A 288,358-nucleotide genomic window follows, 5' to 3' on the forward strand; every position below is an offset into this window, starting at 1 on the left:
CCTAGATCTTGACTGTGGTGGTGGCCACACTGGTGTTTGCATTTGTAAAGATATTTAAAATGGATGTATTTATTGCATATAAAATATATTTCATTAAAATTTAAGTTAAAAAAAAGAAACTAAAGAAGCAAAACCAAAATAGTGTTTTCCTATAGCAAATTCACCTATCCAAGAACTTTAACTGGAGAAATGCCATATATTTCCCAAAGTTCTAGGAGAATCAACCACATCAAGAGAAGGGTATATTGGCTGTGTGACTAAATAGCAATCCCTGGTCCCTAAGTGGATGAATTTATGGCGGCACCTGGGAACCTCTGTGGAGGACCTGCTGGTGCTCACAGGACAGGGACGTCATCAAATAAAAGTTCACTTTCGAAAAGCTGTGAGTGGAAAGGAGGCTTTTTTAAAAAGTGAAGTACAGTTAATTCACAATGTTGGGTCAGGTTCAAGTGTACAGCAAAATGAGTCAGTGGAATATATATCTTATACATATATTTCAGATTATTTGTCACTATAGCTTATTAAAAGATATTGAATATAGTTCCCTATACTGCACAGTAAATCCTTGTTGTTTATCTATGTTGTATATAGTGGTGTGTATCTGTTAATCCCATACTCCTAATTTATCCCTCCGCCACCCCTTTTCCCCTATGGTAACCATAAGTTTGCTCTCTATATCTGTAAGTCTGCTTCTAACTAGTAAATAAGTTCATTTGTGTCATATTTTAGATTTCACATATAAGTGATATCCTATGGTATTTGTCTTTCTCTTTCTGACTTACTTCACTTAGTGTGATAATCTCTGGGTCCATCCACATTGCTGCAAATGGCATGATTTCATTCTTTTTTACCTTGAGACAATCAACCAACAAAAGCACTGAAGGTTGGAGCTTCAGGAGGCCGCTTCTACTGGCCCCCACCAGCACAAAGCAAGCTGTTCCCCTCTCAGCACATGTGCATGACCAGCGAGGTGGTCTTCTTAGTCTCTGTTTCAATTGGAGTATAAGACAAAAATATGACCCCGGTGGCAGTGTGTGTGCACATTGAATGTGGATGCCTGCAACATGCCAGGCCCAGAGAGCTCAAGGACATTGCTCAAGGTCACGCAGCTGATGAGTCAGGATGCAGACTTAAGCAATTAACCATGAGCTGTAGAGTGTGGTATCTCCCAAAGGGATATTCCTGTGTCTGCTGTAGTTCATCCTATGTGTGTGACTGTCCACGCGAGTCTGCTCTGAAACCATGAACACAGCTCACTGTAGATTTGTATTTTTTGCAAAGTGTAAAATCCCATAGGATGTTCTCCATGGCTAAGATTACTGGTTGTTATCTAACACCCTTTTTCCTTCCTGCAGAGTAATAAAGTTTTCAGCTGAGACACCTTCCCCTCAAGTCCAAACGTTGCATTTCCCAGAATCCTTTGCCGAGAGGTATGGCAACGCGACTACATAGTGCACCATAGGCTCTCAGTGGATATGGCAGTCTTTGGAGCCTTCCTTAAAGACCAGCTGGCAACACCTGTTGACTTTTCTTCTGCCTTTTCTCATTCGGCTTATCCTTTAGCTGGAGCTCTATGTGGGACCATCTGGGACATACCCAGAGGGCTCATTCCCAAAGTTATCTGGGAGCAGAGCCCTGGCCCTGGACGGCTGCCCTCAGCACTTCTACACGTAGGAAAGAAAACCCCAAACATTAACGCTTAAACAAAATAGGTGGACAAAGCAGATAGATGTTTGTTTTTGCTACTAGTTATACGAACCTAATCTAAACTGTTGGTAGAAAAGTACATGAGATTTTATTTCTTAGGATTATCTTAACTGTGAAGTATTTCTATCAGGTGCACTTATAGAGAAAATCACCTGTCCTATGTATAAATGGAGCGGGGCCAGATAATAAAAGAAAGGGGACCCTAAGGCATTGGTACAGAATGTGAAATGGGGGCAGGGCACAGGATTCCCTGTTTACCCAATGTTTACTGAACATAGCATGTCTATGGGGCCTCTGTGACTGTAAAGACCCAGCCCATGTGCTCCTGGAAACAGGATGCAAAGAACTCTGTCGAGAGGACACATGTACCCTGGCTTGGCATTGTCATTACAACGTTCTAAGGTAAATGTTAGGGTGTCTGTCCTGTTTCCCAGAGAAGACAGAGTTGCAGGTGTTAAATGCCACTCAGAAAGCATTTGAACTAGGGTTTTAACCCTGACAGTCAGACTCCAAAGCACGTGTTGTCCAGAAAGCCCAAGGCTTCCTGGAGATCACCAGCTCGCTGAGGATGCAGGAGGGGATGACAGTAAAGAGAGTTAAGAGCTTGCGAAAAGGAAGGGAGGCTACAGCATAAGAAACATAGGTGAACTGGTCATGTCACAACGAAAGCGTCCGTGCAGCACAGGACGGATCAACAGAGTGAAAGGGCAGCCCACAGAACAGGGGAAAACATCCGCAAGTCATGTGTCCGATAAGGGGTTAATATCCAGAATGTATAAGGAACTCCTACAATCCAACAACAAGAAACAAACAACCTCATCAAACAATGGACAGAGGACATGAAAGAACATTTCTCCAAAGAAGATATGCAAATGTCCAGTAAGCACATGAAAAGATGCAGAACATCACTAATCATTAGGGAAACACATATCTAACCACCTTGAGTTACCATTTCATACCCACTAGGCTGGCAACTATTTAAAAACCAAACAAAATAAAACAGAAAATAGGAAGTGTTGGTAAAGATGTGAAGAAATTGGAACCCTTGTGCCCTGTTGGTGGGAATAAAATGGTGCAGCCACGATGGAATATGATGGTTCCTCAAAAACTGAAAAGTAGAACTACCATATATATCATCCAGCAATTCCACTTCTGGGTATGTCCCCAAAAGAATTGAACGCAGGGTCTCAAAGAGATACTTGTACATTTACATTCATAGCAACATTATTCACAATTAGCCAAAAGTGGAGGCAATTCAAGCATTGACCATGGATGATGGATAAACGAAATGTAGTCTATACACACAATGGAACGTCATTCAGCCGTAAAAAGAGCAGAAATTCTGACACACGCTACAACACGGATTGACCTTTAAAACGTTATGTAAGTAGAATAAGCCAGTCACAAAAGGACAAATGCTGTAGGATTCCACTTCTGTGAGGGTCCTAGAGTTCTCAGATCAGAGACAGAAAGTAGATGGTGGTTTCCAGAGGCTGGGGTGGGGGGAGGGGAAATGGGATTTGTCGTTTAAAGGGCGGAGAGTTTCAGGTTTGCAGGATGAAAAAAGTTCTAGAGAGGAACGTTGGTGATGGTTGCACAACAGTGTGAGTACACTAAATGCCTCCAAACTGTACACTTTAAAATGTTTGAGATGATAAAGGTTATGGGTTGTGTATTTTACCATAGTTTTTAAAAATTAAAATTAAAAATCAAAAGAACATAAGTGGAGGTAAATGGAGGCATTGGACCAGGCACCTTCCCTATGGAAAGATATAGGAAGAAAAGAGAAAAAAACAAGTTCATAAACTGAAGCATAAATGAGGGGTGAAGCAAGTTGCTTTGGAAGTGCTGAAACTGGTGTGCATTTTGCCAAGGTGGAGTTGGTCCCTGGGTGGACAGAAGCAGCTGTAAGGAGGGTGTGGAAAATAGGTTCACACAACATTTTTCAGTGTCTGCCTCCCACCATCTGCCGCCCTCCCCCAAATATTCTAAATAACGTCTAGCGATCGGCTTACCAAATGTCCTCTGATGTTGAGGTTTCACAAGGCAACCCTCTCCTGGCAATTTGTGAGAAATGATGAGATACTGTGTGGGCTGATGGCAATTAATGCCTCAGAAAAAGTCTGTCCTTGGCATGAAATAAGATTCCTTCCCCATCAGCGGAGGGAGTGTGGGTTTTGCTTGGTGCTGGCGGTGCAGCTGGGTGGGTGGGTCTCCCATCCTTTGAGCCTTCCCAACTGATACCCGGAGCAGCCCAGGGGATACCTTTTGGTTTTGAAATTGCCTGTCTGGATACTTGATATTATTGTTGCAACAAAGCCAAATTATGTTTGCTAGAAAGGGTTTTGTGTATAGACTGACAGATTAAAAGAGGAACAGTGCCATTTTATATTACTTGTTTCTTGGAGGTATTTACTTATTTTTTAGAGATTTTGCATCTTCTTGTTTGCTTGTTTATATATAACAATGTTTCGAGGGGGCAGGGGTGTGCATTTAACAAGCTGATTGCATCACTAGTCACGTATTCCATAGGTGATGTTGACAGCATACAATCCTTTCATTCATACATTCTCTCGCCCTCCCATAAATCTGCAACGTATTGGTGGAATGTTTGCTGTATGTCGAGCTCTGCACTGGGTCCTGGGGACTTGAAGGTCTTCCAGTTTGGGAAGAGATGACCAACACTACAAGTGTTTCATGGCCACTTGTGCCAACACTAGGTGCTCGTGGAAAAGGTGGTGACTAGTCCTGCTTAGACCTGCCGGGCCCACACAGAAGTGACTTTGAGGTGGACTTGGAGAGAGGGGAGGGTTAGCATAGATGGGACAACACATTCCAGGAGAGGAGAGCCCTGCCCAGGTCAGTGGCATGGAGAAATCGCCCTTTGGGGTGCCCCAGTGGCCGCCCAGCCTCCACCCGGTTTCTCCCTGTAAGGGCTACACTGCCCTCCTCTTCCGCCTCTGACTTCTGGGCCGGATCACCCTCCTTTGTTGAGACTTGCCCTCTATGTGCCTTTGGTGTAGGTTCCTGGCTTCACTCTCACAGCAGCGTCTGCTTCTAGGGAGAAAGTCTTGTCCCGGGAAGAAGCCTTTAGAAGAAGAGCAGAAGAGGAAACTCTGGCTCCAGAAATCTCAGTGGAGCACACGGCTGGTTTCAAACCTATTCCTCTCCGTGACTTCCAAGGAAGGTTTGCACCTGTGTGACCACACAACCTGCTTCTCCATGGACCCTCCCTGAGAATTTCATCATCCCTTTCAGGGAGTTCTGTCCTGCAGCTCCCCTCTGCTCCCTGGGCTCAGCCCACCCGGAGGAACCTGGGGGACACACCATCATTTCCATCAGGAGGACTTGGAAGTGAAAGAAGCTTCCTTCCATAGCGAGGGGCTGCTCTAGGGGTCTTCAGGGCAACAGACACACCTCTGAGGTTGAACAGGTGGATGGCTGCTTCATTCCTGGTGTTAGGAAGGTGCTCAGGCTTCCAGTGTGAGGCCCCGTCTCACCTCCTACCACCGCCCCCCTGCAGCTTCTGTCGAGCCCAGGGAAGAGTGCCTGCTTTGGCATCTTTTATTCATAGGCCTGTCATGAAGCAGGCTCCCAGGGGACGTCCACAACAGCGTGAGTGATGTTATTTAAAACCATCTTGCCACTTGATAGTAAAAGTGGAATCATTCTTGCAGTGCAACTCATCAGTCGCTAAATATGACTTTTTAATGCTTTTCCCTATGGAAGGTCAAGTTCGAATGAATAAACAGTGTGATGTTTTTGGTGGCTGCTTGTGGCTTTATGTTTTTCCTTAATGTATCTGAATAAGGAGTTCCCCTTTTGGGATGTCATTTAAGAGAGGCCCCTTCCTCTTCAGCAGGAATGCTGCCGGATGATCCCTGAGAGTGGAGACGTTCTGTGTATCAACACAGCAGAAGAATAAGAGGACCAAAGCTGGATCCTCCTTTAGAGCAGGATGCTTCATCAGTCGGGGGAAGGTCTTCACCATGGCAAATGGAAGCACCGTAGCCTGAGTCGTCCTGGTTAAAATGAAACCAGGAAAACGTGGACAACCACTGGGATGGTGCAGACTTAGGTCATAGTGCAAGGTCATGCCCACCTTGTCATTAAAATTAGCAACGGGAAGATTTAGGGTCCTGTTTGCTAACCTCCACTTGGTGTCTCACGGGGTGGACATAGAGAGATGGGACTTCAGTCAGGGAGGGAGGAAGCCAAGTTTTAGGAGATGGTTACCAAGTGGTCCATGTTGCTCCAGGTTACATACGTGTTGATGTGTAGGAGTATGTGATAACTACTGGACCTGTTCCAGAGTCTCCACAGGATGGTTCTGCTGTGGTCATCTTGATGATAGGTCTATGGACATGGCTTCAAGGCTCTCCTTTCTTTTGCTATTTTCTTCTTCTGTGACATTGGTTCTCAGTGTTGGGTGGAGGGGTATTTTCCCCTCAACGGCAACGTCTGGGGACATTTTTAATAACTATGACTTGGAAGGTTGCTACTGGTACTCACTGGGGAGAGGCTAAAGTTACTAACCATCCTACAATGGCCAGGACAGCCCCCATTCCAGGTTTTTTAAAACGCATTTGTAACAGCTTCATTGAGATACACAGTACATCCCCCATTTAGAGCGTGTATTTCGGTGCTTTGTAGTATATTCACAGATAGGTACAACTATTACTTCAATTGATTTTAGAATATTTTCATCACCTGAGAAGAGACCCCCCCACACCCATGTAGATATCCCTCCCCGATCCTTACATCTCCTCCAGCCTTAAGCAACCACCAGTCTATCTTCTGTCCCTAAAGACTTGTCTATTCTGGACCATTCATCAAGACTGAATCATATCATATGTGATCTCTTGTGACTGGATTCCTTCACTTAGCATTCTGTTTTCCAGGTTCATCCATGTTGTAGCAGGTGCTTGTACCCCTTTCCTTTTTATGGTGAAGGTTCCATTGTATGGATGTGCCGCATTTTGTTTATCCATTCATCAACTGATGGACATTCAGCTTCTTGCTGCCTGCCTAACTGATTTTTGACAGAGGTGCAAAAGCGACTCAAGGAAGGAAAGATATTCTTTTCAACAAATGGTGCAGGAGCAGTTGAAATAATGTAAGCAAAACAAACAAATAAACATGAACCTTTACCTAAATCTCATGCCTTCTTCAACCGTTAACTCAAAGCAAATCATGAACTTAATGTAAAATATTAACCATGAAACTAATAGAAAGAAAAAAAAGCAGAGGGACAAATATTTTATGTCTAGGGCTAGACACAGAGTTCCTAGACTTGACACTACAACTATGACCCACAAAAGGGAAAAAATAATAAAAGGGACTTAACAAAATTAAAATAGTTTGCTCTATGAAAGACCTTGTTTGCAGGATAAAAAGACACAATAAAGACTGAGAGAAAATATTTGCTAATCACCTGCCCAACAAAGGATTGTTATGTAAACCATACACAGAACACTCATAACTCAATGTTAAAAAAAACCAAACAATCCCATTAGAAAATGGGCAAAGATATGAGGAGACATTTGACCAAAGAGGATATACAGATGGAAAATCAGGACATGAAAGAAATTCAAAAGTATCGCCGATTAGGGAAATGCAAATTTAAACCACCAACTACACACCTATCAGGATGGACACTTTTATTTTATAGTGGCAGCACCAAGTGCTGGTGAGGTTGAGGAGAAACTGGATTTCTCGTACAGGCATGTAAAATGGTGAAGGGACTCTGGAAAACAACTTGGCAGTGTCTTAAAAAGCTAAACTATCATATGACCCAGAAATGGCATTGCTGGATATTTATCCCAGGGAAATGCGAACATGTTTATACAAAAGCCTATGTATGAATGTTTATGGATGCTTTATTCATAATAGGCAAACACGAAAACAATCCAGATGGCCTTCCATGGATAAATGGCTAAAGAAATTGTGATGCATCCACACCATGAAATACTACTTAACTGCGAAGAACAAACTCCTGACACATACATCAACCTGGGCAGACTTCCAGAGAATTACACTGAGTGACAAAGAGCAACCACAAAGGCTACATGCCACATGATTCCACTTACATAACATTCCTGAAAGGACAAAATTATAGGCATGGAGAATAGATTAGTGTTTGCCAGGAGTTGAGGAAGAGCCAGAATAGCACTGAAGTGGATGTGGCTGTAACTGGGTGACATCGGGGGTCCTTGGGATGGTGGAAATGTCCTGTTTCTTGACTGTATCTCTGTCAGTGTCCTGGTTGTGATGATGTTCTATAGTTTTGCAAAATGTTATCATTGGAGGAAGCTGGGTGAAAGCACACATGATCTCTGTATTATTTCTTACAATGGCATGTGAATCGACAATTATCTCAAATAGAAAGTTTAATTTTTAAAAGCATAAAACAAGCGGTTCCATATAATAGAACTTACCCTCCCTAGGAGTCATTTATAATACTTATGCTTTTATGAGACAAACTTACATAGAGTGAAACACATAGATCTTGAGCATAAAATTTGATGAGTTTTGATAAATGTTCACACCCATGTAACCCCATCCACTCAAGATACAGGACTCACCCATCATCCCAGAAGGTTCCTCTGGGTCCCCTTCAAGTCAATCTCTACTCCATAACAACCTCTGTCCTAATTTCTGTCACTATACATAATTTTTCCTGTTCTTGGATTTTATAAAATATGGACTTATTAAGTTTGTATTCTCTTATGTCTGGTTTCTTTCATTCCGTGTATTTTTTTTTTGGTATTAATCAATCTTGTAGGTATCAATAACATACTATTTTATTACTGAGTGGTAATCCATTATCTGAATAAGCCACAATTTGTTTTTCCATTTTCCTATTGATGGACATTTGGGGTGTTTTCAGTTTGGGGCAATTATGACTAAGTCTGCTAAGACAATTTGGACGAGCCTATTGCAGACCTATGCCTTCATGTATCTCAGGTACGTAGCTCAGAGTGAGATTGTTGGTCACATGGCAAATGGGCTCCTAAAGTGGGGAATGGCCAGTAAAATTCTTCTCTGTAACGCATGAGTTCTGGTTACTTCACCGCCTCATGGTGTTTCTCACGGTCAGTTGGTCAGTTTTGTTTGTTGGTTTCTTTGTTGATTTTAGCCATCCTGGGGAGGTGTGACATGATATCTCCATTGGGTGTTAATTTGCATTTTCCCTGGTAATTAATGACATTCAGCCAATTTTCATGAGGATATTAATATTTAATTTGCATCAGTCATTTGTATACCTGATTTTGTGAAATGACTAGTCAGGTCTTTTCTTACTGGATTGTTATTTCTTCTTTGCTGATGTGTGGAAGTTCTTTATATATTCTGGATATCTTTGTCAGATATATGTGTTATGAATTTTTTTTCTACCAATTTGTGGGTTGTGCTTTCATGTTCCTGGTGGTGTCTTTTGAAGAGGAAAAGTTTTAAATTTTGATGGAAAGTAATTTATCCATTGTTTGTTTTATATTTCCTGCTTTCTGCATCGTCTTATATTCTTGTCAGCTCTGAGGTTGGGAAGATTTTCAAACATGTTTTCTTCTAAAAAGCCTTAATACTTTTGGATTTTACTTTTAATTCTATGACACATCTTGCATCAAGTTTTATGGAGTATAAGGTAGGGGTCCAATACTTGTTTTCTTGTGTTGTGTTTCATACTTTTATCCAGTAGTTTCAACACCATTTGTTGAAAAGACTTTTGAACAGTTTTCCCTATTGAACAGTTTGTCACGCCTTGGCTATTCTTGCTTTTTACACTTGTATATCTATTTTAGAATTAGCATATCAAGTATATATAAAGTATGTATATATCCTCACCTTTGATTATTTTGTTTGCATTAAAATTATACATCACTTTGGGCAGAATTGACAGCTTTAAAATGTTGAGTCTTCCTATCCATATATATGGTCTATCCACTTTTAAAGTTAAAAAAAAAATCTCAAGAAAGTTATACAATTTCAGCCATAAAGAAACTATACATTTTTCGTTGTTGGATTACTGTTAGGAACCTCATCATTTTTGTTACTATTTTAAATACTACATAATTTTAAATTACATGTTCCACTTGCATTTATTATGAAAATGCAAATAACTTTTATATATTGATTTTTCAAAACTTGCCAAACTCTATTTTTATTCTTTTAGTATTTGCTCTAGAAATTCTAGCATGCATATTTAACTTAAAGTTAAAATTTAATAAATATCTTTACTTCACCCCAGACTTACATGCTATTTCTGTGCAGTGAGGTAGTTCTAACTTAATTTTTACCCCCACCAAGTATGGTTGGGTTGATGCAGGTGTATGTCCTGCCTGCGCCTTTACTGTAATACTTACTCCGCTCAGTCTTGCTGGGGGCGCCCCTGACCTTCCTCCTGGCATCATTTACCTTCTTTCTCTAGAACCTCACTGTAACTCCCTTTAGCGAGAGGCCATTGAAGTAAGCACTCCCCGTTTTGATCAGTTTTCACAAGTTTTTATTTTGCCCTTGTTTTTGCATTCCACGGATGTTGGGAACCATGTCCCATGTTTATCAAAAAAGGCGAATTTTGTTATCACCTTTTAAATTTTTTCTATACACTTGCTGATTTCTGTATTTGTCAAGCTGGTCTATTGGTTACTAAGAGGGATGTGTTAAAATTTCCCGCTGTGTTTACTCATTTTGTCTACTTAAAAAACTCTGCTGATAATTATTTTTTATATTTTGAGATTATGTAATTAGGTACATATACATTTAGAACGGAATTATCTTCTTATGTCATTATATGCCGCTTCTCTTCAATCTCTAATAATGTTCCTTATTTTAAAGTACACTTCGATATCAGTGTACCTAAACCAACTTTCTTTCAGCTAGTGTTTGTAGCCAGGGCTGTCCCTAGTGTTTGTGGGGCCCTGGGCAAGTATTTTATGTGGGGTGCTATCTATAAAACTAATTTAAATTAAATATATATTAGAAACCCATGGGTCCATTTGAGGTATAATGATTTATCCACGAAGATTTAGAACAATGGACAGAGATGCAGCTTTATTCTCCAATCAGTGTATGTGAAGATGCTTGGTCATTGGGAGACACCATCTCTTCCTGTTCAGGTCCAGGAATCTTCTCTTTGTTATTTATTGCCAAGGGCACCATGCCTGTCCAATTTCTTGTTTCCCAACAGGAGAAAAAGATGGCAATTCTGTTGTGACTCGCAGTGCGTGGCCCTGGGGACCTGTGTGCCTGGACCAGCCCGCGTCTCTCGCCTCTGTGCTTTAATACGGTGCGTGTTACTTCCTGCATGGTGACTCTAGAAACTGCTCCGTTGGTGCTGCTGGCCACGAACCCTGGCTTCCAATGAGCCACTCAGAGCTTGTCCCTGGGCTTCCTTTGTGGAGATCACACTCTCAAGTCTGCTTCAGAGCACACAGGGGACGAGCCGGGGTCTGTCACACTTCCAGAAGCCGGGGACTTGTGACTTCTGTGCACTCTGGAAAATATTCGGCCATCATCTCTGAATATCGTGTCTCTTGTCTCTTCTTTTCCTCTTTCCTCACTTCTGGGAACTCTTACTCGACACACATCAGCCCTTTCACCTTGTCCTCCATGTTTCCTCTCATCCCTTTCACATCATCCGGTGCTTTCTCACTGTGATGTTTTCTGGGAGATTCCTTCCTCCCCTCATTCATTTATCTCTTCAGCTCTGTCTGATCTGCTTTTTAATCCACATGCTGTGTTTTAAACTTCAAGCACTGTGTTTTTCATTTCTAAAAGGTTTATTAAATCAATTTACAAATTCACCTAGCTGTCTTTTATTATCTCTTATTTTTTAGAGGCAACTTTAGTGCATTATTTTAAACTATTTTGGAAGAACTCACTAAAATATTTAAATGTTACTTGAAAATGTCAAGCACACCTATTTTATATTCCATGTCTTATCATTCTAACACTCTTCATCTTTTGGGGTCTGATGCCTCTGTTTTAATCTTTTCCCACAAACCTCCATCGCCTCTTTCCTCCTGTGCTTCGTGCTTTGCGATGTCCCTTTGATCGTCTTCTGTGACATGTCTCTGGGGACTGCATTTACTATGTCTTCCTCGAGAGGGTTTGTATTCCTTACTGCCAGGTGCCTGGGGCCACCCCCCATCAGGGACCACTTGAAATATGTTTTTTTTTTCATGTGGGACAGTCCGTAGTTATAAATTATCCAAGGAGGCGTTCTCCACCCACCAGCTGGAATCCGATGCACAAAGGGCTTCTGACTATCTCTGTTTGCAGGACAGTCTTCCTGGTGGCTGTGCGGTTCCTGGACAGCGAGTCCAGTGCTCTTCCTTCTATCAACAAGACCAGGACAAATTACAGATGGACAGACTTGTCTGGGGAGGAAAGAGGGCACCCTCGGGGCCGTCACCCCAAAAGGCCCAGCCCAGCTGGACCCAGACCTGCCTGGGAGTCTCGCGGGCAGCCTGTTCCCCACAGCGGCAGCACAAGAAAGCAGGAGCACTTGGTTACCGGGGGCAGCAAATGTCCAGGTCAGATGACGGATTCAGCTTAATCATGTTTCCATTTTGGGTTCTCTTGTCATTTTTAGCTTCTAGGAATCTCTCTACCTTTTCTTTTTTTTCCCCAATTCAGCCCTGTCTTTTTTTTTTTTTTTAAGTTTTAATCATACTTAAAAAAAAATGTTTCATTCTGTTCAAGACACATTTCATTTGACAAGTGTATGGATGAGTGCTGGTCTGTTATGTTCCTGGTTCCAAGAACACCATGCACGCGGTTTGCAGTCTAGAGATTCCTGTGCTCAGGGCAGGGGGTGTCCAGATGACTCGGGAACCCCAGCGAGTGCGCTTCTTCCTCCCCACACCCTGGGGAGTCACTGTCACTGTCCTGGGGCACCTGCAGCTGCTCCACCTGAAGTAGGAGGATGAGGGGGTGACAGATGGCCCTGGGACAGGGTGTGGGGGCCAGGGGCCTGCAGGCGGCTTCTCAGCGGCTGCTGGAGGAGTGCGACTGGAGCAGGGGCCGCAGGGAGCCTCTGAGGGCTGTGCGGGAAGAAGAAAGGGGAAAATTCGGGGAGGTGGGGGGCTCTGACCATCAGAGAGGCAGCAGGCCTTTGGGACAGCCGGCCACCCTGGGGCTCAGACCCGCTCCTTGGCTCAGCCCCAGTCACTGAGCTGACCTGTACCCCCGGCCCACCACGCCCCAGGCAGGTCCCCGTGAAGGTCAGAGGCTCCCTGAGTGAACCCCTGTGCAGTGCCCACACCCAGGCGGTACACAATTGCATACTAAAATCAGAAAAGGTGCCACTGCTGCACCGGGCTGAGGGCTGCTTCCGGGCCGAGGGGCCATGGACACGACTTGCTCCCCAGCGCTGGCTTCTGTGTTTGCGCAGATGGTCTCGGGCAGAAGCAGCAGCAGCCCCAGCGCAGAGGCCCACTCAGCCTCCTGGCAGCGTAGCTGATGCAGCATGGCTGTCATTTCAGGTGAACATTTAACCTTCACAGACTCAAATAGTCAACCTGGTCAGACAAAGAGAGGGTGGAGAGGAGAGGCTGGGGGAGGGCAGGCACCACTGGTTAGAACCACACAGCTGGGCCGGGCTCCTGGGGCCCCGCCAGGCTCAGGGCGGGTCTGGGTCCGGCCTGGCTGGGCCTTTTGGGGTGACGGCCCCGAGGGTGCCCTCTTTCCTCCCCAGACAAGTCTGTCCATCTGTAATTTGTCCTGGTCTTGTTGATAGAAGGAAGAGCACTGGACTCACTGTCCAGGAACCAGGATGCTGGTCTTGACTCAGCTGCTGGAGGGGCCTCAGGCACCCGGGGCAGCAGCGGGGACTTGGTGAGGAGCGCACAGCTCCCCGGGCTCCTGGAGCCCCAGCATCCAGTGTCGTGGGTGTCTCCTCTCCCACAAAGCAGAGGCCACGGCAGCATCCAGAAGGGTCTGGGGGCCCGGCCTGGGCTTGGTTCTGGAATGCACAAATCTGTGTCCGGTTGAGCGAAAGGAGCTCTCATCTTGAAATAAAGAGCATGGGGTCTGGGATCATTTACCTGCTACCCTCCTTCAAGGCTGTTTTAGCCTATATGTCGTATTGTGTTGTATTGTATTGTACTGTAGGATCTTTGCCTTTTTCTCTGTGCTGAGGAAGGTATCCCTTGTGAGGCATCCAAGGCCCAAGAGTGTGGCCATGTCTGGCTGGCCCGGTACCTAGCCAATGGACCCCAGGTAGTGAGCCAGACTCCCAGAGTTCGGGTGCCCAGGGGTGGGTGAGGCCCTGAGTCAGCTTTGCCGGTTAGGAGCACAGAAAGTCTGCCATACGATCACCATCTCATGGTAGGAATGGCCCTCGACAGCACAAGCTCTTTGGGCTTTTGCACATTTTGTTTCATTTTGGGGTGGAGTTCAGAAACTTTTGCACACACATGCTGTTATGATCGAAATTTGTGTGCCTCCCTAAAATCATGGGTTGAAAGCCTAGCCCCGAATGTACTGCTGTTTGGAAGGAGGGCCTCTGGGAGATGTTTGTATGATGAGCTCATGGAAGAGGAGCCCCTATGATGGGATTCGTGTCCTTATAAGAATCCCAAGAGAGCTTGCTTTCTTTCTGCCCTCGGCCATGTGAGGACACAGCACGAAGACAGCCATCTGTGGACCAGAAAGCAGTTCCTCACCAGACACGGAATCTGACGGCACCAGCCTCCAGAACTATGGAAAGTAAAGGTTTGTTGTACAAGCCGAGTCTATGATATTCTGTTGTAGCAGCTGATGGACTAAGACACCTTATCTCTCCTTGAGCTACTGTGTCCCAGGCAGGGGGATCACAGCCCTGACAAAGTGGCTGCAGAGCAGCATACGTGCCGCTGGACAGAGACACGAGGTAAGAATGGCACACGTGCACTTTATTGACCCTCATGAGCCTCAGCGACATCCAACTCAGTGGTTTGGCTGGCAAACATCCCCAGATGGTCTCCCTCGCTTTGCCTCCATCGGATCCCTGCTAAGTTGATGTGACTTACCTCTAGCTTCCGTTGGGGGAAACTGAGCCTACAAAGGTGGCAGGACTTGTCCAGAAGCAGGCAGCCTCTCAGGACACATGGATCGCAGACTGAGCTCAGAGACCCCACACTGTGTGTTAACGCTGGCTTGATCCACATCTGTCTCACGTATGGACAACGGAGGCCCAGGGATGTCAGGGACTTGGCCAGCAGGTGCCGGGGGCAGGAGGGACAGGATCCTTATGAACTGCCTGATGGGGCTTGGAGGCTGGGCCGTGGGGTCTCTGCCCCCCAACCACTTACAGACATCCTGCGGAATGGCTTGCGTGCAGGGAAAAGGCCGCCCCTTTTGCTGAGTCATCCTGCCCTGTCTGATCTCCTGGTCACTCTGGGAAGCTCATAGAACAGGTTGTTGAGCAGCAAGATGGCCCAGCTGTCCTTCCACCAGCGTCCCCATGAAAACCTCACGCCTGGGTCCCCCCCCGGTTTCATGTGTGCACCTCTACTTTACTACTTAGCTCCTTAAATAATCAAAACTTTTGCCCTGTGTACTTCTGAACATAGAAAAAGGTCAGAAGTTGGATGCCCCAGAGATTGGTCCCAAAGCAAGTCTATTTCAATATATTTATTAATGAGTTGGAGAAAAGGTTAAGTGGCAGAATGTGCTGAATGCACAGAATTATTTAAGTTAACAGTTCAGGGAAGAAAAAACACAGACTATCTTCTGTGAAATTGTATTTCTTTCTTACCCTAAGAATATTTTATCAAGGTGAAAACTATTAAGACAGTCAGCGGTGCAGAGAGCACTTTAGGCATCTCCATCTTTTCTTCTGTTGCGATATAACTCACCGTTGAGGTTAGAGAATTTGGATTTGAAGGATTATGATCGCGGGGCTCAGAGCTGTCCCCTCTCAGGAGAGCATGCTGCTGGTGAAGTCAAAGACTTGTAGAGAACGGCTGCCCGGCTGTACCCTGCCACCATGAAGGGAAGTGTGTGAACACGTATGAGGTCAAGGATGGACGACGTGTCACCCTGGCCTGAGCACAGCCAACTGCTGGTGACTGGTCTGCTGAAGGACCCCACTTCCACCCTTGTCAGCGTCTGAGTGCCAGCTCACACCACGGGTTGGATCCAGACGTGGACGGCCACCTTGCCTAGCGAGCCTGCACGGCAGGCCTGGCATCCTGGTGGCCTGGATGCTGCTCACAGGCAGGGGAGGGGTGCTGTGATCCTCAGCATTCCGGTCAGCTCTGCTACTGGCCACGGTGAGGACCATCCTCTCCCCAGGAATCTCGTTCTTCTGGTGTCTCTAAAGAAATGTGTTCTGGACTATGTCATGAATTCAGGCCCTGTACTTTGGAGTCGGTGCTAATTTGAACCTGGTTGGAACTGCAAAGTGTAGCCTTGTACAGAGGAAGATGATTCACCTGAGAAGGCAGAGGGGTCCTCTCAGGGTGCTAATTGCTGAAGCATCTCACCTGCTCGAGTCGGCACGGTGGGGCTTCCCCGACCTCCTGTTCCCTCGTGCTCCCGGGTTCGCCTCCTAACAGTAAGACTGTGTTAAAAACGCACTTGATAATCTACATTCTTTCCCAGTTCAGACCAAGCTGCTTCTCCTCCTGAATTATTTCCAATTAGCAGGGCTGTTGTAACATGTCTCCCAGTTGTGGCCCCTCTTAACGTGTCAGCGTGTGGCCTGGCCACGGTATAATTAAGCAGAGTGACAGCCAAGTGCGCCCTTCACAGGGATTCGGAGGGTGGGAATTCCCACCCCCTTCTCCGCTCCAGTTAAGAAATCCAGGGAACGAGCGCTTTATGTGGGACAGATTGGAGCAGGGTTAACACACCGGCTTCATCTGGTGTGAGATCAGCATGCTTTGACAAAATAAAATAAAACTATACACAAGCACAAATGTTTGTGTCCAAATAGGTAGGAAGTCTGGGTGTTTTCTGACTGGCAAAAGCCCTACTTAGCACACATCATGATGGCTTTCTAGCTGTCTGGTCAGGCTCTGTAGAGAAAACGCAAACGATTTCATGTCTCCAGATCCCACAAATCATGCCACCAGATGTGTGTGCTGAGAATAAGGCCGATGAATCGTGTGGCTTGCGAGAATGCATGGCACCAAAGGTCTTCCTGTCCCTCCTTGTCTAAGTGCCCGTAAATCATGTTCTGATAAGATGAAAGGCCTCCGTCCCCTCCCCCAGCAGCTGGGATCACCAGAGAGCCCTGGGAAAGGAAAGGGCACAGGAAGGGACCAGGAGCAGAAAGAATGAGCTAGAGGTGGGGTGACCTCAGAGGGGATGCTGGGCCAGGCCCTCTCCCACCATTGGCTCTCTGGACCCGGGGCACCTAGGATAAGCAGGGCCACTGCTCGTTGTGGTCACCTGTTTGGTGTTGTCACCATCTCCCAGACTCTAAGCTTCATGGGGGACATCTGTCTTCCTCACCATCATTCTCCAGAGCCCAGGCTGTCTTGGTGTGGGTCCCAGGAAGCTGTCTTTCTGAGTGGACACATTCCTGTGCCTGGCTGGACCCCAGTCCCTCTCCTGGCTGGGCACCCTTATGCAGGACACAACCTGCAAAGCCCTGGCTGGGTTATTGTCTATTGGATGGGACGTGGTCAGACAGCTGGCCTGTCTTTGCACCCACTGGGGGCTCAGTAATGATCCCAGGCTGGGGTTTCAATCCAGCATGAAGAGTGTTCTCTTCTAGTCACTGGACACTCAGCTGTTGTGGAGAGGGGAGGGGGGAGCACGCGGTTCCTGCCATCCAGGGCCTCTATGAGCCGACCCGAGATCAGTGTGGACCCTGGGAAGTGCTCCACGGAGGGCGGCGGGTCCGGACGCAGGGAGGGGGGCCTCTGCGCTGTCCTGAGCATCCCTCAATAACTGCCCGGGGTGTCTGGTTTTCAAGGTCTTCACTGTGTCCGACACGGCGTCTACGCACTCCAGCGTTTGAGACATTTTACCTGTGACTTAGCTCGATGGATGGTGGGAAGGTAGGTGGGTGGGCGGGTGGCTCTTTATAGCTACGAAATGGACAGGCTGCTGAGTAGGGTGCGCTGCTGTGTCCCACGTGGGCTACTGCTTCCCACTCGGGGCAGCCTCGCCTCCACTCCTACACGTCCTCCGTGAGCTTTCTGCTTTGCTGTTGATAACGGGGTTCCTCTAGGTATTTTCAGCAGTGTGGGGAACCGCTCATGCTATGATGCTGAGTGAAAAATAAGGTTTAAAACTATTTATTATAAAATGCAATTTAATATAAAATGTAATATGATAAGATGCTATAATATACGCTATACATATATTACTATATGTAATATATATACAATATACATTATCATGCTATATAGAGAGAGATGAGAAGAAAACAATTCTATGGAGGGGAGATCAACAAAAGGTTCATATTCCTTTTCCCTGAGTGGGTTTGATTCATGATGCTTTTCGATATTTTCCAGATATTCTGCAATACCACATTTCTAATAAAAACAATAATAATACCCTCTAACAAACGAGCACACTCCTGTCCGTCCAGGGTGGTTTCGTGCTACCACCTGCCTCGGTTCCCCTCCGTGTTTCCTAGAGAGCGTCACTCCCCATTACGGGGACCCCCTGACGGCCTCTCCTCTCCCGCTCTGTGCTTGGCTGGGGTGACCCCATCCACCTCTCCGATCTCAGCCACCACCACGGCAGGCTACCCCTCTCCATTCTTGTGCTAATTCCAGTTCCGTGTCTTCATCCAAGACTTTGCTCCTGACTCCAGGCAACCGTGACATGGACGGATCTTTCCAGGTGTCCCTCGGAGACTGCCAAGTTGTCCTGTCCGGAGCAACCTCTCTTCTCTGCGGCTCATCCCCAAAGGCTCCTCATCTCTGGGAAGGGATGCTCAGCTGCAGACTCCCAAGTTTGGCAGGACTTTGGAAATCACTTTTACGCCCGCTCCATGTCAGCCCACCCCGAGTCAGGTATCAAATCACCAATTCCTCCTCCGGAAGATGCCAGTCTCCCGAGGCGGTGGCTCGCTTTCGTGGCTTTCATCCAGGGCCTCATCATAGCACAGTTGGAGAGTCTTCAGCAGGGAGGGACCCAGTCGGATCAGCGTTGGTTTTGGAAAGATGTTCTGGCAGTGTGAGCTGGTGGGCGGGACAGGGCCGCTGCTGAGGCATCATCTCAGTTCTCCACCCCACACGTCCCCACTCCTGCCTGCCCCACTGCTCTGGGGATTATTTTAACTCGGCAGGCCTGGAGAAGGCATCTTTATGCTTCTCTCTCTCTTTCTTTTGAGGTGGGAGTTTCTCTTATATTTTACTTAGAAAAAGAGTAAAAAAAAAAAACTTGAAAAAAATCCTTCTACGAGCTGCAAAATCTTACTTCATCCATCTCTCCCTAACACCCAACATTCTTTTTTCCAAAAAGGTGATAAACAATTCAGAATTCATTAGCATAAGAGGATAATTCACACTTTTCTTGTGCTGTGCATCTCGTCCTTCAGTCTGTCACAGATTAGCTGGAAATTTCTGCTGGTTTTGTCTGAATAATACAGACAGACTTAAGGCTGTTTTTATTGGTTAGGAGAACTTGAGACTAGATTGTGTATAAAACCCATTACAAGGAGAATTTGTCACTGATTTTTCTAGGGAGATAAAGGGCCTGAGTTCATGGGGTGCTAGTCCAGGGCTGACCCCCTGGGGGCACTGATAGGTAAGCACACCTGCCCCCCAGCGGCACAGGTCTACCTGGCATGGAGCCTCCGCGCACAGATGGGAGATCCCCTGATTTCTGGTCCTCATGGAGAACAAGTCTTCCTGCTTTAAAAGAGTCCTCTTAAATACCCATTGGAAAGAGAGTACCCATAGGAAAGGGGGCTTCTCCTATCCACGGGGGTGTCTGGTTGTTCCTGGGTTGAGTGGGGTGTGTGGGGAAAACCTTGAGATGAATGTGATTAAAACAAGAGCCAGAAATAGGGGATAAGTCCATCTCCTGGTTCCCCTGTCATATCCATTAATTAATTAGTGAAAATCGCTCTGCATCTCTGTTGTCCTCTGCTGTGTTCCCAGAATTCAGAGCACAGCATGGTAGGGAAAGGGGTTCAAAACGCTGTAATAAATGAATACAGTCAAGCCCATGGCAGGAAGCAGCAAAGGAGTTTGGGCTACTTTGAGGTTCTTTGAATGAACGTACTTGTAATTTCCCAGCTCTTGTTCAGAGCCGATCAGCTGCCCAAGGCATCCTGTGCTCAGGGCACCGGAAAGTCCAGGGAGGGAATAAATATAACCAGTTGACAAAAGCATACTTTAGCAGAACCACTTCAAGGACTGGGCTGTGTGGGAACGGGTGAGACTCCCCCAAAGCACCTGCTGAAGCACCCCCAGATCAGGGCTAAACCCTGTTGCCTGGGAGTGTGGGTTCTGTGCACACTGCACTTGCTTTTGCTGAGAGCAGCATGCAAGCCGGGCACTGCCAGCCTCCAAACAATGGAGAAGGGATGAATAACTCCCATTCAAACAGGACCCTTTAAGGGGTCCACCTTAGCCTGCCCGAAGACACCTGCCCCAATTCCTTAGTCTGGCTGCAGCCACCAAGATCAAGACACATATCACGAGCGTGTGCACATGCAAATATATGCGCATGAATTAAGGGCTTAAGCTGAATAGTAACAGTCTTCTAATCTGCAGAGCTTTCTGACTGTAGGTGAGAAAAAACAAAATCTTGCCAGGACTTTTGCATCAAAGAGAGCGATAAACTTGCTAATTGAAAAATGGTTTGCCTGGAGGAAAACACGGAGATGCCAGCTATGTAAATTAGCATATGCCAGGATCTAAAAGAAATCATGCCAGGCCAGGAGGAAATAAGCAAATTAGAAGAATGAGGAAACAATCCTAGAAGCAAACTGAAAGCACTCTGGTGCTTTAGTTTATCTCAGGAGGGAGGTCGATGGATCAGTCCAGCGGTGAGGAGAGGCCGTGTTTGGAGAGTCCCGGTGTGTCTGTGGTGTACCTGGGTGGGTGCATGCTCTCCTGCCCAGGTCAGGGTGGGCTTTTCATACAAGCTCTTAAAAGCATGCTTCATAATACCTTCCTTCTGCTTTAGGCGGCAGGAAGGCCCTTCACCAAATGCTCCTAAGAAACGCTGTGCTTGCGCTGTTGACTGCGGTGGGGTTTCTCCGGCGTAGCGACCTAAGCAGTTCATTAGCACGTGGAAGTCTCCAACCAGCTCTCGGCGACGAACGGCCCAGAGCTGGGCGGGGTCTCAGAGCCCCGGCATCACAGGGAGATACCGCGCGGGACCGGGGTCTGCGGCAGGAGGGAGGTCAGCCGGGGCGCGCGCCGCCTGGCGGCGACTGCGTGTGAGCCGCGCGGAACCAGGCTCTGCTGTGCGGGCCGAGAGAGGGTCCTCGCAGGAGGGGTGGTCCTTGGCCTCAGGCAGCCCAGGTTGCACTGCAGAGGCCGCGTGCGGTGGGTAAAGGAGGAGCACAATTCTGGGCCCGGTAGAATCCAGGACCAGTTCACAGTGGGCAATCCCAGCGACAACCGTTTGTCCCGTGCAAAGGCCCGGAGGCGACCCGCCTGGAGTGTGTGGCGCCTGAACTAGTGGGGCGTGGGGTAGGGGCCGCCGGGGCAGAGGACCCGCTGGGGTCTTAGGAAAGTGTTTGGCAGATTTTCCAGGGAGAGAAATCTACCCGTCCCCAGTGGCAATCGGTGCCCGCTGGGCGTCGGGGGCTGCAGGCAGCATCCCCTGGGGACCCTCCGCCCTCGACCCAGGTTAAGCCAGGCAGAGAGCGGCCCGCGCGCGGTCCCCGACGGCGCCCCCAGCACCGCCCGGCGGCTGGACGTGCCTGGCTCAGGCGCCGCCACTTTGGCCTCGGCTCGCTGCTGCTGGTGGACCCCGTCTCCCGGCCTGGCCGGGTGCGCCTTCCCCGGCGTACGCTCCGTCCGCGAGAGCCGGCGGCCTCCAGCGGCCGAACCTGAGCTCCGGGCGCAATCCGCGGGAGCCCGGCCAGGCGCGCCCTCTGCGCCCCGCGCCTCCGCCTGCTCCCCGTCCCCTCCCCCGCCGCCGCGGGGGTCCCGGCGTGAGTGCTGGCCGGAGCCCGGAACCCGGGGACGCTGCGAGCCGGGGCCGGGCCTGGGGGGCGGCGGCGGCGCGGGCGGCAGCGCTAGCAGAGGGGGAGGAGGAGGGGCTCCCGGCGCGGGGCAGGGGCGGAGCGTGCGGCCGCGCAGCGGAACCTAGTGAGTTCGCTCCGGAGCCCGCGCCGCCGCCGGCCCGTGCCTCTGGCGCCCGCCGCCCCCGCCGCTCCCGCAGCCGCCGCCCGCGCGGGGATGTAGGATGCTGGTGGGCGCCAGGCTCCAGCGGCGGCGGCGGCAGCTGCAGCAGCCGCAGCAGCCTCGGCGGCGGCAGCCTCTCCTCTGGCCGATGAACGCAGACCCGCCGCCGCCGCCGCCGCCGCCCTGGGTTTGGATGGTCCCCGGCTCGGCCGGGCTGCTCCGGCTGGGCGCCGGGGTCGCGCCCCCGCCAGCGCTGCTTGTCTCGGCCCAGCCCTCTGCCGCCCCGCTGCTCCCGGGGCTGCCCGGCTGGCTGCCGTTGCTGCCGCTGCCCTCTGCGCCAGACCACGCCGCCGCCGCAGCTGTGCACCACTACCCCTTGCTCAACGGGCAGGTAATGTGTCCCCCGGCCCCCGGCCCAGGGTTCGGGGTCGCCGGCTTCCCCCCTGGGCGCGGCCCTCGCCCCGCTCCGGCGGCTCCGGCCCTGAGGCTTGCGCTCTTTCCTCCCGCGGTGGTCCTCGGCTCCCCAGCCCATCACGGCGCAGCCTGGCAGCCATGCATCGGCAACAAAGTTCATGCTTCGACGTCTCGTTCTGCCTCTCGGCAGTTTTTGCAGTATGTCTTCCCGATTTCTCAGCCGAGCAGTTTGGAGACCCGCACCCCAAGCCCAGAGTTGGGACCGCCTTGGCCACAACTTTCGCCCGGGCTGGGGTCGTTGTCCAGAGCGCGGTGCTTAAGTATCGCCTCCGGAACCCGGCGTTGCAGCTGCGAACTGTGGCCGACTTACCGAATAGAAGTTAATACTTTTACAGTCTCTGCCAGGCTTGGAAAGCAAGCTGGGAATCAATAGCTGTTTCTGATTCTGATCTAGTTTTTTTTTTGTTTTTTTTTGTTTTTTTTTTTCATTTGAAAATAGACTCAGGACGATGCTTAAGAAAATTCAAACCAATGGAAGCCTGCAGGGAAATCCTGCCTTTAATACTGAGAAGTGCTACCGGTGATTTCCACTCCCACCCTAGGTCTGCCTGAGTCCACCAAATTACCTAGTGTCATATTGCACTTTGGAAGAGTTTGGCGTTTAAAATCTGGAATTAAAAAGAAAAAGTGACTGTGCTTTTGATTAATGGTGTAACAGAGCAAGGGAAGCTGGTTTTGGCAAGATCCATTGTTTGCTATCTAACTAGGCAGATGCATTTAAATCAGTGAATAGCATGTATTTTATTCCAATGACTGTCCTAATTAGCATATTCAAATGAGTGGATGTTAGAATACACCACATAATTAATTTAATTCCAGTATTATACTGTGAGCTTTTCTAAAAGATGTTGTTAACTCTTCCTAAACTGGTCTTTACACGTAATGATACATCACATACGTGGTACTGGATATGGTATTTTGATGTGTGATGCAGTTCACGTTGGGTTTTTTTTTGAATAAGCGTTGGTAGCTTTTTTGATATTTCGAAGGGTTTGTCATATGCCAGTGCTACCACTAGAGGTATATGGTGTCAAGGAACTACATTTTTTTTTTTTCTGTATAGAAAATGCTTTTTATTTTCTTGTGTAAATTTAAAACGAAAAATCTCCCCCAAACTTAGTATTAATCTTTAAAATATTTTGTGCTACCATATTTTCTGTTAAATAACTATTTAAACCAGAAGAACGTTTTCACATAACAGGAAATTCAAAAATGCTTTTATGATTTTAAAACAAATGCGTATTGAAGTATTCCATACCATTGAACAATGATCTTATTCTCCACTGATAAAGATTCAGTTAATTTAATTAGAGAGACTGTCTCCTAAATTGTCTGCCCCCTTTCAACGTTTGCTATTTTATTCTGTGCATTGGGATCTTCAGTTATGTGATAAGCTCATTTATGTTTTCTTTGCCTTGGAATCTATTTGCATTTGCGAACCTTGGGTAACTTTGAATCCTAACCTCTTATTTTGAAAATATTACTTGTGCCTGTTTTTAAAATGATAAATATAATTAATATAAAATGTTATACGGAAAAGAATAGCATAAAATATAGCTCTCTGCTTGCTTGTAAAAAGAATTCAAGAATTATAAAAGGAATACCCAGCATTTCACCTTTCCATTGTGGTTTTTCATATTCTCAGGGCAGAAATCCATTTCTTACCATGTTCTCATGGTTTTGTGCTTAGAAGTTCTTTCTTAATATTACAGAAAGCAGTGTTGTAAATGCATTGTGATGATTCAGATATGAAAATTTTAATAAATTTTTAGAATTTTGAATGTTTGTGGGGTTTTTTTGGACTGGGAAGAGGAGATTTTTCTCATAATCAAATACATGCATTTAAAAATTCCCTTTTAAAGCAGCTATCCCAGCATCTTTTGGTACAAAGTAGAGTTGATTGATATAGGCTAATGAGGACACCCTTCTCTTTTCTTGGGTTTCAGTGGCTGTTTGGTGGTCATTCTCCATCGATTGGACTGTCCCCCTCTTCCACTGTGGAATTGGTGCCCATTTTCCCACATGTCTGCCCATCTTCTCTTCCACTTCCCATTGGGAAAAGTTGGATAGACAAAAGGATACCTAACTGTAAGGTAAAAAGGCAGCTAGTCTGATTGGATAAATGGGCTATTAATTTTTAAGTTGTTGGGTATTGCCATAACAGAAATCACTGTGTATTTTTAGTTTCTAACTGCAATAGAACAACCATCTAGGTCTGGAGAGAAGTCTTTTCAGAATAAGAATGGTCTGTTCAAAAGCACCAGTAGATGGTGGTGGCGAGGGATTTTGTTTTAGCTTAAAATATTTGGTTTCCGTAGGATAATATAAAATTCCTACTTCTGAATCAGAATCTACTTTTTGAATTTTTCAGTTTTTAAATCCATCACTATTGTTCAGAATCTAGCCTTAAACCTTATATAACTCAAGTGTACATTTTAAAAGTAAGTTTTCCTTGGTATTATTGCTTTGAGTGTTCATCTTTCTGATGGTTTATCTTGGCTTTTGAATTCAAATATACTGGCTACACTGTGTTTACCTGAAAACCAACAGAAAGTAGTACAGTGACTTGTTTTACAACACACTGCTTATCTCACTGGGGTGATTCTATATCTGTTAACTGGCTGCTGGGATGAATTAACCAAGTCAATAGCTGAAGACCAGCCCAGGAGACTTAACTCGAAGGTGATTGGTATCAGAGCCCTGTGGATCTTCAGGTTTTAAGATAGTGGCTTTATAGAATCTCCGTGCATAGAATCTCCAATAGTCAGTGTAAGACAAGTATTTTACAGTCCTCAGCTTTTATTACATGCATGGTCTTAAGTGTTATGCTTGCTTTCTCTTTGGACAGATCTTTTTGAATAATTCCTTTGCTCTGGACTCCACATGGATATATCCTGAGGAATCAAGATTGTTCCACGGGCATGAGAAGCCTCAACTCTTGGCAAATCAAGTAGCCGTGTCTCTGTCCAGGCCAGCTCCTGCCTCTAGGCCGCTTCCCTCGGTGCTGTTGACACCTCAGCCTATCCCAGGTTGGTGCCCAAATAGCTGTAAAAATGTGTGGTTGTTCTTTGTTTGTTTGCTGGCTGTAGCTACAAATTAGCTTTGGGTATGAAAACTATGTTTGTCACTCTAATGAAACAATTCTTTCAGTAAAGTATAATTTCTTTTTTCATGGGCATGATTCCTTTTCATAATGGAGTTGAGTTTGGGGTAGATTATTCACTGTGTTTTTGGAGAATGGCATCTGTTTTAAGGTGAAGAGATGGCTGAGGGGATTTGTACAGAATCATAGTTTTGGTGCTCTGTTTGTAGAATTGGACCAAATCTTCTGCTGATAGCTCTTAGTAGGAGCCCTAATTGATCAGGCAACTCATTTAAAAAATGTTCCTTATGTGGGGTGAGGTGCATAGCTCCCTGGTCCGCAGGACACGGGCACATGTAAGATTTTTATACGTTTTGCCTTCATGAATATGGGGTGATACTGGCGATGGTCTATAAATGTGTGCTCTTTGGAAGATGGATTTCGTTCTCTCTTTGGAGTCTAGTGACCTAAAAGAACATTTGTCCTGGAACAGACTCCCATGAAATAATCCCTGGTTGAAAGATGGTATAATAAACCTGTATAGTAACAAGAGAATAAAATCATCTTACGAATTTTTGATTGATTTTTAAAATCACCTTAATATATGATCATATTAGAAAAGCAAATGTTGCTCATACCCAAATTATCTTGCAGCATCTTCCATTATGGAATATTTTGTGACTTCAGAATTATATTATCTTCCTTGTAATTTCCTGCCTACCAAGATTGTCCCAATATGTAGCTCTAAAATTTAGTAATAAGGACATGTATCTGTGGATAGTTCAGTGCGGGTTTAGGAGACATATTTATTTTCTTCTCTCTTTTTCTACCTTAATAGTATTATAATTTGCTATGTGTCCTGTTTCGTAATAAGTCAGGAAGAACACTCAACTCTTTGTGTTTTTTTTCATAGGCCTTAATGATTCTTGACTGAAACTTGCCTTCTGTGCTTGTAATCACCTATTACTGAGTTGTTAAAATCTGAATAAGCGTCTTACATACGTACACTTATAAACGTTTTACACTAAGATGATCACATAGCCTTTTTAATTGAACGATGACAAAAGATGATCAGATATAGCATGTAACATGTGGTGTTCCGAGGCTTTAGACGTCGTTTTCAGTATCTGAAAGGATAATAGTTTACTTTCCTAATGCACTGGCAATGCTGTCACCAAAATAATCAGTACATTTAGTTCAAAAAGCAGGGCTTCCCTGGTGGCGCAGTGGTTGAGAGTCCGCCTGCCGATGCGGGGGACGCGGGTTCGTGCCCCGGTCTGGGAGGATCCCACATGCCGCGGAGCGGCTGGGCCCGTGAGCCATGGCTGCTGAGCCTGCGCGTCCGGAGCCTGTGCTCTGCAGGGGGAGAGGCCACAGCAGTGAGGGGCCTGCCTACCGCAAAAAAAAAAAAAAAAAAAAAAAAAAAAAAAAAAAAAGCAGTGAAATTAGTTTAACTGTTCCAACAAGAGCTTTGAGTGACCTTTCCTCCTGTCAGCTCACTCTTTAATATCATGTAGGCATTTGCATTATACCTCTGTCCTCTTAGAAGACTCATACTGTGAACATGTTAACTACCAATTTTGTCGAAGAAGCTTATGGCAAATTGTCGTAGCTTTTATATCATATGGACATTTTTACTTGCCATTGTGCGGCACCTATTTCATACTTAAAGCGTATTCGTGTTAATTTTACCTTTTGACTTTTCGACTAAGCCTTTTTAAAGGACAAAAAAAATAATATTTCTTACTAACATGGTCGATCATAGAATAACTGTCCGCCCCATCTAACATTTATCAAATTTCTGCTTTTATTCTTCCTTGGATTTCTTTTTTTTGGACTCATGAACCATAAGAATATAACATGCTTTACTTATCTTTTGGAGAATAATGTATCTGTGCCCAGAGGTATTTTACTAACAGTCATATATGCATTTGTTCTGAGACGGGGTTTCTGAACTGTTTCATGAAAATTTTGATTTGTTGATACATTTCAGATTCTTAGAAATTACTGTTCTAGAAACATGTATTAAATGACCGTTAGTCCAAAGAACACATTTAGGGTGTTGTTTATATGTTACTGTTTAACCGAGAACCTGGAAGGGGGAGCAAGTAAAGGTGGAAGGAAGCGTCAGCTCCCAGTCAGTTAAAAGTTAAGATACGCTGTTGCAATTTTAATATAGTTAATGAGAAAATATAGCCTCATTAAAACATTTTACATGTAAATCTTCAGATATGTTGTTAAAAGTTATTGTTATAATTGCTATTAAGTCTTATATCTTGCTATAAATTGATAAATTTAAATGTTATATTGATTTACATTATATAAAGTTATGCATTTATACATATAAATATTTATATACACTATATTAATATATAATGTATGAATATATTATATGATTGATATTTTAAGTTGATCCATTTGTAAATTGTTATATTTAGAAGCAAATGGCCTTAGAATCTTACATATATTTTATTGATCCCCTTTCAATTAATCAATGAAGCACTATTAGAACTCCAGGAGAATCAGGAGAGTGAGTCAGACTCACCTCATTTTATTTTTTAATTTAATTTAATTTTTTTTTAGATTTTTTAAACATCTTTATTGGAGTGTAAGTGCTTTACAATGTCGTGTTAATTGCTGCTGTATAACAAAGTGAATCAGCTATATGCATATGTATATCACCATATCCCCTCCCTCTTGTGTCTCCCTCCCACTGTCTCTATCCTAGCCCTCTAGGTGGTCACAAAGCACCTGAGCTGATCTCCCTGTGCTATGCGGCTGCTTCCCACTAGCTGTCTATTTTATATTTGGTAGTGTATATATGTCCATGCCACTCTCTCACTTCATCCCAGCTTACCCTTACCCCTTCCCTTGTCCTCAAGTCCATTCTCTACGTCTGCATTTTTATTCCTGTCCTGCCCCTAGGTTCATCAGAACCATTTTTGGTTTTTTTTAGATTCCATATATATGTGTTAGCATACAGTATTTGTTTTTCTCTTTCTGACTTACTTCACTCTGTATGACAGACTCTCGGTCCATCCACCTCACTACAAATAACTCAATTTCATCTGTTTTTATGGCTGAGTAATATTCCATTGTATATATGTGCCACATCTTCTTTATCCCTTCATCTGTCGATGGACACTTAGGTTGCTTCCATGTCCTGGCTATTGTAAATAGTGCTGCAATGAACATTGTGGTACCTGACTCTTTTTGAATTATGGTTTTCTCAGGGTATATGCCCAGTAGTGGGGTTGCTGGGTCATATGGTAGTTCTATTTTTAGTTTTTTAAGGAACCTCCATACTGTTCTCCATAGTGGCTGTATCCGTTTACATTCCCACCGACAGTGCAAGAGGGTTCCCTTTTCTCCACACCCTCCCCAGCATTTATTGTTTGTAGATTTTTTGATGATGGCCATTCTGACAGATTCCCCTCATTTTAAACAGGCTCATCACATTTTCCTTTCTTGGATAGATAGTACATTTGTGTAATAACCGTTCTTGACAATAGCATTACGTACCATGAGCTCCAATGATGTGACACTAGAAAGTGGTTTTGTTTCAATAAGCATGTGGTCTGTTGAACTGAGTTAAAAAGGTGTGATGGGCAGAGACGTCGGGTGGGTGACCTCTGAGGCTCATGTTAATATTACTCCCCTCCTGATCTATGGTTGGTTAAGAAGTAACTGCACTGCAGCAGCGTCTCATATAATATTAGCACAACTTGAACGAATTTGGGTAAGCCATCTAAAATTTAATGTTTTGAAGGACTTTATTTTTGATATATACTAGACTCACTTATGTTGACGATAGAGGTAATGATTTGCTGTTATACTGAGACCTGAAGAAAGCCTGTTGGCCGTTTAGAAACGTGAAGGTCAGTCATGTTCCCACCTGCATTCATCAGAGGAGTTCACTCCCCTGCAGGCGGTGCAGACATGGGCTCTGCTAGGTGCCCTCGCAGCTCATGTTCTCCTGGGGAAGTGCACTCTGTAGATCATTACCCAGCACTGCCGTCCTAGGGGGCTCTCTGCAGACGTCCGAGGAGGGTCTCAGGAGGGTCATCAGGGAAGGTCTCCAGGAGATGATGTACCTGAAACACACCACAAAGATCAGCAGAACTTGACCAGGGCAGGAGAGGGAATGGAGGAGTAGAACATGTAAAGTCACAAACTCATGACAGATGTTTCACCAGGTGATGACAAGCAGCCAAGCAGCCTAAACCAAGGAGGAGAGTGGTGGTGGGATGCGGCAGTGGTGGCCCAGCTCAGGGCCACTTCGTGCAAGATGAACCCCATTATCCCACGGGACCTGTGTTGTAAGTCCTGGGCGCTCTCCAGAGTATCCTGGGATGTTCCATCATTCTTCAGCTTGGGAGCCATGGTTTCTTCAGGAAAGTGTAAATTTGTCCTCAGGAAGCAGAGCAGACAAAGAAAGGGCCGAGTCTTCTCGCTGAAAAATAAATGCAAGCGTCCAAAAATATGCAAAGTTACAACTGTACTGGAAACTGAAGTCTCCAGTGAATAATTTAGTGGCTTTTTAAGGAATTATCCCTAATTACAGTGTTAATGGGTTGAACTGAGAAATAAGCTGGGACTCATTCATTCCCAGTCCTCAGAGGTTGATGCAGGAAAGGCGAGGATGCATGAGGACACAGGCACCCCCTCCTCTTCAGGAGTCTCTGCACTTAGGACGAGACCCCCATCACTTTGTCTCCAATCTCAACATCTCCCTTCTCCCATGCAGTGCTAAGTCCCTCTTCATCCCAGGGAGAAATGGGCTTGCATTGCTTCTAAGGATATGAGGTTTATCACAAGTAGAGGTGGGGGTAGGGCCAGCGTGGAAATTGTGCTTTTCAAAGCATCCCTGTTCTTCACTTCTAAAGATAAGATCTTCAGAGTCCTTCAAGCTACTCAGAAATACAAGTACTTAGATTCAGAGTATCAAGCAGGAGAATAATTTACTCAGCTTCTGTCCAGTAAGGACACATGGCATTATAGTTTGCTGAAAACTGGAGATTTGTCTAAAAGTTGTCTATATTACATTGCCTTTTGGCTGAAGATCAAAGAGCCTGATTCTACCAATATCTTGTTGGAAAAAAAATACTGGCTGTGCCATTCAAAGATGACTAGAGAGAGAGGGAGGTAAAGTGGAAGATGAGGTGGGACAACAGAAACTGTTCTGCTTCATGAAAGATTTGTTTACTCAAAAGATGCAGAGGAAAGAAAAATCTGGGAAACAGCTTTTGTACAGGAGCTTGTAAGCATTTTGCATAAATCACCTTTCAGTTTACCTTAATATGAACAAAAGAGCTTTATAGAAAAGCAATAAAAGAAAAATCGAAAACGAGCTGGCGGAGGCATGAAATCACGTGGCAAGACGGTTTGAACTGGATGGTGGCAGACATCATAGACAGATTCTCAAGCATGTATAGCTGTGGCAGTGAACAAATGGATGGTAATCATGAGAAGGTGACAGTGAGATAGAGAGCAAACAACACATCGATGTTGATTTGATCTCCTTGAAAAACAAATACAATGTGGCAGACATATTAAATGTGGCCATGCCATATACCTTGCTCACTGTATCCTGGTGGAGTTTACGAATGGGAGAGCCACTCCTTCCAGGAACACATAAGTGGGCACAGCTTCAAATCAATGTACAGCACTAGATATGATCACCTAATGGGGAAGACTTTAGAGAATTAGGAGGAAAAACGTTTGTCATCAAAGTAATATATGCCAACAAGAAAGGTGTCCATACGCATAAGCAAGGAAAAGACCTTCTCAGACAACCGATGGATAGACTTTTTTCATATCTGATGTCCTCACCTCAAGTTCTACTTTGTCTTAAGTTAATGTTGCTGTCACCCGACATTTCTATTTTATTTTGCTTATCAGTCTTTACCTTGTCTTTTGTTTTAAGCTTAGGTCAGTCATTTAAAGGCACAGGCCCTTCTTTTGCCTTTAAAAATGGAGTTTAGCATACCTATATTTGAATTCCTATTTTTTTATTTCTTCTGTCATATTATTATATTCTGTTTTTTATAGTGTTTTGTTATTTCTTTATTTTAGTCTGTTTTTATTCTTTTGCTGTGCCATGTATGTTTTGTTTGATTTAGTTTATTTTTGTTTTGTATGGTGATTTGGAATATGTTCATACTGATCCTATTTCCTCAAGCAATTGCCAGTAAGATTTTTAAAGAAATAGATTTAAGCTTTATGTTTCCCTTAATTTTCAAATTATGACAATACTATCATTTTAGAATTCTTTTATAGACTCTGAAAAATTCGGGAAAAACTTATATCATAAAATTTTTTTTTCTCTTCAGTTTTCTCCACCAATTGAGAAATTAATCAAAAGCAAGAGCTAAGAATGGGGAAGTCAGGTTTCAAACTATCTATAATCATCAACAATTTTTGTCAATAACATAGAATATATGTAAACGTTCATTAATTTGGTTACAGGAATGACTGAAAATTTCTAAGCAACTTTTTTCCCCCAAACTGAAGCTGAAAAGAATAATTATAATCTGAATACGTAACCTCAAATTATGTTGGTAAAATTGGGAAGAGGAGAATTGAGAAATCTGAGGATACAAATTATTTCAAAATCCCTCATATAGTTAAAAGAAGCTGAAACACTAGGAAACTCTCATGCTGGAAGCCCAGAAAACAAGGTTATTTAAGACTGACACGGGACAAGACATCCTGCCCCATAGCCAGCCTTACAAATATGAGTAAAAGCAACAGCCATCTACCACTGGTGCAGGGACCGGGTATGGAGAGTGACCCTTTTCTGTGATGCAGGAATTTGGGGATGGCTGAAAGTTAAGGGGGACACAAATATTACGACTATCAGACACCCTAGAACTTACTCTAAGAAAAAGGCATCGTTAAAGGATTTTGAAGCCTCTGGGGCATGGTAGGAAACTGTGGCAACAACATTCAAATCCAGGTCAACACCTGAATACATTGACACATCTCATTCAGCTTGACAGAAGAAGGGGTGTGCCCATTTCCAGGAGTAACTCCTAAGTACCTCATTCTCTATTGTTCTAATCATGATGTCTGGCATTGAATAAAAAAGTTACAAGACACACAAACAAAGCAAAAAATGATAAACCATTGTCAAGAGATAAAGTAAACAACAGAACCAGATCCTAAGATGACATATTTTGGAACTATCAGACAGGGACTTTGAAATAACTACGATTAATATATTAATGAGTCTAATGGAAAAGAAGGGCCACATGCCTGAAAAGATAGAGAATTTCATCAGAGATATGGAAAAGATAAGAAAGCCAAACTGAAATACTAGAAAAAATAAAACATGGTATCAGAAATGAAGAATTACTTTGGTGGACTCATGAGTACATGTGATACAGCCAAGGAAAGTATGAATGAATTTAAAGACAGGTCAACAGAAACCACTAAAATTGTAACACAGAGAAAACAGTGAAACAATGGAGCCTACTTTCCCAGAGCTCTGAGATAATATCAAATGGTTTAACATACATATAATTGAAGTTTCAGGAGGAGAGAAAATGAGGGGGGAAAAAACATTTGAAGTCACAGTGACCAAAGGTAATAAACAATTAATAAAAGCTATCAAAACATGGATCCAAGAGACTTAGAAAACCCCAAGACTGAAAATGAGGCAAAACATATTCAAACTTCTGTTTCAAAGGTTAAGAGAAAATCTTGAAGACAAACGGGGAAAAAAAGACACATTACACAGATAGTAACAAAAATTTAAAATTGTAGGAGTTGTATTGTAAGAATCTATACAAACCCCAAAGCAACAAAGTGACGTCTTTAAAAGACTGAACTAAAAATCTCTCAGTCAAGAACTTTATACAAAGCAAAAACAATGATCAAAAACTAAGGTGAAATGAAGATTTTTCCCAAACTAAAACTGAAAAGAATTAATTGTTGGTAGACCTGCAGTTCAAGAAATTATGAAGAAGCTTATTAAGCAGAACTAATATAATAGCAGACAGAAACTTGCATCTGTACAAAGAAATAAAGAGTACATTAAGGTAAAATATATATTTTGCTTTGTTTTTAATTGCCCCAAAAGATAATTAACTGTATAAGGATAAGTAATGGTGAGTGATGTAGTATGTGCATATAGCATATGTGAAATCAAAACAATGTCAACAATCACAAAGGATGGGAGGAAGGAATTGGAAGGCTATAACTGCAAAGCTCTCATCATACATTAAGTGGTGTGATATTATTTGAAGGTGAACTCTAATTAATTAAATTACATATTATAAAGCATATAGCAACCACTTAAGAATTAAAAAGAGTTATAACTAATAAAACAATAGAATAATAATAAACAATAAAACTGGAATCATAACAAATACTCAACCCAAATTCAGTCAGAAAAAGAGAACAAAAGATCAAAGCACAGAAGAAGTAAATAATTAAAAAATAATAACTACAATATGGTATATTTAAATAAAATGTGTAGAGTCACATACAGACTGAAAGTGAGAGGATGGAAAAAGGCTCTCCACACAAATGAAAATCACAAGAAAGCTGGAGTAGCAATACTTTTTCAGACAAAATTGACTGTAAAATAAAAACTGTAACAGGAGACAAAGAAGGACACTACATAATGATCAAAGGATCAATCCAAGAAGAAGATATAACAATTTAAAATATACATGCACCCAACATAGGAAAACCTAAATATATTAGGCAAATGTTAACAGACATAAAAGGAGAAATCAACAGTAACACAATAATAGGGGGGGACTTTAGCACCCCACTTTCATCAATGTACAGATCAGACAGAAAATCAATAAGGAAACACAGGCCTTAAAATGACACATTAGACCAGATATACTTAATTTATATTTATAAAGCATTCCATCTGAAAGCAGCAGAATAAACCTTCTTTTCAAGTTCACATGGAACATTCTCCAGGATAGATCACATGCTGGGTCACAAATCAAGCCTTGGTAAATTTAAGAAAACTGAAATCATATCAAGCGTCTTTTCTGACCACAATGCTATGAGGCTAGAAATCAACTACAAGAGAAAAAACTGCAAAAAAATGCAAACACGTGGAGGCTAAACAATATGCTACTGAAAAAGAGAGAGGAAGTCAGAAAATACCTAGAAACAAATGAAAATGAAAACATGATGATACAAAACCTATGGGATGCAGCAAAAGCAATTCTAAAAGGGAAGTTTATAGCAATACAAGCTTACGTCAGGAAATAAGAAAAATGTCAAATAAACAACCTAACCTTATGCCTAAAGCAACTAGAGAAAGAAGAACAAACAAAACCCGAAACTAATAAAAGAAAATAAATCATAAAGATTTATGATAAGCCTTAAATTAAATAAATAAATCAGAGCAGAAATAAATGAAACAGAGACTTAAAAAACAATAGAAAATATCAATGAAACTAAAAGTTTGTTCTTTGAAAAGATAAACAAAATTGATAAACCTTTAGCCAGACTCATCAAGAAAAAAAAGGGAGAGGGCCCAAATCAATAAAATCAAAAATGAAAAAGAAGTTACAACTGACACTGCAGAAATACAAAGGATCATACGAGACTACTATGAGCAACTATACACCAATAAAATGGACAACCTAGAAGAAATAGGCAAATTCTTAGAAAGGTAGAATCTCCCAAGAGTGAATGAGGAAGGAACAGAAAATATGAACGGATCAATTACCAGTACCAAAATTGAATCAGTAATTTAAAAACTCCCAAAAAACAGAAGTCCAGGACCAGTTAACTTCACAGGTGAATTCTACTAAACATTTAGAGAAGAGTTAACACCTGTCCTTCTGAAACTATGCAAAAAAAATTGCAAAGGAAGGAATATTTCTGAACTCATTCTATGAGGCCACCACCATCCTGACACCAAAACCAGACAAAGATACCACAAAAAAAGAATATTACAGGCCAATATCACTGATGAACATAGATGCAAAAGCCCTCAACAAAATACTAGCCCACTGACTCAAACAATACGTTATTATTGACTAGAGATGTATTATTGCCACAGGCATTAGTTTCTGCAAAAATCCCTTGGTCAATAATGTGTTAAAGGATCATACACCATGATCAAGTGGGATTTATCCCAGGGATGCAAGGATTTTTCAGTATCTGCAAATCAATCCATGTGATACACCACATTAACAAATTAAAGAATAAAAACCATGCGATCATCTCAGTAGATGCAGAAAAAGCTTTTGATAAAATTCAACATCCATTTATGATAAAAATTCTTCGGGAAGTCGGCATAGAGGGAACATACCTCATCATAATAAAGGCTATATATTACAAACCCACAGGTAACATTATACTCAGTTGTGAGAAGCTGAAATCATTTCCTATAAGATCAGGAACAAGACAAGGATGCCCACTCTTGCCACTTTTATTGCACATAGTTTTGGAAGTCCTAGCCACAGCAATCAGAGAAGAAAAAGAAATAAAAGGAATCCAAATTGGCAAAAGAAGAAGTAACACTGTCATTGTTTGCAGATACATAGAAAATCCTAAAGATGCTACCAGAAAACTACTAGAGCTCATCAACAAATTTGGTAAAGTTGTTGGATACAAAATTCATATACGGACATCTGTTGTATTTCTATATACTAACCATAAAATATCAGAAAGAGAAATTAAGGAAACAATCCCATTCACCTTTGCATCAAAAAGAATAAAATACTTAGAAATAAACCTACCTAAGGAGGCAAAAGACCTGTACTCCAAAAAACTGTAAGATGCTGATGAAAGAAATTGAAGATGACACAGACAGATGGAAAGCGATACCATGTTCTTGGATTAGAAGAATCAATATTGTTAAAATGACCATACTACCCAAGGAAATCCACAGATTCAGTACAATCCCTATCAAATTACCAGTGGCATTTTTCACAGAACTAGAACAAAAAAAATTTTAATTTGTATGGAAACACAAAGACCCTGAATAGCCAAAACAATCTTGAGAAAGAAGAATGGAGCTAGAGGAATCACGCTCCCTGACTTTAAATTATACTGTTGGTAAAAAAGCTACAGTAGGGCTTCCCTGGTGGCGCAGTGGTTGAGAGTCTGCCTGCCGATGCAGGGGACACGGGTTCGTGCCCTGGTCCGGGAAGATCCCACATGCCGCGGAGCGGCTGGGCCCGTGAGCCATGGCCGCTGAGCCTGCGCGTCCGGAGCCTGTGCTCCGCAATGGGAGAGGCCACAATAGTGAGAGGCCCATGTACCGCAAAAAAAAAAAAAAGCTACAGTAATCAAAACAGTATGGTACTGGCACAAAAACAAACACATAGATCAATGGAACAGGGTAGAGAGCCCAGAAATAAACCCACACACTTATGGGCAATTAATCTGTGACAAAGGATGCAAGAATATACAATGGAGAAAAAACAGCCTCTTCAATAAGTGGTGCTGGGAAAACCAGGCAGCTACATGTAAAAGAATGAAATTAGAACATTCTCTAACACTATTTTCAAAAATAAATTCAAAATGGATTAAAGACTTAAATGTAAGACTGGATACTATAAAACTCCTAGAGGAAAACATAGGCAGAACACTCTTTGACACAAATTGCAGAAATATATTTTGGGATCCATCTCCTAGAGTAATGGAAATAAAAACAAAATTAAACAAATGGGACCTAATTAAGCTTAAAAGCTTTTGCATAGCAAAGGAAACCATAAACAAAACAAAAAGACAACTTACAGACTAGGAGAAAATATCTGCTAACAATGCTACCAACAGATTAATTTTCAAAATATACAAACAGCTCATACAGCTTAATATCAAAAAACAAACAACCCAACAAAAAAATGGGCAAAAGATCTAAATAGACATTTCTCCAAAGAAGACATACAGGTGGCCAACAGGCATATGAAAAGATGCTCCATATCACTAATTATTAGAGAAATGTATATCAAAACTACAATGAGGTATCAGCTCACACCAGTCAGAATGGCCATCATTAAAATATCTACAAATAATAAATTCTGGAGAGGGTATGGAGCAAAAGGAACCCTCCTACACTGGTGGTGGAGTTGTAAATTGGTGCAGCCACTATGGAGAACAGTGTGGAGGGTCCTTAAAAAACTGCAAATAGAGTTACTCTATGATCTTGCAATCCCACACTTGGGCATACGTCTGGAAAAAACTCTAATTCAAAAAGATATATGCACCCCAGTGTTCATAGCAGCACTATTTACAATAGCTAAGACATGGAAGCAACCTGAATGTCTATGGACAGAAGAATGGATAAAGAAGACGTGATACATATATACAATGGAATGTTAGTCATAAAAAAGAAAGAAAGAATGACATTTACAGCAATGTGGATGGGCCTAGAGATTATCATATTAAGTAAGTCAGATGGAGAAAGACAAATAAGATATGATTTCACTAATATTTCGAATCTAAAAAAAGATACAAATGAACTTATTTACAAAACAGAAATAGACACACAGACTTAGAAAACAAACTTATGATTACCAAAGGTGATAGTGGGGATGGGGGGAGAGGTAAATTAGGAGTTTGGGATTAACATATACACACTACTATATATAAAATAAACAACAAGGATCTACTGTATAGCCCAGAGAACTATACTCAATATCTTGTAATAACCTATAATGGAAAAGAACCTGAAAAAGAATATATACATATCTGTATAACTGAATCACTTTGCTGTACACTTGAAACTACCACAACATTGTAAATTAACTATACTTCAATAAAAATAGAACTAAGCCAAAGTAAAGAAATAAAGAAATACAAAGGTGTAAACTTTATAATTAAAAGGAAAGATTTTCATCGTTATATTTATTATGTCCACAAGAAACTCATTTTTAATATAAGAACCTAGAGCAGATAAAAGTAAAAACATGGAAAAGATACAGCATGCAAATCAGAAGAAAACTGGAGTACTGTATTAATATTAGGTAAATTAGAATTTAGAACAAGAAGTATTACAGGAATAGGAAGGGACACTCCATAACTAAAAATTCATAACTAAATACATACCAAGAAGGCATAACAGTTCTAAATGTGTGTGCATCTAGCAAAATAACTTCAACATACGTGAACAAAAACTAATCAAACTTAAAAAAGAAATGGACAAATCCATAATTATGTTTGGAAATTTCAACACTCATCTCCCAGAAATTAATAGAGCAAGAAGGCAGAATATCAATAAGGATTTACAGAATTTACACAATACTATCCAGTAACTTGATTAAATTGACATTTATAGAATACCTAACAATAATATAATACATATTTTTTGTATATATGGAACATTCAGCAATACAGACTTATTCTAAGCCACAAAAAAGTCAACAAATTTTAAATAATTAAAAATATACACAATTTGTTCTCTGGCCACAGTATAAGTAAATTAGAAATCAATAACAGAAAAAATATCCAGAAAAATTGCCAAATATCTGGAAATTAAAAAAAAAATACTCCCAAATAACCCATGGGCCAAAAAGGAAGTGACAAAGAGAATTACAAAATATTTTGAATTGAATAAAAATGAAAATCAGTATTAAAAATATTATCACAGAGCATAGCTCCAACAGTGTTCAGATGGAAACTTATAGCACTAAAATGCCTATATTAAAAAATAAATTTTCAAAAAATATTAGCAGACCAAACTCAACAGCACATTAAAGGGATCATACACCATGATCAAGTGGGATTTATCCCTGTGATGCAAGGTTGGTTCAACACATCCAAATCAATAAATGTGATATAGCATATTAATAGAATGAAAGATAAAAATCACATGATCATGTCAATAGATGCAGAAAAAGAATTTGACAAAAATACAACATTCTTTTGTGATAACAAACCCAAAAACTTCAGCAAGCTGGATATTCAGGGGCCATACCTCAATATTACACTGACAAAGGACATCTATGAAAGAACCATATCTAGCATTGTATGTAAGAGTGAACACCTGATGTTTTCTCTCTAAGATAGAGAACCTGGCAAGGCTTTGTGCTTCCACCACTTCTTTGCAAAATTATACTTGAAGACCTAACCAATGCAATAAGGCAAAAAGAAAAGAAAAAAAAAAAGAATGAAAAGCATACAGATTGGAAAGGAAGAAATAAAGCTGTCTCTACATGCAGACAAAATTGTTGCCATATTGACCATCTCAGAGAGTCTACCAGAAGCTGCTAGTACCAATAAGTGAATTTAGCAAGGCTGCAGGATGCAAGGTCAGTGTGAAAATTCAATAGTATCCCTGTATGACCAGTAATAAACAACTAGACATTACAATAAATAGCAGTGTCACTAAAGCACTAAAACCAGAAAATATTTGTGGATTAATCTAACAAAATATGAATCCTGAAAACTACAAAACTTTGAGTGGAGAAATCAAAGATATTAATATATGGAGTGATATTTTGTATTAAAGGGCTGGAAGACTCAATAATGTTAAGATGTCAGTGCTCTCCAAATTAATCTATAAATTCTGTGTAATCCCAAACAAAATCCCAGTTTCACAGAAATTAACAAGCTAATTCTATAACTGATATGGAAAGCCAAAGGAAGTAGAATGGCCACAACAGTGTTGAAAATGAACAGCAAATGTGGAGGTCTCATATGGAACAGATTTGAATGCTTATGGTAAAGCTACAAGAATGAAGGCTTTGTGGAACTGGCAAAATCAGAGGAACAGAGATCAGTAGAACACAATCATAGACCCTTCAGAAATAGACACACACATACATGGTCAACTAATTTTTTTTACAAAGGTGCCAAAGCATTCAGTAGAGAAAAACTTGCCTTTACAATAAATGGTTTTGGAACAGTTGAACATTCATCTTTAAAATAAACAAACAAACCTTGATAAATACCTTGTATCATATATAAAAATTAACTCAAAATAGCTTATAAATCTGATTTTAAAACCAAAGTCCTAGAACTTCTCAAAGGAAACATAAAAGATAATTTTCTGACCTTGATTTAGGCAAAATTTTTTTAGATATGACATCAAAAGATGAACCATAGAATAAAATGCATTGCTAATTGGATTTCATCAAAATTAAATACTGTTGCTCTTTGAAATGACTTTTTTTTTTTTTTTTTTTTTTTTTTTGCTGTACGCGGGCCTCTCACTGCTGTGGCCTCTCCCGTTGCGGAGCACAGGCTCCGGACACACAGGCTCCACGGCCATGGCTCGCGGGCCCAGCCGCTGCGCGGCATGTGGGATCTTCCGGGATAGGGGCACGAACCCGTGTCCCCTGCATCGGCAGGCGGACTCTCAACCACTGCGCCACCAGGGAAGCCCTGAAATGACTTTTAATAAAATGAAAAGAAGAGCCACATACTGGGAGAAAATATTTGTAAAGCATATATCTAATAAAGGATTGATATCCATAATATACAAGGAACTCTCATAAATCAATAATAAGAAAAAAATAACCCAGCAAAATATGTGATCAGATACATCATCAACAAAAACATATAATGTCAAATGAGCACATGAAAATATGCTCAATGTTATCTATCATTAGGGAAACACAAATAAAATCCAGAATGAAGAGTCCCTACACACGTACTGGAAGGGCTATATATTCTGTACCCAGAAATCTCACTCCTAGGTATTTACCCAAGAGTAATAAAGAGATGTTTCCACACAAAAGCCTGTACACAGATGTTTATAATGGCTTTATGATAACAAAACCTGGGAACAGTCCAAATAGCCATTAACTATGGCATGGATTGACAAACTCAGGCACATCCAAACTATGGACCACAGCAGAAACTACCAGGAATGGACTTCTAATACACGCGGCAACATGATTGAATCCCAATAGATTGTGCTGAGTGGAAGAGCCCAGAGTCAAACATTTGTATCATAGATGATTCCCTTTTCATGACGTTCTAGGAAAAGAAAAACTATAAGACCAAATACAGATCAGTGGTTTCCAGGGATTGGTGGGAGGAGGGTACTGACCACAGAGGGGCAGAGGGCAGGTTTTGGGGTTGTGGACAGTTATCTGATTGTGGTGGTGGTTACATGACTGCCTTTGCAGAAATTCAGAGAACTGTACACAAAGAGGATGAATTCCACTGTAGATAAATTACACCTGAATGCACCCAACTTTTAGAAAAAGAGAGACTTAAAGAGACATACCCAGTAAAATGTGTGGATTTTATTTGACCCTTGTTTGAACAAGGCATACAAAAAATTGTGAGACAACAGGAGAAACTGGAACAGTTGACTGTGTTTAACAATTTAAAGAAATGATTGTTTAAATTTATGTATTTTATTTATTTATCTTTACTTTTGGCTGCCTTGGGTCTTTGTTGCTGCGCTCGGGCTTTCTCTAGTTGCAGCGAGTGGGGGCTACTCTTTGTTGTGGTGCGTGGGCTTCTCATTGCAGTGGCTTCTCTTGTTGAGGATCATGGGCTCTAGGGCACACGGACTTCAGTAGTTGTGGCTCGTGGGCTCTAGAGCGCAGGCTCAGTAGTTGTGGCACGCGGGCTTCGTTGCTCCGCGGCATGTGGGATCTTCCCAGACCAGGGCTCGAACCCATGTCCCCTGCATTGGCAGGTGGATTCTTAACCACTGCGCCACCAGGGAAGCCCAAGAAATGATTAATTTTGTTAATTTGTAAGTGTTGTTAGAGTTCTACGCTGATGCTTTTAAAAAGAACCTGTATATTTTAGAGATGCCTGCAGAAACATACACAGCTGAAATAAAATCTGTTATGTTTTATCAGTAATCCAGGTGTGGGTGCTAGGAGTGCAGGTGTGAAGATGAAACAAGCCCAGTCATGAGCTGATAATCGTGGAGGGTGGGTGATGGGACATGGGATTCATTATATAACTCTCTATTATATTACTGTTGAAAACTTTCATAATAAAAATTAAAGAAAAAAGAGTAAAAAGTAATATCATGAAGGACACTTCAAGAAATTGCGAAGAGTGATTTTATGGATTTCATATACCTGCCACAGTGCAACAAAACTGAAACCTTAAAATAAGCTATAAAGAGATGCCCAGCAGTCTTGAAGTTAAGACTCCCCCCAAAATAAATGAACGAGACAGAAATCAATATTACAAAATAAACCTTTTATAAAATAACCAAACATGATGTACCCGTATTAGAAGTCGTAATATGTAGCCAACAGTACTACAAGGCAAATGTAGAGCCGGAAATGATATGTGAACTATGAAAGCATAGGCACAGAATAAATCAGCTTAAATCAAGGCATTAGAAAAGTTTCCTTAGCAAAAACTAAGGAAAATCTGAGGAAGCAAATGATAAAAAGTAAAGGCAAACATTTATAGTTTGAAAAACGGAAATGAATTAAATTGATTAAAGTCTCCCCTCCCACGATCAGAAAAAAAGAAACACATTAAATGGAGACATCTCTGCTTGATATCAGCAGCTTTTTAACAATTAGATGAACTGATTTTTGGCAGCTTTTCATCTTGAATCACGATGGAGCAGCCCGTATACACGCCCACAGGTCTCCGCCCTCTTCTACCTGGGCAAGTGCGTGGGGACCTTATCCTCACATTTTCTCTTAGCCTGAGTCCCCTCTACACCCTGACACTCCATGGATTTTATGGGTAAAATCTCTCAAACTCCAAGGAGAATCTTCTCCTGATACAGTTTTTTTCAGAACGTAGAAAACGGTGAGGCATTAATATAGATTATGAGGTTGGTTACCCATTTTACCCATGTTTTTCAAAAATAAGAGAAAAGAAGAAGCAAACATATTTTATGGGCAGATCTCAGTTGTAAAGTTAGCTGTACAAATCCTAAAAGTATTATTGAAAGTTTAACTGTATAGTGACATAAGTTTAACTGTATAGTGACATTAACGTCTGCCAAGGTTAAGTGGAGTGCATTTCATGATTGCAGAAATTGTGTCACAATCAGAAAGGCATTGACAACATCATGGCCATGTGTTCATTTCATTAGACTACAGGAAGATGTATCGTGGGATAAAAGTAAACAGCCATTAAAAAATCAGGAAAGTAAAAACGGAACTGTAATTCCTTAACATGATACATAATATTTATCTAAAAACTGCCATATCAAGTGGCAAGCATCATTGCCATTCCCATGAGAATCAGTCACTATTTTTTCTTTACTTTGACTGTTTTCTGGAAGTTCCAGCCAGTGCAGTAAGAAATTAAACAGAAATACCACTTGGGGTTTATATACTTTTTTGTATTTTGAAAACTCACAGAATTCAACTTAAAAACTCTCAGAATTAAACAGCTGGTTCATCAAAATGGATTGATAAAATATAAACATGCAAAAGACAACATAGTCCCTACATATTAATAGTTATTTAAATATAGCAGCAGGGATGAGCCTCTCTTCACACAGCATGGGCAATGCATAAAGTTCCTGGGCACACTGTCAACACAGGTATACAGATCAGAGCCTTTACTATGAATGAAACCTAAAAAAGAAAACAGAGAATTTGCTGACTTTGATATTTTTCAACTGGAGAGACTCACTGTGAGCTTGGATAGGAGAATGGAACACTGTGATCATATCAATTCTCAAATTAATTTATGGATATAATGCTAATTATATTACTTTTTAGAACATGAGAAAATCATTTAAAATTGTTGATCCTGGAAATACGCATGAGATGAACAAATATATACTTTTAAAAATCTATGAGGGATTTAACTTATTATTCTATTTTGTTTATTTATTTATTTATTTTTGGCTGCATTGGGTCTTCGTTGCTGCGCGTGGGCTTTCTCTAGTTGCGGCGAGAGGGGACCGCTCTTCGTTGTGGTGTGCAGGCTTCTCATTGTGGTGGCTTCTCTTTGTTGCAGAGCACGTGCTCGAGATGCACGGGCTTCAGTAGTTGTGGCATGCGGGCTCAGTAGTTGTGGCCCACGGGCATAGTTGCTCTGAAGCATGTGGGATCTTCCTGGACCAGGACTTGAACCCATGTCCCCTGCATTGGCAGGTGGATTCTTAACCACTGCACCACCAGGCAGGGAAGTCCCCAACTTATTATTCTAAAGTTACCTCATTTTTTAAAAATGTGGCACTGATATACTAATCTACATATAGATTAACACAATGAGTTTTAAGAGAATTGTTATATAGGACAATATTCTAATACCATAATAGAAGACAGACATAAACAGATGACTCACAGAATGATTATAAATGGTCATTATGCAATATATGGTTTACTCACAAGTAATTCAGGTAATGCAAATTTAAACCACCGAATATAATACTCCCCTATCAAATTAGCACAGACTTTCAAAAAGCCTTGGTGCTCCTTGGTGTTTGCAATGGGGCAATAGAATGTACACCCATTCGTACATGGTATTAAATGTAGTGTGTACTGGGTCATGGAAGTTGGCTTTCAGATCCTCTGAGAAAATTAATATAATCTCACTCAGTGGTTCTCCTTCTGTGGCAAGTTAAAGGAAGAACAAATAAGTATGCACAGTGATTTAGCACCTCATAATTTATAATACCAAAAGGAAAAATGAAATCTCAAATGTCCATGACTAAATAACTGGTTAAGTGAGTTACAATAGAGCAATAAAAATGAACAGTCTTCAACCATTAGTAGAATCACGTTCAGAAGATTATTTAGACAAAAGAATGCTTTTGTTTTCGTGAATTTTTAAAAGCAGGTAACAACACGAAGGAACAGGATGGTACCAGCTTTGAGAGCATTGTACACACACAGTTCACACACATGCTGATCAAAGATGGGAGGAAGCATCTGGAAATGTTCATAATGGTTATTTCTGGATACTGGATGTAATATCTTTTATTTTTCATTTTTAATGAGCATGCATTACTTAGGTTATACAGAATTTACTTATACAGTGTAATACAGAATGCCATAAAATACATGAACATACTTCTTTCTTCTTCAAGCCATTGAAAATGAGAATATTCGGTGCTGTTGGAGCCTCTCAGCAGCCATGTGACTCTGACAGCACTGTCATGGAGTTGTGTCCGTCTTAGAGTTGCTGTTTCCACAAAGAAACAGCCCCGCTGAGGCAAAGCTTGATTTTTTTTAGCCACTCATCATATCTGGGTAAGGAGGAGTTCTCCATCTTACAGCCGCAGCGTTAGGCGTCTGGAAGAACGCTGGGCAGAGGTCTCTCATTTCCCCCTTGGACTACCCTGTGGAGCCTTGGGGTCCAGCGCAGGTGGCAGCACAGTGGTGTCCCCACAGAGCGCCCACCCTGAACGGTCCGGTCTGGCTTCACCTGAGATCCTATGTCCAGGTGCTGGTGCAGGTGCGGGTGTGGAGTGTAAAGTGTAAACAGACTAATCACTCCTAGTCGGGGATCGGCCCCACTCACTAGGAGGTCAAACTATGATGTCCCCACTGTCCCTCTGTCTCAGCCCTCAGACTGGGGGTTGTGGGGTGACCCCATGCCTCGCGATTTCTGGAGGAAAAGGATAAACAGATACACCTTTCAGGTCCCCAGTTTTACTTAGAAAGTTGGGGGAGACACTCTACCTTGCTATCATGGAAAAACAGATGTTTCAGGAGAAGATGCAAATGTGTTTGACTCTTAGAGATAACAGGAAACCCTCAAGGGCACTTTAGCCTTGTGGTGGCCAATTTAGTGTCTGTCCTCCACCCAGCTAGTGTACTCGTGCCTCCCTCCAGTTCCTGAGAAAACTGTTTTGGATGCTGGCAACCGGGGCGGGGGGATGCCTGTCCAAAGGCCGACTCCGCCCGTGACAGCCAGTGGGTAAGAGCTTTTATAGACAGAGGAAGGGGACTACATGCAGAAGCAATACAGTCAGCTCTGGCAGTCATCTCGAAATTGGTCATCGGTGGTCTGACCAGCATCATCTTGATTGTTTTAGGTACAGGGAATCTTCAGTTCCAGGGTAGGTTTGTTCCCATTTTCTTGAGGCCAGTTCTTGGAATTGTGGCAGCTTATGTCATGGCTCCAGCCTGGTTATCATGGAGTTAACTTCCTCCACCTGGCGGGGGTTTCAGTACCTACAAGACAGCTCCCAGAAGAGGGCTCAGAATATGATCGATAGCCCTTAAGAAGGAACTAAAGGTCCTTGACTATACTTAATGACTAAACTATTATGATTTGGTCTCCTTTGACTGTTTTCCTCTGTTTCTGCATTTTCTCACTTCTCTGATTAAACTTATCCTTTGGCTAAATTTTTTCCACAGACAAAAGGCAGGCTGAGGACATGGGGTCGGGGGGGGAGGACCATAGGGTCCTGCTCCGCTTCAACTCCACTAAATATTTACAAACATTGCTAGTGTTTCGGTGCTTTGCCATACGTGATGCACTATTGTAACACAGTTTTGCATTCTACTGTGATTTAATATTTTAATATATATTTCTCAATAATAGCGTAAATTAGTAAATGTTATCTTGAATGAATTTTTCAAAATCCAGCAGATGAGGCAGTTTACTTAACATCAGTACGCCAGAGAAAGCGATTTCCAAAGTTTCACTGTCTGAAAATATTTTGTAGACACTTTGGCATCATTTCTTTATAATGCTTTCTGAGACTTCTTATAGGCATCTTAATCTAAATTGTCAGAGTCTTTCACTTGCTTTAAAGGATGCAACGCTGCCTTGCAGAACCACAGAAGAGTTGATGAACAGGAAAAGGATTTGTTTCTTTCCTTCTACTCTCGAGCTCTTTCATTTCACTTTTAAAATTCTGCTTTTACCTTTGCTGTCTAGGACTTTCGGTGCAGCATCTAATGCAGGAGGGACAGCAGGGACTCTGCAGTTCCCGTTTCCAAGGGATGCTGCTAATACTTCCCTCTATCAATGACATGGATTGTAGATTTTATTAACTACCTTTCCTGGAGCTTAGGAAAGCTCACTCCATTCCTAGTTCGCCAGTGGTTACGTTTTGTTATAGTAATTTAGATATGACTGAAAAGACTGGTCAGCTCAGTGGCCCGTACCCACTTATCTCTAGAATTGTGTAATGAGAAATATTCATCAGAGTATACATTTTTTTCTCAGATTACATACGCTTGTGGTCTGATAGCCAGGAAAAGAGCTAGATAGATAGGTTCTTAGATTTCTCTTGAGTTACAGATGATCACCAGGATTTTATTTCAGTCAAAGTTTAGGTTCAAGGCCTATAAGAAATAAATGGTGAGAAATAATGTTTTGATGCAAATTAAATATTCAGCTTCCCCACCATGATTTTCTTCCTTTAAGCATTCAGTGTCAGTGTCACTCAGGCAAGAATATGTGTTCTTAACAGGGCAGTAGCCTTGTCTGTCTAATTTACTACTGAACCTCCAGTGCCTGGTAGAGTGTCTTGTCTCTAACAAGCACATGGCAAATATTAAATCAATAATCAATACCACAAATATGGATTGAGCCCTACCACGGACCAGGCGCTGGCATATGTGCTGGTGGATAGTGCAGTAAATAAAACCAATTAAAACTTCTGCTTTTGGGGCTTCCCTGGTGGCGCAGTGGTTGGGAGTCCGCCTGCCGATGCGGGGGACGCGGGTTCGTGCCCCGGTCCGGGAAGATCCCACATGCCGCGGAGCGGCTGGGCCCGTGAGCCATGGCCTCTGGGCCTGTGCGTCCGGAGCCTGTGCTCCGCAACGGGAGAGGCCACAGCAGTGAGAGGCCCGCGGACCGCAAAAAAACAAAACAAAAAAACAAAAAAAACCTCCTGCTTCCCTAGGTCTTACAGCCCGGCTTATTGTGTTAATATTTTCGCGTCTCACTTGTTGTATTACTAGACTGAAATACTCTTAGTGGGAAGTTTTCAGATAGGGAGACCTGGTCTTTCAGGTGTGACCCTTGGGGCTGCTGCCCCTGGTTTCTGTGATGAAGAATCAGTTCCTTTCTCCTTCCAAATATCAGCAACACTACAGTCTTCAAAAAAAACTGCATCAGGAATCACAGAAAATAATGTGTGTTCCTACAACTCCCTGCATGTCATGACCATCTTTGTTTTAACTGTATTTCTTGAATGCATGTAAATGTGACTTCAGTTAGAATTCTGAGAAGCTTGAAAGCTTAAGATCTCAGTACCTAGCTATCCCGTGAGGTTTAGGAGATGAAGATTTGGGTAAAATCTTTCTAAGTGCCTTTGTAGAAGAATGGTTTTACATTTGTATCCAGCAGTATTTACCTTTAGGTTTTGAAGTTGGTAAGCAGGGGCAGACCAGGTGTTTTGGACCATGACATTGATAAAACTCACTATCCTCTTTAAGGAAAAGAATACAAAATCACTAGTCGGAATTAGGGCTGGAGTTTGTATGAATGAAGACCCTGGGGCTCAAGCCTCATCAGCTTAAGGCAGATCTGTCTGCCTTTGGAAAGAATAGAAATATGAGTGTTTCCCAATAATCAAGCCTTGCATTTTTTCTTGTGATAATGACCTGGTGGTCTTGAGTTTTACTTGCAGTTTCCTTGTTCCTCTGGCATCAACTCAAATGCCGTTTATATAAACAACGTATTATTCAATCTTTAAGGAAAATAAGTATTCATTTCAGGTAGTGTTATCCTCAGTAGAGTGGATTTTTTACATTGGAAATGAGCCTTGAATCTCTTCTGAACTAATTAGCCTATTTGCATCCATTCCCTGTGATAGAGAGACAAACCTACCTGTAGATTTCCTCATGCCATGCAGGCAGTGCAGGGCACTCGTCAGAGGCGTTACTGCGAGACTGTGCACGTGATGGACACTCACAAATGTCCACTGATTCAGGAAAAGGAAAATTGGATGCACTGTGGGATGCAGAGAATGGGGTTTTACCATTTGCAATAGAAAAAAGAAGGCTAGTGACTGTTGGTGGTAGATTGTTGCCCTTGAGATCCTAAGGGGCACATGAACTTTGACGGATGAGCGGAAAGGAGTCCTCAGAGGACCACGGCGACTTTACAGCTGAAACCTTGTGATGGACGCTGAAGGCCAAGACATCAATGTGAGACACAAGAGGAGGGGCAGGGCCACAGGATTCCGTGGATGACGAACCTTGTCTGTATGCTGGAGGGATGCGAAAAGACAGCCCAGGAGCCCTAACTCAGGGTTCCTCTGGCCGCAGAGCCTCTGGTGACAAGTCCCACCGCTGCCCGTCCTGAGCCTGCCACAGGTGGCTCTCCAAGGCTACGCAAGTAAACATGTGGCTGTTTCCACACGAAGGAAACAGGTGCGTGTGTATCTTCCCAGAGGCACCGATGTCACGGGTAGCTTAGTGTTAAGGATGCAGGCTGGCTCTGCTCGGCTCCATTACAAAGGGAGACTCTCTCATCAAGGAATTCCCAGTGGAAAGAGGAAGCACCGCCTGAGAGGGTGGCTTCAGCAGGGCAATGGAAGGCGGAGGAGGGGCTGGAAGTGGGTTTGGACGTGTTTGCATTGGGTGTCACAGCCACCTGAGACCCGCTGCAGCCGTGAACGCATCCATGTTTTATGCCTTCGGACTATTTATGGACTGTTTCCCTGTCACGGTCGGGGTGGATCTGTTGAAGCGTGACCATCCTCTCGGGGATGCTGGATGGCCGGCGTCCCTCCAGGTCCATCTTGATTTTCTGTCTCCTCTGCTTGGAATTTCCATGGATTCTAGGCTAACGTGGCCACAGTCTTCTCTTTGCGTTGGGCACAGTAAACGTGCAACATAAGTCTGTCTCACCAGTGTCACTGCTCCCAGGGACCCTTCACTTTGCTCTCAGCTCTGATGGTATGACTTTTCTTTGGCCTTTCCTGGGATGCTTTAGGCCATAAGAAATCTAGGTGTGACAGGATCCCTGGAAGTTATTGGCAGGAATGGCAGTTACAGGTAAATATATTGCAGCCAACGGTTACTCTCCTGCCTGCCTGCCAACTGCTGCCTTCCTTTTTTTTTTTTTTTTTTTTGCGGTACGTGGGCCTCTCACTGCTGTGGCCTCTCCCGTTGCTGAGCACAGGCTCCAGACGCGCAGGCTCAGCGGCCATGGCTCACGGGCCCAGCCGCTCCGCGGCATGTGGGATCTTCCCGGACCGGGGCACGAACCCGTGTCCCCTGCATCGGCAGGCGGACTCTCAACCACTGCACCACCAGGGAAGCCCTGCTGCCTTCCTTTTTGCTTTCTTCCCCCTTCCCTTCCTCTGTCCCTTTGTAAAGTCAGCACATGTGTCGAATGCCTTAAAATTGTAAGAAAAATGACGAGTTTTTCTTTGAACATGAACTACGTGCAGACGCTTTATAAGGACCTTGTTGTGCACGGGGATGACTTCACCGAACCCTCACAGGCCTCTGTGGAGCCGGTAACAGTGTCCTCACCTGCCCTGGGGGACACTCGTTCTACAGTGAGGCTGGGCCAGTTTCCGGGAGGGCAGTGTTGAACCAGATCCACGTGGGCTGCCGGAACTGGCAGTTCTGAGCCTGCCCCAGGCTCCCTGGGCCGGGTCTGCGTGTGAGGGGAGAATTCTGTTCCCTCCTGTTCCTGTGTCAGCAGGGTTATCACCCCCCAACCCATCCCCACCGATGGATGCCTTGATTCTGCAAACTCAAATACTCATACTTAGGGCATCAGTTCCACAAGGACAGGCACAGTTGCACCCTATTTGCTGAAACATGGATTCAGTGCAGCACATTTTAGCAGCAGCTACATATGATGAGAACATTTTTCTGAAAATTCTTGTCTTAGACGTTCCTATTCTCAAACACCGAGCATCTTCACTGGGGTTTTGTATGGAGCCCTGATCCAGTAGCTGTTTCCTGGAAGCGTGTTTGGGTTTTGAGGAGTGGAGATGTCAGTGTGGACGTGACCCATTAAAGCCCCTTTCGCTGCCCCAACGAGTCCTGTGATGGGCCGCACACTGTTACCCGAATGGGGCTCGGGGCGGAACCCACCCTTGGCAGGTGCTGAAGGGAAAGGCGGGTTTGGTGTCCCCGTTACAAGGCTGTCAGTCATCTTAATTTCATAATGAGGAGAGACACCATCAAGCAGGAAGTTTCCTAAAAATCGTCAGCTGGTTGATTGCGTCGCTGTCTAAATGTGTCTCTGAAGAGAAAGATGCGAGGTGAGCATCATTTCCTGTGCTTTATTACTGCCATGGGATGTTACGAGACAGGTAAGAGGTGAGTGTAAATCGTGTGCATTGAGCATAATGAAGTGGTTGGAAAACAGCTGCCTGGTGCTGAACAGCATGGTGTTGGTAAACGCCTCGCAGAAGCCCTTCCCACACTTGTGTTGTTGTGCAGACAGACGGGATTGTGTCCTGTTTGAAGGTCAACAAAACCTCGGGCTGCCTGTGACGGATAGAATCCATCTGCTGCAGCTTTCACGGGGAAACGCGTTTATTTCAAGGCAGAAGGTTACGTTTTTGCCAGTGCCACTGTGTTCTATGGAAAATGACACTCTTTTTTTTTTTTTTTTCTTTTTGCGGTATGCGGGCCTCTCACTGTTGTGGCCTCTCCCGTTGCGGAGCACAGGCTCCGGACGCACAGGCCCAGAGGCCATGGCTCACGGGCCCAGCCGCTCCGCGGCATATGGGATCCTCCCAGACCGGGGCACGAACCCGTATCCCCTGCATCGGCAGGCGGACTCTCAACCACTGCGCCACCAGGGAGGCCCTAAAATGACACTCTTTTTGGGGACAGCCACGTGCACCCTGGGACCCTCTATGGGAGAGGTGTGGCCGGACCCCCGAGGGTGACCCTGCTAAGAGTAAACTCAGAGGTTGGAGAATCTGCTTGGACCCACTGAACCCATGAAACCACTTACGGGATGAATCCTTCAGGAGACAAATGTTGCCTGGCAACCACTCGGTTGATGTGGATTTGTTAAGCACCTGCTCTATACCCGGTATCTGGGTGTGTCCCATGAGCACAGCCCTGCCCTCAAGGAGTTCATGAGTGTGTGGTCTGGGTGTCCTGGTGGAAAGTGTGTCTGTGGGAGGGGCAGTTGCTCTGCTGAGCCCGCCCTGGGGTCCAGCCCTGGGGTCCGCTTGGCCAGAGTGCATGGCCGTGTCACAGCCCCTTCCCACCCCAGGCCCCTGAGCTGCACACCCCACCCCTTCCGCAGTGGACCTGGGATTCCAGAGCAGGTGTGGGCCCAGAGCGGGAGGCCGTGCTGCCGGGGCTCCTCAGATGGTAGTGTCAGCCGGTCCATTGTTGGCCTCATGAAGATAGTTCCTACGCTGCTGTCTTCCACTCTTCTTCACTGACTCAGTTCATTACAGCAATCAGGACGTGTAGATTACCCAGTATTAGTGGCAATTTGTTCTTCGGGGCAGTGTAATTAATCTCTAGTTTTAATAAAGTGAATATTCAAATTATTGTGTACCAAGTTACATGAAATCATAAAAAATAACAATAAATTAGTATTTCTAAGCTGATGCACAAAGCTGAGTGAATTTTCCCCCTCTTAGCATTAGGTAACTCATATGTCCTTGCCTGGCACCATCTGCCATGGGGGGCGGCAGGGGGAGGGGAGGGCTGGTCCATGCCCCACCCCACCCTCCCCCAGGCGATGCATGCCCCTCCCGAGGGGTGACTCTGCTGAGGTGCATGGACTTCTGTCCAGTGGAGGTGGGTGCTGGTTCACAGTGACCAAGTGGGTCCAGCACACCATTGGCGCTTGTGTCGTCAGGGTCCCCAACAGAGATACACATCAAAGCCATGCCATCTGCTTCTCTGCTCTGTGGGAGGGGACCCGGCTGAGAGGGTCCCCAAGGCTGGGAGGGGAAGGGGCCGGATGAATCCTGGCTGGAATTCAGTGCCAGCTTCAGGGCCGGAAGCAGCTTTCATCCTATGGTCGGTGACGAGGACCTGGAGGGATCGTCAGGCCTGGGTGGGGGGCTCCAAGCACCACCATGGGGTCTTCAGGGTCGGTGCCCACAGACTAGATGTATCAGGGGTCACTGGGGTGTCCCAGTGCTGGGGCATAGCTGAAAATGAGTACGGTGTGCAGACAAAGCTGGAGTAAAATGAGTCAAATAGCAGCAGTGCCTCCTTGGGAAGGGCTGGTTCCTGATGAAGTTTTAAGTGAAACAACCAGACTGAAATCCACCCTTTGCAGAGCAGTTCTGTGCCAGACATGTCTGCAAATCAAGAAAAACCAAGAGGAGGCTCTGTGGGTAGATGAAGAGGATTTGTACGGGAAAGTCATCTTCCAAATGTCTGAAATGAGGAGAGGCAGCTCAGATGGGTTTAGCAGAAATGAACACATGCGTTTGGGAGCCGGGCTTGTGTTACCGCATTAAGTTATATGGGTCACCCCTAGCCCGGCTGGACCATTTGCCTTGGAGGGAAAAGGTTCTTTTCCCCTTCGGATTTGTGTAGCCAAATAATGAAACCGAAGCTGAGATGGATGCAGCGCCAGCTTTATTCAGTGGCCAAAGAATGGAGAAGTGGGAACTTGGTTCACAGGTCGACTTCTTGCTCACTTGGGGAGGGGTTTGATTTTAGAGTCAAGACAGAGGGAGGAGGGGTGAGGCTGAAGATGGGGAGGCCCATGCATTAGTCTCCGGGGAAGGGCAGGGCTTTCCCGGGGAGCGGGCTGCCACCCCTTTGTATCCTTTATCAGTCCCTGACTTCCAGTCATGGCATCATTCCGCTGGGTGTGTCATTTAGTCGCTAATGTAGTAAAATCAGCCTAGCGTGAGACCCCGGGTCTGTGGGAGGTCAGATTCATCACCGTCTTGGTCCCAGCTGGTTCCATCTGGTTTTTGGTTTTCTCTCCGTGTAGCTTCCTTTCTTCATCTCCAGACCCCGAGACTTCAAAGATTTACGTTAGTTCCTGTTGGGGGGCAGGGAGGCGACGGGTTCTGACTGATGATCCAGCGTCAGCTCTGGCCACGCTGGTGCATCTCCCGCGAGCAGGCATCACCCTGAGAGGTGGTGTTGTGATGCTCCGTCGGTCCACAGGTTGGACTCTGTGCTGAGCATCATTTTAGGAACTGAACCATGCTTTAGAAAGTGAAGACGTAGGTCCTTCTAGAAATGCTGTTTCCCAGTCTTCCCTTTCCAGTGCTTCTAGGTCCAGGACCACGAGGTAGGTGCAGTCACAGCCCAGCAGGGGAAATGAGGGGCGAAACTTGAGAGGGCTGTCACTTTTGTACGACACGCCAGACCAGACAGTGGGAAGCGGGAGATTCAAACAGAGGGTTTTACTTCCCCTGGGGCATTCCTCACAGCAGACTGTGCATACGTATGCCTCCCACCGCTGACTCTTACTCAGGGACACATCCTGACATCGTTTTCCTATTTCCTAAAAAAATGGAGATCACCCCCTGATGCCCAGGCTCACGTCGTGGCTGAGCTAGGCCACCAGCTGAGCGCTGCAGCTCTCTGGGCCCCCTGAGGGAGGCAGATGCACTCATAGGTGATTGTGTCAAAAGGGGACACAGAAAGGGGGCTCTTGGGTCAAAGGGCCTTGTCAGAGCCCTCCCTCCGGGGCAGGAGGCAGCAAGGTATGAGACTCTGTTACTTGTGGGTCAGCATGTAACAGGGGGGTTTGGGGGAGATGAGAGGTGTCGCCTGGGAAGGGGGTTGTGCTTGCTCTGTGGTATGGGGGGCTGGCGGTTCTGGCAGGGGGAGAGGAGAGCCCCCCCCCCATCCAGCTTGCAGGTTATAAAGGCTCCGAGGGAGGGCACAGTCTGGGAGAAGGAGCAGGGAGATGTCAGTGAGCTGTGAGTGCAGGTTGCCAGAGTCGCCCACCCACTACCCATGGCTATTCTTGGTAGACAGACACTCCGTCAGCACCAGGGTGCTGTCTAGGTGCTGGGGTGGCAGAAAAGACAAATGTGGTGTGTGTCTTGAGGCGCTCACAACCCGCCAGAGCCGATCACGAAACAGATACTTTGTTGGGCAAGGTGAGAGCGGCCTTGGAGCTTGGGTGACCATCCAGCCCAGCTTACGGGTTTGCTTCCTCGGAACATGGAAAACTTTACCAAACCCAGGAACTGGATGTCTTCTTTAGAAAACTGCCGGAATGGCCAACACCATGAAAGGGAAGCAAAATCAAACAGGTGTGCAGGAGCTTGGCGCTGGCTTGTCACTTAGACACCAAGGCCCATCACTGCTCTTCCTAAAAGGAGCCAGGTAAGCACTGACAGATTTCCTTAGTCCCCAGAGCTGGGGGTCAGGGCACAGGGACACGACGCCCTCAGAGCAGAGGGGAGGAAGGAAGAGCCTGTGCCCTGGACTCTGTTCCCCCTCCCTCCCCTGTGCCTGTTGTCAAAGCCTCACATGCTGCCAGAGACCCCAGACGCTCCTCCTGGTGAAGCCTCCACATAGGGACCACTGCCTGAAGTCACCCCCTGACCGGTCCTGTTTGCAGAAATAATTACCAGTTGGCAGATACGCCGCCTGAAGGATTCCACCAGAGCTGAATCATATGCTAAACGGACATAATAAACTAAATTAGCCGATGACTATTTGCTGTTTTGAGCACATGGCTGAGAGGAGAGCACAGCATCGCCTGTGTATCAGGTGAGGTTCCCCTTCATCGGAAGACCTGCCGCCATCCTGGTGTTTCCTCCGTGCCCTTTATCCCAGGATAAAGGTCTTCCTCTCTACGTGGTGTCCTCAATGTCAGATGCTACAGGCGAGGCCTTCGTCCTGCTCTTTTGTAAAGATTTGGAAGCTAAATGTCTAGCATCTTACCTACTCTGCAGCCCACTAGTGGTTACAATTCTGGGGCTCCTGTGATGCCAGAGCAGGCCTTCCACACCAAGTATTCCTCCAGGAGGGATGAGGTAAATGTTGTCTCCAGCACTGCCGTCCCCGTCTTCCTCTGGGGAACGCGGCCAGCGACGGAGAACCTGGGGCTGAGAGCAGCTCTGTTCCAGGGCAGGCCTAAGAAGAAGAGAAAACCCAAGGGAACAGGAACAGACCAGACTGTCCAGCCTGAGCGGACACCCCTGAACTCGCACAGTCCCCAGTTAGCCTCTCAGCCTGAGGCCGGATGGTTAGAGCCCCTGCCTGTCCCGCCGTCCCAGGGCCACCAGCCTTTCTCTTCCTTTTTTTCTGTTGAATCCTGGGAAAAGCAAATCCAGCTGCTGGCTGGGTTCCAGTTTTGGAGGCAGGTACCGGGAGAGGTCAGTGGTCAGGGTGCCCGTGAGCACAGGTGGCCGCGCAGAGCCTGCCAGTCCTCTCCTGTGAGTCTATCAGCGTGTCAGTGACCGAAGGCCCCCGTGCGGACAGCAGGGTGGCCTCTGGTAGCACAAAGGAGAAAGTCTTCAGATGCTCCAGCCCCGCCCAGGAGTCTAGCTGGGCTGGGGCACGTGTTCAGCCAGGTGGGCCCCAGTGCCAGCCCTGCAGAGGCACTTGGGCAGACACGCCTGGCCTTGAGTCAGTGCCAGCTTTCTCCAGGGCTCGTGTGAGTCTCTTGAACCCCCCTGAGTCCTGCTCTCTGGCGACAGACAGGGACCGCAGAAGTTCTCCTGCATCCAGCCATCCTGGGGTCACTCAGACTAAAAATGCAAACGAAGCCCCTTTGCAAGTCAGGCCATCAGAGAGGGATCTGGAGGGAGGTGGCCGTGCCGGAAGGGGCAGCACAGGGCGGGATGGCTGCAGCACCCCCCCCCCCAGCTGCCTGCCTGCAGAGAAGCACAGGGTTAATTACTGTTTTGCCTAAAACATTGATTTTTTATTAGTGATGCTGACAGGATTGCCTTTCTGGCTTATCTCTTAGCTGGCTTAGCAGGTTTTTTTGGGCTGGGCCTCTTATCTCAGTTTATTTACTCAACTAAGGGATTCTCTGCAGTCCTTTGGGGAAAGCAAGTTATGATAATTACTTATCAGTCGACACAGTTTGTTGAGTGCCTGCTCATCTTCCAAGACTCAGCTCAAGAGGCATCTCTCTGGGAGCAGCTGGCATCCCAGGGCCCCTTCGGCCCCGCCTGCCTCCTGGCGGGTGATTATCTGTTTGCAGCAGTGTTTCCTATGGTAGCATCTTCCTGGCCGAGCTGTGTGCCATCTGGCAGGTGGAGATGCTCCGTAAATGCCTGAGCTGGGGGCGGGGGGATGGAGTGGGAAGCAGGAAGTTGCCAGCAGCCCCAGCCCACGCTCCAGATGGGGATCAGGGGTTACCATTGGTCAGTGGAGTTTCCTGAGCCCCTCCTCCCACTTCGCAAGTTACCTCTCCCACCTGCCGGCCAGGGTTGAGCTCCTCTGTGCTCTCTGTGTCCTGGAGGTTGGGAGCCAGATCCTGTTCCCACACCAGGTGCCTGGGTCTGATATCAACACACAGCGCACGTGCGCAAGGCCTGAAGCTGGTGGGAGCTTGGCAGTGATAAGACCCCTTCTTACCATCTCATCTCATCCACCAATTATGACAGTAATTTTGTCGACATTGGTTATTAACTTTTTATCTCCACTGATACTATGCAGTTGATTTTGTGAACTAACTGATGAGTGGTGCGTTTTTATATGGACCCAGATGGATTCAAAGCAGGTTAAAATCTATCTTTCCAGCGTCTTTTTTTAAAGAGGTAGATAAGGTTTACTTACTTTTTTTTCCTTTTTGTTTGACTTATCATTTCTGACAGCAAAGTCATGCAATGATAAAACTGTTCCCACACTTCCATCTGTAAAATGCTCTTGCCGTGGCACTGTTTCTTTTAAGTCACTGTTGTTACTTTCTCATTCTCTGCTGAAGGGTCATCTTCGTTTTGAACAAAAGATCAAGTTCATTCAACAAATTCATCAGGTAGCCTATCACTGAGGTCATTGAACTTGGCTTTGAGAATCGCAGTTCTTTGAAGCCCTGTGTCACACCAATGGAGCTGTCTCTGAACAGGGCCAACAAGTGGTTAAATGGCAGTGGAAACACCTGTGGTAAAATAATATAAATAAAAGAATCTTGAAGGAGGGAAGCTGAATTTACAAAGAAATATTTGTGTACAGCTTCATAGTGTGTGGACTTTCACAGAATTGCCTCATTAACTGACACGCACACTCAAAATGCTCACCCCGTTTGGCCCTGAACAACCATCCTGGAATGGGCAATAAATAGGCAACACCTATTATGATGGGGGCTGGTTAAGTGAGCATGGCAGATTTGTGTGGCGGTTCCACTGCCTGGAATACTAGTCTCTGATTAATAACTGGACTTGGGAAGGCCATATAATGACAGGAGAAGTGGGAGAGCAGTGTGTGCAGCGTACTGGTGGTCCACCACCGGTACAGCCAGACCATGCCTCTGGAAACTTCTGCTTAGCTGCATGGCAAAAGATCAACAGTGTTCAGCTGGGGGACCATAGGGACATTTTTAGATGCTTATTTACTCCATTTTATACCTTTTCTGTAATGTGTTTTCATTGTTAATTAAGACAATATATATTGAATAGTGTGGGTTTTTTTGCTGACTTTATATCTGTATGTGACAACAATGAGACACCACTACACACCTGCTAGAATGTCTAAAATCCAGGACATTGACACCAAGTGCTGGTGAGGATGTGGAGCAACAGGATCTCCTTCATGGCTGGTGGGGATGCAAAACGGTGCAGCCACTTTGAGAGACAGTCTGGAAGTTTCTTACAAAGCAAAAGGTAGTCTTACCATTGTGACCCAGCAGTCACACTCCTTGGTATTTTTCCAAATGAGTTGAGAACTCATGTACAAACAAAAACATGCACGCAAATGTTTATAGCAATTTTATTCATAATAATAAATACTTGGAAGCAACCAATATGTCCTTCCATAAGTGAATGGGTAAACTGTGGTACATCCAGACAATGAAATATTACTCGGTAATAAAAAGAAATGAGCTATCTTGCCATGAAAAGACACAAAGGAACTTTAAGTACATACAGCCACACCGCTGAGATATTGCTGCTTTGGTTCCAGACCACTGCAGTAAAAGGAATATGGCAATAAAGCAATTTTTTTGGTTTCCAAGTGCATATAAACGTTGTGTTTGCACTACACTACAGTCTATTAAGTGTACAATAGCCTAATGTGTAAAACAATGTACATACCTTAATTAAAAATACCTTATTACTAAGAATTCCTACACAATCTGAGACTTCAGTGGGTCGTAATCTTTTTGCTGGAGGGCGTTGCCTCGATGTTGACGGCTGTTGACTGGTCAGGGTGGTGGTCGCTGAAGGCTGGGGAGGCTGCAGCGATTTCTTAAAATAGGACAGCAGTGAATCTGCCGCATCAGTTGACTTCCTTTCAAGCATGATTTCTCAGTAGCATGCGATGCCATTTGATAGCATTTTACCCACAGTAGAACTTCTTTCGAAATTGGAGTCAATCCTCTCAAACCCTTTCACTGCTTTCTCAGCTAAGTTTATGTAATATTCTTTATCCTTTGTCTTCATTTCAATAATCTTTATAGCATCTTCACCAGGAGCAGATTCTATCTCAAGGAACCACTTTCTTTGCTCCTCCCTAAGCAACTCCTTCCTCATCCATTAAAATTTTATTGTGAAATTGCAGCAATTCACTCACATCTTTGGCTCCACTTCGAATTCTAGTTCTCTTGCTATCTCCACCACATCTACAGTAACTTCTTCCACTGAAGTCTGAACCCCTCAAAGTCACCCATGAGGGTTGGAGCCGTCGTCTTCCAAACTCCTGCTAAGGTGGATGTTTTGATCCCTTCTCACCAATCACAAGTACTCTTAATGGCATTTTGAAGGATGAATCCTTTCAAGAAGGCTTTCAATTTACTTTGCTTAGATCCACCAGAGGAATCGCTGTCTATGGCAGCTATAGCCTGATGAGATGTGTTTCTTAAGTAATAAGGCTTGAAAGTCAAAATAACTCCTTGATCCATGGGCTGTAGAATGGATGTTGTGTTACCACGAAAACAACATTAATCTCCTCTCCATCTCCAGCTCCTGGGTGACCAGGTGCATTGTCAAGGAACAATCATATTCTGAAAGGAATCTTTTTTTCTGAGAAGTAGATCTCAACAGTGGGCTTAAAATGTTCAGTAAACCATGTTGTAAACCAATGTGCTGTCATCCAGGCTTTGTTGTTCCATTTATAGCACACAGACAGAGTAGATTTAGCATAATTCGTAAGGGCCCTGGTATTTTCAGAATGGTAAATGAACACCGACTTCAACTTAAAGTCACCAGCTGCATTAGCCCCGAACAAGAGAGTCAGCCTGTCCTTTGAAGTTTGAAGCCAGGCATTGACTTCTCCTCTCTAGCTATAAGAGTCCTAGATGGCATCTTCTTCCAATAGAAGGTTGTTTAATCCACACTGAAAATCACTAATGATCTGAGCTAGATTTTGTGGATAACGTTCTGCAGCTTCTACATCAGCACTTGCAGCTTCACCTTGCACTTTTGTGTTATGAGATGGCTTCTTTCCTTAAGCCTCATGAACCGACCTCTGCTAACTTCAGACTTTTCTTCTGCAGCTTCCGAACGTCTCTCAGCCTTCATAGAATTGAAGAGAGATGGGGACTGGCTTTGGATTAGGCTTTGGCTTAAGGGAATGTTGTGGCTGGTTTGATCTTCAGACCACTCAAATTTTCTCCACATCAGCAATAAGGCTGTTTCTCTTATCATTTGTGTATTCACTGGAGTAGCACTTTTAATTTCCTTCAAGAACTTTCCCTTTGCATTCACAACTTGGCTAATGGTCCAAGAGGCCTCACTTTCAGCCTGTCTCAGCTTTTTACATGCCTTCCTCACTGAGCTCAGTCATTTCTAGCTTGTGGAGATGAACAGGCAGAGCACGTGGGATTTTTAGTTTTGCATTTGGCAAAACTCATAGAATGTACAACATAAACAGTGACCCCTCATGCAAACTATGGACTTTGGGTGATAATAATGTATCAGCGTTGGTTTATCCATTAATGGTAACAAATGTAGCACCCAACCCAAAAGGGCGATAAGAGGGGAAACCGGGTGTAGGGGAATATGTGGGAATTCGCTGTACTTTCTGCTCAGTTCTTCTGTAACCCTAAACCTGCTCTATAAAAAATTAAATTACATTTTAAAAATCTGTAAATGCCCATCATAGGACGTTTGGAAAATAGAGAAAAACAGAAATAAAAAGAAATTCAAGGACCTGGGAGTGAGCATGCCCTTTCGACTTAAAGTGAGAGACGTGTGACTCTGTCCCTAAGAGCTAGAACATGCTTGGCATCTAATTGACCAAATGAAATTTGTTGACTGACTGTATAGTGTAGAAGTGGAAATGACTGTATAATGGGCTTTGTTTACTGAGCATCGTATTGTGAGCTGCAGCAAAGTGCTTCTCTTTAAGGCAGGAGTGTCCCCTGGTGACTGTGAGCCTTGTGAGGGCACACAGCTCTGTGCACAGGTGACATTCGGGTGGGTAAAGAACTCATCCCACTTATTTCAGGGACAGTGGCCCAGGGCACAGGCTTCCAAGAAAGGGGGTTACCACAGCCTTGTTTTCTGGCTGCTCGTATGTTGCATGAGGAAATGGCATCATCTCCAGGGGACACCGGGCATCCTGTGCTGACCTCCCTGTCCCCACTCTGCAGGTGGTCATCACAACAGCCTTAAGCCTGTCGGCAGCGGCCCCACTTTTGCCATCACCACTGCCACCGCCACCATGGTCTCCATGGACCCCCAGGGACTTGGGGGCCCGTCCCCCTCCAGCGTGCAGCCCTGCCACTTCCTGACCCTGGCGCCCATCAAAATACCCCTGCGGACCACACCCTTCTCTGGTAAGTACACAGCCTGGTCTCTCAGAGCCTTGGGCTGGTTCAGAGTCCACCGTCCCCCAGATTCATGGTTCCCTGCGTTCTTGTGCTGGGGGCGTCGGGGGAGGGCTCATCCTCAGATCACGCAAACGGACCTCAGTTCCCTTGACCAAGGTCATGTTAGTCAACCCGGGCATTTTCTGCCATAAAGCAAAGTGTAAAGTTTCTGTTTGAAAAAACGAGGCATTCCTTTACTAACTCTTCATGGGGAGTGATGCACATGACCGAGAAATTTCTAATTTTCGTGTGTGGGGCTTGGAAAAAAGCAAAGGCAACATGATGGAAAACAGTTAAGCATCGGAGTTAATAAAACACAAAAAGGTACAAAACTCAGACTCGCATGGGGCTCTCACTGAGCCATCCCTCCTGGGCTGGCCAGCCGGGCCTGCTCTGAACACATGGATTGGGGTCCTCCCCACCATGGCGGGACTGGTGCAGAGGTCCACCAAAGCCCGTGGCTGAGGAAGAGACAGGGTAGCCACCAAGGTTTGGAGCTCACCCATTCAGTGGGTGTACTGTTCTAAGTCCGCGGGGCGGAGGCGGGGCTGGCAGACATTCTGGTGTTGTGAGCGATGCTGAGATGCAGGATGAGATGCGGAAGGCCTGGTCCTGGATCGGTTGCAACTTTGTTGTCCAAACATGTTCTCAGCTGTACGTGCACATCTGCTAACTGTCAGCAGCACTCCACGTATCCCAGCTGTCCTGGTGAGTGCATGTTTGGGTCTGTCCTTAAATGTCGCAAAAACAGCGTTGACTTGGAATAACCTTTAGTAAGTACTGGAGTCTTGGGAACCAGCACTATTACTTGAGTTTTAGTTTTTCACGTGATACAGTAAGACTTGGATAGAAATTCTGTGGAATTATAATATTAATTCTATACTAGAGTTAACCCTAGAATTGTATACTAGCATTATATCATTAATTGTTAGGTTATCAGTGATAGAAACATCTCTAGATTGTGAGATACATATCTTTTTTTCATGGTAGAAATAGATTAACCTGGTTTCATTACTTCCCAGTTTGGGGAGTGTTTTTGGTTTTCTGGTCGTGTTTCTAGTAAATCTGATGTCGTCTTCTCAACACTGGACCTTGGCTTCTGTGTTTCTATGTTGACCTGATAAACTTGTTGGTAATAGAATGTTGTATTCTCAAGAACAAAATCTTATTTCTATTTCAGCGTGTTAGTGAACATGCAGTTAGGGTGTGACGGGGAAAATAAATAAAACACATGGATAATCTCCTGTGTGGAACATAATTTACAGCTGTGTCAAGATTCTGGTTTTAAAATCCATCAGTCCACTGGCATTTAATAAGGATGACTTACTATTTTCTGAGCAAATTAATCTTAGAAAGAACCCAAAACCAAACCCTGTGTACCCCAGGGGCGGCTTCACTCTTCATGTCTCTTATATGATTTATAAAGTGACATAATCATTAGGCATCTTTCCATGTTGGCATTTTATAAGGCTCTATAATCAAATCTGCCATAATGTGCATTCAGTTAGAAAAAGACAACCTCCATGTGATCTATCTTGTACAAAACTGCCAAAGTGGACAGTCAGAAGATGAAGGGGCCCTACTTAACAGGTGGCTTCTGAAATGGCCTTTGTCTTGCTGGCATTGGTCCCTTTGATCTGAAAACCCCAGTCACTACAGGGGTTGAAACTGGGGCTGTGGGTCTGGACCAGTGACCCCAGCCCAGTGGGTGGTCCCTGAGCTCTTTGACCAATCCCAGTGTTGGATATGGTACTGCCAGGGCTGCCCCGTAAGTGGTTCTCTGGCAGGGAGGACCACCTACCCACCTAGAAGGGTTGCCGTGTCTCTCCTCTTGATGTTAGAAGAAGGCATTTGAGAGAGACTGGCCAGGTCCCTGATGAAAACCTCCTCAGAATTTCCCTTGAATACTTTGTGAAAACCAAGCCTTGAAGGAGACTGAGGGCAGACAGCTTGTCCATCAGAGCTGGGTTTTTTAAACCCCTGTCAGTAGCCCCATGGAATGAGAGCCAGTGAGACTGAAGAGTAGACTGCCTTGATTCTCAGTGGAGGTCCAGGTATTCTGCTCGGAAATCCCTAACCCCCCTGAAAACAGATGGAGTGGAGGAGGGATGGGGATAGGAGAAAGGAGGGCTGGTGGAGGGAGGGGGGCCAAGGGGATAGAATGGCATCGACAGAAAAAGAGATTTCATAGGCCCAGAAAAACACACTTCTCTGGGAAGTTTGCTCCATATTCAAATTGATTTTATAAAAGCACATGAACTTTAATTTATCTACAGATGAATAATCCTGCTTTTATTCAGAAGATAATAATTCCCATTTTAGATAAATGAGTTAGACTATTTTATTTACACCCTAAGCTTGGTGAGAAAAGCTAGATAACCTTAGAAGCCCTATGTGGTTTAGCTTTATGGTTCTCAACTGGGGGCAGTTTTGTCCCCAGCAGATAACTCGCCAGTGACCAGAGACATTTTTTGGTCATTGAAACTTGGTGGTTGCTACTGGGATCTAGAGGATAGAGACCAGGGATTCTGTTACACATCTGACAGCAAAGGACAGCACCTGTGGTAAAGGATTATCTGGCCCCAAATGTTATTAGGGCCTCCATCAAGAAACCCTAGTTCATGTTCTAGATGTCCACCTAAACCATGGAAACCAGGACTGGTGTATGAAGAAGAAGTTCTGGTCCAGTAACTGTAGGACCCAAAAAGAAGAAGGCTCTGTGCTGGAAAGATCAGCCATGAGAGTGGCTGAATCATATGCCTTTAACAAGATTTAGGATTTCGAGTAAGACACCCTATTTAAAAAACCCCTTGAAGGAGATTGGTTCAAGATGGCGGAGTAGAAAGACATGCTCTCACTCCCTCTTGCAAGAGCACCAAAATCACAACTAACTGCTGAACAGTCATTGACAGGAAGGCACTGGAACTCACCATAAAAGATACCCCACATCCAAAGACAAAGGAGAAACCACAATGAGATGGTAGGAGGGGTGCAATCCCAATAAAATCAAATCCCATAACAGCTGGGTGGGTGACTCACAAACTGGAGAACACTTATACCACAGAAGTGTACCTACTAGAGTGAAGGTTCTGAGCCCCATGTCAGGCCTCCCAATCTGGGGGTCCAGCAACAGGAGGAGGAATTCCTAGAGGATCAGACTTTGAAGACTAGCGGGATTTGATTGCGGGACTTCGACAGGACTGAGGGAAACAGAGACTCCACTCTTGGAGGACACACACAAAATAGTGTGCGCATCAGGACCCAGGGGAAGGAGCAGTGACCCCATAGGGGACTGAACCAGACCTACCTGTTAGTGTTGGAGGGTCTCCTGCAGAGGCGAGGGGTGGCTGTGTCTCACCGTGAGGACAAGGAAACTGGCAGCACAAGTTCTGGGGAGTACTCCTTGGTGTAAACCCTCCCAGAGTCCACCATTAGCCCCACCAAAGAGCCCAGGTAAGCTCTAGTGTTGGGTCGCCTCAGGCCAAACAACCAACAGGGAGGGAACCCAGCCCAACCCATCAGCAGACAAGCAGATTAAAGTTTCACTGACCTCTGCCCACCAGAGCAACAGCCAGCTCTACCCACCACCAGTCCCTCCCATCAGGAAACTTGCACAAGCCTCTTAGATAGCCTCATCCACCAGAGGGCAAACAGCAGAAGCAAGAAGAACTGCAATCCTGCAGCCTGTGGAACAAAAACCACATTCACAGAAAGATAGACAAGATGAAAAAGCAGAGGGCTATGTACCAGATGAAGGAACAAGATAAAACCCCAGAAAAACAACTAAATGAAGTAGAGATAGGCAACCTTCCAGAAAAAAGAATTCAGAATAATGATAGTGACGATGATCCAAGACCTCAGAAAAAGAATGGAGGCAAAGATCGAGAAGATGCAAGAAATGTTTAAAAAAGACCCAGAAGAATTAAAGAACAAATAAACAGAGATGAACAATACAATAACTGAAATGAAAAATACACTAGAAGGTCCCATTTGTTTATTTTTGTTTTTATTTCCATTTCTTTAGGAGATGGGTCAAAAAGGATCTTGCTGTGATTTATGTCATAGAGTATTCTGCCTATGTTTTCCTCTAAGAGTTTGATAGTGTCTGGCCTTACACTTAGGTATTTACTCCATTTTTAGTTTATTTTTGTGTATGGTGTTAGGTAGTGTTCTAATTTCATTCTTTTCCATGTAGCTGTCCAGTTCTCCCAGCACCACTTACTGAAGAGGCTGTCTTTTCTCCACTGTATATTCTTGCCTCCCTTATCAAAGATAAGGTGACCATATGTGTGTGGGTTTATCTCTGGGCTTTCTATCCTGTTCCATTGATCTATATTTCTGTTTTTGTGCCAGTACCATACTGTCTTGATTACTGTAGCTTTGTAGTATAGTCTGAAGTCCGGGAGCCTGATTCATCCAGCTCCGTTTTTCTTTCTCAAGATTGCTTTGGCTATTTGGGGTCTTTTATGTTTCCATATAAATTGTGAAATTGTTTGTTCTAGTTCTGTGAAAAATGCCAGTGGTAGTTTGATAGGGATTGCATTGAATATGTTGATTGCTTGGGGTAGTGTAGTCATTTTCACAATGTTGATTCTTCCAATCCAAGAACATGGTGTATCTCTCCATCTGTTTGTATCATCTTAAATTTTTTCATCAGTGTCTTATAGTTTTCTGCATACAGGTCTTTTGTCTCCTTAGGTAGGTTTAGTCCTAGGTATTTTATTGGTTTTGCTGCAATGGTAAATGGAAGTGTTTCCTTTATTTCTCTTTCAGATTTTTCATCATTAGTGTATAAGAATGCAAGCAATTTTTCTGCATTAATTTTGTATCCTGCTACTTTACCAAATTCATTGATTAGCAGTTTTCTGGTAGCATCTTTAGGATTCTATATGTATAGTATCATGTCATCGGCAAACAGTGACAGCTTTACTTCTTCTTTCCAATTTAGATTCCTTTTATTTCTTTTTCTTCTCTGATTGCTGTGGCTAAAACTTCCAAAACTATGTTGAATAATACTGGTGAGAGTGGGCAACCTTGTCTTGTTCCTGATCTTAGTGGAAATGGTTTCAGTTTTTCACCATTGAGGACAATGTTGGCTGTGGGTTTGTCATATATGGCCTTTATTATGTTGAGGAAAGTTCCCTCTGTGCCTACTTTCTGCAGGGTTTTTATCATAAATGCGCGTTAAATTTTGTCGAAAGCTTTCTCTGCATCTATTGAGATGATCATATGTTTTTTCCCCTTCAATTTGTTAATATGGTGTATCACATTGATTGATTTGCGTATATTGAAGAATCCTTGCATTCCTGGGATAAACCCCCCTTGATCATGGTTTATGATCCTTTTAATGTGCTGTTGGATTCTGTTTGCTAGTATTTTGTTGAGGATTTTTGCATCTATGCTCATCAGTGATATTGGCCTGTAGTTTTCTTTCTTTGTGACATCTTTGTGTGGTTTTGGTATCGGGGTGATGGTGGTCTCGTAGAATGAGGTTGGGCGTGTTCCTCCCTCTGCTATATTTTGGAAGAGTTTGAGAAGGATAGGTGTTAGCTCTTCTCTACATGTCTGATAGAAGTCGCATGTGAAGCCATCTGGTCCTGGGCTTTTGTTTGTTGGAAGATTTTTAATCGCAGTTTCAATTTCAGTGCTTGTGATTGGTCTGTTTGTATTTTCTATTTCTTCCTGGTTCAGTCTTGGAAGGTTGTGCATTTCTAAGAATTTGTCCATTTCTTCCAGGTTGTCCATTTTACTGGCATAGAGTTGCTTGTAGTAATCTCTCACGATCCTTTGTATGTCTGCAGTGTCAGTTGTTACTTCTCCTTTTTGTTTCTAATTCTGTTGGTTTATTCTTCTCCCTTTTTGTCTTGATGAGTCTGGCTAATGGTTTAGCAATTTTCTTTATCTTCTCAAAGAACCAGCTTTTAGTTTTATTGATCTTTGGTATCGTTTCCTTCACTTCTTTTTCATTTATTTCTTATCTGATCTTTATGATTTCTTTCCGTCTGCTAAGTTTGGGATTTTTTCATTCCTCTTTCTCTAATTGCTTTAGGTGTAAGGTTAGGTTGTTTATTTGAGATGTTTCTGGTTTCTTAAGGTAGGATTGTATTGCTATAAACTTCCCTCTTAGAACTACTTTTGCTGCATCCCATAGGTTTTGGGTTGTCGTGTTTTCATTGTCATTTGTTTCTAGGTATTTTTTGATTTCCTCTTTGATTTCTTCAGTAATCTCTTGGTTATTAAGTAGTGTATTGTTTAGCCTCCGTGTGTTTGTATTTTTTACAAATTTTTTCCTGTAATTAATATCTAGTCTCATAGCCTTATGGTTAGAAAAGATACTTAATATGATTTCAATTTTCTTAAATTAACCAAGGCTTGATTTGTGTCCCAAGATATTATCTATCCTGAAGAACGTTCCATGTGCACTTGAAAAGAATGTGTATTTGCACAGCAAAGGAAACCATAAACAAGATAAAAAGACAACCTCAGAATGGGAGAAAATATTTGTAAATGAAGCAACTGACAAAGGTTTAATCTCCAGAATTTACAAGCAGCTCATACAGTTCAATATCAAAAAACAAACAACCCCATCCAAAAATGGGCAGAAGACCTAAATAGACATTTCTCCAAAGAAGATATACAGACTGCCAACAAACACATGAAAGAAGGCTCAACATCATTAATCATTAGAGAAATGCAAATCAAAACCACAATGAGATATCATCTCACACCGGTCAGAATGGCCATCATCAAAAAATCTACAAACAATAAATGCTGGAATGGGTATGGAGAAAAGGGAACCCTCTTGCACTGTTGGTAGGAATGTAAATTGATACAGCCACTATGGAGAACAGTATGGAGGTTCCTTAAAAAACTAAAAATAGAGCTACCATACGACCCAGCAATCCCACTACTGGGCATATACCTGGAGAAAACCATAATTCCAAAAGAGTCATGTACCAAAATGTTCACTGTGGCTCTATTTACAATAGCGGGGATACGGAAGCAACCTAAGTTTACATCAACAGATTAATGGATAAAGAAGATGTGGCATATATATACAATGGAATATTACTCAGCCATAAAAAGGAACAAAATTGGGTCATTTGTAGAGACGTGGATGGATCTAGAGACTATCATACAGAGTGAAGTAAGTCAGAGGAAAACAAATATCGTATATTAACGCATGTATGTGGAACCTAGAAAAACGGTACAGATGAACCGGTTTGCAGGGCAGAAATAGAGACACAGATGTAGAGAACAAACGTATGGACACCAAGGGGGGAAAATGGCGGGGGGTGGTGTTGGTGGTGGGATGAATTGGGAGATTGGGATTGACATGTATACAGTAATATGTATAAAATGGATAACTAATGAGAACCTGCTGTAAAAAAATAAAATGAAAAATAAAAAATAAACCCGAGGAAAGGCAAGTAAATAAATAAATACATACATACAAACCCCTTGACCAGTTCCAAATTCCATCGGAAAGTGGGTTTTCTCTTCCTGAGTGTCGCCAGCGTGTGCAGCCAAGTTAGTCCTTGCTACTGCTCTTCCGCAGGAGCCCGTGCACACCGGGGCTTCCCGTTGGCCTCATGCTCATGGCAGTCTGTTCACTCGCCTGCCCCTTCCCAGCCTGTGAGTCCCCCGCTGGAGGGCCCTGTCACCCTGTCCCTGCCCAGCCTGCAGCGGCTCCGGGCGGTTTCCCCAACCTCAGGTCCATTCGCTGTATTGGACATCCAAAGGATGAATCCAGCTGATTCCACTTACTCGCATAATCTCTAACGCTGTTTCTCTCATGCTTGCTCCTGAATCAGGGGCATGGCAGAGGGCAGCGTGGGCAGAGCAGAGGGTTTACCGTTAGAGGTCTCATCGGAGGGCATTCACACCTGGGCTGGGAGCCAGCGGTTGAAGGAGGATGAGCAGACAGGGGCGGGGGTGGGGTGCTCTCTTCGTTTCCTCCCAGCAGATCTCAGCTAATCCACTTTGCCTCATTCCCATCTATTCCCTGAAGCCGTGGAATTTCAGGTTATAGAAGGAACACTTTCGGGGGAAAAGCATATCTTGTATCCTATCTATTTCTTAGTTTTTAAGGAGAAGATGGAGTTTATCTGGGGGGAATGGAAGACGTGCAGAAGGATTTGCCCTAGGGAACGGAACTGCCTTCCTGGCCCTCTGCAGGCTGGAGCCCTCCGGACCTGCACTCCCTCACCTGCCCCCTCGATGTTACAGGGAAGTGGGAAGTGGGAGCCCACATTCGGGAGGTTACAAGCACCAGGCGACTCCAGCATCTGCCCCTCTTTGATGAAATAAGCGAAGTGATTCTTTTTTAAGAGTGATGGTAGCTATTTTCAGAACTTAGCCCACCATTTCATAAGCATCGAAGTGGAAAGGGTAAAATATGAGTGAGAGCTGTGGTCTCCAGTACAGCAAGTGACTAGCAAATACCACTATTAAAAAGTACCATCTGCCTTGGAAGCCATTTACCACCTGTTCTTTTGCTTCCAGAACAATTTAATGGTCTAAATTTAACATTTTGTCCTGCCACAGAACAGCTGGGAAGTGACGATTCTTTTTTCAATCAGGAACTTACCAACCAGGCTACATCACGAGGCAGGAAAGTCTGCAAAAGCCACTTTCCGTGCAGCCTCTGTGGGGCTGTCCAGTCATCCCATGAGCGGAATCCAAGGATGCTGAAATGGGCTCTGTAACCACAGTAACCCAGCCATTTGGGGATGCAGCCTGTTCTCTTCTTATCCAGGAATTGTTTCCTCCTCCACTATAATAAAAAATGTCATAATACATATTAACATTTTGGAGATTTGTAGAGACAAAAATACTGCTGCAATGTAATTACTTATACCCTAGAGTGCCTGAGACTCAGCTGGCTTCTGTGAGAAAGACATATGTGTTTCTAATGGAGAGAATGAGCTGCTTTTAGTAGAAACATTATTGGATTTAAACAAACAGAAAAGGACTTTGTATAGTTTGTTATCCACAAGTGAACTCATGCTATGGATGCAAGATACAAATAGTCAGTCAAGCAGGTGATAACGCGTTTGGGCCGTGCCGGGTGCAGACGTGTCTAAATGGAGGTCCAGCTGTGAACCCTTCTATCAGCAAGTCAGCTTGTGTAAGGTTGTCCCTCTACAAAAGTCCTCCTGTGACCTGTGTGCTACGGCCTCCCTGAGGAACTGCCATCACTTGAGCTGTATTCTTCGTCTGCACTGTTAGCTCCAATTCACTCTTTCTTTGAAAAGAAAAATTGGCAACCCAGCACGCACAGAAAAACATGTCTATGTCTATGCCAAGTACAAAGAACACTGATACAGTAGACCCCCAAGGACCTCCCACTGAGCCCAAGAAGTGGATGTTTCTGTACCCCTAGCGCTCCTGGGAGCCTCAACCCTCCCCAGCAATAATTACTCTCCCAGAGAGGTGCCAATCGTTGCTATGCTGTTTTTGAGAAATAGGTTTACATATGAGCATTATTTCTAAACAATACATTTCATAGTTTAGGCGCTTTTTGAATTTTACATAAACTTCATCATAGTTCGTGCGTTCTTCCGTGATTGCCTTTTTTGCTCAAAATGATGTATTTTTTTTTTTGTAAAGTCCCCGCTGAGGCTTGTAGTTGTAATGCAGTCACATTCACTGTGGCATAGCATTTGTTGGTTTGTATGAAGCCATGCAGTGCATCATCCATTCCGCTACTGGTGGCATCTGGACTGTTTCCTGAAATGTCAGGAACAATTGCCCGCTCTTTCCTTTTGGAAGCACTTTCCTCCCCTTCTGATAATCCTTCCAGGTTTGGGGTGTGGGGGGTGGTCTTTGCACAGATCTGTAGAGTCTGGGCTGTGCAGGACCCTCCCTCTCTGGTCTCCCAAGTGGTCTTACCCTAGGTAGTAACTAATCCCAACTTTATCTCAGTCCGTGTTTCTCCCTTGAGTGCTAGGTTGATAGACTTTGTTTCCCACTGAACACATGCAGTTTCTGATGGACACCTCAAGCTGCACTTTTCTATAAAAGCAGCATCGATTTCCTACCCATGGTCCTGCTTATGAAACAATGCAAAACACCTGGTTTCTCCTGTAGGCTTCTGGGAAAACCCCCTCTTCCACTAGCACTCTCTCATTCATAAGTAGCGCCCCAGTCTGTCCAGTGTCTGCACCCAACACCCCAGGGTCACCCTTGGTTCTTCCTCCTGCCTGCTAACCTCACATCCACCCATCAGCACTGTCTTCCCTCCTAATCTGCGTCCCAAGTCCAACTTCCTCGTCCAAACGGATCCCACCTCTTGACTGAGCGTGCTGCACAAAATCTCTCTGCTTCCACCCACCCTTATCAGCCACTGTTCCCTACAGGAGCCAGAGTTCCCTTCTCAAAAATGTACAGCAGGCCAAGCCTGCACCTGCTTAAGACTCCCACTGACTGTCTCCTGTGGAGCTTAGAACAAATTCCAGACTTCTCCCCAGAGTCTCTGGCACCCACCTTTTGTGGCCCCAGCCTGTGCTCTTGCTGCTGCTGGCCACTCTCCCTTCTCCCACCGAGCCTCCAGCACACCCAGCCTCGCTGCCTCGGGGCCTTTGCACTGGCCACTGCCCTGCCTTAGAGGCCCTCCTTCACCGTTCAGGCCCAGCTGAGAAGCACCCCTACTTTCTCATCCTAAGGACCCTTGGGAATCAACTCCCTTTCGTCACCTGTTTACTTCCTTGATAGCATTTCTCATTGTCTGGAATTACCTCAGTGTCTGTTCCTGGCTTGTTGCCCTCTGCTGCCCTCCCCCATCCCCGGATATGTGAGATCCAGGATGACAGGGGCCTCTGTGTCTTATTCACCGTGAGTTCAGGGCCAAGGTCAGTGCTTGGGGCAGAATGGTCTCCCCTTGGCTCTGCTGAAGGGGGCAGTCTGCTCCCCATGTTCTCGAAGGGAGAGGGGAGGGGGTGGGCCTGCTTGAGGATGTCCGTTCAGCACCCCCACCCCGGCCCAGTCAGTCCTCACAGGCAAGGTGGGAATCGGGGCAGCCACCCACGCGCCGGGGCTCCTCGGCGGTGCTCACGGCCGCAGAACCTGGCTGCTGACGTTGCTCTCCATCTCGGCGTTGATCGGGACGTCCAGTCAGGATGCCCGGCAGAAAACCACGCTATGCTGTGAAGGACTTCACAGGAGCGGCCAGCCCCCATTGCTACCTCCTTGAAGTCTGGTGCGTCCTGAAACCCCAACTTTTCACCCTGAAAGTTGGCGTGGATCCCATGCGGCTGATCCATTCTTTAAACGGGGGCACAGAGTGGGGGGTGATTGAAGACCTCCTTACCTAAGCTCCAAAGCCAGGAAGGGCAGAGCGGACCCGGAACTCAGCCCCGTCTCCTGAGGGCCTCGCCTTTCCTTTGTAGGCATCACCATCAACCCCTCCTACCAGCGATCCCTCGCGCGAGCCACAGTTCACACTGAGCCACAGAGCCACTGAGCTAGAACCCGTGACCTGATGACTGAGGCTTTGGCTGGGCTGTTGGTGCTATAGGGACATTGACCAAATTCAGCTCTGTGACCAGCCCAGGCAGAGAGGGCAGCCAGGCCACACTCACACACGGGATGCATGTGGTCTGATCCCTGGAATGGGCCTGAGCTCTTCCAGCGGGTGGGCATTTTTAGAAGAGACCCTAGAAAGACTGAGAAGATAGGTTGATCTGCAGACGGAGGAAGGAGGCAGGAGCCCTGATGGTTGTCACTTTAATGGAGAGCTTCCTTTAAGAGAGCATCCTCGGTTGCCACGTTAGGTCCCGTTGCTACAGCCACAGGTCAGAGCCTGGTCTTGGTGATTTCCCGGTAACGAGAGCGGCCACCCCCTCCTGGGCTGGGCTGTCTCATTTGATCTGTGATAACAGCGCCGTTGGAAACAGTATCTGTGGCATCTAGTTGAGGATGCGGGAGGGGATGAGGTGCCGGATGTGCACTCACTGGAGGCCGTGGTCCGGGAAGCACCTGGGAGCATCTTTGGGCCCAGCTGCTTTGGTCTTAATTCCCAAATTGACCCTTTTGGTGTGTCAGTAAGATCAGGGCCACACACACAGAGGACTCTGCCTTGTAGGAGTGCGGGATCTGTGTTTATTCACTGGCCCAAGTCAGGGAGGGAGCTGGCATTTTGCTCCTGGGCGCTTAAACTTCTGGAGCCCACGGGGAGCTGCTTGAAGCGTCCTCAAGGCGCCAGTCCTCTGGCAGCTCCAGCTGTGGAGAACAGCTAAGGAAGGACGAGGACACCAGCACAGGGTCCGTGTCCACCCTGCCTGTGATGCTGGGTCACGCGAGAAAGAAGTGAGCGCTTAGGAAACTTTAGCTAAGGAAGGTACGCCCTGTTGAAATATCCTGTCGGTGGTCTGCAGTTTATAGATGCCGATAGTTAAGAGAGCGAGCTTACTTAGCTAACAACGCACGAGCTCCTCATTTCCTTAAGTCAGCTAACGGCTGTACCTGTCAGCCGCTGCAGGGAGTGGAGAGGCGAGGGCGCTGCTTTGCAGCAGAGCCTGGGCAGTGCTGGCTTTCACCACTCGCCTCCCCGTCCCTGATGTATTTAAGAATGGCTGTGCTCGAACCTAGGTTATGACCGACGTCCAAGATTCAGTTCACCATCCGTGTGTCTCCTGAGCTCCCAGGGTTCTCGGGATGAGACTTCTCAAGCTTGGATGCACAGGACGTTTTTCCATTTGGGAGGACTGATGGTGGGGGAGCAGCACGGAGCCCCCGCTTTGTGCTGGGGTCCCAGGCTCCCCCCTGGCACCTTGTCTCAGCGCAGGTTGGGCCCATCCAGGGATGGGCTGCAGGCCCACCTTCATGAGAAAAGGGATATGGAAAGGATGCTCCTGGGAGGACCCTCAGAAAGGAGTCAGGATAAGATGTTGGAACTACCACCCACATGCTCACTGCTGGGCTCCCATCTGGCCCTGCTTCCAGGGTCTTTCCTCTTGCTCTGTTCACATCCTGGCCTCTCATTGGAAGTCCAGTTGAGAGCTGACCTTGTCTGTGGTGACTGCCTTGACCCCTTTGGTCCAAGAAAGCCTTTCCAGCCTTCAAACCCGTGTGCTGTCCTTGTCTCACCTGTCACTTAACTGAAAGCCAAGCTGTTCACAGGAGTGCGCTTCATCTCCACGCTGAATGTCCACGGGGCCGGGCACGGGGCTGGCTCTTTCCCCGCTCAGCACTTAGACCAGCTCTGAGGATATTTCCCAGATGGGAGGCTCGGCCACTAGAGGACATGCAGTGACTTCCATCGTCAAGTTAGGCTGGATTGTTACAATTAAAGGGCTTTGTAGAATAGCCCCCTCCTTGTTGATACAACATGTAGAGAACATGTTTTTTCCTGTTCTCTGCTGTGTAAATACAGTCCTACTGACCGAAGAAGAAACAGTCATCATCCGGTACGTTTCCTCCTCAAGGTATTATTCTGTTTCCCTGCACACAGCTGCTCAGCCTCCCTGGGGAGACGTGGGTACTCATGATCCCACCTCTAGCCACAGAAGGAGGCATCGGCTACATCTCATTTGCTTTCTGCTGGAGAGAAAACAGCCATGTTCTGGGCCGTTCAACATAAAAGAGTTGAAGGCACCGAGCCCGAGAAGGCCCACGGTGCTCACAAGTGACCCACATCTGGGGGCTTACCTTGACTGGGGCTGGGAAGTCGCCCAGGATCACCTATCACTGTGCACTCAAGCGTGGGCTGGAGAGGAGCCTGGGCCGGCCAGGTGCCAGGTGTTTACATCCCACTGGTCCCAAGGGGTGAAGGGTGCAGGGAAGGCTGGGCAGGTGGAACCTCAGAGCCAGGGAGGTCTGGATCCCAGGAGATGAGGCGAAGCGGAGCCCATCGCTTCAGGACAGAGAAACAGTTCCCGATCGTCTAGAAAAGAGCTGACAAAATGGTCCAGACCCCACGCCGCCCTCTCCACTACGCCCAGCCTGGGAAAGCTTCCTGCTCTCCACTATGGTCAGGTCAGCTGGCAGCCCTCGTGGTCAAGTACGTGGTTAAACCACAGGCCCAGGGGCAGTGCTTGTGCACGGGGTCCAGTCTGGGCGTTCGGGCCGGTGGGAGCTGACTTCTGTGAGCAGAGCCCTCTCGGGTGGAGAGCAGTGTCTGAATTATTCTGTGAGCACCGTACAGGACTGTCTGCTCCCAGGTCCCCAGCTGCTCTTGTTGTCCTGCAAAGATTTGAAAGGGAGGAGGACTCGGCTTCCGCTAACTGTCCCCTAAAGCAGCCACCGGTGTGCGCACACGGGCGGGGACCTAGGTGAGGACGCGCCAGGAGAGCCAGCAGGGACTCATGCTCCCCAAGTTCTGACAGCAGATATATGTATGTCGTTTGCTAATTTACACACGTGGAAGGAAAACACGCACATCTGAGGCTTTTCAAGAAAGAACTGAAATTGTGATAGTGACCAAAAGAACAGAACGTGCTTCTTGTGCTGAAAAGGACCCCTCTTGTCTGGGACTCCCGGACGCTGGGCTTTAAAACGATGCCCTGGAGCCCGCGGAGCCCGCTGTCAGTGGCTCTGACGTTTAAATGTTCTGTGAGCCTGGAGGATGGCTTTCCCGAGCGGGGTGTCTTCCCTTTGTTATTCTGTTTTTTAATTGGGATGTTGCATTCACTAAGGTGGCAGGGACGACCTGCTCAGATCTACTTAGGATCATGGACTCTGCAGGGGCAAAGCGAGTAGAAAAAATCTGAATTTTCTTAAATAGATTCATTCGTCCCATTCCCCACTCAAAACATCAACCAGCCACCCCACATGTCCCGAACAGGATCAGACCAGGTCAGCGCCCACTGCATCCCGCCCTTCGGGGGCTGGTCTTTATGTGAGGAGCTGGCCCAGGTACACAGGACCTGGAGGGCTGTCTCAGGTTGGGTGGCCCCAGAAGAAGACTCTGGGATGGAGATTTTATGTGAGCATGCGTGGAGGAGGGGGAGTGTGACAGGAAAGCAATAAGGCAGCAGAAGGTCTACCACGTTCTTCTAGCAAAAGGGAGGGAAGAAGCTAGCCTCTTTCCCATCAACGTCTGCCTGCGTTTGGTTGAGGGAAGCTCCCGGTGGCTCAAATTTCCTGGCATTTCTGCTCACCCCACTCCAAGGCCAAAACCGCCCCCCACCAGACACAGCCCTGAGGCAGAGAGAGTCAGTCCTCGTGGTCGCAGGAGGAGGCCTTTGGCATCATGGGAAGGTGAGGGCTTCTGGAGCGTGGTGGGGCAGCCTGTGGACTGTGGACCCTGTGGGAGCCAAGCTCCCAGGGATGCAAGGAGGGTGTGCTTGGTTTGTGACCTGACCTCTCTAAAGGTCATAACAACCAGAGATGAAGTGTGAGGTCATGAAGACCTGTGGACTGTTCTCACAGCTGTGACATTTCTTACCAAGTGTGGCTGTGGGGCCTGCATACCATCCTGTATGTAAACAGTGAAAGGGACTCCCTTGCTTCACAGTGAATTGAGATGTTGGCCGGGGAAGGAGGCCTCAGATTCCAGGCCGTCCTTCAGGGCTCCGCCAGGCTTCTCTTGACCTTGAGGACGGCTCTCTTTCTGGGTGACGGGGCGGTGGCAGTGGCCAGGCAGACACAGGAGCCAGGAGGCAGCAGACGTGGCTATGCTGAGTGCTGGGCGCCAGGACTGGGCTCAGCCCATGGAACCATCCAGCACACGGTGGGTGTTCAGTGCGTGCCCGTTGAATAAAGCGGTGCCTGTGGACATAAGAAGAAAACACCAGCAGAACCACCGTGAAAACAGGGGTCTGCGGAGGTCCGAGTCCCAGCCCCACAGTGGGCGGCAGTGGGGATCTGGAGTGTGTGCGAAGCCAGGAAGAGCCCCGTGGCAAAAGAGCGCCGTGATGTTAAAGATCTTGGCAGAAAGAGATTTCAGCCTGGGGACCCCGTTCAAAAGGGCTCTGAAATCTCAGCGGTCCATTGGCTTCTCTCTCTGGCATTGCTTTGGTCAGCGGTGAAATGAGACGCCAGAGTGAGGTCATCCCTGAGATGCTCCCGGCTCTACTGAGCCATGAGACCACAGAGCAGGGTCCATGCACCCTGGTGCAGGGATGCAGGAGCCTGGCACCTTCCAAGGTGAGGGCAGACCACAGCCAGGACGCCAGGTGCAGCCTTTTGTGAAGATCTTCCTGGTTTAATGCTCTTGCATCAACCCTGTTGGGTCTTTGTAGTGTATTTAAGGGTCTTGTGCAGTCTTTATTGGGTTAGTTTATTCTGTTTTGGACCGCCAAGCAGAGCGGGGGCTACCAAGGTGACACGAGTGTGAGATGCTAGAGGTTGGACCAAGCAGATCATGATGGGGGCCGGGGAGTGGTCTGAGTTGGGGTCCGAATTAAAGGTCCCCTCAGCAGACTAGTTGCCGAATGTTTGTGGATGTGCGAGAAAGATGGAGTCAAGGGTGGCATCGAAGATGTGTCCTGAGCAACTGAGCGAATGGAAACGCCCTGCATCACACGGGGGCCCTCTGAGCAGGGCTGTCCTGGGAAGGCAGGTCCGGAGTTTTCTCTGACCCTGCTGCTCCTGTAGCACCAGCCTGCGTCTCCCTTGCCTTAAACAACCTTCCTCAAGTAAGCCGCCTATTCCTGGTTATAATTTCTGTCTTCCTCTTTTCTTCTGAGCTCAATCCAAGCAGGTCTTAGCTTCTCCACTCCACTGAAACTGCTCTGATCGACGTCACCAACAACTTGGATTTTCCTAAATTCACGTGGTGCGTTCTCCGTCCTCCTGTTACTGACCTTTATGGCCTTTGACGGAGTTAATCACTCTCTCCTCCTCGACACGCCCTTGTTGGATTTGCCTCCAGGTCACCGTGAGCCTGGTTACCCCACTTTCCTGGCTGCACCTCCCCGTGTCTGTGCTGTGTGTCTCTGGTGACCCCCCATCCTCCAACTACGGAGCCAGCCTGTGTTCAGTCCCTCACAGTCTCCACTCAGCTTCTCCAGCAAAGCCGCATGAGTTGATGGGTACAACTTCCAGTGAAATTGCCCAGTCTCATGGCTACATTGTCACCTTGACAGCGTTCCCCCCAATTCCAGAGGCGCGGGGCCAGAAGTCCACGTGACATTCCTACTGGTATACCGTTTAGTAACCACCTCGCACTGAACAGATCTCAAACTGTGCCCAAGTGTCCTTATAATTCCAACAAATAAGCTATAAGTTTTATGGTATTCATTTTTTCTCAAGGCAGCCACTGGGGAAAAATAAAAAGAAAGGGGATGTAGGGTATGAAAGTGGAGGGTATGTAAGGGGCAACGGTTGGGGGCGGGAGGCAGGGACACTTGTGGCTCTTCGGGCATCCTTTGGTAGTAGTTTTGTGGTCACCGAGACTGTGCCCTTGTTCCTGGAGAGGCTGTGCAGACGTTGCTAAGAGGCCTTGGTCTGACAGAGAGGAGCTTGCGTTTACTACCCAAGCCGTCCGGTTTGCATTATGTGTATGTAGCTGTCATTTGCCACATGTCATAGAGTTATGACATTTGTTAAAGATTCATTTGGACTTATAAAAGGATATATGCAGGATAAATAACCCAAGTAATAAATAAGCAAAGGATCTCTGATAGATGTTTCTCTAAAGAAGACATACAAATGGCCAATAAACACTTGAAAAGAGGCTCAACATCACTAGTCATCAAGAAATGCAAATCAAAACCGCAGTGAAACACCGCTTCATACTCACTTCATGGCTGAAATCAAAAGATGGACAGGTGTTGGTGAAAATGTGGAGAAGTTGGAACCCTCATACGCTGCTGGTGGGAATGCAAAATGGTGCAGCCACTTCTGGAAAACAGCCGGGCAATTCCTTAAATGGTTAAACATAGAATAACCGTAAGACTCAGCAGTTCCGCTTCTAGGTATATACTCAAGAGAAATGAAAACGTATGTCCACACAAAACCGTACACAAGTGTTCACAGCAGCGATATTCATAATAGCCCCAAAGTGGGACAACCCAGGTGTTCGTCAGCTGATGAATGGGGAAATTAAATGTAGTCCATCCAACCATGGAATATTAGCAATAAAAGGAAATGATGCACTGGCACAGGCTACAACATGGATGAACTTTGAAAACATTACATTAAATGAAAGAAGCCAGTCACAAAAACCATGCATTGTATGATTCCATTTATATGAAATGTGCAGAATAGGCAAATCCATAGAGACAGAAGGGAGATTAGTGGTTGCCTAGGGTCGGGGGTGGGATGAGGAGGCCTGGTTGGAAAAGGAGAGTGATTGCCAGTGGGCCCGGGGTTTCTTTGGTTGGGGGGTGGGGGCGGTGACAAAATACTCTGAAATGGTTTGTGGTGATGGTTGCCATTCTGTGAATCTGGCGAAAACCAGTGTCTTGGACACTTTCAGTGGGTGAATTGTATGGTATGTGAGTTATATCTTAATAAAGCTGTAATAGAAAAACAAATATACTCACAACCCCATTTCACTCCCCTCCCCCCCGCCGTGTGCAGCTTCGCGGGGAGTTGCAGTGCATCCTTCTGGAATAAAGTGACATGTGAAAACCACTTCAGGTCCCAGTGGTTAAACATCCCTCCTGGAGGGAGAGCAGGAGTGGTCTGTCAAGCCCATTCATTTCAGTGATTTTCTATTGAAATACGTTTTCAGGTCATTTCCAGCCCTTTCCTGGTAGCTTTGCAGATCTGGATGATTGTCGCCGTTGTTACCTCTGAGGCCGGGGTCCTTTAGCAAGGGGCACTCAGGCCCTGAGAGGTGGGATGCTAGCTGCCCCGCTGTGTTGGCCTGGCCACCTGAGGTTCCGGCCCCTCGCCCTCGGGGAAGGGTCCCCTGGGCGCTGGGATGGAGGGATGGAGATTCAGGAGGAGAGGCTGTGGGTCATCTGGGTGGAGGGATGGGGGATGGGGGAGAGGACTCACAGGCAGTGGAATGTCAGGCCTGGGCAGTGCCCGCATCCCGTCAGCGGGAGGAGGATGCTGACCTCTTTGGCAGTGTCTGTTCCTGTGCAGTGAAGACAGGGGGCGCTGTGACCGGCAGGGCCTTCCCGGGCCCTTCTCTTGGAATGAGTCATTACCTGTTACAGGCGAGACCAGGAGCTCTGCTGAGGGGACCTGTAACCAGAGTGTGTGTCTGGACCAGATGTGCATGCTGGTCAGCACACACACATCCTCAGGCACATTTAAGTAACTGGTAAACCTGTGACTAGAAATTGACTTTATTGTTTTCCCAATGGCACATAAACTTATTTTAGCATTTTTATGCACATTTATGGGAGCAGTTCCCTGTGACCCTTTTCTGTAGAGATAACATGGGGAGGTGACCTGTAGTCTAGCTTTGCTCGTAGCTCAGAGTCCCGGCTGAAGCCTTCTGAAGATCCTTCATTGACGTAGAGAAGGAGTGAAATCTGGAAACGCACAGGCTTTGCCTGCGGGAGGGACCGAGTTTACCACAGCTGCTGTTTATTTCCCTTTTTTTTTTAATCCAAAGAGCCTTTCCGTCCTGTGTGTGCAACACCCTGCCCTCCCCAGTGCCCTGGACTGGACGTTGGCAGTGAGGCCTCTGGCTGTGGTCGGCACAGGCGGTGGCCCCCGTTGTTCCCCAGAGAACACACAAGAGGGGCCATGTCCTTCTCAGCAGGGAAGAACAGAGGCGGGCTGGGTGAGGTTCCAGCCAGACAGAGGCCGGGCGTGCGTCCACAGGGAGCCGCCTTCCTGCCCAGAACTGCCCAGACACGGCTGACACAGCACCGCCTGATGAAGGGATGGATGCCAGCACCTCCTGGCAGCCGCCTGTCCCCCGGCTCTAAATCCCTGGGTCGGCCCCCTCCTTCAGCCATTCTGGAATGTTCCTGTCTCTTGAGGGAGGGCGGGCCCCATGGAGCTGTGGAGGAAGCCGGGCCCCTAGATGCTCAGGGTCGTGACTCCTGCTCCGAGGATGAGGACGTGGCTGGGGGATGCGTCTCCATAGCCTCCGCGTCAGTCACCCTTCAGGGAAGCCTCGCACTCATTCCATGTGTGAGCCAGAACCAGGAGCTGTGTTGGTCCTTCTCACTCATTTCAAAGATTCCAGGGATCAGAGGACCTGGCATTTCTCTCCAGAATCCATAATGTTTCCTCTGGTTTGCTCAGTGACTCACATAGACTTACAGTTGTGTGTAAACGCGTGTGTGCTTGTGTGTCCCAGGGTGTGAGATGGTGTGTGTGGGTGTGATTTAGGCCGAGGCTAGAGGCCAGGTGACCGGTGCTGGTGCTGGTGGGCGGTGGAGAGAGGGAGCTTTAAGGGGCAGATTTGGGAGCCGTTTGGGAAACAGTGCGCGGACGAGGCTTGGGGATCCGTCCAGGATGGACGTGGGGAGAAAAGCCCATGAGGATCTGTCCTCAAACCCCCTTGATGTGCTCTCGTCCGGGAGGAGTTTTACTCAGTCGTGCTTCTTCTCATCACGTGTGTCCCATCTTGTCCTATCTTGTCCTTCTTATTAAGTTGTAAATTCCTCTGCCTCAGAAACCCGGTCTTGTTTCCATGCCCCATGGGGCTCGTCCGTCAGGGCTATGGGTGTGTGAGGTCATTTAAGCGAGGGACCCCTGAGGGAGCAGGGGATAAACACATGCCCTGTGGACACACAGGTCTGTGTACACACGTCTCAAAGTGTGATAACCGTGCACAAGAACAGCTAACACATATACTCAAATACATAATAATTTCTAGTAATTAATTGAAATAAATTACGCACACGGACACTTTGCCCCAGCCCAGCATAAGGCAGGTTTGAGTCATATGGCATTAGGTGCCCCTTCTAGTGAAAATGTGCCAGTTGCTGTGTGTGTGGTGTGTGTGGCATGGTGTGGATATGTGTGGGGTGAGTGTGTGCTCTCATGGCTGTGCACATGCATAATTCATGTTTCCATCTCTACCTGAGATGGTGTTGTGTTTCATCCACGCGCAGTGTTCAATGAACTCACATGTATGCATCTCTGCACACGTGTGAACTTGGGAATTCTTTGAGCCCAGGCTCCTGAGTGCTGGGTGCCAAGGATGTCAGGGAAGGGGTCTGCGTTCATGTTTGAACGCACAGTACTGGTGACTCTGGCCTTGGAGAGTGTAACTCGGGATACCAGCTGATGCATGAGGCAGATGAGGGCGTGGAGGGGAGTTTCATGGCCCCCCAGCTTTCCCTTTGCTCCACCATCCTTTTGGCTCCTTCCGGCCGGTGCCCACTCTTTCCTTGGCCAGGCGTGCACTGCAGCCTGAGGGCCGCCCCAGCTGTGTGGCCCCCACCCTGCACAACCCCCGCTCCCCAGGCTCCAGCATCAGGTCCTGGCCTGGCATGCGGACCTGTCCCTGCCCGGCCTCAGCTCCCTCTCCAGCCTGCCCACCATGCTGGCTCTTCTCTCCAGGCCCAACGTTCACTGCATCTCTCGAAACCCCCAGGCTTCTCTCCATGGTGGTCCCGGCCGACACTTGCTCACCCTTGAACGCTCAGCTGGTGTCGCCCCAGAAAGCCTCCCCAAGTGCACGTGAGTTATGTGTGCCCTGCTCAGCACTGCCTGTCCCTCATTGTCCATTGTCACCAAACTGTGAACCTGTGAGGACCCGGATGAAGTGTGACCCTCCCTCCTGCCCCGGCCCAGCCCAGCACCCAGGGTGGCCAACAGCACCGTGGCCAGGATGAACATGCTGCACGGGTGGTCACAGCATCGCCCCCCAGCAGTGATCCTGGGGGCGAAGTCCTCAGAGCCTGGAGGTGCTCTATCTTCATGGGGGACACTGACTGTCAGAGGCCCCCCGCCCGCACTTCTGCCCCCCATAGAGACCTCTGCCGCCCAGGCCAGGCTTCTAGTCCAGCCTTCCAAGTCCCCATCATCCCCAATGCACAGGACATCCTGCTCAGATTAAAACAGCCCACGCACGTTTCCTAAATGTGCGCAGCGCCCACCGTATCCCCGCCACCAACGCAGACCTTGGACCAGCCCTGTGTGAGGACTTGGTACTAACTGTTAACCAGAACAAATCACTCTGGCAGCTTTGGGCGGCCCCACCTCTGGTCTGGACCGTGGAGAACCGCGCATGGTTTTCTGGGAGAGTCACGAGCTGCTGACTTCGCGCACCTGCTGTTGCCGCACTAGGAGAGCTGCGCCTTTGTGGGGAGATGATGCAGATGCAGGAGGACGCCTTGGGAGGACGGGGATGGGCTTTACGAGGGAGACTGCTGCGGGCAGCCAGGAAGCCAAAGCCGACATAAACCTCTCACAGTGTTTTTGTAGTTTATTATTTTAAACCTATTAACAAGCTATGATGTCGGCTGCTACTTCCAAAAACAATTGATCATAGACGAGCTCGGAGAATTCCAAAGAGGTTAAGCTGGCAGCGCTGCCCAGTGGATTAAATGCTTAGTTAATATCGCTCCTGCAGCATCCTTTCACTTGCCTCTGTAATTATGTTTCACCAACACTTCTTCCAGTGTGTTGTGGGTCACGGAGCCCTGCTTCTCACGCCAGTGGCAGAAATACCAATGAGGCCCTTTCGAGAAAGCGTGAGGCCCTGCTGGCCTTTCATCCGTGCAGACCTGTCACCAAGGAATCCTGATTTCTCCAGTGGGGAGGATGGAACTGAAGTCGGGCTCATTCCCAGCGAGCCTGCCTGGGGTCTGGGCATGGTTGACAGTGATGCCGCCAGTGTACCTCTGTCTCTGGGACTGGAACATGGCTTTTTCCAGGCATCACCACAGCGGCCCTGGATTGGGTTTCTCTCTCCTGGGTCCCCTGCAGGACCTGCTTCTTCCCGTGATCTCCTCAGCTTCTGCTGCTCCCGGGCTGCTGCCCCAAAGCCACAGTGTCCTGGCCAGGAAGACACCTGGCCCCAGTTGAGCCCGTGAGATCGGAAATGCACCAGGTCTTTCATGGTTCCCCCAACCCGCAAGGGGAACGACATCAGTAGTCTAGGCAGCAGCTGAGCCGGGCTGGGGACACCTGGGCCCTTTAGTCTATGGTGCTATTGTGGTCAAACAGGTGACTCTGTCCAGAGGGAAAGAAAATTCAGGTTGCTCCATGATTTCAATGGCCATGAGCTGGAGGAAGCCCTCCCCAGCCAGTCGTCTTGACCAGAACCCGTCAAGGATGTCCCAGCACACTGGGACACGCTGACACTGAAGTCCCGGCTGGGCTGGTAGGGGACACAACATCGGGAGTGAGCTGGCTGCTGGCTGCTCTCCAGGCAAACTTTCATTTTAATTGTACCTCCAGCCCCCTTTTTGTAAACCTTGGTGACATCACACTTGTATCCTTTACCCATCACACTTTAAATAACCTTTGCAGGCTGCCTCCCTCAGGTACCCCCAAACCACCCCTCCCACTTTACACAGTTCAGTCCCTGGGGCTGCCCGATTTGAACCCACATCTCCCTTTCTCGTGGACATGCGCCCAAACTCCCAGATAAAGCATGTGCCCGCTATAGGGCATGATGCGTCCAGCACTTCTCATCTGTGGCTCTAATTTCATAGGTTTTTCACATGTATTTTTACTTATGCCTCTGTGCACATGAGGACAGAAGACCAAGCTGGAGAGGGAGGGTCTCCTGCCCCAGGACCTCACCCACCTCCTGCCCCACCCCAGAGGCAGCTTCTTTCTATGGCTGCTACTTTTCAGTTTTGTATTTTTGTCAGTTAACTTTTCCACTGTAACTAGACTGTTGATATTTTTATTTCTTGATTTCTCAATTTTAGACAATGGCTATTGATGTCATATAAAAGATGAAGAATTTTGTTGGTCATCTCCGGCTGCATAATGGAAAAGTGAGCTTTTGATGACTAACCAAACAGCCCGTGTAGCGGCTTAAAAGAATGACCACTCATTTAACTCATGATTTTGTGGGTCAGCAATTTGGGCTGGGTTCAGGCAGGTGGTTCTTCTGCTGGTACAACACTCAAAAACTTTGTGGGTTTTCCATGCGTCAGATTCAACAAAAGCCACACCCATGTATATTGTTCAGATAAACCTGTCAACAGTTACAGGGTTAGGCTTCTGTATGGTTGCACCGGCAAAATTGCTTGGAAGCCTCTTTATCCAGCTGCTAGGCATCGCCCTAAATCATTCAGAGGTCTTATTAAAAAAGTGTTTTACGGTAACTTCTTTGATTTGGCCTTTGGCCGAGGCTTCACTTCACTTTGAAGATCACTTACTAGCTGGGGGCCTGGGAATGAGAAAGAGTTTGCTTTTTCCAGCTCAGCAGGTCGTAGCCCCTCTCAATCCTGCTCGCAAACTACACAATTCTTCCTTTAGCTTGCCCTCCTCTCACATCTCGTCACCCGCAGACAATGGGCTGTCTGGCACTTGCAGCCTTTGGCCTGCAAATCATCTTCCAAGGTCAGTGACTCAGGTCCCTGAGTGTATTTTCCATCTTCCAAATGACCACAGGCCATGGCCTTGCTGATTGTTTCGATGCTACATAACAGGATCCGGCATCCACTCTCTGACCGGTCCTGATGTAAACGCCACGCTTTTTAGGTTTTTGCTTTGGTGGCTCTTTCCATACCACTTTCTGTGACATTCACCTACTGCTACATAATAAACTACCTCAGAACCTAGTGGCTGAAGACAACTGCTGTTGATTTAGCTCACGATGCCCTGGGCCAGCACTTGGGGCCACGCTCAGCTGGGTGGTTCTTCTGTTGCGCCCGGCTGGTCCCTCATGCATCACTGTCAGCTGCCCTTTTGCCCTGTGGTGGCTTATCCAGGGTGGTATTGCCCACACGCCTGTTGGTTGGTTTCAGCTGGGAGGAACGGGGATGGGCCACGTGCCCCTCCTCTCTGAGACCGCATTTTCCACATGGAGGTTGCAGGATGCAAGGAGCAGCAGGAGGGGGCAAACCGCACTTGCAGGCAGTTTTCAAGGCTCTGCTCGTGTCGCATTTGCTCCTGTCCCACTGGTGATGCAGGTCTAATGGTCAAGGTGAGGGCTGGGGTCGTGCACATCCCAGGGGCTTGGACACAGGAGTCCACTGTCTACTGCCACTGCCTCTCAAGAACTGAGTTCACTTACACAGTCCCACACCATGATGCTTATATTGTCTCAGATATTTCAAACTAAATACTCTTTCAATAAATTATAGGTAAATAAAACACTTAAGCTTCCAATTCTTCTTCCATAAGATGGCGAGTTTCATCCCTAACATGGTGACTCTCTTTTTTATAACATGAGGGTTTCAGCCTCCCCATTTCCCTGCCAGCCTTCCCATTGCTAACCTCGGTCAGCTACACTTTTACGTGGTCAAGGGTTCTACAGGAACCATGGAGATTTTCTGGATTCATTCATAGACTGGTTCTACAAGTTAATAAATAAGTAGATAAATAAATACATTTTCAATGTTATAATTGAGTAGATGCTGTTCCGGAGAGAGTCCCCCTCCACCCCACCTGGGACTACGTGTTATCATCAGAGCCAGACAGATGTGTGACGCACCTCTAATTGCTTAAAATTATGCCAGGTAGAGCCATGGCTTTCTTACGTCTTTGGTTGGTTGTTCTGCCATTCCTCGTTTCTCTTCTCTCACATGTTGCCAATATCTTTTTCAAGTTGCTCGCTGTGCTTTTCTATTCTGTTTCTCTTCTTTTTCCCCCAGGCCCTTCCTTCCTCCGAGCATCTATCTCTGTGATTCACATCCTCCTGGCAGTTCCCTCGGGGCTGGGATGCTAGAGCTCCATGTCACTGCTCTGCTGGTTCCGAGCACCCATCTCTCGAATTTAGAACTTCTCCTTTCCTCGTCCACGGCCACCCTTTCCCGGAGGATATCCTGAAATAACGTCCCCAAATACTTCTGATGTCTTTGATGCTTAAAATTCTCATTTGCCTTCAGACTTGATTGATAGGTTGTCGAATTATATAACATTTGCTTGAATTGTTTTTCCCTAGAAATTTTAAAGACATTCCTCTAATATCTCCTAAATTCTGAACTCTCAGAGGGAAAGACGCGTTCCAATTGGTGTTACTTTATAGCTGACTTGTGTTTTCTTTGTGAAAAAATACAGTGGTTACGGTGTCACATTTCTCGTTGACGTGTAGTGATTTTCTAATGATATCTACACATTTTAAAAATATTAATTTCATGGAAAATTCTATGAACTTTTTCAACATAAAGCTTCATATTCTTTAGCTCTGGGAAATTCTCTTCCATTTATACATACACACACACACGTATTCACACATGCTGTTAATATATATGTTATATCTTTATGCTATATTTACAGCTTATATACTGCATATAGTATAACATAGTGTATTGTGTAACATATAGTACAAAATGCATGTGACATATAGTGTAACATAAATGATCTGTTCTACGTGATTTCCCCCCTCCGTGTGTGTGCTCTGTTTCTGGGTCCCTATCACTGGGCTGCTGCTGTCCTGGATTGTTTCCCTTGGTCTCTTCTTCTTTTTTCTCGTGGTTTCTGCCTCTTTGACTTCTTTTCCACATTTTGGGAGAGTTCCTTGTCTTTGTTTCCCAAATCTATTGAATTTTTTTAAATGTCTGCACGTCAGAGCACCTTCTTGCATCCTCTAAGCGTGTCTTCCTATTCCCGTGGCTCACGTGGTGTCTGCCCCGCCCGCCCTGGATGCGGTCACTCATCCTGCTTCACTGTCAGCTCTGCTCAGCTCCCCACCTCATCTGCCCTCACGGCTGGGTCTCTTCATGTTTCCCTCCCGTGCTCAGCTCTTCTTTCCTAGGTGAGGCTAGGGTCTCCTCTGCGCTGGAGTGGCACGGCCAGAGCCTCTCAGGTTTCAGCCACATGACCCGACGCCCCTGCCTCCCCCTCCCTGGGGCCTGAGGCCTTGGCTGCCTCTGCCCCTCACCCCCCTGAAACCCGTGGACTCCCCCTGGTAGAGAGCTCCCGGCCCCCCCTCCTCTCATCGCTTCGCCCTCTTGGTGCTTGTATTTCGGGAGGCGGGGCAGCAGGCACACGCGCCTCTCCACAACCTCGAGGCGTCAGGAGGGGCGTTAGTCCTTGAGAGCATTGGATTCACGTCCTCCCACGAGACTCAGCTCCATCCGGGTGGGGACTGCGTTGGCGGTCATTGTCACATCTCCTCGCCTCGTCTCAGGCATAGACCATCATTCATTCATTCATTCAGCAGATACTCATCGAGGTCTTACTGCGGCCAGGGATTGTGTCGGGTGCTTGAGGTTGTCAGTCTATGAAAAAGGCAAAACTCTGTGCTCTCAGGAAGCTTCCAGGGTGGCAAGCGGAGGTAGATAGTAAACACAATAAATCAGCCCCTAAATGTACTCAGTAAATGAATGAAGGGGACAGCACTGGGCACGAGAAAAGCATCCCTAACTCCCGTGCTGATACCAAAACGCCTGCAGCCAGAGGGAGGAGACAGCCGTGCGGCCCCGTGGCTGGGGCACAGCCTCTGGTCCCAGCAGCTTCTGTGCCCAGGCCTGGCATGGCAGGTCACTGTGTCTCCCAAACAAGGCCATGTCTCTGCACAGAATTAAAGTCGGGGCATGACATGGTGTTCCTGGGCTTCCAGGGACGGCATTCTAAGATCCAGGGTCACCTCCCACCACAGGGCTGGGCAGCGAGAGTGGTCCAGGGGCAGGACTCTTTCCCCAACCCCAGGGTTGCATTTTCTGACCCCACCTGACCTGTGCCCGACCGGCTGGGATCGCAATCCTCTGTTTTCCGGGCACTTTGTGACCTCGCCCCGCATTGTAGGGGACCGTGAGGACCCTGGAAGGGCCTTGGTTCTGAGCCGAGCTGGTGCAGGGTCTCTGGAGATTAGGGAGCAGCCACAGCCCCCTTTCTGTAGGAGCTTGGGTGAAAGTCAAGCGGCTAGACTTCCACAGTGCAGGAAGCAGTTTCTCGCCGGCATGCCTGGCGTCGAGGGCTTTGAGGTCAATCCCGTAAAACCCCCTCTGCTCTCTGCTGATCTGCTGACCTCTCATTACTTTGTGTGTCTCAGCAGTCAGGCTCTGAACGGCAGAGGCGTTTGGCAGTCCCTGCAAATAGAAATTGTGGACTGTGACATTTCGGAAAGATATCTGATTATTAACAAAGTTGTTTCCACTCTTTGACCACTTGTCAAAGTCTATGAAAAGATTTCTTTTGAGGTAATAAATAAACATAACAAAGGGGACATATTCTTTGTGTGACGTGGTTTTATTTTGTGGAGATAAGATATACATTGACATTTAATTCTCGGTTTTATTCTGGGTGCCCCGTACATGGCTTCGGCGGCTGTACCTCTCCATCTGCCTATCTTTGGTTTCCATATCAGCAAACAAGTTAGGGACGGCTATTCATTTTTTTTTTAATGTCTGATAAAGGCTGCATTCAAGTGAAGGTGTGGAATTACATTTCAGAAAGGGGGCTGCAGATATGACTCGTGTCTCTGGTGAGAGCACAGGGCTGTTGCAGCTCGGCTCTGAGCTGCGCTGTGTCCCAGCTGCGTGGCTCCTGCAGCCCCCGTGGCCTGTCCTTTGGGAAAAGGGCTCTGCTTGCCCAACAGCAGGTGGAGGGGCACACAGGCTCCTTGGGGCCTTTGCTTTTATGTTCTCGGAGCTCAAGTGCGTGGCGGGCAAGGGGACCCGGGACAGCAGGCCTGTGTGCTGCTGCGTGGTGTGGGCCAGGGACGCCCTCGCGACCAGGAACAATAGCTCATCGCCCCCCTCCACCCCTGGGCCCTGCAGTGCTGGGGGGGAGGCGGCAGCCAGCCCTCCTTCCCTTCAGCCCAGCCTTTGTGATAGCAAGAGGGTTGGGCCATCCGGGGGCCTGTTTCCAGCCAGTGGCCCCGGCACTTCTAGAGCAATCGCCACCAGACTCCCAGGCGTGGACTTCTGGTCAGGCCCTGGTTCTCATCGCTCGCACTGACGCTGCAGGATCACAAGTACAAGCGTCATTTCCTATTTCCCACGGAGTCTTGGGACACTCGAATGACCCAACAGTGGAGATGAACAAGGAGAGAGGCTCGGCACGGACACACGCGCAGCTTCCAAGAAGCCTCTCCCTGGATGAGGCTTCTTCCCGACGTTTCGTGGGGTGCCCACTCGCTGGCCTTGCCGCCCAGCACTGATGCCGCCCTGTGTGCGAGCTTCTGCGTGTGCTGGGCTTTGGGTGGTCACAGGGGAGAGCCCCTGCCCCCCGTTTGGCGCTGGCTTGCTCCATCAGACCTTCTTTTAGGGTGAAAGCTGTGTACCTTCTCAGAAATGTTTCAAAATATCAGATCCAGGAAACAACCGGTGTTAATTGTGCCCCAGTGAAGATACCTTAATGCGATGGCCCTGCAAACTGGACAGCACACAGAGGTGCACCCCAAGTTTCCGCCATGGGGCAGCGCCAGAGAGAAGGGCAAGGCTGACCCAGGCCTGGGTCGGGGTGGCTGCCGTGGGGGGCTGGGAGGGCAGCAGGAATCAGGCAGACCCCCATGTCACCAGTAGTTCCATGATTTTCCAAAACACAAAAAAGTATTTTGATGAAGATAAAGTCATTTATTTCACCATGCTTGAGATAGGAATGCTCTAAATTAAGACTTTGGGGATGGGAGGGCTGTACCTAATACTCTAATTCAAACATGGATAAAATGCCTAATCCAAGAGCACATGAATATGAGCAAATACAACTCAATTATCAGTACGTGGGGTGAAAGAGCGTTGAAACTTGCAAACTGTTGGGTGTCACTGGGTGCGACCCCTTTCCACCTGCAGGGGAATATTTAGAAGAGAAGCGATTTGGCCTGTGGAGCTGTGTGATTGGCATTCTTCTGCCAGCTGACCCCTTGACCAGCTGCTCAAGCAAAGAGTGTGGACGGCTCCCCAGGCACTGCAGGTGCGAGCACAGGTCTGGCCATTAGGAATCCCAGCCACATTCTCCAGACCTGCCTAAAGTCACCGGCTTGTTTTAGTGTCTCAAAATAAACCATGAAACTGCCCCAACCCCGCCGTTTGCGTTAAGGCTTTGAAGTATTTTGCCCTTGGTGCTTCGTCATATCCCTGAAAAGTCTCTGCGTGGGAGATGTGGGAACCCCTCGGTCTCTGCCCGGATATAGGCTCGGCCAAGCAAGACACGGTCACACTTTCAATCTTCTGTTCACTCAGCAGAGATGTACTTACTGCCCATCTGCTTCATGTCAGCACAGAAGACGTGGGGCTAAGTGGCGTGGCCCCGGCCTTGCCAAAAACACAGTTCTGCAAGTAATGAAAAACACCTACTGCCCCAAACCACCAGGCACACCTACGTCAGGTACACCTGAGAGATGCAACACTTCCTTTTGAAAAACATCAATACCCTTTTAAAGTACTACACAAAATGGTGGAATTTTATGTATGTCCCTCAAATTATCCATCTGCAATGTTAATTCATCAGGTACAATGCAGGTAAATATTAAATTAGTGGATGCATTAACTTATTTTCCTTTATGTATTCATTCACTCATTTCAATAAATACTCATTAAGCACCTATGTGCACAGGACTGTTTTGGGTACCTGGAAAACCTTGAGAAACAAAATAAAAGTCTCTGCCCTTGAGGGGCATTGGAATGTTGGAAAGTGATAGCTTTATGGAAAACAGACGGGCAGAAAAGAAGAGGAAGCAAGGGGCGCAGAGGGACTGTCACAGTTTAAATGGGGGGCAGGTAGGCTCACTGGGAAGATGACCTTTCAGGCAAAGTTGGAAAGAGGTGAGGGGTTCAGCTGCATGATTCACTGTGGGAAGACCATTCCAGCAGAGGGGACAGCCACCATGGAGACCTAAGTCAGGAATGAGTCTGATGCACTCAGGGGCCAGCAGGGAGGCTAAGACAGGGGCGGTGGGAGATGGGCTATGGAGGAGGTCTTGTAACTGAGTCCAAGCTCGTACTGCTCGATGCACGACAGGTCAAGGAATCGAGAGACAAGTTGTTGGGACAGGGAATAGTGACTTTATTCAGAAATCCAGCAAACTGAGAAGATGGTGGACTAGTATCCCAAAGAACCATCTTCCTCAAGTCAGAATTAGTCCTCTTTTATACTAAAAGGAGAGGGCGTGTGGTTGGTTGCGGCAAACTTCTTGGTGCTGGAAGCCTTTGTTCTTGCAGCTGTCTGCGCAGGTCAGGTCACGATGTTCCTGTAAACCTCCAACAAGACAAATGTTATTCTCTGTTCTGCAACTTTTTATCTCTGTATGAATGGAAAAGTGTGATACCTTTAAAGGTCAAAGCCTTGAGAATATATATTTCACATTCTTAACTTTCAGCAAAAACAATAGAACACAAAGGTTAGAGTAAAAGAAACAGATCCAATATGGAGTCACATTTGCTCTTCCCTGTTACATTTTCAAGACTGACTTTTACTGCAAGTTAAGTGGGGCCTCTACAGGGTTGGGACAAGGATGTGCCACTACGTTCCATAGTTAGAAAGTACCGCTCTGGCTGTTAAGAATAACCCGTGTGGGGGCAAAGGGCAAAGCAAATGTTCACCTGATAAAATTTACTAGAACAATGGATTGTCTCTCCATGTCAAGTTGTTGATTCGTGTAAAACAAATGGATCCGTTGAAGGTTTTGAGTTGTACCGGCCTGTAGGGACCTATAGATGTTCTCACTTGCCTGCTTCAGTGGTTTTCTTCTAAGAGTCTGAGTTGCTGGTGGATTCTCCTTATAGACACAGTTGCCTCTATGCAGTGTCCTCACCCTGGGTCATCCATAGCTGTGATCCAAGACAGGGAGAGAGCTGATTAAAAGATTTAGAGCTCTTCCACACTGCGGGGATGGCTGGGATTGAACGGATGCCATTCTTTAGCTACAAACGTGCTAAACGCTACGATGCTGTGATAGGAGGATGTAAGCATCACCTTCAAAGATGGTTCTCTAAGTAAACTCTCCATCTCCTTCAGTCCTCCTGTCTTCAAGCCAGGAAGCCCTGGTTTCCTCAAAACTTCCCCATAAGAGGTTTTAATAATTTTGCTCCATAGGCTTCATATTTCATTCCACGATTTTAGCAATTTGGTGTGCTTAACAGCTAGTGATAAATTGCAAAAATATTATTTATCATCGCAGTCATTCATGAAATGATATTAGTAAAATTAGCATATTTTACTATGAAGTGTATTTCCAACAGTGTACTTGAAAGGTATATTGGATCTTTGGGATGCAATGGATTGGGATTGATTGGAGCAGGAAATAATCAAAATAAAAATACCTGATGGTCAGCTTCCAAGAATTTTTAAAGAATTAAGTAATTTCTTACAAGTTTCATGGAAAGTAAAAGTACAGATTCTTTTTTTACTGAATATACTTGATAGTTTCAAATTTTATATTTTAATGTACCATTAAAAATGGATTATAAAGTTACATATAAAAACAGTGCTAACTAGGAAAAATGTCTGGAGAGAAAAGGACTAGTAAACTGTAGAAATGAGAGAGAAGAGTCACAAAAAAGAGAAACTTGAATGCATAATCTAATTTCATATGTATGTGCGTATGTGTATATATACATGTGTGTCATACACATATGTATGAACACTGTCTCTTGTTTATAAAAATATAAAGCTCTGAATAAAGAAACAAGAAAACAGAACTACATGAGTTAATAAACTATTGAATAAATATAACATTGGTTTTATTATTACATTTTTATTTACGTTTATTCGAAAAACACAAATTTAACAATGAGATCTCAATATTTTACTGCGTGGCTCCCGCCCTCCCTTCGGTACTATATTACCAGGTGCAGAGGCTGCTGTTAGCAGGGTAAAGTATCTTTTTGAAAACATTTTGAGGATTTGTATCATTTCCTTAATACAGTTAGTATGATCCGACCAACACTTTTCCTTGGAGGAATTTAGTCTCGGGTCATAGGAAATTGACTCTAGGCAGAGCTCTTTGTGATATTTAATATGGGTAGCAGCTAGCATCTCCAACAGTATTGTATATACGTTATTCTTTGAAGTAACTCTTTTATGTAACCTTTTAAAAAAGCTATTTACCAAGTCTACAGAGTAACATGAAATGCTGACCACACATGGTGTATTTCAGATGCGGAGACTGGAAGCTGGTGGGGCATTTCATGAAACCAGTCTCTGTCCCTGACCTCCTTCTCGAGAGCTGAAGGTGGGCACTTGTGTGATGGAGATGGGACGGGAAGGGTTTCCAGGCATCCTTGAGCAGCTCCTCGCAACAGCTTTCTGTGCACACACTCCTTGAGGAGTCAGCAGTGAGAACACAGTAGCTCTTTCTTGGCAAGTTTCTACACACTGCAATTTAAAAGAGAAAGAACAAAAGCTATTTTAAAACTTTTTTCAGGACTCATCAAACAAAAATGAGCTATGGACCAAAGTGCAGGAAATGGATTTGGTTACACAGACTTCCTCAAAGCCTCTTCTGGGAGCACATACTGGTTTTAGGTACTTGAGGTGTATCAGTTAGCTATCCTCCCAGTGATGCCGCGTAACAAATAACAAGATCCTGGTGGCAGGCAGCAATAAGCATCAGCTGGACAGCTGCTCGACAGGTCGAGGGGTTGGCTGGCAGGATGGTCTCATGTAGAATGACGGGTGCTCCACACAGCCCTCATCCTTTTGGCTGCCCGCCAGCCACGTGTCACAGGGATGCAGAAGCATGAGAGGGAGAAAGCCCGATGGCACAGGTTCTTCAAGCCCCAGGTGCATTGCATCAGCCAACATGCCGTCAGCCCCAAGCCTCCTGGCTGAAGGTCAGGGAGAAGGTGGGACTGCCCCTCCCAGGGTGGATGGGCTCCATGACATTAAAGCCCAGAGCCTTCAAGGCTGCGCAGAGTGTCGCTACCACACACGGCAAGTACACCTCCTTGTGAGCCTTGTCTTCTGAGTTAGCCTCCCACTAAACTAAGCAGGATTTCGCAGTCTCTGTGTGCCAGTGCTTTATTCTCTTTAAAGATTCAGTCTTTTCGAAAGGAAACTCCCTGTCGCGGTTGGTTAAGACGGTCTCCTTGGATTATTCACTCTTCGGGTGACTTTGGGTCGCGTCTGCCTCTTTGGGATAGAAGCTGTCGGGCCCGCAGTGTCTCCGTGGTGTTGGGGCCTCGGGCTGGCCTGGGTGTGCTGGCTGCTGTCCCCTGAGTGGCTTGATCTGAGACCCTCACTGTGGTCTGAGACCCTCTGCTGAGCTCTACAGGGTGTCAACCAGATCTCTTCTAAGGGTCGGGGGGCCCAGACGGGGTCTTCCTGGCTTGATCAGCCCATCGTGGCTCTGGGAGTCTGCAGGTGGCTCCCTGGTGGTTTTCCACTGAAAGTCCACCATCCCCAGGCAGTGCCCCACCCCCACCATCCCATGCTGCTCCCTCCCCCTCCCCCCTTCCTCCTTCCTCCACGACCCCCTCGTGCTACATGAACCCAAGGGAACTTTTAAAGGGTTTATTGAGACCACCGTCTGCCCAACCGTGGGTCGCCTGGCAGTCAGGTCCACGTGCCGTCTCTACCCAGAGCCCCACATATGGAAACCGAGTCCTCCCTGCCCCCAGCGGTCACCAAGCTCTGAGACTCAGGCCCATCTGGGTCCTCTTGGGCCGAGTGGAGGTAAAATCTGAGTGCATCAGGTAAAATCTGCACGTTGGCCTTTCCCCTCTTCCATTCCTGCTCCAGAGGCCTCATCTCTCCTCCAAGGCATGTGGATGCCCGGCCAGGAGGAAGGTCAAGAGCAAAGAAATGCCAGAGGAGGGCCATGACATGCTTCAGAGCACACTTGCCCCACTCACTCCCCAGCACCGCGCCCATCCGATGACGGCGGGACTCGTCCGTGTGGCTCGCAGCTGCGGTTCAACAGGTAGCAGCACAACCAGAGTGGCGTGGGGCGAAGGCTCCGCAGCCAGGGTCCAGGCGGGTCCAGGCATGGCCTGAGGTTGGCCCGGGTCCAGGAGCTCAAACTCTCTGAGCCTCAACTGTTCATCATGACCCTCGCCTGGGAGGTGGATGGGCATCCTTGGCATCTAGTGGGTGTTTAGAAAGCTGTCACCGTTGACTGAGTTGACGTGGTCATTTTCCAATGACAGTTCTATTTTCACAGACGGGGAGCCACGCAGAGGAGCAGCTGGATGACCTGGTGGCTTTTTACTGCCAGAAATGCTTAATGTCACCCACTCTAAAATCAAGGGTGCCTTCCGCAGGCCTTCTCTGGCATCCATGTGATCCCAGTGAAGGGCTGCCCACCCAGAACCCGGGGATGCACTTGGTGGCTGAGTCACCCTGTCCTGGCAGGTGGAGGAGGCCAGAGCCCAGCTCCAGATCTGATGGTCGCACCAACCATGGTCCCCTGGGCATGACCATCGATTGGCAACACCTGCTTATACGGTTTTCCTACTTCCAGGAGTGGCTCTTAGGGTCTATTTCCTGCACCCCGAGCAGACAGAAGTGCTGGATTTTGGCCCTGCACACCTCCCCTCCACGCGAGGTGTCCCCTCGGTGCTGGTGTGGGGCGCACTGTCCCCCTCGGCCCCTCAGCACTGACTGCCGCTTGCCTGTCAGGAGCTACCTTCCTCTCTGCAGCCAGGGAGCCCCAGCCCTGGGCTGCTCCGGGGGCCTGTGAGCTGCCCCCGAGGGGTTGGCGTCTGGGAGCAGCTGCCGTCCAGCGGCCTGAGCTCTGTGGCCCAAGGAGCTGGGCGTCCCAGGTAGTGTGCCTACGGCTGCCATCTTGCTCCAGCACAACTGGCTTTGCTGAGGTGTGACTCAGTGTCCCCTGTCCCTCCCTGGGGATCCACCAGGATCACCAAGTGGCAGAATATTTCTGTGTCTTTTGCAAATGGTTGTTTTACCTGGTGTTCCTTCCCCTGCTAGAGATTTGCCACAGGTGAGAACTGCCCAGATTCTGCGTCTTCACCTGGTCCCCTCTGAGGAGCCCGTGAGAGATGTGGCCATGAGGGGCCTGAGTGGGGCTGGTGGGCCAGGAGTCGGACAGGCAGGCAGGAGAGCCAGGCACAGGCACGCGGTGAACAGAAGGATTAATGACCAAAGTGGCACATGGTTTTTGAAATAGTCCGAACCACAGAGATGTATACATAGTGGACGTGAAAATACTCTGCACCAAGTCTGATCTCACTCCCCTGGGGACGCGGCAGCTGCTGGTAGAAAGTGTGGAGCGTAGTATTCTGAGCTTTCCTTTTTCTGTTAATATAAGCGCACACGCTCACACTCACTGCAGGTGAGTTTAGGACATCCGTCTACAAAAGGGAGAAGAACACTGACTGTGCGTCTGGTGTCTGTTGTTCATGGAAGCTACCAGCTCTGTTTCCAGTCTACGATGACTCCCTCGGGGTTATAAGGAACACGTGTTTTTACTGTTTATTGCTGTGCAGGCTAATGACCTCAGGAGTCATCCAAGGCCAGGGTCTGAACACAGCTTGGCTGGGCTGCAGGTGAGTTTAGGACAGTGGCCCTGGGGGAAGCGGGACAGGACGGTCAGTGAGCAGAGGAGGAGCTGCGCCCCTGTGGGAGCCTCAGGCGCTGCCAGCTGCAGCCGGGCGAGCTGCCGCTTCCCAGCGAGGACGCTGAGGTGGGGGTGCTGTGCGGGGAGGGGTGCGTCTCTGGACTCCCTGTGGGCTGGGCGCTGGTTCAGAGTTTTCTCCAGGCTGAAGGGAACGTTGTGAGCCAGCGTGACTCACACTGTCATGCCCTTGGGATCTGGGTGACATGCAGATTCTGATTCCCGCGTCTGGGTGGGGTCTGAGAGCCTGCAGTCCTGAGGGTCTCAGGCACAGGCCACACAGAAGCAGCGCCCAGCCTTTTTGGTCCCTGACATCGGGAAAGATCGGCCGTTAAATGCTCCGTCACACGAGTGGGGTTTTCCTTTGACACGTATTTAAATATTAACAGTTAGAATCTCAAAATTGTCCATGAAAGTGAAGGTTCCTCTTCACTTTAAAGGTATATACATGCATCATACATATACATGCATGCATATGTGCATCTCATACGCTCGTGCATATATGCAGACACGTGCACATGCTTGTATGTATGTTGTATTATTAAGGGTTCTATAGCCTGAGATTTATTATAAAGTAGTGGTTCTGTGATTATGGATGCTGAGAAGTCCCACCATCCCATCTGCCGGCTGCAAGCTGAGGCCCAGGATAGCCAGTGGGAGGTTTAAAGGCCTGAGAGCAGGAAGGCGGATCCCAGCCGTGTCTGAGGGCCTGAGAACGGGAGCACGAGGGCAGGAGCAGAGGACGCCCAGCGCCGGGTCAGGCAGAGCGCGGCTCCTTCCTCCACTTTCTCCCTCCATCTGGGCCTCCGTGGATGGACCGGCCGCCCCCACCCCCTGTGGGGAGCGCAGGCTGCTTCACCCAGGCTGCTGGACGCCCCCCCCTCCTCCGCGGGGAGCGCAGGCTGCTGCTCCCGAGTGGCCGTTTGCTCTGAGGTTGCTGACGCCTGGTAGGGACACAGCGCTACAAAGTGCTCCTGCTGGGCTGTGTAGACAGTCAGCTCATCGTGTTGGGGGCTGGGGGCCGAGTCTGTCGATTATCTGTGACTAGCGTTCCCCTCTTTGCAGATCAGAGAAACTTCGGAGCCCGTTGTGGGGGGCAGGCTCTGTTCTCTTAAACGCAGTAAGGGTTTGGGGGGTACCAGACGGGATCCCGTTCTTCCAAGGTCACACCTGTACTCGAATTAGAAGGCTACTCATCCATCCCTTGATTCTTAGTCGTTCGCTTTTCTACGTACACTATCCCTCTATTTCTTGGGTGATTTAATGCTTTCATTCCCCTCCCAGAATCAGAGGTTCATGACTGTGCTAATTAGTCGTCGGCATTTCTGCTTCCCGGCGCGCAGCCTTCCCGTTGCTCTGTGTCAGGCGTGAGCAGGGAGCGATGCTGAACGGCCTTCTTGCTGGAGGATGAATGTGCCGGTAGAAGCGGCAAGTGAGGGCGGGAAGTGAGGGCGGGAAGCATGAAACACGCGAACGTCGTTGACTGCAGACGTGCGTGCTGCTTAAAGACCTTGATATAAAGAAGATGTGGCACATATATACAATGGAATATTACTCAGCCATAAAAAGAAACGAAATTGAGCTATTTGTAGTGAGGTGAATGGACCTAGAGTCTGTCATACAGAGTGAAGTAAGTCAGAAAGAGAAAGACAAATACAGTATGCTAACATATATATGGAATTTAAGAAAAAAAATGTCATGAAGAACCTAGGGTTAAGACAGGAATAAAGACACAGACCTACTAGAGAATGGACTTGAGGATATGGGGAGGGGGAAGGGTAAGCTGTGACAAAGTGAGAGAGTGGCATGGACATGTATACACTACCAAACGTAAAACAGATAGCTAGTGGGAAGCAGCCGCATAGCACAAGGAGATCAGCTCAGTGCTTTGTGACCACCTGGAGGGGTGGGATAGGGAGGGTGGGAGGGAGACGCAAGAGGGAGGGGATATGGGGATATATGTATACATATAACTGATTCACTTTGTTATACAGCAGAAACTGACACACCATCGTAAAGCAATTATACTCCAATAAAGATGTAAGAAAAAAAAAGAAGACCTTGATATTTTATTGAAGGCATTTAGCTTCCTCCCCAATCCATCTATCTGGGGAGAAATAAAAAATCTGTGTGGAATTCTGAAGGAAGAGCTAACCCCCAGTTTTATCGTCCTGGGAAGTGGCCCCTGCCGGCTTGGAGAGACTCTGACCAGAGGTTACACCAGGAGGAGAGATTCGGAGCGTCGCTGAGAGCTGCCTTTCCCTTCCTCTGAAGTACACGGGAATCATCCAGAGTAATACTCCTGGGATGTTACTGAGAAAGCAAAGGACAGGTGGGGCTGGGCAGGAGAGGCGGTGGCCTTAGTGGGGGGCTGGGGGGAGAGGATCAAAGTCAGGACGAAGGGAGGACTGGGGTGATGACGCAAAGGTGGGAACTGCCGGGGCAGCGGGAGTGTCTCCCACAGGTGTGTCCAGGCTGCTGCTGAATTTGACTTTAAAGATGCTGGTGCTCAGATGAAAACTTGAATGCTAGACAGACACCATGAGCAGAGCTTCCCTTTTCTGTTAAAAAATGAGAAGTAAAGAACATTATTGGTGACTAACTGGATTTAGGGGACAATGACCTTGAGGTACTTCCAGGTTCTGAGTTAACTTCTGAATTATCTGATAATGATACAAATTTGTTAGTAAGTACTATAAATAATAATTAAGACTATTGTCGTTGCTGAATATATTTTATTATAGTCCAATTTATTGAGCATCTATTAATATGCAAGGCGTTGTGTTACATACGTTATCAATGTCTGTAATCCTCTAATAATATCCACTAATAACTCTGCAAGGCACTTGTTACATTCACCTTATGTATTTGTGGTTGATAGATTAATTGGGAATATTTCAGTAAGTCTGAACTTTTGTGAATGCAGCCAGGGTAGCCTTAACTTTCCATGTGCTTTTTATGAAATAATGCAAACACAAGAATATACAATAAAACGGAGGTTTTATAGAAAAAAAATCATTATTCGTAAGTGATCAGTGTTTTAGCGAGTATGACTGTAATCTTTTTGTAATAATCACAACACACCTCTTAGGCTGTGTGCTCCTGTCCGTCACCTGTTCATCTATTCAGTCCAGAATGGCCAATTCAGAGACAGCCAGCTTGATGGACTCTGAAGCTTCGGCTGGGCTGGTTGTTTGGCTCAGTGGAGAGTCAGTTCCGTGAAAAGCACAGGTGTTTTTGGTTTCAGACGTGCTCGGGCTCCTCCTTGGAGGCCTTGCCATCTCAGGTCTGTGTCCGGTGTGTGTGAGGGATGGGTGGGCTCTCCCTTCTGCTCCAGCCCTGACACCGGGGGCCCACAGCCCCGCCTGGGAGCGGGCAGAGCCTGGGGCTGCGTGGGGGGCCGACTGTGTCCATCGCCGCCCGTACCTCCGGACCCCCAAGTGCATTCCGCTCCTGAGTTTCCCAGCTCTGCGTGCAGCCCGGAAGGATGAGGAATGGGAGCGGCCTTTCCCCAGACCACCCTGCCCGGGCACAGAGATGGGAGCCCTCCACGGGGACAGGTGCTGACGGCTCACACCTGGTGGTGACTCCTCACTAAAGGAAATCTCCCTGCCTGAGACCCGTGGCCACCGCCATGGCAAGCTCTGGACAGCAGGCCTCTGATGGGCTGTGGCTGTCTCCTGGGGCCGCCAACCTGGCTGTGGTGAGGAGGCCAGAGGCAGGAGACACACCAGGGGGAGGAGCTGAGCAGCGGGGAGAGAGTGGGAGGCGCGTCCCCCCTGCCCCTGGAGCCCACCTGGCCCGGAGCAGCAACCTCCCGCAGCTGGGAGCTGACACAGAGGCCAGCAGGTGTAAGAATGTCCCATATTCCGGTCTTTGTTTGGCTTCTGTGCTTTTATTTTGAAGCAGGAAGGCTCAGTTCCTTCCAAATTTTGCACAAACATTAAAACACAGCATTTTCTCTGTCCATACGCCCTGAGGCAAAAACAGGATTCCTCTTTGTTCAAAATGAACCTAGTTTTCATTGCTTGGGCTTTTAAACTTATGAACGATAATTATTATTTTTGATTACGTGTATTTACTGTGTGGCTAATTTACCTTGAATGCCTTGAAATTGAATTTGTGGATGTAGTTTTCTCTCTTTCACACCAGCTGTTGCATTGATTATTTCTCACTTCCTTTAGTTGTCTGCTTAATAAGACCATGCTTCAGGTCCTCAGCTGCGGAGCAGAAAAAACTGCTTCTTCTGAATGCTGATTTCCATGGCTCTAATCTTAATTTTTATGGCTCTGAAGGAAAACTTGAAAACCCAATCATTTTTCTGGATTCTCCACTGTTCTTTGAAAGGTGGTCACCTGTTTCTAAGACTGACTAGATTTCTGCTGAGTGGAGAAATATAGGGCAAGTTAGGGGCTTAAGGGACATTCATATTTGCAGCCTGGAGTTTGTGACACTGAGGTGTGTATCCTTTAAGTCATTTCATCTCATTAAAATGATTTAAAACAAAGTCACTAATTTTGAATCTGCATTCATGCAGCCGAGAACACTTATTTTAGCCGAACTTTGGGTATCGTTACACACACAAATAAGAACACTGCTCGTGTGAGGGTCAGTGTGTGATATCCAAGGATGTGCAGTGACATGGGAATTTGTCTTCATCTGCGTCTCAGGGGGTCCATATTCCAGTACTTTGGGGGGACCACTTCTATACTGGTTGTGAGATTTGGGGGGTTCCTTCTGATGTGTTGCTTCGGGTGTCAGCATTAAATGGCGACTGGGTCTTGAAATTAATCAAAGTCTATCCTTGTCTGGAATAAAAACAAGTGGGAGTGTCACAAGGGCAGTGCTCTGAGCTGGTGTCCTTGGAGTCCCTTCGTTAAGAAAATGAGGAAAATGAGGACGGCCTGCGTTCTCCCCGACCCCCCCCCCGCCCCCGCCGATTCTGAATGTGCTTGTTCTTAGATCAGGTGCCAGGCTTCTTAGATCGTTATTGACTATTCGGGCTATAGTTTCCGTTCTGAGCAGCTTGGCCAGGTCACTGTCTCTGGGCTTTGCTGTTGGATGTTCGTGTCTGGTGTACGTGGTCCATCACAGAGGAAGCTTCATCAGCCTGTAGCAGTTTGGCTGCCCTCGCAGTGTCTGTCCTCTGCTGAGCTGATAAGATGCCTGAGGCAGAAGGAAGCCCTCGTCCAAGGGGAGCGAGTTGGAATCCCAGTGCTGCAAGCTGGGATCCTGAACGAGGGCTGTGCCCTCAGCACCTCCTTGTTCCCACCTGTGAAATGGGATGAGCAGACTTCCCCTCAGTGACATGCTGATGGCATTAATAAGCAAAAGTGCCCGGACCAGGACTTGGTGCGGGACAGACACACTGCAGAGTGATGTGGGTTATTCTTATTATTATAAACCATGTTGTCATTGTCATGTTACCTCCAAATTATTATGCCTGTCTCCAGTGATCAGAAAACACTTTCTACTTATCACCGTATTCAGAATTCTTAAAGCAGAAGTGTTCTCATTAGCGTAGAAACAGTGATTTTATGAAGATTGAAATTTGCCAGACTTGCTTTTTTTGGTTATTTGCACAGATTGTTGGTGTTTTCTTGTTTTATCTGGGAGATCTGGGGGAGGGACTCGGGACAGAGTGACCAGGAGGACCCTTGGGCAACGCCGGGTGTTGGAGGGGCTCGGTGAGCGAGGGACAGACCATGAGGGGGTGACCCTGACCCTGACCTGAGGGCTGAACCAGACCTGCAGGCTGATGGGTCCCAACGATGCTTCCCCAGGACGCCCGTCACCAGCGTCCAGTCTCAGAGCAGCCATGCGGGCGGAGCCAGGGTAGACCCTGCGCCCTTCGTCTGTGAAGTCACTGCAGTAAGAACAAAGTTTATCTGATTATCTTGTCACTGGCTGGGGCGGGGGTTGAAGGGGGCAGGACACAGACTCAGAGCAGAGTCTGATGTTTCAGGAAAGTGCCCTGGAATAAGAAAGCTGACCAGGCAGTAACTGGACCCCAACTGGGTCAAAGTCTGTGTGTGTGTGTAAGCCTCTGTGTCGGAGTGCTGTGTGACCCTGTGTGCGTGTGCACACACACCTACTTGGTTTCATTTTTGTAGTTATTGGTTTTTAGGGTAAAGGCTTCGGGATCTATTTATATTCTAAGAGTCAACGGAGAGCAACTGCAGACACAGAAAAGGGTGGCCCTCGGAGAATACTTGAGTAAATCACAGTGGTGTTGCTTCACCCTCCCTGGGGCAGAACTCAAGCCCAGCTGCGGTAACGGGGGCGCCCTCGGGGCGAAGCCCAGGGGAGCGGAGGGGTGAGATGGCCCCGGCACCCGGCGCTGGGGCTCCAGCGGGTCTTGCTGTGCTGAGTGGGACGCGGCTCAGCTGGTCCTCTGCCTCACTGCCCACCGGGGCGTCTCTGAGGCCCGTGGCTGCGAAGGTCTGATGTGGAGCCATGAGTTAACGGTGAGGAACGTGACTGAGGGAAATGGTGAAACGCGGCTCTGACGAAGAGCACAAATCCTGTGTGGTCTCTGCTCCCTTAGACGCACAGCTGATTGGGAACTTTTGGGGTCCCCGCCCCTCCTAGTTGATTCATGGGGAATTAAGAGCTATGCTTGCATGCTCTGTGGCCCCAGGGACGGGGCTGGGACAGGTCATCACCAAGGATGGAATTCTGCCCCAAGGTCAGTGACAGAGGACAGGGAGGGCAGGTGATCCGACTGGGCGTAGCCACGGCCCCTGCCTGACGGGACCCCAGGGCTCCTCTCCTGACCTCCCCAGAAGGCTCTGAATTGGGAAGGACCCTGCTCACATGTGAGAGGGGGCAGGAGGGGGCCAGGTGAGAATGCCCACGTGAGAGAGGCCATGCCAGTGGCTGTGTGCAGGATGTCCTCTCCTGAGAGGGACGGTCCCAAACAGCCAGGCCACATCTTGATTGTTTCACAGAGCTTCACTTTGCAAAGATCCACTGCACTGAACAAACCACCTGAAAACCTCGAACTTTCTCCTCTGTCATCAGGAAACTTAATACCTTGGCCACACACACACCCTGTGGGTGCCTCCTGATTTAGATGGAGAAATTACAGTGAGTCTCCCATCTGCCAATAGAGATACGCACCTTTCTCAGAATGCTGAATTTTGTGTAAAGGAGCCCATGCAGTTTTCAGACTCATGGGCCATTAGAGCAGCACGAATTCACGCATGAATAGTAAGCAGAGCATGGTTTCAAATATAGCCATCGCTGTCCAAACAAGAACACCCTGTGTGAATAATTCGGAAGTGTTTGTCAGAGGTGGCACACTCGGGGTCCTGAGGAGGCATCTTTGGATGAGTCGTCGTGTTTGCCAGGATAAAACCAGCACCTGCAGAGAGACAACATCTCAGCGGCCTGGGACCTGTGACTGTTTCATTTTTACCACGTAACACATTACACAGTTGAGCTCCAGACGGAGGAAGGTAGCCCGGGTTTGGGTTGCTGCAGAATGTGGATGACTGCCAGGGCTTTGAGGGATTCGGTGGGTTTCCGTGTTCTCTGAGGACTAGGACTTGTGGGCCTGGGAGGACCCGGGTGGAAGGGAGCACCCTGTGACCGCAGCTGGGCTCCTCCATTCACCACAGGTTGAGGTCACTGTAGGTGGGGGGTCCGCACAGGCTCTTGTGCAAGACGGGGCCAGCAGTCCACAGAGGGACCCGCACTGCTTCCTGGACAATGTCAGTTCAGCAGACAGTGGCCACGCTGCCTCCTGTCTGAGGATGACGCATCCTGGTGTCTGTGTTTAGTGACAGCCCGGGGACTTGCCTGGCTATAAAAAATGGTACCAAGTTCATTGTGCAAGGAGCTCAAATCTGTGTTTGTTTGTTTTTTTTAATATTTTATTTTATTTCTTTATTTTTGGCTGCACTGGGTCTTCGTTGCTGTGCGCGGACTTTCTCTAGTTGCAGCGAGCGGGGGCTACTCTTCCTTGCAGTGCACCGGCTTCTCATTGTGGTGGCTTCTCGTTGCAGAGCATGGACTCTAGGCGCGGACTTCAGCTGTTGTGGCATGCAGGCTCAGTAGTTGTGGCTCAATGGCTCAGTAGTTGCGGCTCGTTGGCTCAGTAGTTGCGGCACTCAGGCTCTAGAGCGCAGGCTCAGTAGCTGTGGTGCATGGGCCTAGTTGCTCTGCGGCATGTGGGATCTTCCAGGGCCAGGGTTCAAACTCGTGCCCCCTGCGTTGGCACGTGGATTCTTAACCACTGAGCCACCAGGGAAGTTCTCAAACCTGTTTTTAATGAACAATAAAAGCACATGTAATTTTTAACCTGTTTGGCATATCTTAAGAGTGTACTACTTTTGGGTGCTGTATGCCTGTTATATACCTTTTGGAAATCTCCCACTTGGAGACCTGGTTGGAAGACCCTGTCTCTTGCGGGCTGCCTGCTGCTGCTCGGAGGAGGTGGGTTTCTGGGAATGGTGCTCTTTTCTCCTGGGCAGGGTCTTTCTCCACTGCCTTCTCTGCCCTCTCCCTGGAGGATTTCTCCTCATTGCACCTCTTGGCGGTTTCTGTAGAAGTTGACATTGAGAGGAAAGCCCCTCGGTTCTATGTGCTGGTGTTACCATCTCAGAACTGAGTCTCCTCCCTAATGCATAGCAGCGTGTTTCTCAGCCTAAAAACTGTGTTTGTATATACACAACTAGACTAGTGTAGCATAAAAGAAGAAGTGTGGTTAAATTTTTTAATTCACAGGAAATATCTCCTTTAGGAATCTTTATAAATTAAATGCATAGAAATATACAATTGGCATTACCAATGAAATTGGCTGCTAATAAATAGATGATTTCCTTGATAAAATTTTAAGATGCATTCTGCTCAAAATGTCTCTAAGAGGCATAGGTTTGAAAATTCTGAATGTGTTCTTTCTCTAAAGTCAGTTGATGAACATTGGAATCAGCATTTTCCTTGAGCTGAAAACTTTCCGGAGAATTAGGTGGGACATTGGGTCTCAGTAATGGAGAGAAAAACACTTTTTAATTTACTTCCTTCTTTCCTTGGGAAACCAGGATCTCTATCCTCACCTGTTACTTGGAGACAGAAGCTGCTCTGCATCTGAGGTGACCTGCTGATATGTGACCTGCCCACCCACACTTGTGTTCTGGGGTCAGTTTTCTGGTGTTTGCAGAGTGGAGGCTGTCAGTCAAAGTGTCCTCTCTGTTCATTCTCTGCTCAGTCCAGGCCGACAGGGAACGGTCCCTCTGTTTGGTCCATGTCTGGGGTGTTAATCAAGTCTAGGAAAGACAGGACATCCTCCAGTATTGTAAAGTCATGCTTACAGAGCACCGAGCATTTATTCAGCACTTACTTAACTAAGTATTAATTCAGCACCTATTAAGCACTTACTTCGTGATGTGCACTCTTTATACATCTTACCTCCTATGACCCTCAAAACAAGCCCGGGGAAAGGTGCTGGTCTTATCTCCATTTTACAGGAGAGGAAGCCACAGCCCAGGTAGCTTATGGAAGCACTCCGAGGTGGTGAGTCCAGAGCTGAAGTCCGTGCTCTGGGTCACGATGTAAAACGTGCACAGTGGGTCTGGGGAGCTGGGGTTGAGTGTGAAAGGGATGGAGGGCTCCAAGGCATCACTGGCAGCACTGGGTTGTGTTCTGGGTTTTGTTTTTATTTTGCCAGTATCTCAGCGGGATGAGACCCAGGCACATTTTCCAGGTTACAAAGGCAGGATGGCAGAATCTAGACAGTGTCTATGTCTGTGCACGTGCGTGGTGTGTGTGTGGGTGTGTGTGTCCTGCACTCTGCTCTGTGCTGGATGCCAGGGACCTGCCAAGCAGGCAGAGCTCCACCAGGGCTGGGGTTCAGCCCACCCCCCAGGAGGGTCCTAGGGCGGCAGAGGGCGGTCTTTCAACCACAGCCTTTAAGGTAACAATCGACTTTAATTTTGCCTTCCAGTTGTTACGTTTTGTGGTGACAACTCTGGTTTAAATCACTTAGTGTGGCATAAATGGGAGATGCAGGTAGATGAGCCTTAACTCCCATGGCCGTGGCCTTGGGGTGCCTGCCCATCGGTGGACTCTGTGCCCCAGAGACTCCTGGGGTGGGGGGGTGGCTGGGAAAGCTTTCCCGGGGGATTTGGGGATGTGGACGGAGAGCAACGAGGAAGCCGCCCAGGGGCCTGAGCACCACACCCTGTGTAGCTTAGTGTCGGAGACCATGGGCTGCTGACTGGTCTTGGGCCAAGGGCCATTCAACCCCCCCAGCAAATATTTATTGAGCACCTACTGTGTGCCATGACCAGCACAGGGATCACCTGGGAGAGAAGGAAATGTCCAGGCAGCCCGTTGCTGGCGGGGACGACTCAGACCAGAAGTCCACCAACCAGCCCCTCTGTGCGCATACGTCTAAGAGTGGTCTGGTCCTCCAAGAGTGCGGCCGGGGCTCTGCCAGGTGGGAGGAGGACAGGCAGCTCCTGGAGGCGACATCTGGGTCAGAGTCTGAAGGATGCACAGGACATATACTTTTCTCTAAGGGACAAGGCTGTCTGGGAAGCAGGGGACTCTGGCCACTCTGTGAATCTTCAGTGCGGCTGGAATGCACCAGGGCTGCTGAGCACGTGCTTGTGTCTTTGTGGAGGACAACCTGGTGACTTTAGAAGTGATCTGGGTCCATCTGGGACAGCAGAGCTACTCCAATAACCCGCCTGGCTTTGCCCAAATGTCCCTTGACACTGATGGTCCCACAGTTACCCACTGAGGGCTAACTGAAGATGGGAAGGGACTCTGGGGTCTGGTGAATCAGCTTCATGTGGGAGCTCAGGACCAGCCGAGCTGGCTCAGACGTGAGTCCTGGCCCCTCAGAATCCCACCCTTCACTTGGCAGGGCCTCAGAGCCACGTGCAGGGGATGCCAGGAAGCCTGCGGGTATCTGCAAGGAGCTGGGAATTCACACAAAAAACGCCCAGTTCTTCAGTCAACAGAGTCACTGAGTTTTGTTTCTGTTTGTTTTACATTGAAAGCCCATCCCCATTCTGACACACAGGGAACCTCTGCTGGGTTAAACTGGTTCACAGCATCCTCACTGTAGGACAGACCAGTGCCTGGGACGGTTTCTCAGGCTCCGGGAATGCACAGCCCTCCCACGAAGCATCCCAGCCTCTTGTGGGGCAGGTGTCCGGTTTCCCCCTTTCTGTCTCTGGAGCTCAGCACGTCAGTAGCTCTAAGCTTCTGCTGACCTGAGTTCTCACATTCATGTGTCAATCGCTCTTTGAATCAGGCATTTGTTGAGCAAACAAAGCAGAGAGCAGGATACAGCAATCACATTTGTTCAGGGCTTACCTTGATCCAGATGCCCTTGTAAGTGCTTTTGCTTAAAGAAGTTCACTGAACCTCCCCAGCAGCCCTGGACACAGCTCTGGGGATTGTCTAGATCTGCAGAAAGGGACTGAGACACAGCCTGGCTGGACAGACAGAGAACGGCCCCATCTGAGCCAGAACCTGACTGAGTCTGCAGGGCTCCCGGGGTCTGAAGTCTTAGCTTCCCTCTGATAGTTTACTAGGAATTTGAAGAACAAAATCATGTTTAAGTACCTTATAGAAGTTCACAAATGGCTGGTCCTAGTGAAGAATTATTTTATAATTCCTGGAGCTACGGCTCCAGTTATATCTGTTTTCAGTGTTTGAATTTCTGTAGAAATGTCCTGGATTTCCAGCCCTCCCAGCATCTCAGGGAAGATCGAAATGCAGGTGCTGATTCTGTAGAGTCTGGGTGATCCTTTCTCCCACCCTAAGATGCAGGGCATTCCGGGGTGTCAGGACTGCACCAGCCACAGGAGGGGCCCCGCCTGGACTCTAGGGGGCTGCAGCTGCTCCACACCCCCCATTGCTGACGCCGCCTCTGCTTGAGGCCGATTAGGAAATGGTTTTCTGGGCTGCCTGCCTGGCAGGGGTGGAAAGGGGCATTTGGGGGCTGATTAGTGATTAAAGTCTGCAGATCCAACAAGCGCTGAAGGTCTAACAGTGGGCTGTGGGGAGGGTGTACTTGGAACCTTTCTATAAAGAGTGCTCCAGGGACACAGCCCCGCAGGGGCACCTTTGTCACCTGTCATAGCATGTGTCACCCAGGGCCTGCACCATATCCTCTTAAACTGTCCTAACTACTCACGCCTTAGCAATTTTCATCTTACTGTAAAATGAGCTTTTATTTGCATCTGTGGTTACTCAGCATTCACAAGTTAATTAGTTGTTTTATTAGCCATCAGTAAACAACAGGCCTAATTTAGTAGTTTCAGGTGTAATTGAGAATCTTGGAATAGCAGACTTCTATATGTGCAAATTAGAGGGACCCGGAGACCCTTCAAAGAATTATCTACACACATTTGTCAAATCACCTGGAACCTCACCTCTTTTATTTTCCCTTCCTTTTTGCATGCTAAATTTAATTATGGGTTCATTAGGTAAGGTCTAATAATTATCATCTTACAGGTGCCATTTCTAAATGAATAAAAATTCCCATCATGCATTTGGCTGGATGAATGAGTTTCCCATCATGCATTCAGGATACTCAATATCAGGTCACGGATGTGGACATGGAGGAGGATTTTCGAGATCTTTTCTGTAAGACCTTGCAAAATAAACTGTGCCATGGGTCTGAGGGCAGTGGGGAGAGGGGACGGCTTTCTTGCCTGGTCTCTGAGTCTGAGTCAAGATGGTGTGAACAGGCAGAGAGAGAGGACAGGGAAGCAGACACAGCTTGGCTGACCTTGCCCGCACCTCAGTGCATCACTCGGGATGAGATGGTCTGTTGTCCACCTGAGAGATGAGGGTAACGAGGCTCACTGCACCTTGTGTCTCAAAGCCTTTGTGTGTTGTGTCTTTGAGTTTTGCTAGAGTGAGAGCCAAACCAAGAATTAAATTTAGCTGGGAGATTTTAGCAGTGGGTACAAACGTAAGCTTCCAGCCCAGAAATACAATTCTCTCTAAGCCAACTGAGGATGCTAAAGTGCTCCCCTAAAATAATCTAGTCTTCTCTGGTGAAACTTTTAATAATCCCACGAGAATAATAATCGTAGTAACAGCATTTATCTTGCTCACCTTGCAAGCCCTTGGGGAAGGCACTGGTAGGTGCTGCTATGATTCTCTCCCCAGATAAAGATACTGAGGCACAGAGAGGTTGTGTCTCTCTCCTGGGGCCACACAGCCAGAGGGCCAAAGTGGTTTCTCCATGGAGTCCCCTCCCTGTGCTTCCCCAGGCAGCACCAGCTTCCACAGAAAGAATGCACGGCCCTAAGTGTGTTCGTGTACGTGTCTGCACGAAGACTTAGACTTACCGTGTCTTATCATCTGCCGTTGCTCCATAACCTGGGAAAAAAATAAGAAAATCTATGAATGGTTGTATACCCTCTCAGCAGTAGCACAAAGAGGATTTTCCCCAGGACTAACTCTATGGACGTTTCTGTCTGTTTGATGACTTGGATGCTTTACAGTTCTGGCATAATCCTTTCAGTCAGAGAAATGGGTGCTGCCAGTCACGGGTGTCCAGGAGGTGCCTATGGGTGAATGGCCAGGTAGCCAGCTCTCTGGCACTTCCTGGGGCAGAGCCCACCCTCAGGCCTGAGTCCACATCCCGGAGTCATCTTCCTCTGCTTGGGCAACTCCTGTGCCATGGCTGAGCAATTAGAGCAGCATTAGGGCAGTTCGAAGCTCTAAATGTTAATAACGTACGTTGTATGCATGAAAGAAGCCACTTAAAATCTTTCTTACAACTTTCCACCTTTGGCTGGAACTTGGGCTCCAGCCTGGCTTTTTTTCCACGGGTCTGGGAGGTGAGTGAAGGTGTCACTGTGCCCCAAGGTGTAACACGTCGTGGCAATTCCTGAGGTTCTATCAAATCTAGCACCTGACTCCTGGGCCCTGCAACTTTCTACCATCCATGGGTCTCCCATTATGCCACATTTCTCCACACCATGGATTCTTGTTTTAAAGGATTTTGCCTGCAAAATAAACTGTATCAAAGTCATAGTTCCTTTTCCAATTTGAATTAGATATGAATGGTTCTGATTTGAATCAACATCTTTTCATCTGCCTGTTGGCCATCCGTATGTCTTCTTTGGAAAAATGTCTACTCAGGTCTTCTGACCATTTTTTAATTGGGTTTTTGTTTTTCTGATGTTGAGCTGTATGAGCTGTTTATATATTTTGGATATCAACCCCTTATCGGTCATATCATTTGCAAATATTTTCCCCCATCCCATAGATTGTCTTTTCATTTTGTCGATGGTTTCTTTTGCTGTGCAAAAGCTTTTAAGTTTAATTAGGTCCAATTTGTTCATTTTTGCTATTGTTTCCTTTGCCTTAGGAGACAGATATATATATATATATGGCTGCAAATTATGTAATTTATGTCATATAGTGTTCTGCCTGTTTTCCTCTAGGAGTTTTATAGTATCTGGTCTTACATTTAGGTTTTTAATCCATTTGAGTTTATTTTTGTATATAGTGTTAGAGAAATGTTCTAATTTCATTCTTTTATAGGCAGCTGTCCAGTTTTCCCAGCACCACTTATTGAAGAGACTGTCTTTTCTCCATTGTATATTCTTGCCTCCTTTGTTATCGATAAGTGGACCATACGTGTTTATTTCTGGGCTCTCTATTCTGTTCCATTGATGTATGTGTCTGTTTTTGTGGCTGTAGCATACTGTTTTGATGACTGTAGCTTTGTAGTGTGGTCTGAAGTCAGGGCACATGATTCATCCAGCTCTGTTCTTTCTCAAGATTGTTTTGGCTATTTGGGGTCTTTTGTGTTTCCATACAAATTTTTAAATTATTTGTTCTATTTCTGTGAAAAATTGGTATTAAGATAGGGATTGCATTGAATCTGTAGATTGCCTTGGGTAGTATAGTCGTTTTCACAATGTTGATTCTTCCAGTCCAAGAATATGGTATATCTTTTCATCTGTTTGTGTCATCTTCAGTTTCTTTCGCTAGTGTCATAGTTTTCTGAATACAGGTCTTGTACCTCATTTAGGTAGGTTGATTCTTAGGCATTTTATTCTTTTTGATGCGATTGTAAATGGGATCGTTTCCTTAATTTCTCTTTCGGAGAGTTCACCATTTTTGTCAGTGCACTGAGCTCTTTCACTTCACCTGTACACTGTCGCCCCAGGATCCTCATGGGTGAGGGTTGTGCTCTCTGAAACACGCAAGATGGTCCATGAAGCCCCCACCACCCCTCCAGACTTGGGGGCTGTTTCCTCAGTTTGATAGCCCCTGCTCTTCCATTACTAACTTCAAAGTGCAGGAGGACTTCACGGAGGCACTCAGCAGAAAGGGGAAGGAGCTTTTCGAGAACACTTGGTGACATTGGATTGATGGACCCTCAAATCGTCGTAAGCTTTTCCAAGAGTGGGTTTTAACTTGTCCACATGCAAACAATTATTGTGGTTCTCTGTATCACTTTGCCTGTTGGCTGATTTCATTCTAAAACTGTCTCCTTTTGCTGATGGGATGTGGCAGGTTGTGGCGGAGGTACCTGCTTCCCAGCCTTATGTATATGGGTCCATAGATAAGCACAGCAGACAGGGCAGCGAGATAGACAGAGAGGGAGGGAGGGAGAGGGAGGGAGGGAGAGGGGCTCGGCCATGTAAAGGGGACACTCCATGGGAACCTGTCTTTTGTGCTGCCCATCTACCCTCTCCTTCCACGATGCCATCCCCTGCAGGGCCTTGATGGGGGATGGGCTCTCTCCTCTGGGTGCCTTGACTTCCAGGCGGAGGCCGGCCTGTGTCAGCGTCCAGTGCACTCCCTTCTTTCACCCTGAAGCCCCCGATCCTGTAGCTCCATGCTCAGTCTCTGGCCAGGAGTTGCTCCCTGGGACCACATGGAGAGATAGTCAAATGTGCATGGCAGAGCTCAGGGAGACTTGGGAGGCTCCAGGGAGAAGATGCACAAGGTGAGGTGGGCGTTGAGAACTGGCTCTGCTGATTCTGCTCTCCCTGCAGGGAAACCAGCCACTGTCCAGAGGACCATGACACCTCCAGCTCAGTTCCAGGACACAGCAACACGAGCAAGAGTTGAGGGATGCCCAGGAGTGGGACCTGGACAGGAGTCCAGGCCACAGGTCAAAGGGGAGTCAGGGGTGGCAGCCTCACCTTTCCCATCAATGATGGTCTGGTACTAGAAAAGAGACATCTGGCCCAGAGATGAGGAGATTGAAACTGGTTAGCACTGGACAGTGTCAGGGCCCTAACGAATGGTTTAGGGCTTAGACACCATGGTCCTAGAATCAGAGGTCTAGGGTTCAAAATTAAGCTTTGTCATGTAAAAGCTGTTTGATCTTAGGAAAGTTACTTTACCTCTCTGTTCCTCAGATTCTTTACTATAAAATGTGGATATTTATAGTGCAGATGGTAGAGGGAAGAATTAAATTAAATGCTAAAAGTGAGGATAATTAATGCAGGGCCTTGTACCGAGTAAAGCTCCAAAAGTGTGAGCAGTTATAGTGAAGATGGTGATGGCAGCTGCCATGGTGGTGGTGATGGTCGTCATGGTAGTGGTGATGATGGTGATGATGATGGTGATGATGATGGTGAGGCTGATGGTGGTGGTGATGGTGACGGAGGTGGAGCTGGTAGCAATGGTGGCAGTGGTGGATGATGTATGTCAGTGTTGGTAGAAGTGCTGTGTTTAAGGGCAGGGCCCCATCACAGTCTGGGTCCAGAACACCAGGAAAGGAATTGCAGCAGGAAGCCCTTCATCATCTCCTGGGGCGATGGTGGGGTAAGACAGAGCCATGGGTACCTGCATGTTCAGGCGCCCAGGCACTGTCCTGATTTGGGGCATCTGGTCTAATTTTAGTCCTACCTGCTGCAGGCCTGAGGGCCCAGGATGGCCCTTGTCCCCACCAGGCCGTCCTAGTTTTTGTACTTGCAGCTGGAGGGCTGTGGTGCCTCTGGCATCAAGCCCTGGGCCACACTGGGCCTGACCGCACTGCACCAGCCACACGGCATCCCCGGACAGTCTTCCCTGCCCTGCTGCGCTACCCTTTGCTGCCGACCTCAGAGCACAGATGCATACGCTGCAGGCAGAGTCCGAAAACAAGCAACAGCAGGTCCCCAAGTGGGACTGAGTCAGAAGGGGAGATTGACCGCAAAGTCTCCAGACATTTTATTTTGATTAAAACATTAAAGTGTGTGGCAGCTCCTCATGGAAACTGTAAATCTTTACTGGTGGAAAATGAGAAAACAGGAAGAACATGAAATAATGGCTTGGTGTTTCCCAGGCTTGAAGTGCCTACTTGATTTTACAGAGGGAGCTGGGTATTGTTGCTCCCAAGTTAATTTTCGGAAAATGAATTATCGACTCTGCAGATTTAATTTTGCTAATGAGCAAAATATGTTTGTAACCTGGGCCTGATGGCGTGGTTAGCAAAGCCGGAAGAAGGAATACTAAGATGTTGATGAGGGGGTGGGTACCGTGAGAGAGAGGAAGAGGAGGATGCGGCCCCAGGACAGACCTGCCGGGCTCCTCCCGGCCCAGAATTTCATCCTGTAATACTCCCAGGGCTAAGCATGTTCTTAGTGTCCTCAGTGTCAAGAGTCACCAGGTTTAAATGGCTCAGCAAAGCCACACCACCTGTAAGAGACAAAGCCTGGATGCACACCCCCCAGTTTCCCCAAATGATCTTCTTTCTCCTGTTTCCCCCTTGGCATTTCCCATTTTGCTGTCTCCCTGCCAGAAGGGGCTTTGCAGAGAGGGCCCCTTCAGAGGTGGCCCAGGTGAGAGCAGGGACTAAAGCGAGGAGGGCAGCTTCTCAGCTCTGCCTGGAGCGGGATCAGGGCTGGGGGTTGCCGAGGAACCAGGAGGTGCTGGTGTCGGCCTGTGAGCTGACACTCCCTACAAAGCTGGAGCCCTTGGGGAAAACGCCTCCCTCCAGCATCAGTGTCTGCATCTGCAAAATGGACATAAGAACAGCTCCCAGCTTTCTTGAAATTATGGCCATACTGAGAGAGAGAGGGTGTCAGGATGCGTGAAAGTGTGTTACACTGAATTTCAGATCAGGGCTTTTATATTTCTTCTGCTAATCTTTATCTCATGGATATTTGTTACAAAAATACCTTTTTGAAAACTAGGAAAAGTATTTTTCTAGATTTCAGAATTCTCACTTTTGTTGGTATGACCTGACCAGCCCAGTGAAATTATGGTATCTTCATTGTACAGTCTGATCCATGAATGCTGCAGTTGTAGGTACACCATATATTTGAAATATAGCTATGTGGGCTGACATATCGTTAAGATTCTGATATATTAAACAACGATATTTATAAAGCATTTATTTCTGAAAATTAATATTAAAAACATAAAGTATTCTTTCAGCTTAAAATCAATACTTATATTTATTTAGATAATTTAAAATGTTTTATTTCATAACTTATTTTAATAAGTATTTAAATAATTATAAAATATAGTGATTATTGTAATGCTCTTCTGTGATGCCGGTCATTATGCGGGGAAGACAGATAGGGGTGTTTAGCTGCCAGAACCTACAGAATTTGAATGATTGTTCAGAGAAGGTTGGCAGGTCTCACAAGTGGTAGGGATTATTTATTTTATATTGCTAAGTACATTTATCTAGAACATTTACATTTGTGATAATAGAATTATTGTATTCATCATGCCATGTGCATATAAAAATGTCCATTCCTCCAAGCTCTAACAGTGATTTCTTTTATTTATTTGTTTATTTTTTGCGGTACGCGGGCCTCTCACTGTTGTGGCCTCTCCCTTTGTGGAGCACAGGCTCTGGACGTGCAGGCCCAGCGGCCATGGCTCACGGGCCCAGCCGCTCCACGGCATGTGGGATCTTCCCGGAACGGGGCACAAACCTGTGTCCTCCGCATCGGCAGGTGGACTCTCAACCACTGCGCCACCAGGGAAGCCCATCTAATAGTGATTTCTTAATGATTTTTAAACAAAACTGCTATTTTTAATCATAATTACAGTATGCAGGTAAACACTCCCCTTACTGTTGCACTGGAAATTATCCATGAACTAAGTTTGCGTTTGTACGTAAACTGTTCATGGTTTCCCAGATTTTCTCATATCTGTTAAGGATGGGCTGAGAAGGGGGGTTCTGCCGCAGGCAGACAGTGTTTCCCTGTGGTCAGGCAGGGGACAGATGACACAGCACCCAGATATCAGTGCTGTTTATATTTGACTCTGACCACAAAACTCTGTCTGCTAAGACGTCACCTCCACAGAGGCCCGCTCAGAGCCCAGGCTGGAGCGCATCATCTCTACTGAGCTGGTGCTTCTGGACGTGGCCAGAATGGAGGAGCCAAGCTGGGGAAGTCCAGGACCGTGGACCCTCCCAGGCATGGCGGCCAGGACGACTCAGGGGACGGCGCTGCCACAGCTCAGGCACAGAGGTTTTCCAATTGAAGGAATCTGGAGATCCTCTCTGCAGGAGGGGCACTGGATTAGGGGATCCCTTAGGGGGAGGGGCACTGGCTTTGGGATCCCTCATAGGGGAGGGGCACTAGGTTTGGGGGATCCTTCATGGGGGAGGGGTGTTGGACTGGGCCGCAGAGGAGGTCAGTGGAGGAAAGCCAGGCTTGCTGACCGTCCCGGGCACTGCAGCCAGTGTGACTCAGATGACGGGGCCGATGGCGGCTGATGAAGTTCAGGCCTGTCCTCTTGCAGTCCTCAGGGTCCCGGGGCCTTGGGTGAGGCTGGTTAACATTGTGTCTGGGATTTAATTCATAGAGATGCCTTGTGACCACATGGAGAGACAAGTGCCACTGAAAGAACTTGTTGCCAAGTCCAGAGCCTTCATGGTGGCTCCTCAGGAGAAAGCAGGAGGGGCAGGGAGAGGGCTTAGGACAGCTGGGTTGAATGGTCTCGGTGGGCTTTGGGTGTGGGTGGTCTTCAGCAGGGGAGATGGGGCTGCTGTGGAGACAGTTTGGGAGATGGCTGTGCGCTGTAGACTCTGGGTCGGCTCGTGTGCTCAGAAAGGTGCATTCCAGGCCAGAGACTCCAGGAGAAGTTATTAGGTTGGCCCTGTGATCCATGAAGGCTCAACAGACCAATGGTTCCCAAGAGAACAGGGGGGAGGGGCGGGCTGGCCTGCGGGGCAGTTCAGGCCCCTGGGGGTCTCCCAGCCCTGCTTCTCCTGCCTCAGCCCTGAAGCTGCCTGGCCTGGGGGGCCCTCGTTCGGAGGTCAAGCCTGTCCCCAGCTGATACTGGCACCCTCTTTCTTCCTTGCATCAATGCCACCCTGCCAAAGACCCACTCGGGAACCTTGGTTTTTCACAGCTGGCTGCCCCTGGGCCTGCCGAGTCTGTGTCCGAGGACGGTCACCGGGAGTGCCCTGCGTCTGCAGGGGCGGTGCTCGCGTCCAGGCTGGGGATGCACGTTCCCAGTCTGCATGACCCTTCTCTCCGTTTTTAGTTTTTGCCAGTCCGCGTTCTTAAACCCCATGCGGCTCTTCCTTGCCCACTGGTTGCAGCCAGGACAGGACAAAACGAATGCGACTGAGACGAGAGAATGCCCCAGCCTGAGTGGAAGGGGGCATTTGTGACCGGCTTCTGGTGGAGGAACTGAGCTGGCACCATGCCCGGGGCCCCTCCTGGCAGCACGGCCTTGGTCAACAGCAACCCCCCTCCATGCGCAGCACTTCTGCCGACTTCAGCTGGTTTGGAAAGCACAGGTGACATCACTGTGTCTCCAACAGAACCTTCCTTCCTTCGGGGAAGCTGGCATCACCCTGCCTGGAGCAGAGGTTGAAGTGGGGACCCAGGTGTTGGGATCAGAGGCGGGTAACCTCCCCACGAATAAGCGTGCAGCTTTCTCTGGGCTCTGCCGACGGCCAGCGTGTGTGGAGCGCCCAGTCTCAGAGTCACAGACAGGGATGCAGCACCCCTGGAAGATTCCTGGATCGGGTCTGAGGCCGGGCACTGAGGAAGGCGCCAGCCACGGGTGCCGCATGGACCTCTCCGCGGTGAGGAGAGTCTGGAAGGCCGTCTGCTCCCTGGCCCATCCTAGCCTCCCTGGGAGCGCAGTGATTGTCCCAAACCCTACAGTGCCCCACTCCTTGCCTGGATGCACCCCATTCTCTCCCCACCTTCCTAATCCTGTGCGCAGTGAACCCAGGCCTTGAGCTGCTTCCCGGGAGGTCTGTGCTCCGGGGCTGCCCCAGCCTCCCCTCCACCCCTCGTTGACCTCAGCCCTCCCTCCAGGCTCCAGGAGCAGGGGGCACTTTCTCATGACTCTCTGGCTCCCATCACGGTCACTCGCTGGGGATACAGCCGCCCTCCCCATGGGCCGTGAGCTCAGCCATGCGGCTCCCTGTCTGGGACCATGAGCCCCACTGCCTGGCTCACAATTGGCCTCCACAAATGCCGGTGTGTGCACGAAAGGTCCACTACTCTGCCTTTCGTCGTGTCCTGAAGCCAGGTCCCGCCCGTCCCAGTCGTCAGAGGGCCGTGGAGGCAGGGTCCGAGCTCCCTGAGACTGTTCTCTATCCACATGCCCGTGTCCGAACCAGCAGCCTGTGTCCCCCTGGAGGACCCTCTGCTGTTCCTTGCCACCTGAGTCCACTGGGTCATGGATCCTGGTCACCAGCCCAGCTGTTCTGGCGGGACCCTCAGCTGTTCTTGGGAGGCCTCTCTCTTGTGAGGCCGGTTGGTGCCCAAGGCACTGTTCAGGTGCTGTCTGTGCTTTTTTGTTCTAGAATGCAGAGCTGCCAGCTGGTTCTCCGGACCAGGGAATCTTAAGGGCAGGTGCAGGGGTCTGCAACATCCATCCATCTCTGCCCCTGCAGAGATCCCCAGGGCTCTGCAGACCCCGCAGAGGCTCAGGGATGGGGCGCACGGGAAGAGAGCTGTCACCTGGGCCCTACACCATCGGACACGTGCCGGACACTGTGTCGAGGTCTCCCTCTGCCTCTGGTCCCCTTGGGCACTGCATGTTAGAAGCAGTCAAGTCCCTGCAGTGCTGGGCCTGAAGGGCTGGTATCCTCAGCGAGGAGGCCCCTGGGTCGGGGGAGGTGCTGCGGCCCCAGGAAGCAGTGCCCCCTGCAGCGGGGCTCCTTAGGAGGAAGTCTTTATTTTTTTCCAAATAAAATTGCAGCCTGTGAAAGCATTTCAGTGTGAGAGAGAGGCAGGAAGGAGGCAGTTCTACAGAGAGATCATCGTGGGCGTAATTCACACCTGATGTCGTTCCGGGGCACACGCTGTTCCCAGGTCCCTCTCCTTCCCCCGTTCTCTCTCACTTTTTGATTTTATTGCCATTTTTTGACATGAGGAGACATTGAAAACCTGTTTAGATTTCATTGCTTCACAGTTTAGAAGGGACACAGCCAGTAGCCAGGACGTGTCTAATTTCTGCTGCACAGTGAGACCTTCCTTCCCTTGTTAATGACGCAGCTTCCCACACAAGAGGTCTGCGGGGATGAAAGGGTAAAGCAGTAAGAGGAACATTTTATTTCCCTTTTTAAGGGAATCGCTCATCAGGCACAAAAGGCAATAAACCAGGTGTGATGAGATTGGATTGAGGGAGGCTGGGTCTGCTGACAAAATGAGCCAGTTGTGGCTCGGCTGGGTTCCCAGAGCCACCCCAGGACAAGCAAAGGGGCAGGGCTAGGGGGTCAGCCCCAGAGACAGAGACGGAGTCTGGACCCCAAATATGGGCAGGCTGAGCCCTGGCCTCGCGGGAACCTGACCCTAGAGGCCAAGAGTCTGCAGCCTTGACAGGAACCTCTTCCTCCACCCACTGATAAAGCCGGGAGGTGGGCGGCATTATTCCCCGGATCCCTTCTTAGCACAAAGGACCAAGTAACGTTTACACCTTTGAATATCTCAGTGTTTTCATTCCTGTGCAAACCCCTTGATGGTTTCAACTTATACCGACTTGGAAGCAGGAACCATCCTTGTAACCTCTTCTAGGAAGAAATCTATTTCAGAAGGTGTACAGGGTTGGATAGCGTCCCCTCCCACAAATTCATGTCTACCAGGAAGCTCAGAATGGGACTTAATTTGGAAAGAGGGTCTTGGTAATATCATTAGTTAAGGATTTTGAGATCATCTTGGACTTAGGATGGACCGTAGGCCCATTGTAAGGACTGGTGTCCTTACATGAAAAGGAAGGACACACAGAAACCTAGGGACCAAGGCCATGTGAAGACAGAGGCAGAGATGGGAGTGATGGGGCCATAAGACAAGGATGCCTGGAGCTGCCAGGAGCTGGAAGAGGCAGGAACGACCCTCCCCTGGGTCCTCAGAGGGATCTCAGCCCTGCCGACACCTTGACTTAGGACTTCTGGCCTCCGGACTGTGAGATAATAAACTTCTGTTTAAACTAGTTTGTGATAATTTATTTTGGCAACCCCAGGACACTAATACACTGGGCAATGTGACATTTTTTGGAAAAATTAGGGGGATGTGTGATGCATATGACACAGCACAGGACATCGTGACCACCCCCCACCTTAGACATCTTCCCCCCACTCCCCAAGTCTTGCTGCATCTTCTGGTCTGTCTGCACTGCTTTATCTATGCAGAGACCCTTTGATGTCCAGGCTCTCACAGGTCTGGTCCCCAGGCAACCCACTAGCCTTGCAGGCCAGTTGCGAAGGGCTGATGGAAAATATACCCCACAAGGGCGGGGCAAGGGGAGGGTGGGATGAATTGGGAGATTGCGATTGACATATATACACTAATATGTATAAAATAAATAACTAATGAGAACGTGCTGTATAGCACAGGGAACTTCACTTCGCTGTACAGTAGAAACTAATACAGCATTGTAAAACAACTAGACCCCAATTAAAAAAAAAAGAGGGACCTCTCCCTGAAGGCTTCTGCTCTGAAAACACTGCAGGTTTATTGGTTTGTTGTATCCTCCAGAGGAAGAATGTTCCACCAAAGTCCTTCAACTTGAGGACACGTGCATTTGGTTCACCCCATCCTTCCACCCACAGAGCTGAAGGGATGGTCAGCTGTGAGCTCTGCTGCCATCTGAAAGGACTCCTCCCTTTGGAAAGGGCTGGACAGGTGTTTGCTAGCGCCTGGGGTGAGTCTGACCCTCTCACCCCATTTCTCAGTCGTGCATATGCAGGTGACGAGGACGAGTCACGGGGCTGGGTTTTGGGAACCTGCCAGCGGTGGCTCTGGTTCACGGTCAACATTCTCTCCTGGAACCCGTCCCTGGCCGCCCCCCTCACTTCCACCCAGAATACGCGCAGTTTGCACAGGCCACAGAGGAGAGAAAGCTTGTCGTAGATGGGAGGGAACAGACCCCTCCAGGCACGCTGACCCCGCCTCTCCCAGCCAGGGCCCGGCGGGGCCCTTCCCACTGCACAGAGGGTGGTGCACACCTGCGGCCCAAGCACCTTTTATTGTTGGAAGCCTGGTAACAGCACTGGCAGCTCATGAAGGTGCCGTGACATTGGAAGTGAATGACATTCAACAGAGAAGCCCAGTAGGGCTGGATATCCTTAGCTACACGCCCACGGCCGACTTCGTCAAAATATTCCACTTAGTTCTACGACGTAATGGAATCCACGCTGCGTGGCAGCGCACCCAACGGCCCAATGACCCAATTAAACTGACAGTGATGAAGAGCAAACCTCAGGGGCTTCCCTGGCGGCGCAGTGGTTGGGAGTCCGCCTGCCGATGCAGGGGACGCGGGTTCGTGCCCCGGTCCGGGAAGATCCCACATGCCGCGGAGCGGCTGGGCCTGTGAGCCATGGCCACTGAGCCTGCACGTCCGGAGCCTGTGCTCCGCAACGGGAGAGGCCACAACAGTGAGAGGCCCACGTACCGAAGAAAAAAAAAAAAAAAAAAAGAGCAAACATAATTCATTGTCTCCTACAAAAATATCCACTTTATCCTTGGGTGAGCCAGTGTTCTACAGCAGTGAACCTCCGTACCACTTAAAGCCACCAAGTGAGTTGAGGCCATGGTGTTGATGCCCTGGACCCCCATCCTGGATGCTCAAGGGGACCTACGTGAGGGCCCTGACGGGGGAGCCCTGAAGGGTTACCAGCGATGCCGAGACCCAGGACCCCTGGTGATCTGTGGACACCTGAGAGGTGGAGCCCGTGACATCAGCCCACTTCTTGGTCTGTGACTTAATGTCCCCCCCTCCGTGCCAGCTGTGCTGTGCCGAGACACTAGCCATCCACTCAAGGTTGCTCCCCCTGCCAGGTGCAGGGTTGTAGCTGGAACGTGGCTGCTGGCTCAGGACTGCATTTCCCTGCTGCCCTGAGTTGAGGTGACCCGCGGTGGACCACACACCAGCAGACTGAGCAGAGTGGTGAGACCAGCCTCCCGGCACGGTGGCCAAGAACAGGACCTGCCTTCTCCACTCTTGTTCCCCACCTAACTTTCATTCTAACTCCTCTGAGACTCTGGGGATGGCAGGAACCCCCAAAGGAAGGGACCATGTCCCTGAGTCATTGGTTCTTACACGGCATGACTAATCTCCAACCCGAGTGGGTTGACACAGAGGGACATTTTCGTGGCAGAGCTAACAAGGCCTAGACTGCATTTTCTTAAGGTGAAAATATCTATGCGTGCCTGGCGCCAACTTGGGTATTCCACCGGAAATGGTTTGTCTTATGACAGAAGAGAAGTCTCGGGGACTGCTTAGTCATCAGCCTCACTAAACACGCCGTCCTGCACCGAGATAAGCTGGTCTGAAGAGCTGAGCCCCCGTGGGCGTCACCGTGGAACATGTGGAAAGTCATAAGGCAGATCCTCCTCCCACATGGCTGCTCTCAGGGAAGGGAGTGCGCGAAGCTCTGAGGCGGGCGATGGGGCTCAGGCATCATTCACAGATGCAGTCGCTGCTCCTTGAGAAGCTGTCACAGTCATTCACACTCTTCAAGGGCTGTTCTCAGTGGTTCTTGAGTTTAGAAGTGGCACTCCCAGCGGTGTTGTGATAAACCAAGCAGACAGATGCGCGTCCGCGTGGCCTTTGCTCCCGCCCCCCACCTCTCATCATCCCGGAATCAGAAGAAGCCTCTTCACCCCAAACTGCCACTTAGGATGGAGACTGATTAACATAAGTCACCAGGCAATTTTAAGCTGAGATGTGTGTCTCTGTAGACTAGAAACTTAATTATTTAAATGTTTAGATTTTTTCTAATTAAACAATAAATTGTGAATATATTCTATTTAAGAAATGGAAACAATTTAGATGTAGATTCTGCTGCTCTCAACCTTATTCTTCTCATAAAGGAGACTTCTGTTAGCAATTTGGGGTGATAATCAAACATTTCCTACTCCTTATGGCATTCACATGTATTCTTAAAAATATGAAGGATTTTTTTACACTAGAGTGGGGTTGTATAGTGCATGTATTTCTGACTTTTTACTTAGCAATGTACCTTGAAGGCCAAAATACAGTGACATAGAAACTGTATGACATAGAAACTGTGAGATAAGGATTCATTTCTCAACAAGAGCCAGTCAAATATGAGTCCTCTCTGGTCCAGTTACATTTTATAACACAGCATGTACAATGATGGTGATGCCACAAAACGGAATTTACCTGAATGCTTGTGCCTTTGGGCAGGGATGCTGCACCCGCCCAGCATGTCTGCACGTGTGGAAACAGCTTTAGGTGTGGTGACTGTTACCAGTGAGACTACAGGAAAATGGAATTACATTTCTGTTCTTCTGTAGAGTGATGAGATGATGTTACAAAATGATCGTATGAAGAAGCATTTGACAAGGATGCGGCCTGAAGATGTAGGAGCAACAATAATTTTAGAAAAATGAAAGGGAGCTGTTGTAAATATTATGTTATTTTTCTGGATTTGGTGATACCTATATACAATATTTGGTGATATATATACACATACATATACTTTTTTTCTTTTTGTGGTACACGGGCCTCTCACTCTTGTGGCCTCTCCCGCTGTGGAGCACAGGCTCCGGACGCGCAGGCCCAGCAGCCACGGCTCACGGGCCCAGCCGCTCCGCGGCACGTGGGATTCTCCCAGACCGGGGCATGAACCCGCGTCCCCTGCATCAGCAGGCAGACTCTCAACCACTGCGCCACCAGGGAAGCCCGACATACTTTTATGTTATTTTTCTTAATGAGGGCCCAGCATCTACATGAGCCTTCTACCCTGAATCATCTCAACTGGGTTGGTGTGTTTATCGGTAAAGGTTAGAATGTAAACAAAATATTCACTAGGGTTTAGTTATTCTCTTAATACTGGATTATGGATAGTTTTCTTTTTTGCTTCATTTTGCATTTTGATCCTTGACAAACGTTCTGCAGTTAGTGTCAGAGAAAAATAGAGGGAGAAGGGAACCCTTGGGTGATGCTTAGGAAGAGGGAACCGAGTTGGGTCCCCACTGAAAGCTGTGATGAGACTTCTGGTCCCCGATGCTGAAGGACCGGGAGGGAAGTGCCGTGTGCAGAAAGGGGAGGCGTGTGTGGGTGGGTCTCCCAACCGGGCTGCGCTCCCATCGGCAGCTTCCCTGGAGAAGCCCCAACTCTTTTACTGTCCTGTTACCCAGTTCCCTCATTCCACCTCCCTTTTAGGGCCCGGTCAGGGCCCTTCCTAAGTACCTCCTACTCTAAACAGTTCTTCCTCTTCTCTTAGTATCGCTGGTATCAACAACACAAATGGACCCACTTATACTAAGAGGTGAATAACTGCTACGTGATGTTAGTAGAAGTGATTGGTGCTTGTCTTTAGAATGTTTATTAATTCTAAAAATTGCTTGGGGGTGGCATCCCAGCCGGTCTGGCCAGGCAAAGTGAAGCCGTTCAGGCCGCAGAAAAGCTGAGACTCTGGGCAGTGACCCCGAGGGGTGGGAAGGTGGGCTCCTGCCCCCACGGCCCCTCCTGCCCTGTCTCTAAGTCTGTGCTGGCGGGAGCTCAGGCCGTGTTCACAGAGTTTCAGGACCGTGGAGACTGGCCCTTCCGAGCCCAGAGAGCAGAGACGTCCCCGGCACATCCGGGCCGTCTGCGGGGACTACTCCAGCCTCAGGCGTGGGTGCACCAACCACACTAACGCCCCCCGTGACCCAGGCCTCCAGCGTCCCGCCTCCTCTTCCTCTTGGGAGGGGCCCGCACGCCTGCAGATGTGGGAGGTGACTGTACAGAGGCCACATGCCTGTGCCTCTGTCTCGGACTCAAGGAAGACAGTGATCATCCAGGCTTGGACGAGTAGTGACCAGAGGGTGTTGTCACCAGCTATGCAGATGATGCTGAGCCTATGAAAGTCCCGTCTCCAGGGCAGAGGTCAGATCTCCATCTGCTGGGACAAATGGAGACTCACTTTACTGTGTGTAGAAGTTACTTTCTTCCGTGACATAAAGCACCCCGTACCCACAGCTGCTGGAGACAGAGGTTACCGCCAAACTGAAGCTGTCCGGTGGGCAGGCTGTCAAGAGGCCGTAGCCCTGACACCCTGGCATCCACCCAGGGACGGGTCGTGAGCTTGCTTTGTCTGTTATTAATTTATACTGTATTCAGAACATCTTATCACTTTCATTTCTCCATTAATTTTCCCTTGTTATTGTGTCCCCTACAATGTGAGTTTCATGAATGTTGGACTCTTTATCAGCTGGCACCCCAGTAGGGCTCATGAAAATGTGGGCACAGCCAGTGGTCAGGGTGGCTGACCTTCATCCTTCTGGTTTAGTGTGTCCACTGCGTACCAGCCCCGGGCCAGGCTCTGGGGACGGGCTTCCTGTACCCATGTGACATGGTTCTTCACTGACCCCCAGTCCAGTTGAGACTGGGATGCAAGCGGCTGTGCTCGCCCCCTCTGCACTGCCAGAGGGATGAGAGAGGCGTACACAGAGCTGACGGCCCCAGCTGTGCAGGGGGTCTCTGCAGAGGGACGATGCTTGAGCCAGGCATCCCTCATAGGGTGCATAGAGCAGGAGGAAAGAATAGGCTTGGGGAACCACAGTGAAGCATCCCAGGCCAAGGGAAGAACCAAGCCCACAAAGAGGGCTGGTGTGTGGGGACCACATCCCACCGCTGATGGGCGCTCCAGGCACCCAGGGGCAGGCGGGGCTCTGTCTTGGTCCTGTGGGCCCCTCCCCGGCAGCCCTCAGGGCGGGGAGCTGGGAAGACCATCCAGGAGAGCCTCTCTAGAAATAAGTCAGCCTTCTTGTGGTCCATCTCAGGAAAGGATTCCCAATGCTAATCAACCTTGCAATTAGGGGAGTTCCTTGTTTCAATTTCAGTTTGATTTCGTTGGCGGGTCCGGTTATACTCAGGATGTTCTAAGCCTTTGAGATGATGGATTTGGTGAGGTGCCCTTCTATCCGTCAGCACTTGTTTCTGAACTGAAATGTGCACCCACATGTAAGGAAGACGGCACGCCCACCTGCCCGGGGAGGACAAACAGGCTGCGATTCGGGCATGGTGCTCACAGCATCAGGCTCCCGCGTGGGTTTACTAATCCCCATTTCACCTCTGTTCCCCGCACTTGTCAGAACAAGTCCCAAGCACTTGACCTTGAAACACAGCCTGGGCCATTGTCTCGAAGGTGAATTCTACAGACACCAGAAGGGCTGGCTTTCCAGGGCTGTCTGCCTCTGTCAGGGACCTCAAGGAACGGAATGGTAAAAACCTTGGTGGGTTGGATTTAGTAACATGTGTATCATCAGCCAAATTTTACCATCTTAAAATAGCATGTGTGCATGCATGTGTGTGTATGCAAAAATATATGGACAGTACACGCACACCTCAGAGATTTTGCAAGTTTGGCTCCAGGCCATTGCAATAAAGCAAATACAGCAATAAAGCCGGTCACACAGATGTTTTGGTTTCCCAGTGCACATAAAAGTTATGTTTACACTATACTTCAGTTTATGAAGTGTACAATAGTATTGTCTAAAAAAACAATGGAAATACCTTAATTTAAGAATACTTCCATTATAAAAAATGCTAATTATCATCTGACGGTGCAAGGTTGCCACAAACCTTCAATTTGTAAAAAAAACACCACACCTTCGAAGCACAATGAAGCAAAGTGCAATAAAGCGAAGTCTGCCTGTATCTAAATACGTGCATATAGGTCCAGGGATAGACTCAGGTCCCTGCGGGCAATTAGTGTATAATGGGAAGGCATTTCAAATCAAGGGGTGAAATGGATTGTCAGGGTGATGGTGTTGAGGAAACAGGGAAGCCACCTGCTGAATTACAGAGGTGTATCCACACCTCACACCTTCACCTGAATAAAGTCCAGATGGACCTAACAATGGCATGCAGAATGAAACAGTGAAACTCCCAGAGAAAAATCACGGGACAATTATTACCAACTTTTGGAGTGAGGCAGGTCTTTCCCAGGACAACAAAAACCCGGAAGCTCTAAAAGAAAAGAATGGTAAATTTAACCCCTTAAAAAATGGGGCGTAGAAACCATAATCACAAGGAAAGTCAGAAGGAAAACAGTATTTTGCCATTCTTATCCTAGACGGAAGGGCCATTAAATCTATAAGACAATAGAGCCACAACCCAAAAGGGAAAAGAGCAGAAGCACGAGTGTGTAGGTCACAGAAGAGGAAGCACAGCACAGCAACGTTGTCAACCTCGGGAAGGTGCTCAGGCTCGATCGTGATGGTACCCTGTCTGCCACCATCAGGATGTAAGTTCCACGGGGCAGGGAATTTCATCTGTTCTGTGCTCTTCCAGGCCAAGGGCAGTGCCGGGGACACAGTAAGTTCTCGAAAAGTATCTGTTGAATGGAGGAGTGAAAGTTAGGTGAATCCCTTTTAAGACCTGCATTTTCATTTCTCAGGTTGGCACAGGTCATGAACGTCCCATTGTGAGATCAGGACGCAGGAAGCCAGGGACTCGCTTCCAGGTGGGAGGCTCGGTCATTCATTACAATGAAAGATGAAACGGTCAATTTGGCCACGTTATCAAAATCACAAGTACGTGTAGCTTCTGACCCACCTACTCCCCTAAGGGGACTGGGCTTCAGTAAACTCCGTGGTGCCGGGTGGGTGTGTGCAGCGCTGCATGTTACGACAAAAGACTAGAGAAAACAAACGCTGGTGCATCTATGAAATGGGTATCTTGAGCTGCTCAGAAGGTCAGTGTGTGCTTTATTCACCTGGATCCCAAAGACACAGTAGTATATCTATAAAAATTTTAATTGGTTTAAAAAGAAGAGTCCCGTCCTACTTACACATGCAAAAAATCCAAAGTCAAACCACTGAAACATTTGTGTGAGACATCGTTTGAATTTTTCTGTAATAATTGTCCTAAATTCATGTTACTTATGTGTCCATTACTGAATGTAGAAGTAAGTGAAATGTAGAAATTTAGCTGTTTTTGCCACACTAATTAGATGTTGGAGCTGCCTTACCAGTAAAATTATTTTCGTTTATGTTCACCTCTTATTTCAGAAGCTCATTTCTCCCTGACTGCTGCCTATATATTTCCAAAGTAGATAAAGTAATTGTGTAGGCAAGAGGGAGATTTTATCTCCCTGTAAAAACTTTGAAACCCATTTTCTAGGTGTTCTGCATGGAAATCAGCAGAGCCTACTCATTTTTATTGTATTGTATCTGGCGGTACTTTGATTCCCACTATTTCAACTTGTAAACCTGGCCGTCAGTGAAACTAATTGCATCAGAAACAGCCAGGGAACATCACAAGCATTCAAAACACATAAATAACACCCCCAATTAACCACCACAACAGCCAAGCCCTCCATCTTCTTGTCAAAAGCTGTGTGCTCCTGGCTCTAATTGCACCAAGGTGGGCATGGAGGTGTCTGCAGTCTCCCAGCCCAGAGTGTGCTGGGGACAAAGGATAGGCTGCCTTTCAGGAGAGTAGGAGCATCCTGGGATGCAGAGCGCGCACTTAACTCACCTCCAAATGGACCCCCTTCCATCCATTAGGCAGGAGGCAGGCTGGGATGGTGTGGGGCTCGTGCTGACCGTATAGGCTGTGCGGGACACCCCCTCTGCGGGAGACCGTGTGGTCCTTTCCTTCTTTTGACCTGTTCACCTTGAGTCCCCCAAAGCAGGGGACAGAGCATGTCGCAGGGGAGCGTGGCACGGGCCTGCATGAGAGTTCCCAAGTGACCCAAACACCACCATTTAGGGCAGTTTTGTGGGTGAGGGATAGGGAGGGCGGCCGGCGGGAAGTTGAGAAACTGAGGAAGACCAAGGTGACCCCGGCCACAGGGGCACATACCTCAGCCTCTGGCTTTCCATGTCAGAGTTAAGGACACAGAGCAGGAGAGCTTGGCTGCCTCCTGCGAACCTGTCCTCCTTACGAGGAGCACAGGGAGGGGCCGGGCAGTCCTGAGTGAGGCCCCCGGGTTGACCATCAGCAGAGTGGAGCGCCAGGTGGGATGCTCCCTGCTGGGCCTCTTGGACGTCCATTATCGTGTCCTGGATGACGGGAGGGTCCAGGACAGCTGTGGGTTGGCGTGGACCCTGACTCCAAGGTCACGCAGCCCTAGTACATACCTGATCCTCTGTGAATCACCCCCTCCTCCAAAAGACCCTCCTGCCCCAGAGCTGGGGTCAGGGTGGCGGTAACAGTGAACTTGACCCAGGTGCCCTGCCATCACCGAGGTCACTGTCTTTGGTATCTCAAGACTCTGTCCTTCATCCAGCTCTCAGCCTGTGCTTCTCTGTTACCATTGGAGCCACTGTGTGTGTCAGCTCTGGTGGACTTGCCTCTGGTCACAGGTGCTGGAGGGAGTGAGGGGGTGGGCTGGGTGGGAAAGGACCCTCAGGGGGTGAAAGGCCACTGGCCTACAGCTGGCAGTGTGGTTTGGGGGTTGGGTAGCCAGTGGCGGCTCCCCCAAATGCCTCTCTCGTCCCCAGCTTCCAGCTCTTCAAAACTCTTACATAAATATCACCTTGCATTAGGCTAACGGCCATTCTGTGGGGTAAACAGAAGTATGATCTTCATCCCGGTGAGACTGGTGAGAAAAGGCAAAAACCAGCCAATGAGCAACAAGGATGTTGAGGGCACCTCAGTGGTGTGTGCGATGCCCAGTGTAGAGGGGCAGACCCAGGTCTAGAAGCTTCTGTGCTGAGGCCGTTCTGCCTGTCCTCAAACCTGATGCACAAGGACAAGGGTCTTCCTATCGACCACGTTTAACGCTCGGCTACCTGCAACCTGTCCTCATCCTTTTGTAGGAAAATAGGTTTTCTTTTTCTTTCTGGAACTTTCTAGATTAATCCTTATCACTGCTGCTCCAAAATATCTCTTTGATGTATACAGATGTAACTCTGTAGCCATTAAATCTGAAGCTTTCAGAAACCCTCCCCCGTCACTTTCTGCTCTCTTTCTGGGCCTTCTATTATTTGGATGTTCAACTTCCTGGATTAATTCTCTATGTCTCCTTGTTTCTTACGTTTTTCTCTTTTTTTTTTTTGAATGAAGTAAAATTCACATAACATAAAATTAACAGTTTAAAAGTGAACAATTTAGTGGTATTTGGTGCATTCGCAAAATGTGCAACCACGACTTCTATCTAGTTCCTAAACCATTTCATCACCCAAAGGAAGACCCCTCATCCATTAACTAGTCAATTCTCCCCACTCCTCCCTCCCTCAGCCCCACACAGCTGCCACACTATGGCCTGTCCTATGGATTTACCTAATCTGGATATTCCATATAAATGAAATCACATAAGGTGACCTTTTGTGTCTGGCTTCTTTCATGTAGCATACTATTTAAAGTTCAACCATGTTGCAGCAGGTGTCAGTACTTCATTATTGTTTATGGCTGAATAATATTCCATTGTATGGGTAGACCGCTTTTTGTTTATCCAACCATCCATTGATAGACTTCTGTGTTATTTCCATCTTTTGGCTACTATGAATAGAGCTGCTATGAACATTTGTCTGTAAGTATCTGTTGAGTACCTGTTTTCAATTTTTTGAGAAAATTCCACACCTAGGAGTGGAATTTCCAGGTCTTATGTTGATGTATGTTTAACTTTTTGAGGAACCACCAAACTCTTTTTCACAGCAGCTACACCATTTTACATTCCCACCAGTAATGTACAGAGATTCCAATTTCTCCATATCCTGACCAACACTTACCTTCCTTTTTTTATTGTTATCATTCTAGTGGGTGTGATGTGGTCTCTAGTGGGTGTGATGTGGTCTCTAGCCGTGGTTTGGATTTGCATCTCCCTAGGAACTAATAATGTAGAGTATCTCTCCATGTGCTTGTTGGCCTTTTATGTATCTTCTTTGGAGAAATAGCTAGTTAAGTTGTTGCTTATTTTTAAATTGGGTTGTCTTTTTCTTGTTAAGTTGCAAGAGTTCTTTATATATTTTGGTTCCTAAACCTTTATCAGATACCTGATTTGGAAATATTTTCTGCCATTCTGCAAGTTATCTCTTCACTTTCTTGATATTGTCCTGTGATACACAAAAGTTTTCAATTTTGGTGAAGTGCAATTTACCTACTTTTTTTCTTTTGTTGCTCATGCCTTTGGTGTCATATCTAAGAATCCATTGCCAAGTCCAAGTTCATGTCTCTCTTTTTAAAATCTTTATCACATTCCTCTCTAGTTGGGGACATTTACTTGATAGTGCCTTTCAAACCTCTAGTTATTATTTTTCTGTTTGGATTATATATATCCATATCTATATTAATATGCATATGTTAATATAAATATATACATATATTATATTTATATACATTATAGAGTAAGAAAGTGCTCCTTGGGAAATATAAACCTAAGTATATATAATTATAATCGGATATATATATATATATATATATATATATATATATATATAGTTTCCTAGAGCTTATTTTTCTTTATTTTTTATTAGTTTCTGCTTTATAACAAAGTGAATCAGTCATACATATACATCTGTTCCCACATCCCTTCCCTCTTGCATCTCCCTCCCTCCCACCCTCCCTATCCCACCCCTCCAGGTGGTCACAAAGCACCGAGCTGATCTCCCTGTGCTATGCGGCTGCTTCCCACTATCTATCTACCTTACGTTTGGTAGTGTATATATGTCCATGCCTCTCTTTCGCTTTGTCACAGCTTACCCTTCCCCCTCCCCATATCCTCAAGTCCATTCTCAAGTAGGTCTCTGTCTTTTTTCCTGTTTTACCCCTAGGTTCTTCATGACATTTTTTTTTCTTAAATTCCATATATATGTGTTAGCATACAGTATTTGTCTTTCTCTTTCTGACTTACTTCACTCTGTATGACAGACTCTAGGTCTATCCACCTCATTACAAATAGCTCAGTTTCGTTTCTTTTTATGGCTGAGTAATATTCCATTGTATATATGTGCCACATCTTCTTTATCCATTCATCCGATGATGGACACTTAGGTTGTTTCCAGCTCCGGGCTATTGTGAATAGAGCTGCAATGAACATTTTGGTACATGTCTCTTTTTGAATTATGGTTTTCTCAGGGTATATGCCTAGTAGTGGGATTGCTGGGTCATATGGTAGTTCTATTTTTAGTTTTGTAAGGAACCTCCATACTGTTCTCCATAGTGGCTGTACCAATTCACATTCCCACCAGCAGTGCAAGAATGTTCCCTTTTCTCCACACCCTCTCCAGCATTTATTGTTTCTAGATTTCTTGATGATGGCCATTCTGACTGGTGTGAGATGATATCTCATTGTAGTTTTGATTTGCATTTCTCTAATGATTAATGATGTTGAGCATTCTTTCATGTGTTTGTTGGCAGTCTGTATATCTTCTTTGGAGAAATGCCTATTTAAGTCTTCTGCCCATTTTTGGATTGGGTTGTTTGTTTTTTTGCTATTGAGCTGCATGAGCTGCTTATAAATTTTGGAGATTAATCCTTTGTCAGTTGCTTCATTTGCAAATATTTTCTCCCATTCTGAGGGTTGTCTTTTGGTCTTGTTTATGGTTTCCTTTGCTGTGCAAAAGCTTTGAAGTTTCATTAGGTCCCATTTGTTTATCTTTGTTTTTATTTCCATTTCTCTAGGAGGTGGGTCCAAAAGGATCTTGCTGTGATTTATGTCATAGAGTGTTCTGCCTATGTTTTCCTCTAAGAGTTTGATAGTTTCTGGCCTTACATTTAGGTCTTTAATCCATTTTCAGCTTATTTTTGTGTATGGTGTTAGGGAATGATCTAATCTCATACTTTTACATGTCCCTGTCCAGTTTTCCCAGCACCACTTATTGAAGAGGCTGTCCTTTCTCCACTGTACATTCCTGCCTCCTTTATCAAAGATAAGTTGACCATATGTGCGTGGGTTTATCTCTGGGCTTTCTATCCTGTTCCATTGATCTATCTTTCTGTTTTTGTGCCAGTACCACACTGTCTTGATTACTGTAGCTCTGTAGTATAGTCTGAAGTCAGGGAGCCTGATTCCTCCAGCTCCGTTTTTCGTTCTCAAGATTGCTTTGGCTATTCGGGGTCTTTTGTTTTTCCAAACAAATTTTGAAATTTTTTGTTCTAGTTCTGTGAAAAATGCCAGTGGTAGTTTGATAGGGATTGCAATTAATCTGTAGATTGCTTTGGGTAGTATAGTCATTTTCACAATGTTGATTCTTCCAATCCAAGAACATGGTATATCTTTCCATCTATTTGTATCATCTTTAACTTCTTTCATCAGTGTCTTATAATTTTCTTTCATACAGGTCTTATTTATGTTTTCTGATTGTTATTTTTTGATAGCACTTTGATCTTGTTTCATGGATAAAGTACCTTCTCCAGTCCCTCTAAGGACACTATGTGAACAGGACTAGACCCTAGGTGGGATGTCTTGCCTTCTCCTCTGTAATCTGAGATCCACTGTTACTCTTTGCCCTGTATTTACAGTTGACCTTGTTCTTTCACACGGCAGACTTGCTCAGGTGTCCGGCAGTCCTGTGCTGCCCATCCACACTTTAGAATCAGCCAGTAGAAAAGTGAGCTCCTGCTGTGATCTCTTGTGTTCCCGCAGAGCCCCTGTAGACAGATCTCACCTGGGTTTGGGTGTGGGTGTGCTGGGAGCTCGCCCTTTGTAGTGGGCTCCTTAGCTGACTGGTGCAGAGGGCTTGGCTCTGGAGTAGAAACCCCACACCTGCCTCGGCTCTTGCCAGACATCACGTCCAGTCTCTTGCTTGTCTGCTGATTTGTTTCTCTTCGTTTGGTTGCTCTCTACAGGAGAGAGGACAGTGGACAAGCACACTTACCTCTTCCAGGGGGTAGATTCATCCATCTGTGTGCACAGTTACTCAACCAGTCAACACTTATTAAGTACCTACTTTGTGTCATTCACAGTTGATTTAAAGTAGATTTAAAGATGAAAAGGCATGGAGAGGGTGTGGAGAAAAGGGAACCCTCCTGCACTGTTGGTGGGAATGTAAATTGATACAGCTACTATGGAGAACAGTGTTGAGGTTCCTTAAAAAACTAAAAATAGAACTACCATACAACCCAGCAGTCCCACTACTGGGCATATATATACCCTGAGAAAACCATAATTCAAAAGGAGTCATGTACCATAATGTTCATTGCAGCACTATTTAAAATAGCCAGGACATGGAAGCAACCTAAATGCCTATCGACAGATGAATGGATAAAGAAAATGTGGCATATATATACACAATGGACTATTACTCAGCCATAAAAAGAAACGAAATTGAGTTATTTGTAGTGAGGTGGATGGACCTAGAGTCTGTCCTACGGAGTGAAGTAAGTCAGAAAGAGAAAAGCAAATACCGTATGCTAACACATATATATGGAACCTATAAAAAAAATGGTTCTGAAGAACCTAGGGGCAGGACAGGAATCAAGACACAGACATAGAGAAAGGACTTGAGGACACGGGGAGGGGGAAGGGGAAGCTGGGACGAAGTGAGAGAGTGGCATGGACATATATACACTACCAAATGTAAAATAGATAGCTAGTGGGAAGCAGCTGCATAGCACAGGGAGATCAGCTTGGTGCTTTGTGACCACCTATAGGGGTGGGATAAGGAGGGTTGGAGGGAGACGCAAGAGGGAGGAGATATGGGGATATATGTATATGTATGTCTGATTCACTTTCTTATAAAGCAGAAACTAACACAACACTGTAAAGTAATTATACTCCAATAAAGATGTTTAAAAAAAAAAGAGCTCCTTCTGTCTTCAAGGAGCTCGCAGCTATGAAATCAGTCATTTAAAAGTGATATGCAGGAGTAGAAATATATATCACGGATTTTAAAACACAGAAGGACATGAGGTCTTTACTCCGAGTGGCACTGAGCGCAGTGGTGCTGGCAACTGTGGAGGGAAGGACTTTGTCAGGCAGAGAGGGAAGCAAATTCCAACAAACAGAAAACTCTAGTGCAGAGGCACAGACACAGGGAGTGTGGAAAAGCCAACAGCCCAGCCCAACCAGATACAGAGAGAAGGAATAGTCAAAGTGGGGAGGTGACTTTGGCCAAAGGGGTCAGATGATCCCTGCTGAACACCAGTGCCAGTGTAGGTACCTGGCTCTTACCTTATGGAGTTTATCTTCCAGGACAGATGCATCGACCAATAGTTTCAGTAAAGAGATAAGAAAAGGACAGAGCACAGGGCGGAGCAAGGACGCTGCTCACCGTGGAAAGTCGTGGACGGCGTCGGAGAGGAGGAGCCCTGCGCCCCCTTTGCAGGAAATCACTGCAGACACAGTGGGGACGTGAAACTGCACCCTGTGCTTATTCTGGGGAGGGGTTCAGAGCAGCAGGAGTCCTAGAGAACATGATTGACAAGTCCTAGGACAAGGAAAGAATGGATTGGATTCTGTCCTGTGGAGGAAGGGTGCCACTGAAGGGCATGGGAGGTCCAAGGTCAGATTTACAACCAAAGGGCTGATTTCTGGACCAATAATTCTGATTCTAGTTGACAAAGAGCTGACCCAGGTGGTAACCAGCCCCACAGAACTGGGGAAGGGTAAACCTAAGATAAGAACCTTCATTTGAGTATTTCCAAAACAAAGGGTCTCTTTTTACCAGGTGCTTCATGGTAAGTGTAGGATTGACTGTTTTTAATGTTTAATACCTTTAAAAAAGTTAGTCATTAAAAATGCAAGTCCCTTAGAAAACTTCTCCTATGCTCTCAGCCAGTGCAAGCCCTGTCTTGGGTGGCACCGAGCAGAATAGACGGGACATGGATGCAGTGGATCTCCTTGTCCCCATCATTCCATGCACCTGCACTTGTCATAAAAATACGTTTGTGTGCGGGAATGGGCTGGCTTCTGGATGGCCTCAACAGAGGAATCATTCTCCCAGGTGATGGGTTGTTTTCTCTGACATCGAACCAAATTGGATTATACAGCAGCCATGACAAACCAACTTGTGGGCACTGCACTGTTTTGTCTCCCATAGCACACAGACCTGCAGTCCCCAGCCTGTATTTTTCTTAAAGGTTATGTTTGCCTTAAACTAATTAAAGCCATTTGTATCAAATGACTGAAACAACTTCCCTTTTGAAAATAAAGAAAATAACTGAAAGATGTTGGCTGCCCCCCAAAAAAAGTCTGAGTTAATTTCATCAACTGACATAGAACTGCACTATTAATTTTATTACATCTAAATGTGAAAATAAATCAGCTCGGCCAGGCTTGCAGGTTCATATAGATTAGTCTGCAGAAAGTCAGAGCTGCCTCAGTATGAGCTCTTTGGAGAATAACCAGCCTACACATGCTAAAGCGGGGGGTATATAAATCCATGGCTACCACATCAAGTATGCAGGGAATCTGCATAGCTCTTTCCAAATCACCTTTTGCTTTAGCCATGCAGAGTTTTAAGAAACCGAAGGACACTTTTGTGCATTGGGCATACACCCTTGTAAGTATCTGTTCATTTAAATCGCACCAATGGTTAGGTTAGGATGAATTTATCACATATTATAATTTATATCTAAGAAAAAAATTTTAAATATATGTTTATTCCTATTCAATATATACCTAATGAGGCCCTACTGGTGCCAGGCCCCCTTCTAGATATAGGGAACAGAAAGCCACTCGGTGAGGCTCCAAGCACCTCACTGTCTTTATGCTGATAAACCCTCATTGTGTGCTTTCCTCTTGTCTGTACAAGGACGATGCAAGATGAACTTTGTTAAGAGGCATGAGAAAAATCTTCAGGCCTTTTTTCCTATGTCCACTCACACCAGAGACTCAGGGACATGTGAAAGGGTCTAGAATATTCAGCAGCATGACTTGGTTTAAAGCCTAGAAATGCACACACACACACAGCACACACAGCACACAGATGCACTTAGATTCACTGCTGCAGCAGAACGGTTTTTGTTTTTCTCTATTTCTGCCCTGCAAACCAGTTCATCTGTACCATTTTTCTAGGTTCTACATATATGTGTTGATATACAATATTTGCTTTTCTCTTTCTGACTTACTTCACTTTGTATGACAGTCTCTAGATCCATCCACGTCTCTACAGATGACTCAATTTTGTTCCTTTTTATCGCTGAGTAATATTCCATTGTGTATATGTACCACATCTTCTTTATCCATTCATCTGTCGATGGGCATTTATGTTGCTTCCATGAACTGGCTGTTGTAAATAGTGCTGCAGTGAACACTGGGGTGCATGTGTCTTTTTGAATTATGGTTTTCTCTGGGTATATGTAGTGGGATTGCTGGGTCATATGGTAGTTCTATTTTTCGTTTTTTAAGGAACCTCAATACTGTTCTCCATAGTGGCTGTATCAGTTTACATTCCCACCAACAGTGCAAGAGGGTTCCCTTTTCTCCACACCCTCTCCAGTATTTGTTGTTTGTAGATTTTCTGATGATGCCCATTCTAACTGATGTGAGGTGATACCTCATTGTAGTTTTGATTTGCATTTCTCTAATAATTAGTGATGTTGAGCAGCTTTTCATGTGCTTCTTGGCCATCTGTATGTCTTCTTTGGAGAAATGTCTATTTAGGTCTTCTGCCCATTTTGGGATTGGGTTGTTTGTTTTTTTAATATTGAGCTGCATGAACTGTTTATATATTTTGGAGATTAATCCTTTGTCCATTGATTCATTTGCAAATATTTTCTCCTATTCTGAGGGTTGTCTTTTCGCCTTGTTTGTAGTTTCCTTTGCTTTACAAAAGGTTTTAAGTTTCATTAGGTCCCATTTGTTTCTATTTCCATTGCTCTAGGAGGTGAATCAAAAAAAAATCTTGCTGTGATTTATGTCAAAGAGTGTTCTTTCTATGTTTTCCTCTAAGAGTTTTATAGTGTCCGGGTGTTACATTTAGGTCTCTAATCCATTTTGAGTTTATTTTTGTGTATGGTGTTAAGGAGCGTCCTAATTTAATACTTTTACATGTAGCTGTCCAGCTTTCCAGCACCACTTATAGAAGAGACTGTCTTTTCTCTATTGTATATCCTTGCCTCCTTTGTCATAGATTAGTTGACCGTAGGTGCGTGAGTTTACCTCTGGTCTTTCTATCTGTTCCATTGATCTATATTTCTATTTTTGTGCCAGTACCATATTGTCTTGATTACTGTAGCTTTGTAGTATAGTCTGAAGTCACGGAGTCTGATTCCTCCAGCTCTGTTTTTTTCCCTCAAGACTGCTTTGGCTATTCAGGGTCTTTTTTGTCTCCATACAAATTTATGATCCTTTTTATGTGTTGTTGGATTCTGTTTGCTAGTATTTTGTTGAGGATATTTGCATCTATATTCATCAGTGATATTGGTCTGTAGTTTCCTTTGTTTGTAGTATCTTTGTCTGGTTTTGTTATCAGGGTGATGGTGGCCTCATAGAATGAGTTTGGGAGTGTTCCTTCTGCAAGTTTTTGGAAGAGTTTGAGAAGGATGGGTGTTAGCTCTTCTCTAAATGTTTGATAGAATTCACCTGTGAAGCCATCTGGTCCTGGACTTTTGTTTGTTGGAAGATTTTTAATCACAGTTTCAATTTCATTACTTGTGATTGGTCTGTTCACATTTTCTACTTCTTCCTGGATCAGTCTTGGAAGGTTATACCTTTCTAAGAATTTGTCCATTTCTTCCAGATTGTCCATTTCATTGGCATAGAGTTGCTTGTATAAGACTCACCACAATGGATGTGGTGTCCGTTGTGACTTCTTCTTTTTTCATTTCTAATGCTATTAATTTGAGTCCTCTCCCTCTTTTTCTTGATGAGTCTGGCTAAAGGGTTATCAATTTTGTGTATCTTCTCAAAGAACCAGGTTTTAGTTTTATTGATCTTTGCTATTGTTTTCTTTGTTTCTATTTCATTTATTTCTGCTCTGATGTTTATGATTTCTTTCCTTCTACTAAATTTGAATTTTGTTTGTTCTTCTTTCTCTAGTTCCTTTAGATGTAAGGTTAGAGTGTTTATTTGAGATGTTTGTTGTTTCTTGAAGTAGGATTGTATTGCTATAAACTTGCCTCTTAGAACTGCTTTTGCTGCATCTGATAGGTTTTGGATTATCGTATTTTCATTGTCATTTGTCTCTAGGGATTTTCTGATTTCCTCTTTGATCTCTTCAGTGATCTCCTGGTCATTTAGTTACGTATGGTTTAGCCTCCATATGTTTGTGTTTTTTATGTTTTTTGCCCTGTAATTGATTTCTAATCTCATAGCATTGTGGTCAGAAAAGATGCTTGATATTATTTCAATTTTCTTAAATTTACTGAGGCTTGATTTGTGACCCAGGATGTGATCTATCTGGAGAATGTTCCCTGTGCACTTGAGAAGAAAGTGTAATCTGTTGTTTTTGGATGGAATGTCCTATAAATATCGATTAAATCTATCTAGTCTATTGCGTCATTTAAAGCTTGTGTTTCCTTATTAATTTTCTGTCTGGATGGTCTGTCCATTGGTGTGAGGTGTTAAAGTCCCCCACTATTATTGTGTTACTGTTGATTTCCTCTTTTATAGCTGTTATCAGTTACCTTATGTATTGAGGTGCTCCTATGTTGGGTGCATATATATTTATAATTGTTATATCTTCTTCTTGGATTGATCCCTTGATCATTCTGTAGTGTCCTTCCTTGTCTCTTGTAACATTCTTTATTTTAAAGTCTATTTTATCTGATATGAGTATTGCTACTCCAGCTTTCTCTTGATTTCCATTTGCATGGAATATCTTTTTCCATCCCCTCACTTTCAGTCTGTATGTGTCCCTAGGTTTGAAGTGGATCTCTTGTAGACAGCATATATATGGGTCTTGTTTTTGTATCCATTCACTGAGCCTGTGTCTTTTGGTTGGAGCCTTTAATCCATTCATGTTTAAGGTAATTATCAATATTCATGTTCCTATTACCATTTTCTTAATTGTTATGGACTTGTTTTTGTAGGTCCTTTTCTTCTCTTGTGTTTCCCACTTAGAGAAGTTCCCTTAGCATTTGTTGTAGAGCTGGTTTGGTGGTGCTGAATTCTCTTAGCTTTTGCTTGTCTGTAAAGCTTTTGATTTCTCCATCAAATCTGAATGAGAGGGCTTCCCTGGTGGCGCAGTGGTTGAGAGTCTGCCTGCTGATGCAGGGGACGTGGGTTTGTGCCTCGGTCCAGAAGATCCCGCATGCCGTGGAGCAACTGGGCCCATGAGCCATGACCGCTGAGCCTGCACGTCCAGAGCCTGTGCTCCGCAACGGGAGAGGCCACAACAGTGAAAGGCCCGCGTACCGCAAAAAAGAAAAAAAAAAAAAATCTGAATGAGATCCTTGCTGGGTAGAGTAATCGTGGTTGTAGGCTCTTCCCTTTCATCACTTTAAGTATATCATACCACTCCCTTCTGGCTTGTAGAGTTTCTGCTGAGAAATCAGCTGTTAACCTTATGGGAGTTCCCTTGTATGTTATTTGTCATTTTTTCCCCTCGTTGCTTTCAATAATTTTTCTTTGTCTTTAATTTGTGAATTTGATTACTATGTGTCTTGGCATGTTTCTCCTTGGATTTATCCTGCCTGGGTCTCTCTGCACTTCCTGGACTTGGGTTGCTATTTCCTTTCCCATGTTAGGGAAGTTTTCATCTCTAGTCTCCTCAAGTATTTTCTTGGGTCCTTTCTCTCTCTCTTCTCCTTCTGGGACCCCTATTATGTGAATGTTGTTGTGTTTATTGTTGTCCCAGAGGTCTCTTAGGCTGTCTTCATTTCTTTTCATTCTTTCATTCTTTCTTCTTTATTCTGTTCCATGGCAGTGAATTCCACCATTCTGTCTTCCAGGTCACTTATCCGTTCTTCTGCCTCAGTTATTCTGCTTGATTCCTTCTAGTGTATTTTTCATTTCAGTTATTGTATTGTTCATCTTTGTTTGTTTGTTCTTTAATTCTTCTAGGTGTTTGTTCTTTAATTCTTCTCGGTCTTTGTTAAACATTTCTTGCACCTTCTCGATCTTTGCCTCCATTCTCTTTCTGAGGTCCTGGAGCATCTTCACTATCATTATTCTGAATTCTTTTTCTGGAAGCGTGCCTATCTCCACTTCATTTAATTGTTTTTCTGGGGTTTTATCTTGTTCCTTCATCTGGTACAAAGTATTCTGCCTTCTCATTTTGTCTATCTTTCTGTGAATGTGGTTTTCCTTCCACAGGCTGCAGGATTGTAGTTCTTCTTGCTTCTGCTGTCTGCCCTCTGGTGGATGAGGCTATCTAAGAGGATTGTGCAAGCTTCCTGATGGTAGGGACTGGTGGTGGGTCCGCCAGAATGGTTTTGACTTCTGTGTTCTGATTTGCAACTACATCTTAACATGAGCGATGATGCTTTGGAGCAATAAATGGTCTTTCCAATAGTATTTGCAAAGGGCTGACAAAGTTTCCCTTAAACTTTTCATGATAGAATAGTTGCTACTACAATTTTTTTGAAGATCTGGCCAGAAGAACAAGCTGTATTTTGCATGGAAGATAACTGGACCTGGGGCTGAGTTTACACATGTGAGGAGCAGGGACGCAGGGAGCCCCTCTGCTTCTGGCTCACAGGGCCCCTCCTGGGTCTCCATCCAGGCTGGGGTCCTCTCTGCCTGCTCAATGGCAAGCAGACCCTGTGCAGTAGATGAGGCTAGTTTAGGATGATTTTGTTCCAATTATTGCTAGGATCCCATTGCGTGGGCACCCGCCTTGGCAGACATTGTGCTCAGCACTGTAGTATCTCTGTCCACAGCCAGAATCTTCATGTGGTATTGCTATGGACTGAATGTTCCTGCCCACCCCCCTCAAATTCATGTGTTGAAGCCGTAACCCTCAATGTGATAGGATTTGGATGTGAAACCTTTGGGAAGTCATTAGGCTTAGATGAGGTCATGTGGGTGAGGCCCTTATGATGGGATTGGTGCCCTTATAAGAGAGACACAGGGCAGTCTCTCTCTGTCATATGAAAACTCTTGGAGAAGGTGGCATCTGTAGGCCAGGAAGAGATCTCTCACCAAAACCCCACAGTGCCAGCACCCTGATCTTGGACGTCCAGCCTCCAGAAGAGTCTGGAGAAATAAATGTCTGTTGTTTAAGCCACCTCATCTATGGTATTTTGTTATTGCAGCCTGAGCTGACTAAGGTATTATTTTTCCTGTTCTGTTGGAAAAGTTGAAACTCAAAGGAGGTGAGAGATTGTCCCCATATTTCAGGCCTGATAAGTGGCTAAGCTGGGTTTAGATTCCCAGGCCTGCCTGATTCCGAACCCCAGTCTCTGTGCTGAGCCCAACACCAGTCTGGTACCCCAGGATGCAGTGGCTGCTGTGCCAAACTCCCTGGTCCCTGAGCTTCCCAAACCAGGTGAAGGGAGAGGGTTGTCCCTAACTGAACCCCACTGCAGCTCCCTCCTCCCAGGCCAGGGATCCATAGCTGGGGGAGGGCCCAGCCCCGGCAGGAGAACCAGAGGGTATGTCCCAACCACACAGACCCAGGAGATTCCTCAGACTCGGGACGGCTGCTTCAGTTCCGTGGTGGGCAGTGTGTTGAGGGGAGGCTGTGCACCCCTGTCCTGAGCCCTAAAGTTCCCCAAGATGAGAATCCCCTCCAACGGCTACATCAAACCCAAGGGCTCAGCCACACACCTCCTCTTCATGGGGTTGGACATTGCTAATAATAGAACACGCTCAGTGATTATAATTCCCATTCCAGCAACAAGGGTTTCACAAATCTCCCTTTTATATTACAATTGCTTTAATATTGAATTTCTTTTTTTTTACATAAGTGTTCCTATTGGATAAAATTGAATGATGTAATTTAGAATATGAATATATTTAATCATGCGTTTCTCTTCCATATATAGCAAAGTCCATTATATAAAAATGGACTTTGAGGATGTTTTAAAATCTGAGGCCATGAATACTTATGCCAAGATAACTAATGTGTTAAATACGATATCTGAACTCTAAGACTCTAACACTTAATTTTAGCATCGTCAAAAGGCTCCTAAGGCTGCTACGGGCCTCTCTTGAGATTCCTTTTCTATGAAATAATAGTAACAGTAGCTAGTAGCCTTGAAAAAATCTTCAGTGTGAAAATAAAATTTAATTATTTTGTTACATGTATAAAGCACTCTATAATATACTATGTATAATGTAGTATGTATAACATTATTTATATTGACAATTTCATATGCCGTTGTCCTCGTATTTTTAGCTTTCACTGCTCCTTGTCATATCCACGTGGTCGGGGGGAAGGGGGATGGCTGCTCTTTCGCTGGCCTGAGTGGCCTTATCTCCCCACTGGGCCCTGCCTTCTGTCACCTGCCCTGGCACCTGTGGTCCGAGTCCTATCCTGGATGTGGGTCTCAGCTCTGGGACTTGCTATGCCTTGTCTCCATAAGTTGTTCCCACCCCCTTGTCCCAACCCCTATCCATCTTTGGAACCCCCCCCTCCACCTGTAGATTCACCTGCCAGCTCCAGAGGGACCTGTCCTGTCCTCTCCCAGGCCCCTGGCCGCAGAGTTGGTTGGTCCTGAGGACTGCAGCTCACCTGGCTTCACGTGCCTTTCCTTTTTTTCTTTTTTTTTTTTTTTAACATCTTTATTGGAGTCTAATTGCTTTACAATGGTGTGTTAGTTTCTGCTGTATGACAAAGTGAATCAGACATACATATACATATATCCCCATATCTCCTCCCTCTTGCGTCTCCCTCCCACCCTCCCCATCCCACCCCTCTAGGTGGTCACAAAGCACCGAGCTGATCTCCCTGTGCTATGCAGCTGCTTCCCACTAGCTATCTATTTTACGTTTGGTAGTGTGTATATGCCCAAGCCACTCTCGCACTTCGTCCCAGCTTACCCTCCCCCCTCCCCATGTCCTCAAGTCCTCACGTGCCTTTCTCTTCCCTCTACCCACCTTGTACCTCATGCCACGTTAGAGCAGGGCCACACCTGCCACATGTTTTGACCAAAACATGAAGAAACTGTCGTGAGCCTTTTGGGGCACTGGTGTCACCAGCTGCAGGAACGAGAACGTGGTGACTACGGAACCCACTGGCAGTCCCCCCCTGCGGTCAGATCAGAAGTGGCTTCTGGGGAATCAGGGTACGTGGGCCCCCTCTCATGGAAGGACCCGCCCTGATCAGCGGTGTGACAAAACCGTCGCTGTGTGTGTGCTGTTCCCATCACTGTGACGTGCCAGTGCAGTTCTGTTCGTCTGCTGTAGATCAGAAATTAGTAACCTTTCCATTAACCTCAAAACCCAAATCAAATAAAAATCTGTGATCCTTGCCTTAATGACCTCGGATTTGAAGAAACTGCTGGAAGCCCCCGTCTCCCAGCCCTCCATGGTGGTCTTCCCGGTGGTGGGGCTGTGCCTGAACTTCCCAGGTTCCTGGGGCTAGGCTGGCTTGGCCTCCTGGCTGCTGTGAGGTTGACACCCAGGGGAACCCAGGGGACCCGGTGGCCTGTGGGGCAGGACAGGCTGAGCTCTTCACATCCCAGCGCTTTAAACAGAGGAGTCTTGACACCTCTGCTTAGTGCATTCTCGAATAGAGAAGAAAGTTTAAAAATTAACTTAAATGATACCAATTTGATGTTTCTATATTTTTAACTGGAGCCAGTCCTGCCCTTAAGCACAGCGTGGGCTGTCACCAGGACCCAGGAAAGGAAACAGAGAGGTTCTCCCCTGGGGCTGCTCACGGGTGTAGCTCCCACCCAGGTGGCCTGGGAACCCCACCCGTCTACTCTGTGATGGGGCCCTGCTCACCTTTCCCACTGCAAGGAGGGCAGGGGCGGTGTGTTGACAGGTGCCCACACACGTCCCCCAGGGAGGGATGTTTGCCTGGTGTCTCCATGAGAGAGGATCATAGGCCCCCCTCGGTGGGGACCATACAGGAGCGTGTCCCCAAGGGACCAAAACCAGCGTCAAGGATCATGTCGAGTTATTAAATGCTTGAGTCCAAGAAGGAGTTAACACTTCTTTCTTGGAGTTGCTGTGTTTTCTCATTAAACAATTAATCTGGGGCTTTTGGGAGGGTACAGTGGAGTCCTGTCTCTTGTTTCTGTTCTTTAACGTGATGAAAGAGAGAGCCAGCAGGTGTGGAAACTGGACAGTCAACCTGGCAGCATTTACACTGAGGCAGGTGCTGGGTCCTGAGGGATCAGGAGACACCTGGGAGGTGGGGCGGGGGGAGGCCGCCCCGTGTCGTGCGCTTCCCCCGGAGCCCCAGTGTTGGGGAGACCTCACGTCTGGGAGATGGGGGAGAGGTTCTACATTAAGGACAGTGCCCGCAAGAGCTGGGGGTCCTGTCCCCGAGGGTGGAGGAGCCCCGCCCATCGAGTGAGACCCTGGAATCACGCTCAGCCCCGAGGGGCTTCCTTCGGCCTTTTGAGGAGCTCTCAGCAGTCGTGAGACGCTCATCGTTACATTTGTGGAAACTCAGCTGATGGAACGAGAGACGTTCAAACTCCAAAGCATGTCATCCTTGTCCGAAACGACTGCAAGGACCTCAGCCAGTGAGCTGTCTCGTCTCTTGCACCAGCCCACGAGAATCTCACTACTAAGCTCCTAGGAGCATCACTCTGGCCATTGTCTTTTTTGTCTTTTTTTTTTTTTTTGCGGTACGCGGGCCTCTCCCTGTTGTGGCCTCTCCCGTTGCGGAGCACAGGCTCCGAACACGCAGGCTCAGCGGCCATGGCTCACAGGCCCAGCCGCTCCACGGCATGTGGGATCTTCCCGGACCGGGGCACGAACCCGCGTCCCCTGCGTCGGCAGGCGGACTCTCAACCACTGCGCCACCAGGGAAGCCCCATTGTCTTGTTTTAAATTCATTATCCTATTAAAACAGGTAACCTCGGGGTGCAGAGGCTGGACGAAGCTTCCGCGGGCGGCCCTCCCGAGGAGACTTCGGCTACGAGGCAGAGTTCTCAGGGGCCCAGGGATGGGCCGAGGTCTGCCCCTGCCTGGCGGGGAGGCGTCCGGCTTTGCCATTTTGAGCACATCAGGTCAGAACCTCCCTCCCCCGTGACTTCAGTCCCCTGTGGAAGCCGCAGTTTGTTAAAAGCTCTGAGAGGGACATGGGGGAGCTTGAAAAAGCCTCAGGACAGAGAGAAGGAAGAGACTTAATAACTGTCCAGGAAGGTAGAGGCCACTTAGGTAAAAAATGGCAACATGCAGGCCCCGTTACTAGAAGGAAAAGGACTGCAGCAGAGGGGCTTGGGGGCTGGACAGCTACAGTCTGGGAGTGCAAGTGTCATTAAAGACGAAAAGAAACTGGAGTCTGGATCTAGAGCCGTCAGACATCGGTGGAGACGGGAGACATGGGGGGAGCATACAGGGGGCATTGTGGGGAGTCCTGTCCTGGGCGCCCGCCCTCCAGCCTTTCCCCTGCCCACCAGCTGACGTTTGTCCCATGCCCGCTGCTCGGTGCCAGCCCCGGGGGTGGCTGTTAGCTGTGGCCGTGGGAGGCTTGCTGGAGGCGGGGGCACAGCACACACTCTGCCCGTCACGTGCCTGCAGGTGTGAGCGCCCAAGCAAGAGGAGGTGACAGAGAGCCCTCGGAGTCAGAAGAGGGGAAATGATAGACCGTAGGGCAGTTTTCAAAGCTGCTGTCCGTGTTGTGAAAGCAATGCATAGTATATAGAGGTCTTATAACAGAGACGACTTATTTTTGATGTCAGCTGTAGAAGAAGTCATCGCACTTTCTGCACACACATGTCAGCTTTTTTCCCATTCTTTCCTGACATGGGTGGACCAGAGAGCAACCTAACTAAGCAGTGGATTTCTGTATAATGCATTTAGCTTCTGCGATGGCTGAAAAATCATCAAAATAGTAGTCTTTTCTGTGTGTGTGGGTACATGTGTGTGTATGTCTGTCTGTCTGTCTGCGTGCAAGCATGTGCCTGTGTGTGTTGGGGGTGCACCTTTGCCTCTCAGGTGGATGGGCACCTGAGCCCCTGGTGCCAGCTCAACTCCTCAGGGTAACCGCCGTGACAAGCCCAGCTGTGACTCTTGTGACGCCCGCTTTGGTGGAACAAGCACTGCCAGGTGTGTGCTCTCTGGCATCCCCAGGGCGAAGTAGAGTGATGGGCGGATGTTTTCCCCCTTTCAGCAGCTGTAATTCCTGTGCTGCCTTGAAAGGTGGGCGTTGCTGACATAACTCAGCCTGGGACTGTGAAATGGATTTATGCTTTTTGGAAAAGATTGAATGCCGCACTTATGCAACATGCTCTACCTGAACCAGAGAGAAGTGTTTTAAATGATGGTTTGCAGTCTACAGGAGTCTCCCTCTTCCTCTCGCTCCCCTTCCAGCCTTCACCTCCATCTCTCCATCCAGCCTCTCCTCTTTTCCTGGTCCGAGTTGGCTCACCATACATCTGACGAAGTGCACAGAATGTTCTAAATTTCTTTTCTTATAGAAATTATCTCATTTAATGCGTCTCTTTTGCCTCTGATATCCCTATTTGGGGATGATAATTAGAACTTTGAACATGTGTTTGAAATTGCACAGGACTCACATGCAGCTTATGCATCCATTCATCCATTCATCCACTGAACACATGTTTACTGAGGTCAGGGGTGTGGACTAGGCAGCCAACCCTCTTGAGCATCCCCTGGATACACACTGTCCCTGGGTGCCAGCTTCCTCTGGACCTGCTCCTGGGGGGCTACGGTGCCCGGGTGCCTTGGAAGTAGCTCTCTGGGCTGGCACAGCACTGGAGCCAGTTTCCCTCCCAGACCCTGACATTCCTCTGCTCTGGGAGACCCACGTCCAGGTGAGGCAGTCACTGCGCCCTTCTCCATGTCTCCTGATGAAAACAGGGCAGGAATGTGCTGACCATCAAGGTTCAACAGCTCGCCGTGCTGCGGGCAGGTTTCCTGCATCTCCATTCTAATGTGGCTCCCTGTCATCTAATGTGGCTCCCTGTCATCTAATGTGGCCTGCCTTCACGAGAGGACCAGGGTGCTTCAGGCTCTAGGACAGTCTGGTGAGGATGGCCCATCATCTCCACCACCCTTCTGTGTGCAATGGTGACACCAGACCCTTGTTAAGTCAGTCAGGCCAGCAGCAGGATCCGGAAGCCCTGGCCTGAGATCCTGGCTGGGCCTGAGGAGATGGAGACAGGCTACGTGTGGTGTGGTCACTTTGCAGGAGTGGGAAACAGTCAGGTTACAGGGGTGGAGCCATGTCACAAGGGTGGAGCCACGTGGCAGTGCTATGATCCTTTCTCGTGGAGGAAGCCAAGTTCAAGGCCTCTAATGTGAGTGTTTTAAATAAAACCCTTTGTTCCTGCAAAGGGAAGCCCAGGGTGTTACAAACCGGTAGAAAATGAATTGTCGCTGCAATGTGTCAACTCTGGGAAATCACTGCCTATGAAAAATGTAGGAGGACTCACAAATGATTTGCCTTTTGCCTGAAAATGATCTTCAGTTACAGTGGAGGCTAGAAGGCCTTGTCGAGTTTTCTTAGGTGTAAAATGAGGTGATTGTTTCTCATTTGCTTAAGCATCGCAGAAATGATTTTAAGGCAGCAGTTACAGGAGACAGTATTCAAGAGTAAAATACCATTCATTGTTCTCCTTAAGACATTTCTTTAAGTGGGTGTTACGCTATTGGTTCTTGGAGGTGAGAACATCCATATATGGAAGTGGGGTCACTAGATCGTGGCAAACACAGAAAATGGGACCCTAACACTCCAGGATTGCCCCTAGCACCCCATATCCTACACAGGCTTCTCCAGGACTTGGTGGGGGGGGGTCACTGGAGAGAAACCTCTGTTTCTGAGCACAGTCCCCGGCAGGGACCCGTCTGTTCACGTCCAGTCTCTGCAGGCGGAGGCCTGTGCGCACGTGGGGTTTAGTGGTGTGGACTGGCTTTGTCAACCTCCCATCGTGGCCAATGGTCTGCAATGACCAGGGAACTCAAGTCATCCTGCTGTCCCCCCAACCTCACGGGCTCCCCCAGGAGGTCACAATCAGGGTCGTGTGGTGCAGACCATCTGTGGATCAGGGGTCCCCTTGGTCTAAGAGGAGATTCCCCACTAATTCCAAATTCGTCAGAAGCCACCGTTGGTTTTCAGGATAGAAAAGGTTAACTGTCTCTCCTGCCCTCTTCCTTGGGGTTAATCCATTTCCTTCTTCCCCAGCAGGAAACCAGAAGATTATTCTGGCCCTCCAAGTTCACTGCTTATGTCTTCTATTTGGGGGGAACATACCCCAAACAGTTCCAGATGTCCTGTTGACTTTCAGAATCCCAGAATTGGAAGAAACTTAGGAGATTGGTCCATTTATAGATGAGGAAACTGAGACCAAGGGAGGGGAAAATGTATTGGATTAAAATGAGATTGAATTTCAGAGTCACCTTTTGAATTAAAAGATGCGGACATGTTTTCATATCTTTTTGACAAGTTAGACAATTTTGACTCGTCTGCAGTGGTTCTTTATGTTAATAATTAAGAAAGCAATTTTTAAATGTTTAAAACAATCCTAGTGCTTTATTCAATATAGTTATTGTCCCATTACCACTGTATATGAGCTATCTTTGGTCTGAGGCCTGATACCAGATAACTTTGAGTCTTCACGTCCCCGGGACTCTAAGGGAACAGGTGGCTTAGATGGGGACTGATGACCAAGAGGTGACATGCTGGGAAGCTGACATGGACCCCTGACCTCAGATTAGGACACAGCAAGCCCACCTCACTCTTCTTTTAGGGAAACGAGGTTGATTGATTGCTGAACTAGACGTTTCCACAGCTAAGTCTCGCCTATGAGAAGGAGCATGGCTTTTCTGTCCCCTTTGTTCCATGGGACAAGCTATGCCGACTGTTCACCTTCCGAGGGCTGTTGTGTATCCCCTCCCGCCACCCTTGCCAACTCCTGCAGCATTCTGAGGGAAGGTGCTGTCTAATTGCTCACTCCACTTCCCCCCCGCCCACTTCTCCCCACAAACAGCCAGGGTTGTGCTGGATTCTGTACAAGCAGCAAATACGTGTTTTCAGTGGATTGTGTGGCAGTTTTCACACAGGCCCCCTTTCTTCTTCCTGGCTTCCATGAGACCTTTCTGGGCCTCCTTGTTGCTCAGCCCTGCCAGGAGGAAAAGCAAACTATCTGAGAGCTCTTCCCCTGCCAGGGCTGGGCTTGATCAATAGACCAACCGCCCCAAAAGATCTGACCATCCTGCCCCCCTCACAGGGTGGAAAGGCATCATGCACGCCCCTAAGCACTTCAGCACCAGGTCTTCAGACTTGTTGATTCTCCTCCACACACTAGTCCTCTTTGACACCCAAGGGAGCATCTGATGGCAACATCATCGGGGTTTGTGGAGAGGCCCAAAGCACAGGGTGGTTAAGCGTCAGAGTGGGCCCCGGAGTGGTCCTCAGGGAGATGTAGCATCAGCTCTTCCAGGACGAACGTGGAGACCCAGGCTATCACGAGAGGGATCTGGGTGCCCCAGCTCAGCCAAGCAGCAAGGCTGCGCAAGCCACGGCTGTGAGAGGGGAACGGCTCTTAAGGAAGCCGTGCAGGGCGAGGCTCGACATCTGTCACAGGCGCTCTGGGGGACACGTGTGCCGTGAGGGCCTTTAGCATGAGGATCGGGACCATCTTTGCAAAGAAGCCGTCACAGCGAGCAACGCCGTGCGTGTAGCCCAAATGCCAGATTTGAAGAGCTGATTTTTACAAAGATCAGGTGTTTTCAATAAAGGAAAAAAAATTAATATATTTTCTCAGAATAATGAGGGAATACATGTAAGCAAGGCTACTCTCATTGAGAATTGTGTTGTGATGAGCACAGGGCCTTGCGGTCAGTTTCCTCACACTTTTCTGACAACGTGTAGTATTTGCGTGAGAAGAGCCTCACGTTTCCGGTGATGCCCGACTGCTTTGTTTCCTGTGCGGAGCCCCCGCATTGGCACTCGGCCCCTCCCTCCGGGCACGGCCCGTGCGGACTGGGAAGGAACCCAGACCGTGTGCTCAGGTGGTGGAAGGCTGCTCATTTCTACTCACAGCTCAGGTCTCGGTCCAGCAATTCGAAAGTAGAGCCCAGGGTCATAACCCAGACCCTTCCACTTTCGTTGCAAGTTCAAGCTTTTCTCCCCCATCCTTGGGCCTTGCCGGGAGGCACGGTGGGAGTGGGTAGGGTTCAGCTTCCTTTTTGTTCTCTGGCCTCCTTCACAGAGCAGGGGTCGAGGGTCCCAGGTCCTGCAGGTGGCTCTGGGGAGGTTCTGCAGCCTTGGCCTCCTGGGCAAGGCAGTGTCCCTGTGTCCCCGGCCTCTCTTTCGCACAAGAGCTGCTCCGGTGGCCTCTTCAGACACCACCCTCCGTGGCTCTCTGCTCAGTGCCCCCCACCCCGGCCCAGGCCCTTGCGCTTTTCTGGCCAGTGTAGACCTCTTGCTAAGGCTGCCCACACCCAGGCATCCTTGCAAACCCCCTCTGCCCACCTTGGGCACCAGCCTCCCACCCTGTTCCTCAGCTGCAGCGCCGGGAAGGGCTGGGTTCCAGGACTGCCCCACGGATGCCCCCTGGCAAACCCCCGTTCCCGTCTGGCACGGAGTTGGTGGCTCGTGGGATCAGGGCCTGAGCTGAAGCCCAGACGGGGGTCCCCGGCTCTGGACCTCGTGACACGCTGGGCTCTGCAGGACGAGTGGGGACAGGGTATCAGAGACTCTACTGCTGACTCGGCAGAACCACCCGCGTTTGCTTTATGGCTCTTTCTACCAGACAAGGAAAACCTGGTTGCTGGGGGCAGCCGGGGGTTTAGAGCGTTGGGTCTCCACCTCACGAAGGGTCTCCGAGTAAAGGGGGAGCGGGCAGCCACGGGAGGAAGCTTGGACAGGGTGGTCTGACCTGGACGTCGCTGAGGCCTGCGTAGTTGACTTGGGGACGTGCTGTCCCACACACAACGGAAGACATGAGGGATGCAGTCACATGATCTCGTGATGAAGCCCCTCTCCTGGGGTGTCTGTTCTCTGGGCCACACTTGTCTCTGCCTCTGGTTTTTCAAGCAGAGCTGCAGTGTCACCGAGCAAATGACTGTCTCCCTAAATCCTCCCCATCTATCGGCCCCTCTGTCTTTTGTAGACGGTGTGACGCGCTGGCCTGTTCTGCACACACGGGGAGGGGGCGGGGACAGGAGTGGCCTGTTCTGCACACACGGGAAGGGGCGGGGACAGGAGTGCCCGGGGTGGAGCCGTCCTGACCCCGCACAGCCCTCTGTACCTTGACAAGAAGCAGGCTGTGGGGGTCATTCTTACAGGTTCTGGAAACGCTAACGTGGCCCCTGCGGGAGGGATGATAAAGTAGCTCCACTGCCCTCGAGGCTGGGGTGTGGTTGGTTGACTGAGGTTTGCTTTACAGCCCGTTCCCCAAGGCCGATGGTGAAATGGCCCTGTAAGTGGTGTTGCCAGGCCCGAGGCGAGCCTCTGGGTGGTGGTCACGGCTGCCCGGGAGCAGAAAAAAAAAAAAAAAGAGAAAGAAAAAGGAATGAAATTGTGCCATTTGCAGAGACGTGTATGGACCTAGAGACGGTCATACAGAATGAAGTAAGTCGGAAAGAAAAACAAATACCGTATAATATAGTTTATGTGTGGAATATAGAAAAATGATAGATGAACTTATTTGTACATAGAGAAGAGCTAACACCTATCCTTCTCAAACTCTTCCAAAATATAGCAGAGGAAGAAACACTCCAAAGCTCATTTTACGAGACCACCATCACCCTCATACCAAAACCAGACAATGATGTCACAAAGAAAGAAAACTACAAGCCAGTATCACTGATGAACATGTGAAGGGGATGTGCGTTCCAGGCTCCAGACGCACGCGGTTTGGAGGTGTGAGGGCAGCCGGAAGCCGCAAGGTCTGGGGTCCGCGCTTGGTCTGTTTGCCACCAGCCTGAGCTAAGGTCCCTTTAAAAGCCAGGACCAGCCAGCTGGCCCCTGGGGAGAGCCTGCTGGCCAGGCCACTCTTCAGAGTGACAGCAAGCCTGGCTGTGGTCATCACAACCTCTGTCCGTCCGTCCATGTCCGAGACAGGTGGAGGCGGGGCCTCAGGGCTGGCTCCCGCGTGCTTCTGCCTCGTCCAGACGCAGCACCTCTGTGGGGACTGGACTTTTGGTCCAAGTCCAGAGCTGGCCCCGGGGCACTGCTGCATCTCCGAGGTACAGTTGTTAGTGGGGTGCCTGCTTCCTCACCCAGGCTCTGGGGCGGCTGGCTCTGCGGCCACTAGGGTACCAGGTACCGGTGCCCACCATGGCACCATGGCCGGGCCCCAGGTGGGAGCGAAGCCCAAGCATGCACACACACACACACACACACGTACATTCGTGAGAACGCACAGACACAGTGATACACACAGAGCGGTGCTCATTGTCCTTTCCTCCCTTCCACTGGGAAGGAGAGACCCTGGGACCTTCTCAACTGTGTTGCACAGACAGGAGCTCCAGGTCAAGCAATCCCTTCCAGACCCTTCCAGGATCTCCTCGGTGAATTTATCTGTTTGTGAGGCTGGTATGTTTAGGTGGCTTTGGTGTTTCTACTAATCCTTGGTCCTAACACCGTGGTTAGACTTGCTGCCCGTCACTGCCCGCAGACGTCTGAGGCTACGCAACGTCTTTGAATAAGATGAAGCCTAAGTCTGTTTTCATATCTCGAGTCAGGCTGTTGCCACTTTCCCCTCCCTCCTCCCAGATGGTCACTGTCTGCACAGTCAAAGCACAAAGCACTGTGCAGGACACCCACAGGGGCCAGAGTCCACTTTAGTGATGACCAAACAATGGTAACAGGAAGTCCGGCCAGCGTGGACCCCCAGCCCCTGTTGGAACAGGGCTCAGGGCGGCCCATCACGGCCACTGGCTGTTGAAGCCTACGGAAGCCTGGCTCTGCTGCCCACGTTGGCCCCCTTGTCAGGGAGACCTGAGTCCTTTCCATCGTGACCCACGTGGCCTGGTCCAGGATGCGTGCGTGGCCAAGTGCTCCGTGGACAGCGCTGTGCAGGCTCAGATGGGGTTGCCAGGACCTCACCATGAAGTTGCAGTGGAGGTGTGGTCAGCACCAGTCGGCACAGCTTCCCGTGGGCTGCACAGTGTGCACCACCACTCTGAATTCTCCAAGCCACTGTCTGTCCTTGTTCAGTTTTACAAACTGACAGGACAAACGGATGCTAACGACGGTTGTTTTGGCCCCGCAGATAAAAGCAGAGAGCACAGCCGGGCGCCCTGCCCGCCGGCCCTGATGCTGCACGGGGAGCCGAAGAGCCCGGCAGGAGACAGACCAGCCAAGGTCAGTGGGCTGTGAAGATGTGAAACCCCGGGCTGGGGGCTGCGGGGCCCGCACGGCCTTCGCCCCTGTTTTCCCACCTGGCTCTCGGCAGTGGTGCTTTGCGGTCCCCTGTGTGGAACCGGGCCGGATCCAGCAGGACAGCTCCACAGCCCTGAGGAAGGGAAGAGGCATCCGGGAGCCGGGCAGAAGCAGCCTGGCCTTCCCTTCCTGGTCTGGGTCCAGAGCTCGCTGGTCAGCACTGCTCAGAGGAGTAGTGACCCTGGCTTCCTGGGTCCGCCGCCCTCACATCTCAGCAGGCACGGGCACGCGGGCAGCCAGGCCATGCAGTTGGACGCCCCTCAGGCGAGGCTGCGGTCTGCGTTTGGTTTCACTGTTATGGGAAAACCAGCGCATGTTTGTGTTTTCTGAACGCATTAGAATCTCAGGTCCTTCCCTTTGCTCATTTACCAAAGGGCATTTTATAGACTGTGAATGTGTTGGGTGCATTTCTCTTCCCGTGACTAACCCAAGAAATCAGCTTTTATTGCTGCTTTTGAAAGTCACAAATGGCACTTAACTTGCTCTGATCTGTCAGATACACTGCTGGCCTCTGGTCTGATCTGTCAGATACACTGCTGGCCTCTGGTCTGCCCCAGTGTCGTGTGAACATTCTCTCTTCCTTTGCTGTTACCAGGTGTGTCTTTGCCTCAGCCTGTTACGTCCCCATTCCCGCTGGTTGTCCTGCCAGTTCCCCGTTAGTGACATCCCTGGGCACACTCACCTGTGGGCCACGCCTTCCTCCCTATCATTAGTGCCGATGCTAAATGGTATAAATGGATCATGAACGTTAGTGCAAATTAAACTGTTGCTCCCAGATGTAGGGTTTCTCTATAAGAGATTAACATCCGTGTCAGAATTACATATTTATTAAACAGATCGTCTTTCTTCTGTTTTAACTACTTTCTTTATCTCTGGGCTCTGTGCCTCTAATTCACTTTTATTACTTCAGCATGGAAGGAGAGTTTTATGCCATGATTAGCCATTTTTATCACCAACAGGAAATCATAACCAGCCTGCATCTCAAGAAGACGGCCTTGGTAATTAGTGAGAATTACCAAGAGAACCCCAGCTTTGCCAAATTTAAGTGTTAGTCCCCATCAGGAAGCATGTCCCACCGTCTTTACTTGAATAATTAGTGGAGGAAATCTACTACTCCGAGGCCCCTCATTAGGTTTCATTCTTCAGTTAGCTTCATAATGAAAATCTCTCCTCATTTTTCTAATTGGATTAGTAATGTAAACTCTGGTCTTGACAGACACATATATTTCTAACACAACTGTTTCTGAATACTCCCAGTTATGCTATTTTCTCACAGGAAACAAAGACATTTTCTACCACCCCAAAATTCTACAAAAAGATTGTTCTTCAACTTATGAACTTAGGGATAATTACGTAAATTACAAATCATTTAGTCAGTGTAATTATACGTCACAATGAATGCAGGGCCCCGGGAAGGCCCCAGTAAGAGACCAGGATGGACAGGCGTGAAAGAGATCACCCCTCATGTCATGGATCTTACCTGTCTAACCCTTAGTTGATGCGGTTCCCCATGGTCCTTGCCCAGAGGCCGCGCTGCACCTGGTCCGGATGACCTTCTCCTCCCGGCCCTTCCCGTCCATCCTCTGCCTGGCTCTGCTGGCTCTGGCCGTTCTCTCCTGATGTCATGGGCTCCGCTCCCGAGTGAGCAGGAGACAGGTTCACTCCATCGCCTGTGGTTTTACCGGAGTTCACGTGACTGGTTTGGGGGGTTTTCCTACCCTTATAGACCCTTGGTGATCTTTTAACTTCATATTTGAATTTTATGTTTCAGTGCTTTCATAATGTAGCACTTTCCTTGCTAACGATTCTGTTTCAAAGGAGGTTGAGACGGTGGGAGTGAGTACTGGTCCCAGTGTGGCCCTCGGGGGCCCTGGAACAAGCCTGTGGACTTTTGGTGCAACTGCCCTGTCCTTGTGCAGCCGGCCCGGCAGTGGTGCCCACATGGGGCGTGGCAGCATTGGCGTCCTTGACTTTGAATCATTCCCACAAACGGCTAACCGTCTCCTCACCCACACTACCTCATAAAGCACTGACACTGATGATGGTAGACACAGATCCTCAAATTTTAGGATGACATTTAATTTTTTTTTAAACGAATCTAGGGCTTTAATTGCTCCTGACATTCTCAACTCAGAACCGGGTTGCTGTTTTGAATAATGCACGAGTATCTTTTAATCTCTCCGATTTTGTGAAAGAGAACACAGTCCTTATTATACTATTCTGAATTTGAGATTAAAACCATGGAAACAGTGGGTAGAAGAACAAAAAGTGTTTCCTCACCCCTAGAATTTATTGTGCTCACTATGGTTTCATTTCTTTCTTATAGCTGTTCCAAAATTGAGATGGCACTGACTTTTAAAAAAAAAAAAACTCCTCATGGTAATTTTTCAGGTCCACCTGTAGGAGTTTGGTTCTGTTTCCCTTTGTTTGAGAAAATCTGCTACATGTCGTACATCAGTGCAGCTAAATAAGTTAATCTGAATCTTGGATCCATGTTTATGTTGGCGTCATAATTGCCCGTTTTCTAATCTCAAACAACTTTTGTTTCTCTCCAGACTCTGTCCATAATGAACAATGATCAAGTGTCCCAGTCATAGGTTGTTGTTGTTTTTTTAACTTTAGGGAATAATCTTCATTTTCTTCTGGGTGATGTCATATTCAAACATTCTTTATTTTCTACCTGAAGACAGAGTGATTTTCAAACCCAGCTGTGCACCACACTCACCTGCACAGTGTAGAACACGCCCTGAACTCTGCCCTCACATGGATGCTCTAGAAGGAGGGGGTGGGGGGAGTCACTGGAGCAATGGAACGCTGCAAGGACACAGGCTTGTCACTTCCCCTGCCTTCAAGGGACGGGACGGGCCAGCCCAGCCGCACCTGGGACCCTCCCTGCTCCAAGGTTCCCGGCCACTGAAGGCAGTGTTTGGCGGTAGAGTAACTCCAGCCCCTGGGTAACTTCAGTCCATCTCCAGAGACGAATCCAGTGGGAATTTCTGCCCCCAAGACACTAAGGCATCCGGAAGCAAACTCTCAGCCACCACCACCTACCTGTGTCTGCTTCTACTAAAGCAGGCAGCTGAGCCAATTTGGGATAATTAGAGGGAAGCCTTAGTCTGAATCACTCAACATGGTCAGTGATGCCCGCATTATTATTTATTATTATTATCTATTAATTCTAAATTCTCATGTGACTGCCGGGTCCCATTAGCTGGCTCTGCTGGGCAGGTCATTATCTAATAGCTACTGTGGGCAGGTCTGTCTGCAGGAGCCTTGTTATTCTGTACTCGGTTGCCTGTAATTGACAAGAACGGTTTAAATGTGTTTTTAAAGTACTCTCCTTCTCTCTCTACTGAAAGGAGGCTCCCTCGATACTAGTGACAGGCGAAGACAGAGCGGCCAAAGGCACAAGACCCGTGGCCTCCACCCCGGTGCCCGGATCCCCCTGGTAAGATGCCCGGAGGCTGGGAGCGGTGGGAAAGAGCCCTGTCTGATCCAGCATTTGCTTGCTGTCACCAGAGAGAAATGCATACTCCATCGGTAATGCTGGTTTAAAAAATTAATTTGCAGCTCCTGGCAGGTAGCTCTCCACACTGTGGTCACCTTCTGCCAAAAAATAGCATTTAAGTGATAAGTTATCCTGCTCGAATATATTTGCAAACATGTATTAAAATAGTAATGCTGTTGCATATATATCAGTGAAAGGCAGTGTCTGAAGAAACGGCAGCACACCTTGAGCTTCAAAGGCCTTTCCCTCTACCCCAAGAAAAGCGTAACTGAATAGCTGTTAATTAAAGATGTGTCTGGCTCTCTGCAGCTGCCCTGTGAGGACTCCTCATCTTTGAGTACGCCCGACTCAAAGCGCCCTCCACGAGGGAGCCACTGACTTTGGTTTTTTTAAATGTCCTTTTATAATTTGGAAGCAGAAAAAAAGGTTATTATAGTAAAATTAGTTTTAAAACCTGAAGATTAGATTGCAGGATACAGTTGGGAGGAGGAGCTAATTTAGAGAACAGAAGTAGAGCCATTGGCATCGTTTAATGCACCATCAGGGCGGGAGCAGCAGCCGACCGTGGTCCCCGGCTGTGGCATTCGCCCTGCATGGTGTCCTGAGTGGTGTCTGGCATCTGTCCTGCCCTGCAGCCCTGCCCTGGTCACCTGCTCACTGCGAGAACCTGTGCTCTTAACTGGACAGGCGGGGCACCCGCTCCTCTGGCCGGTCAATGGTCGGTGTCGCCGGCACCCGGGGGCCCCCTACCCTTTGCCTCCAGCTGACATGCTCGGCACCCTGGGGATGCCTCACGGGTCCGGGCTCCTGTGTTAACACTTAGTGACACAGTGTTTCCAGCGCCTACAGAGTGTCCTGCAATTCAGCTGGTTTCTGACACCAACTCCTGGGTTAGCCAAAGCCCCGCAGGCTGAGGGCTCAGCCCCACCCCTCTTCCCCTCCTTCAGACCCAGCCGGCTGCCGGCATCTCTGCCCAGCTGATTGCAAACTCAGGGCTTCCCACGACCTCCCCTTGGTTTGAGAATTTGCTAGAACGACTCACAGAACTTAGAAGAGTGATTTACTTCTGATAGCGGTTTTATTATAAGGACACAACACAGGAGCAGCCAGGTGGAAGAGAGGCACAGGGCAAGGTGTGGGAGGGGTCTCGGGGCCCCCATTCCCTCTTGGGGGCATCACCCTCCCAGGACACCAGTGTGGTCACCACCTTCAGCCTCTCTGACCTAAAGGAGGGTTTATGTACGTCTCATTACTAGGCACGCCCTCTCCCCTCCTGGAGGGCGTGAGGTGAGGCCACAAACCAACCCTCTCGCCCTGTAGCGGGTCCTTCCGGGCCCAGCCCCGTCCTCCAGGAGTCAGCGCACGGGGCACAGGCGCAAACTCGAGTGTGCTCAGAGGGGCTCCTTATGGGTAAAAAAGACGCTCAGTCACTTAGCTCATTCCAAGGGCTTTAGGAGCTTGGTGCCAGGAACCGAATGGGGGACAAAACAAAATTAAACTCTTTATTTTTTATGACGCCACGAATGTTGTTCGGGGTCTTCTGTAACCAGACCCCTCACCTGTGTTTCTAAGGACAGTGCACTTTGCCACAAATCATACTGGGGTGAGGATAAATTCAGCGTGGGTGCGTGGCCCTGTTACTGTGTACATGGTGCTGCCCTTGGGGATTATAATCAGGGAGAAGACACGACCTTGGGCCCTAGAAGCTTCTGATCATGGAAGCTGTGGTTTCAATTCCTCATAAATACTGTGTTACAGCCCAAAATGCTTCCTGGGATCCTGAAGTCACACCATCCTCGGCTGCCGCGCCCCCTCTGTGTGGGTCCTTTGCCTTGAATTATTCATCAGGCCTCCAGCCCGAGTGGCAGCCACGGAGGGAGCCGTCCTCTCCTGACTCACAGGACAGGGAGGCTGGTGGCTCAGGCTGTCACACTGCACGAGGAAGTCGTGCCGCAGGGCAGGCGTGTCCAGGCCGCGGTCCGGACTTCCAGGCCAGGCCGTGGTGCGCTTTCTGAGTGGGAGTTGGGCCCGCCGGCTGGACCTGGGCCTCTTTCCCACCTCTGCTCCCCTATTTCCCTGCCTTCCTGACTCAGTCCCAGCTGAGCGAGGCTGCCCGGCCTCACTGAGCAGCCTGGGGTAAAGGGTGCCAGTGTGTAAAAAACCCCGCACCTGGGAGGCTGGGTCTGTGCATCCCCTGAAAAGTGGAAGAGGGACCTGGACCTCGCAGGGAGCAGGGGGGCGTAGGGGCCACACCAGACCGGCTTCTACTGCAGCGTCCCTCCCTCCCTCCCGACTGGGGGAGGCTGTGTGCAGCGTGGTCTGACGCATCCTTAACCTTGGTGTTGCACCCACGGAAGCCTTGGTGAGGACACACCCTGTGTGACCGCAGTCTGCCTCTGGGAAGAGCTCTTCTGCCCTGGGTGCTGCACCTGTTGCACCCAGGGAGCTCGGGTCACCCACCACGACCCCGTGCAGGGAGTGGGCTAGTCATTAGCCTGTGCCTGGGGTCAGCCAGGGCCTCAGGAGACGAAGGACAGAGAGACCTCCTGGAGGTGCGGGAGGCCAAAGCGCTGCCTCCTCCACCTGCCGTCCCTGCCGGCCATCGCAGGCCAGGAAGCGTGAGTTCGCCCGTGTGTGTAAGGAAGCCCTCACCCAGACCGAGAACGTGCCAGGGACCCGCTGTCTTTAACTCTCTGGTAAGCAGGGATCCACAGTGGGGCGTCCACACGACAGTGCACTGGGGAGACTGGGGGAGGTGACTGGGTCTGTAAGAGTCAGTGAGTCCAGGGATCCCGGCGGGTCCCCAGGCGCTGTCAGAGGCTATGGTGACCAGAGGAGTGGGCAGGGCCGCGGGGGAGCTCGGCTGTCTCCACCGAGTGGGTCTCCACTTCCCACGGCCGAGCGCCCGGAGTGCCTCTCTGTGTCCGAAGTCACTGTGTTCTTCCCTGGATGGTGCATCCTCTCCATGGAGGTCCCCAGCCGGTCAGACTCTGGGCCCGCTCCCGCGGAGCCGACCCCCGTCTTGCCCTGGCAGGCTGGCAGGGAAGCCAGCGCTCAAACTTCCCTGCAGTGAGAGACCCCCGGGTTGAGGAAGCTGGACTCCGCAGCGGGTCCCCGGCACATTCTCTGCCTGGTTGAGGGCAACGGCTGGTTGACGTAACAGCAGAGGAGGAAACACTGTGACTGTCCCTGAAGGCGGATTCGATTCCCCTGGACGCCCTGGCCCTTGGTCGAGATCGAGCCACCCGGAAGGCGTTTGTTCTGTGAAGATGGCCTGGGGTCCTGGACGACGTTCTGATGTGAGAACAAGCCTCCTGCGGGGGTCACTCTCTCCGCAGGGCTGCCTGATGCTTCTGTGCTGTCCCCTGTCTCCACCACTTGAAAATGGGACCATAAGTTCATGGTCAGTGACTGAGGGCTGCCAGGCAGCATCTTTCAGAAGCTACACAACGAAGTTAAAGCAAGTGGGGTCTTCAGGGGCGCAGGTGGATCCCCCTCTCCAGGCAGCTCCCACGCTGCCAGGGTCTTGGGGCCCTTCCAGATGCCTGCGTCCCAAGCTGGGAGCTGACGACCCGCGGGTGCTTCCCCTGCACACACGAAGCATCCCTGTGGCTGGTCACTGCCCTCATCTCCAGCCGGCAGGTTATCGGGTCACTAAACGCACATTAGTGTTGGTGGGCGCAGCAGCTGGAGGTGCCCGAGCTGGAGACCAGGCTTAGAGGGTGAACAAAAACACGCCAGTGTGTCCTGTGCTCTCAAGACCCCCCCGAGCCTTGACCTCACTTCGGACACAGGTTGTGTGGTCCACCCACATGGAGTGGTTCTTCAGCACAGCTGGTGTCCCACAGGTCAACCCACCTGACACTGTCAGACCCCACGTTCAGGGCTCAGACCCACAAGGCTGTATCCCCTCTTCAGATGCCGAGTGAAAGTCCAGGTTGTCACCGGTGCTTCTGACCGACCGGCTCTAAATCAAGGTTCGAAGCACCTCCTTCTGTGTTCAGTTAATTTGCTAGAGCGACTCACAGAGCTCAGGAAGACCGTCTACTTACTAGGTCATCGGTTGTTACAAAAGGGTACAACTGGGGAACAGCCAGATGGACGAGCTGCACAGGGTGAGGTATAAGGAAGGGGCTCAGAGCCTCCATGGACCCTCCAGGCATCACACTCCCCAAATCTCACATGTTCCCCAACCTGGAAGCTCTCCAGTCCTTTTGGGGTTTAATGGGGGTTCATCCCATAAGCATGATTGATTAAATTATTGGTCGGTGGTGACCGACCCAACCTGCAGCCCCTCTCCCCTCCCCAGAGCTTGGGGAGGGGACAGAAATTCCCCACCTTCTAATCACAGGCTTGGTCCCCTGCTCACCAGCCCCCTTCCTTAGGGACCTTCCCAGAGTCCCTCACTGACATGAGCTCAGGCGTGGAGGAAGGAGCCTGGGATGTGAGTAAGAAGACGCTCCTCCCACCTTGATGCTCCTCCCTCCTCACTTGGGAAGAGGTTAGGAGCTTCGTGCAGAAACGGGGACGGGGACCAGATGTGCATGTCTGGGCGTAAGTCACGCTATCCCAGGAGGGAACGTGGGAGCGAGGTTCCTACTCTCTCTTCCTCGGATCTTCGTGTCTGCGGGCCCCGTGAAGCCGGGGCTGCTCAGTCCTTCCAGGCCAGCCCTTTCCCGGGGACCAAGGTGGGCAGAATGTGGACAGGGACCGAGAGCCAAGGACGCAGAGGTGCTGCCTTCTCAGCTCAGAGACCTCGGCCCTGGGGATGTGACCCAGGGAATGTCCTGCAGATGGGACACTCCTGCTGGGACAGGGCGCTTGGGGGCAAGCAACAGGTGCAGAGAGGGACCGAGGTGTGTCTGTGTCGGGGGTGGCAAGGCATGTACCCCTCTCCCCACTGGGCTGAGATGGACGCTTGGAGAGAGAAGCAAAGACGACTTCCATCTTGCAGAACCCATAAACGTCTGGATTTGCAATGTGAAGGTGGGCACAGGGATCCTTTTGTATCACAAACCATCCCCGTTTCTGTTGCTAAAATCCAGATCTCCATATAATCAGGCTGCTAAGTATGGATGCTTTGTACCGGACCTAACTAACTCTGATGCACTAATTATGTCCTCTGGGATCTGCGGACAGTTAAAGAGAAGAGGGAATATGGCAACCGTCCAGAAACTTTACAGCGTGATTAAAGCAGAGGAACGTATACATATTACTTAAAATGTGCATAAAACGATACATAAAATTAATTTTGCATGTCACAGCTGGCTTGGTCTAGTTGAGACCAACTGTAACAAGTGGATAAGCAGATTTCTCTTGGGGAATCATGTTTATTTACCTGGCCACCAGCTCTTTGCTTCAGTCCCACACGTGTCCCTACGGCACAGGAACTGGGTTTTTTGTAGCCTAGATATGAACATGTGCCGTGCTAATTGTTGCCTCTCCTCTATCTCCCAGGTAATAATCCCCTATTAAGTCCCTAATTAGCTCCTCTCTTCCCTCACTGGAGCGGCTCAGTGGGTGGTGAAAGTAGGAGGCTGTGAATGTTTCCTGCACTGTGGTCCTGGGCACTGGCTCTTCCCCGCGATGAAGGTGTGGTGTGGGCATCCGTGGACGCAGCCCCGGGCGCTTACAGAGTCAGTGCATCCCCGAGGCAGCAAAGGTACAACACAGACCCATCCAGCGTCGGGAGAGAATTGGCCCAAGTCCATCCCCCAATGGAAAGCTTCTTTCTTAATAGCCAGGCTTGCAGCCAGAGGGGCAGGTACCCAGGAAACTGAGATACTGAACTGTGTCCACCTGATAAAGAACATCTGGGGCCTCGCGTCAGGGGGACTTTTTGGAGCCCATGTTTCCCTGTGTCTGAGTGTATCCAATTCTTCGGGGAAGGACACCTGCCCAGCTGAGCCGTCTGCCCTCAGCCCAGCATCAGGTGGAGGTGACATCTGTCAGCATCTGCCTGGGCTGAAAGTTGAAACCCCGTTGCTCTTCATCCCCCAGCAGCACAGGACAGGGCCTGTTCCCCGCAGCCAGGGGCCGGGACACCTTCACTCACCTACTTCCAGCTGCTTCTTATTACCCAGACCCCGCCCCTGCCGACCAGAAGCTTCTCATGTCCGGCAGGCCCCCGGCTCCAGGACCTCAGGATGCCCCCCAGAGCCAGTGGGAGGACTGGGGTGTGCTGAGGCTGGTCTCTCACAGCTTCTGGGGGGTTGGCCCGGGGCTGCTCTCTCTGTGCCCATGGATGCATGACCACCTCCCTGTCTCTGTGTCCGAGGCTGCCAGCTCCTCAGTAATTCTCACTGAAATACCCTGTCCCCTGTGGGATGGAGTCACACGCCCCGGACTTGCCCACGTGGGCAGATCCTAGTTGCTGCACTTTCTCAGCAAGCGCATCACTCCCTGGGTCCTTCAGCTGCTGTAGCGATGGCGGTGCCGGGTTTGGTGGGACCAAGTCTCATCTTTGAAAACCCGGAGTGCAGGTCTTTAGGGAAGAGGGAGGTGGTGGGGGAGGGTGGCCCGTCCCAGACACCACCTGCTGCCTTGCTTTCGGAAGGTCTTCCTGAATACTTAGTCCTTCCTCACCTTTGGGGTCTGTCCTGAGTCGGGGTCCCCAGAAGCAGCACCCGGGACAGCGCTCTGGGTGCCTGTGAGTTACCAGTTACCTGAGGAGTGATTTCCAGGGAGGGGGCAGTGGGGACACAGGGCAGGAGGGGGCTGGGCTAAGCGAGGGTGTGGTCTCAGCTGGAGGCCAAGCCTTGGGTGCCGTGGGCCGTGAACACCTGGATTTGTCTCATGCTTTCACCCCCTGGCTATTAGGGGAGGCTGCCCTGGCGCGGGCATAGTCTCCCACTGAGCACGACTGTCCGTAGCCCAGGGCAGACCAGCTCAGGGAGCTGGGGGGTGGGTGCGCCTGCCTGTAACGTGGATCCACGGGGAGGGCACCGACTTGACCATGACTGGAGCCCTGGACCGAACTGGAAAATTAGGAGAAAAGAATAGAAGCTCGAATACAAGTCAGAAGGGATATAAGAGATCACCTGGGCCTAGAGCCTCGTCCACTCATCTTTTAAAAATGAGGACACTGAGGCCCAGGAAAGTGGATTCACTGTCTGAGGTGTTGAGACACAGAGAGACAGAGCCGTCCTGGAAGGCAGGTCTCCACGCCCTTGGGCTCCTGGGTGCACACCCCGCCCCCAGCTCCCCCCTATGACTCTTAGAGGAGGGAGTAGACCAGTCGGCTGTGGGCGTGAGGCTGCTGCGGGCTGGGCTGTGAAGCCCAGGTCTCTGGTGTGTGCGTGTCTGTGTGTGTATGGGTGGTGGGGACAGGATGACTTCCTGCCAGGGCAGCGGCACCTGTCAGGTGTATCAGGACAGTGGCACCTGTCAGGTGTATCAGCTGCAGAACTTCGTTGTCCTACAAGCGAGGTCAGGGGTCCTGGGGTCCACACAGCAGCTCTTAAATTTTTAAGTGTATAGACAGGGGTGCAGGGAGCCAAAGATGCTTCTAGAAGTTTTCACTCAGGCCAAGTGAAGTCAAACATCATGAAAGAAAAAATTCAAGCCAGACTGTTACAAACGTAGCCTGGTGGCTGCCAGGAGCTTTGGTCTTGGAGCAAATCTTTCCAGCCACAGCCCAGCCGAAGAAGGCTTCAGAAGCCTGCATGTGGGCGAGGGGCCAGCTGCTTTTGTGCCCCAGACAAACCTGATTTGATGCGCTCAACAGGGAGGGAGGTGCCCGGTGGGACCTGCCGTCACCCCGGTGCTGCTGCGGGTCTGCTGGCCTCTTACTTGGCATTACCTGCATTCTCATCCAGTTGAAGCTGGAAACAGCCTGCGTTCGCAGCAGGCAACTTCCCCCAACCCCACGCCACGGTCCCCAGAAGCTAACATGTGCTCAGTGTTGCCAAGAGCGCAGCTCCCAGACCCACCAGGAAGCTCTCCATCACCCACCGGAGCCGTGTCCGAGAGGGAAGGGGCCACAGGCCCCAGCAGGGTTTATGGTCCCTGCTAGCCCTGAATCCTGTTTGAGAGCTCACTCAGTGGCGGAATTGTACATAATCTACAGCACAGCATAATTACCTGCAGCTTTAAACGTCTTATGCCAGCTGAGTTCTGCACCAAAAGGCACGCAGCTTCCTCCAGGCCCCGAGAGGTTACCTCTCCCCTACCTGGGCTTGCTGGGGCTGGGGGGGATCCAATCCATAGGCAGGGATCTTGTCCAGTTTGCCAGCGTTGCCCCTCGACTTCCAGCCCCTGTGGGCCCATGAGCCACCCAACGTCTAATAAAGGCGGGACCCTCAGGTCTTGCCTGAATTTTCCCACAGCGGTGAGCATGTCAGAACAACACAAATCTCCATTCCAACCCCCGCCTATGCAGATGATGGAACGAAGGCCACAGAGGGTGAGGGTGGCTCTCAAGGTCACCTGAAGGTCAAGGGCGCGTCCACCAAAGAGGCGGATCGTGGCCTTCCGCCTGGCTGCCCAGGCCAGCAGGGGCCAGTGCTGTGGGCACAGTGCTGGGGTCTGGGTCACTGCTGGAGGGATGCAGGCCCGGATGCTGGCACCCAGGACGGAGAGGGGCCAAAGGTGAAGCGTGCTGGGTAGAGTCTAGCACAGACTCAGCGGTTTCATCTCCACAAATCTCTCATCTCATTGCTCTGGAGGTCAGAGTCCAACACGGACCCCACGGAGCTGGATCCAGGTGTGGGCAGGGCTGGTTCCCTCCGGAAGCTCCAGGCAAGGATCTGTTTCGGGCCTTCCCAGCTTCTAGAAGCATCAGCATTCCTTAGCCCTTTCCTCTAGCTTCAAGGCCAGCCGTGGAGCATCTTCCAATCTCTCTCTCCCCCTACCCACCCACCCCAGGTGTGTGCGTGTGTCTGCCTGTCTGTCTGTCTGTCTTCTGCTTCTGTCCTCACGCCTTCTCTGACTCGGACCCCCACCCCGTTCTCTTATGAGGACCCTGTGATGACACTGAAGCCACCTGGACAGTCCAGGCTACTCTCCCCATCTCAAGATACTAACTTAGTCACATCTGCAAGGTCTCTTTTGCCATGTAAGGTAACATTCAGAGGTTCTAGGGAGTCAGATGTGCACCCCTTTGGGGCCATTATTCGGTCCACCACTCCCATGAACCTGGCCTGGCCGGGTAGTAAATCAGACGGGCCATCTCAAGGTCATTTCTACGAAGGGACCTGGTCTGTACAGAGTTTCCCTAACATGAGGCTCAGCCCCTGAACCCTCTGTCCAACCTATGGGAAGTGGCCGGCTGGGCTGAGCATGGAGATTCAAGGGCGGAAATGATTTTCTCTTTGGGAAGCAGAGCGGCTTGTGCTCGCTCAGATCCAGAGAGAGGGCAGACACCCATGTGCGTCTGTCTGGTAAGGCCGGAGCTGGTTGCCGGGAGCCCTGGCACTGCCCAGAGGTGTCCCTGATGGGTCTCCCCCCAGAGAGAAATCAAAGGTCAGAGGGTTTCAGGTCACGTGGACTTGTCCTGCCCCTTCCCGCAGCTTCTGAGGAGCCCGAGGAGAGTCCTGGAGCTTTCAAGGCCCTCAGAGGTCACTGGGGGAAGCTGAGGTCCAGGAAGGGGGGAGGCCTTGCCCAAGAGGAATCTTCTGGAAGGCCCAGACCAGAAACAGGTACAGAGCTCATTTCTCTGCACCATCACAAGACTGGTCACAGGACACAGCCAGAGGCCAGTCTGGTGGCCTTCACTGGCCTTGTTTGCTGGGGTACCTTGAGGCCAAATCTGAATTCCTGTGTGCATTCCCACGTTACAGACATATTCCTCAGGAAGGAAGCTTTTCCTTTCTTTAGTTTTTCTTTTCTTCACTATTTTTTCCTTTGTAATCTTTTTCTCCTCCCTGATAACCTTTCACAGATAAGAGGTCTTAAAATTTCGTATTATTCCTTTCGGAGATTTTAGGATCCTACATGTGAAAACACAAAGCTTAATTCCTTGCTCTTCTGAAAACAAACCAGGACTGAGCTGAGGCTGAGGCTGATGATTCAAGCAGCCCATCTGCTAGTTCTCTGCTGGAGAGGGGTGAGCTGCCCACCTGTGTGGGCCCCCAGGGCCTGGGAACCCTGCCGCACGGGCAGCTCCCAGTCGGGGAGGTTTACTGGGCCCCACGCTCCATGTTACTCGGTCCCTGGATCCAGGGCCAGAGCGGGAATTCCACTAAAAGGAGAGAGCTGGCCTACAGGAAGAGCTCAGACCTCCTGGGGTCTGGTTAAGCCGCCCACTTCTCTGAACTTTGTGTCCTTACCGGTAAAACGACGGTGAGGACACTGTCTGCCTGTGAACCAAATGAGATAACGTATGAGAAATATCTGTGAATCACCCCAAAAGCCAGACATTGCTACTGTCATTCATACTTTGCGTAAATAACCTTTGCACATGTGTGGATTTCAGCCCTGAAGGGATTTTTGAGTTAGGGCTCATACCAAGGGTCTTTGAGGGAAACTTAGAGGAGTTTCTCCATTCACACAGGTGTGTGGTCTGGACGGGCGATGACCGGGTTTTCTTCTTCAACCCGACGATGCAGCTGTCCGTCTGGGAGAAGCCGATGGACTTGAGAAACCGCGGGGACCTCAACAGGATCATCGAAGACCCTCCCCACAAGCGCAAGCTGGAGGCGGCAACAAGTAACTAAGAGACGGGCCCTGTAAACCCAGTTTTATAAGAGTCTAAACTGTACATTCCCAATGAGCATGAAAGGAAAGGACAATTTTCCTGGTTATTTGGCAAATTGATTTTGAAGGAATCGTGTTCCCTGTTTCAGAATTTAGTCATTAAGTTTTTATGGTGCTTTCTGCAGAAACACTGATCCTTCCAAGGAGGTGGCTCTGGCTTTCTTTTTTTTTTTTTTTTTTTAATTTAATTTATTTATTTTGTATACAGCAGGTTCTTATTAGTTATCTATTTTATACATGTTAGTGTATATATGTCAATCCCAATCTCCCAGTTCATCCCACCCCCTGCCCCCGCTTTCCCCCCTTGGTGTCCATACATTTGTTCTCTACATCTCTGACTCTATTTCTGCCTTGCAAACTGGTTCATCTGTACCATTTTTCTAGATTCCACATAAATGCATTAATATACAATATTTGTTTTTCTCTTTCTGACTTACTTCACTCTGTATGATAGTCTCTAAGTCCATCTACGTCTCTACAAATGACCCAATTTCATTCCTTTTTATGGCTGAGTAATATTCCATTGTGTATATGTACCACAACTTCTTTATCCATTCATCTGTCGATGGGCATTTAGGTTGCTTCCATGACCTGGCTGTTGTAAATAGTGCTGCAATGAACATTGGGGTGCATGTGTCTTTTTGAATTATGGTTTTCTCAGGGTATATGCCTAGTAGTGGGATTGCTGGGTCATATGGTAGTTCTATTTTTAGTTTTTTAAGGAACCTCCATACTGTTCTCCATAGTAGCTGTATCAATTTACATTCCCACCAACAGTGCAAGAGGGTTCTATTTTCTCCACACCCTCTCCAGCATTTGTTGTTTGTAGATTTTCTAATGATGCCCATTCTAACCGGTGCAAGGTGATACCTCATTGTAGTTTTGATTTGCATTTCTCTAATGACTTTCTTTTCGCATAAAGTTACTAACCTGGGGAAGCCCTCTCATCTGTCAGCCACTCAAAACTTCCTTTCCAGCACAGACATTAGCCTGCATTTAACTTTTTTTTTTTTTTTTGCTTTTAAAATCTGTTTTCTACTATCAAATTAGTGTGTGCTGGTTAAACATTTTAGAAAATGCAGAAAATTCTCACTTTTCAAGCTCATCCACGGTGGTCATTTTGATGTACTAATTCCTGTTTGTTTGTTTTTTCTCCAGCATTTAATTTTTGTTCCAAATGTCATAGGAACGCCCCTTGAGACCACATGTCACGAATGGGAGCACGTAACCCTTCCGCCTCACACACCCACTTCAGAGCTTTGTATGAAATCCATCCGTTCTTTATTTGAAGGGATGTTTGATTTCAATGGAAGTGCATGTGGAGAGGAGAAAGATTCTTCTCAGCCGTAGAGGAATCGGGTGCTTGCAGACAGTAACTGTTCCCAATGATGCCCCAACAAATCTCGTATCCCCAAGAGTCAGAGGAGAACACTTAACATTTTCAGAAAGGATCCTTTCCGATTAGATCTCATACATTTTTAATCAGCTGCTGTGTTGGGAAAGGCCCACTCCCTGAGCACATGGGTTGAAATAGTACTGGCTTCACTGGGGAAACTTGAGATCAGTGGTTCTCCCTGACTGACCCGCAGAGCTTGGCTGAAAGGCCAGGAAATAGGATCTTGACCCCTTGAAGAAGTGTTTGTTTTACTTTTGTTGGTGTTTTATCGGGTTTGCAGTGATATTTTTGATTCCGCCTCGGGTGGGGCTAACACAGATGACAGAGACCAGCCCCCATTTTTAGTCAGAGCCAGAGGTATTTGAATGGAAATTTAGGAAAAGGTATCATAAAAGTTTTAACATTTTTACCAGTGCTAAAAGACATGGGAAAGGTTGCTCTTGCAAAGCTGGTAGCAGTTTGCTAGGATGGAGAGATTGACACGGTTAATAGTCCCCCTCACTTAAGATAAAGAGTACACCCCCCCACCGTACCCGCCACCCCACCCGCTGCCAAGAGTCAACTCAGGTCAACTGATGTGGAGAAAAAGGAATGTTCTAGGTGCACATCCAACTGAGTCTGTAACACTGAACTGTGCTCAGGGACAGTAAGAATTGGGTTTGTGATTTTGTTTCCTCCTTTGATTAAGTGGCATCCATTTTTAAAAGGGATGCTTTGCATGCTGAATGGAGGCTTGAACCAAAAACCCCTCACAGACACCCATATCCCAAGACCCTCACTCTGGAGCAAGAGAGAACAGCACACCCTGGGAGGGGGTGTCCTGAGACCTACAAACCTCAGGGACAGTCGGGTGCAGTTTTTGTTTTTTGTTTTTTTGCGGTACGCGGGCCTCTCACTGTTGCGGCCTCTCCCGCTGCGGAGCACAGGCTCCGGACGCGCAGGCTCAGTGGCCATGGCTCACGGGCCCAGCCGCTCCGCGGCACGTGGGATCTTCCCGGACCGGGGCACGAACCCGTGTCCCCTGCATCGGCAGGCGGACTCTCAACCACTGCGCCACCAGGGAAGCCCTGGGTGCAGTTTGTCATAGCCATGATGTTTATTTTCTTGGTAGACGCAAACAATGCAGGCAGAGTCCTTGCTCCTTTCTTCAGCTGTCATTCTTGGAGATAATTGGGTGCTGTTTCTTTTTTTTCCCCAAGGCCTGGAAGGAATGAGAAAGGAAGGCACGCATTAGCAGTCAGTGTACAGTTGTTGGCCTGTTTCTCTCCTCTGGACCAAGTGGAGTCAGGGCTGCGAGAGCAGAGAGGGGTCTGCAGGGTCCCCCACTGAGTCTTCTGCGCTTTCGAGGCTTGTGAGGACTGTACGTGGAAGACAGCGTTAAAAGAGTATCAGGCGTATTAGAAACGCGAAGAGTTCGTTTGAGCAAAAACCGATTCCAATCCCGCAGCACCAAACTGGACGTGGTTAGCGCCTGGGAAGGCTGACCTAGTGACGGTGCAGAGGCGGAGAGAGGACATTACCTGATGGGCGAGAGGTAAAGCCCAGCCTGCTGCCGAGACTGGGCCTCCTTAGCGTGTCCATTGATTTGTCACCTGGAGGCTTCTACTGGCTTAGATGTTGGTCCAATGGCCTCCTTGTGTAATTAATTGCAACAAGGACCTGAATTATCTGGGTCATAGATCATGACTCCACTTCACTCTGCTGACCTGAATCTCATTTTACACTTAAAAAGGTGGAGAATGGAACCTTAAATCTAACAGACACAACCAGAAATACCTGATTCTCATAGATTTAACATATCAAGTCATTTTGTCTGCCACCTTTATAATGGTAGCCCCTTAACTACTCTATCTAGATAGATGTGTGATTATAAACTTACAAGCAGTTACAAAATGAGCTTTAACCTTACTTAACTCTTATAAAAAGAGGAAGACACTGCCTTAAACCAGTGTATTTTAACTTGAATCTTAAAGATATGCAAATGACCTCAATTCTCAACTTGCTGTTGCAGAGTAGAATTGTCATTTAAATGCATTACTTCTAATTTCCTAAGAACCACTCACTGCAATTGTTCTGTTTGCTGCGAAACAGGACAGGAAGTATTTCTGGAGGACTAATTAGCAAAGAGCAGGTGGAGTTGATGACCTCAGGCCACCAGCAAGGGACGTTTTCCCCTGGCTGGTCATCCATCATGACTCATCCAATGATTTGACCCTAAGTATTATAAGAACCAGCTCTAGAAGATATTGTTCTCAGTGTAGAATTTTGTTTTTCACATTTTGTTCAACTATGAGTCATTATAGATTTGAATATTAAAGCCTGTTTCTCGCCTAAAATGGAAGCATTAAACATTCCAGTTGATATTGATTATTTTTCAATAGGCAAATGAAATAAATGAATTTGACAAAATCGCTGCCACATTTAACTGCTAGTAGGTTTGAAGGTGTGTGTGTGCGTGTGTGCATGTGTGTGTGTGTGTGTACTAGGAATGTCAGCTGTGGAAGGGGGAGCTAAGAGTGTCAGACAACTACAGGGAAAAGGATACAGAGATGCCAGAAGTGCTAAGCGGTTCATCATTCAGCAGATAAGGGAAAAGTCGCCTTTTTTCCATTCTGTTTTCATTGCTGAGAGGTTCAGATGAAGGCCTGAGTTATTTCCTAATTATCTTGCAGCACATCCAGATTTTTTATGTCTCTAGCAGACACACTGTTAATTGGGAATAAGTGCCTGTTGAACTGACGTGAAATGCCAAGTACCAGCCTTCACCCCTCATCCGTTCTATGTCCTGATGTTCTCGGGGCCGCTACATGCTCTTCAGTGTGGAGGGTACCATACTCTTGTGTGTTTTTCCGCCAGCTTCAGCATTCCTCAAATCTCTTAGAGGCTCAATTCTGCCACTGTATTTACCTGCAGCACCAAAGACCTCTCTTCTGAGCAATGGGTAGTGTAGACTGAAGGAAAACTGAAAGTTGTGAGTTAACGTTTTATTCGGGGACCTACTGAGGACTATAAGCCAGGGGGACAGCCTCTCAGATCGCTCGGAGGATCTGCTCCAAAGAGGTCAGGGAAGAGCCAGGGTATATAGGAGGTTTTGTTGAGGAAAAAAAAAAAAAAACAACATTTAATGGAACGTCAAAGATTACAGCTAATCATAAAAACCAGACATCTCAAGTGAACGATTCTAGTGTTTTTCTGTGGGAAGATCCAAGGGTCTGGGCCCATTGAAATCATTCCTTAGACATGCATCTCAGCTATCTAGGGCCAGTATCCTGCTTTTCTCCATCCTGAAGTCCCCTCAGGGCTCACCATCAGGACACCTGCTGTGGCTGATGGCTTGTTAGCCATCAAACAAACATTCTTTGTTGACTGAAATGGCAGGTGACCTCCTTTTTTGTCCCAGGTAGAAATCTTCTGGCAGTCTGGCTGAGGCACCTGCTGCCTGGTCACCTGCACCGTCCACAGCTGGGTACCGTCCCTTCTGCTGGGAGGGTTTGGTTCAGTCCGGTGGGGTGTATCAGAGGGTGATCAGATGAAACGCCTGTGGGCCCATCCTCTGGGGTGGAGGAGACAGGAGGCGGGGACAGAGATGAGGAGGAGTATCTCCCAGCCTCTCTCTCCTACCTTTCGTCTCCCTCGGGTGCCTCCCAGTGGATGAGGAGGACAGGAAGCGGTGCTGGGGTGGGGGGAGCGTTGGGGGGGGCGAGAAGCGCTGAGGGGGGAACAGGGAGGGAACCCTGGAGGGAAAAAGGGGCGCTTGTTTCCTCATGCTCACCGCAGCCGCAGGAGGTGGGCGCCATCCATATCAGCTTCTTTTTGCTGCTGTGACACATCATCGCAAACTTAGTGACTTAAACCAACACCAATGTATTACCTTCCAGTCCTGGAGCTCAGAAGCCCAGCTTACGTCTCACTGGTGTTGTCGGAACTGCATTCTTTCCGGAGGCACTAGGAGAGAACTCGTTCCCCTGTCTCTTCCAGCTTCAAGAGGCCACCTGGTTTCCTGGGCTCCATGGCCCTGCCCACCCGCTCCAAAGCTGCAGCAATGCATCTTCAACTCTCTCTGGCTGAGTCTTCCGCCTCCCTCTTCCACTTTCCAGGGTCCTTGTGATGACCCTGGGCCCATCTGGATGTCTGAGGCTCACCACTCGTCTCAAGGTCGACTGGTTAGGAGCATTCATCCCCCTTGCCTTGCAACCTAATATATTCACAGGTTCCAGGGATCAGGATGTGGACATCTTTGGAGGCCATTATTCTGCAATCCAGCATCTTTATACCTGTTTTACAGAAGAGGGAATTAAAGAAAGGAGATCAGCTGACATGCTCAAGGTCACACTTCTATCCAGTGGGGGACCAGGGTTTGCACCCTGGAGGGTGTGACTCCAGATCTGAGGCGGGGTGGCCTCGCCAGGCATCTTATGAGCATACGATAAAAAGGGGCTTCTGGAAATCATTTTTCTCCCTGTGCCTGACACAGGACAGTCAGGTGCGGGGAGCCTGGCACTTCCACGTGGCAGGAAGTCACTTGCCTTCAGTTGCTCTGTAAGCATTTCAGTCGTTTATATTCAAGACAAATGTACATTGACAATGACATGCATTTCACCAAGGAGGACATGAAACCGTCCCTGTGAGTAAACCCAGCTAGGACTTGTGAGCGGGTCACGTTCCCGAGCGTTGTTTGCCCAGGGACGGTGCACTGACCTCCACCTCACAGTGGGACCAGGTGCCCGGTACTCCAAAAGACCCAGGACTGCTGAAAACACAGATGCTGGGTGTTCTCCAAAGTGGCAGAGATGTGCCTCATTTGTTCATCCGCGAGGATTCAGGTGGATGAGAGGGGCTCTCCCCACGCAGAAGTCACCTGCCCCGGCTGTTTGGGAGGAACCCCGACCATCACCTGGGACCTGTGTCCCATCCACAGCCCAACACCACCTGGCAGCCTCGCCCACGCCTCCTCTTTGCACAATGAATGAAACAGGTGGCTTGTTAGCGCCATTATCAGCATCGGTGCCCACACTGGTCAGCCCCGGTAACGGGACCGCAAGTGAGCGAGGTGAGTGGAGACAGGTCTTCCCTCCAGAGAATCGCTATTGACAGAATGTACCAGGCAGCCTGTGATGGGAAGGGAGGAGCCGGATGTGCAGGCACCGTGGGGTCTTTACGATGCTCTGTAACACTCACCTTCCATTTGCTGGACGGGCAGGGCCAAGGCTCATCCAGGTTTCTAGATGCCACCCTGAATTAGTGCCGATAAAGGGGTTATGTCCTGTCTCTGTGCCTTCAAGACCCAGGACTGCTAAACAGGTGAGACAGGAACGGCAGTTTTCAAAGCAGTTTCCCCGGAACTTAGTGCTTCAAGCTGCCCTGCCCTCCTGGCCCGGGAGTGAGGGCAGCCGTTGTGCCGGTGGAGCTCGGACGGCCCAGCCAGGCCTCCACCCGGGGCCATTTTCCCCTAGCGTTCCAGGTGGGCAGAGCACACGTTCTCTTGGCAGGGTTCCCAGGTCACAGTCTCAGGAGCTGACGAAGGTTTCAGCTCAGTGCTGCCTCATTGGGCAGGCGACCCACTAGGGGTTGATGACTCGCAGAGGCCGGGACGGAAGCACCACATCACTTTGTCTGCCAGGTTCCCAAGCTGCCTTGTTTGCAGACACCCCAGTGAAAGGACCGGACTTTGGCCGGAGGGGCCATCCCACTGATAGGACGGCCCCATCTCGGGCCAGCACTCCTTGTGGGCTGTGAGCATTTCCAGGGGTGGAGAAACTTGGAGGTCTTGTTCTGCTGAGCAGCCTGTGCATTGCTTGACTATCAAGACTATATAACCCGCTGTCGGTCTTTTCAGCCAGATGTTTGCAGACGCCCCTAGAACTTCCCGAAGATCTCAGGTCACATGCTTTGCTCACGTGTGTTAAGGTGAAAGCTCATCTGTGTTAAGGGCGTACGGCTCTCCTGGAAAAAGCTAGTGAGTCTGGAAGCGGAGGAGTGGAGCCCGCTCAGGTGACGGACGTGACCCCAGCCTCGGTGACCAGCACCTGCCATTAAGGGGTGAACTTTGGATTCGCGCAATTCACAGGCCGGAGCACCACTGTTCCTAGATCCCTGGGGGCAGCTACAGCCCTGGACTTTTCCAAGTTGCATCTGCCTGGGGCACAGGTGTCTGCCACATACCGGGGTTCTCCTCTGAATGCAAACATGCCCTCCCCCAACAAATCCGCTCCTGCGGTTCTCCAGCAAGTTTAACCAGGCATTGTGCCTTCCCTTCTGAGAGAGGGCACCGAACATAATAGGGGTCATCACCTCCACTTGCCCAAAGGAAGACATTTGTCTCACAGACTCAGAAGAGCTTTGACCACCTGCTCCAGCCTCACTGTATGCTCAGTGCCTTTTTAAAAAAATGTACATGCCTTTCCTTGCCGGTCAAAGGCATAAAACAATAAATTTTGAAAATAGGTAGATGTTTGTGAGTATGTATTGAATATATTTTTAGTAGAACAGCTGAGGAATTGACATGCTGCACTTTCTGCTTTTCACCATTGTGGGTATCTTTCCGGCTCCCCATGTCCTGAGCCCCTCTCCCCCCATAGCCCATCTCTCTTCTCTCTCTTTCTCTCTCTTTCTCTCTCTCGGCTGGATACTCATGACTCTTTCCAGCTGGTGGGCTTCTAGGTCATCTGTTTGTTCATGCACACACAGAATGCTGATATGACACCTTTGTACACATATATTTATCTTAGGAGCATTTTTACGAGTACTTTTCTTGTATAAATTCATATTACTGGAATTGCCAGGTCAGAAGGTACATGCATTTTATTTTGACAGATATTGCTAAATCGTCCTCCAAAAAGATCAACCAGTTCACACGCCCACTAATAGATTCTGCCTATTCTCATAAGCACTGTAGATCATCCAATCTTAAGTTTTTAGACCCATTCATTGTGTCAGTTGGCATTTCTTTAATTGCGAGTGAAATTGAACCTTTCACCTGGTTGATTGGCCATTTGTTTGTTCTGTATTCCTGTGAAGTGTGTTTGTCTTCCTTATTGAATTATATGGAATCCTGTAAATCAAGGAGATCAATATTTTGTCTATAGTGTGATTCCAATATTTTTCTTTTGATTTTTTTCATAAAACGAATTTATCTTGAATTTTTTTTCTTACTGCGGTAAAACATGCATAACATGAAGTTTGCCTTTTTGACCATTTTTAAGTGCACAGTTCAGAGGCATTTATCAATAATACCTTCACAGCATTATGTAACCATCACCATTATTTCCCATCTTTTTCCTCCCCCAAAACAGAAACTCTAACCATTTATTGATAAATCCCCTGGTAACCTCTATTCTACTTCCCATATCTATAGATTAGCCTGATCTATATGCCTCATGTAAGTGGAATCATGCAATATTTGTCCATTTGTGTCTGGCTTATTTCACTTAGCGTAACGTTTTCAAGGTCCATCCATGTTATAGCCTGTGTCAATGCTTCATTCCTTTTTATAGCTGAATAGTATTCCATTGTAGGGATAAACCACATATTGTTTATTGATTCACCTGTTGATGGACTCTTGGGTTGTTTCCACTTTTTTGCTGTTGTGAATAATGCTCGTATGAAGGTTGGCATACAAATATCTGTTTGAATCCTTGTTTTCAGTTCTTTTTGGTGCATACCTAGGAGTAGAGTTTCTGGCTCACATGGTAATTCTACGTTTAACTCTTAGAGTCAAACTTTTACCACAGCAGCTGCCCCGTCTAGCATTCCCACCAGCAGTGCACACGGGTTCCACGTCCTTCTCCATATTATTTGTCAACACTTGTCTTCCCTTTTAAAATTCTTCTTATTATTATTTTATTACCATCAGAATGTGTAAAGTGGTACCTCATTGCGGTTTTGATTTCCGTTTCCCTAATGACTACGTGTTGAGTACCTTTTCATGGGCTTTTTGCATGTCTTCTTTGGAGAAAGGTCCATTTAAGTCTTTGCCCATTTGTAACTGGGCTGTTTTTGTTTTAGTTGTTGTTGCTGAGTTGTAGGAGTTATATATATATTATGACTATGAATCCCTTATCAGATATTTAATTTGCAAATGTGGTTCCCATTCTGTGGTTTGCTTTTTCACTCTGTGGATAGTGTCCTTTTATGCAGGAAATTTAAAATTTTTTATTAAGTCCAATTTATCTATTGTTTTTCTTTTATTGCCAGTGTTTTGGTGTCATATTTAAGAGACCATTTTCAAATCCAGCATCATGGCTTTTACCCCCTACATTTTTGTCTGAGATTTGCATGGTTTTAGCTCTTACGTTTAGCTCTTTCATCCATTTTGAGTGAATTTTGGTACTTGGGCTTTTTCAGAGATGGTTGCTGTCAAATTCTTTTTTTTTTTTTCATGTGAATGGACCATACTTTCTTTCTTATTTCTTTGTATGCTTTGTAGTTTTTATTGAGATCTGGACTTTCTGAGTGTGATGGTGTGGCAACCCTGGAAATGTGATTCTCCTGCTCCTCAAGGATTTCTGATTCCTGCTTGTTGAGGGCTGGAGCCGTCCATTTGTGACCTTTCCAAACTAGTTTGTTAAAATATTTATTTATTTATTTGTCGCACTGGGTCTTAGTTGCGGCATGTGGGCTCTAGTTCCCTGATCAGGGATCAAATCCGGACCCCCTGCATTGGGAGTGCAGAGTCTTAGCCACTGGACCACCGGGGAAGTCCCTCCAGACTAGTTTTTATGCGTGTATTCCTTGTCACTTTCAGTCCCCAAACTGAACTTTCTGTTCCCTTATCTCTGAGGTCAGCTGAAGGACAGCAGCCCCTCCCACCAGCCAGCACTGCCCTTGATGTTGAAGGTCCCAGAGTTCTCAAATACTTGACTCCAGTCACTTTTCCAGTTCAGCAGCTGTTTTGGTGGAGGGACGGACCTGAGAGCCCCCTATTCCACCGTTTTTCCTGCTATTCCTTTGGTCTTGTATTTTTAAAGGCAGTCAAATTTGTGTTTTCCTTTATGACTTCTGAATTTTGAATCTTGATCAGGAAACTTCACTCATGATAGAATTCTTCAAAATGAACAAAAACACTCTAGAAAAGAACCAACATCTTTATAATTGTGTGACCTCATTTAAAACCATTATTTCTTCAGTTTTCCTGTCTTGCCTTTGGTCTCGCCGAGTGTGTTCTGTGCGGGGTGTGGGGAAGGGCTGCCTCGTCTACACCTTATTAAATGTCTTGATGATGATGTCTCTGCGTATCCGCCTGAAGGACAAGCAGACAAACACAACCCACTCCTTCTTCAAAACCCAGCCAGAGCCGGTGGGGGCCAGGAGGAGCATCGTAAGGGAGAGTCCCAGCTCCTATGTGGAGGGGTGTTGGTGGATCTGGGGGCTGAGACGGGAGAGTGGGAGCGAGGGTAGATCCAGGTGGAATGTGCTGAGATGGGGGCCCATGGGACACAGAGGTGGAGAGCCGGGCAGGAGCAGGGGAGGTAAATGTGCCTTCTGGGGTCACAGCAGAGAGGGGATTGACTGTCAGAGCCATGATGGGCACGTGGGGAGAGAGCATGGGAGTGAAGAAGAAAGCCCGTCCCCTCCCCGTCAGCTCGGCCACCGCAAAGGTCTCTCTCTAGACCACTGGTTCTCATCGGGCAGGGGGTGGGGTGAGGCTCTGTCCCTTGGGGGACATTTGGCAATGACTGGATACATCTGTGGTGGTGACTACTGGGAAGGGCGCTGGGTGTCTGGGGGTCAGAGACCAGGGATGCTGCTCAACACCCTACGGTGCACGGCACGCCCCGTCATCCAGCCCCACGTGTCACTGGAGCCAAGGTGGGGAGGGCCCCACTGGAGAGCCCTGAAAGGCCCACCTGGGCTTGGGCTCTCGCCCAGGGAGCGCTCACTGGTCCCCCAGTGCTGTACTGGGCAGGACCCGCTGTGGACGGGCCGTCGGTGGGAAGAGGCCACCAGAACCCAACCCTCTCAGCTCGCTGCAGCCCCACACTGTGCACCGAAAGCAAACCGGAGAGTAGATGGGGGTTGGAGCCGGAGCAGGGGGGCATTACTGGGATTTCAAACCACGCGTATGGAGAATTGTCAGGTTTTATAAAAAGAAAAGGTGTGGAGGGCTTTGCAGTCGTGGAAATTCATATTTTTTCCCATAAGCTTCACATTTATTATGAGCTCATTACAGAGCCTCGTCAGGAAGGACATGGGTTCAAGCAGCCCTGGGGGATGGGGGCAGTGGGTGAGGACATGGGGCACGCACTGCAGAGCCCAGGACCCTGCACCTGTGCCCACACAGGACGTGGTTATGAGAAAGTGGTTTCTTGGGGATGACAGACACAGAATAAAAAGCAGGCAAGGAGGCAGTTGTGATGCCAGGGAGTATTTGGACATCATTCAACCTGTCAGCACCAAAACAATGATGCTCTAGAACCATCTTTATACTCATTTTTCCTCTTTCCTTTTGGAGACAGATATGAAACACCGAAGCACCTTTTTACTTTTTCATTCCGAAAGCTCATCAAACATTTATAGGGCCAACCTCTTCAAGATGTAAGTAGGGGACCCAGCTTCAAAATCAATTTAGCTTTTAGAAAGCAGACATGTAGACAGCAGTGGTGGGCACGCCGCATGCAGGAGAAATTGGGTTGTTCATTGCAGGAGACAAAGCGGGTAGTCCGGGTCTGTGGTTCAAGCACAAGAACGTGAAGGCAGCGTGGCTAGCAGGGCTGGTCCAGGGCCTAAGTCCTGTGAGGGGTGGGGTCAGGTGGACACCTCTTCCTCCTCCAGCCCTTCTGGAAGGTCCAGCAGCCTCTACACGGCCAGCAGCTAGAGATGACTTCTCTGCACCAAAGCACATCAGATTTCTCTTCTGCTGAAATATGAAAGGAGTGCACCCTGAGAGCGTAGTTACAGGATTTGAGGTCCATCTTTAAGGGAAGTCTGTTTTCTTAATTTCAAGATGAGTCTGCTTGAAAGTGGTGCTTCCCAACGGTTTGTCAAAGCCACAGGCTCCGTGTTAACAGGTGAACTTGGCTTTCTTTCAGCCAAGCCCGGCGATGGATCAAGTTCCGAAGATGGCGGGGAAGACACACAAGTGAAAACCAAGAGGAATCGGTAGGTGGCCGCGTCCTTCCCTGTGCGTCTCTCTCCGAGGGATGATTGGATGGTGGAGAAAGAAGAGGGATCCCTTTGACTCTGTTGACTGAGCCAAGAATGGATCCAACCCCTAAACAGAGGGCGGGAGGTCCCAGGTCTGTCTTAGCAGAACCTGCTCTGGGTGCCCCGGGTCTACACTGGGTGTCGTCTCCCCTCCCCGGGCCTCCCCGGGGCCACGTTCACCCCTAGCCTTGCTTTGGGGGCCCTGAGGAATGGCAGAGCACCAAGGTGAAGGCGTTGCCGTGCGCTGGGGGGGCGGCGGGTTGTGCGTCTGGCAGCCCTGGGTTGGAGGTCCAGCTCCGTGTCTTGCTCGCTTAGTGACTTTGGGCAAAGTAATTTCACTCCCACATCAGACTTCTCATCTGCAAAGCGGGTGATGCCCTAGTGAGATGTTGCCTGTGTGACTTCCTGTGGCACCAGGAGAATAAGCTCTCCATCCAAGTTTGCTTGTTATGATTTGGTTGTGGCCACAGCACAGGAGGGAGGGAAATCCGCCCTTCCTTTCAAGCTGGGGGTGGGGAATGGTTGTTCCCGCTTTGGCCCTCCTGGAAAGCCCGGTCTGTGGTCCCTTTCCTACTGAGTTCTACGTAAAGGGGTAAAATTCGGGGTCTGTGTGTCCAAGTTCCCAGGAGGGGGAGGTGGGAGGCCCGAGGCAGGGAAGGATGAAGGCGAATCTAAAAAAGGACCCACGAGGCCACTTCCTGAGCCAACGTGGTTCCGATGTCCCGGCGGGAATGGCCCTCATCCCAGCCTAGCAGTGCATTCAGTCCTGTACCCGGTGCCCATTTATCAGCCTCCATCATGGGACACCCAGGCCTGCGGCAGGAATCCCTGAGCAGCTGTCAGGATGTTTGCACTGTGCGTATTTTCTCTTTAAAAACATGTGCCTTAGGAGAAGTACTTTTGCAGTAACAAATGTTCGCAGTGAGGAAGGAAAATGCAATCTTGACTCAGAACCTGAGCCCGTTCTCACCTCTTCCATCCTTGCCCTGTGGCTTCCTGGTGAAAGACGGTGGGAGAGGAAGGGAGAGAGGAAGTGGTGGCAGGGCTGGCAGCCAGGGGTCAGGGTGCCTGTGGAGACACAAGCCTACAGAATTAGTCCTAAGTGGGTACATTATTCCTTTTATTTCAACACCTTTGGCCTTTTTCCACTGTGCACCTCTCACAAAACTATTTCGCTGACCAGGGCCCAGGTATCTTGTCATTTTAACTGGTACCAAGCAGACACCACAGAACTTTCTGGAAACAATGCAGGGAAGGGTAAGCAGTGTCCTTCCCAAGACAGGAAGGCAGTCTGGGTGGAGGGTGGGTTCTCCTTCCGCGGGTGAAAGAGACCAGGGGCAGTGGTTTGGCGGGACCGGGGGCTCCCTGCGGTGCAGGAGCAAGGCACCTCCCGCCCAATCTCCCAGGCCTCTGTTTTTCTGCTCCCCATATCCTCTGCTTAGACAGTCACTTTTGGGGTCAAAGGACACTTACGTGGGCCACAGAGGATAGACACCAAGTGTCTTCGTTGGGGACCAAGGGCTCCAGGAAAGGAAATCAAGCGTCATCTCTTTATTGTTATGTTCACACCCTGGTTGTCAGCTAAGCCAGTCTCTGTGATCTTTGGATAAATGTATATAATTTTAAAAACAAGGTGAACTTCCTGAGGCACAAGAGAAACAGCAATCTAGCCATTACTGGATGCATTTTGAACTCTTGCAGGAGGGAGGTCTCAGCTAGCTCCAAAGGAGTGGGGATGTCTGCCTATATCACCCAGTTTTATTCGTTTTCCCGTGGGACTGGCCCCAAACTCTGAACACTTGGCATTTAAATAATGTCAAAGCATTAGTCTCGGTTTTCATCATCTGAAAGACTTCCTCCATGACTCAGCACTGACTTTGAAACCAACCCGGGTGTTTGCATGAAGCTTTTGGCCATTATATGATTCCAAGCCCCCTCGGCCCTCAGGTGCCCAGGCACCTGGCTCCCGCCATGGTTCAGGCCTCGGTCCCTGGGTCACTGTGTTCTGCCACTGATATCCAGGAGGAAAAGGTTTCAGCCGAAGTTGGGGGGCTGCACTCAGGGTCTGGAATGTTCCATGAGTCCTGGTCATTCACTTCTGAGCCGCTTTGCAAACTGTGCCCACTCTAGGGGAAGCTTCACCCTCGTGTGGCTTTTTCCAAAGCTTCCTCCCAGCCTGGACCTGCATGCCCCTTGCTCAGAGCTCTTCACTCGGGTGCATGGACACCAGCATCATCTTGGCATTTTTGTCCTTTTGGGGAAGGTTGTTGTCAGTAAGCCCAAGGACTCCTCAAGCTTCCAGCTGCCTTAGTAGACGTTGCCTAACTAGTAAAAGGCCAGGCTCCAGAAAACCTGCCAGAATCAGTCCATTTTGACCTTCCCTTTCGTATACATAGTGTAATTTTTCACAAAAAAAGCACTTAAATGGTTCTGCAAATTATGACTCTTAAGCGGCCATATCCTGGCCTCTAAACTACAAGGCACATTTTGGACACTGCTCTATGCTCCCTGCATATTTTTCACACCCTGGACCAGTTCATATACATTTTGAACATTCTTACACAGATGGGATTAAATCAGTTGTGCATATGATTCAGGTCCAAATGATAACTTTTCCTAAAATTCCCTGGGAAGAGAAATGTGTCACAATGACAGGCTTTCAAATTACTCAAATATTTTCAACTACCTGGTAAGCGCTGTTTCAGATGACTTGTTATTTACTGTTTAATGGAATGTGTTTGTGATGCACGGTAGTGCGTCTTCCCTGGGACCGGAAAATTGATTGTTTGCATCTCCCCTTTGTGTGCAGTGCCCAGGGGTTCTGCTGGTTTCTGATGTGTAAGTTGTTTATAGTTCAGACCTGCTTTTCAAATGTGCTGTCTACTTAAAGAATTTAGAATTTATTTCAAATCATTGAGTTGAGTTATTTGAAGGATTCAGCAAAAGTTTGTCATTTGGGTTAAAAGCCAGAGTGAAATTATCACTCTTTACAAAACCCGTTAGTAAAGAAACTGTCAGTGGTACGTACGGCTTCCAGCCCCTTCACGAGGTGCCAGTTTTTGCCAGTTGCCGAGTCAGGGGATTCCTGCTAAACTAATGGTTTTCTGTAGCATGACAGGGTGCAGTTACTTTTTTGAGTTTTTAAATATCATCGGCCCCACGGCTTTGGAAATGTATTTATGTTTCTAGGCCATTTGGTACAGAAGCCTTTTACGGTAAGTGACCAAAAGAAATCTCTTGGCTTGGAACATTGTTTATTGTGGTAGCTCATAAACTTTGGGGAAGTCCTGTTGATGGCCTTGGATGAAAGTGGTAAAGTTGACCTTCTACAGTAGGTGCTTCCATGGAGTCATATACAGCCATGGCTGGAGACACAAGAGCATGGAATTAGCAAAAGTGCCCTTGTGGCATTTTTCTGCTTTCCCCAAATATGCCCTCTGTTACTTTCCTCTTGACAAACCAAGGTGACCAAGTCACACTGAAAGCATGTCCCCTGGACCAGGCTGCATCTTTAAGGATTTGGGGGCAGCCTGAGGAGGTAGTTCCCAGCCCCCATGCGCATCTGTGACACCGAGGTGCCCTCACAGAGCTGTGAGGCTATGATCCATCCACCTGCAGTTCTGCATCCCACCTGGGGGCCACCTGGGGCAGGGGGCATCTGTCTAGGACAAAAAAAGAATACAACCATCCAAAAGACAGAACAAGACCAAACAATCTAGTATCTGGAGGTTTTGTAGCTGCCACCCCTGAGCCTGTCCCCAGATCAAGCCCACACACCTAGAGAGAGTCAGCTGTGAGAGAGGAGAGGAAACACTCTGTTCATAGTCAGACAGCTGCTGCTGCCCCCCGAGGTGCAAAGGCAAAGGATGGTCAGTGAGTGTGGGCAGCAAGGAGGGGCCGGCATGCTGTGCCTTGTCCTCACATGAACTGTGAGACCAGCTCTTTCACTTCCATATACATGATTCCAGAATCCCAGAAAAGTTAGCTATTGAGAAAGTAAGAGCATGGCTCCTCTGAAATGCTATAAGGTAATGCTAGAAAGTATGTGAATCCAAATTAAGATTGCTATAAAATTACGTCTTTGGGCTTCCCTGGTGGCGCAGTGGTTGAGAGTCCGCCTGCCGATGCAGGGGACACTGGTTCGTGCCCCAGTCCGGGAGGATCCCACATGCAGCAGAGCGGCTAGGCCCGTGAGCCATGGCCACTGAGCCTGCGCATCCGGTGCCTGTGCTCCACAACAGGAGAGGCCACAGCAGTGAGAGGTCTGCGTACCGCAAAAAAAAAAAAAAAAAAAAAAAAAAAAAAAAATTGTGTCAGCTGTCTGGCAGCATCCTCCAGTCATGACAAATTTATTATGAATCCCTAGATTGACACATAGTTGATGTGTTTCAGTCCATCTTAGTTTTTAATTTTAGCCTTTAAATGACACAGTATGTCTCTATCTTGGTGATTCTTGGGTAATTGTCCCAGGTATGATATGTTCCTTTTCCAAGTGTAGCTGTGCATCTTTTCTATATAAGGTACTTTTTTGAATTACATTTTAGTATTTCTATTTCATTGCTTTGAGTTTCCACATTGGCAGCTCCAAGTATACTGTTTGGTTCTTCTTTGCCCTTCTGCTGTGTCACTGTGTTTTGCATCCTTCTTATGTATTTTCTTGTTGTTTCTTGAGTTTCCTCTCCTCACCTTCTGTTAGTCTTAAGGCATTACCTGTGCGGCATTTATTCTACTCAAGTTTGTGCAACTTCTGGTTTATTCTTCATTTCTAAAGTGTTTTTTTTTTCCTTTTTTATTTCTAATTTCTTGGATCTCTGAGATGTCTTTTCAGATCTTTCTTTGGTCCAATATCCTTTTCTTCCCCTGAATTTGTCTATCTGATATGTGCTGCTATTTTATAGCATCCACCATTTTCTTTGAAAACTTTAGCTCATTTTCAGAGTCAGTTAAAATTGCATCAGAGTCTCGGGCTGTCTTCCTGCCTCTTCTGCCTGCGGGTGTTTACTCTGTGTTAGTCTCATTGTTCTCTCTCTGACTTCGTGTGGGGTGAGATGGTACCCATCGCTGTGGTTCCAGGTTCATTGGAATGGTGACAGAAAGAGGGTGACCTGGGATGGCCTTGCTGGTGTCTGGGCCCTGGGTCCCCTCCTCTCTTGTTGTCATACTGTGTGAACGTGCCCTGTGTTTGGGGGTCTGTTCCATGTGCTCCCTCACTTTTCCCAGGGTCTCCTCTCCCCTTTCCTAGGTGTCTTTTCTAGTTTAGATTACGCCCATGTCAGTTTCTCTGTGTTTATCCCTGGTTTTATTCTTGTCTAACCCTCATGGGTCACCTTGGCCCCTTTGCAGTTTGGAGCTCGGAAGCCCCGTCCAGCTTCAGTGCCCCCCCCCATTAGCAGCCACAGCTCAGTGGCTGCCCCTCCATCTGGGGACATCAAAGACTCATGGGGCTCAGGGCCCTGGCACAGGCCTCTGCCACCCCTCTGCTTCCCTGGGCAGCCACCAGTGCCCTGAGTCCGTTGGTGCCATGGTCTGGCTTCGCCCACTCGCAATGTAAGCTCTTGGGATGCCTCACCCCTTAGTTTGGGAGGACACTGTCTGCAGGCTTCTTGTTCTCTTAGTCTAACAGCCCATCTGCTTTTGTGTGAGGACTTGGATAGATAGAAAAGCATCCCTCTGCCTTTGCTTTATTTCACATCATGAGGTGTGTTGTTTGTTTGTTTGTTTGTTTGTTTGTTTGCGGTACGCGGGCCTCTCACTGCTGTGGCCTCTCCCATTGCGAAGCACAGGCTCCGGACGCGCAGGCTCAGCGGCCATGGCTCACGGACCCAGCCGCTCCGCGGCATGTGGGATCTTCCCGGACCGAGGCATGAACCCGTCTCCCCTGCATCGGCAGGCGGACTCTCAACCATTGCACCACCAGGGAAGCCCATGAGGTTTGTTTTGTCTTAAACCTTAGGACTAGAACGTCTTAGAGTCCTGTGTCCTATGATGGACGTGACTGGGCTCTTACGTTTCCTCCAATGTCCCCAAAAACAACGCTGGAAGCAGCAAGTAGAGGCAGGGGGTCGGTTTTGGTTTATTTGTTGTTGTGATATAAGCGATGAAGTAGCCTCTGTGAGACGCACCCCAAATCCTCAGCCTGAGGGCACCCCGGCCCATTCTCAGGGCTGAGCATGCGGTGACCTCGCAGGTGCAACTAGAAACCGGGGCAACAGGGGCAGTGGGAACTGGATGCCGGCCGGTGTGACTTGTCACCTGTTGGGTGACAGTGTTGGCACTCTGAGGCCAGCAGTGTGAGTCCCCAGATGAGGTGACCACATGGGCTCCAGTGATGTGCCTGAGGACCTCTAACTGCTGGGGAGTCCTCTCAGCTTTAGCCAACAAACTCTAAAGACCGGGCCACATAACACCTGCGAGAGCCAGGTCAAAGGCCGGTGGGGGGTCACGGCCACCTCCGGCAGGTGGCTCTCACCTGTCTCTGGAGACCCGGGGGCCTGCCCTCAGCGCTCGCAGGGGCTCCACCCAACCCCAGAGGGAGGCCACCTGCTGTTACAGTGAGACACCTTCCAGCAGGTGCTTCCCCAGGAAGGAACCCTGGCCTCCAAGACGCAAGTACACCCGCAGCTGGGAGACCTTGCGTCCCTCCAGAGGCCCTCAGTGACTGGGCCATCAGTGTGGTGGAAGGTCCAGGGTGCTGTGGCTCCTGATCCGGGGTCTGCTCACCCCTCCACCCACGTGGCTCCTGGCTCATAATCGGCCACAACACATGGACAGAAAGGGGCGGTGAGCACGGTCACCCCCGTGGAGGGTCTGCCTCGCCTCGGCACAGCTGGGAACGGCTTAGTGACCCCCAGAGCCCCTCCCTGGCAGGGGTCACCAGAAGGACAACCCACATCAGGGGCCGGGGGTGGGGCCAGGGCAAAATTAGCCCGGGTTAGGGGAGCAGGGCAGGGGCTGGCATGAGGAAGTTGGCCAGGGGGTCAGCAGTCAGACAGAGCAGGGGAGCAGTGAGCCGTGGCTAGGGGACACGTACCCAAGAGCCGGGACAGCCCAGGCCCCAGCCTGGCCCCCTGCATCCTGCTCCTCCAGGTGGATTTTGCATCTCTGCCCATCTTAGAGCCTCATCTCTGCATGCTGGGTGGCACAGCTGCTCCGTACGGGCAAGGGACAGCTGTTCCCAGTCAGGTCCCATGGCTCCCTGCTTGGGGCCAGAGCCCAGATCGTGCCCTTGACCATGACTCCATCCTGGGGAGGCATCTTCCTTGACGCCACCATTGGTTTTGAATCCTGACCGTCCACATGGAAGGGCAGTGCTGGTCGAGCCGGTGGCCCTGCACCCCGGCCCACCAGGGGACTTGGAGACCACCTGATTGATGTTCCAGTCTTCTGATGGCAGCCAGAGGCACGATCCCACACAGCAGCATCGAGGCTAAAAACTAGAGAATACAGATCTTTCCAAGTTTGCCTCATCTGAAGTCCATTTGTTACAACCCAAACGACAGAGTGTCTGAGGCCCTACAAGGCAGAGATTCACAGACACTTTGATTCCTGCAGAATTTCTTATCGTGTCTCACACCGGAGTTACAGGCTGGCAGTATTTTGATGAGAAATTCCTAGCCCTCTTTGCCAGAGGAAAGAACAGATTCTTCCCATCAATTAAATTAAATAAAAGATGAGACATCATCCAGCTGAACAGAGGGCTGGAACCCAGCCTGGGGATGGTTGGTGTGGATGCTCAGAAGCCCCAGAGACAATGAAGGTGAAGAATCATTGTCATTGTCATCCCCATCATTATCACTATCATGTTACCACCATCATCATTAGGACTGCCACTGTATCAGCACCTTCATCACTGTCATCACCATCACCACTGTCACCACCACCAGCATCACCAGCATCACCATCATCATAATCACCATCATCACCACCATCACCATCACCATCACCACCATCACCATCATCATCATCACAATCATCATCATCACCATCACCATCATCACCATCATCATCATCATCATCATCATCATCACAACCACCATCAGCACCATCATCACTGTCATCATCACCATCACTATTTATAGACCTGCCATTGTGCTGAGGACTTTATATGCATCATCTCAGTTTTCCCAGCTGGAAAATGGGGATGAAAACCATGCCCCCCCATAGCGTTGTGATAAGGATTAAATGAAGTGATGAAGGTAAAGTGGGAGGAGAGGGTTTGACAGTGTTTTCAACAAATATCAGGCATTCTTATTGTTTCACTTAATTCTTACAAATAAATCTTATGTGGCAAGTACTATTATAATTTTGACTTCACAGATGAAAAAATGGAGAGTCAGTGAAATGGTGAGTGTTATCTGAAAACATAGAGCACATCTGTGAAAGTGCAGATTCAAAGAGAAATCTGTGCAGGTCCAGCCTTTAATTAATGCCTGACCTGCCTCTACATCACCTCATAGTGTCAGTCCTGTCCCCCCGCTCCTCTTCTTTCTCCTTCTTCCCATTTTGAGGATACAGAACGTGGGGCTTGAGGAAGTTGATGACAATCCAGACAGACAGGTATCGTGGCACGACAGGTTCCAAGCCTGCCCGAGTCCTGAAGTCTCGCTCTCACCCCTCTGCACTGCGTGGGGCAGTGACACCAGGCCACAGTGCACTTACAAAAGCAACCTTGTTTTACAAATTCCTCTGACAATTCTGTTAAATAAGAACAGCCACACTTTGGAAGGCTTACAAAAATGTGCCAGTTACATCCTGGACAAATTGTGGAAGGAGCGCTCGGGAAGGGCACTGGTCCTCAGCGCCAAGACAAAAGCTGGGGTGGGGATGGCTGCATGGGGGCATCTGAGGACAGGGCTCCCCGTTCTCTTTAGAAAGCAGGACCTGGAGCTCCTCTGCATTTGATGAGCTTCAAGATCACAAGGAACAAACTCAACCACAAAATCTAAGTGTACAAGTGTTTGTTGACTGCTTTTTGGGCACCAGCACAATGCTTAGTGCTGATGTGGGCACACAATCAGGCCCTGACTCTGCCTGTGGGACTCACCTGGCGATTATAGGAGTGGATCCAGTTGTGGCTCCAATAAGAACATCATGTGTCCCACCTGCTGCAGGGCCACCATGCTCTGCAAGCACAGAGCAAACAGCTGGGTCACTCGGGGTGGGGCACGACCTCTGAGGGGACGGCCAGGTGACCAGGCAGAAGCCCAGCCAAGACCTATGAGTGGAAAGAAGGCAGCAAGAACCCTGTGGGCAGAGGAAGCATCGTGGCCAAGGCATGGAGGTGCGAGACAGTGACGGGGCGCAGGGTGTGCGGGACTGGATTGGAGCAGACCAGGACCTGAGGAAGACTGGGGTCCTCCTGCCGGGGCCGTGACCAAGGGACCCCAGGGAGAGGCTGCAGACCCAGCTTATCATGGCCACCAGCACGTGCACCCAGCCCGGGTGGAGGGCATGCAGACCCTGAGATGATGCCACTGCAGGAGGGCACAGGAGATCCCCAGTATAGGCTGTGGGCAAATGGAGAAGCTGAGACTTCTCTGCACAAGCCCAACCTGAATGTTCTAGAATAGAACCCAGGAGCCCGGGTGGTTAGCCCTGGGAGTGTTGTTAATTACCTCCAATGCTGCCCTGTTGGCGGTGCTGAGGACCCGTGAGGAACGGCCATGAGGGCTATTAGCGCAGAGTGTGGCCTGGGGTAACGGCCACTCCCCCGTCCTGGCTGGGAGCTCAGGGGTGACTTGAACTGTGAGGGAGAGAGGGAATATGACACGAATACCTCTCAGCTGGACTTTCCATCGCTCAGAGTCTGGTAACAGAGCCCCTAAAATACAGCCCTGGGGACACGTCCAAGGTCAAATGCACAAACTGGGTGACAAGCATGGACCAAAGGGTGCGGCCTCATGTGCAAACCTGCATGAAGCTCGTGATGTCAGCAGGTCAGAGCGTCTGTAAAGCAGCAAGGGGAATGCACGGTACTAACAGCCCCGAGAGCCTCTGCAGGGGACGCGGGGTCTCTGTGCACGCGCTGCACCTGTTAACTCCGTCCTTCCCCGCAGGCAGCAGCCAGCATCTTGTGCACCGCCTAGAATAATGAATGAGCTGGAAAAGCACACCAAGGAATTAGGCATTCAGGAATCGTTTCATGTCCAGGAAACGTTTGGGAAGACGTGGGCTGGCGAGCCTCAGCCCCTCGGAGTCTTGAGGATAAATAACCATGTGCTCCAGATGCAGGCCATGGTAGGGACCCCACGGCAGCTGCCAGAGCCGACCCTGGACCTCATACCTGGGGGCGTCGCTGGCCGAGCAATCAAGGGGGCGGAGGGCCAAGTCAGGGGTTGGGGCAGTGGGGACCGTAGGACACACCACGCCTAACCTTCCAGGTCTCCCCACTTCACTCGGGTAACAGGCCGTGTCCCCCCCAACCGTGGCCCAGGAGACCCCAGGGACCTGTGAGCACTGCCCCTGTGAGCACTTAGGTGCTCCAGCCATGTGGCCTCCTTTTGGCTGTCTATGGAACATTCTGGATGCTCTGTAGGGCCTTTGCACAGTGGAGCCCTGGTCCCCTTCTCCACATGTGCACAGGCCTCCTTCACTCTCTGGGATGTGCCCCCAGGCACCCTTTTCTGGAGGCAGCCCTGACCCCCAGGGACATCCTGGGTCCCGCCTGCTCCCATGATGGCCCCTATCCCACCCGCATCTGGTTTTTTTTGTGTTAAACTTCCTAGTCAGGTAACATCTCTGAATACTCCACCTAACTGCACACTTAGTAGGTTGATTATTTATTACTCTCTGCCCCTCTCTTAAATAGGTGAGCCTGGGGCCGTGGGGGGCCTGTGTCCATCCTACAAGTGTGACCCTCGGGAGCTCTTCCAGGGCAGGGAGATTAGCTGAGCCCTACAGCCAAGCCGGGGTCACTGGGGTCACCGATGAGGGAACGGTGGCGCCCGGGAGCCGTGCCGGCTGCCCTGGCTGACGAGGGCCACACCGCTGCACAGGGTTGAAACAAACTGAGCTGGCCGCTCCTCCTGACAGCACTGCTCTGGCCTGAACCCCCTGGAGTCAGTGCAGACCCCCCGGTCAAGGGCTCAGTCCCAACAAGACCCCCCACACACTTTAGATGTCAGTGGAAAGTGGAGTCCCCTGACCGTGCCCGCTTCTGGCTCACTTGGCTGTAAATTCAGGGGTTCCCATGACCGCTCTGCAGGTTTGATGATTCTCTAGAATGACTCACAGAACTCAGGAGAGCGCTATGCTTAGGGTGACGGTTTTGTTGTAAGGGGTACAGCTCAGGAACAGCCAAAGGGAATAGAAGCAGGGGATGAGGTCCAGGAGGGGCCCGAGCACAGGAGCTGCCGTCCCCGTGGAGTCGCAGTGTACCTGCCAGCCCCACCCTTTACACGGATATGTGAGCCAGCCTGGAAGATCCCCAGCCCCATTCTGCAGAGTTTATATCTGGTGTCATGATGCAGGCACAAGCGATTCAATCACTGGCTGCATGAATGAACTCAGTCCCCAGCTCCCTGCCCGTCCTCAGGTGGGGGGCGTGAGACTGAAAGTTCCAACCATCTAGTCACAGGGTGGGCCACCCCTCCCTTGAAAGCATCTCAGGCCCACTCTGCATTGCCTTGTTGGCATCAACTCAGATGTGGCCAAAAGGGCTCCTTTCACTCAGCAAATTTCACACCTTTTTGAAGCTCTGTGCCAGGAACGGGGACAAAGACCAGATACATTCTTCGTTATCTCATAGGACTACCCTTGCAAGGACACCGCTCTGCTCACCCGCCCTGGGGGGCTGGCGGCTTGTGGCCCCCAGCAGTCACTGTTTACGGACAGCTGGTGGGTTAAGCAGGAAGGCATCCCAGCCGCCCTCCAGCTGGGGAGCAGCCTAGGGGCAGGGAGGGAGGAAGTGTGGGTTGGCACAAAACCCATGTCACTCAGTGGCCCTCCTCACCCGGGGCTGCACAGCCTCGGAGGCCACCATGGGCCGGCCACCAGCGGGGACCCCAGACGGTGGCCATGGCAGGAGCAGACACAGACTGTGCAGGAGACCTCTTGGCGCGGTGGCCGCCCTGCCCCCACTCCTCACCAGCAGGAAAGCGTGGATTGGACAAAGAGGCAGGAGGCTCGCTTACCACGTTTATAGGAACTTATCACGTTTACAGGACCTGCAAAATGGGGAGACAGAGCTCGTAAACTGATGGCAAATCAAGATGTTTAAATATTTCCACAGGACTAAAGAGCAGGATCACATTTGCATCACAGAACTGCAGTGCTTGGAGACGTGTAAAGATCATCCTGTCCAAACTATCTGTTTTACCAAAAAACAAACAAACAAAAAAGGTCCAGAGCGCTCCCATCATTGGCCCCAGGTTTCGCAGCAAGACGTCCCCACCTGGGAAGCGTCTTCAACCCCACCAGCCACATTTGGTTTTTTCTCCAGAACCAGGTGCTGCTCAGATGTCAGCATTGTCTTTACAGAAGATGGAATCACCAGGGCTGCAGTCGCCCATCTCAGCCTGAGTTGGTATTTATTTCTCTTCCCATCTCAAGTTCTGCATTCAGACAATGGTCAAATCAAAAACCTTCTCTTTCTTCGAAGTCTCTCAAAGTATAGTAGGAGGAGGAAAGGAAGGAGGGAAGGACAGAAGGAAGGAGAGAGGGAAGGAAGGAAGAAAGGGAAGAAGAGAGGGAAAGAGGGAGGGAGGGAGAGAGGGAAAGAGGGAGGGAGGGAGGGAAAGAGGGAGGGAAGGAGGGAGGAAGGGAGGGAGAGAGGGAGGGAAAGAGGGAGGGAGGGAGGGAAAGAGGGAGGGAGGGAGGGAGGGAGGGAGGGAGGGAGGAGGCATCCGCTGGGTGAGGCGTTGCCCTGAGGGAGTGACCTGGATCACTTCACTGAATGCTCACAACGACCCTACAAGGTGGGCACTGTTGATGCCCCACATGAGGCCATGAAGGTGTGCAATTTGCCCCAGTTGACTCTGTATGCATTCCGCTCTGCACTCTGAGCTCCTGCCCATCTGGGTGATGGGATGATGACACATGTGTATACAGTTGTCCCCCCTTACCTGAGAGTTTGCTTTCTGCAGTTTCAGCTAATCTGTGGTCAAACGAGGTCCAAAAATATTAAGTGGAAAATTCCTGAAATAAACAACTCACGTGTTTTAAATCACATGCCGTTCTGAGTAACGTGAAATCTCATACCGTCAGCTCCATCCTGCCCGGGACGTGACTCATCCCTCTGTCCAGCCTGTCCCATCTGGTCGTCACTTGGTAGCCGTCTCGGTTGTCCGACCCACAGTCACAGTGTCACAGTGCTTGTGTTCAAGTGACCCCGATTTTTCTTAATAACTGCCCCAAAGCATAAGAGTAGTGATGCTGGTAATTCGGATCTACCAAAGAGAAGCCAGAACCTGCTTCCTGTAAGTGAAAAGGTGAAAGTTCTTGACTTAATAAGGAAAGAAAAAAAATTGTATGATAAAGTTGCTAAGATCTCTGGTCAGAACGAATCTTCCATCCATGAAATTGTGAAGAAGGAAAAAGGGAATTCATGCTAGTTTTGCTATTACACCTCACACTGCAATAGTTCTGGCCACAGTGCGTGATGAGCTCAAGTTAAGATGGAAAAGGCATTGAATTTGTATAATAAGACATTTTGAGAAAGAGAGACCACATGCACATAACTTTTGTTACAGTATATTGTCATCATTGTTCTATTTTATTATTGTTGTTGTTAATCTCTTACTGTGCCTAATTTATAAATTAAAGTTTGTCATAGGTATGTCTGGATAGGAAAAAAACTTAACATATGTCTATATCTTTAGGATTCAGTACTAGCCAGTGTTTCAGGCGTCTGCCGGGGGTCTAGGAACATATCCCCTGTGGGATAAGGGGGCACAACTGTATTGATACTTGAGTCAACTGGGGAGCCTCAGACTTGCTGAGAAATATACCTCCCCAGTGTGCACCTGCTGAAAAAACAGTGCAGTCTTCTGTATCAATCTCTCCCTTCCCTCCCTCCCTTCCTTCCTTCTTTCTTCCTTCTCTCTCTCACCCCACCTCCCCTCATAGACTGGACAATAAAAAAAAAAAAACTTTCCTTTGAACTGTAACAGGCAGCGGGTCAGTGGCTATAATTTCTTTGCCAGGGTGACCATTCCGACCCCAGGATGGCTCCATGGAAAGATTCGGGAGGCGGAAGGAGGTGTGTCTGTGCGTCGGAGAGGTGGCCTCTGGACAGGTAGCCGATGTGCCAGGTCCAGAGGCCCGAGTCCCCTCAGCCCCAGATAAACTAATGAAAGTTTGTTGTTCGTAAAAGGACTCGCTGTGTCTAGAATCCAGCTGCACTGCATCTGGTCTAGTGCGTTTGACAGAATAATGTGCTGCACTGTGCACACGGGCAGAATCCGAAAACGCTGGCCCTACAGATCACCCACACGGGACAGACACACGTATGCACATGCACACACGTCGTTAGGGGTTCAGCTGGATAAGCTCAGTGGCAGTTAGAGGGCTGGGGGAGGGGCAGTGCGGGGTGGGGGGGGCAGAGCTCCAGGAGGGTGTGGCCACCATCATGTCTCCAAGAGGGGGACGAGATGCACGGGACATGAGGCCCCTCAGAGTGAAGAGACCCCAGCACTGCAGCCGTCCCCAGCCCCCCACAGCCAGCAGGGCTTGGGCACCCAACCGTGCCCCAGGGCATGCTGCCGCTCACCCGCCGTACAATGTTGGCTTGAGCCGGCTTTTAGTTTAAGTAGTAGAATTTACTCTTTTTTTTTAACATCTTTATTGGAGTCTAATTGCTTTACAATGGTATGTTAGTTTCTGCTGTATACAAAGTGAATCATCTATATGTATACATATATCCCCATAGCTCCTCCCTATTGTGTCTCCCTCCCTCCCACCTTCCCTATCCCACCCCTCTAGGTGGTCACAAATCACCGAGCTGATCTCCCTGTGCTATGCGGCTGCTTCCCACTAGCTATCTATTTTACATTCGGTAGTGTATATATATCCATGCCACTCTCTCACTTCGTCCCAGCTTACCCTTCCCCCTCCCCGTGTCCTCAAGTTCATTCTCTAGTAGGTCTGAGTCTTTATTCCCGTCTTGCCCCTAGGTTCTTCATGACCTTTTTTTTTTTTTTTTTTTTTTTAGATTCCATATATATGTGTTAGCATACGGTATTTGTTTTTCTCTTTCTGACTTACTTCACTCTCTATGACAGACTCTAGGTCCATCCACCTCACTACAAAAAACTCAGTTTCATTTCTTTTTATGGCTGAGTAATATTCCACTGTATATATATGTGCCACATCTTCATTATCCATTCATCGGTAGATGGACACTTAGGTTGTTTCCATGGCTATTGTAAATAGAGCTGCAATGAACATTGTGGTACATGACTCTTTTTGAATTATGGTTTTCTCAGGGTATATGCCCAGTAGTGGGATTGTTGGGTCATATGGTAGTTCTATTTTTAGTTTTTTAAGGAACCTCCATACTGTTCTCCATAGTAGCTGTATCAATTTACATTCCCACCAACAGTGCAAGAGGATTCCCTTTTCTCCACACCCTCTCCAGCATATATTGTTTGTAGATTGTTTGATGATGGCCATTCTGGCTGGTGTGAGGTGATACCTCATTGTAGTTTTGATTTGCATTTCTCTAGTGATTAGTGATGTTGAGCATTCTTTCATGTGTTTGTTGGCAATCTATATCTTCTTTGGAGAAATGTCTATTTAGGTCTTCTGCCCATTTTTGGATTGGGTTCCTTGTTTTTTTGATATTGAGCTGCATGCCCTGCTTGTAAATTTTGGAGATTAATCCTTTGTCAGTTGCTTCATTTGAAAATATTTTCTCCCATTCTGAGGGTTGTCTTTTCTTCCTGTTTATGGCTTCCTTTGCTGTGCGAAAGCTTTTAAGTTTCATTAGGTCCCATTTGTTTATTTTTGTTTTTATTTCCATTTCTCTAGGAGGTGGGTCAAAAAGGATCTTGCTGGATTTATGTCACAGAGTGTTCTGCCTATGTTTTCCTCTAAGAGTTTTATAGTGTCTGACCTTACATTTAGGTCTTTAATCCATTTTGAGATTATTTTTGTGTATGGTGTTAGGGAGTGTTCTAATTTCATTTTTTTACATGTAGCTGTCCAGTTTTCCCAGCACCACTTATTGAAGAGGTTGTCTTTTCTCCACTGTATATTCTTGCCTCCTTTATCAAAGATAAGGTGACCATATGTGCGTGGGTTTATCTCTGGGCTTTCTATCCTGTTCCATTGATCTATATTTCTGTTTTTGTGCCAGTACCATACTGTCTTGATTACTGTAGCTTTGTAGTATAGTCTGAAGTGAGGGAGCCTGATTCATCTGGCTCTGTTTTTCTTTCTCAAGATTGCTTTGGCTATTTGGGGTCTTTTGTGTTTCCATACAAATTGTGAAATTGTTTGTTCTAGTTCCGTGAAAATGCCAGTGGTAGTTTGATAGGGATTGCAATTAATCTGTAGATTGCTTTGGGTAGTATAGTCATTTTCACAGTGTTGATTCTTCCAATCCAAGAACACGGTATATCTCTCCATCTATTTGTATCATCTTTAATTTCTTTCATCAGTGTCTTATAATTTTCTGCATACAGGTCTTTTGTCTCCGTAGGTAGGTTTATTCCTAGGTATTTTATTCTTTTTGTTGCAGTGGTAAATGGGAGTGTTTTCTTAATTTCACTTTCAGATTTTTCACCATTAGTGTATAGGAATGCTAGATATTTCTGTGCATTAATTTTGTATCCTGCTACTTTACCAAATTCATTGATTAGCTCTAGTAGTTTTCTGGTAGCTTCTTTAGGATTCTCTGTGTATAGTATCATGTCATCTGCAAACAGTGACAGCTTTACTTCTTCTTTTCCAATTTGGATTCCTTTTATTTCTTTTTCTTCTCTGATTGCTGTGGCTAAAACTTCCAAAACTATGTTGAATAATAGTGGTGAGAGTGCGCAACCTTGTCTTGTTCCTAACCTTAGTAGAAATGGTTTAAGTTTTTCACCATTGAGGACGATGTTGGCTGTGAGTTTGTCATACATGGCCTTATTATGTTGAGGTAAGTTCCCTCTATGCCTACTTTCTGGAGGGTTTTTATCATAAATGGGTGTGAATTTTGTTGAAAGATTTCTCTGCAACTATTGAGATGATCATATGGTTTTTCTACTTCAATTTGTTAATATGGTGTATCACATTGATTGATTTGCATATACTGAAGAATCCTTGTATTCCTGGAATAAACCCCACTTGATCATGGTGTATGATCCTTTTAATGCGCTGTTGGATACTGCTTGCTAGTATTTTGTTGAGGATTTTTGCATCTATGTTCATCAGTGATATTGGCCTGTAGTTTTCTTTCTTTGTGACATCTTTGTGTGGTTTTGGTATCAGGGTGATGTTGGCCTCGTAGAATGAGTTTGGGAGTGTTCCTCCCTCTGCTATATTTTGGAAGAGTTTGAGAAGGATAGGTGTTAGCTCTTCTCTAAATGTTTGATAGAATTTGCCTGTGAAGCCATCTGGTCTTGGGCTTTTGTTTGTTGGAAGATTTTTAATCACAGTTTCAATTTCAGTGCTTGTGATCGGTCTGTTTGTATTTTCTGTTTCTTCCTGGTTCAGTCTCAGAAGGTTGTGCATTTCTAAGAATTGGTCCATTTCTTCCAGGTTGTCCATTTTATTGGCATAGAGTTGCTTGTAGTAATCTCTAGTGATCCTTTGTATTTCTGCAGTGTCAGTTGTTACTTCTCCTTTTTCATTTCTAATTCTATTCATCTGTGTCTTCTCCCTTTTTTTCTTGATGAGTCTGGCTAATGGTTTATCAATTTTGTTTATCTTCTCAAAGAACCAGCTTTTAGTTTTATTGATCTTTGCTATTGTTTCCTTCATTTCTTATTCATTTATTTCTGATCTGATCTTTATGATTTCTTTCCTTCTGCTAACTTTGGTTTTTTTTTTTGTTTTGTTCTTCTTTCTCTAATTGCTTTAGGTGTAAGGTTAGGTTGTTTATTTGAGATGTTTCTTGTTTCTTAATGTAGGATTTTATTGCTATAAACTTCCCTCTTAGAACTGCTTTTGCTGCATCCCATAGGTTTTGGGTAGTCATGTTTTCATTGCCGTTTGTTTCTAGGTATCTTTTGATTTCCTCTTTGATTTCTTCGGTGATCTCTTGGTTATTAAGTAGTGTATTGTTTAGCCTCCATGTATTTGTAGTTTTTACAGATTTTTTCCTGTAATTGATATGTAGTCTCATAGTGTTGTGGTCAGAAAAGATACTTGATACGATTTCAATTTTCTTAAATTTACCAAGGCTTGATTTGTGACCCAAGATATGATCTATCCTGGAGAATGTTCCATGAGCACTTGAGAATATAGTGTATTCTGTTGTTTTGGGATGGAATGTCCTCTAAATATCAATTAAGTCCATCTTGTTTAATGCATCATTTAAAGCTGTGTTTCCTTATTTATTTTCATTTTGGATGATCTGTCCATTGGTGAAAGTTGGGTGTTAAAGTCCCCCACTATGATTGTGTTACTGTCTATTTCCCCTTTATGGCTGTTAGTATTTGCCTTATGTATTGAGGTGCTCCTATGTTGGGTGCATAAATATTTACAATTGTTACATCTTCTTCTTGGATTGATCCCTTGATCATTATGTAGTGTCCTTTGTTTTAAAGTCTATTTTGTCTGATATGAGAATTGCTACTCCAGCTTTCTTTTGATTTCCATTTGCATGGAATATCTTTTTCCATCCCCTCACTTTCAGTCTGTATGTGTCCCTAGGTTTGTAGTGGGTCTCTTGTAGACAGCATATATACGGGTCTTGTTTTTGTATCCATTCAGCCAGTCTATGTCTTTTGGTTGGAGTATTTAATCCATTTACATTTGAGGTAATTATCGATATGTATGTTCCTATTACCATTTTCTTAATTGTTTTGGATTTGTTATTGTAGGTCTTTTCCTTCTCTTGTGTCTCCTGCCTAGAGAAGTTCCTTTAGCATTTGTTGTAAAGCTGGATTGGTGGTGCTGAATCCTCTTAGCTTTTGCTTGTCTGTAAAGGTTTTAATTTCTCCATCAAATCTGAATGAGATCCTTGCTGCATAGAGTAATCTTGGTGGTAGGTTTTTCCTTTTCATCACTTTAAATATGTCCTGCCACTCCCTTCTTGCTTGCAGAGTTTCTGCTGAAAGATAAGCTGTTAACCTTATGGGGATTCCCTTGTATGTTATTTGCTGTTTTCCCCTTGCTGCTTTTAATATTTTTTCTTTGTATTTAATTTTTGATAGTTTGATTAATATGTATCTTGGCATGTTTCTCCTTGGATTTATCCTGTTTGGGACTCTCTGTGCTTCCTGGACTTGATTAACTATTTCCTTTCCCATATTAAGGAAGTTTTCAACTATAATCTCTTCAAATATTTTCTCAGTCCCTTTCTTTTTCTCTTCGTCTTCTGGGACCCCTATAATTCGAATGTTGGTGCATTTATTGTTGTCCCAGAGGTCTCTGAGACTGTCCTCAATTCTTTTCATTCTTTTTTCTTTATTCTGCTCTGCAGTAGTTATTTCCACTATTTTATCTTCCAGGTCACTTATCCCTTCTTCTGCCTCAGTTTTTCTGCTATTGATCCCTTCTAGAGAATTTTTAATTTCATTTATTGTGTTGTTCATCATTGTTTGTTTGCTCTTTAGTTCTTCTAGGTCCTTGTTAAACGTTTCTTGTATTTTCTCCATTCTATTTCCAAGATTTTGGATCATCTTTACTATCATTATTCTGAATTCTTTTTCAGGTAGACTCCCTATTTCCTCTTCTTTTTTTATGTCTGGTGGGTTTTTACCTTGCTCCTTCATCTGCTGTGTGTTTCTCTGTCTTCTCATTTTGCTTGACTTATTGTGTTTGGGGCCTCCTTTTTGCAGACTGCAGGTTCGTAGTTCCCATTGTTTTTGGTGTCTGCCCCCAGTGGCTAAGGTTGGTTCCATGTGTTGTGTAGGCTTCCTGGTGGAGCAGACTAGTGCCTGTGTTCTGGTGGATGAGGCTGGATCTTGTCTTTCTGGTGGGCAGGTCCACGTCTGGTGGTGTGTTTTGGGGTGTCTGTGACCTTATTATGATTTTAGGCAGCCTCTCTGCTAATGGGTGGGGTTGTGTTCCTGTCTTGCTTATTGTTTGGCATAGGGTGTCCAGCACTGTAGCTTGCTGGTCATTGAGTGGAGCTGGGTCTTGGCATTGAGATGGAGATCTCTGGGAGATTTTTGCCATTTGTTATTACGTGGAGCTGGGAGATCTCTGGTGGACCAATGTCCTGAACTTGGCTCTCCCACCTCAGAAGCACAGCCCTGATGCCTGGCTGGAGCACCAAGAGCCTGTCATCCACACAGTTCAGAATAAAAGGGAGAAAAAAGAAAGAAAGGAAAAAGTAAAATAAAATAAAATGAAATGAAATAAAGTTATTAAAATAAAAAAGAAAAGGTAATTATTTAAAAAATTGAAAAGTAATACAAAAAGAAAGAAAGAAAGAAAGAAGAGAGCGACTATACCAAAAATCAAATCCACCAATGATAATAAGCGCTAAAAACTATACTAAAAAAAGGAAAAAAAACGGACGGATAGAACCCTAGGACAAATGGTGAAAGCAAAGGTATACAGACAAAATCTCACACAGAAGCATACACGTACACACTCACAAAAAGAGGAAAAGGGGAAAAAATCATAAATCTTGCTCTCAAAGTCCACCTCCTCAATTTGGGATGATTCGTTGTCTATTCAGGTATTCCACAGACGCAGGGTACATCAAGTTGATTGCGGAGCTTTAATCCGCTGCTTCTGAGGCTGCTGGGAGAGATTCCCCTTTGCCTTCTTTGTTCGCACAGCTCCCGGGGCTCAGCTTTGGATTCGGCCCCGCCTCTGCGTGTAGGTCGCCGGAGGACGTCTGTTCTTCGCTCAGACAGGACGGGGTTAAAGGAGCCGCTGATTCGGGGGCTCTGGCTCCCTCAGGCCGCGGGGGAGGGAGGGGCACGGAGGCGGGGCGAGCGTGCGTCGGCGGAGGCCGGCGTGACGTTGCGTCAGCACGAGGCGCGCCCGTGCGTTCTCCTGGGGATGTTGTCTGTGGAGCCCGGGACCGTGGCGGTGGCGGGCAGCACAGGCTCCCGGGAGGGGAGGTGTGGAGAGTGACCTGCGCTCGCACACAGGCTTGTTGGTGGCGGCAGCAGCAGCCCCAGCGTCCCACGCCCGTCTCTGGGGTCCGCGCTTTCAGCCGTGACTCACGCCCGTCTCTGGAACTCGTTTAGGCGGTGCTCTGAATCCCCTCTCCTTGCGCACCCCGAAACAATGTTCTCTTGCCTCTTCGGCAGCTCCAGACTTTCCCCCGGACTCCCTCCCGGCCAGCCGTGGCACACTAGCCCCCTTCAGGCTGTGTTCACGCTGCCAACCCCAGTCCTCTCCCTGAGCTCCGACCAAAGCCCGAGCCTCAGCTCCCAGCCCCGCCCGCCCCGGCGGGTGAGCAGACAAGCCTCTCGGGCTGGTGAGTGCCGGTCGGCCCCGATCCTCTGTGCGGGCATCTCTCCACTTTGCCCTCCGCACCCCTGTGGCTGCGCTCTCCTCCGCGGCTCCAAAGCTTCCCCCGTGCCCAGCCCCCCGTCTCCGCCCGTGAAGGGGCTTTTAAGTGTGTGGGAACCTTTCCTCCTTCACGGCTCCCTCCCAGAGGTGCAGGTCCCATACCTATTCTTTTGTCTCTGTTTTTTTCTTTTTTTCTTTTGCCCTACCCAGGTACGTGGGGAGTTTCTTGCCTTTTGGGAGGTCTGAGGTCTTCTGCCAGCGTTCAGTAGGTGTTCTGTAGGAGTGGTTCCCCGTGTAGATGTATTTCTGATGTATTTGTGGGGAGGAAGGTGATCTCTGCGTCTTACTCTTCCGCCATCCTGAAGCTCCTCCCAGAATTTACTTTTTTTTTTTTTTTTTTTTTTTTTTTTCTTTTTGCGGTATGCGGGCCTCTCACTGTTGTGGCCTCTCCCGTTGCGGAGCACAGGCTCCGGATGCGCAGGCCCAGCGGCCATGGCTCACGGGCCCAGCCGCTCCGCGGCATATGGGATCCTCCCAGACTGGGGCACGAACCCGTATCCCCTGCATCGGCAGGCGGACTCTCAACCACTGCGCCACCAGGGAGGCCCCAGAATTTACTTTTTGTACCAAAATTTTTCAGCCATAAGACCCTTGAAAATGTATTTAGTACGTTTTCATTTGCTTTTGATTAATTCTAATTGAACTGATAGCTTTGCAGTCTGGAAGGTGCCCAGTGGTTCTGAGCACAATATCTTGTGGAATAAGCTGTAATCCGTGATCACTGCCGCACTCACAACGTTCCTAGTAATCTTATTTCAAGTTACAACAATGCGAGGCTTGTTTCCACACTTCTATTTTTAACTGATGAAAATTTATTACAAAGAAATCCTAATTATACCCTTTGGAGTGTGATTCAATGGCAAATCCACTGGTAATTTTCTTTTTACAAAATTCCACATAATTGCATAAGAAGCGAAGAATGTGAGTTCTCCTGAAATAGTTGGTCTATAAATAAGATTCCCTAATGGGCTGAGCAAGCAGGTTTCTTTCTTTGCACATTTGGTATGAGGTTGGATTAACCTACGTTATAACCCTGATGCGTGAAAACGCTTGTTAGACGTAGCACATGGGATACCACCTTCTCATCACGTCCCCAAATTGGTAACCTGCATATTTTCACAGCACCCTGGACAGAGGTGGAAAAGCTGCAGATTTGGTGGGCGTCAGGAGGTGGGGCTGTCCTGGTTGAGCCGTTAAGTGACTGTATGACCTGAACGGTCCGTCTCCTTCTCCCGAAATGCGGGAGTGCAGATGTGCCCAGATCATCCTGTGCATCACTGGCCTCTGTTCCTATGTGCCGGAGCACCTTCCCAGTGGTGACAACCACAGGTGTCTCCAGACACTGCCAAAGTCCCCCAGGAACAAACTACCCGGGCCTGAGCCCTGATCTTGACCTACATCAGAAAACCCGGATGTGTGTGGCGTGAGCACCTTCAACCCTGCGATTCCCGGGTTGAGGTTGGTTTTGCAAAGAAGGAGGGAAGCGCCAGGCTTTTGAAGTGTGTGTGCCCTGCTGTTCTGGACCTCCAAGCACTTAGGACGCTGTCCCGGAGGCAGGAGACACTAAGTCCCGGTGCTTCTCCCAGCGGGCGGCTCTTTAGGTTTGACAGCCTCACTTGACCTGAGCGCGTATCAGAAAGGTGGCCTCAGGATCAGGTTTGCACCAGCCTGTTGAAGTCTCTGCCCGAGGGCCCTGGTCCTGGGGGGGCAGGGCTAGGCCAGGAGGAGGCCCCGCAGAGGGGTCTGGGCGTCTAAGCAGGGCTGCTTTCTAGGCGGTGGAGGTCCAGTCTGTGCATCCTGGCTGAGAACAGGCTGCCTGGGAGGAGACCGGGGGTGGGGCTGGGCAGACCCCGCTCCCAGGTTGGGGAGCAAGAGGAACAGGAGTGGGGGTAACACGTCTGCATTTGGCCAGATGACTTCTTCCAGCAGCAAACGTCAAGGTGCTTTAGAAGGATGTTTCCAGATGCTCTCAGAAGAAGGTGTCGAACCATAAAGAGATCTGTCAAATGGCCAGTTAGAGAAAAGGATGCACGTTGCCGAGCTGGTGCTTCGTAAAAGCAGGCTCTCTCCTTCCTCCCCGCCGCCCTGCCTGGCCCCTGCCCTGGGCCCACGCTGGGCCCTCCTCCTCCCTGCCCCTTGTGTCCGGGCCGTGGCTGTGGCCACCCCTGTGGAGGGGGACGGACCGTCTCTGGGCTCACGTTTCCCAGCTGTCCCCATCCCTGTGCAGATCGCCCAGGTGGCATCCCGTCTCCCCGCTGTCACTGAAATCTCCCTCGCAGGTTAGACGTCAGGACAATGTTTTCTGTCCCCTGAGTGTGGATAGAATAGTCTCCCCATAAATGTCTTCCATGCATTTATCCGAAATGAAACAGTATCTAAAAACAAAAGCGGAACCAGGTTGAAGCTCCACCGCTTGGTTCAAGTGACAGGCTCGCTCCGTTCCCTCGGGTGACGTCTGGTCTCTGGCAGTGAAACAGTGAGGGACTCACAGCCTCCTTCCTGGTGGCCCAGCGGGTGCCCTCGGCCCTCGGCCTCCCAGCGCTGCCTTCCCTCCCGAGAGTGTCCATCCTGTTAGGGCTTCAGTCTCAACTTTCTGCCCCAAAGGCAGCAGAGCTGTTTGCATCCCAAGAGCAGAATCTCTGCTTTGCTGGGCTGACTGTTCCAGGCTTTGCAATGTGTCCAAAGAATCTTTGCCCCTTACAGGGTTACCCAGAGGGTTTTGAGAGCTTGCAGTGAGAAGCAGTTGGGTCTCCAAGGTCACGTTTGACTCTCTGTGTCTTGTGCCCTGAAGGACGGAAGGCCATGTGAGTCCCGGGCCCGAGGAGGCGGAGAGAAAAGACACGGGTGCCAAGACGCCGCCGCCCCAGATCCTTCTGCCCCTGGAGGAGCGGGTGACCCACTTCCGAGACATGCTCCTGGAGAGAGGGGTAAGGATGTCACATGATAGCGCCCCTCAGTGGGAGTGGCTGAGCTACTGTCCCCCAGCCCAAGCCCCTCCCCTTCCTCACCGAGCCCGCAATCATGCTGCCTGACATTCAGGGGCCACGTGATGTGAGGCCAAAGCAAAGGAGAATGGATCCTGCCTCTTGTCCTAAAAGGGAAAGGAGGCTTTGAAGGGTGTGGTGCATCGTGGGGTAGCTGTCGCCACCTGTCCAAGGAAGTGGCTGAGCAGTGAACAGGTGTGGGTCACCTGGAAGGGACGGTCCCCGGGGCCATGTGGAGAAATGATTGGTCTGTGTTGATGGGCTTCCTGCTGGAGCCCTGCTGGCTTCCGGGGTCCACACCCCCAGAGGGACGAGCCCTCCTCTTCACTTGGGGGAGGGACTCATACACCTCTGGATCAACCCAACGGTTTTCGTATACCTGGGATGTCTTAATTGTAGTTGACTTCTGAATCTCATTTTGAATTGAGGAGGAAAAAAGAGTTTATAATTGAATCTCCTTCCAATGACTTTTAGTTCCTGTTTTGGCTTTTGGGTATAAAATGAGCCCGATACAATAGTTTAGCCCAGTTGGATTTCTTCATAAAATGAGACCGAACGCAGAAGGCAGTACTAGGAACTGGTGTGTAATGATAATTATTATGAACACTGTAAATGGCCTTGGGAATTCAAAAGCAAATTCCCTCTGCAGTCAGTACCCACCCAAGGCTGCTTCCTGCGCGGCCTCTCCCAGAGCAGGTGCAGCTGGGAACTGGGGTTGGGGGGGGCGGCCTGGGGAGACCTCCTCTCCCCCAGAGCAGCGGGTCTGAGCAGCGCTGGCACCTGGGCACGTTGAGGCCCTGGGGCTACAGGGAAACTTAAACGGTGCCAGCGCTTAAGAATTAGGAGTAAGAAGGAGATTATCTCATGCACCTTCCGTGGGAGACCTCTTTTCCTCTGCACCATGAATTTTAATGCATGCATCGCTCTAACTATCTAGAGACTCACTCAAAAACAAAATACAGCCCTTGGCGCGAGGACCTGGAAGGAAAAGTAGGCTTGTGAGCTTAAAACCGCAATGCAATGGATTAAGCCTCTATTCACATATATGCCGAGTAACCCAGAAGTGCAAAATGGGAAGGCCGTGAACAGACACGCACACTGGAGTGGTCCCTGCTGTAGATGGAGGACGTGTTTTTGTAAAAAGACATAATTTTAAAAACTATATTTACTTGGCTAAATTTTTATTTTTTAAAAAAGACTCCGTCCCCCTGCAACTTTCCTTTTTTCTTTTTATCAAGACATAGAGATGATTTGATTAAACAAATCCTGCAGGATGAAATAGCCTTGAAACAACTGACTCTCTTGTGAGAGGTATGTCTCTGTGTATATGTGTGTGTGTGCTCCTGTGAGTGTACATGCTTGTGTTTGTGTGTGTGGTGTGGGCTCCCTGCCCGACCCACCGAAGACTCCGTGTGGCAGTTGGGAAAGGGCTCCGGCCGACCTCTCCCTTCGCCCATTGCTCGGCCCTCACCCCATTCTCAGCCTTCCCACTTCAACAGCAAAGACGTGCAGACAAAGCCAGTGTCACTTACCTGGCTAAGGAGAGGAGGCCAGGAACACAGGCCGGGGCTCCGAGCTCTGGCCGTCCAGCCCCTCTGTTCCTACAGCGGAGAAATGGGTCCAGTGCCCGCGTTCCCTTCTCCAGCCACCCCGGGAGGATTCTGCCAACGGGGCTTTGACTCCATTTAGATGTCATCACTGCCACTCGACGGGGCTGCTTATTCTGTGGCTGTCAGTGTCCTCCTGGTTCTGGAGTCTCGTACCCAGTGTCACCACTGGTCACCATCCCTGGTGGCCGCCCTCAGCTGTCTCACAGCCCCCCTCACCCACCTTCCACTCTTGGCACGGGGTCCCTTCCCTGGGAGGCCCTCCCTCCCTCGCCTCCCTGGCTCCCCAGCTGACACATGATGCCACACAGCTGCTCTGCGTCCCTTCCACATCACCAAGTCACCGTGCGGGCTCGCAGCTCCTGGAGACGCAGGACTCTCCAATGCGCCGTTGGGTTCCCAGGGCCTGGCTCCCAGGAGGCGCTCAATGATTTCCCAGGACTCCCTTCGTGTCCGAGCTCTGGTCTTGCTGCACGTGCCCCGGGCCGGCCCAGCACTGATCCCGGAGTGGGCCTATGAGCCTGGATAAGGGGGTTTATCTCCTGGAGCAGCTGCTGTTTCGGTTTCCTTCTCCCCAACTCGTGTGGCCCCAGAACCTCTGCACAACAGGGCTTATGGGATCACTCACGTGAATGTGATAAAGCAGATTCCTCTGCCCTCAGAGCCACTGAGAATCCGATTCTCTTCTGCAAACCCACTGGGAGGGACACTCCCGAGTTTTGCTGCCACACCTCTTCGGATTGCAAGGACAGTGCAGAAATATTCATAATTCCGAGTATCTGAATGGACCCAGCCAGTCTGTCCCAGTGGAATTAACTGGGAGACATGGCCCGTCCTCCGTGAGACGTGACGGCATTGTGAGCATTTGAGAAATATATGCAGCATCCATCTCACCAGTGACTAAGTTTTCCACCTCTTTGTTTTGGAAACCAACCAGGCCCATCTTACCAGCACAACATCAGGCTAACCCACATGGGAGATTAGGGCTGCCGGAGACGCCTCCCTCTCCTTCCCAAGGATGTGAGTCTCTGAATGTATCCCAATGGCCTCAGCTGAGCAGTTTTATTAAGGAGATTTTCAGTGTGTTCTTGTCTCATTGAGGTGGGTGATTCCATTCACCCACCCATTCCATAGGTACTCGTGCGTGAGCCTCAGCAAAAACACCCTGGGAATGGGAGGCACCAACTCCAGTGCTCTGGGTTTTCTCTGGAGAGAGACTGGGGTGATCCTAGACCCCTATCTTACAAGGGTTTCAGAAGAAGCCCGTATGCTGCTCATGAATAGAAAAGGCCAACCTGAATGCACTGCTGATGTCGTAAAGCAAAGCCAGCATTTATGACTTTTGGACTTTATGAAGTGTCCCAGCAGATTTTATGAGTTACACATGCTCAAGAGGAGTTGATAGCTAAGCCTATCAGATTTCCCGTTGCTTAAAAAGGAGGCCGAGGGCTTCCCTGGTGGCGCAGTGGTTGAGAGTCCGCCTGCCGATGCAGGGGACACGGGTTCGTGCCCCGGTCCGGGAAGATCCCACATGCCGTGGAGCGGCTGGGCCCGTGAGCCATGGCCACTGAGCCTGCGCGTCCGGAGCCTGTGCTCTGCAACGGGAGAGGCCACAACAGTGAGAAGCCCACGTACCGCAAAAAAAAAAAAAAGGAGGCCGAGAAAGGTCACTTTTTTCATAGGTTGGGTGATTAATAAGATTTTTTTATTGCATTTGTTCAGGGCTTCAGCTCAGAAACTCATGTGCCTATAGAATGATGGCCCTAGGTGTGAGGATTTCTAGTCGTTTTAAAAGGGCGTGGCTTGGGGCGTTCCATGGGGATTATGGCTTGGGGAAGGGGCCTTCGGTTTTGTGGTTTTGAAATATGTAGGTGGAAGGTTTTGTTTTTATATTGTTTCACTAGTATAAACCACAGTGGGGCTTTCTTTAAACTTTGGTCGATAAAGAGGCAGGATTCATTGAGTGGCAGAGGATTAATTTAACCCTGTCTATTTAGATAAATGCAGTAGAGACATTTCATTGAAGGTCTTCCTTCTGCAAAGTATCCCTTGGAAGTGGCTTTCCCAGGCGCCGAGAAAGAAAGACTCTTCCATAACCCTGGACCTTGATTCAGGCACTCCAGGGTCCCTCTGCAGGTGACCCCCAGCCAGCTTCCCAGCAGCGGGCAGCCTTGGGGAGACTGACTGACACAGTGGCCAGCTCTGCAGCTGAGACCCCTGGACTTGGGTCCAAGTCTGTGTTGAAATATGGAACTCACAGGCCGCAGGCTCTCACCAGCCCAGCCACGGTGGTCTCTCTCTGCACTAAGACAGGCATCCACCATGAGGTTTTTGGTGCAAAGTTGGTCCAAAAATGAAGGAGGGGTTCTTTACCAGGTGTCTTCCCACCATCAGGGAAGCTGTATCTTCTCCCATGTGGCAGGAAGACCCCCTCCCTGGTGGGGGATGTCCGGTGCTCCTTCACTCAGATGCGTAAATGGTGTTGCCTAGAGCTGTAGCGGCACTTGGGCCGAGACATATGAGGAAAGGTTTCGGTCACCCACAGGGGCAGGTACGCATCACAGGCGAGACGGCCCTGGAGGTGAGGTGCCTGAGCTGTAGCTCTTGAGCTGTGGATACCTGCAGGGTCTCTTCCACGAGGTGAATCTTTGCTCCTTGGGAAGCTTATCTGCTTCGTGTTCTGATGGCAGCTCTTCAAAGCCTCACCAGGCACATACAACTAATAAAATAAAATCGTGCTCTCAAAAGAACACATGCTCATTATAGGAAAATGGCAAAATACAAAGAATAGAAATAAGAAAAAAATCACCTGAATCCCTACCCCAATTATTGTCATCAATGGGTACATTTCCTTCCAGTCTTTCTTTCTAAAAACAGATTTTAAAGAAATAGCAAAAATAAACATTTGTATTATATAGTATAACCAAGATTGAACATGGCTGAACCAAAGTTTTTTATATAGTCAATTTCATAAGGTTCAACCTAACTTATACATTTGTATACTGTTTTCTCCCTTTACCCATTTTTAAAATATTACTATAAACCTTTGGAAACATTTTTGATGAGGGTATAGTAGTCAATTCATTGTCAGTTCAAAAATCCCTTTTTTCATTTATTTGGTTTATTGCCCAGTTTTGCTAGTTTAAATAATACTCTGATGACCATATCGGTGCATTAAGGTTGGTTTTTTTGTGTGTAGGATTGTTTCCTACACACAGTCAACATTTGACCTGTATTACCAAATTGTTTTGGAAAAAGTCATTTTCTTACAATGTATTCTCCCAGCGGTGTTTGACCAGCATGCTCCACCAGCACTGAATAGCAAGAAGTATAAATATTTACTATTTATTATTTTTTGAATCTCATTCTTCTTTACCTTTGATTTGGGTTTTCTCTTGGTTTCTATGCTGTGGTTTTTCTTTCCTGAATTAACTCTCATGGCCTTTGGCGATTCAGCTCTGCAGATATTACTGTGGTCACCTCTCTATTAGTGAGTAGATGGCAGTCTAATCATGAAGATGACCTTGGGGGAGTTGTGGACCACCCACTCTAATGCCTAGAAAGGGGTTATAACTATCCCTAATGTGAAAGAAAAGTAAGTAAAATTAGCTGAGATACGGTGGAATAACAGTGCAAAATTTTATTTATCAAATCATAATACCCAAAAAAGTGCTAAAATTGGCAAAATACCATGAGCACACTAGGAGTTGAGGGTGGGAATCGACATGTCCCAGAGTTTGGGCGAAGTACGCAGCCCCTTTCTCACTTCTGGATCACCTGTGGGTCACCTGGCTCACCTGGGCTCAGGGGAACCTTCCACATGCCGACCACTCCCCCCTCTAAATTTAGGGATTGAGCATCTCCAGGGGCAGCGCTCCAGCAGGGAGGGTGGGAGCGGGAGGTAAACCCCCACTTCCCCGCCTTCAGTGGGATGAATTGCAGGCAGATTCCAGCGTGTTCTACATGAGTCTCCACGGTTCCCTGGGGACACGGCGCCCTGCGGCCCCCAGGGGCCATCTGCCCATTTAGGCACCGTCCTTGGTTCTTGTCCCTCCACGTGTCAGTGTCCTGCATGCCTGGCATCACCTCCCCAACGCGCCGCCGTCACCCAAGCTCCCTTCTTGCGGCTGCTTCTAGATGATCCCGGAGATGACACCGCCTCCCGCCCAGGATGAGCCAGGAGCACAGTCTGCTCACTTCATCCTGTGCTGTGTCCACCTCAGGCCGCCGTTAATTGTCAGGAGCTCCAGAACCAGAAATAGAAGACACAGCTGTGCGTTCCAGGAAATTGGATAAAGAGGGTAATGGCGTGAGTGCTAATTACAAGCAACACGCCACCTGCCATCAGCGGAGACTGCGGGCGGCGTGGAGGACGGAGCAGAGGACCGGAGGCTGCTGGGCGCATCCTCACACGTGACCCGCGGCGCCAGGGGGGCGGGGCCTGGGCGCTCAGGAGGGGCGGCCCCGCGGGGAGAGCTAGTGGGCAGGGAGGGGGTCTGGGCTCGGGAGGGGTGGGGTGAGCGCCGACGGAGGGAGGTGGTGTTGGGGCACAGGTGGAGGCTGGAGGTAGAGAAGCCAGGAGGGCAGTCTTGGGCAAATGCACGGAGGGGCTGTGGCCACGTTCTCCGGCCCCTGGAAGCAGAGGGCAGTGGGCTCAGGCTGGAGGGAGATTCAGGGACCGTCTTCAGGGGCCACTGGGCCTCTTGCATGGCTCAGCATGTCGGGTTCCCCCCCAGTGGCCTCGTGCCCCCTCAGAACTCCCGCACCTGCTTCTCCCCTTCCCAGGTGAGAGAGGCCTTCGCACCTCCCGGCTGAGGCCTTGGTCCGTTTCCCTGAGACCAGGAGACACCAGAGGTGATAGGAAGGGAGAGAGGATGCCAGCCGAGGGTCCGACCAGCACGTGCAGGCAGACAGACAGGCAGACGGGTGCCTTCCTCTCATCCTTCGGCTCCTGGCCTTTTCTGTGACCCAAGGGTTGACAAGCACTCAAAACCGCCTTTGGTTTCAGAGATGAAGCATGCCTGCCTCCTTTGGGTGCCCAGCCTGGGGGCAGGAGCCCGAGGGGATGGCCATGGCCCCGTGGCACCCATGGGACTTGCGTTATTATCTCGCTTTTTAGCCTTGACCCAATGCTCTCAAAGCACGTTACTTAACGGAGTCCCTTTCCCCAGGAGCAACACAGGATCCACTCCTTGGCCTTTGGAGAGGTTTCCGTGAAGGTGGGGGCTGAGGTTGGAACCGGTGTCATCCGGGGAAGGGTCACCTCGTGGTGGCTTCCGAGAGGGCGTCACCCTGCCGTGCCCCGTGGGTGGAGGGGTTGGAGGGGTCAGCCGCCCGGCATGGGCACCGTTGGGGACCCTCGCTGGTGGGGGGCACTCAGGGCCGCTCAGCTGGACAGGACAGGATGCTGGGTGGACAGCTGGGGCCAGACCCAAGAGGCCTGGGTGCTGGCCGAGTGGCCGACCTGTTGGTCTGAGGGCTCTTGGAAAGATGGGGGCTGCGGGTCAAGGGAAAATGACGCCGGGGGACAGGGAGCCATCAGGAGGCCACTGTGGTCGTCCAGGCAGGAGATGACCACCCCCAAAGGCGACAAGGATGAGGTGGTCATTTTGCTACTTGTGCTGGCACGATTCTCTGGGGTTTTTAAACAAGGTTATATTTTGGGGAGACCCTTGACAACAGCTATGACAGGAAGGGCCTGGTTGATGTGGCCACAGAGAGGGTACCAGTGTCTCCGCTTTGATCTACAGCCTCGTTGGAACTGTCATCCCTCCAGCAGGGACACCTGTAGGTGCAGACAGTGCCACGTGGGATGCCCACGTGTCAGCCAGCCAGGCAGCAGCCTCGGACCAATGCCGGGAGTGGACACCTGCTGACAGTTTCCACTTTATGGCGGCATCTGTCCAGGTTTGGGAACTGCGCCCTGGCCGGTCCACGCTGCCGCTCCTTCTCTGTGCCTGTGTTTCAAACCACCAGCTCTGGTGTCTTCTGTTGTAGAAATGGCAGGGAACACAATTCAGACACTGAGGATGAATCAGAGGGGAGTCTGCCAGCAGGAGAAGCACAAGACTGCAGGAGGCTGGCCTCCAGTACAGCTCAAGGGACCCGCTGCCCATGTCTCCCAATTCCCAGCCCATAGCGGGTGATGTTCCAGAGGGGAGTTAAATAAAGCTCTGCATGAGTATTAACCAGAGGCCAGCAGCACGGGCCGGGACAGTGTCCAGACACACTCTCACCAAGACAAGTAGTGCTGACCTTCACCCACGGCACAGAGTCACCTGGTGTCAGCACCCTGAGATGGAATAGTTGCCAAGTGTCAGGAGATGATGTATACAGCACAGAACACGGCCCAGGAAGGGAGACGGAAGCACTACACGACGTGGTCAGTCTGCAGGGAAGGAAGGACGGGACTTCTGCAGGAAAGGGTCTAAAATTGGCTTTAGAATTCCACGATCCTGGACCAAATCACGTGTAAAATGTCACAGATTCAAAGGACTGTTAGGCAGACAAGGGATGGAGATCGCTGTTGAGAAACGAAGGCCAAGTTAGAGGCAAGAACATGCATTTGTCCTGGGGACCTGCTGTGTGCTCAGAGTTCTAGGGTGGCCCCAAGCCTCCCACCCCGGGGCACACATCTTGAATAACCCCCTCTCCTGAGAGTGGGCAGGACCCCGAATAGGATGGGGGGTCACCCCCATGTCGGTGTGACACCATGTTATGTAAGATTGGGTCTCATATATAGAGATTCTCCCACTGGCTTTAAGGAAGACAACCTATTGTGGAGGGCCCACCGTGGAGAACTTGGGGACCCCGGGAGTGGAGAATGGCTCCCCGCAGGCCTCCAGCAAGAAAGGGGAGGCCTCAGCCCCTGCCCCATGGAATGAACCTACCAGACAACGTGACCGTGGGGACACAGGTCCAGGGAGGCTGGGCTTCCATCAAGAGTGAGTCTCACGGTCGAGGGAACGACAGTCATCAGGGTCCTTCTTTGGGAAGAGTCTGTCTCACCGACAAGGCTGTGTCCACCCGCAGGCAGTGACGGGCCCCGTTTCACACTCGACTGTCCAGACTTCCCCTCTTCTCCAGCCTCTGTCACAGGTTCCAAGCCCGGGCTGCCCCTCTGTCCAGAACTGCCACCCTCCTCTGAACCTCAAGAGCATCTGTTAGTGTGGCTGTCAGGTTATGTGACGACGTCTGTTTTATCACAAATTACAGTCACTGGGGAGATGGCTCATCTTGCCTTGTATACAGATTGTAAATTCCTCTGGAGGCAAGGACAGTATATTAATTTGTTTAATGTAGTTTATTATCCACCTAGAACCCCAGAACTTCTCAACAAGCTGGTGGAGTCAGTTATGTGACACCAATTCTTAACAATCGTTGGCCTTCCTTACAAAACGAGGACCTTGGAGGGGTTTACAGGTCTCTACATGGTGGATAGATGCCCATCTGATTGGGCTGTATTGAAGTTGGCCATTCCTTCTCTCCATATCCACCCTAAGGCTCACGTGGTCAAGTGTCAGCTCTCAAAAAACAGAGAAATCATTCTGCCCTGATGCTTTTCCAGAGCCCCTACCCCCAATCCCTGTAACATGTCAAAATTTCACCATGTTTTTAGTCAACTGAAAAAAAATCCCTGCTTGGAGTTTGGGTCACCCTGCCTGATAAAAGAGCTCATGAGTATTAAAAAGGGCTTTAATTTTTATTATTGAAGATAGGAATTGTCAGTTTTGAAAAATCGTTATGTTATCATGCACAAAGCAAAGCACAATTCCTACTGAAATAATATCTCTACCAGAAATATTTTAACCTACTCAAAAGTAAGAATGTGAAGGGATCTTGTTTTTGTAAACTGCCTATTGGCTTCACCTCCCCACGTCCCGGGAGTCCCTCCCCTACCCAGGCTGCTAGATACACATCACATCTGGCTCTTCTCCCGTTGCTCTCCAGACAAGGCCCTGGTTCCTAAGTAGGTCTGGGAGTGTCCTGCGCATCTGCTCTGCCCGTCTCTCCTGCCTCTTCCCGTCTCTCCTGCCTCTTCCCAGCCCTCATAGCCTCCTTCATCCCAACCACGTTCCCCCCTTGTAATCCCCACATTCCCCACCGTTCCTGGAGCCTGGCCTTCGCCCCACAGACAGTTCCTCCTCAACACCTCCCAGGCCCTTCGTGGGCCCAGTTTCAGCACAGTCAGTATTCGAGACAACTTCTCCCCAGGCCCTTCTCTGTGTCCCCTTGACTCCTGGGCATGTCTCTGGAAGGACACTAATGCCCCCCAGGAGATCCTGAGTTAGCTTTCTGCCTCACCCTGGACCGTGGGCCTCCTGATGTCAGTGGCCTTGATTTATTTTCTCTGAACCTTCAGCACCCAGCATGGGGCCTAAGGCACAGTCAATATTTGGTCAGTGCTTTTAAATGAATAAATTATTTTTGGATGACTTAACTGTCTCACTGCTCCATCAGCTGAGAGAGTCTGGATCAACAACATCCCAGCAGCAATGAGCTCACCCGGCACCCGGGTCTCCAATAAGAGGGACCAGGGTTTCTTAGAGAATGCTGATTCTAGGGCCAAGGTAGGAGCGATATGAGGTGACCCTGGAGCATCTTGAAGGGCCCAGAAAACAAAATGATGGGGAATGTCCCAGGGACACAGGAGCCAACCACAACAGCCAAACCAGGAGCAAATCGGTAATCATGTTAGATTATAACCCAAAGTATGAAATAAATATCCATGAGTCATATTGATATAAACAAATGATTGAACAAATAAGTAAATGGGAGAGAATGGACAAATATCCCATCCAGAAGAATGCCAAGGAACTTATACAGATACTCCCATCTCAGGAGGTGGAGCCGGACCACTTAAGTGTGGGCTATACATTGTGACTTCCCTCCAAAGAGGACAGCATGGGATAGGGGAAAAAGAATAAATTCATAGAGGAAAGACCTCAGCTGGTCAGTCAAGGTCAACATCAGCTCTGATAAGTTACGTTGACAGGATGGACCTTGATAGGATGTGACAAGAAGGGCACATTTTCTGGGGTCTTCCTCCCCAGAACCACCGCCCTGGTCGAACCAAGAGAAAAACTGAGACAAATCCCAGCAGAGGCACATGTCACAAAATACCTGACCAGTACTCCTCAGAACTATCAAGGTCATCGAAACCGAGGAGAGTGAGAAACTGTACAGCCCAGAGGAGCCCGAGGAGACATGAGACTACATGTGATGTGGTGTCCTACGTGGAATCCTGGGACAGAAAAAAAAAATAGGCAAAAACTAAAGAAGCCTGAGTAAGGTGTGGACTCCTGTTAATAATTGTGTAGACACATCTAGCATACTAACATTAAGATGTCAGCAATATAGGAAACTGGGTATGGGGTAGACGGTAGCTTCATAATATTTTTGCAAGTTTTCTGTAAATCTAAAACTATTAGAAAGTAGGGTAGTTTGTTAAAAAAAGGTGACCTACGTAAAAAAGGTTTAAATGTTGATCAAAAATCAATTAAAATTGTGCCAAACTCTGATTATTTCTACAATACTGTCCTCTGTTACAACCTGCGGTGTCCTGAAAACTTTTACAAATATCTCCTTTCACAATGTGACATTTCAGAATGTCCCAGCTTCACAGGCATAGTTGGGGTTTTAGATCAGGACACATGGCTCTGGAAGATATCCAGGGAGGAAGTAGTGTCGTGAGTCTAGAAATTAGATTTTCAAATGCTCTAAATAGTGATTTTCTTAGAAGTTTGGCAAGTTGAACACATTTAAACGATGCTACGTCCCTGAACCCCTGGTGCCTTAGTGCTGTTTCTCACCATTGATCATTTCAGTGCGACTCCAGGCTCAGCATGAGATGCTAAAAGCAACTCTATTGACTATCTTTCTTCAGGTGTCAGCGTTTTCTACCTGGGAGAAAGAATTACATAAAATCGTGTTTGATCCGCGCTATCTGCTGCTAAATTCCGAGGAGCGGAAACAGGTAAGGTGGTAGGAGGTGGGGTGATGGACTCGAGGACGCGGAGTTAAAGTGATGCTGCGTCCTGAGAGCTCTGCGGACGAGCAGGTGCCTGTCATCTTTGCCGTGTCAGTGGGGAAGCCGTGAGAATTGATTGCTGGCCCGTGAGCTTGTGAACGGGAAGAGCCGCGGGTGCAGCAGGAGGCTACCTGCTCTTGGCAAACCGCCTGCTCATGACCCCATGAGGCAAATACAGAGGTGGAAACTCAGCTTTGGGGAACATGAACCACATCCTGGATGGCTGTATTAAAAAGGCTTAAGATCTGATATAATAAAAGTGAAATAGGAGAGGGTCCAGGGAACAATAGTAGCAAAAGTAAAGGATGGACTTTTCTAGAAAGTGGGTCCCCAGAAAAGCAAGAATGGATTCGAGATAGCTGGCCTGGAGGTCATTTTAAATGGACACTTGACAGGGGTCCGCCCTGGCTTGTTGAGAAGTCAAGTCACGGAGCCAGAACTGTCTCCCGGATTAAGCAGACAGAGGGACGGGCTGTGCTGACCGGTGGGGACGCTTGAGCTTTCACAGCCCTGGATCTGGTAGCTCCTGGAGCACATCCAAGAAGGGCCCCTAGATAAATTCCAGAAGGATCCAGATTCTGCGTCTGCATCTCTGTTCCCGCCCCAATCATGCGTCTCCCTCCCTCTGCCCTCTGAGTGCAGAGCAGATACATGTGGAAAGTGGGTGGCCAGGCGCCATCACTGGAGACACAAGCCCACGAGGGTCATCTCACCCACGATGTCACGGCCCTGGCGGCGTCCATCTGATTTCAGACAGTCGGGTCTGGGAAAGCCCGGGCCAGGAGGATGGAGAGTGCAGTTTTATTTTCAATTCTGTCATCAACTCGTGAAATTCCCTTAGGTGTAGACCACGGGGCTCAATGCAGGCCAAGCGGGCAGGGCCTCGCTTTGTGTTTGCGTGTTTTATATCTGTTTTCCCCACAGCCGAGGAAACTCGGTGATTTTAATCATTGGTAATATCTCACCCTTTTGTTGCCCTATTACAAATCAAAAAGTTCAACTCTCCAGCTGTGACCTGAGAGAAGCCCGTTTATTTTGGTGACAAGATCACTTTAAACCGTAACAGATAATGATCAGCACAGCTGTGGACTCCATCTCACTGACTGTCGTGATCCACGCTGTTCCATCTCTAGTCCATGGGTGGTTTTAGAGGCCATCAGCCTCTTTAAAGGAAGTTGAAGAAGTGAAGAAGTAAGACCCTTCCCACCACACCCCCAGGAAAAGCCGAGCTGATGATTCATTGCTTAAGCCCCGTCTCTCAGACGTCAGGGAGCTCAGGGCGCTGTTTGCCCGGAATGGACCAGACTCTTGGGCAGGGCAGGGTCTCCTGCCCTCCGGGTGTCTGGGGGGTGGTCATGGCACAAGACTCACCCACGGGAGCAGGGGGGCTGGACTCCCACAGCCCCGGTGAGAGAGACAGGTGCTGACCGGGACGGGCTGTGACTGCCAGGGTGCTCTCGGGGCAGACAGATCAGACTAGAAGGTCAGCTCACAGCCAGAGCCCGCCGTTTGGTGGGAGGCCCTCAGACGTCCCTGTGAAATCACGCAGAGGAAACATCAGGCCTGTGTTCATACCAGAGTGTGGTCCCAGAGCCCCACGAGGAGGAGGAGGAAGCAGGCTCCCTGTAGCTGATGCACTTCAGCACCAGAGAGGCCTCAGATTAAATGCCTGCATCGTGAGAGAAACCCCACCCCAGCAAATCGACAGTGTTGTAGTTTCTAAGAGGCACGGGGCTGAAGCTGAACTGATGAAGGAAACAATATTTGGGCCGCATTCAGAAAACACAGTCCTATTTATGAATGAATTGGGCTGGCAAGCACCAGACACGGACTCTGTGTGGGGCCTACTGTAACGTAGCGTTCGTGGGAAAAGCCGAGGCTCATGGTGTGTGCACTGCAGCCATCCTTCCACGGGGTCTGCAGAAATGTGAATGAGCCGAAATAGAGAGCAGGGGTCCTGGGAGCGCTGAGCAGACCTGTTTCTATGGTAACACAGAGTGTTCCATCTTATTTCACTAGAACACGCCGTGACAAGATAATGGCCAGTGGTCTCTCTTTTTAAAAGTCATGCCCCATTTTGAATAAAACTGGTGTAATTTGTTAAAGAGGAGGGGAAAAAACGTGTTACATTAAATTATAGCAGCATAAATAAAGCAGCAGAGCAAAGGCAGAGGACAGAGCAAAATCTGATTAGAGGGATAAATGGTTCCAGGCAGAGAGAGAAGGAGGTCTTTCTCGCCAGCTCTGACCCCACCACCAGCCAGGGCTTCTATCCAGATTTAAAATTAATAGAGCAAAACTCTGACTAACGATGGACCCACACGCTTTTATTTGTATCATAACCCTACATTTACCTTTTTTATTAGCTTAAATTACAAAAGAACTGGAGAGTTACATTACCACTTGCCTTGAAGGTGAAATAAGCCGATCATATTCTTACTTAAATGTATATGCATGCTCTCCGTCTAAGGCCTGTTCTTGAATATTTCATTTTGCTGATGATTCTTCAGGAGGCGAGTAGCATTTTGTATTTATACTCCTGTAAAGGCTGGCCGTGACTGAAATGGAAACTGAAACCGTCAGGCAGAGCCGGGAGACCCATTCTGCAGGGGAGTGATGGGGTTTCGGCCGAGTCGCCACTTCCTGGTTCCATGTCCTCGGCAGGAGGGCAGGAGATGCCCTGAGCTCTTGGCTCAGATTCCAGTACCTGCAGTGGCCACTGATTGGGTTGGTACAGAATTGCTATTCATTGGCCTAATAGGACCAGATGTGGGCTTTTTGTTGATCTTTTTATCTGCGTTCATCCACACATCTAAATTTTCCCCAGTTTATTCTCCTTTTAATGTTTTCGAGGCTTGGAGAGCTTTGGGAATGAAACAGCTGTCTCCACCTCCCTTTGGCTTTAGTCTACAAATGACAATTTTCTGATATTAGAACAATGAGCGGTCTTAATCCAAGCAAGGGAGGCTCACTCTATGGTCTACTGCAAAGAAGGATTCCCTGGGGGCGTTTTGTCATGTCGGCCGCCAGTACCCAAGAGAAACCTTTCCAGGGTCTTGGATGGATTTGCCTACCAGACAATATCCATATCCTTTAGGCTAAGGGTCTGGTTTTCCTGTTGACGTGGCCTTCAAAGCCCATTCTCATCAAGCTGGGGAGTGGGAGTGCAGTGCCCGGTGGTCGGGTCTCCTCACTGGGTGTTTCCATGACACCAAGGAGAGGCTCACCTTGCCCACAGGAGCCCCTGGGGAACCAGACCCTTGTTCACAAGTCGGTCTCCTTGAAGACTAGAGTGTGGGAAACCAGAGATGCTGGGTTGACTTTCTTTTCACACGTTCAAAGTCATTTCGGAGACTCAAATGCCAGTTACATGGCCATAGGGGTTACTAGAACAAAGTACAGACTCTCGTGTGACATGGTGTTGCTGGCCAGGATGTGAAAGGCGGTGAGACAACGCACGCAGGTAAGTGCTGCTCAGGAGGTTCCAAAACAAGAAACATTGGAGCGCTGGAGCCGGGATTTCCAAACTGTCCACCGCTCCCACCACACCTCTAGAGAGGGCCGCCCACTCATACCCAGGATTTCTAAGCAGGCTGATTCAGTGTTTGGCCCCCAGATGGTGCCTGGACATGGAGAAGCACACTGGCCTCGTGGGAAAGCAGGTGTAATTGTCCAGACACTTGTTTTCATGGAGAGGCCAGATTAAAGGCTCTAGTTTGTAGCTCCAGCAACTGTGAAAAAGACAGGCTTATCTCAGATTCTTGCTGTGTTTTTGTGTCATGTTTGAAGCACAAGGGTTCATTTCTGGTATGCATTCTTGTAATAGCTCTCTTTTGTGTGTGTCTTAAGATATTTGAACAGTTTGTCAAGACAAGAATAAAAGAAGAATACAAGGAAAAGAAAAGCAAATTGCTGCTAGCCAAAGAAGAATTCAAAAAACTCCTAGAGGAATCTAAACTCTCACCCAGGTATGGAAAGTGAGTTAAGGCCAGGCGATTTCTGGGGCTGGAAATTTACCAAATTTTGTAAGGGGTCTTTGGGTTAAATCATGTGACCTATGTTCCATAGACATCAAACGTGTAATTTTGGAGTGGGCAGCCCTTCTCCTCTGTGCTGGCCGTGAACAAACCTCCCAGCCCTGCTTGCTAACCAAAGGCACCCCAGTAGCTCTGTCCACCTTGCGTGGTGGTTTTCCACACGTCAGCAGCCCTGACTCCAAGGCCAAAATAACTCATCAATAGGTCAGCCCTCGTGAGGTGGGGCCTAATTCCCCTGATCTAATGATGGAGGAGTACAAATGCAAAACAAACGATACACAGCAACAGCAAAATAAACCCCACCAGCCCCTGGGTTCCACACGCCTGGGCAGCTGTCCAGAGTGTGAAGTGAAGACGCTCCACACCAGCAAAGGGCCCGAGTGAACTTGACTGTCAACCTCACCTAAGATAATCAGGCATTATTCCCATGAAATAAAACAAACTAATATGAAAACGATGTTAGAAACTAGAAGAATACATAAGCTGAACTCGACTTTAAAATTAACTTTAATTGACATTTAAAAATTAATGCACAAGAGCTACTTAATTATACAAGTATAACTTTTATGAGCGAAAAATGGTTGATTTTGATGTATTTTTATTTTAAATTGGGACATTATTTTTAAATGGACATTTACACATTATAATTTTTAATAATAAGGCTGACGTCATGCATTTTTAATAATGCATAAATCAATCATATTTAAATGAACATTAATTGATGTTTGCCTTCCGTGCAGATATAGGCATCTACATTTTGATCAATAATTGGTTAATTCATTGGCCAATAATTGGATAATACAGTTTAGTGTTGGTTACATAGGCCTCAGAAAACTTCTTCGACTACTTAAAGGGTAGATACTTTCTGACTGGGAAAAAATTCCCATGAATTATCCGCATCACCAAATGCTGACCTCGGAAAGCCAATGTGGGCCTCGTGATTTGTAAACTGTGATTTTCTATGAGAACCCCGGGTTCTGGCCGCGGCTTTGCTCTGTCCCCCCAGCTGGTGACCCTGGGTGGGAGGGGGAGTTGGATCTAGAGCCCCTGCCTCAGTGCACAGCAGCCCTGCCCATCCTTGGCCCCCGCTGCAGGGTCAGGCACTGGACCTTCACAGCTCAGGTGTCTTGATCTGAGGGGGTGTAGCTGCCCTGCTTCACGGGCCACTGGGAGGATGGTGTGTGGGCCTTCATGTAGGCAAGACACACGGTGCCTGGCAGGTCCTGGAGAGCTCCCGTCACTACCACTGGTGCTGCCTGTGAAGACAATTAGCTAATAGTCTCTGTCCAACCATTGGTAAAATGTTAACAATAGCCAACCTAGTCCTCCTCCCATGAATACGTTATGAAGGCAAAGGAGAAATATTCAGAATGTATTCAGCAATTACAAAAAAGATTACACACACAGAGAAGGAAAATCAGTGGTAGAAATGAAGTTACTCTTCTTTGAAACTAGATTTAATTGCCTGCTATTTTTTAGAAGTGTACACTGGGCATATATTACTTTTATAATTATAAAACGAGTTTTTAGTTCAAAACCCTTTTCAGATCTTCTTTACATTCTCTTCCTGCCATTTCTCAGGTGTCCTAGTGACAATTCTCCCTGCCGCCCACTGGTCGCCAGCGGGCTCAGCGCAGGCGTCCTGAGTACCCTCAGCCCCACCTCCAGTCATCCTGGCTCTGATCCTAGCCGTGGGGATAGTCCAGGGCCAGATCCCAGCCCTGCCCAGCTCTCGGGGTCTTGGAGAGGGGAGAGGAGCCTCCGGGGACCTCCCCGTGGGCTGGCGGACTGGTGCTCTGGCCACAGCGGCCACCTCCTTCAACTGAGGGTGGCCACGTCCCCAGGGGAAAGGGGCATGCAGTGCAGGTGACTCAGAGGACTTCCCCAGGCTCACTGGACGGTCCACCAGGGTCAGCAGTAAGCCAGGCTGTCCCCTTGGGCACGGCTAAAGGGTCGGAGTTTTCTTTTTTCTTTTCAGGGACACTTCTTTTCAGAGGTGCCCAGAATAGGACCTCTCTAGAAGGGGCTCCGCCCAGCCCCCGATTGAAGATGCTCAGGCTCCCCCTAGACACGCGACCAAAATAACAAGCCCCCTGTGTCTCTCAGCATCTTACTTTTCCCAAGAAGGTCGGTGATGGAAGCTCAATTAAGTGTGTGTTAGTCACACCTCATGGCAATTGTGAAATCATAGAAGGAAGGAGGGAGGGAGGGAAGGAGGGAGGGGGGAAAAGAAGGAAAGAACGAACCAAGAAAGTTGAAAACCAGAGAGAAGCGTTTTCCCTCCTCGGGAAGCGTCTAGCAAGCGGAATCCCGGAGCGTGCAGGGAGGAGAGCAGTGCCTGGTGAGGAAGGATCGAGACTCATGGTTTAGTGACAGCAGTGAGGATGGGCCTGCGGATTATTCATCTTGTCTCCTAACAGCCATGTCAGTGTAATCTTGTTATTCACGTATAAAAAAAGAACCATTAAGTTATAGTAATTTAATGCAACAATTAAATGTCTACCATGAAATATAAATTTCTCCACAAAGAGAAATAGGAGGAGCGAGAAGCCTCCCCCGGGCACAGGGCGAGCATGTTTCTACTCACCTAGGGCCCCTCTTGCAGCTCCAGCCCAGCTCCCTGCCAGCAGAAGGCAGGCGGAAGCGTCTGCAGGGACTGGCTCCTCAGCCCTCCCCTCCCGCCTCCCCACCCCTCCTCCAGCGCCTGGAGCTGTCCCAACCACCGGCTTCGAGCTCCGGCCTGGGAGAAGAGGAAGCCACGGGGAGCCGCTGCTGGCAAAGGTTCCATTTGTCTGCAAAGCCACGTCCACTCCTTCTGCCCTTTGAGCTGCCCCACCCGCTCTGGCCGGGCCTGGCTGGTGCCGCTGAGTTTCTTACAGGGGACTCCCTAGCCTGGCAATCATGGATTCAGTCAGTATTTGGGTGCTGAGCACATGCCGGCCACTGGGCTTAGACATTCGAGATGCTCCATAGAAAACAAAGCAGTTAACACACTTCTACTCGAGCAGGGAGAGGCGAGTAACATTGCACAATTGAGGCTCATCAAAATGATACCCAGTTCTCTGACCCATAGATAAGGCGAGTTTCCCTGAGGAAGACAGGCCGGTCCTGACATCTAATGAGGAGAGGGCTTTACACAATGAGTGAAGAAATGAGGGAAGGGTGTGCCAGGCAGAGGGAACAGCATACGCGAAGACCATGGCAAGTTGGGGCACAGTGAGAGCAGGGCACAGAAGACCTGTGTGGCCGGAGCGGTGATGGGGGCGGGCAGCGAGCAACTCGGGGTGCCACCGGGTCCAGGAGGCAGGCGAGGCCAGGCTCATGCCCACGGACCGGTTGGATGCAGAGATGGGCACGTGTGTGAGTTACGTGGCTCAGGCCCCTGCTGGGCCCAGTGGGGAATAACAGCCAGAGAAGGGAGCAGGCAGGGGGTGTCGGAGGCCCAGCGCTGTTCCTTCTGTCCGTCCTCCTGCTGTCCTCCTGCCAAGGGTCCTGCTCCCAGGTCTGGAAGAGGGAGCTCCCCACCCTGAGCTCGGGCAGGAGGTAATCAGAGCACCAGGACCCGCTCTTCTCCAGGAAGGGGTCTCAGGATGCTTTTGGTCTTTCAGGACCACATTTAAGGAGTTTGCTGAGAAGTACGGCCGGGATCAGAGGTTTCGACTTGTCCAGAAACGGAAGGACCAGGAGCACTTTTTCAACCAATTCATCCTTATTCTCAAGAAGCGGGACAAGGAAAACAGACTCAGGCTACGGAAAATGACATGAGTGTGTGCAAATGCCATCAGGCTGAGCGTGGCGGAGGCTTGGGGGACGGGCGCCCACGCAGCCAGGTCGGGAGCCCCAGGGGCCGTGGGCTTCGTTCTCGAGGGTTATTGTTTCATATTGAAGCTCTCTTTGGTACAACTTTCCGAGTTTGATGCATTTCTAATTGCCATGATATGTTGCTCCCTTAATTGCTTTAATTATGCAAATTACTTGTAATATAGACAGATTCTAAATCTGCTGCAGGTTTGTACCTCAGTGGAAACAGACACCATCTCTAACCACCTCAAGGTGTTTTCATGAGTCGAGCTGATTATCTGAAACTTTTCTGAAAATCCCTGAGTTCCTTCCATCCTTCAGGAGTTCTGTGGTGTTGGGACGTCCCGGCTCGGGTCCCCGGGTCTAGTTTTCTGAGTAGTAGTGTAGGTTGTTCATCCTCATAGTGACACCTGTGACCGTCGGACACATGGACCGTGGACCACCTACAGGTCAAAGGGCGATCGCCCCAGCCCCCTCCGGGGACATCGGGCCTGGAGAGGGGGGCTGTGCTTTCTGTGGGAGGTCCTACTTAAAAAAGAATTATTTTGTACAAAATCATCCTATTAATATTTAAGTTATTTTTCTTGTATGCCCAGAGTTTGCATGAGATTTTTCTCACCATCTTTGTATAAAAAATTAAAAATTTTTTTGAATTAATAAATATTTTAAACCAGTGTATTTTTGTGGCTTAGGCTTCCAACACAACCTTAAGCAACAAAACGGTGTTTCAGCTAAAGATACTCTATTCGGAAAGATTCATGAAAATATTGACTGTTGCACGTAAGGGCTGTGAAAGTAGTATGAGGTCCGGGTGGAACCGTACTTGACAGAACTCCAGCTAGTTAACTGCATTCTGTAAATCACTGAACATCTGTTCATTGATTTCAGGTTTATGGAGTCACTATCGGATACCCTGTCTTTGTCCCTAGCTCACAGTGGCACCTCCTCCCCACCTACCTTCTTTCTCATCAGTCAGTTCCCAAAAAAAGAACTCTTTTTGCCACACGTATTAGGAGGGTATTGGTCAAGGAGGGGTTCTCTCTTTATTGGGGTACGTCCCGGTCTTAATGCCCATATTGCTAACTGGTTACCTTCTATGCCAGTGACCTCTGTGGGTTCCAGAGCCATGGCTCAGATTCAGACCATCACCCAGTGGGGCTGGGCGTCTGTGGCCATCAGCCCTGCAGGAGATGGGCTCTGAGATGCGTATGGCACTGCCAGGTCAGACAGGGTCCATCAGGAGATAGAAATCCCCTTGTAATGTAAAGAGAGGAACTGAACAGAAAGGGAACTGGGGTGATGAGGGCTGTGAGTAGAGACAGGTCTGAAGAACATGGGAACCGCAGAGGTAAGGAGCAGCCATCCCCACCCCCTGCCCCAGCTCAGACAAGGTTCCCCACCAGCGCAGAGATCCAGACACGGCCAGAGAGGGCACAGCTCGGCTGAGCGAACTGCCAGGAAGCCGACGGGAGCTGCTGGTCAGCCACCCTCTGGGGGAAGGTCGCCCTGTGGCCGTTTCTCATTAGCTGCACTCTGCCCAGAACCACCAGGAAAGGTGTTTGGGAGGGGAGGCTCTGGCTCCCCAGCCCTTGGGAGCTGCAGTAAGGGGGCTTCTGGGGTCCCCTGGGGCTTTGCACAAAACCAGTGCTCTCTCCTACCATCTGCAACATCCATCTGCCAGGCCAGCTGCATGCTTCTTGCCCGGGGTGTGGGGAGGTGCTGACCACCTGACCACAGAACAACTGCCGTCTGATCCCCCAGCATGACGCCAGATGTGCATGACAGCGTCGTTTAAAATGAACGACTACAGCCGAGACTGGGCCTGATCCGTTCTGGAGGCATAAGAGAACCCACGCCCCCCTCCGGATGCCTCTCCCCGTCTATGGCTTTGCCTCCTGCCTCCTGCACATCACCTAGAAGGTGCAGCCTGGGTTAGTGATCTAACTCACGTGCTGCTGGTCCCAGCCATGAGCTGCTGTTTGCCCCTCGCAGCCCTGGTCAGGAGAGACCCCAAAAGCACCAGTGGAGGGAGAGTCTCTCTCTGTGGGGAGCTTGAGGCTGTTCCAAGCAACCGTTCTGGAAACTGCGTCATCCGCTGCATCAGTGGGAGGTGACCCGAGGCAGGAATCCACGCTGCTCTGGGCTGGGGTTCATGCGGTGCCAGCGGCTGGGGTGATGGATGATGATGAGGCCACCACAGAGCTGGGGGTACTGATGCCCCACGAGCATCACAAAGAGCTTTCAATGCCAGGTGGGCCAGGTGGGCAGTCCTGTAGGACTTCAGCCGCGTCCTCCCCTGGATCCTTGCTCCGTGGTCCAACCTGCAGAGAGACTGCGATGCTGGGGGTGGGGTGTGTGTGTGTGAGTTTAGCAACATCGCCGTCACCATGGTGTAGCTTTTGCCACAAGAGGTGGCTGTGAGCCCCCACTGCAGCACTCTTCCGGGCAGATCACGTGGATCCTCTGGCTGTTAACGGGGCAGCAGTTTTTCCTCGTGAAGAAACGAATCCCTAAGATGTAGATTCCTTTCCTGCCCAAAGCGCTTCCAGCATCATCACAGTCCGCGCTCTCCCAGAAGGACTCGTCTATCGTCCTGGCTTCCCGCAGAACGTCCTGTCGACCACGGAACTTGTTTTAAGGGAAACAATGCAACAAAGGGCTCCTGCCCACCAAATTCATGGGTGCGACCATGGGTCTTATCCCCCGGAAGCAGCTGGCTTGATGAAGTGCCGGACAGCCCGCTGACGGTGTGGACACAATGCCACTGGAGGGACAGACCCCGTGAGGCTGGGTGATTCTCACAGGGGGTGGTGAACCCGCGGCTGGGAGGTGGGGCTGTCTCCCCGAGCCAACTGCAGTGGGAGGGGAGGGGGGAGGGGCCCCTCTCAGTTACCCACGCAGGGAATTCTTACTCCCACTGCCCACAGCTTGGTAGGTTTGGAGGGCCTGGTGCCCAAGGGCAGAACCCAGCGCCTTGGCTCTGCTCAGTTAGACGCTTGGATTCTGGCCATGTCGACAACTCCTGGAACTAAACTCTAACAGGGAAGAACAAAGCTGACTCCACATTGGATCTGTTTCTTTTACTCTAACCTTTGTATTCTACCACTTTTGCTACAAGTTAACCACTAAAGGAATGTTGCCTCTAAGCTTAAATTATACATATCTTAGTGCTTAGAAAGACACAGGCGCCTGATGGCCTGTAGGAAAATTTCTAGACGTTTTTGCTTTTCACCCAAGTATTTGGAAGCTTACATTTTAGTTCACATAATCGTGATTTTGAATCTAAGAAAATTAAACGGTTTAAAGTTGTAGATGGATAGACAGATCATCTCTATGATTATCTTTATATCTACATCTAGATTCACACCTATCACTTATCAATCCGTATGTTGTAGGAGGGGAAAGGACAGCTAGGGTCTAATCAGACAAGCCCTCAAGGAGAAACACAAGTTTCAAAACAGCTGGTTGGGCTTCCCTGGTGGCGCAGTGGTTGAGAGTCCGCCTGCCGATGCAGGGGACGCGGGTTTGTGCCCCGGTCCGGGAAGATCCCACATGCCACGGAGCGGCTGGGCCCGTGAGCCATGGCCGCTGAGCCTGCGCGTCGGGAGCCTGTGCTCCGCAACGGGAGAGGCCACAACAGTGAGAGGCCCGCGTACCGCAAAAAAACCAAAAAAACAAAAGCTGGTTTATCTTTGTACACGGACTATATTTGAAATACTTGCTCCTTTTCAGGGCAGCAGAAGTAATCAACATTTTTTAGACTTCTGTATATATTTAAGTCATTGTAAAAATACAGCAGACGAAGATTTCTTTTAAATGGTAAGTTCCTTTAATTTTTGCACATTTCACTTTCGTTTTAAATGCCACTAGCATAGATTAGGTAGTGGCAAACTCAGTAGTGACTTCTCAGCTGTTAAAAATTAGTAGGAAACTAACCACTGATTGGTGGTTGCCAGGGGCAAGGGGTAGAGGTGGGAGAAATGGGTGAAAAGTAGAGAAAAAACATAAATCTCATTTGTGTCTTCTCTTAAAAAAAAATTTAGCAGGAAACTGTGAGCATGTCAATCAGTTAACACCGAATCCAGTCAAAGGACAAAGATGAGTTTTGGAAGAAGAGGTGGGTCTTTCTGTCATTGGTCATTGGATTAAACCTCCTTTCATGCCCCAGAGGCCAGAGCTTCGGGACGCAGTGGCTCTGATCCTGGTCCCCTGGTCACCTTGTAACTGGAAGTGGGGCCCAGCTGCTTGATGCTCAAAAGCCAATAAAGAGGCAAGTTGGTGGAAAGGAAAGTTTGCTTTATTTTGGATGCCGGTAACTGGGGGTGGGGGTGAGGTTGCAGAGTGGACTCCTGTCCTAAGGCCGCCCCACCCCCGGCCCTCCCTCCCCCCGCCTCTGACAATCAGGGGGCGAGAGCTTTTATAGGTGGAGGGGGAGGGCTCCATGCAGAAGCAGCCCAGGCAGCTCTGACAGTCATCTTGAAATAGGTCATCGGGGGTCTGACCAGCGTCCTCTTGATTGTTTTAGGTACAGGGACTCTTCAGTTCCAGGGTCGGTTTGTTCCCATTTTCCTGAGGCCAGTTCTCGGAACTGCCGCAGCTTATGTCACGGCTACAACCTGGTCATCATAGAGTTGGTGGGTGGAGGGTTTCAGTACCTACAAGACAGCTCATGGGGTACGGCTCAGAATATGATCTAGAGCCCATGAAAAGGAACTAAAGGTCCTTGACTTTGCTTAATGACGAAACTGTTATTATTTAGTCTTGTTGGACTGTTTTCCTCTGTTTCTGCATTTTCTCACTTCTCTGATTAAACTTATTCTTTGGCTAAAGTTTTTCCACAGACAAAAGGCAGGTGGAGGATGATTAGAGGGGGAAGGACCCTAGGGTCCTGCTCCGTTTCAACCTGACCCCCTCCCTTTGCTTCTCTTCCCGTGTGTCACCCAGACAAGAACCTGTCCTCCAGACCGTGCTTCCCCCGCTATCCTGCCACACACCACCCACAGGTGGGGTCCTGTCTGTGGTCCCTGGGTCGGCAGTGACCCTCTTCCTCTCTCCACCTGACAGTTTTCAAGTCCTTCTTGGTGATGCCATGTCCCTCGCTTCCTCATCGACTTAGGACCTCTCGCTCAGGGCAGACGTCCCTGGGAGAGCTCAGCCCCGCAGGGAAGGTCCTTGGAAGGCGGGCAGGGGGCCTGGACCTGGGTCTTACTGGCCTGGAGCAGTGATTTTAGAATGGACCTTTGAACTGTCTGCTGACATGAGCAAGAATGACAAACACGAGTGGATTCCTTCCCACTTGTTTCCTTACTGACAGCTGTGAGAGATTTCTTGTCCTTGATCTGCTGAGTGTTTATTTTCTTACTAAATGTTTACTGTCTTTACCGTTCATTTTCTGGTTGCTTCATTTGAATGATATGCTTCAAACAATTCATCAACAATAATGAGGGAAAGTTATTCCCGCATCTTCTTTTCCCCTAAATACGTAAACTTTGTTTATATTTTCCCCATAAAATATTTAAAGTGTCAACGAGGTTAAAGGCTCCTGATGATTTATGAACCAGCTGTTGAGATAACAAAGCGATGATTTTGCAGGGGGTCACCGCTATGAAAGAATGCTTAAAGCAAAGCCTTTAAAAAACCACCGTGCTCGCCTTTACAGACAATTACAAGGTCCAAAGGCAGAGCCGGGGCGGGGGGTGGGGGTGGTGCAGAGGGATGATGTGGGGAGAGAAGAGGGCAGGTGGGCACGAGCGAGAGGAGGGAGGGGCTCAGACAGCCTCTCAGGAGAACGGGATGCGGGACAAACAGAGTTGTTTAATGGAACGTTAGAGATTTTCGTCATGTGATAATTCTCCGCCTCCATTTCCCAAGAAACAATCTTTAAAAATTGCATTACACTTAAAAATGTTTTTATGACCGTGAAGAGAATACATGCTCTTTGCAGGAGTGGGAGAACATGGAGCTCTGACCTCTCCTAGGACCTGGGTGTACTTTTCCCAGGCAAAGGGCTCAGCAGCATCCTCTTGTTGACTGAAAAAAATGCACAGCCTTGGGCTTCCCTGGTGGCGCAGTGGTTGAGAGTCCGCCTGCCAATGCAGGGGACACGGGTTCGTGCCCCGGTCCGCGAGGATCCCACATGCCGCAGAGCGGCAGGGCCCGTGAGCCGTGGCCGCTGAGCCTGTGCGTCCGGAGCCTGTGCTCCGCGACGGGAGAGGCCACAACAGTGAGAGGCCCGCGTACCGCCAAAAAAAAAAGAAAACAAAAAAGCGCAGCCTAGAAGATGAGAGTTATGTTTTACTCGGTGGACAGAACTGAGGACTTAATCCCGGAACACAGCATCTCAGATCGCTCTGAGGAAGAGGTAAGGGTGAAGCCAGGATACAGAGGAGCAGTCAGAACATCAAAAGACTACTATCAAGAAAACCAGGCATCTCACGTTAAGGAATGTAGCACTTTTCTGCGTGTGAGAAGGGGCAGGAGTCTGGGCTCCCCGAAGTCCTTCCTTTGATGTGCACCTCAGTGCTCTGGGGCCAGCGTCCTTTCTCATCCTGAGTCTCCTGGGGCACCATTGGCTGCAGGGTCTGGCAGCTAGGTGGGGGAGTGGGCGACAGATCCTGCCTCTTTCCCAAGTTCCCTCCTGGCTCACCGTGGGGCGGCTGCCGTGTGATGGCTTGATGGCGGCAACATCCTTTGTTTACTGATATGGCAGTGACATGTTTAGTTCACACACTTCCCTCGGGTGCAGTTTTGTGGCCAATTGTGTTTCCCCAAAATCAACGCCCCCGCCTTCACACCCCGCCTGCTCGTCTTGCATGAGACTCCCTACAAGGTGGGAGCTGGGTGGGAGTCCGCACCGGCCTGCACCAGCAGAGAGTGACAGACGCGGTGCCGAGGCTCCCCGGGTTGGGAGGGGAGAGGATGCCGCCTCTCCGAGCTCCTCCAGGGAGCCGCCGTGCTGTGCGGAAGCCCTGGCCCCTCGGAAAGGCCCGGTGCAGGTGTCCCACTCACGGCCCCAGCTGGGGGCCATGCACGTGGTTCCCGGCCTCAGAGAGGCAGCGGCTGACCCTGGAGGGAGCAGACACCAGCCTCACCCAAACTGCAGGCCTGTGAGCAAAACGGGACATGCCCTTGCTCGGAGCCGCAGCGGTTCAGAGGGATTCGGTAACCGGGACAAGCTCCTGGCTCCAAGTGACCAGCACACTTGATGTGTAGATAACGGAGACACCAATCATGGTGGCTGACGTCACAAACGCTGCTCCGTGCCAGGCACTGGCCGAGGGCCTCACGGGTCCTCTCAGCAACCTCTGGGGTGGGTTCTGTTTCCATCCTCCGTTCACAGGAGAATCTCAGGTCTGGGAGGGTAAGCAATTTGCCCAAAGGCACCTAGACTGCAGTGCGGGCAGGGCTTGCACAGAAGTCGGTCTGACTCTGGAATCTGTGCTCTAAACCACCACCCTCCCTGACCCCCGACCCCCCCAGGACACGTAGGACTCAGGCCACTGTGGTTGGAAGTGGTCATTCCTTGCTTTACTCAGGGACGTTTCACGTTTACTGTGTATCTTCGCACCAGGCCCTGCGGGAAGGAAACCCCAGCAGCGGCTCCCAGGCCAGCAGGAGGGTCAGCCCGTGAGAGAACGGTTAATGCAGAGCTAGGTAGGTGCTGCAGGAGGGGGTGCAGGGCAGCGTGAGGAGGGGAAGGGCTGGAGGGGGAGGGAAGAGCTCAGCAAAGGCTCAGAGGAGGGGGGCGAGATCAGCCCCAGGAACTTCCCGCAGCATCCTGCCCCAGCATCAGTGACCCCGCGAGGGCACGTCTCATGTACCTGAGGCCCAGGGAAGACCCAGCGCCCAGCCCCTCCTGGGGAAGCATGCAGCACAGACACACCAAATGGCTGAGTCAGTGACAGGGCCCGGGAGGCTTCTTCAAAGTCTGCCACATGTGTTTCCATGGAGAGCAAGGTCATATTGTTGGATGGTCTCATTCATTCATCTGACCCACAGGTATTGGTGAGCTTCTAGGAGGTGCCAGGCCGGAAACGAGGAAACGAAGAGATGTGGCCCCGCCCTCTGGGAATGACCTGGCCCGTATGTGGGGTCACAAAGGGGTCGTGGCTGGGACAGAGGTCCAGGGGCCCGTGCCCAGTGTAGATAGTCAGGGGGAGCCTCCCAGGGACGGAGATGGGGCTGGGCAGGCATGGGAGGGTGCAGGTCCCGGGTCAAGGGCTCAGTGGGACCAAAACCCCAGGGCCAGTGAACCTGCTGAGCCGTGGTTCCTGGGAGGATGAGGCAGCTGTGGTGGGAGCAGAGAGCATGTTGTGTAGGTGGCGCATCAGCCACAGGGGTGCGAGGGCTGCACGTTCACCCCTGTGAGGGAACTGCCTTCCCCAGGTGCCCAAGGCCCTCAAGGTCATTTCACCCAGCCTCTACCCTGGACGGTACTTGAATCAGCACCATTGGTATTTGCCCCATTTTCTCCCAGGTCTTCCAAGCCTCATGCCCCCTTGTTCTTTAGAAGCATGGAGCCTTCCACCCCAGTGGAGCCAGACCTCACTGGTCACTGGCCGAGAGCCCGTCTCATCTCTGCCCTTTACCCCAATTCCAGTTCACGTCTGATTTGGGTCCAGTCACGGGACCATTCTGATCCGGTCCCTGCCCTGCCCTCGGTCTCACAGGCTCAGGCCCCAGGGGCTGGGATGTCAGTGCCCTCTAACCCCAGGAAAGGGAAGGGGTGACTTTAAATTCACTGTGTCCCTGGCCTGGGTGACACCAGCTGGCAGCTGCTCAGCTCCCCCCATCTCCCTGCTATCGTGTGAGAGAAACGGTGAAGCCAATTAGCTGTGCATCTCCCCGTTCACTCAGCACACAGGCTCCGGGTTTTCAGATGCGGTTTGTGTCAGGCGGCTGTGAACTTGCAGCGCTGGCTGAGACCGTCCTGAAATGACCAATCACTCCCAGCCCGGTCAGCTCACCCCGAGACCCTCAACCTGGTGACCTCCTCCTGCAAACCACAGATGAAAACAGCTGCTTCCCTGTTCCATCACACCTCGCCCTGACACAGAAAACTTGTAATTGGATGACTTTATCAACTCAATCTCTTCGAAGCCCGGCACACACGCGTTTTGCTGTGAACACTGAGAGAATAACCTGAAAACAGGGAGTGTGCAGAAGCCGAGCCCTCAGCCGAAACTCAACGCCATCTCCATCCCACCCAGGGCATCAGGACGCACCGCGAACACAGCTGGATGACAGACCCTCCCAGGAGCTGCTGTGAAACCAGAGCGACACCTTTAGAAAGGGCCCATATCGTCTCGTGGAGGTGGGGGGGTGACAAGGGTGCTCATGCATTAGCAGTTTGGGCCTAAACCAGAGGGTCCCTATTTTTCCAGTTTGCCCCTGTCCCTAGGATCCTGGCTTTATTCCTAGGCTGGCGTGATCTGGGAATCCTTGTCGCCCCAAGAACAGTAGAGGGTGTCCTATGCAGTACCCAGGAGGCACCGCTCTCCCGGCGACCCCAGCAGCCCCCCGGCCTGGTTCCAGCCACTGCTCATGGACAATGTCCTTGGGGGCTGCCATCTTCCTCCCCTCTTGTTCCAAATGCCCCCCTCCACGTTCTCCAGGGACACCGTCCCCAGCAGGTAAAGCCTCATGCCAGCGGTGCTGCGCCCTCATGGTCGGTCCTCAGCCAGCTGTCGGCCAACCTGTCCAGACCAGTCCTCCACTCGCCCCCTTTGGGGGACTCTGTTTGGGGATATCGTCAATCCTCTGGGAGTTCCGGACACTCAGGTCAGGAGACCCCCGCCCAGCTGGTGGCAATGACCCAGATGCGGGCTCCAGCAGGCCACCCAGCTGGTTCTCTGAGGACACTGAACTTTGTCACTTTTCCATTTTTGGTGGATCGGGGGTCGGGAGGAAAGGGAAATAAGGGTTGAGTAACATACCGGCAGGTCCCTTGTTTTCAGAAATGGCACCGAGCTGATGGGAAGAGCCCAGGTGACCCTCCTGCTGCCCGGTGGCCAGCAGCACATGTGCCCCTTCACCTGCTCTCACGGGGACCCTGGGCTCCAGGTGCCCTGGCCTGGGAGTGCCTGTGCCCGGCGGGCCTGTCAGCCTGGGGGACACCTGCCCGTGTTGAATCCTCCACCCCGGCCCGAACCGCTTTCCTCCAGAGCCAAACACCAGCTCCTCCAGGACCTGCTCAGCCTCCACCTGCCAGGAGGAGACGGGGACCCACAGCCTCTGTGCTCAGCTCACCGCGCAGCTCAGCCTCTTCCCTTGCAGGGCTTTTCCACGTGAGAACATGTCTTTTCTGCGAGAACCCAGAGGCGGGATTTTAAAGCAGTATCTCCACCGGTAGGTTCACATCAGTGAAATGGGCACCTACTTGCCATCCACTGCTCACACAGGCCTGGCTCAGATGGTCCAAAACAACGTCTCTGTTGAAGGCGGGGACTCCTGTCCTTTGGTCTGGATTCTTGTGTCTCTGCTTCTGCTGGGCTATGACCTTGTGAGCTACAGGAAGCGGGCTCACCGGACACCGGTCAGAGCAAGAGGCCTCTCTCCACCTGCTTCCGTGTCGTCCCTCGGTCCCGGGACCATGCTCACTGCCTCCACCGCCCCCGCAGGAGGGGATCGTCTAAGAGACGGCAGAGGGGGTCGAGGCACCAGCTGCGGTGAGAAGGCATACAAACATTTTCATTTCAAGAGGATTGATTGCGTTCTCAGGAGACATAACCCTGTGGCTTTGTTGCCCTCGAGAGCAGAGCTGGGATCAAGGCCTCTGTGTGCCCGGTGGCCGGCGGTGGAGGTCCCAGCACCAAAGTGGCACTGAGCCAGCAGGCTGTGCTGCTCCCGCCTCAGTGAGTGTGTGTCCCCGAGTGTGAGGTGTGTGCACGTGTCTATATGTGTACACCCGTGTGCAGTATGTGTGTGAACAGCCCCGTGACAGCGCCTGGGGCACAAGTGTGCACCAAAACGGCGCCCTTTCCCTGAACCTTGTCGCCCACTCACCTGTCCTTAGGCAGTCTGTCCCCTCAGAGGCTGTTTTAGAGTGAGCATCTCAGCAGGATGCTGGGGACCATGAGTGTTTCCGGTTCCCCTGTGCCCCACCTGGAGGTGTCTGTTCTCTGAACTCTCTTCTGTGAGCCGGCCTCTGGGGGCCCTGTCTTGGCCCTGTGTGGACCAGTCTTAGGGAGATGGTTGCCACCTCGTGGGGATAACAGTCAGGGCCATGACCACAGACAGGACGACAGCTCCCAGGGGAGGACAGACACTCCCTGCAGTCGCAGGTGGCTGGGTGGTGGTGTCGGCAGGTGGCGCTACTGGATTCACCTGGATTCATCTCCACGTCATCCAAGGTGAACCTCTCCGTTCCGTCCTCCTATTCTGCCAGCGAAACCTTCAAATGTGGGCGTCCCACATGCCTCTTACGACAAGTCACCTTCTGGCCAGGTGTGTCGAGGAAGGACACACACTTCCACCGCTTTGCTGCCAACACCCGCACTCCATACACAAGTCAGAGGCCCACATCAGCACCCCCCAATTTGTAGGTCTCACTGACAGCACTGAGATGCTCTCTGAATCCAGGTGTATTTGCAAACATACTGTCTTCACCCTTCTTACCTTTTACACAACACACTCCCCTCAGAGATCTGAAAACAGAAATCCTGATCCAACCATGGCTCCTGAAGGCAGGAGTCAGCATATCAGAGGCCACTTCCTGTGTTTTTTTTGTGTGTGTGTGGTACGCGGGCCTCTCACCGCTGTGGCCTCTCCCGTTGTGGAGCATAGGCTCCGGACGCGCAGGCTCAGCGGCCATGGCTCATGGGCCCAGCCGCTCCGCGGCACGTGGTATCCTCCCGGACCGGGGCACGAACCCATGTCTCCTACATCGGCAGGCCGACTCTCAACCACTGCGCCACCAGGGAAGCCCCACTTCCCGTGTTTTGAAAGCTGTCCCTCTCAGCCATGCCCCCCTGCTTTCCGCCCCCCTAGGGGTCTCCCTTCGGGACAAAGGTAATGGAATCTGCTCTGGGCACCAAGTGCTGACAGCTGCCCGGGGTCAGGGGAGCCCCATGGTAGCTCACATTCAAGGCCACTACATTTTGGCTAAATCACAGGACAGGGTCCATAATGGGAAGACATAAAATAGGCCCACAAAATGCTCAGGAGTTTTAGGTTTTATTTAGGATATAAGAGAAATATTTGTTACGGTCCTGCACATAATAAATATTTCTTGTCACATGCATTATCACTTGGCAACTGACACCATATTTTAGAAATGGAAACAGCCCATAGAGAAGCCGGTGAGTCTGCCGTGAACGCATCGGCATAGCCCGGGAGGCAAAGGGGAGGGCCGCTTCCCTCCAGGCTGCTCGCACTAAAGCGTAAAGTGTTCCTGGCGCCGGTTCAGGGGACTGTGAACTCCGGCAGCCAGGACGGTTTCCATGAGGTCAGGTCAGCAAACCCCGGGTTCTCGACTGGAGGAGCCCCTTGCCCAGGGGGTTGTTGGCTGTCCGAATCCTGCCACCGCCCTCATCTCTAGCTGTGGGTGGTGGGACAACTAGGTCCCACATGGCCACTTGGCAACACAGATGCTGCATCCCTCCCAAGTGTCAGGGCCGTTACGTTCTGGGGATGGAGGGGGCAGACCCAGCCGCTGCATCCGGGGCTCACAGTGGAGAGAAGGGAGAGGTGGGACGGGGCCCTGCTGACCTCGCACAGCCAGGCCCAGGGTGTTGTGGGCTGAAGGCAACAGTGGCCCTCGATGTCCTCAGTGCAGAGCCCCTGCCAGGCATTTCTCCGCTTCACACTGCAGACTCCTGTGATCCTCCCATGCACCCAGGAGCTGGTCAAGATTATCGGCCCATTTTATAGATGGACAACCTGAGTCAAAGCGAGGCCGTGTGCACTGGGGCGGTGACTGGCCCACAGCTGGCTGTCTCGAGGACCTGGGTGTCCAGCCACCATTCCACACGGCCCCGTCACAGTCAGGACGGGAGGTGACCTCCAGGGAGAGAGACCTTCCTGTGATGACAACTCTAGGCCCAGAGCCCCATCAATCCTTTTAACTCCTCTCCTCCTGCATTCACCCAGCTCTCAGGAGTCCTTTCTTATGCCTTCTGAGGCTCAGACAGAAGGCACGTACCTAGGGCCACAGACCTAGCCCACACCCAACCTCGTGGTCCCTCCAGGGCTGACTCAGGTTCAGTGTTGTTGGGAATAGAGCCAGAGAGTCAGTGAGGGCTGGTGGGCAGCCAGCAAGCTAGGGCTGGCGCTGTAAACTCTCGGAAGAGGCAGTTCGGTTCTTTTGCTGCCGGATAGCGGTTCCCGTCTCGTGAGAGCTGCAGGGCGAGGGGGTCATACGTGCAGGTGGCTGGCACAAGAGAGGCCCGGCCGATGCCACATGCACAACATCTTAGGCCTCCAAGACGTCCTTATCACAGGGAAGGAAGCCTGGGGTCTGGACTGCACTGGGCATGGCCAGGACCCTGGGCCTGCAGAGGCGGTCAGTGGAAGCGGAGCGGAGGAGGTCAGGGAGATAGCAGGTATGGGGACAAAGGTTCCCCTACGCCCAGCTCAAATGGGGAGGAGACCAGCCTTGCTGCATTTAATCGCCCCTGCAGAGGTATTATTATAATCCCATTTTCTTATTATTCAGGCAGAGTTAGGATAGAGAATATGTAACCTGATTATGTCCCATATAATATATGAAGCCAGGAAGCTCTTAAAATTAAAACATTTAAAAAGAACTATCTGGGGAGGTAGTTAAAATCCATTTATGTCCTTATCAAATAATGAAAATATGTCCAGAAAAAAATCAGCCTCTCAGCTATGGTGTTCACTTCCACGACGGTTTGTGGTTTTAGTATTAAGTCTAAAGACAAATTTACGTGAAAATATTTAGGATTTAACTGTTCCTTTGGTCCACAGGCTGAGAAAGCAGGCCAGGTGCAGGGTGGCTTTTTAAAGAGCCTCTGATCAGGTTGGGGGTCGTGGCTGGGAGGGAAGCGGTGTCCTCGCCTGTGCTCCGGCCCCCCCACCCCCAGCAGCACTGCCTCCTCCTGGTCCGGGCTTGGCCTGGGGGGCGGCATCCAGCAGCACAAGCCAGTCAATCCCTCCTCCTCTGTGAGACTGTAATTCTCCACCCGTAGGTGAGGGTTTGGGTTCCATCATCTCCAAGCCTCCTTCTGTGGGTTCTGTGCTGCTTCCCAGCCTCCGGCAGCATCCCCGGGCTGTGAATGAGGTCACCGCAGAGGCCTTGCTGAATGCCCCGAGCGTGGTGGAGCCTCTCGTTACCTTTATGCGTATTTCATGAATTAGTCACCTTCTCAGCAGTCCTGGCACCAAACCGAGAGAGGCTGTTTGGGAGCAAAGACAGGGAGGCAAGGGACGCTGCCAGATCAGATCACGCTGGTGACCAAGGGGGCCAGGCCAGGACTGGGCCGCTTTTACAGCAGGCTCTGGCCGCATATCGGTTGCTCAGCCCGGGAGCGGATGGACCCAGGAGGCAGCGAGGCTGGGACCGCGTGGTGAGTAAGACGTCTCCTCTTGGCAAGCAGTAATGGCCCGAACTGGATGGAGGCACGGCTGGAGACCAGGACGGGGAAAGCGAGGTCTCAGGAGGGAACGAGGGCTGACGGCACCAGAAGAATGAAAGGCGAAGTCCTCACACGTCCTAACCTTCACCCTTCCCTGCTTCTGAGCAACACTCAGGCGGACCTAGATGAGATGCTGATCTGGATGAATTAAGGCCTTTAAAAAATGTTAAGATGCCGGGCTTCCCTGGTGGCGCAGTGGTTGGGAGTCTGCCTGCCAGTGCAGAGGACGCGGGTTCGTGCCCCGGTCTGGGAAGATCCCACATGCTGCAGAGCGGCTGGGCCCGTGAGCCATGGCCGCTGAGCCTGCGCGTCCAGAGCCTGTGCTCTGCAACGGGAGAGGCCACAACAGTGAGAGGCCCGCGTACCGCAAAAAAAAAAAAAAAAAAAAAAAAGTTAAGATGGAATTTTTCAAACATGTGGAAGAGTGGAGAAAGCAGTGACCCCCAGGCCCCCAAATCTCACGTCAGGAGCCCCAGTCCCCACCGCTGGGTCTTTGGGTGCCCCCTCCTCCTCCAAATCCAGACTTCAGACTCCACAGAGCTAGCACCTAGGGTCAGAGGGTGACGGAGGAGGGCTCCTGGGCACAAGCCCCGCATCAGCATCCCTCTCAGCCCTGCCTGGAGTGGAGACGGCCCTGACCCTGTGGTTGTGACATAAAGAGAGAAACAATCCAGCCCCCAGGCCCCTGCTCCCGCCTTGTGCTGCCAAGGGATGACCAGCCCAAGTCTACCTCCCAACAAAGCCCACCTCCTCCCTAGGCCCACGGAAATCCAGCCGCTCGGCCCGCCGGGTCCTCTGTGCACTGGCTGGTTTGATGTTTCTTTTCATTTTCGGTTTTGCGTGCACTTGTTGTTTGGGCAGCATTGTGCCATGTAGACTGGTTTCCATGGAGGTGACATCTGGGTGTGGCCAGCCCAGTCCTCCTGGGAAGACGAGCTTCAGCAGGTGCAGAAACCGCTCATCCACGTGGGCCCAGTCCCTCAGGTCCTGCTGGGTCCTCGGTCATCAAGGGCCTGGCCCCGCACTGCTCAAGGTCAGCCGACCTTCCTGCTGTTCCTTGAGTTTAGAATCAGCTGCTCAAAATAGAAAGTTGTGATGAAGGCCCAATAATGAGATTAGGACAAAATCTATATCTTTAGAAGTTTACTGATAGTCTCAGCAGAGTCATTAGACAAACTATTGATTAACTGAAAGACTTTTTTTTCTACGAGAGAGGCATTGAGAACTCTCTTGTTCAGACTCAATACAGAAACGCGGGAAAGGAATGTCTCCCGAAACCCCTGGACCGAAAAGCTTGTGTTTTGTGTGTGTGTGTGTGTGTGTGTGTGTGTGTGTGTGTGTGTGTTGAAACACTGAAATGCCTTTATTTTTTTACATCTTTTTTGGAGTATAATTGCTTTACAATGGTGTGTTAGTTCTTGCTTTATAACAAAGTGAATCAGTTATACATATACATATGTTCCCATATCTCTTCCCTCTTGCGTCTCCCTCCCTCCCACCCTCCCTATCCCACCCCTCTAGGTGGTCACAAAGCACTGAGCTGATCTCCCTATGAAAGCTTGTGTTTTGAGTGGACTGGAGGGTAGTTACTCTGCAGCCAGGGCCGGATGAGCTCCCCCAATCATAACCAGGCCCTTCACTGAGCCCACACGCCTTGCCCGGGTGCAGCCCTGCAGGGAGGGTTGTGTGTGCAGTTGTGAGGCTGGAGTGACAGTGCCGGTGATGGTGATGCGCGTGCGCCTCTGGCTTCAGCAGCCTTCGTGGAGGTGACACGAGGACTCTCTCTGTGACTAGGGTCTTCTGTAAGGGAGTGCTCGGGGCGCTTTGCCGTCAGGAAGGAGTGGGCTGCAGAGACCTGGAGGAGGGGGTGGGGATCTGCTTGAGAAGGGAGTGAAGCCAAGGTGGGGCGACCTGAAGACGGGGTCACATGCAGGAAGGAGCACAGCCCCGAGGCTGCCCCACAGACCCCGCAGAGCCGCCTGGTCCTGGGTGGGAACTTCTGTGTTCCCGGGCTCTTTCCTCCCGTGTTCTAGACAGCCTGGTGCCGGTCCTCAAGGGGCCACCGCAGCCCCTTTTGCGTTGCAGGGACACATGCCACACCCTTCCCTCCAACAGAGTCCCTGGGGGCTGAGACCACGGCCAGAGCACATGCCCAGCAGAGCTCTAAGGTGGGTCCTCCTCTGGAACATCACATGTGGGGTCTCTCCGTCTGGGTCAGAGCCATTTCTGTCCTTGCTGACTTATGGCTCTCAGGCACTCATGCCTGTTGCCATGAGCCCCAACCCAACAATTTCACTCTGCTTTTCTCAATTACCTGGACGACATTTACTGAGCTCAGCCTGGACACACAGGCAGCAGTGGAGGCCAGGCCAGGTTGGGTGGAGGGGTGCTCAGGGTAGAGGTAGCGCGAGCTGTGTGGGCCACCAGGACACAGGGACCACTGACCCATTGGGCTGGGATGCTTTGAGCTCTCACACTCTGGAAGCATGGATGCCATAGGGACCCGCTGTATGGTCTGAGCTATAAGGGTTAAACATGCAACGTAGAGTTGAAAGCACCTGGGGAGCAAGGACTCACGTGTGTGTGTGTGTGTGTGTGTGAGCACACGTGTGTGTGCCTGGAAAGGAAAGGAGAAGAGTGCCACGTGGTGGGTGATCTGTCCACACCTGGACTGCAGGATTGGATGGCAGACAGCAGCAGCAAGACAGGGCCTATGGTTTCCTGACAACGGGGAGAACAAAGCCCTGGATGTGTGTTCATTCAACACAAGACCCAGTGCACCCTGTGTCCACACACCCACACATGCTGGGAAATGCAAGTGTGAGATAATTTGGGTACAGAAATTATTAAAGGCATTACTTCCTTTTGAAATATGAATTTTATTTTGTTATAAAAATATTTCGTAGTGAGCACATAAACATCAGACATCATGTAGCTGTTACATGAATGGAATCATGGGCGAGTAGATACGTGCTGAACAATTTTACAAGTGTATATTTAGAGGGATACAGCTTAGGGAAGGGGGTATTTTTGAGGAACCTCTGGGCATTGAAAACAAACCACCCAGCCAGGGATGGGAGGGCAGAGACCAGGACACTCTGCCCAGGACTGGAGGAGGATGCGGCCGTCGTCCACATTGTGCCCAGAGCCCCCTCTTCCTCTGTGTCCCAAAGGGCCAGAGGCAATTCCGGTCCCTGTCGGGTGGTGGCCTGAGATACTTGCTTTTCTGAGGGATTCCTTCTTTTCCAGCTAGAATCAGCTCTGACTCACCTTTCATATTAGTGATGAAAGAAATTACCTAGCTTTGTGTACATCGAATTATTCTTTGTTACCTGGTTTCTAGTTTTAAATTATGAAACCTACAAAAAAAGTTCAAAAATTGTAAAACAAACAGTCCTGTGCTTTTCAAATTCATAAGTTTTCAGCAGTTTGTCATATCTGTGCTCTCTCTTTATATATGTATACACATACGTACACATACACGTCTATAAACACAATTACCTTTTTTCTAAATTATGTGAAAGTGAATTTAAGACATCATGACATTTTACCCATAAATGCTTCATCATGAGTCTCCAAAGAATAAGGACTTTTGCCCACCTAGCCAAAAATGCCATTGTCACACCTAAGGCGTTTTGACATTAATGCAATAATATCCGCTCATGGTCCACATTCAAGCTTTTTCTATTTATAAAAACGTCAGACTTTTGCCTCCCCCAGGATACGATCAATTTCACTCACTAGATTTGGTCAGTTGTCTTTGGACATTTAAAAATCCAGAACTCCCTTTGCTTCCCAGTATTTTGTTTATTTTTCAGGACCTTGGTTCTTTGGAAGATCAGCATCAGCACTTGGGATTGTCGGATTTTCCCGTATGGTTAACCACGGAATCAGCATTCTCGCCCAGGACTCGACTATGTCATCTTCCCCCTGCCTCCTGTCAGAGGTGCATGATGGCGCTTGCTCCGTTATCTGTCCCCAAGGCGGGAGGTGTCCTTGGAAACACGCTCTGCAGTGCTCTGCACTCAGTGGGTGATGCTGAGCCTGCATGGACGCCTGGTTCCAGCCACCTCCCTCCCAGGGTCACGACCCTTCACGTAGGGAACCACAGGCAGCAAAATAGTGGGACATGTGTGTTACACTGGTAAAGAGAAATAAATACTCCTTCCTGCCCCTTCCTCTCTCATGGGCATCTGTACAAATAGGTTTTTCAATATGTTATCACCCTTTATCACCAGTATTCTTTTTGATGCTCAAATGGTCTCAGATGTGGCCCGTCGGAGGCCCTTGAAATGGGCATCTGTGTCCTTTTGCCATGGAGTCCTTTGGCTTCGGGCTCTGCATTATTTCTGGGAGAATGAGATGTCCTGGGTTCATGTGCCACTCTCCCTCTGCCAGGCTCCAAGGAACGCTGATTCCTTTTACTGGGCAGATACAGGAGATTATATATACATACACATATAGGCACACACATCACACATATATACACACAATTACAGCAGAGGTACATGGAATTTTATTTTTATGTTTTTAATTAAAGAATGTATATCTTTAAGATCATAGGCTATACCGACACAACTATTTCAAAGCCAGCATCACAGGTTTCTCTTACACCCTCTGTGGTTCTGCATTTTATTTCCCTTCCGCCACAGTTAGAGCTCTCGTTCATTTGTTCTCTCCTACAATACACACAAAATCATTTCACAATTACTACATCATTGCCACTTTCAACAATAAACCTAACTAAAATTTAAAACTTTTCATTTCGTTCTCAAAATATATCCCACCGAGGGTAGACAGAGTGCACTATTTAAAAGATCTTTGAATTATTTTCCTGTTTGTTTTTTGTTATAAATTTGATATACACTTGGGCCCATGTAGTTCTGTTTGAATTCAGTTTTATGGCTTGCTTTTATTTCCTCTCTCTTTCTTAACTAATTTCATTTCTTGAATATGGAAAATATGTACATGGCTCAAAATTAAAATCAAAAACCAGATTCATCAGAGGAGCCTCACACCCATTCCTTCCCCTTCACCCTGTGTCCTTCCACACCATACAGTTTAGTCTTCCTGGGCTTCCTTTTGTAAAAAAAAATAAGTGATTGTGTACTATGTGCATTTTTTTTTTACTTTTTGTTTTTACTTACAGACATAGAAAACAAGCTTATGGTTACCAAAGGTGGGGAGGGATAAATTAGGAGTTTTGGATTAACAAACTACTATATATAAAATAGATAAACAACAAGGGCCTAGTGTATAGCACAGGGAACTCTACTCAATATTTTATAATAATTTATAATGGGAAAGAATCTGAAAAAGAATATATATATATATATAAAACCAATGCTATACACCTGAAACTAACACAACATTGTAAGTTAACTATACGCCAATTTTTTTTTTTAAAAGTAAAAGTAATAATAAAACAGGTACTGCTCGCTCAGCGTAGAGAGGCCCCTGGTCATTTCTCCAGTCTCCTGACTTCCCACCAGCAGGATGTGCTGTGGTCCACATGACTATCCCCGGGATGCTTCCACTATTCCCAGAGGGAAAAACGCTGCCCTGGTGAATGTGTGCAAAGGTGGGTTCATCTTTGAGGGGATTCCTAGAAGTGCACCCTGAGGCCAAATTGTGTGATTATGCCATTTTCTTAGACATTTAGTTTAGTTCCCCGCCACAGGGAAGTAGCGTTCTGTACACCAACCATCACTGGGGAAGGGGCCCTTCCTCCCCCTACCTGCCAAGGGGAGTGTCGTCAAACTTATGAATTCGTGTTAATCTGAGAGGTGAGAAATGGGATCAACACGTTGTTTTAACGTATTAGTCTCCTTTATGAGTAAAGCTGTAAATACGTTTTCACAGTTTGCTCTTTTCCTGAATCCATTTATGGGGATTTGTACCACACAATTTTAAAAGTATGCTGTTGTGTTTATCAGTCTTTCATTTTATTGTTTCTAAATTTTGATTTCCAAATTGAAAAGCTTTTCTCATCTCTGGGTTACAAAGAAGTCCACCCCTGCTTTCCCCTGATGTTTGCATAGATCTATTTTTATCTTCAGATCTATCTGAACTGTGTTATGATGGAAGATGAGAGGATTGGCCAGATTTTCCAAGTGGCTGTCAAGTCCCTAAAATCACTAAACAGCATTTATATTCTCCCCAGAGATTTGAGAGATAGTCAAATATACTTTAAAACATACTAAATTTCCACATATAATTGTATTGATTTATAGATTTCTATTTTCATCTATTGGTCTGTTGATTCATGTCCCAATATTACACTGTTTTAATCATAGATGCTTTATCATATTTTTAATATCTAATGTTTCCCTTAATTGCTCTTCTTTTAATTTTTTTACAAATTTATTTACTTATTTTTGGCTGCGTTGGGTCTTCGTTGCTGCGCGTGGGCTTCCTCTAGTTGTGGCCAGTGCGGGCTACTCTTTGTTGCAGTATGCAGGCTTCTCATTGCAGTGGCTTCTCTTGTTGTGGAGCGCAGGCTCCAGGCATGCGGGCTTCAGTAGCTGTGGAGCATGGGCTCAGTAGTTGTGGCTCGTGAGCTTTAGAGCGCAGGCTCAGTAGTTGTGGTGTGTGGGCTTAGTTGCTCCGTGGCATGTGGGATCTTCCCAGACCAGGTCTCGAACCCATGTCCCTTGCATTGGCAGTTGGATTCTTAAACCACTGTGCCACTAGGTAAGTCCCTCTTTTAATTTTTTAAAAGATCTTTTGCTTTAGCTTCCATATGAAATTTAGAATCTACTTGTTTGTTTTCAGAAAAAATAAACTCATTAGTATTTTTATTGGTATCACAGAAAATTTATACATTAACCTGAGGGACCTGGCATCTTCATAACTTTGAATAGTCTCACCCCAAAAGAGAAGATGCCTTTCTATTCAGGCAAGTCTAGTTTTATTTTTTTTAAGTACTTAAAAGATTTCCTCATATAAGTTCACCGTTTTGTTGTTTATTTTTTGTATTTTTTTTTCTTTTTATTCTATTTAAATGGTGTTCTCTAATCCACCATCCCCTCTATGTGGTCATGTTTGTGCACACAGAAGCTATTTATTATTGTGTCAATTTTATATCCTGATACTTCACTGAATTTGCTTTGCTTTTGTACATCTAGGTTTCAGTTTTACTTTAGTAAATTTAGCTTTATCCTTGATCCCCCTGGGTTTTCTAGGGATATGCTTACACAGCTGCAAACAGGAGGTTTTCTTCCTGCCTCTCTGTTCTTTCCTCCTGTCTGATTGCACGGGCTGACACCTCCAGTGCAACATCCAGCAGGCATGGAGATGGTGCATGTGGCGTCTCACCAGGTTTTCTTATTAGGAAGCAGCTTGGCTTTGGGACTGAGGGATATTTTATCATGTCAAGGTTGTTACCATCAATTCCTACCTAATTGAGCATCTTTGTTGTTGCTGTTTTAATCAGGAACTGGCCTTGGGATTTGTAGAAGCCACAAATCAAGCATGAAGTTTCACACAGGGCTGTCTCCAAGCACTGTGTCCTTGGAAACTACAGGGTGAAAACAAGCGGAGATCACTGTGTCTGCTTCACCAGCTGTGCAACCTCTGAGATGTAGACCTATCATGGATCAGGAGCTGTGCATTCAGGACTTGGGTCGACCGGCAGAAAGGAATAAAAGACTGTAGCAGCAGAGACCGCAGCTTCTGTGTCCCACATGCAGGGTGGCCCTTGTCCATGGCAGCCAGACATGCTCAGGTGGGAGAGGCCCAGCTCCCGAGAGAACCTCCTGTGAGAGGAAAGGGCCATGTGCACTGAGCCCGGCCAGCATTCTCCCTCAACACTAAGCAAACCGGGCATTAGATGAACACCTATTGTGCCCATTGAGTTTGAGCACCAGCTGAATGCATTGATGGGTCGGGGTTAAGTTCTTTAAAAAGCTATATATAAAATGGACAAACAACAAGGATTTACTGTATAGCACATGGAACTATACTCAATATTTTGTAATAATCTATATGAGAAAAGAATTTGAAAAAGTATAAATGTATAACCGAATCTTTTTGCTGTACACCTGAAACCAACACAACATTGTAAATCAACTATACTTCAATAAAAAAAAAAAAATACAGAGCTTCCCTGGTGGCGCAGTGGTTGAGAGTCCGCCTGCCAATGCAGGGGACATGGGTTCATGCCCTGGTCCGGGAAGATCCCACGTGCCGCGGAGCGGCTGGGCCCGTGAGCCGTGGCCGCTGAGCCTGTGCATCCGGAGCCTGTGCTCTGCAACGGCAGAGGCCACAACAGTGAGAGGCCCGCGTAACACACACACACACAAAAAAAAAAATACAGAAAAATTAAAATAAATAAATAAGCAACAAGGATCTATTGTATAACCCAGGGAATATAGCTAACATTTTATAATAACTGTAAATGGAACATACCTTTAAAAATTGTGAATCACTATGTTGTACACATGAAACTTATATAATATCATAAATCAACCATACCTCAATTAAAGAAAAAGAATGTAAATTCAATGAAAAGAAAAGCTATGTTAATTCCTCGGTTTGGTGCTCTAGGCTGGTTTTTAATCTCATGGCAAGCTCCCCCGCTCTGGACCCCAGTGTTCATGAAGAAGTGCTTGTGTGTGAGTGGGAAGTGACTGAGAGATGACCCCCATAGCACTCATCCTGTGCCGGCTGCTCTGGGGGCCGAGCTTCTAGGGAGCTTTCAGGAAGCACCACTCTGTGTCTGACCACTGTTCCCATCGAACAAAACTCTGAGAGGAAAGCTCTTCCTCAGAGCAGGTGCTGGCCCTGTTGCTGTAACACAGCCCGAGTGTTCGGGATCCAGCTGGGAATGGGGCAGGATCCACAGTGGCCACCTGTCAGCGGCTCCCCTTGCTGGAGTCCCAAGTGTGGCTCTGAGGGCTCCGTAGGTTCAGAGCTGGAATTCCAGACCCCGAGGACCACCTGGTCCTTACTGGCCCCACAAAGCCAAGTGTCAACCCAGACATCCATTTCCTGTGTGTCATCAGCAAACAGATCTTCCCACAATCCAGGGCGCCTCATCCGTGGTGAGGATGCCAGGAGAGCTGGCCCCGCAACCACAAGTGTTCCTGGCGCGTGTGCGGTGAGGGCAGGGGCACTGGCAGGGCTGAGAGGTCGACGCAGATCCCCTGCCTCAGTAACTGCTGTGGAATAGCGAACGCTCCCCCACTCACTGTTGGAGACGCCAACCAGATGACAGGTGGGAGAGTCACGTCAACAGCAAGCTCTGAGGGTTGCCGGGACGGCTGCTTCCCACTCTTTGAACAACGCTTATCAAGTACGTAGCCTGTGCCAGGAACTGGGCACCACGGGCTGAAGGAAAGTCCAGGTCCTTGCCCCACAGAGTTTAAAATCGAATCTTGTTTTATTTTCAGTTGTTTACACATGAGGGCAGAGAACCACTCTTACTTATTTCTGTGTTTGTCTCAGAATGTTGGCATTTAAAACTCTCAAGAAAATTTATGCATTGAATGATCACTGGTCAACCTTGAAGTTTCCTTTTGTGAAGCTAAGTTAAAGATGTATGCAGAATATAGTCTCTTCTCCTATTTTTTTTAACAAACAGTGTTTCCTATCTTTCTAATAGTCATGGATTTTATCATCTTAGCATTCCTGCTGGAAGACGGCACACAGATCAAGTGTACATTTTAAGGCTGACTTTTTCAAAAAGTGTCCCCAGGTTTCCTGATGAAAATCCACACCTCTAGCCTCCTTTGAGGTTATTTCCTCAAATTTCCTCATCGGCTTAGAGTCACTCCTGTTATCTTCTGTATCAGAAATGACATTTTCCCAGCCCAGCTTCCTTATCCAGACTCACGCAATGCACTGTCTAAATGAAGAAACCGTAAGTCTGGTCCTTAGAAGGCATCACTTCAGGATCCATCTCCTAAGTGGTCCAAGGAGCAAAAGAATCTCCCCACCGCCGTGAGCCTGCATCCTGATAGGCCCCGCCCTGTAAACTCTGTTTTCAAACTTGGTTCCATAGACTCTGGACCATCCTCACGGGGGCAGTAGTGACTTGCTCCCTGTGGCTCTGGAGGGCTCAGGTCCTTGTGGGTGGAGGAAGCCCCAGAGGGGTCGGCAGCCCTGAGTCACCCTGAGAGCCACCAAGGAGGGGTCCCTCAGGGGCCAGGGCAGGGGCAGGCGGCAATGCCACAGGCCTCGAGTGGGGTATGGTTTAGGAGTTGGACTAGATGTCCCGTGAGCCTGCTTGCCTCCAGCATTCCACCCCCTTGTGCTTGCAGGTGGATTGTAAAAATGCAAACCCCATGAAAGGCAGGGGCAGCGCTCCTTTCTTAGACGCCCATCGGACAGTTGCTTACACTGGGTTATTCAGAGAACTGCGTTTGAATAATCAGCAGGTGAGAAGAGCTGGGCCCATTTTGGAAAAAGTCTTCAGATGCTGCAATCCTGAAGGAACTGGAACAGTGCGATGCTTTTGGAAGAATGGAGAGATCAGAGAAACAGAAAAGACTTCTCACAGATGGACCCAACTGAATCTGAGGGCTTAATATTTAATCAGAGAATTGCTGCTGCTCAATCAGGGAGAGATGCATTAGTCAGTGTAATCTACCAAGACATTTCTTATCTTGAAAAAAATAAGGGGGCCGTAGGGTTCTTACACTACAGGATTATAACAAAACAAAAGCCATGTGGAGCTAAAGGCCGAAGCACTGTGCTGAGGGCAGGGGAAAAGAAGGAAATTTAAGAGATTATTACCTGATATCTGGATGAGTGGAAATTTCTTGTTTGCTGTTTCTTTTTTTGTTTGAAGTAGATAAACAATAAAAGAAATCACAAGAAGATGATGTTCTGGATAGGACTAAATAAATGTTTAAAATATTACTTGAAAAGCACATGAGATGATTTATAACCTGGGGAGCAGGAGTTAGGGAGGAGAATTTCTACAAACAAAGAGTTAATTTCCTAAGTGACAAAAACTCAAGAGAAATCAATAAAGTCTTTTGTTTTCCTTAATTGAAAGGTGGTTGAAGGAAATGAGTAGATTATTTACAAGGAGATTACTGATAAGCCAACTTAAAAATTATTCAAATTTGCTGGTGATTAGTGAGAGACAATTTATCACAATAGTGAGATATTTGTTACTTACTAAATTAGAAAAGTTTAAAAATCATGACAATAGTTATTACCTGTTAGGGAAGAGTGCAGTGAGCTTGCTTCTGCTACTTAAGGATTAACTGGCACATTCTTTCTTGACTAACAAAATTTGACCCAGTGATTCCTTTTCTTAGTATCTGTTTTACTTTTCTTAGTATCAGGAAACAGTCAAATTGACCACCAAAGACTTCTTTGTAAAGGTACTCATCTTAATATTATCCATAACAGTGAAAAAATGCAAAAGTCTTACGTCCAACCATAGGGAATAATTAAATTGTGCTAGATCACTCAACAGATAATTACACCACCGAGAAAATACTTCTCGAAAATTGTCAACGACATGTAAAAAATTTTACTACACAATATTAACTGAAAAAAAATCAGGATACAAAATTGCACATGCAGTATAATTCCAATTATGTAAATCTCTGTGCATAAGCCCAGCAGAAAATGAAGATGAATTTAACAGTGCTTGCCCCTGGGTTATGGCATTATAGGTCTTTAGAATACATTTCTTCTTTAAAATATGTCTCTTCTTTATACTTCCTTATAAGCATGTATCACTTCCTAAAAATAATAGTAATGACAAAACCAGAGTCCTTTACATAGAGAGCTGAATTGGGCTCTAGCAGCTGAGCTAGGGTGCTTGGGTTTCAAAACCCCGAAGTTACGTGTAAGTCAATTCCTCCTCTTAGCTGGACCTCCATCTGCAGCCTTAGTCAGCCTCCTGCAAAAACCACATCATTCTCTTCTGCTCTCTGTTGACTAAGGAAGCTCCTCATCATACAGCATTGCACGTGTATAGATCTTCATTTTCCAGTCTGTCTTGTCCCCTCCTGTCTGGTGCCTCAGGACCCACCATGACCTTCTGTCTCACCTCAGCTGACCATCAGAGGAGGGGCTGAGCCCAGCCACAGAGGCCAGGGCTTCCACATCTGTGATTCCCACCCTGGCCCTGGGAAGCAGGGGTGGTGGCCCTGTTTGAACCAATGAGTGGGCTCAAGGCTGTGCATTTCCCCATGTCTGCCTCCAGCTGCCAAGGCATAAATCACTGTCCCCAGCCCAGGTGTCACTGTCTCGGCTGACCACAGCTGCTCTGTGTTTGGTCACTGAACTCTGCACAGTGACCTCCAGCTAAACTCCCTTCATTCAGAGAATACCACAAGACCCTCCTGTAGAGGGGTCAGGCCCCAGCTGCTGGATGCCGTCACCTGGAGGTCCTTAACTGGAAGCCCTCACCTGGAAGCCCTCACCTGGAGGCCCTCACCTGGAGAACCTCACCTGGAATCCGCCACCTGGAAGCCCTCACCTGGAGGCCCTCACCTGGAAGCCCTCACCTGGAGGCCCTCACCTGGAATCCATCACCTGGAAGCCCTCACCTGGAATCCATCACCTGGAAGCCCTCATGTGGAGGCCCTCACCTGGAGAACCTCACCTGGAATCCATCACCTGGAAGCCCTCACCTGGAATCCATCACCTGGAAGCCCTCACCTGGAGGCCCTCTGAATCCAGAGTAAGAGTCAGTTGCTTAGGGGTATCTGTCTTCAAGGATGCTCTTCGATGTAGACAGTGTGTGAGCGGAACGACCTGGAAGTGGTGAGGAAGTGGGGAAACTAGGAAAAGCTTTGTCAGTGACGTGATGCTTGACCTGGGTTTTGAGGTGCATGTAGGAATTTTTCAGGTGGACAGGAAGCAGGCCAGGGAGTTCCAGGCAGAGGAAACAGCACAGGTGGAGAAATGGGCTGTTTCAGGCTATTCCATGAGTGGGAACACAAGGCTCAGAAAGAGGCCACTGTGATGTGTATGAGAGGACACCCTGAGTGCCCTGGGATCAGAGCTGGGGGCGGGGATGGGGCTGCGTGGCTGGATGCTAAGCACGGCGCTCCTCTTCCTTTCCCCGGGAAGACTCTCACTTCCCGCCACCATCTGCCTTCATCCTCGATCCTGCTCTGCTGCCCACTTTTTCCTGGATGCTGACTCTCACCAAATCCCGCCTGAGAAGACATCCTAAAGGCCTCTGTGTCTCCCTAGAAGGGGACCTGGTTGTGGGACTGTCCAGACTGGCACAGCCTCTTGGGGATATGGGATGTCTGTGTGTGGATGAGCAGGCGTCCCTATGGGCTTCCAGTGAAAGTATCCCTATGATGAATAGTGGGTGTCCACCCTGGTCCCTAGGAGAGCATGACCTCACGGTCACTAGCTGGTGGCATATGTGGTGTTGCTGACACATAGGAGTTGGCACTTTCTTTTCCTATGCCGAGCCCGTCTTATGTTTTAAGATCCAGACACTCAGGAAATGCTGCTGGGGCATCTTCTGAACCTGAGCCCGACCCTGCCTCAGCTCACTCCTAAGCACTCAATCCAAAGACAGCCACGTCAGTAGAGGCCCAGAGGGCCAAGAAGTGACACTGCTTAACCAGCGAGAGGATGCTTCAAACATATGCAGGAGCACGCGGTCTCCACGCATCAGCACAGGGAGATCTTAGTAATAACTCATATCTGCCCCTCGTGTCACAGTTGAGGAAACCAAGGCCCTTGCTTGAAACTCAAGGGAGGGAGATTATCACCCAGAGTGAAAGATTTCCGGTTCTGATATTCCATAGCGGGTCGTTTTTAGACCGGGACTGACGTCATTGTCTCGGAGACCTGAGCACCCTCTCTCTGCAAGGCAATAGGGATGCAGAGCAGCGAGGGCTGAGTGACACTTTTAATCAAGGCCACCTGGGCCTCTGAGCGTGAGCTTGCTCTGAACCCAATGCATCACGTCTCTGTTTTCTGAGGACAGCAGCTTCTTTCTCATCTTCCTTTCTAAGTAAATAATATTTAGATGCTCTAACCCAGCGGTCCCCAACCTTTTCGGCACCAGAGACCAGTTTCGCGGAAGACAATTTTTCCATGGACTTGGGGTGGGGGGGATAGTTCAGGCTGTGATGTGAGTGATGGGGAGGGGTGGGGGGCGGCAGATGAAGCTTCGCTCGCCCACTACTCACCTCCTTCTGTGTGGCCTGGCTCCTAACAGGCCGAGGCCCAGGGGTTGGCGACCCTTGGTCTGGACTACACTCTGCAAGTAATTCCTACTGGGAAATTCTACAAGTTATTAAAGTCTAGAAGTTCAGTGGTTCTTCACTATATATATATATATATATCATGGATCTCTGTGATTCTGAGAAAAGCTATACTCTCCTGACACATGCTCATAGAAATTTGCATACAGTTGTGGTATATTGCACCAGAGACAACTATCTTTAATAAAAACAAATGACCACATTTTGTAGGAAATATCTTTTAGCCTTCATTTTTTCTCATGCAAAAATTGATTTCCAGTTCATGTAAGATACCTTACACAAATGTTAGTTAGACCAGTAAGACAAAAAAGTGCACTTAAATAATGCATAACAGAAAAAGTCAATGAGAAGATTTCCACAGACGGACTTAAGTGAGTTGAAAGTGAAGCTGGCACTTGGACATGGCAACCTGTCATCTTTGACCTCCGAGGTGGCTCACCAGTCCACGCTCCCTGCAAGGGCACAGGCTTCCCGTGTCTATAACATACACAGCATCTGGGGTGGTGGTGGACTTAGTGGGATGCACAGGGAAAAGTTCATCTACTCTATCTTACTGGAAGAAACCCCAGATTCCTTTTCAAAGAGAAATGGAAAGATATTTTCTTCTGGGCTTTTGTCTGCAGAAATATGGGAGAGGTAGCCCTGAATTTCTGAAGCAAGACAAGGCTCTCTTCCATGGAAAGCTTTGCAGTCGCACTCAACGTGGTGATGGTGGGACTCTTTTTTTTTTTTAACATCTTTATTGGAGTATAATTGCTTTACAATGGTGTGTTAGTTTCTGCTTTATAACAAAGTGAATCAGTTATACATATGTTCTCATATCTCTTCCCTCTTGCGTCTCCCTCCCTCCCACCCTCCCTATCCCACCCCTCTAGGTGGTCACAAACCACCGAGCTGATCTCCCTGTGCTATGCGGCTGCTTCCCACTAGCTATCTACCTTACGTTTGGTAGTGTATATATGTCCATGCCTCTCTTTCGCTTTGTCACAGCTTACCCTTCCCCCTCCCCATATCCTCAAGTCCATTCTCTAGTAGGTCTGCGTCTTTATTCCCATCTTACCCCTAGATTCTTCATGACCTTTTTTTTTTCTTAGATTTCATATATATGTGTTAGCATACGGTATTTGTCTTTCTCTTTCTGACTTACTTCACTCTGTATGACAGACTCTAGCTCCATCCACCTCATTACAAATAGCTCAACTTCGTTTCTTTTTGTGGGTGAGCAATATTCCATTGTATATATGAGCCACATCTTCTTTATCCATTCATCTGATGATGGACACTTAGGTTGTTTCCATCTCCGGGCTATTGTAAATAGAGCTGCAGTGAACATTGTGGTACATGACTCTTTGTGAGTGTACCAAGATGGTGGGGCTTTTGATCCCATTGCTTACCTTGCCCATGTGTCTGCAGACCTCACCAAGCGAGCCCAGCTGTGCGTCATCTCTCCTGTCACACTGTCCCCAGAGCCAGCTCCTCTCCTCCCGCAAAGCGAAGCGTACGTATGAGGTTCAAGTGGGCACTGAAGAGCAGATTGAAAAGCAAAAGGATTTCTGCGGAGAAAAATCTTACTTCCTACTTCCATGTCTTGACAACAACCTTTTGAAAGGCAGTAATTCAAGACTGTCTCTTATGCATTTGATAAATCCATGGTCATAGACATTATCCAGGGAATTGATGGTGTTGGAGTGTGACCTGATACTGGATGCAAAGAGACAGGATGGCTCATGGCGCTTATTCCTACACCAAAAGCAGCACAGCCAGTTGGGTTGCCAGACACAGAAGGCATTCTGTCTGTGTATTGAATATTAAGATTTTTATTAGAGTCAAACCTACTCTTGGAATGAAAGCTTCCCATAATTTCAAAAGTATGTACATCCTTTGAAGTTTAAAAAAGACGCAGGAGATGGAAGGCAAGGACAGGCAGCCTACAGATCATGATGGCAGAGTGTGAAACCAAGCAGGACCCTGTGGGACCCTCCCGGGTACAAATCCCTTCCATGTCCCCCACTTCCTGTCTGTAGGAAATAGGGATCATTCAGCCTCCTAGAGCTTCCCTGAGTTCCAAGGGACAGATTCAAGCAGTTGTTAATCAGAGAAGGAGGGAATGCAGAGACAAGGGAGGAATAGTCAAGAAATGGCCGCCCAACAATTAAAGCAGGGTCCTGGCTCCTCCTCCAGGGGTAGACATAACAGTATCTTTGAGTTCTTCTGCAGAAACTGAGGCCTGCAGCCGGGCCGAGGATGGTAACTTCAGGCTGAGCACAAGATCCCTGGAGCACCACCCTGTTACTTCACCACTAAACAATCAGAAGAAAGTCATACACCCTGCAGCCCTCTCCTGACATTTTGCCTAGAAACACTTTGCCCCCAAAGCCATCAGTGAGTGAGGGTTTCTAGACCATGAACAGCCCGTTCTCAATGCTTGGCCCTTGCAATACAACTTTCTCTGCTCCAAACTCTGATGTTTCCGTTTGTTTGGCCTCGCTGTATGTCGGGCATGTGAACTTGTGTTTGGTAACAAGTGGACACAGTGGAAAGCAGGTACCAGTGTAGTCATCTGGGTGCGTGAGGAGGGGACACCTGCTCAGGTGTGTCACATGCAATGGCAGCAGTTCTGGAAAGGGCTGCACCATTAAACAGAGGCAGTGCTTCCCTTCCCTTCCCCCACTCTAAGCTACAAATCCAGTTTCTTCCAGGACCCAGAGTCCTGGAAGACTATTGGGAAGGGGCGCCCGGGCGGAGGGCAGTGAGGTGAGGGAGCCCGGGAGAACTGCCCTGCCACATGGCTTGCAGTCTCAGGGTTTATGGTGATGGGGTTAGTTTTCAGGTTGTCTCTGGCCAATCGTCTTTCTTGGCCTGTATTTGGTCTGACTCAGGGTCCTTCCTGGGGGCACGAATATCTCTCATCCAAGAGGGACTCCAGCACGAGGGTTTTTGGGAGGTTGGCAGGACATATTATGGGCTGGCGTCTCCGCCCTCTTGTGTCCCCTCCCGAATTCTCCCAGTTAGTTTTTGGTGGCATCAGTATCATGTTCCATATCAGACCTCCTGCTGTGAGACAAGTCATGCAAGTGGTTATCATTGTGCCTGGCCAAGGCAGTGGTTTCTTTCAACAATTCCCTAACAGAATCAGGTAACATACCAATCATTACCACCATGTTATAGCCTCTAATCATCTTTATGTCCAGCGGCCAGAATTTTTAAAAACTGCTTTGTCATTATTGATGGTTTTTTTGACATTTCTTTTAACATAATTGAGGTCAGCAAAGAAAGGAAAGCACAGCAGGGAGAAAGTGTCCACGGAATTTACTTTTGTCCCCGAGTGGAGTGGGGCTCAAAGGGCACAGAGCTTCTTGTTAAGGTTGTCGGCAAGTGACACACTTAGCGATGATTTACTTCTGTGCATCTGGAGAATATGGATCATTTCAGAGGAGAATTGCTCTTTTTGAAAAGACTGTAATTTAAGCAAAACTCTTAACCACTGGACCACCGGGGAAGTCCCCAGAAAAATGTGAAAAAGTGATATTTGTGGCTTGCCTCATTGCGTGGAAAATACAACTGTATTGTATTGTATGGTAGTGTTTCTATTGTTCAGTAAAGTGTTGCTCTGAAGAATCAGACCAGGAGAGGGATTAGGAGAAGAACCAGGATCCCTGGAGAGCGGGGACCAGGCACCCAGACAGCACAGGGCAGCACCCACTGGGGTCTCTTTAGCCTGAGCCATCCACGCACAAGGGATGAGTAATTGAAACATATTGTCATTTGTCCCAATCATCATTCCCCCTGCAACCGGCTGGGCCCACTGAAGTGTGCCCCTCCTGTTGAAGATCCTGAAGATTAACTCTGTGGGGGGCAGCCTGGAGGAAGCGTAGCTCATTATCCCGTTTGCGATGCTAAAGGGATTACACACTGTGCAGTGGAGGTGGGTGGGCGGAAACCCTTCATTAGTTCACTGAGCAAAGAGGCAGTTTTTTTCCAATAGAGCAGATAAAAAGCAAACTCAGAGAATTTACTCTTTAACGTGGAGGGCTCCTACTTTTCTGTAAAGTGGTGGTGTGTCTTTACTTTTGAGCAAATGAAGGCAAGGTGCTGTGAGAACAGCTGCTGCAGTCTTTGCTATATATTGATGGGTATTGTCTCCAATGTCATCACTATGTCCACAGTGGAGGGGGGATATTTGGATTTTGATCTTTTCTCAAGAATGGGATCAGATCTAAAGTGCTGGTTCCTGTGTATGTGTTGAAAGCACCCTGCCTGCTGGGCTTTCACCTTCAGAGCGTACTGCCAAGCTTTCCCTCTACGCGGAGGTCTCATTCCTCTGCAGCCCCAGTTCTAGGCCCCCCGGTGCTCAGGGGGGCTTAGGGGGGTGGTCTGAGCTGCAAGTGCCCCAGCTATTAGCATGGCGCCTGTGCCATCCGCTGCTGCTGTGGCTGAAATTGGAATAGGGTGGAGAGGATGTGACTTGAACACCAGAGGCATCTCCCGTGATCATTAACCGCTGCTCCAAGTTCAGAGGAGAGAGAATGTTCATTTTCCTTCCAGGTAATGGTCCATTTTTCTTCACGAAACAGGAGCAACAAAGCTCTGTTTTTCTTTCAAGCCTCGTGTGCTCTTGAGAAAAGCTTCCCTCTTCCTTATCTGTTACCTACTCTTGTCTTGGTCGCCCTGAAGACGGTGTTTGGACAGTGATGCTCTCCTGGGCCAGAATGCCCACCTGCATCCAGAGTGACCTAGGTCCTTGGGAGTGAGCCATCCGAATGCCTGGGCCTTGTGCCTTGTCCTCACCTCTATACACTGCAACCCCCGCACCCAGTTTCACCGTGGCACGGTGGCATCTCTGAGACCTGAAACTAACATGTGCCCTGCCGCCTGTCATTCTGCATCGCATGTCCTGGTTCCCAGCACCCCTCTTGGACCTCATCAGGGCCAGCAGCCCCGGGTCCTTATCCTGCTCCACCGGTTCCTTCTCGTCTTCACGTCCAGCTCCACCTGGCCTGGACCAACAACACATCACTTTATCTGAGCCCCGTGTCCTTCCCTAGGAAGAGAGGTATCCTTTCCTGGCTGCTCCATCACCTGCCAGGCACTGCTGATGGGGAGGAAAAAGAAAAACCTTTGAGAAAGACAACGAAATGACAAATATAAGTTAGATACGAAAATACATATGTATAATGACAAGAGAAATCACAACAAATTACAAAATCTGAAAATAATGACAAATACCAGAAACATCACAAACCTCCTCCCCCCAACAAAGAATCCATCATACATGTATTAGCTGCCTGACGTTCATATGATCCTTTTTATTTTTACTACATTTTTGACTGTGGGCTCTTCAATGACTCTTCGCTTAACATGGTTTTGCAAAACATTTTCTACGTAGAATAGTAAAATGAATCAGTTCTCTAGCATGGTAGATCAAACTTTTTTTTTCTTTTTTTCTTTTTAATTGATAGCTTAGACAATTTCTTTCAGCTTCCCAACTTCTTGGGAATGTTGTGTACATTTTAGGATTGTGGTCAAATGTGGGAAAATCTTGTCAGATTTCTTTCATATATGAACCCTAATACTTCAGGGCATTTGAGTGTCCTATGCAGCTGCTAAATCTCAATTAGTCACTGAGTTGTCAACACTTGTTAATTAGTTTGTCATTGATGGACTCATGCTGTATGAGTTTTATGTTATCTTCTTTGATGTAAACATTCAAGTCATCTGAGCAGAGACTATAAATATTTCCCTGGTGGGTTTATGTGAGTGCATGAGAACAGTGAAGTGGGTTGGTAATGGGGCTTTAGGCAGTCCTGCTAATTTTGTGCCATATAGAATGGGAATTTTGATAAATTATATTCCATGCAATTTCAGTCAAAAGTAATTATAGGGCTTCCCTGGTGGCGCAGTGGTTGAGAGTCCGTCTGCCGATGCAGGGGACATGGGTTCGTGCCCCGGTCCGGGAAGATCCCACAGGCCGCGGAGCGGCTGGGCCCGTGAGCCATGGCTGCTGAGCCTGTGCGTCCGGAGCCTGTGCTCCGCAACGGGAGAGGCCACAGCAGTGAGAGGCCCGCGTACTGCAAAAAAAATAAATAAATAAGTAATTATATATACCTCTCTATATATACATAGACATATATTATATATGTAATTATTTTTATTGAAACAATATGACATAGAACATACAGAATATACATTCTGAGAGAATATATTCTATCCATCTATCTATCCATCCAGAGAGAATATATATCTATGGCACATTTGTGTATGACACCTTTTCAATCGTATGTGCTCAGTCATTGAGTTTAACCTGGCAAGAGAGACTTCCCTTTTGTCTAGGTATTAATGAAAGTTGATTCTCCTCTTAGAGTTTTATCCATATGATGGTTGGGAAAATTTCCCCCAGACCAGCTTCTGGCTCCGTAGATTTCCAGCCCTTTTCCTCCTCCATGAACCATATTCTTCCAGTGCTGGTGCCATGAGCCAGGTCCACATTGTCTAGAAGCCTGGTCCTGCACCTTGATGTCCCCACACCTGAGAAGTCACCACGGTGAGCAGGCCATGCTTCCTCAAAGCCACCCCTACACCAGGACAGGCACTAACTCTAAACCCATAAATATCTCTTATTAAACTTAAGTCTTCCTTAGTTGGATCCTAAAACTATCTACATCTGACCCAACGCCACCACACATGAGGGGAAGAGTGGCAGAGATTTTACAAATTTTATTAAAAACATAGGAACATGTGAACACTTCACTAGGGTCCCTCCCAGGGCTTTGGGAGGAGAGGAACAAGCTGGGGACCTAGAGTTTGGAGGTTTCCTGGGGCTCCAAGAGCCCCGTCAATGTCCTGACCTCACACCTGCAGGTTCTCCTGCCTCTGAAACTTCCTTGGCTCCTTCCCATCCACTGGGCTTCAGAGGCGCCCTCCCTCTGGTCCTGTCTCATCCTCCCACCTGGGCACCTCCTCCAGGTGAGCTCTTCACGCATCTCTGCCAGGTCTCCTCCAGGAGCGTCCTCCCCTCAGCATTCCCATGGCTGTGTCTCTTATCAAAAATCTCTCTCTCGAATCCATACCCAGAGCCAGGGTTCCCCACCACACGCTCTTGTCCTTCAGAAATAAGCATCCTGGAAAACAATGCTTTGCTTTAGGTCTTCGCCTCTTCAGCTCGCATTCTTCCCTCGATGTGTGACGTCTGAAAAAGGGCTTCAGCCTTGGTGGGAAAGCCAGTGCACGTTTCCCCTCTTTCATCTCCCTTTTCTGGAAGAATCTGGCACCATCTCCATGCTTTAATTTTCAAGATGTTTTCTCTTGTCTTCTTTAACCCCACATTCTCCCATTTCCGCTCCGACATCTCTGGCAAGTTCTTCTCACCCTCCCTGGAGTCTCTCCTCCAGTGCCCTCCTGGGACTTCTCCCCTGTCCCTCCTCTCCTGCCACCGTCACAATGCTTCCCTTGTAGGCTCATCCGCTCTCTTGGCTTTAGATATCATCTTTTACTCATGAGACCCCAACTCCGTTGCTCTTGACCCTAATTTCTGACTATCTACATAGTTTCATTCACAACCTCTCAAACTCAGGTGTTCGAAAGTCTCCCACCCCTTTTCCTCTGAGACTCACTCCACTTTCTCTGTCCCCTACTGGAACTAACCATGGCTTCTGGGGTCCCGCTTTCCTGAGCCAGAGACCTGGCTACCCCATCCTTCCCCTTAAGTGCAGCGTCTAGTTATCCCTCATCCCACTGTCCCTTTCACACAGTGCTCACAGCATCGCAGCCGCCTCCCCGATCGTGGTTAACTCCCTCCCAGCCCACGCAGCCACTTCCCGCCCAAGGCTTTGTTCTCGCAACTTCTTTCCTCTGTAATCCTTCATCTTCCTCTTCCCCCCCTGCACTGCTGGCCAGCTCTCAATCTCCCTGGCCACTGCTCCCCAGGATTGTCCCCCGGCCCCCGGCTAGGCCAGAAAGGTGGAGGCTCCATATGGACAAGGCTCCACATGCATAAGGGCACCGTGCCTGGGGACGGTCAGTCCTTGTGTCCAGGGTGCAGTGACAGCATTCTCAGTGTGGCCGTCTGCCCCTGACCAGGGGGACCAGGCACATGGCATCCATCCATGGGGGCCGCCCTGGAAGCCCACCTCGCCAAGGCGGTTCCCCCTCCAGGTGTGACAGCCTGGCAGAGTGGCCTCTGAGCTCCTAAATTCGGTCTCTTCCCCCACGAGATTCTCGGAGGCAGAAGGAGGGTCCACTGCAGTTATGACAGGGACCAAACTCTTGTCTTAAGCGTTCCTGGTGGCGGCCAGAAAGGGGAGTCGCAAGGAGGGAAGCGAAGGAGGGGAAGTGTTATTTACAGGCAAGTTTCTTGTGAAAGGGGTTTTGGGGGCACCGTGGGGAGATTAATGGTGTGGGGATCAGGCGGAAATTTTGCTCTGAGTTACACGATGTGATTTCTCGGTACAGCCCCCTAAAAAATGCCTTCCTTGAATACTCATGTGCACTTTAAGGCTTCTAGAGGCCAATGTGTTTCTTTCAGATGTGGAACTAGGCTGAGATGGGCCTTAAAGCAAGTAGGAAAAAACCCACAGATTTATTGGGGTTTCATAACACCTTGGAACTCATCTGAGACTGATTGGGTGTTTCACAGGAAAAACATGAATAGGAAAAGAAATGTTATAGCAAATCCATGTTGCTCTGCATAATTTTATCAGATGACTACTTTGTTTAATGTATATTTTATGATTAAATTCTGTCCCTATGCTAGAATTTAGATGATACAAAAGTGGAGGAAGTGCTGGGGAAACCACACTTTTTTGGGTCACTATTTCCCTCCAGAGTGAACCTACACATGCCAGGCAGAGAGCAGATGCAAAATGCATATTTGTCTCAAAAATTAGAAAATTTGCTCTATTTTTCTAGTCATATTTTAAGGCATGAATGGTGCCTGCTCCCCTTATTTAATAGTAGTTTTGTAGTATTTTTCTAGTGGAGAAAGTTCTCATTTACAAGCTGTACCCCCAGGATGCCAGATCAAGATGCTTAAAGGTGGAAAAATTGAACAAGAACTGCCCGCCTTTCTCTCCTCCCTCCCCCTCCCCCTCCCCCTCCTTCTCTCTTTTCTGTCTCCCTCTCCCTCTAATGAGATGCCAAAGGAAGGATGAGGTAGCCCATCCCCTCACACTGGAGGTGCTTGCGGCTGAGTTCCACGTAGACCAACAGCATGATCTTGGCTGGAAGGGACCTCAATGGGGCTGTGGGAGAACCCACCTGCCTTCCTCATTGTGGTGCCCTGGCCTGATCTGGACTCAGGTCGGCTCCCCAGGCTCTGTGGGGGTCCTCACTCACCTGAAGGGGGCAGACGCACCAACCACGGGACCAGGGGTCTGCACAAGAAGCCTTTCTGGAACCTGGTTACTGGTGTGGATCCAAGGACATTGTGGGTCAGGGCACCAGCAGCAGGCCCGGCTCACAGTGGGCTCCGCAAATGTTGGTTTCCCTTCTCCTGCCCCTGTGGCCTGATTTCTGTGGCTATAATTAGTGCAATATTAAAGATCAGTGATAAGAAGTTCAGCTGCACCCACCCAAGTGCTCTGGCGGAGTGAAGGAGAGAGATGAAAACATCTGCTCAAATTGCCATGGTGACTGCAAGAAAGTGGGGGGAAGGGAGGGAGGGAGGGAGGGAGAGGTAGGGGTTGGGGGAGAGAGAGAGAGGGAGAAGGAGAAGGCCTGAGCTTCTTGTTGTACTTTACTGACGCACGTTACAGGGAACAGGTCCCTGGGGATGACAAGGCAGGTGCAGATGCAGGCCACCCGGTCCTGTCCCTCACTTGCGCTAACAAAGCACCCGGGAACATGAGTATCTCTTCCCTGGCAGCAGCTGCCTCATCGTACAATAGCAGGAGGAACTCCCTTGTCCCAGGAGCATCAGCATCTTCCTACAGAAGTGTGACCCTGGGGCACCCAGGTCCTCAGGAAGGCAGAGCTTGTGTCTGGGGCATCAGCATCTTCCTACAGAAGTGTGACCCAGGGTGCCCAGGTCCTCGGGAAGGCACAGCTTGTGTCCGGGGCATCAGCATCTTCCTACAGAAGTGTGACCCCGGGGTGCCCAGGTCCTTGGGAAGGCACAGCTTGTGTCTGGCAAGTGTCCAGCGAGGCTCCTGACAATGAGTGCTTTGTGGCTCTGCTTAAGAAAAACGAGCCCAGCCAATGACCTTGGACGCAGTGAACAGCCTACGACAGACAGCCTGGGAACTGCACAGGTGCACCTGCAGACACTGGGGCGTCTCCACGCCTGGCCTCGCTCCCCTCAGTTCCCGGGACAGCACTTTGGACAGGGGACAGGAAGCTTGCGGTGAGCCTTGCAGCCCAGCTCCTGGAAAGGAGAAATACTGAGGTGATGGTCTTTCTACACATCACGTGCCCTTTCTCGGGGAGAAGGGATGGTTCCTTTACTCAGGCAGTGAGTTGTGAGCTTCACACCAGTGAGCACAGGGGCTGAGGGTGTGGGCGAGGACGGTCCTGAGAATGCCCTGGAGCCAATTCTGTGGCAGTGGGACTCACCTTCCCTCCTGCCTGTAACCATCAGGAAAGGGGAGAGGCGGTGCCCCAGTTGACTGGATTTAGGTAGCGTGCTTGCCCCCCAGCAGTTTTTGCTTCCGAATCTCAGATCCTGCTCTCCTGGGCTGTGGGTAGAGGAGCCCCTGGAAGCCTCCTCCTCCATCAAAGGCAAGAGCATGGCCCCCTCCACACCAGCCACCCATGCAGGCACTGCCCCGCTCCCATCGCACTGACTGCTGCGCGCACCCACTTCCTAGCAGTCCTCACCCCTTACTAGGATGACCGTCAAAGCCAACAGCCCTTGCCTGTGGTCCTGGCCTCTGCGCTCCTTCATCTCTCCTGCCTGGTTAGTCTTACTAAAGCATCACTCAGATCATTCCCCTAATCCAAACGCCTCAGTATCGCCCCGTGGACTAGATTAGCTGAGGCAGATAGAGTCCAAGTCGCCTGCCCACCCCGAATGACCCGTGATGGCTTCCCAGAGCGCTGCTTTGGGAATGATTGAGAGGCCCATCAGAGCTCCAGTGGTCAGGAAATGCGCTCTGGTCCACAAGGGATGCTTTCCTGGGAAAGGAGGAGCACGGCCACCATGCAGGTGCCTTCGTGGTCTCCTTATCTAAACTCCCTTTAAACTCCCTTATCTAAACCCTTATCTAAACTCCTTTGCTGGGCCCCCATCAGGACACATGAGGAGCTGCTATTGTTACTTAGACTATAAGTTTCCCTCCACTTGCTCCCTGCTGCGCACTCCACCTCTGACCACCTGGAGCCAGCACATCCTCCAAGCCTCCTCGAAGGCAGAGGTGGAGGCATATTTACGGGATGGACATCACCCAGCACGTCTGAATGAAATCACCATGGGACAGATGAATGGATGTATGATGGGGAGAGAAGGGAGAAAGTTTCCCCTCCATCTCTTTCCTGATTTGAAAGAGGCTTCCAGGGCCCTGAATGGGATGATGGCAAGGAGTTTCAGTGCTCTCCTGTGAGATTCCACAGTTCAGAATGAAGCCAGTCTCCAGCCAAGACCCACCTTGCTTAGCTGTCCCCAGCCCCACCCTCTTCCTTCACCCGCATCTTCAGGGCCATCCCCACAACACATCAATGGACCATGCATTCCTATCTCCAGTCCTGCTTCTAGGGGACCAGACCTGACCAGACCAGCCAGTAGCTATGCAGATTTTATAAAGTCTGGGTGTCTGGGGGATTTCTTAGACTGCATCTTAAGCATTTGAGATCCTCACATCTCAGTGCTCATACCAAGTTCTCCTGATGCCAGAATGGTGAACGGCTGAGCTATTAACCCCCTCTCCCACCACTCTCGTGATGGCCGTAGACACTCCTAGCTTCTTCTCTCCCACAGACACTACTGGCTCTAAAGTTAGGGCCACAGAGTCTGATTATGAACCTTTGACACCATTAGCATTAATATTCAAAATTTATTTCCATCCAGTCTGCAAAGTAGTCTAAATTGCCCTGTGAAAGCAGGGCCTGTGTTTTTGGAAGATGGCCATGCTGAGCAGATGTCCCCAGGGAACACGCCCCGGGCAGCCTTGCTATTTGCATAAATATTGGCATATGTCCCCCATTTTCCTGTTAGCCACAATTAACCCCGCTGTGAACTCTGGAGCTGCAGCCTGGTTTACAGGCAGCACTCATGTTGGATGCTTTCAAAATCCATTATAAATATGCTTATAAAAGATGTAGGCGGAGATTCCTGCAGGAGTGTCTCTGGGAAGCCTACACTGTTTGAGGAGTTTTGTAGCTGGCGGGACACCCACATGATCCAGGGTTGGCCACAGTCTTGGTCCCAAGAAGGGTGGGTGAGGAACTTTACTACAAAGCTGGATGTCTCCGTTTATCAATTTAAAAATTGATAAACTGAACTTCATCAAAATTAAAAACATTTGCCCTGTGAAACTCTTGATAAGAGAATGGAAAAATAAGCCACAGACTGAGAGAAAATATTTTCAAACCACATATCTGAAAAGATTTGTATCTGGAATATATTAAGAATACTCTGAACTCAGTGAGGAGAAATCAGATGATCTAATTAGAAAGCTGGCAAAATATTTGAGCAGACACTTGACCAGAGATTCATAGCTGTCCCTTCTTTAGAGAATTAGATCACAAGTAAGCACATGAAAATATGTTTACCATTATTAATCATGAATAATACAGAAATTAGCTCTAGGATGAAAAAATTATGCACACCTATTAGGATGAATAAAATAAAAATACTGATAATAGCAAGTGCTGACAAGAATACAGAACAACTGGAATCCTCATATATTGCTGGTGGGAATGCAAAATGGCACATCCATTCTGAAAAGTGGCAGTTACCTATGACGTTAAACAGACATTACTTTATGACCCAGCAATCACACTCCTGAGCACTTATCCTGGAGAAATGAAAATTTATGTTCATACAAAAACTTGTTCACAAATATTCATAGTAGTTTAATGTGTAATCTCCCCAAACTGGAAACAACCCAAATGTTCTGCAAGAACTGAATGAATAAATCAATTGTGGTAGGTCTATAGGATGGAATACCAGTCAGCAGTAAAAAGGCACACAATAACCGAATGGACCTCAAGGGCATCATGCTGAGTGACAAAAGCCAGGCTCAAATGGTTCCACCCCATCCAACTCCATTTTTATGGTATCCTAGAAGTGGTAAAGCTATAGTGATGGAGAACAAACATGGTGGCCAGGGCTTAGCATTAGGGAGGACATGACTCTTGACTGTTCAGGTGGTGCTGGACCAGTCCTGCATCCTGGTGGTACTGATGGTAACTTGAATCGGTGTCTATGCTAAGTTTCCATAGGACTATACGCCAAACACGTAAAACAAGAGAGAGTCCATGAAAAGCTGATGAGTCCAGACAAGAACTATATTTGAATCAACTGAATGGTACTGAGGCTGATTTCCTGCTTTTGACAAGGCACCCGATTATGCAAGAAGCCACTCCTGGGGGAGCCTGGGGGAAGGGGCTTCAGGAACTCACCGTGGGATTGCTGCATCTTGTCAGTCTTAAGGGATTTCAAAATCTAAGTCTATATGTTAAAAGATGTTGATCAGCAGACTTGTGCTTCTCATTTGCCAGAGCTGGGCTGTATGCCATCCCAGACCCATCTCAGGTAAAGAGGGAGCAGATGGCAGCACCAGCGCGGGCAGACCCTGATTTAGCCTCCAGGCTGAGCTTAGCGCTGTCTGAACCCAGTCCGGGTTATGTGACACGAAAGAGGAGCGGGGAAGCTCTGGAGGCTGGCAGGGAGGTTTCACGTCGGACCTTCCTGCACGGAGGCCTGAGTTAGGGCATGTCCCGTACATGGAGCTTTATGGATTAAAGGGGGAAGCCCAGGCACCTGGGAAGCCTTGAGTGCCCTCCTGGAGGGGCAGAGGTATGGCTGAAATTGACCTCTCATTCCTTTAGCATGGATGTGGGCGTTTTTCAAAGCTCTGTATTTCGCAGATGCTTTTGGGGGGTGGGGCTCCGTTAGCTCTCTAGTGTGGGCCCAAGGCTGGCACATTGTACTATCCAGTACATCAAAAGTTGCAAGTGACGGAACCCCCAGCCAAGAGGCCAATTGATTGACACACGGAACTTGTCATTCAAAGGGCAGCTTCAGGAACAGCTGGGTCCTAGGGCTCAGGCGATGTCATTGATCTCTCCCTTCCTCCTTTTTATTCCTCATCCTTCAGTTCTGCACCTCTTCTCAAGCTGGCTCTGAGCGCTTCTGCCAGAGGTGGGCTTTCTCCGTGTAGAGGGGAAGTTGGTGGCGGTAGCCCCAAGCCTCTGTCCTTACAGCCGGTGACCCGTAAGGGAGAGGGAGCTCCCCTGGGCTCCCCAGAAGAGCTCTGAAAGGCCGGTTTGGATCCGTCACCTCTTCTTGGACAAACTGGAGTCGTGCTGAGCCGCAGGGCCCATCCGAAGAACATCCTTGTACGTAACTCAACGGTTGTAGAACAGTGCCTCCCGTGGCTGGCATGTTCTAGGCACTGGTGACAGTGTGGGCGCAAAACAGACAAGAGGCAGCGTGCCTGCCTTTGCAAAGTTTACCCTCTAATGGGGAGATGGGCCATAACAGGAAACATAATCATCGTGATGCCTTGACAGGAATGAGGGCTGTCAAGGGAGGAGGGTATCGAGTTTGATGGGGGTTGAAGTGGTGGGAAGGGGAAATGGGGGGCATTGCTGGGCAGGGGGCACTTGGGAAAGACATCATGGAGTGAGGAGTGGGGGTCCCCGTGGGAAGGAAAGCAGGTCAGACCAGAACAGCCTTGACCACCAAAGCCTCGAATCTGCTCAATGCTGACATATAAGGGTGGAGTGTCCGCCAGTGCAGGAGAGGTGACCCCAGGAATGTCTGGAGCCAGGACCTTGGCTGCACCTGATTTTTGCCTTTGAAGACGAGGCCGCCTTTGCCCCCCAAGCTATGCCAGCTGTCCCTCATCATTTCCATCTTCCTGAGTTCATGTGTGATAAGAAACAAAACTTCCCAATGGGAAATGACACTGCTGCATTTTGAGGGGAAGGAGTTTAGAGAAAATTCGGTGTGCTGGGCAAGTCCTTGCCTGGGAGGACCCAGCACCCCCAAAACCAGCCTCATCTGTCACACACAGACTCCTGGGACAAGCATGGTGTGACACCCATGGCTCCACGCACACACACTGCTTAGCTGATGCACCAGAGCTTGTCTATGATAAGAGGCACCAGCCTCTGAGTGCAGGATCGGTGTGGCTTCAGAAGGGCAGGGCGTCAACAGCTGAAAGGGTCCCCGCTGCAGAACTACGTAGACCAACACTGAGGATGGGGCTCTTCTGCTGGGGGCTCCCTCCAGCCCCCTTGTTACCTGGGGGCTTTCTTTGAAAGCGAGGCCTGCGAAGAACTGAGGGAAAAGTTGCCACAGGGAATCCTATATCCTGCCAGAGCCCTGGGTCCCCAGCAAGAGAAAGGTCGAGTCCATTGCATTAGTGAGCCGGAAAGCTAAACACTCAATACCCAGGAAATGCGCTGAAGAAATGAGCCACTTTGGCAGATGCCACGATGCTTTGCTGATCTCAGGAATGAGAACAGAGGTCAGGGAAACTTTACCTGTAGACTTAAGACTCCCTCGATGAGGTCACGGGGAGGCATCCTTCTCACCCTGCCTGCCACCCTGGCTGTCTCCTTGAGGATCAGAGCTGACTTCTGACCAAGAAGGGGACACTGCTTACGATTCAATGCATTCCACAGCTTCCAGTGCAGATCAATGACATATACAGTACAGAAAAGGGAAGCCAGAGAAACATAGCTAGGCTCAAAAATAATTTTAATACATTTCTGTGTGTCCGAAATAGAATAGAAACAGAGATGTAAAAGACACAGGGCTTTTTTTTTTTTAAGGTTTTAGAAGAACTTTTAGGAGAGTCTCTTTGACTCTGGGGTAGGCAAAGATTTCTTAAATAAGATACAGAAAACAAAAATTGTAGAAGAAAAGACTGATAAATATGGTAACATTAAAGTTTTACGTTTCTGAAAAGAGAGGATGCCATAAACAGAATGGAAACTCAAGGTGCAGACAGAGAAGGTATTTGCAATGCATATAATCAATGTCTGAGATAACTAAAGGTCAACAAATCGATAAGATAAAAGGCAAAACCCAATGCACAAACACATAACTTACAGATGAAGGACCACGAATGGCCAAAAATGTACAGTGCATTTCTGAGCCTTAGGTGACTGGGGAAATGGACATTGAAATGAGAAGCTATCGGACTCAGCCGCTCAGATGAGACACCGGTGTGGCGCTCAGACACTGGCAGAGGAGAGCACTGTAGAGGCACGTTTTAGAGCAAATTTAACCAAAACTGAAGGTGCCCCGCCAAGTCCTGCACGTATGCACATGGGGACGAGTATCAGGATGCTGATACTCAGGTGATATGAAACACTGAATACTCAGGTGATATCACTCAGGTGATATCAGGTGATATGAAACGCTGAAACTCTTTGAATTCCCATGAATGAGAAGATGGGTGGATAAAGTCTGTGGACTTAAACTATGCACAATGACACTCCAGTTTAAATAGGCAACCAGGAGCCGCAGATGTCAAGACGGCTAAATCTCCAAAGCCAGTTGCAGGGAGGACCGCAGGATATTTACATAAAATTGTAGGACGTGCAAACTGCTTATGGATTTACACAGAAATCACAGGGTACCCCAACATGGCCGCATGTTGGTGCACCTCCTCTGTGGAAGCACTGAAGGAGCCACTCCCCCCAGGGTGGTGCTGGGGGGCTGGCCCCCGAGGGACCCAAGTGGCAGGGCTCTTGGGTGCAGGCTCACGTGGCCCCGCTCAGCCCTGGCCTGTGCCCTCGCGCAAAGCTGACATGACCCACATCTAAAAGCACTCGGGTACTGAAACGATAAACTCAGGACCAGGGGTGCCTCTGGGGCGAGGAAGACAGTGGAAGGAGCTTCGGGGAGGGGCTGGGGCCTCCGATGCGTCCCCCACGTTTTACACCTTAAAAACCTGACAAAGTTATGTGGAAGTGCTAAGATTTGCTACAGCCGGGGAAGGGGTCCCATGTTTTCATGACGATGTTCTCTAGGCTCCTTTGTTTTAAAAATATTTCATAGCTTAATAAAAACATTCAAACCTAAGAGCCCTGACCTGCCTGCTGGGCACCGCCTCCCCGCTGCCTCTGCCTGTCACAAGCCCCCGGTGTCCACTGGTCCGTGTCACCCACCTCAGGTCCAGGGAACGTGGGTCGTCTCTTTACGGAGAAGCAGATCCCAGCCAGGTCCCCCAGCTCCACTGCTCTGAGAGCCCCTCCTTCCCGGGCACTGCGGACGGATGTCCATCCTCCGAGTCATGTTTCCCAAGAGGCTGCCTGTAGGGTCTCGGGCTGGTGTCCTGCACAGTCAAGCTGTGGGTTGCTACTGGCTTAACCTGCCCGGGCGCCTTCACCAGGGTGGCCAGCGGCCTTGGGAGACGCTGGGACAGGAGCGGCTCTTCTCGTGCTGACCGCCTCTGCCATGGCTGCTATATCTGGGGGAGCAGAGGGAACCACCACAACCACGAGGAGTTCCATCATTCCAAGAAGGACCCCAGGCCCACCCCCCATTCCCCCTCCCCAGGCCCAGCCTCTGCCTCCCCCACCCCCATTCCAGTCTGCAGGGTCCTCCCCGTTTCTCCTCTTGTCCACTCGGGCCTCTTTCCAGCCCCAGAGCCCGGCCGTGTCAACGGAGGCCTTCCGGCTGGGCTTCCACCCTGCGGCTGCGGGACGTGTCCCAGGAGACACTGAGCCCTCCTGCGACCTCGTGCACACCCGGCCCTCCCCCCAACCAACGCCCAGCACGGTCTGGGCACAGCACCTCCTTGTCAACACGTGCTCAGGAGAGTTGGACCCTCCCGCAGAGCCTCGTTCTGACGCAGGCTCCGTTCTCTCTCAAGCGCCTCCCATCTCCCCAGTGAGACCACAGCTCCTGGGACGTCGGAGGCCCTCTTGCTTCTGCGGCGCTGCAGACCTGGGTGCAGTTGCAGGACCAGCCGGGTGGCCCCAGGGCTCCCTCCGGGGTCTGGGTGTGCCTCTGCAGTGGGCTTTCCTCCATCCCTCTGACGCTAGGTGCCCAGGTGCCTCCTGTAGGGGAGAGAGTCATCCAGGAGAAGCCACTGCCCACATGCAGGTCGTGCCCTGAAAGGGATACGCGTGAATCTGGAGTCACCCACACCTGGTTCGGCGGCCAGAGTGGCACACACCAGCTGTGCGTCCTTGGAGGGTCACGTCTGTGCCTGTGCAAAGGGGTTTAGAGTACCTGCCCCTGAGGGCAGCTTTGAGACGTGAACGAGGAAATATTAAGTCAAGGCTGCCCTTGGTAACGCTTACCCGCTTCATGCATCTCATGAGCAAAACCAGGGGATCTGGTGGTGGGGAGGTCCCCTAGCCAACACGTTTGGGGATGTCCTGTATCGCTGAGCTGTTGTGCATCGCTTCCCTGCTGGGGAGAAACCCCTATAACCTCAGAAACCATGTGGGGCCCTCGTGCTCACCATGGAGGTCTCTGAGAACAGCCAGAGATCCTTCTGTGACCTTTCAGAGCGTCCGTGTGACCAGCTCAGGGGAGGAACCCCTCACCTTATAAAGTGCAAGCTGCACCGTGGGGTCAGAGTTCTGATTACTTTTAGGTTGCAGCTGTGCTGGTGAACACAGACGAGCACAGAATCAACTACATTTGTCCTGCAGCTGCAAAGGGGGACGGGTGCTAGGGGGTGGCCTCTGGCCTCCGTGGGCCTCACCTTCCCTGTCTAGCCCCACAATCGCCTGATTTAATTCAATGTCAGTCATATGGAGCCCGATCAGCATGGAAACAGTATCATCACTACTTAGAGGGGAGCGGAAAAATGGAAATGTGACTATAGCAAACACCATTTATGTCGAATAAGAATTAAATGAAAAATCAATCTTCAAGTGTGATAACTTTTTTTAACATCTTTATTGGAGTATAATTGCTTTACGATGGTGTGTTAGTTTCTGCTGCATAACAAAGTGAATCAGCTATACGTACACATATATCCCCATATCCCCGCCCTGTTGAGTCTCCCTCCCACCCTCCCTATCCCACCCCTCTAGGTGGTCACAAAGCACCGAGCTGATCTCCCTGTGCTATGTGGCTGCTTCCCACTAGCTATCTATTTTACATTTAGTAGTGTATCTATGTCAGTGCCACTCTCTCGCTTCGTCCCAACCTACCCTTCCCCCTCCCCATGTCCTTCAGTCTATTCTCTGTGTCTGCATCTTTATTCCTGTCCTGCCCCTGGGTTCATCAGAACCACTTTTTGTTTAGATTCCATATATATGTGTTAGCATATGGTATTTGTTTTTCTCTTTCTGACTTACTTCACTCTGTAGGACAGACTCCAGGTCCATCTACCTCACTACAAATAACTCAATTTCGTTTCTTTTCATGGCTGAGTAAGTATTATAACTTTTTAAATAAATAGAAGAATTATAGGGAAGTTAGGAACTCAAAATTCGAGAGAGCAGAGAAAGGCCTCCTAAGTGTGCATTAGGTAGAAGCCCATCAGCTGAGTGTCCTTGCTGGACAGGAGCTAGCCCAGGACACATCCACAGGGGGCTTTTCTGGGTTATGCATTTCAGATGAATCGAACAGATCAGGACCCGACTGGGTTCAGTCACTAAGCCAGAGGCGTGGTGAGGACGGGAAGGGGCTCGCCTGAGCCTCTGAGACAGCTGGAAAGTTCAATGGGGTTGATGCAGTGGTGGTTCCAGAAGTATATACACACGTCAACCATAATGAGGCTGAATCCTTAATATCTGTGCACTGTATTGTATGTAAGCTCAATCTCAACTAAAAAATATACAAAAATGTGTCTCTAACAAACAATCTACTCAGTAGTGAGCTATTGAGTTTTGCTCATGAGATCAGCAACAGGAAGAGGATATCCACTATCCCCACATTGAGGTAAGTCCTCTCTTCAACAATATGGCAAAGGAACAAAAAAAAAAAAAAAAAGAAAGAAAGAAAATGCATAGGGGTTTAGGAAAAAATAACAAAATGGTCATAATTCACATATGACCTTATTATGTATATAGAAACTCCAAAATATTGTTGAAATAGAATTGAAAATGAATTTAACAAGGTCTCTAGATACCTGGTCAATATACAAATAAATATATGTTACTGTGTAATAACAGATAAAATTATAAACTCATTTTCTTTGTGTGTGTGTGTGTGTGTGTGTGTGTGTGTGTGTGTGGTACGCGGGCCTCTCACTGTTGTGGCCTCTCCTGTTGTGGAGCACAGGCTCCGGACGCACAGGCTCAGTGGCCATGGCTCACGGGCCCAGCCGCTCCACGGCATGTGGGATCTTCCCGGACTGGGGCACGAACCCATGTCCCCTGCATCGGCAGGCGGACCCCCAACCACTGCACCACCAGGGAAGCCCTAAACTCATGTTTTCTTAAAAACGATACCAGTTACATTAGCATCAAGAAGCATTCTATATCAAAGAGTAAAACTAACAGTTGTGTAAGTCAGACACAGGAAAATTACAAAACATTTCTGAGGTAAAATAAAGGTGGCCTGCCTAAGTAAATGGAGCTTTTTTTAAAAAAAAAATTTTTAGTAATAGATTTTTTTTATTGAAGTACTGTTGATTTACAATGTTGTGTTAGTTTCAGGTATACAGCAAAGTGATTCAGCTTTATATATATATATATTCTTTTTCAGATTCTTTCCCACAGGTTATTACAAGCTATTGAATATAGTTCCCGTGCTATACAGTAGGCCCCTGCTGTTGTGGGACCCAGAGATAATCATACGAAGTGAAGTAAGAGAGGCAGAGAAGGACAAACACCATATGATATCACTTATATGTGGAATCTAAAAAAAATGACCTAAATGAACTTATTTACAAAACAGAAATTGACTCACACTCACAGACATAGAAAACAAACATACGGTTACCAAAGGGGAAAGGGGGGAGGGATACATTAGGAGTTTGGGGTTAACAGATACACATCACTATATAGAAAATAGAGATGGTCACTCTTGCGATAGTTTCCAGTAGCTTTGTCCTCCTCCAGCTGTGTTGTGGCCTGGCCTGTGCTCTCTCTGGGTCCTGATGGTACATCCCCCATGGGGGGACCCCAGCAAGGAGCACGTGTGGTGTCTGCACTTCTGGTTCTTCAAGGAGCTGGACCCCGAAGGGTGGCAAGCTGTCAGGGTCTCCCCTAGAGTCTCGGGATGATGAATTCTGACCAGTAAAGACTCCCCTGCCAACTTGTTTCTTCTTCATGGGGCGGTCTTATGTTCTGTTGTTCAGACCAGAACACTTTAGAGAGAGAACAGGGTCTGGGGGTCACTGCAGAGACACGATGGACGTAAAGTGAAGTGCCCCTGTAGGCAGGACATGTGGTGACCCTATTATAAAGCCTCAGTCCACACTCTTGACCTGTGTGTTTGGGGAGGTGGTGCGTGGGGCAGTGACAGATGTGGTGTTCCTGCAGCCCAGGACCTTGAAGGGCCACCAGGACCAAGGTAGGTTGCAGGCAAGAGGCACGGTGACCAGAGAAGAGCTGGTCCAGGCTGTCCCTGCCTCCCATCAGCTAGCCTGTGCAGAAAATCCCACAGGGCCGTGGACGCCAGCCTGGCCCTGAGGGCCGTCCCGGGGATGTGTCTTTTCCCCGCCAACCCATACACCTGCGTGTCCTGCAGAATGCAGGCAGCTCTGCGGGGCGGGTGGCCTGGGAGCCTTGCCAGGATGCTGCTCTGAAACACTGTCACTGAAATCACCTTTCTACAGTTTATTACGCCTAAAATGCAAAAGGAGAAACCCTCTGATAGCTCCAGTTTGCCCTCCGTACCTACCCAGGCTCTCAAGTTTTGTGCACTTGACTCTCAAACCAGTTTCTACGATGCGTCTCTTTGGGGAAAACATTCCAACTGTGACTGATTTGTCTGTCCAGCTAATCGAGGCTCCCAGCCCAGCCTCCATCTCAGGATTTCCAAGAAGCCACGTGAACACGGCACCTGCAGCTGCCGTCTTCCCCAGGCCCCCTCTGTGCCGCAGTGAGAGGTTCTCTGCTGGTGGGTGTAGGGGAAATGCCTCGATTCCTGTGCCGCATGCAGCGTGTCAGGGCTGGACTACTGACCTCCAGGAGCTCACGTGGGACAGACATGCACCTCCAGGTGAGGCCCGGTCTCATCTCAGTGGGCATCACAGCCCTCCCTGTGAAATCCAGCGCAGGCGTCTCCTCCAGGACCAGCTCCACCTGGTCTAGGATCACACCTGGGCTTTTGTTCTGATGCCGTGAGGTGATGAAGCAGTCCTTCCAGGTCAGGTCTCCCTCCGGCCCTCCAGCAAGCCCCCGCCCCTCTGGCCCATTCTCTAAGGCAGACCTGTGTCTGGAGGGTACAGCCGGTCTGCAGTTGCTGTTTTATTGCCCTGGGTGGATGGATTCCCTGATGTGCTAAAAAGGTTGTGTGTTTAATATGACACTAATGCCAGCTAATTCCATCCTTTCCCTGCGATGATGGGGGCGGGGCAGGTACATGGGGTTAGATGGACAGCATTTTGGGCCAAGTTAAAAAAAATTATATTTGGGAGATTCGCGTCATCCCATGACCCTGATAGTGCGTTGTCAGGCACTGCCTGTGTGCCTGCACGTCCGACAGGCTCCAAGCCACCATCTTGAGTCTTCGGGGGCTGCACATGGACAGCCCTGGTGCAGAGAAGCTGAAAGGACCAGCCCGAGGGCCGTCCTGGGGTGCAGCCTCGTCCTCCACGTGACCCAGGGCCCAGGTGCCCACTCCCTTGGGTGAGGGGGCAGCAAAGGGGAAGGCTGCTGGACACCCTCGTTCCTCCATGAGATCCTCCTTCTTGGTCCCATTCCCCAGCTTGACCTTCCTGCGGTGTGCTTGGGGCTCCTGCCGTGTGGCCACTTTCTGGAGAACAAGCTCTCCTTCCCTTCCACTCAGCAGCGGGCCAGCGATGCGCAGGCTCCAGGCCGAGCAGCTGGGTCCAGGGCAGGACCGACTCCCCCGTCCAGGGCTGCTGATGCACACGTCCGGAGAGTCCAGAGAGGACACCCCACCGTGCGTTGTGTCCCGTTTGAAGCCCCGGGACACGTCCTTTGATCTTCCCTGCATACTTGCTATCCTGCCCTGTCCTGGGGAGCCATGAACTTTTGTCCCCTCCAGCCTGCATTCAGGAAGGCACTGCCTCGGGGCCCTGGCTCCTTGGGGGCTGAGCTGTGCTGTCCTGGGGAGGTGTCCTTCCATCCTGGCCACTGTGTGAAATGCATGGGCTATCTTCCCTTGGACTTCCTTTCTGTCTCTTAAGGAAGGTGCCTTTGTCCGACTTCATCTTTGATCAACCCAAGAGCTGGCAGCCCCCCACCTGGATTCTGAGCGGCCCACTCCTCCCCTCGAGCCGGTCCTGTGCTGTGCCTGGGGACCTTCCTCCTCTTCCTGTGGACGCAGGAAAGAGGGTACAAGCATCTGTGAATCCACAGCGCAGCTGGGTATCCACAGAACGTGGGGCTAATCCAGGGAATAGGTAACTGGACGCTTCCAAGTTGGGCCTTTTGTGCTGGTTTTAGAAAGACTCTCCTAGAGCAAGTATCTCCAGCACACGGGTGACTCGAGGGGCAGCTCTGACTGATGGGGAAACTCAGGATAAAGGGTTCCCCTCAGACCACCCCACGCGGGCTCTGGAGAGTCATGTTATGGAACCCGCCACGGCCTTGAAAAGAGGATGGGACGTGGGTCCTGAGGACACCGGGATTCCACCCCTGCATTGTATACGTAACCCCCAGACTCAACGCCGGCCTCACTGTGCCAACAACACCCGAAGCCCACCCTGCCCAGGCAGAGATGACGGATGGACACACAGGATGCAGGGCGCACAGCCTGGCCGGGCCAGCACCCTCTCTGAGCCTTGGAGCCTGAGCTTCCTGTGCGGCAGGAAAGCGTCAGCATGTCATGTGTGTTCTGAATGGATGAAAGCCCCTCCTGCCCAGGTGAACTCCTAGCCCATCAAGACTCAGGACAGCGTTATCCCTGTTGTCTGGGGAAGGCAATTCCGCACCTGCCCTGCGAGAGGACAGGGCCTTGGAGGGGGCAAACCCCTCATCCCACCACGAAGCCCGGGCTGCTGGGACTCTTCATGTGGCAAGTCCCCCAGCCCCCAACCCACCGCAGGGGCACAGGCAGGGGTGGTGTCTCCCTGCCCAGGGAGCTTGCGCCTGGACAGGCCTAGGTCCCTGCACACACAAGCGCTGACAGGAACCTTCTGGAGCACCGGGGCGGCGCGCATCTGCAGAGGGCTGGCCCCAGAAGCAGAGCTGGGGACCGAGCTGTGCTCTGTAGGAAGGCGCCTTCCCTCCTCGGAGGCGAGGGCGTCCGGACAGCAGCACCAGGGCGAGGAAAGCCCGACATGACGAGTTCACAGCACTTGGGGTGGACGGTCCAGTGAGCAGAGCGGGCAGCCAGAGGCCTCCAAGAAAGGCCTGGCGACGTCCTGCCCGCCGTGAATGAACTCTGGGGTCTGTGGGAGCTCAAGCTGTTGCAGAGTGGGAAGGGGCCGGGCTGGCTGGCTTCATCTGGGGGGGCAAGTTGCTGGGGAGAGCTGCCGACAGGGAGAGAGTAGAGGCCAGCCGGCCGGCAGGGCGCCTGGAAGCCCCGCTGCGTCTCCACCGACCCACCCACCCCCGTTCTCCATCCCTCTCTGTCCCTGTGCCTCGGGGGCTGGGGTGTCCAAGGCAGAGCTCAGTTCAGCCGTGGAGACCCCAGCAGGAGACGCCGGGGGAGGAGAGAGAGCCAGGCATCTGTCCCAGTGGCTCTCACGGTGGCTGAGTTCTTGGACGGCCTCCACGCTGGCAGAGTGTCCCCGTGACTGTGCTCTCCCCGCCAATGTCACACTGCCGTCTCCTTTGTGTCCCTGTGCTGAGGGGCCGCGTGGCCTGGCGTCCTCCCCCAGCCTCCCCAGCCCTTGTCCTGCTCGAAGAGTTACAGTCTCTTTCTTAAGCCTCCTTTGGTCCAAACGTGCATTCTCAACAGGGATGTCAGGCCAACGAGAATTGTTTCTTAGGGGGACAAAAAACCTTAGTGTTTTTACGTAGCGCACACACACACAGCGCACGAGCGGATGCACGGGGAGTCAGAGCAGCATCTCCTGGGTCCCTGCTGACCCTGATTCCGCCTGTCAGTGACACCTCAGGAAGATAGCGGTGCGGAAGTATTACCTCCTGTCCGATAAATATGAAGCTGCCGCTGTTTGAAAAATGACAAAGCAACAATCCGGGGCCCTTTTCCCAAGTGCAGCAAGCACAGGGTGGGACCATCACCAAGAAATAACGGAGTGTAGTCCCACACAGCGGTTCTGTTGGCCTGCAGTGCACAATGGCCCTCAGTTCACGGTCGGGAGGAAAGACAGGAACGGCTCTGCTGGACAAAAGTGCTTCTCTCTGTCATCTCCTCCTCGGCTTTGCTAACGTGCTTGGGCTGCAGCCGTTAGCCAAGTGCAGCAGGGGGTTCGGGGGACACACCCGACAGCCCTCAGGGCCCAGCCCTGGTCCATCACAACTGCAGATGAGACAGGACGGGCTGTGACCCTGGGACATCAACTCTCCCCTTTGGGGTCACAGATCCCCGAAAGCTGAGGACTCCTGCTTGTTTATTTATTCATTTAAATTGATGGAAACTTCTTACAAATTAACCCTAATTCATAACCCAGGGATCAAAAAACAATTAAAAAAAAGAAGTGAAGCAGGTGCTTCTCTAAACCAGGAAGCAGGATTCTGAGCTTTGACCTTCATGACCTTCACACAGCCTGAAGTTGTGTCTGACTCGGGGCTCAGACAAACGGACCTTGTCTGTCTCACCTCATTCAAGGCTGCTTCCTGCTGAGGGTGTGCAGGGGGAAGCAGACCAAGGAGCATTGACAATGACGTACCTGCTCCAGCTGTGACTTTATCGTCAAAGCCCGTTCGTATTCATTTTGTTTGAGAAAATAGTCAGTTTATCAACGGTGAAAAAGATCTGCAGAACTTAAAACGCATGAGTGATGCCAGATAAATCTTTCCTTTGGAGGGTTTGGGGGCTTTATCTTTTCCCTGCCATTACGTCTGTAATTGTTTCTCCCATAGAGATTTGAACTTCAACTGGGGCTGACAAATAGGCAACAGGCCACAAGACACCAAGAAGAGATTACAGCCTGTGCTGTGTATTCCTAAACGACAAATACGCTCAGTCAGACTGCAAGACCTCAACTTCCAGCTGCTTTCAGAGAAGATGAGGGGCACAGAGGCTGGGGCACAGAGTCTGGGGGGCCACAGGCTGGCGATATGGTCTGGTCCTCACCTCCACCTGGTTAGGAAGCCCTGAGCATCCAAGCATGGTTGATGTAAGGGGTGCTGGAGCTCCTACAGTTCTACAATTGTTTGTTTTCCACAGGAAACACAGGGAGTTATGACTAACCAGCTGTATGTTATCTGATGCTCTGTAACTACATTTCCAGACCCTTAGTGCTTAGAACTGCACACACAATCACCTTTCATTTCCAGAGGGGTCAGGGGTCCCAGCACAGCTCAGTTGGGTCTTCTGAGGGGCTAGATCAGGTGTTGCCAGGGCTCGGGTCTCATCTGAGGCTTGACTGGGGAAGGATGCATCTCTGAGCTCATGTGCTCATCAGCAGTATTCAGGTCCTGTGGCTGCAGGACTGTGGCCTCGGTTTCTGCTGGCTGATGGCCTGAGGCTGCCCTCTGCTCTGTGCCATGTGACCCTCTCCCCACAGCAGCTCACAAAACAGCAGCTTCTTTCTCCAAAGCCAGCAAGGGAGAACCTTGTGTAAGGCGGTCACTGCAGTCATGCATTGGTCACATCCTGTCACGTGCTGTACTCCAGTGGGTGGGAGCAAGTCACAGTGCTGCCCATGCTCTGCAGGCGGGGACCACACAGGGCGGACACCAGGAGGCAGGAGCGCCCTAAAGACTGCCTGCAACACCATGTTTTAGAGAAAGGACACTGGCTTGAAATTGAGTCCGATATTTGGTTTGTTTATTAACACTTGCAAACCTTCAAAATCTTTTAGATTCGAGTGGGTATTTTAGCTGCCATCAGCTTTGAGAAGACTCTCCAGTGCTCCAGCTACACAGCGTACCTGGATACCTGTTCCTTTCTGGTGGTCCATCAGGATGGTCCCTTCCTCACTGTACCCTCCCAATCTGCTGCAGCCCCTCCCAGTGTGGGCAATCTTGGTGAAAGTGATGTCTCTGCTTGGTGGTTCCTGCCACCAGGAAAGCTGACAGCTAAAGGGGCTGTAGCAGTGGCTCCTTCCCCCAAGAGGGAACTCGCCTCAGCCAGACAGACCCCACGCACCCAAGCCTCTGACAGTGGACACGAGAGGGAACTAGCAGATGGTCATCAGGTCACGGGGCACTCATCCACACTTTCCTGCTGGGAGAGCACGGCGGCATCCCTCGCCCAGCCTGCAGGTGCCTTCAGGGCCGCCTGGGATCCCAAGCCTGGCTCCCCAGTCTAGGGCAGGCACTGTGGCTCCTTCATTTCCTACTCAAAATATCCTTTTGCTCCAAGTAGTCAGAGCTCAGCTCCATACTGGAAGTAAGACTGCTTGCTGAGAACCCCTGGCTGTGTTCATGTGGACACTGCTGACCCCATGGGCTATGACACTTGCAGCCAAGCTGAGCCTCATAGGGTGAGAGATTCAGCATCAAAGGAAACAACAATACTGGTTCCATGGTCGGAAGTAGCAGAATTAAAATGAAAGAAGAGCTTATTTACTTATTTATTAGCAATGGAAGCTATGCTTACTGTCAGTCTGAGTGGGAACTTCAACAAGATGGATTCATTTTATGAATATTCACAGCTTCAAAGTTCTAACCGCTGGCTGAATTTAGACAGTGCCTATTACTTCTTATTTGTTCAATTTCTTTCTCTTTGCTGAAGACACACATCTGTGTACATACCTACTGTGATACGCACATTTATATGAGTTATTACTAAGTTAGCTATTCCTGGGCAGCATTTTATATTAAGACAGAGGGTAAAGCATATTTAATATCTGGAGCTGATTTTACTGAGGTTGATTCATTGCAGTTTTTGGTGCCTTGCTTTTTTCCTTCTAGACTTCCCTGGGGTGCACTTTTTTTAAAAAAAAATTATTTTATTTTATTTTATTTTTGGCTGCACTGGCTCTTCGTTGCTGCTCTCGGGGCTTTCTCTAGTTTCAGCGAGCGGGGGCTACTCTTCATTGCGGTGTGTGGGCCTATTGCGGTGGCTTCTCCTGTGGCGGAGCACAGGCTCTAGGCACGCAGGCTTCGGTAGTTGTGGCACGCGGGCTTTATGGCGCAGGCTCAATAGTTGTGGCGCACAGGCTTAGGTGCTCCGTGGCATGTGGGATCTTCCCGGACCAGGGCTCGAACCCGTGTCCCCTTCATTGGCAGGCGGATTCTTAACCACCGCACCACCAGGGAATCCCTGCACTTTTTTGTGATGTATTTTAGTTGGTCTTTTCTGTCGGTGCTTTTTCTCTCCTCAGCCACCCTAACCCAACAGCAGTGGCCACCAATAGTGCAGCCACCAAAAGCTCCACTTTGCTCCCTGGTTTAAAATCAGACCATTGTAGAAAACTCCTCAAGAAAAATAATACTGTGTTGTAAAAAGTGTATGGAGCAAAATGTGCATCATGTTTTTGTTGTTCATGAGAAAAGTGGGCTGGACCAGTAATGGGAAGCTGGATACCATTTTTCTGATTAAATCAACAAATGAAAAGCCAAGATGCTCATCATTTTTTGTTAGGGTGAGCAGTTATTCACTTTAAAAAACAGAAGACTTTTGAGAATAAAGTATCATGTAAAATTGATTTTTAACTGAAGAGAGCAAATACATCTACAATCCCGCACACGCAAAGACCTGGAGTCGTTATAAAATGCAAGAGCTCACATTGCATCCTTGGAGAGGGAGAGAAGAAGTGCGATCCGAAGGCTGGCGCTTACCCAACAACGGTTTGCTTTAACACTTTGCTCGACAAAGGCACGAGTAAAACTCTTCCAGGGGATGCACGGACGGGGACCAGGACAGGCTGGGCATCCCTCCTTCCTGCAGCGAGGCCCTCCATGTCCACCAGGTATCTGGACTCCGGGACGTTGTACCTGCAGAGACAAGGGATGGCAGCCCTGCCTTGATCCCCCTTCCAGCTCCCCTTTCTCCCATTTCTAGGCTCTGAATCTCTGAAACGAAAAGCTTTTTCTGGAGATTCCTCCGCTTGGCAAGTTTCTGTTCTCATTGGGACCTGCCCATCAGGGCAGTGGGGGCTCTTGAGATAAATGTTTGTGTTTGGTCTTTGCAAACTGTCTTATCTCCCATAGACCCCAAAATATAACCAGGGCTTCAGCCAGACCTGCATCCTTCCCGTCCTCTACTCACACACACCAGAGACTCAGTTCATGCTGTGCCCACATCACACTTTCTCTTCTCCCTTGTGTGTGGCCAAGTCCTCACACAAGTCCTTCAAGTCCTAGGTGTTCTCTACCTGGGCTCCGGCCACATGTGAAAGAGACCTCCCTGCTTCCTGATGACTTTCACAGTGGTTCCCTTTTCCCCTGCATTTGGGACCATCTCATACACACCTAGATTGGAATTGACTCAGTAGTTGGAGTACATGTGTCAGTTGTATGTACATGTCTCAGGTACCAAAAGGTAGTCAGCCCAGAAGTCAGAGAGGTTGATAGATAGATGGCTGCAGACAGATAGGTAGATCAATAACTAGACACAGAAATAGATATAAGTATATAAAACATTCCCCTCAGTCCAATGCATGTGGGAAGCACCAAGAAAATTCCTATCGATGGAATAAGATAAATATTCAAACGCAAGAAGACCTCTTCTCCAAGAATCCTTTTAGGTACATTTCCACAAAATTTATCTCCCAGCTTATAAACATCGTGATGAATTCTTTTGTAATTTTTCTTCTACTCTTACAAAGTGCCAAACTGTCCCGGTAATAATTTAGAGATGAGTATGAGAATCCAATCTCAGAAAATTATCAAATGACTAAGAAAAATGCACCATCCCAAATGATTTTTATAATTATGCTTAGCCTGTGTTTTATAATACAAATATTTTAAACATAGTATCCTATGATTATGTTCTAAATTTACAAAAGGATGATTCATCTACTAAATCCTAACCTGTTATTGATCATTTATCTGAAATTGACAATGTACCCGTGTCTGAATGCTGCGAATCAGGCCACTTTTTCCTCATCACTAAACATCTGCCACCCGTGGGCACGTGTGTGCTTTATCTGCCCGGGACCCCTGCCCCTCCCCCTTTGGTCGTAGCTTCTCCTTTTCCTCTGGGAGCTGAGCCACACATTCTCTGAGGTCTTGGTGAGTCTGTTGACTGGGGGCTGTGACCCCTTAGAGCCAGGGGTCACCCCGGTCAGGCCAACAGGACTCCTGGCCCTGGAAAGGATGGCAGGAAATCTCAGCCTGCTCTCCTTCCTTCCAGGGACCCATGGGTCCAACCATCTCCAGCTCAATGAGCCACCAGAATCATTCCATGCGTTTCATTTTTTCTTAAATGACTGTAGAGAGTTTCCACTGCTTTCAATCAAAGAAACCTCACCCACCATCAGGCTTTCTTTGTCATCTGTGTTATCTTGAACCAAAGTCAAACAAGGTCCTTTTTAAATACTCATTTGTTAAATTTTAGACAGTAAAAACCTTAAAATTAAAAAAAAAATGTTCATAGGCCATGTCACTTAACATTTGTAAGATAAGAACTTTAAAAAACTTCATTTGTACCATTTATGAGTATTACTCAAATTGATATCATTTTAGAATATTTCCTGGCTTGTTTGTATAAAGTAATTTCTCCATTTATAAAATAGAATAGCCTGTAGAATCAATTAGTAGTGATTATGTGATTTAAAGATATAAAATTATTTTTGTACATGAAAAGAAATCTGAATTGTATCATTTCCTTTTGGAATAAAATGGATTGGAATAATCGCCCTCTGACTAGCTGAGGGCAGACACTGACCCCACGAGGTCACTTAGCAATGGCCATTCTGCCCACAGGGACCCGAGAGCCACCACGAGCTGTCGTGCTGTGTGGCTCCCAGGCTCTGGATTCATCCTGTGCTGAATCACTGGGAGCGTGAGATGCAGGAGGGGACGGTGTGGGGTCAGCCATCGATGTGCAGGCAAAGCCCTGGGAAAAGCATCCAGTGAGCCAACTGCATGGTCCCAGGGCTCAGAAGTGGGCAGGCACTGCCAACACAGAGGAATAGTGGATTCCAGAGGCCAGGGAGGCAGATGGCCAGTGAGAGCCAGTCGGGGTGGTGACAAGCCTGAAGAAGCCTCAGCTTGGGCAGGGTCCCAGTCCGCTTGGGCTGCTATGACAAAATGCCACAGACCGGGTGGTTTACACATGACATGACTTTATTTCTCACAGCTCCAGAGGCTGGAAAGTCCAAGATCTAGGCACCAGTGTGGTCAGCCGAGGGCCCTCTTCCTGGTTCGTAGCTGACACCTTCTCCCTGGGTCCTCGCATGGTGGAAGGGGTGAGGGAGCTCTCTGAAGCCTCTTTTAAAAGGGCACTGATCGTGTTCATGGGAGCTCCACCCGCATGAAGTGAGCACCTCCCAAAGGTCCACCTACCAATGCCACCACCTTTGGGGGTTAGGATTTCAACATATGAAGTTTGGAGGGACATAAACTTTCAGTCCCCAGCAGGGAGAGTTTGACAACTATGACTCCAAGAGGGGTGTCACCCAGACAGAAAGCCAGACAACAGGCAACCCGGGGCAGGTCTGGGTGCAGGTGGGCTGGCTCAGACTCAGGTCAGGGTTCTGGGCAGGGGCCCCAGTCACCGGTTGGAGGTGCCTGGGGAAACCACATTGGGAAGGTGGCAAATGCCCAGTTATCCAATTGGAGAACAAGGCCAGGGAAAGACCAACAGACACTTTCCAAAGTACTGGGCTTAAGCGGTTCCCATTCTCCCGGGCTTGGGTCAGGCTCCCTATGAGGGTGCCGGCTGGGCTGCACATGTGGTTGTTTTGACTGCTTCCTCTTCACCCCTTTGGTGAGGGAGGAGCCTCTGCCTTAGGGTTATGGGGATGGACAGACACACGTCTGACCCCAGACAGAGGAGATCAGCACAGTTCATCCATCAATGTGCTCACAGCTCCTGGAAAGAGGACATGGCTTGCCACACGGGGTCATAGGGCAGGTGCTCTGGGGAGCAGAGTGAACAAGCAGGGGTTGCCAGAGGATGCTTTAGAGTGACAGGAGGGCGGGTGCCCTGGATCCTGAAGGAGGATGCGATTGGCTTGCTTGGATAATCCTTCAGGATGGCAGGGACCCAAGACTCACCTCCCAGGGATGGGCAGGGCCTGTATTCAATTTGTTTGAGAAGGAGGGTTGTTTGGGCCAGGGGACCTTATCGGTGGGAACGGAGATGAGAGGGGACACTAGCAGTTAGCTCTT

At 48.8% G+C, this 288,358-nt stretch overlaps 1 protein-coding gene across 1 annotated transcript; it reads left to right on the plus strand.

The window, feature by feature from the left end:
* Positions 1-22,023: 22,023 nt before the first annotated feature.
* On the plus strand, positions 22,024-226,959 carry TCERG1L (transcription elongation regulator 1 like; the record flags this gene model as incomplete). The annotated part of the gene is made up of 12 exons (XM_081239775.1): positions 22,024-22,353; positions 24,383-24,529; positions 25,285-25,465; positions 61,942-62,127; positions 156,002-156,093; positions 159,531-159,619; positions 170,172-170,326; positions 182,798-182,867; positions 207,328-207,463; positions 219,014-219,103; positions 223,007-223,125; positions 226,803-226,959. The coding sequence occupies 12 exons, from the start codon at positions 22,024-22,026 to the stop codon at positions 226,957-226,959; spliced, it is 1,752 nt and encodes a 583-aa protein (XP_081095901.1).
* Between the last annotated feature and the right edge of the window lie 61,399 nt (positions 226,960-288,358).

This window comes from Mesoplodon bidens (genome assembly GCF_964165515.1).
Source record: "Mesoplodon bidens genome assembly, chromosome: 1".
NCBI lineage: Eukaryota > Metazoa > Chordata > Mammalia > Artiodactyla > Ziphiidae > Mesoplodon > Mesoplodon bidens.